Source organism: Parasteatoda tepidariorum, chromosome 6, assembly GCF_982258835.1.
Source record: "Parasteatoda tepidariorum strain Cologne lab strain chromosome 6, Ptep-v5.0, whole genome shotgun sequence".
In the NCBI taxonomy this organism is placed as follows: Eukaryota; Metazoa; Arthropoda; class Arachnida; order Araneae; family Theridiidae; genus Parasteatoda; species Parasteatoda tepidariorum.
The window spans coordinates 1,066,917-1,319,485 of record NC_141760.1 but is presented as its reverse complement, the minus strand read 5'-3'; the positions used below and the strand labels follow the sequence as shown (position 1 = coordinate 1,319,485).

Genomic DNA, 252,569 nt, shown 5'->3' with positions numbered 1-252,569 from the left:
CAGTTTACTTTATGAATGTATTTTTAATTGAAAATAGTTATTCAAATTAACATTTAAATATGTCCATTTCATTTTTACGCTTTTTATTGCGTGTTTGCTTGTAATGATAAGCTGGCTGTTATGACAATTTTATTTGCTATTATGAATTGTCATCATGATTGTGAGGCTTAAGATTTTTGTGAGAAGTCTGGCATCCCTGATATATTTCTTATGCTGTGTTGATTCTGTGATTGTGATATACTATATGTGAGACTTTGTAATTTTGTATAATCCAATCGAGGAGAATTCGTAAGTTTTGAAACGGGGAATTCTATCAATATTTTTTTTTTTTTTTAATGGATGGAAAGCCAGGAGCTTTTTTTGTGAAAAGAAACGCGGTGCCGGTTATGTATAGTAGTGTCTCATCTTAGATGTTTTTTTTCTTTTAATGTATATAAACATGAAGTTCTTTGTGTGCTTTACTCTGGGCGGCAGCAAACCTGTATATTTTTAAGTTGAGCATGAGATATACTGCATGCTATACAGTGTGTACACATTCTTTATTTCTAAAAATTTGCCAGTGAAAATAGATTATTTTCTTGTTGAATGTACTGGCGAGCTTGTATAGATATGACTCAAGTTATATATTGTAATAAATATTTTACAAAAATCTCATTTTTCGTCCCCTATTTATTTCATCCATCTAAAGACAACCTACTACAATCAAAACTATTGCAACATTTTATAGACAAAACGTTTTACAGGGCCCATTCTGGAGCCTCTAGAACGTATTATGAGTGACATTTATTTCCATGACTTATTAAATTACTTTTGTTCAATTACATTCACTGAATAAAACATAAAGAAAAAAAAAATCCAATCCTAGTGGCTATTGAAGGCGCATTCAGGAAGAAGTACGCTTTTGGGTGCAATTTTGACATCTTTCAGGACGCCAGCGTGATTAGTGCTTCCTCAACTAAAGATGGTTGACTGTGTAGAGCAGAGGTGTCAAACTCAATTTTGCAGAGGGCCATATATTAAATTTAGAATGTGTAGGCGGGCCAGATTCAAATAAAAAAAATGTACTGAAATATTATAACATTTTATTTATTTAATTATATACTATATAATATACGGTTGTTAAAAATCAAAGAGGGTAATTGTTTTGAGCTCGAGGATCCAGATACCTGACTTCTCTTGTTTTTGACAAGCTCATTGATGCCCGGTTTCATATTTATTGTAATTATTTTAAGAATTGATTGGAGATGTTCATTCGTAAGTCTTGTGCGATGCTTGTTCTTATTTATTTTCATGACGGAAAACATCTGCTCACATAAATAGGTGCTACCAAACATGCACAGAATGCGTGCTGCATGCTTTTTTAATTCCGGGTAGTTATCCAAACTTTTGAGATAATGTGTATAAAATGTAAGAGCGTTAACCTCTTTAAATTTTTCTTTCAAAATACTGTCCGATTGAAGATCTATCAACGCCATTTGCAAATGAACTTGTGCCTGTGAAGCTTCAAAATTGAATGGATTGTTGAAAATTGGGAATTCCATTTCATTCATTTTCTGGAAGTCTTCAAAACGATTGTTGAATTCCGCGACCAGATTTTGCAGAAGTTGAGAATATTGATCCAATTTTTTTTTGGTTCACTGTGCCAAATGATTTTAAATGAGGGAAATGATCTAAAGTTTGATTTTTTACCTGATTTTCCCACAGCCTCAACTTTGTTTCAAAGGCTTGATGAATACATTTGAGTGACAATCAGATTTTTACCCTGTAACTTTAAATTCAGATCAGTCAAGTGTTTATTCATATCTACCAAAAAGTCACAATCAATCCACCTGTCATTGTCATAATCAATTGGGTTGCCTTTTTCTAACATGAAAGCTTGAATAGGGTCACGTAATGCAGAAAATCTTTCTAAAACTACTCCTCGACTGAGGCAACGAACTTCGGTGAAATAAGGGACATCAGAAAAATGTTCGTCCAAATCTTGTAAAAACTGCCTGAACTGTCGGTGATTTAGTCCTCTGCTCCTTATAAAATTTACTATTTTAATTATAGGTTGCATGCCAATGATTCCTGATGAATTATACAGTGAAATCCCACAAAATTCCCCGATGTTTTCTGTTTTAATTTAGTTACAAAGCCCGAATGTTTGCCAGCCATGGCAGGAACGCCATCCGTAGTTGTGCTGCTAAGTATATTCCAGTCGAGTTCATATTCTGCTATCAAATGCTCAATTGCAGAATAAATATCATTTGCTGTTGTAGTACCTGTCAATGGAACGCACTAGTTCTTTAGTTATTTCTAAGTTACTGTTAATACCTCGTATAAAAACAGCAAGTTGACCTATATCAACAGTATCAGTGCTCTCGTCAACAGCCAGTGAAAAGTTTATAAATTCCTCAATTTCTCCCTACCCAAGACAAAATTTATGATGGTTTTTCTTTGATGGACCAACATGAATATGATGGTAACCATCATGATCAGTTTCCATCATATTTTGTTGACGGTTGTTGGTCCATCAATAGTAAACATACCATGTTGGTTGATCATCATAAAGAGAATACAACATATTCCATCATAATATGATGGTTATTGTTGGTCCATGAAAAATCCAACATTACTTGATGGTTTACCATCATAGCAATAGAGCAACATTTTCCATCTTGCTATGTTGGTCCATCAAAAACCAACAAACCATGATGGAAGTTGTTGTGTGATGGTGCCCATCAACACATGTTGGACCATCAAGAATCTTGTTGAAACCAACATAAACCATCAAAATCCTTTGATGGTACCATCATAAATTTTGTCTTTGGTAGGCACGCACTGCCCTTGAAATTACTTATAAAAAACGTAGAGGAATCGAGTGAAGTATAAGAAACATGATTCTTCTTTCTATGACACATTGCGATCGCGGGCAGTATTTTTGACATGACTGGTGTAGAGCTAAGTGCAGATTGTGCTAGGGGTTATTATACGTCGCAAGACTTCCGGGTTACTACTTCCGATTGATTTTTACGCCTAAGTTTTAAAAAACGCACCATCCTATATTACTATACTTGTAGTGTTTTCAATATAATGCGTTCTTTCAACGAAACAAGTGAATTCGGAAGATTTGTTATGATGCTACACAAAAAATAACAAACGATGCTATTTTTGTTATAGTCAAATGAGGGATAACACTCAAAACAAGGCTAATCCAACACTTCGTTTTTTAGCTTGTGATATTAATTTCGTTAAATTTGTTGACCTGCTAGTATTTATAAATGACAGAAAAACTCTTAGGAATGGTAAAATTAATTTAAACAGAAATCACATTAATAAAGCGTTATGCTTGTTCACACTTCGCCTCGTAAGCACAACATAAGCGGAGGAGTATACCCCAAGTTTTCTAAATTGTTTTTCTTTGAAAGTACTATATGAGTATGATGACTTTCTAGAGAGAGAACTCAAAGTAAATTATGAAAAAAAATTTAAGCGTAGTAAATTGACATGGTGTTTTCTAAATAATATATTGTAAGAAACCGCCAAACAGAAAATATAGTGACACAATAATTCAGTGAATGCTTTAAAATTAAATGAATGGTTTACAGATTAGTTTTTAAGAAGAAAATAATGAACTGTCATTTAACTGGCACACTAATTCAAAAAAGTTTGCCTTGCCTGTACTAGGTGGAAAATAAATTACTTAGGACCCCACATTATTGATCTAAATATTATTCAAGGTTCGTACGCACCGGGAATTGCTAGGAAAAAACTTAAATTTACCCCGAAACCGGGAATTAAAACACCCTATCAAATTGCGGGATTCCACTCTTACTTTTTCAACCGTTATTTGCACAAAAGAACCGACAGTCATTAAGTGTATTTTCAAGATTCTATTTAAACGTTTCTGGAGTGTTGTCAAGTGGATGTTGGGGTTAGGAACTGCTCTGAATGTATTGACATTTAGGATGTCTTTTTTTTATTGCACTTTTTTTTCTCAATTTTCATTATCCTTAATTTATTATGACAAATTATTGTTTTATAATTTTGGATAATGCGTTAATCATCATGAACAAAAAAAGATTTTTTCTTTATCGTCTACTTACTATGTATTTGATATCTATTAAAGAAACAATCTTTTTTCTCCTAACACCATGATAAGGAGCTAGCCTATCATAATGTATTACTTTCGGTTCTGAAGATGGTGACTTCCTGATTTGAACGACGACGTTATTCAGTCTTTTGAGAGCTGTGTGCGGACCGTATCAGCTTAACTGTAACTTGGTAACTGTAATCCTAAACTTCGAATCGGTCTCCACAGTTAGAATTTGTCACCTTCATGGAAGTTCCTCTGGCGTCATACCTCGTGTCGCCGTCGTATCGTATCGTTCTCTTTGTCGCCGTGTTGATTCGCTCAGGAGCAAAGCTGTGAATGTTTTCCAAACTTGTCTCGGAGGTACTCTTCTAGCGATAAATGTGTATCAGTTGGACAACTGAAGAGAAGATCACTGGAGAGCAAAACAGCAATTGAGACTAATATTCAGCAGTGCCGTAACTTCACTCCTCGGGGCCCTGGGGCAAACATTTTTGGCGGGGGCCCTTTCAAAAACTTTCAGTACTCCATCTCTAACTGTCATTTTAGCTATTTATGTATTATATTAGTGAATATATTTATGAAAACAAGTTATTGGTTCGCATATAAATTGGATTACAAAACATTGTAAGTTTTAAACATGACAAAATGCAAAATTTCAGCGAAATCGATTAATCCTGAGAAATTAAATTTTAAAAAAGTCGTACTTATAAAACTCGATTTCTCAGGAACTAATGCACTATTCAACCAATTTCGCTCAAATTTGTATTTTCCATGTGGAATTAGATACTTTAAAATGATACAAAAAAAAAAAAAAAAAACTATATGCCTTACGATTTAAAAGCTTTCAGAATATTATTGTCCCAAAGGGGACTGATCGTTAAGACACGGTTCCTAGCAGATCACCGAAGTCAAGCATCACTGGCTGAGGTCAGTGTGCGGATGGGTGACCACTTGGGTCAGTCTGCGTAGGGACCGAGGGTGTGCGGTATTGGTCTTCGTTAAACTGTTCTACCATAAAGTGCTTGACTTCGGGTGCAGGTCACCGGGCTACCGAAGCGGGGGGGAGGAATCCCCTCTACAAAGGGTCAAACCTCAAGGGATGTTTCCCAGACCGTCGCCAATAGCCTATTGTGCAGCACTAGTGCGACGTAAATGATCAACATCAGACTATTATTAAATAAAAAGTAATAAATATTTACTAAAAGTTATTTCTTGCGTGGAATTATCTTTAGATAACAAAATTTTATAATCGTGTGCAAATTTTTTTCAATTCCCTTAAAAAGCTCTCGATCTGTAGTGAAATACAAAAAAATAAAATTAACATTTGGGGGTCCAAACTTTGGATAGCTCACCCGACCCAACTATTGGGATTATATTCCCCAGATTACAGCTACCTCCTATATTACGGGGGTTAGAAAATCGAATCTGTTGAGCAGAAGTTATGTTTATTTAGAGAAAGTATGTTTTTGCGTCTGATTGCGTAACTTAAAATAAAATATCGTGCACTAATTAATTTGCATATTTGATGTCACACCCTCGAATTATTAAGATGGAGTCCTAGAACGTGAAGATCCGATCATTAAATCAAAAGTTATTCAGGGTGGTACTTTTTTGGTTCACTGTACGTAAATGTTACCAATTTACGACATTTCACTGAGGAAATATGACTAGGGGGAAAATATTCATGCTGTCTACTCCTGTCCCCCATGTCCATAGTAGCCTCCTTTTCCTCTAAATATAAAGCTAATCATAAAATACCAATTTCTACTTCAATTTGGAAAATAGCTAGTAAATTGAAAAAAAAGTAGTTTCTTTTTATAAAATTCTCAATTATACTTTACTTTATTGTAGCGAATGTCAAATTTTCAGAAGGGGTGGCGCACCTTATCTTCCATCTCAATTAAATTTCAGAGGAAAATAAAGTTTTCGATTTGGAAAATAGCTTTAAAGTCGAAAATAAGAGTTAAATATAAATTTTACTTGACTTTATTCCTGCGAATGTCTGAATTTCAGAAGGGGCGAAGTATATTCTTCGCCCCCTCACTTTAATTTAAGGGGAAAATAAAATTTTCTTTTTGAAAAATATATTCAAAGTTTTTTTTTAAAAAAAAAAAAAAAAAAATCACTAGACTTTATTATTTCGTTTGTCTAAATTTCAGAAGATACAAAACACATTTTACCCCCCCCCCCTTACTTTATCTCAGAAGAAAATAAAGTTTTCTGCCCCCTTACTATAATTTAAGAGGAAAATTAAGTTTTCTATTTGGAAAATATCGTCGAAGTTATGAAACAAAACAATTTTCTTCTTCTAAAATGTCCTACTTTACTTGATTTTATTCTATTAATGTTAATGTCTAAATTTCAGAAGATGAGAAGCAAATTCCCCACCCCCTTCACTTCTATTTCAGAAGAAAATAAAGTTTTCTGCCCCCTTACTATAATTTAAGAGGAAAATTAAGTTTTCTATTTGGAAAATATCGTCGAAGTTATGAAACAAAACAATTTTCTTCTTCTAAAATGTCCTACTTTACTTGATTTTATTCTATTAATGTTAATGTCTAAATTTCAGAAGATGAGAAGCAAATTCCCCACCCCCTTCACTTCTATTTCAGAAGAAAATAAAGTTTTCTGCCCCCTTACTATAATTTAAGAGGAAAATTAAGTTTTCTATTTGGAAAATATCGTCGAAGTTATGAAACAAAACAATTTTCTTCTTCTAAAATGTCCTACTTTACTTGATTTTATTCTATTAATGTTAATGTCTAAATTTCAGAAGATGAGAAGCAAATTCCCCACCCCCTTCACTTCTATTTCAGAAGAAAATAAAGTTTTCTGCCCCCTTACTATAATTTAAGAGGAAAATTAAGTTTTCTATTTGGAAAATATCGTCGAAGTTATGAAACAAAACAATTTTCTTCTTCTAAAATGTCCTACTTTACTTGATTTTATTCTATTAATGTTAATGTCTAAATTTCAGAAGATGAGAAGCAAATTCCCCACCCCCTTCACTTCTATTTCAGAAGAAAATAAAGTTTTCTGCCCCCTTACTATAATTTAAGAGGAAAATTAAGTTTTCTATTTGGAAAATATCGTCGAAGTTATGAAACAAAACAATTTTCTTCTTCTAAAATGTCCTACTTTACTTGATTTTATTCTATTAATGTTAATGTCTAAATTTCAGAAGATGAGAAGCAAATTCCCCACCCCCTTCACTTCTATTTCAGAAGAAAATAAAGTTTTCTGCCCCCTTACTATAATTTAAGAGGAAAATTAAGTTTTCTATTTGGAAAATATCGTCGAAGTTATGAAACAAAACAATTTTCTTCTTCTAAAATGTCCTACTTTACTTGATTTTATTCTATTAATGTTAATGTCTAAATTTCAGAAGATGAGAAGCAAATTCCCCACCCCCTTCACTTCTATTTCAGAAGAAAATAAAGTTTTCTGCCCCCTTACTATAATTTAAGAGGAAAATTAAGTTTTCTATTTGGAAAATATCGTCGAAGTTATGAAACAAAACAATTTTCTTCTTCTAAAATGTCCTACTTTACTTGATTTTATTCTATTAATGTTAATGTCTAAATTTCAGAAGATGAGAAGCAAATTCCCCACCCCCTTCACTTCTATTTCAGAAGAAAATAAAGTTTTCTATTTGGAAAATAGATTCAAAGATGAAATATTTTTTAGTTACCAATTTCTATTATTTTTTAGCTCTTTGAAATTTCAAAAGGGGCGAAACACTATGTTCGCCCCCTCATTACTATTTCGGAAGAAAATAGAGTGAAAATTGGAATTAAAATATTTTTTCCGCTTTCACTTTACTTTTCCAAAAGTCAAAAAACACATTAAATGCCCATAACAAAATAAAGTTTCCTACTTGATGTATAACTTCAAAGCTGAGAAAGAATAGCTTTTTTTTCTTCTTCTCTAAAATTACCTATTTTAATGGACTTCGTCTTGGCGAATAACTAAATATCAGAAGAGGCAAGGCACATAAATGTTAGTGGAATATAAAGTTTTCTTATTTCAAAAATAGCTTCAAAATTGAAGTTTTTTTTTTTTAAATTACAGATTTTACTTTATTTTTGTGAGTGTCTAAATTTCAGGAGGGGCGAAACGCATCGTTTGCCCCATCACTTAAATTTTAGAGGGGCCCTCTGCCGCCCCCTGGTTGGCACGCCACTGGGTCTGACGCTAGATAGTAGAGGAAACAATGTAAACCAGAAGTGCAATGTACAGAAAGTGTTAACAATCAACTACATGCAGCTGTGGCCTTTCCCCTTCTCTGCAAAGCGTGTTTGTTCTTATGAGAAAGGGAAATAATTCGCGAAAAGCTGTTATACCGTTTTTTACCCTTTCCTTTATGTTATAGTAGGTACGTAATTACAAAAAAGAAAATTTTCAGCAATTCTGTCTTAACACAATTTCTTTCCCACATATATATAATTAGAGTACTGTATTTTGAAAAAACATGATGTGGTCTCTTCATATGGGGCCCCCTTGACCGTCGGGGCCCCGGCGTAGTTACGGCCCTGATATTCAGTAGTCTCATATATAGCATTGCGATATGCAAGCAGGTAGTCTTGTTCTTCCTGATTCCTTGACACGAGAAGTGCGAGGTTAAATCTCTCAACCATGCTGTCCAATTGGGGATGTATGGGTGCTGTCTATTCTGAGAATTTGACACAATCTTTTAAAAACAGCAGAGGTTTAATTAGTTCCTTTGTCTGAATGAATTTGCAAAGGTGAGCCAGAATATCCATTGCCCTACCGCTATTGTAGTAGCTACTTGATCGAGTATGGGCTTCGGGTCATTAAGTAAAACAATCCATGACAACTAAAATGTATCTGTTGCCATTTGAAAGTAGAGGTAAAGGACATAAAGTGTCCAGTGCAATACCTTCAGATGGTGCTCCTGTTTTATAGCGATACTTCTTTTCTTCGGTCCCTTCCAAGCCGCACAGCCGTCACAAGGTCTACGCCACTCCTCTATATCTTGATTTGTTCCAGTAGAAGTGATCACGAACTTTTTCTGGAGTCTTCATTATCCCAAAGTGACCTCCGGTTAAACTACCATGCAGCTCTTCCAAGACAACCCCCTTTTCTTGATTTAGGAAAATGGAAAAATAATTTGCTTCACCCATCACCAGATTCCCGTTTTCTGCATAACATGCCATTTCTAATATAGAGTGAGTCCCATAGAGTGCAATACTGTTTAGTAGCAGGCAGAGCCGTTTTTAAGGATGGGCCCAGAGCCCCGAGTTCTGATGGGGCCCCCGAAAAGTCTAAAATCTCATTGCATTAATTGTTTTTTTTTAAAAATTCTAACTCATTTTTTATTTATAGCTAAAGAGGGCCCCAGATCCACTTTTTTTCTTTCTTTTTTTAAAGTTCTATTCAGAGCTGGGGCCCTTTGAAGCCCATAATATATATATCTATATTTTTCTTTCTTACATTGTCAGATGCTTTTCAAAATCTAATCGAAGTGTTTACAAATGTAAAATTATTGTTATTCTTCACTTTTGTAACCAAAAGAGCAATAAAACACCTTTTCCACCGATGAAAATAGCCCCACTACCACCCACAGAGTTGTTAAAATAGCCTCCTCATTTTACACTGTGAGAAAATTTTTTTAGCTTCTTTATATTGCCTTGGGGCTCTTTTTTCCTAACTTCGGAAATATCAGATACCCACAGAAACACCCTTCTGTCTCATTTCTGGTCATAAATTTCTAGGAAGAAAACATTTCTAGGGCTGTAAATAGGGGGAGGATCTTCTTAGAATTTCTTTGGATCACTCTGTCTTGAGATTTCCATAGTGCTTTTAAATTGGGCCTCCTTCAATTCTGAATTTTTTTCTTACAAAATTTAGATATTTTTTTCTAATTTATTATAAAAGCTTTTTTTCCTTTAATCATCCTAAATGTTTCAACTAGCCTAATTGTTTAATTTACTTAATTATTGTAGTTGCTTTTATTTTGTTATTTTTTAAATTAATCGTAAGAGAATCCGTGAACTAGGAATTTCTGTATCAAATTTTCGTAGGATATTAAGAAGACATAAATCTTTTACGTTGGAGGTAAGAAAATGTTTTTATTAAATCAATTTTGGTTGTAGTTAGGGAAAACGTGAAAGGTTTGCGCAGTTTTTTATATATACATTGTGATTTTTTTTTTTGTTTACTTATTTAAATGATGGGCCACTCCTTTGACTGGCCTGTCTGCCAAAACTCTTGATTTGGTCTGTTCTGGATGAAATTGAGATAACAAATGTAATTTTATTTTAATTTTACTTACTGCTAATAGACAGAAACAACATATGATTTTGTTTAATAGAGCATTGAAATCAAATGAACATCAGCTAAACAAATGTTTAAACATGAGAAAGAGATTGTTTAAAACTCCTGTATGACCAAATTTTCCTTGTTTCCTCTAAATATGAAATATGTTTAATTTGTAATATTATAATTCGTACACAAAATTAGTTTATTTAGTTAGCTTATGATTTTATCGTTCATTGATCATGTTTGTTTCTATTTTTAACTCCTTGATTTTTATTGTTATTATGTGTTTAAAATTAATAAGGTTTTTCACTTTTTTTAATTAATAAGGCTTTTAAATTTCCAAATCAAAGTCGAAACAAATTCTTAAAATTGCAAATCGAAACTATATATGAAGTTTTGACAGCTTTGTTTTTATTTTAAACGTGTGCATTTAATTTAATAAAATAAAAATTAAAAAAAATTAAAAAAATGTAAATAAATGATTGAATAAATTAAAAATTTTCGTTGTCATATCATCTTTTAAACAATTTGAGTATTAATAAATTATTTAAAAATAAAAAAATTTTTAGTTTAAAAGGTAAAATTCTTTTAAATTTGTTTAAAAGATAATTATGCTCCATTATTCGATCATGAGACTATTTAATATCTGTTCCTAAGAATCAGAAATCTTTTTTATTTTACTTTATTGTAAAAATGATATATTTAACACTTTCAGGCGATATGCTGCAGCTTTAAACACCTAAAAGATGACTGAAATTGTAAATTCAAAAAACAATTAATACTTTTGAACATGAATTTAAATAACTCCACATGTTTTGTTTGGCTATCCCATTTTACATTATCGCAGTATTTAGAGCAGGTGGTTGCTTGTGGGTGTGGATGATATAAGTAAAAGAAGCGCACAAAAAAAAAAAAAAAAAGAAAAAGAAAAAAAAAAAAGACAATTCATTCAATGTATTCAGTATTATATTTTTAAACTTCTCGCAAAAATCTAGTAAAAAAATAATTGTCGTAAACAAATTAATATTAAGTAGGAACGAAACAAAAATGATGAATCACTAGTGATGAATCAAACATCATGAAAGTTAAATTTGATCTAAATCACGGCGAAATTTGATTTGGTCTAAATCACGATTTAAATCATAATTTAAATCAAATGATTTGTTTAAAAAATCATAGATTTAAATCAACTGATTTTTTAATAGATATATTGAATTTAAAAGTTAATAAACAGTGTTTTATATTATTGATACTTATATTATTTTCTTTTCTTAGTTTTAAAATTTCTTTTAAATAAATTGCTGAATTAATTAATTTTAGTTAACGAAATTGCTTTCTTTCTTGGTGTGTGTTCAATTCCAATACATTTGAAATTGCATTTTTAAAAAACATTTGATTCTTAAGATTGAAAGTACAGATTAAAGTACACATTTCATGCTGTCTTAATATAGACTTGCATAGCTGTAGAAAGTAATTAACAAACATGAATTAAAAAAATGCAAATAATGTTAATTAAAATTCTACCTTTTGATTGAAAAATCATGGAATTAAAATCTACATTATATTTTATTAGTGGAAAATGTATATTTCTAAAGCTTGATTATATTAAAATGAAATTACCCCAATGTGCTAAAAATAGAAAGGAAAAAAAAAGGCTGATGAATTCAGATATTTTTTTTCTGATATAGTGTCAATTCCCCCAATCATTAGAGCCAGCCCGTGCTGCTTCATCACCTTGCTCATTTCCAAGAATACCCATATGTCCATGTACCCAATGCAGGTATACCCTGTTATGAGTAGATAGGTCACGGAGGACCGAAAAGCATTCCCACACTAACAAAGAGGTGGATTTACACTTTGACAGTGATAGGACAGCAGTCGGAACAGACGCGGATAGTAATATTTTGATATCCCCCGTCTAAGCATATCTTACAGCACAAGATAATAGCATAGACCTCAGCCTGAAAAACAGAGGCATAGCTTCCCAAGGGAAAGTGAAGTTTGGTACCATCATTGTAGCAATAAATTCCTGCTCCTGATTTGAGACCAAGCCTTGAACCATCAGTGTACCATATTAGACATTTGCTTTTAAGCCACCGAGGAGAATTAAACCATTCATCTCTAGTAGGAAAATGGATCTTGAAATGCTGGTGAAAAGCATATCCTAGTGACATATAATCACTAGGCTTGATAAAAGAGGGTATATCCATCACTTGTGAAATAAGATAACCACATGACAAGTGTTTGGAATACTCTTTCCATAGGCCAAGGTACATAAGACGCTTCATGCCTGTCTGAGTTTCAACTTCAATACGTAAGTTCAATGTAAGAAGACCAAGTAAGCTCTCAAGAGCAGCTGTGGGAGTGGTCCTAAGACAGCCTGACAGGGTTACGCGGGCCATTCTTTGTAGTCTATAAAGAGTAGACCTGGCGGAGCTCAATCTAGTCCTTGATCACCACAGGATTGAGCCATATGTGATAATAGGACTAATAATTATTGAGTATATCCAGTAGACTATTTTGGGGGATAATTCCCAGGTTCTGTCAATAACATTTCTGAAAGACCAGAAAATCTTCCTGTCCCTGCTGATAGTATTCTAGATGATAATCCCAATTAAGTTTGGAGTCAAAATAAATCCCGAGAAACTTGAATTTCTCCGTGAGTTCCAATTTATAATCTAGGTAGTATACATTACCCAGATCAAGAAGCCTTTTTCTTGTGAAGGCTACAAAACTTACCTTGGACTGGCTGACAGATAAGCCAGAGTCAGAGCACCATCTAGCTACTTCTAGAAGTGCATTATTTATGATATCAGAGACTGTTTTGCCATGCTTGACTCTGACAACAATAACACTGTCATCAGCATACCCGACACAGGGAATGCCAAGATCCATAACCATAACCATACACCTTAGGATAGGGGACAAAACCCCTCCCTGAGGGCAACCTGAGGTTGCATGCACCCTCATGCTTGTACCCAGTAAAGAGGAGCAAACATACCTGGAGGATAGCAAATTGGTTATCCACTTGGTGATTACCGAATTTATGCCTCTGTTTTTAAGTGCATTGATGATAGTCTCAACAGGGACTTTATCAAACGCACCTTCAATGTCAATAAATAGCGCAAGAGCAACCTCCTTATCTGAGATAATTTTCTCAAGCATGAAGGAGAGCTCATATAGAGCAGAGTCTGTTGACTTGCCAGGTTGAAAAGCATGCTGTGTGGAGGACAGTGGCTTTATGAGCACAGTGTCTCTAAAATATCTGTCGATAAGCTTATCAATAGCTTTCAACAGACAGGAAGTGAGGCTAATTGGTCTGAATGATTTAGCCTCAAAGTAATTTTCCTTACCTGATTTTGGTATGAAAATTACCCTGGTATTCCTCCAAGAATAAGGTATATACCCAAATGCTATACAGGATTGAAAAATCCTACGTAAAATAGGGGCTAGTATGTTCACCCCCTGAATAAGCATTATTGGCGTGATGTCATCCATGCCTGGTGACTTGTAGGGTTTAAACGATTTGATAGCCCATACAACTTTTTCATAGGAGACCACCATCTTGGCGGCCTCCCAGTCATACTTACTACAAGTAGTTGTAGGATTATCATAATGATGTTCATTCTCAACAGGATGAGATCCAGGGAAGTGAGCTTCAAGTAGTTCTCCAAGAGCTTCTTCCCCTGATTCACTGTATCTTCCGCTTGTAAGACGGATGGCATTTAGATTGCAATTAAAGTCTTTTGGTAAGGATTTTTGCAATCTTTGTGGTGGCAGAAGTAGTATTAATGCCATCGCAGAAAGTCTGTCAAGAGCGACGTTTAGATGCTCTAATAGCCTTGCTATAGGCAGTTAGAGAGTTTCGGTAGGACTACCATTCTCCAGATTTCTTTGCTCTGTTAAATAGCTTCCTACATTTCTCATGTAATTTACTAAGCTCAGAAGACCACCAAGGAACTCACCTTGGGGAGCTAGTGGACGTAATATTACATGAAATATGATATGAATAGAGTATGAGCTGTTGCGCTTGGTCAACAGTCCACTCCACATCATCAACATTATTGTACTTACCAGAAAAGCTCCCCATCTTCCTCTCCAGAGCTGCTCTAAAGGAACCCCAATCAGCTGTTCTGGGGTTCCTCCTTACGACCTTCAGTCCAGAGAAACCTTTAATAGAAAAAGTAATTAGTTGGTGATCTGAAGCAGTAACTGCATCAGATACCTTCCTGTCAGTAACGTAATCTATAGAAATAGAGTTACATAAAGTAAGATCAATGACTTCCCTTCTGTTACTTGTAACAAAGGTGGGTTCATTGTCTTTATTAAGGACATGCAAATTAAAATATAAGATATGTTCCATTTGTACATCTCCCCGCTGGTTACAATCACTGCCACCCCACACTGTGTGGTGAGCATTTGCATCACCGCCGAAGATGAATCTACAGCTTGAACTACAGTGGCCAATTATAGCCTTAGTAATATCAGCCAATGGGTCTTTCTCCTCATAGGGGAGATAGGCAGAAACAATGAAAAAGTCAGAAATTGTTTCAATGTCATAGAATTTTAGCTTAACAGCAACTAAATCCCTATTGAGAAAGTTGGCAAGATTAAGGGCATTTAGATTAGACCTAGCCACTATGCAGGCCCTGGAAAGGTCACAACGGGTATCATAAAAAAATATTAAAACCTTTAACGTTGAGGCCCATAATTCTGCCCTTGCGGGTCCAAGGCTCTTGTATAAGAGCAATATCTAGTTCTCCATCATTTAACCTTTTAGCCATAAGGCCAGAGGCAGCAATGCTATGATGGAGATTAATTTGACGAGCCTTGATTGTTGTCACAATTGGTTAGCAATATGAGTGAAATCAGAATGGCACCTACCTATCCTGGTTAGCTTTAGAAGAAAGATCTCCCTTTAACAGCTCTATTGCCACATCAATACCAAGCATAGAGGCTGGTGAGTCAGGTTGTAAAGTTAGGTCCGATCCAGAGTCCAACCCTAGCTCTCAAAAATCAAGAGCCCCAATTGAACTTACCTTGAAATCAGGGGAATTAGCCTTCCAAGGTTCATCCTCCTGATCCATTTCTTCCTGGTCTTCAGGTTCAACAGAGAGGACATCTGATGTCTTTTTCTTGTTAGCTCGTGGATTAGGATCGTGGATAATCTTAAAGACGCCACGATCCACACCAGTGAGTGCACTATAATTGGTCCTCACAATGTCTTTCACGTCTTCAGGCTCAACCTCAAAGATCAATTTAGGGGTGCCCGGTTCCGCAGCATTCTGCAGAATCCTCCACCTCATAGACTTTAACCCTGGGTTTAGTCTCTGAAGATGCCACAAAAAGGTACCCTGATCAGAGAATTCTTCTCTGGTCTTAAAGGTCAACTTCACAGGCTTGAGTAACTCATCAGCGCTTAAAACTTTAAGCGTGAGGTCACCCAAGGATCTGTCATTAAAGTGACCTCTAATCAACTCTATCGTGTACTCATTACACTGAATAACCAACGCTCCTCTTAGTAGGTTGTTGTTGTAGATCTCAGGCATTCTTTCGCCAATGGGAATGGCATCAGTCTGCGCTAAGATCTCCCTGAGGATGTTGTTGGAGTCTCCCAGAGAAAGCTTGTGCGAAGAAAAGTCCTTCCTGACAATAGCAATCTTGGTCGACTTGGCTGCACAAGCAGAAGAAACTCCAGATTGGACGTTCCCAGTTGAGTCCCCTTCTCCAGCTCGGCTATCTCCATTAGGGGGAACCACTTCCCTGGATCGGGTTCTCCTCCCAGGAGTAACATCCTCTCTTGGCTTCTTACCTTTTTGGGCTAACACACTGGGTGAGGACGTTGCATCAGAGGACCTAAGCCTCTGACTCCTTTCAGTGGCCCTCATTTTTCTCAACCTCCTACTCTGGCTCTTGGACATTCCAGTGGCGCCATACACACTGTCCCCCGAGTGTCTCTGGAGACCACAGACTCCTCCAGAGGAAGGGCCCGTGTCTTTGGACACCTCACCAGCTCTCGGAGGAAGCTGCAAAGCACCGGTATTAGCACTGGGCTCATCCGTGGGCTTACCATGTGCTACTGGAGACTGTAGTGAAATTTTCGAACAGAAACTTCTATCAAACATTTCCAGGCGATGACGAATCTTGAAATCAAATTCACTGATCTCGATACTAACTGGATTGCGAACATTCTGAACAAGCGAAGTGAACCCTTGGTCTATGGGGTTGACTGCCATCTTAAAAAAATAATTTTAAAATAACCAAATCGTTCTAAATATGAATGGAACCGGTTTTATGTAAAATTTTTTTTTTTGGTTTCTGAATATTTGTACTATTTAGGCTCATTTTGATTAAATAAAAGAAATGAAATTTGGCTCTTTTTTTCTGTTTTTATTGCGCCAAATGCATTCAATGAGTTGACTTCGATCATTCAATTTTTTAGGGTATTGGATAAAAAAAACTAAACTATTTTCAAACAAATAAAAATTTTTTTTAGCTAAATTTAAAAGATTTATTAATAATTCTACTTATATGTCTTAGTACTTTATAAACAAAATTTGTTCATGTAGTTTTTCGACAAAAATATTTTATTTCTCCCTTTTGGTTGTTGAGGGATTTGATTGATTACTAAAGCCACATATTTTACGTGATAATAAATGGTATACATGCTAATAAAGGTGAAAAACTGTACAACACATCTAAAAATTCTAATATTAACTCGAAAGCGATAAGTGACATGGAGAAAATTATGATGCCAACGAAAGAGCTATGCCCATTCTTCTCGGACAACGTTTGTATCAGCTATCCAGTTAAATATATAGAGATCAGTGATTGTATCCCTAGCTTATTGACCTTCCATCTAACGTTCTTAAAAGGCAGGTTAAAGAGGCGTCCGTAGAGATAATGATGGAAATGCCCCAGAGAGCAGTTCTTTTTTTTTGTTGTATGGATGGTTGACTGAATAGCAAGCTTCCTAAAACCGGAAGAAATTAAGAAAACTTCCGGTGTATCCCCCCCCCCGCTTATGGTATGCTTACGAGGCGATGTGTGAATATTCTAGTAAGTTTTATTATTGTAATTTGTGTTTAAATGTACAATTTCACCATTCATAAGAGTAATTTACAAATTTTAACTGGTTGTGAGCCTAAAACAAATTTAAGATAATTACTATTATGAAAACAAATAAAGGTTTGCCATGTTTTGAGCCCTTATTTGGCTATAGTTGTGCAAAATATCACCCATTTTAATTTTTTGGGTTGCATCATAGCATGCTTGCGGAGTCTTCCGATTGCATTTGTTGTTTGTTTTGTTGAAATTCAAATGGAAAGAACACGCTATCTTGTAAACACTACAACTATAATAATGGATGCCTTACTTTTTCAAGCTTCGAGGCGTAAAAATCAATCGGAAGAAGTAACCCGGAAATCTTACGACGAATTTTAATCCCTAGCGCCATCTGTGCTTACACGGGCAACCATCCATAATGTTTTCCATAGACTCAATTAATGGCAATTAAACTATGGCATGTCTTGCGATAGAACAGCTCCAACACTTTCGTTGCAGACATCAGTATCCAAAATAAACAGTTTGTCGGGATACGCAAGTATAGGCGAAAATGTTAAGGCTTTCTTCAATTCTTGAAAAGAATTTTTACACAGTTCTGACTACGGTAATTTTTGATTTGCATCTTCCAGTTTGTGGTGTGGTCTAGAAATCGTAGAGAAATCCTTCACGAATTTCCCGAAGTAGGTGCAAAGTCAATTTCACAGTTGATGGATAGCTGCTGGGCAACTCCAGTTCTCAACTGCAGAAATCTATTCAGGATCCGTTCTCACACCTTTTAAAGAGATCGCAAGTCCGAGAAAACTAACTTTACGACAAAACATTTAGATGAGTTCAACTTAAGATGAGCTATTCTTAATTTATCCAGCACATTTCTGATGTTCCCATTTGTGCGCCCAACAAGTAAACAAGGCAGGATAAGTAATTCAATAATCAATTTGAAAATCGCTTTTAACAATTTAATATCACCGAGCAATTTAATATCAATTTAATATCATGGTCACCTTTTCTGTAAATCCTTTTATCATCAAATATACGTAACCGAAATAGCAACATGCATTTCAGAATGTCTTCAAGTTAGGCGAGAAGAAGTGGAGATAGAAATTTTGGATCTTCAGAATGACATTATCCTCAAAACGATTATAACAGATGAGAAATTCTGGAATATAGTTGACAGAAATAATTTTTCATTCTTAAAAGGAGCAACATATAAAATAAAGTAGGTTTGTGATTTCACATATTTTTGGGAATCATTGTTTTCGACAATGAATTCAAAATATAGATCCCGATTTACAGATGAACAACTTGACGATTGCTTGCAAGTAGGAATTTCATCATGTTCTCGCAATTATGAAGCGATAGCCAGTGAAATGCAATGACAAAGATCACATTGACTGTATTTAATAAATAATTTTTATACTTCGTATGTTTTGCAAGCAATTCAGAAATCATTTATTTTACACAAGAATATTAATAATAATTATATTCATATGTTAAATTAATTTTTAAAATTAAAATTTGTGTGCGCTATATGTAGTGTTTGTATTATTACCTATGTCTACCAACTATAAATTTATCTTAAGAAAATAAGTGGTGCCCGCCATTCAACCGATATTCTGGTATTTGCTCTTAGGTACAAAAAGGTTGGGGACGGCTGGTCTAACGTGTCATTAATCCTGATGACCGCGAAAAGGCTGCCTACACCACGGGACTTTGGCAGTACAAGGTGACGCCATTCGGCTTTAGTAATGTATACCTGATGTTGAATTTAAATTATAATTGTAAATAAACAGATCATTTTGAGAAAAAGAAAATTTTTAATAAAGATTATAACATGAGACAAACTTCGTCGATAAAGGAAAAAGACGCTTCTATTAATATTTTCAAAATTACAAAAACAACTGTTGCCAAAAGCAGATGAACAAAAAGGCAATACATCATTTAGATTGCTTGCAATAACCTTGATTGGTTGATTCTATCAATGTTTGGCTAAAAATATGCTTTATTCCCTGTTCTGGTATTTTATATTACTTTACCAAGTTATTCTTATATTATATTATTCTTACTGGAACAAGACACCGCAGCACCCGCAAGAATGACCACATAACCACTAAATGATTTTCTGTCAATGCAATCTGCTGCCCAGTTTGCATCGGAAAATACTTCTAGCTTCTTTCGAGTTTTTCTATAGGTCAAACAAAGATGTGTTGCTTGTTTAAGATACCTGAATAAGTGTTTGACACTTCGCCAATGGTTTTCAGAAGGTCTTTCGTTAACTGGCTCATATAAGTTGAACTATAAGCAATGTCAGAGCGAGTACCATAGGCAAGATACAGTAAACTGCCTATCGCCTGTCTGTATAGAATTTTGTTTGAGGTTTCTTTAGTTTCCTTCCACTCATCATCGGTTAACTTATAGTGTTTAACACTTGGGTCTAAGGAAGTTGATGCTCCTCTGAATAAGGTTGCATCAAAGGTCTTCAATACTTCTTCAACATAGAATGCTTGGTCTAAGGTTAAGGATCCATCAGCATACCTTTTCACTTTCATCGATAAAATTACACCTACTTCTCCAAGATCTCTTGCTCTAAACTTTTAACCATAACCTTAAGTTTAAACATGTCTATGGCTTCTAGGTTTCCAACAATAAGCATATCATCAACATATATGCCATGGTAGAGTGTTTTATTTGGATGATAGTAAATGCATGGATCACTTTTGGAACGTGTTAATCCATAATCTTTCAAAAAGGTGTCGAAACACGCATTCCACTCTCTTCCAGATTGTTTCAATCCATATAGGCTTCTTTTAGGTGGCAGACGAGATGTTATTTGCCTGGCTCTATGGTTCCTTTAGGCTGTTTCATGTAAATGTCTTCTTTTAAAGTACCATTCAGGTAAGCAGTAGTTATATCCATTTGGTGAATATCCATTTCACATTCCACAGCTAGTGCCAATAAGATCCTGATAGATTTTAATTTGATCACGGGAGAGAATGTTTCTTAAAAGTCAATTCCAGGAACTTGCATGTAACCTTTAGCAACCAGTCTAGCTTTAAATTTATCACAATCTCCTGTCTCAGCTTTCTTTTTCCGAAATATCCATCCAGAACTGATAAACTTGACATTTGGTGGTTTGGTAACAAGTTCCCACGTTTGGGCACAACGTAAGTTTTTAATTTCTTCATCTATAGCCCTTTGCCACAGATTTGCTTCTTGTGATGTTAGAGCCTCTTCCAATGTTACAGGGTCCCTATGGAATTGCTTTGCATTTGCGGAACATGCTTCTTTTACCTTCTAAAGTACATAATCTTGTAAATGTGCAGGGGTTTTAATAGCTCTTGTGCTTCCTCTGGCAGAATCACTTCGAGAGACTTGGTTATTTGGATCCTCTAGATCATGTTCTAGTTGGTTGGACTCCTTTGTCATTTCAACTTGCTGATAAGTCTGAACTCCACAAACATTATTTTGGGATTCATCTCGATTGATGGCGTTTGAGTCTGGATTCTGATCTATTTCTTCTGGCGATGTTTCATGTAGTTCAGAGTTTGGATGTTTATCTGATTTTTCTTCACTTGAGTTCATATTGTCTATGTCTTCATTTTCAAAAAATAAGGAAATCTTACCTTCATTGGTTCCTTCTTTGGTCAATTTAAAAGGGAACACTTTTTCTTCAAGAAGCACATCTCTGCTGATAAAAAACTTTTTTCTTTCTGGATCCTGGAGTTTATATCCTTTGATACCACTTGGGTACCCAATATAGATGCATTCTATAGCCTTTGGATCAAATTTGCTCCGCCTTTGAAATGAGCGTGTATGGCTCCAGGCCTGACATCCAAAACCTTTCAAGTGATCCAAAGTCGTTTCTTTACCTGACCATAACTTTTCTGGTGTACTTCTTCCAATTGCAGTCTATTTCGGAAATAAGATGCTGTGCACACAGCTTCAGCCCAGAATTCTGGCTTTGCTCCTGATTCTATGAAAAGATATCTGGTTATGTTGATCAAGGTCTGGTTCATTCTTTCTGAAATTCCATTTTGTTGAGGGGATTCCGGCACAGTTAGCTGCCTTTAAATTCCATGTTTGATAAGATAGTTGTTAAAGTTTTGTGACTTAAACTGACCTCCATTATCACTTCTTAAAATTTTTATCTTTTTGCTGTGAAAATTTTCAACCATTCTCTTGTATTCATCAAATTTCTTTATGACTTCATCTTTAGTTTTGATTGGATATACTGTAGAGTAACGAGAAAAATCATCGGTGAACACAACAAAGTAATTTGAGCCTCCCAGTGATGGCGATGAAATCTTTCCGACTACATCAGAGTGCACAATTTCTAATGTTTCTCTAGCTCGTGTGTTAGAGAGTTTTGGAAATTTCTTGAGCCTCAACTTTCCTTGAATGCACACAGAGCATGGCTTGTTTGTTTCAGGATTGAATTCTTATTTACTTTTAGTGGTTATTAAGTCTTTCAAGATGTCTGGGGAAGGGTGTCCTAGTCTGCGATACCGACTCCATTAGACTGGCTCGTTAAAATGTACGCTGCAGGACAATCTTCTACTATAATATAGAGTCTTCCCTGTCTTCTAGCTCTCAAAACTATTTCACCAGTTTCTGACAATATTTTTGCTTTACCATAGGCAAATTTAATCTTAAAACCTTTCTCTTCAATCTTGACAATCGACAGCAAATTTCCACCTAAGTCTGGTACATATAATGCATTAGAAAGGTTAATGTTGCTTTTGGTTGAATCTTCTTGGTAGTGATGTTTCCTGTTTCGGTTACTTGAACTTTTTCAGAATTCACCACTTCTACTACTGATGTGTAATCAGTTAGCGATTCGAATTTCTTTCGATCTGACGTCATGTGCTCTGTGGTACCACTGTCTAGAATCCAGATTGCTGAGTCTTCAGCTTTAATTTTATTTGTTACGAAGGCCCAGTTCGTTTTTAAATCTATAGCAGTCTTGGCACTGCTTTGATTTCTTTGCTGTGCTCCTTCACAATTTTTGAAGATGTGACCCCATTCACCACAGCTAAAACACCTGACAGTTTTCTTCCAATTTGAAGCTGTTTCGTTGTTTCTTTTTGTTGTCCATTTCTTCGCAGTGTTTGTCTACATTGATCTTTTTTAATACTAGTTTTTTGTGTGAAGTGCATGCTCTTCCAGCTCTTCAGCAATGGGCACATTTCTATATATTCTTTTTCCTTCAACTAATAGTCTAGACTTCACAATGGTTGTTGTCAAGTTATCTTCATCCTTTTCTAAGTTCAGGATTAAGCTTTCATATGATTTTGGCAGACCTATTAACATGACGAGGGCAACTTCTCTGTATTACTACCACTCGACAGTTTTCGGTGTATTTCAATCAATCTGTTTAAGTATGATTGAATTGCTTCACCAGGCTTCAATGTAATGTTAAAAAAATCCTTCATTAACTGCAAAACATGCAGTAAGCCAAATTTAGTATGTATGTACATCTTTCAATACAATCCATGCGTCCCTCGCTTTGGCACAGTCGCCAATATCATCTAAAAACGTATCTTAAACTAACAAGAATATTAGGGTTAATGCTTCGTCATTTTTCTTTCTCTCATTTTCGGACATTTCTGCAAGACCATAGCAAGGCCGGATTTACGTATAAGCTAAATAAGCTGTAGCTTCGGGCCCCGAGATGACAAGGGCCCCCAGATCTTACTTTCCCTCCTCTTTTTTAAAGTTTTATTTGGAGCTGGGGCCGTCAGAAGCCCAAAATGCATTTTTTTCCTTTTTGCATTGTTGGACATAATAAATATAAATAAATGACTGAATAAAACAAAAAACTTCGTTGTCATTAGTAGGGAACATATCATCTTTCAAGCAATTTGAGTATTAATAAATTATTTATAAATAAAAATTTTTTTAGTTTAAAAGGTAAAAAAGTTTTTTTTTGCCCCATCATTCGATCATCAGACTATTTAATATGTGTTTCTAAGGATCAGAATTCCCTTTTATTTTACTTTAAAATTGTACAAATGATATATTTAATGCTTTCATGTGATATGCAGCAGTTTTAAATAGCACTTTAAAATATCTAAAAAAGGACAGAAATGGTCAGCTCAAAAAAAAATTAACTAATACTTCTGAATAAGAATTTAAATAACTACACACGTTTGTTTTGCTATCTCATTCTATATAGCATTATTTAGAGTAGTCAGTTGCGAGTGGGTGTGATGATGACGTAATAAAAGAGGCATACAAAAAAAGCAAATTTCATTTCAGTTAAAATCCTCAATATTATATATTTAAACTCCTCGAAAATGTAGTAAAAGAGGTATACAAATTAACTGTCGCAAACAAATCAATATTAATTAAGAACGAAACAAAAATGATATCGAAATATGCTGAATCACTAATGTGACCGGGATGAAAGACACCGGCTTCTATTTAATTGAATAGTAAAACTAGAAGGTGTTTCTAAAATTCTGAAATCTATCAGGCTTTAATTTTTTTTTTCTGTCACAAACTTTATCAGTAATTTAAAATAATTAATTCGTTAGATTTCAATATTGGTTCGGTTTTTTTTGTTGATTAAATGTTAAACATTAACATATATTTGTCTTTTAAAACATTTCATTCTATAATAAGATAATTATTCTACAATTGTAATTATCTAAAACTAATTGCTAATTGATATAGTGTGTTCCATTGATATGTTGAATGCTCGTTTCGGCTGGATGCCCGGGACTGTTGCTTTTTCACATCCTAGCCACTATACACCATCAAGAGCAGAGCTGAAACTTTAAACCTGTATGACATTTATTCTCTCTGATATTCAATAGACCCTTTAATATATCCTTAAAAATATAAGCCAAAAATGTACATAAATAATGATAATTTTTTTTTCTTGCACTAAAATTTAACAAATGTACTTAAAATAATTAAAAAGAAAGCAAAAATAATGAAGAAATATTTTCAATATAAACATCAATTAAATAATATGAGCTTAAGAAATATTCTTTTTATTTTTACAAACAGTATTAATATAACGGCCCTCACCTGCTCCAAGGACTGCTGGATTGTGTTCAAAATGACAAGGATACGGAGTTGAATATTAGTAGTCGTAAACTCGAAGTTGGGTCGGCTGTGCAATACTGTTATAAAATAAACTAATAAATTTGGCCGGGATAGCCTGGCTGATAGGGCGTAGTCCATGTTCGTGAGAATATGAGTTTGAATCCTGCCGGCAGAAGAATACCCATGTATAAAATAGTGACTGGTGCATGTTAAATCTGTTAGGATCACGAAGTCCTCCAAGTTCTCATACCAAATAAATATCTCTGGGTACTAATCTAGCAGTTCCCTTGTTTTCTGGATTGGGTTCAAAATGACAAGGCTACGGAGTTGAATATTAGTATTCGTAAACTCGAAATTGGGTCGGCTGTGCAATGACTGTTATAAAATAAACTAATAAATTTGGCCGGGATAGCCTGGTTGTTAGGGCGTAAACTCAAAATTGAGTCGGTTTTTCAACGGCGGTTATAAAAAAAATAAAACTAATAATCAAATCGTATTTTCATATTTTCTACGCACATTCAAAATTTCATAATTCTAAGTCTTATAGATTTTGTAATGTAAAGAAAAAACAGTTGAGAAAAAAATTCGTAAAAAAATTATTAAAAATTGCTAATAAAATATATTCAAAATGAATTAAAAAAAAAAAAACTCTGTTAAAAATATAGTGGCCCAGCACGCCAAATTTTTACTCTGTGCTTAAAATGTGTTTCTTTTGCAACTTTTTCCTCTCGTTCAAAAAATATGTGCAATAAAAGAAAGGTTCTACATAATAGTCTCATCACAATTAACATATTTAACAATAAAGTAATGTTATCAAATTTTTTAATAATATAATGTTAATACTCAACAATAACGAATAGTGACAGTTTACTTTAGGTGTATAGAAATGGAATTGAACTTATAAGGGCCCCATCATTTTCAGTAGCTTAGTGCCCCACCAAGCTTAAATCCGGCCCTGGGCCATAGCCAGGCTCAACTGCCTCCCAGCATTTCTTCTGCACCATCAGTGCGCGGGCACGTATTGCCCATGCATGATAATTTTCGCCATTTAACTTCTTCAATTTATATTCTTCCATAGCGGCGATTTGTGCTGTTGTGCTGCCTATCTTCTTAGATCTGAATTTCTAATGTTTATTCACACGGAGATTATAACATGAGACGAACTTCGTCGAAAAAAGAAAAAGACGCATCTATTAATATTTTCAAAATTATAACAACAACTGTTGCCAAAAGCAGATGAACAAAAAGGCAATACATCATTTAGATGGCTCGCAATAACCTTGATTGGTTGATTCTATCAATATTTGGCTAATCATATGCTTTTTTTCCCTGTTCTGGCATTTTATATTACTTTCACCTTCAACATCTGAGCGCCTTATTTAATATTTTATTTTGTAATGGGCGGTGAACAGCCGACCCAATTCAGAGTTTACGATTCTCAATTTTCAAATCCGTAGCCTTGTATTTTTGATCCAAACCCTGAACACAAAGGAACTCATGAATCAAGCATTGGGACAAATTAGCTTTCGTGGAGGACTTTAACTTTATTTACTATTATTGTTTTTAAAAAGAAAGAAAAAAAGTGTGACCCCGTAATTTTTTTCACGCTACCCTACGTCTTTCATCTCCCCTGTTTGAACGCCACTACTGCATAAGCTAGGGAAAACATCAAACTACAAATTCCTTTGTAACAGTCCTTCCTGCGCATTTTAAAGAAAAGTTCGAAAGCATTAAAAGTCACAAAACGGTTATTTCTATTGTTTAGATTTGCGGCAGCTTCATCAATGATTAATCATGATTTCTTCGAAATATCGAATTGAAACAAAAGTTCGAATGATGAAACTTTTGCTTATTGTGTAATACGACGAATTTCGTTCACAATGTTTTTTTAATACGAAATAATAATCTGTAGCTTTGATTATATAATAATGAATGGTTTTAGAACATAAATATATTTTGAACAAGTAAGAGCATTTTGAAATTATTTTTGTATCATAACATTAAGTTTACATTCAGTGACATCATAACATTCAGTGACTCTCAAAGGTAAGTAAACCTGAGATCACTTTCAATGAAATTGAAATAAATATGAATTATCTGAAATAAACCAAAATTTAAAAACAAATAGGGATTTATAAAGGTATGCAATTTTCACTTAACTTTAAATTGTATGATTTTAAATTGAAAAATACAAAAATTGTAAAAATAGGTCGAAGAAACCAACATATGTACAGTCCGAAAAATAAAAAAGATATCACCCCGAATAACTTTCATTCTAACGGAGTTTTGCGAACTAAGTGTCAATCTTAATGGTTCCTGGAGGTGACCTCAAATATGCTAATTAATTAGTGCTAACCATTAATTAAGTTACGAAATCAGACACAAAAACGTACTTTCTCTGAATAAACATTTTTTTTTTACATATTTGGAATCCTGGCCCTTGAAATAGGGGGGGGGGGCTGGAAAATTGTGAAACAATTGGGTCGCAATAAAGATTTATATATTTGGCGACAATCCAGAAAACAGTTAAGAAAAGTTGCCGCCGCTGATGAATATTTTAAGATAACCCATAGACTAATTCAAAAGAGGAATACTTAATTTTACTAAGTTCTAAGCAACCAAGCTCTGACTACAAAAATAATTGAAATAATGTTCTGTGATTGCTCAGAGAAGTTTAATTAATAATTAATAGAAAATATTTCGAAGTTTCCAGGCAATAGACAATTTTTAACAATATTATGTCTAAAAAGCAAAGATTTTTTTTCTTTTAATCTCCTTTGAAAAGAAAATTTGAATCGATTTATAAATTATTTATGATTTTCTAAGCTTTCAGAATTTAAATACATAAACTTTTTATCTGACATTATTTATATTTTTCATGTTGTTTTTACTATATTTATAGGAGGATTTCATACTAAAATCAAATTTACATAACTTATTATAGCTATATACAAAATTTTAGGGATAATCATTTTTACAGCTTTAATCGAGTCTTCTAGGCCAGAAAATTTGAAGAAACAAAAAAAGTGCTTGAAAAGTAAAATGTAGATTGTATAGTAATTCTAATGCACATTCACAAGGTTTTCTATAATTTACGATATTTCTTTTTTCTGTAACTCAAGGAATTACTGAATGTTAAATGGTATTTTAAAAACATTGAAATATGTTATGTTTAAGAATAATATGTTGAAATAATATGTTGCATATTGTAGGATTCATTGTTAAAAAAATCGCTTCATTCTGCTAGATATTTAGGTTACATGGTTTTCTTTGGATAAAGATGATTTGCAAATAGCATCCTCATGTTTCGATACATTCTGAAACTTACGTTCACAAATTCACCATAAAATGTCGCACAGCAGGTTCCATAATTACGATAAGCTACATTTACCACCAAATACTGCTACTATGATTATTTTTGTTTTCTTATATATATCTGATACAATACTCTCTTTTTAAACAGAGCTCGTTAGGTCCTTAAGATACTGAAATGGGGTCACGGAAACTTAAAAGATAAAATATTCAATTTCATTAACTCAAAATATCTGGTCTAAAAATTTTAATTTTAAAGTTAAAGATAACTTTTACAATATTGATGCTCTTACGTTTTTAAAGACCACATGAATCCTGTTAAAATATTAAAATGCATATGTTTACTTTAACGAGTGTAAAATCCTCATCAAAGTAATGATCAAGACACAAATGCAAAACAGTATAATTGATAATAAAAACTCACCTGGCTTCAAAAAATATGAAGAGGGAAGTAAAAGTCGACATGTTTCGAGAGTTCGAATATAAGCACCCAGTCCCAAGACTTGTCAGGTTTGAATGACCTTTAATTATTGGACACTCAAAACATGCCTATTTTTATTGTCATCTATTATTCTTCAAATCACTGAAGTTTCTATATTTTCGATTCAGTTTCTTGGGATTATCCATTTAGTAACACAGCATATTAAATTATTTCACTCGATATTAAAATAGGTTTTACATAAGATATAGTCACAGGGCTCTTAGATTGAAAAAATAATAATTCACTACTTTCTAAAAAATCAATGCAGTACAATTTTAAAATTTTTTTTTGCTGTAAGCTTTAACATTTTTTAAATAAAAATGTTAACGTAAAAAAATTCTGAATACAATTGAAATTTCAAGAGTCAAATGTGAAAATGGAATGTCCCCTACCACCAGGAATCGAAATTAAATAATTACAAGGACAGCTATTTCAAACAAGTTAGCGTTTACATTCTATTCGAAGTTGTTTGAAAAGGTATTTTTTATATATCGATTCCAAAGTTTATTCTACATATATTTTAGGGTAAAGTATACCCTAAAATATATGTAGAATAAACTTTGGGAGGCTTTAAGGAGTATTTCGATCGAGTTTATTTTTACACCCTTATTTGCTTAAAATTATTAAATAATTTGCTTAAAATAAATTATTCAAGCTACATGATTTAATGCATTTATAGTATAATAGTAAATGGGGCTTAACCTTGATACCTTATCCTTAACCTAATATCCTTAACCTTGATACCGCTATCGTGAAATAAATGGAATGAGCTCAGATAAATAATAAAAATTAATTCTTTGCTCGTTTTAATTTTCAAGGTTTAATACGTTTCGATCAAACAGATTTCATTTTGGAAGTAGCGAAATTATTGAGTAGGCTCCTTGGAGCAATATCATTCTTATCCTCTTATGACGAAATGTAGGAAAAATTAGTTTTCACGGTTTCTGTAAAAAGTATGTCAGCTTTCTTCCCGCGTTTTTTTTTCTTTATCAAAATAAGTTTAAAAATTACGTATTTTTTATTTCATATTTTTTTCTGAATCAGATGATTCCAAAATTGGCACGACTTCGGAATCTTTTTCAATTTTTAATATTTCCTGCTTAACAAAATAAGGCTGATAACAAATTGTACACTACACTACAATTATTACATCTACAATAATATCTCGTATACCTACAATAATATCTATAATTACACTACAATAATATCTTGGGAATCGTGCTAAAGTTAAAAATTAAGCAAAATAGTTTAGTATATTATCTGGAAAAAAATCTACCTTGGTATCATAAACAAAGAGTAAAAGATATAATGAAATAATTAATTGGATAGTTCTGTGAGTCTCACGTGGTCAGATAATTAAAAATTTAATTTCACAACTGTTGTTGCTAATTCCCATCTGGTCTGACGGGGTCAGACCAGATCAATGAATCCGTTAACATTGAGAAAATCCGAAACCAGAATGGGAGAGGAATGAATATCGTTCCAGTCCAGCCCTAAACAGTTCAAGATGTGCTCAGGTGATGCCTGGTTTTGTTGGCATTTAGGGCAAAGAGGAAAGATCTTTTGATTTGCAGAAAATGTGAGACTTTTCAGGTGTCCACTGGCCAGTCGGGATAGACAGATGTTGGTTTGCCTGTCACCAGGGAGAGATAGAGAGAGTCCTGGTCTTTTTGCTTTATACCAGTAGTGAATAGGTGGAAGCAGCCACTTTTGTTTATTCTGGGCCTTTTGCCTTGCAAAAAGTTCAAGGTATGTAAGCTCTGAGGTGGAGGGGACTGGATGGTCTAGTCCCTTCTTTGCAAGAGTGTCAGCCAACTCGTTGCCGTGGATATCGACGTGGGACGGGATCCATTGAAAGTGGACCTCATGCTGTTGGGAAATGAGCTTTACTTTTTGTAAGATCGAAAAACTGGTTTTTATCTCCAATGAGGGCTCAATTTTTGAGGTGTTGAATTGAACTACGGCTGTTAGATAGTATCCAAGTATTTCCAAGGTGCCCTTCACTCAAGATTTTCTCTAGTCCCCTGTCGATTGCAATTAGTTCGCTTCGAAAGACGGAGCAAAAATCGGGGTTTCGTTGATGAAGAGTGTAGTTCTCTCGAGGTGTTTCAATAAATACCCCACTGCCAGTCTGTCTATCCATTTTACTGCCATCAGAGAATATTTTGATGTCGTTTGGAGGGATTTTATTGATGATTTCCAGGGACAATTGTCTGAGGAAGTCAGGCACACAGTCTTTCTTGTCAAGCATGGTAGGGAGGCTTTCATGGAAACTAACATTGGAAAGATCCAAGCAAGTACTAAGATTGCTATGAAGATAAAGAGGTTCAATATTTTCAGCGATTAACAGTTGTGATTTAACATGACTAAATGGACTGTTTTTCTTTAGCCTTTGATTGCAGGTCCAGTTATTTAGGTAAATAGCAGTTAAATTGCCTTGATCTAAACTGGAAAGTTTATTGTAATATTTCACTAAATTAGCTTGCCTTCTGAAGTTAAGAGGTTGCAGATCTGCTTCGTAAAGAACGATCTCTGAAGGGCAGCTACGTTTCAGTCCAGTGATGATGCGAGCGGCGCTCAGTTGAACCGCTTGAATTTCACAACTAAGATGTTTGGACGACATTTAAAATACTGAGCTATTTTAAGACTCTTAAAAATTTTGACTACGTATTCGACAGCTTTTTATGTTCCGTATCTCTATATTCTCTTTGTAGTAGCTTATAAAACATCAATACTATTTTGGATAATCTATGTTGAAGACATATGAAACAGAAATAACAACAAAGAAAAAGACAATCAATAATTTATATTCTTTTTTCGAAAAAAATAGTATGCTCAGTATATAATCAGCTGTTTTGCATCAAATAATTTCAAACAGCGGAATGTTTTTAAGTTCTTAACAAGATTTTATTCTTAACTAGCAGACACTAATTCTTTTAATAAAAAGCTTGACAATAATTTAAAAAGGAACTTTACTTTAAAGAAAACGTAAATTAAAGTACTAAAAAAGTGATTAGTATATTAATGAAGAAATAATATGCATAGTAGCGTAAGATTTTTAAAAATGTTAAAATTTAATTAAATAGTTGGTCAAATAGTTCTGCGAAACACTCCCGGACAGGTGATTAAAAAAATTTCTTTTAAGATTAAGACAGTATATGTTGTTTTGTAAGAAACTTTAAGATGCTAATTAAATAAATCCCTCATAAAAGATGTCTGAAACAGTCACCATAATATGATATAACTTAGTTTACTACTTTTAAGCACTTCAATTAAACATTTAAAGCCACCATTTCTGTCCCTTTAGCCCTTGTTATAATTGAGAAATTATATTAGAATAAGAAATAATCAACAGTCATCTAACTTCGATCAACCATTTAAATAAACTACCTTTTTAAACAAACCATAGAAGTTAAAAAAAATTATTACCATACTATTTGGAAAAAGGCATCGACGTGAAAAGGTTAAAATTATCAAATAAATGGTAAAATGAATGACAGTTCTGAAATTAGATTTAAGGTTTGTATCTGTTACTAAATATATTGTAATAAGAACTATAATTTTGAAAAGCAAAATTTACTCTACAATTATAGATATACGAGGCGATGAATGAACAAGCTTAATATTCTAGGAAGTTTTATTATTGTGATTTGAGTTTAAATTTACGCGTCGTTTTATCATTCATAAGAGTCATTTATAAATTGTTGTGAGAGTAAAACAAATTTAAGAAAATTAATAACGCAACGTAAACAAAGTGTAAGATTTACCATGTTTTGAGTGTTATCTTTTTATCTGTCTATATTTGGGTAAAATATCACCGTTCATTATATTTTGGGTTGCAGCGAATAGGAGTCTTCCAAATTATTATGTTGCTTGTTTCATTGAAATTTAAATTTAAAAAAAACGCGTTAGATTGTAAACACTAGGAGTATAATAATATTGGATGGCTCTCTTTTTCAAACTTTGGCATAAAAATCAATCGGAAGTAGTAACCCGGAAATCTTAAGACGAATTTTAAACCTGAGTGTCATCTTTGCTGTCAACCATCCACGAGGCTTGAAGGATTGGAAAAACATATTACTGAGTGATGAAAGTATGTTTTTTATAAATCAAGATGTTCGAGTTTGGATGATGAAACAAGAAGCATTTAATAAAGAGTGTCTGAACAATCGGTAAAATGTGAAGCTATTAGGGAGTGACATGGAAGGTTCATTCTCGAGCACTATCGTTTGAAGATGGATGATATTTTCTAAGAAGATTTAGCTTTAAAATCAAGTAGCATCCGGCAGGAAATGACAATGGCCGGGTCATTATTCACCAGATCTTAATCCATTTGAAAATTTATGGAGAATAGTAAAGAAAAAAGTTGACCCAACAAGCAAAGCTGAGATAGTGGGAAAGCATTCAACCTCTCATCCCAAAAAGTGGTCTATGTATTGTAATAAAAGCACCCATCATAAAAAGTGGCAGTTGTTTACATCAAACGGATGTTCCGTTCTATTAATTACCACTTTAAGAAGGCGTTTTATCTAAATTTTAATGTTATTGATATCATATTGCGGTAGATAGAACTACCCTTGTTTTTAAAATAATAAAACATGTTTTCTTTTTAAAAAAAAGGAATCGTACCATTAAAAGGACACAAATAGTCTACTTGGGCTAATGTAAACAAAGAAACAATCTTCCAGGCAGAATCATTCTATGCAGTGACCAAAGCTCAAGACGATGCTATGAAATATGAATTAACTTTTTTTCTCCATTTTTAATTGAATTTTAATGTTTATAACAAAATATTCTTATATTTAGGACCCCATAAAATTTTATTGTAAAATTGTGAAATAAATTGTGTCATTCATTTATACTTTATTTGGATTTTTTTAACGTTTAGAAATGTTGCAAAATAACGTAGATTTTCATTTGTTTATTAAATGCTGTTAAATTTGTAATTTAATGAAGTTAAAAACAAATGAAGTCAGAGACTTTTTAGTGTCGAAATGTTTCAACGATTCTAATATTTTGAGTTTGAGCTGCACAAAAAAGAAAAATCTTACAATTTTATTTATGTGATAAAATATTTTCTGAACGCGGAGTCTCAGGCGGATGTATTTAGAAGTTGCGGTTGGAAATTGCATAACGTGATTGAATAATGCACTGAACTATAATTACCAAAACATATGAAAATAAAATACATATATTCTTCGTGAAAATATTAAAATGAATTAATACATTAAAAACAACTAAAAGGTGGAAAACGATAAATTAAAAGCTTTAGAAAGTAAGCAATACTCTCAACAAAAGGAGATGCATTCTAAAAGCACGACGCAGCGAGTGATTTTTCTTTTTAATTATGGCTATTATATAAACAGAATGGCCATCCACAATGGTAAGATTCCTCGTTTCAACCAAATTTCACAATGCCTGCAGGTTTTTAAAATAAGACAGAACAATTCATTTTTGTTTTCCTTTCTTCTTCTAAAGATTTCTGCCTTTTAGTGAAATGACGACAGCTATAAATTTTCATTCAAAATGACGAATATCAAAGCTTTGTTGGAAATTCAGTGTATATATGAGAAAACTGATCGTTATTTCTAGTGTGGCGGCTTTTCATTACAGTTCTTCAATTCTGAGAGTGATATCGGGCGAATAAAGTCGGTTAAAACCATTTTAGAAAATTATTGCTCCATTAAAAAACTTCATCCAGCAAAAGTAAGTTATTTAGTATTATTAAAAATTTTTTGTGAACTTGCTTTCGTGATTGTAACGATGGAATTTTAAAATTGTAATTTTGACCACTTATCCGACTAGATAGAGTACTTACAGCTTTGCAGAAGTTTTGTGCCTTATAGCAATTCAAGCTTTAATCGTTTTTTTTGAAAGCTAAAAGATGAATTTTTTTCACGATATTATTCTCTAAGGCAATTTACCGTCGATTAAAAACCTTTTTCCGATTCACTTTTAATGAGAGCTCTGTATGGGTTGACATTGTGTGTCTGCTCTGAGATGTTCGTTGGTCATCAAACCAAGAACCTTCGATAAAAAGCACCGACCCTGCAGGGTGAGTTAGAAAGCTTTTTATAGAGTAGTCGCTGCAAATACAATTTTCGTCAGTGGTCCGACCGCTTCAAGCAGAATTTACTTCCAAATACAATTTATAGTGGATCGAAATATTGACATCTTTCTGATTATCTAGAACCATGATTTCGAACTGGCGGCCCGCGAAGCTTTTTTTGTGGCCCGCGAACTAAAATATATTAGTTGTCATTTTTTTGCGAAAAATTTTTGTAAAAAATATATATGGGCTTAAAATACTTTTCTCATTAATAAAAACCGTTTCTGTGAGATTTAACATACCAATGGTGCAAAAAAATTTATTTCTCAGGTTTTGCGTCCAAGAAAATATTTATTCAAATACAAAAATAATCGTGTATGTTGTTTATTTAATTTTTGTTGTATTTTGTGAATATAATTTAGCGTATCAGAAATTTTCTCGAAGAAATTCTCCGGTTTTTGAAACCACTCATTTTGAACGAACACACAAATTTTAAATGTAAATATCTATTCTCTGGTGATTGCAGCAGACAAACCTCAATTTTCTTATTGAACATTTTGTGTTCTACTATGTAAGACTAACCTTTCTAAAGTTTTATATCTTAACAATCTGTTGCACGTTAATTGTTTAATACACAGGTGCACATTAAAGTTATTGTAGCCCGAATTTTCAAATATGCAATTAAATATTTTTAAAATTCTATTTCTTATTTTAATTTGTAATTCAATACTTTTGTTTTCTGCAACTTGATAAAAATCTGACAGAAAAATTTAATGTTCCTTCAAACATAAAATGTTGATAAAGTTGCGGCCCGCCATTTGATTTGTGTCATTTAATTGTGGCCCCCGGCCTCATGTAAGTTGGAAACCCCTGATCTAGAATGCTGAAATTCTATCTGGATTCCGAAGCCTGATGACAGTTCTATTTCTAAAACGTTGTAGCGGAATTTATCTCCCTTTTATTACCTATCGAAATTTCGACCACACTTTACTACAAAGAAGAAAGTAATTATGTTTTTATGAAATCTAGAACGAGATAGGAAATCTCTTTTTAATATATTTCTGTTAAAATCGAAAATGATCCTTTTTACATTTTAGAAAGGACTGTGGAGTTAGAAAATTTGCGCTTATGAAATTATTTATAATTATGTAAACAACTGTTTTCGGTGGTAATATAAATATATTAAAAAGATTATGTGAGCTATCTCGAATGAAGGATAATGAATTATATTACTTATTGCGCAGAATGAAAGAATCACATTTGAACTTATTTGAGTGTACAAAGTGCGCACAAAATAAACATACCGTTTTTCTTCTTTTTTGTTGTTGACGGATTTGGATTTTTGACTCCCGAAATATAGGGGGCAGCCGCAATCTGGAAATAGGGTCCCAACAGTTTCGTCAGGAGAGCGATCCGAAGTTTGGCCCCCTTAATGCTAATTTTACTTTTTGTGTATTTTGCCGCATCTCGAGAACTTTCGAGAATTCTCGAGAACTTTACAATTTTCTGCACACACTTATAAAATATGTTTATCCAAAGATAATTATGCAAAAAATAATTTTAGTTTATATTTATTACTTTATTTAATAATAGTCAGAAAAATTTTGAATTGTAAGGTACATAATTTTTTACATTATTTTAAAGTATGTAATTTTGAATAGCAAAATACAAAATTTGAGCAAAATCGTTATTTTGCTGTATCTTGAGAACCTTCCAAACGGATTTAAAAATTTTAACACATATTTAAAAAATTCGTTTGCCCAAAGATAATTTTATACAGAAATAATTTTTAGTGACTGTTTTGTTTTTATTATTTTATTCAACAACAGTCGAATAAAATTTAGAATTATTAGGTACACAGTTTTTTACATCATTTTAAAGAATATAATTTTACATGGCAAAATACAAAAGAGAAATCGATTGAATAGTTCTTGAGAAATTAAATTTTAAACATAGGACTTTGGTTTTTTTTGGAATTTTATAACTTAGAAGCTATTTGACCGATTGCACCCAAATGTTGTATTTTGACATTTAAAATGGTGTAAAAATTTATATTTCTTCAGTGAAATAAAGTTTGTATGAAATTATTGAGTTGCGCGGAAAGTAATTTCATTTTTTTCCCATCAGAGAACTTAATTGTATTTTTTTACGGTTCTACTTCACACCTAAGCCGTATAAACATTTAAATATTTTGACAGCTGGTAATAGCAAGGCTTGACTGTGAAAAATTAATTAGCATATTTGAGGTTACCCTTTTGAAGATTAAAACTGCTTCGTGAACATCCGATCATTAGACAGAAGTTGTCGTTGGCCATTAAGGCAGAAGGGATGCGATTGTGCTTGTTTTCCAGTGGCGCCATCTATGGCCAAGAATTACACTGTTGCCACACCCATATGTCGCACGGACTCATTCATTTAGGGGCGGACTCATTCATTTATCCACAGATTGTAATGTTGACCTGAACCAGAGAACTAACAATCTCCAATTCAGTACTCCCAGAGGTATTGATTTGTTATGAAAACGTGAAGGACTTTGCGACTCTACAGATTTAACGTGTACCAGTCACCATTTACGACAGTCTTCGGCCGGCTGGATTCAAACTCCCGTTCTCACGGACTTGAGTCCAGCGCCCTGCCAACCAGGCTATCCACCCTCATTAGACAGAAGTTAATTTGGAGATATATTTTTAATTTTGAGCAATATGAGTGTGATATATTGATATGTATTTCTTTTAACGAATTTATATAAATATTTTTAAAATTGTTTTCGGTAGTTATGCTATAAAACAAAATTCTTTTTAAAATGAACTGTCTTTTACTTTAATTGAGCATTGAAAAATAGACTGGTTCATCATCAGGGATGCTTCCTAGGTCGTCGCAAAGCCCTAGTTTTATGAAGCTCTCATTTTATGAAGCTCTAATTTTATGAAACTCTAGTACTACGCAAAAAAAAAACTATTACTATTGCGGAAAAATATAAAAATTTACAGTTTGAAATTACACTAGCTTAATAGTAATAATAATACTCTTTTGAGATTTGGCCAAAATTTTAATAGAGCATAAGTTAGAGTCGACTCTTCAGCTCTGGTTTTAGGTGTGATGAAGTTTGAACTAATTTTTTTTTATCAACTTAAAAAACGTTAAACAATTAAAATTTTACCATTTTCATTTGTGTATCGAAACAATCTAGACAACTGAGATCAATGGTTCAAAATCAGTTCAATATTTGAAGTAAACTCCCGATTACCTGTGAACCAGAATTTCGCCAAAATCTCTAGCGTGTACTAAGTTATACGACAAATACTATTTTTTAATTTTATTATGATGTCTTTTGCATAACCGATTTTATTCCACTACATTTAATCTGCGTGAGGTTCCGTTTTTTAATATTTGTGCGTGTTTCAGAGGCTCCTGAACTTGATAACTTGATCAGGTCGCCTTCGGGCAATCCCTGTGGGGTTAGACCAAACTCTTGCTAGCTCGCATGCCTCTTTTCTCCACAGAAACAATTGTAGTGCTCTAGCTTGTGGGTGACTTGGGGTCTTGTGCCGTTGGATCAGCAATTTCTTCGTGTTCTCGCGCTGTTGAGGCAGTTGCTGTCTAGGCGATGCATCTGCAAATGCTTACGCATGCGTCGCGTAAGCAAATTCTTCACAATATTTTGCCCACCACCGTCGTTTTGCTTTGCTGCATTAAAACTATAACATTTAAAAACGTGAAATTATGATAGTGAATAGAAAAATGTACAATGAATGCAGCGAAATAAAAAAAAAAGTATGCTTATAGTTAATTAGATTCGAGAATTATTAATTGCATAACGTGGGTCACTCTACAGACCATGCAGCTACAGAGTTGGAAGCTGAAAAGGTCACTTTTTATAAATTTATTATTATTCGAATGTTATTGCACTTTTAGTATATTTTTTTTCTCTTTTTTTTGTGAAATTTTGCTCTACTCTTTCCTTAAGTAATGACTGTATATCTTTTCTTGCAAGAAAATTTGGAAAATTCATGAGACTTTCGAGATTTTTAAGTAATACGCTCACTCTTTTTTTTTTTAACAGCTTCCCTTACCATTTTTTTTTGTTGAAAAAAATGCAAAAAATCAACATATTTTTTTATTTCATTCATAAACACAAGGAACTAAAGTAAAACATAATTCACAAGTTATAAGTTGAAATTTTGATTTTTTTATGCGCAAAAAATATTTAATTTACCATCAGTTTCCCATTCAAATTTATCTCGGGCAAATGAAAAAAGTTAAATATTAGTCTTTGTATACATTTTCATAATCTGAACAATCACCTGCATTACTTTTACTTTCGCTCGGGAAAGCCATTTTTTTTTTCTATGCAAATTCAGAAACCATCAATTGCACAAAACACGTCCCACAAAAATTAAGAAACTTTCAATCACAGCAGATTATCATTATTTTTTGCTTTGCTTCCGGCCGAGTAAAAACGTGATAAAACAAAACGTATTGGCGAATTCTACTATTCCCGAGTTAACTCGGGATAATCAGGAAAGCGGTTAAAAAAAAAAAATTTAAAAGAAGTTATCTAATTTTTTCTCATTTTATTTCTTTAAAAATTTAAATAACGACTATTTATCCCTTTGTATCTCTCTCGATATTTATTTTATATGTTCGCGGTTTTGCTGATGTTGAAAGTAACAAAAAAAAATAATGTGAATAAATAGAAGAGATTGAAAAATTAGATATCGCTGCATATAATATCTTATCACTTATATTAAAATGTAAAACTCTGCATTCATGAATTCAGGAGAGATAAAACTTTTTGTTTATTCGAATCTATATAAAATGACATGAGGATATTTTATGTTATTATATCGTTTCAAGTACTTCTCTTCGATTTCTTCTGATTGTGTCCCAAGTTCTGTTTTCAGGCAAGTTTCAGGTTTCCAAATCCAAGGCAATAATTCAATTCGTTTCTTTTGTCGGTGGCAAAAGGTAGGAAATGCATACGTTACCGTCCGTGAATGACAGAAATCGAGATAATGTCGACATTCACATAGTCGATTGGGTGAATGTCTGAAATATTTGTTATATCCGATTGGATATTAATTTACTTGTCGATATTATTACATTTCTTCGATATTTTAGTATCTGCTGAGGATAGATTAGGAGAAACATCAGTGTTCGGAGTACCGGTGAAATGCATTCTGACCAGTGGCTCTTGACCTTGAGAAAACATTGATGTAGGACATACCGGGCAAGGGCACTGAACCTTAAAATAACATTAATGTAGGGCATGCCGGGCAAATGTATACCGGGCAGTAGCACTTAACTAGACCTAAATATTTCGCACCTTTTACTAAAGCGACTATGTGATTGTCAACATTCACCGGTGGAAGTCAACGACCACTCATTTCTGTTATTCACAGTAACACGTTATACACAGTAACACGTACTTTTTAATAGTGACAGGCACAGAAGAAAGAATTTATTTTCGATTTCAGAATTTGGAAAACGTTATTCTTTATCATTTTTTTAATAATTTTTTCGCCTAAAAATGTCTATGATTTTCACTCTTAAATCAGAAAAATAAATGTCAGAGTAGGGAATATCGAACAAGTATATGCAATGGCTTTTAACTTCAGAAACTATCAGCGATCGGAATACCGAGTGATGTGATGAGTATTTCGTTTTTTATCACATTTCACAAACGCGATAGTTATTGTTAATAAAAACTTGGATAACAACTCGGGATAAGTGTTGTCCGGTATTTACTATAATGTTCTTTTTAAGACTAGTGCAAAAACATGATTTTGGACAAATTTTTTAAAATCGAGTATTTTATAAATTTGAAATTCTTGTAATCTTAAATATCTTGTTTGTACTCCAATTATTTACAAAGTTATAGCGGTTTTTGTGATAACACTGGATAGACTAGTGATTTTAAATGCGTTTATCTCAAAATCAGATTGTTTTCACATTTTACACCACCTTAAACGAGCTATCTCATGTTGTTTTTAAAATGATTGTCAACAATTTTTCATGAGTGTTTATGATTGTAGTTTTACAATGTTTACGAAGAGAAAAAAGTATAATTTCATTTTTTTAAGCATGTTTTTTCAAAATGTTTTAAAATACTGTATTTTTAACGACATTGATAATCACCCCAGAAGCATATGCATTTGTTTTAAAGATAATAGTTCAAAATATAGTAAAATAAAAAGAATAAATAAAAAGAATCTTTCAATATAAAAAGAATTTTTTGCTTATGGAGATAGAATTTTTTTTTTTTTGCAGTCTTTACAGTATATGAAACCTTATTTTAATCTAAAAATGATCATTTAAAAAGCAAAACCAAATTAATAATTAATTTTTGCTATTTTTACGCACAGTAAAACAAATAAACTAGTTTTTTAAAATTTTATATTAATATTTTTTAAAAAAAGTTGTTGAAACTTGTCATCGGATACTTGAAGCAAAAAGTCCCGTATGCAAGTGCCCCGGTATTCCTGACAGCGTTTTTCCAAGGCCATTGCCTATTGCTCATTACGTTGAATTTTTTTTCTTCGTTCTAATTTCTAATTTATCCTAAGTGAGAAATTCATAGCCACTTTCGGAAGAGGAGAAAAAAAAATTTCCGATCTTTGTAATCGAAAACAAATTCTATCCGCTGTTGCTGTGTTGGAAAAAAAATGCTGTGATACATTGCCCCATTTTTCTGCACTTGCAAAAGAAATGGAACAACATAGAGAAGAAGCTTGGAATTGGAGGTTTTGTCGAAAACAGTTCGATCCCCTTACACGCACTTACTTGTTACTCAAGTGTGGCAGAGGCCAACAATAATCAGCGATTTCGATTCTACGAAAGACAAATAAATAAAAACAAGCAACAATGCATTTGCACCACGTGGCAATAAACCAAGACACGAAGAACAAAAGAGACATTTAAAGAGACAACATGTAATTACGACTCAGAACTTACTAACATCTGCATCTTTTTTTATTGTTGTTATAAGTTTGGATTATATTTTTTATGGCATTTTTCGGTGCATTTTCAAGATTGTGACATTTGGTCACATAATGTTTTTCCTCTTTATATTTTAGAGAAATTTTTTACATTTGAGATTTTTTTTCTTTCAAGTATTGAGTCTAATTTTAAGGCGTATATTCTCTAAGAATATCGATATTTCAGACATACATTTTCTAAAAATATGGACTGCGCTACAATTGGAAAAGAAAAAGTGTAATTGTAAGTGTTTCGTGGAGTATTTTCAACTGTAGGAGAATCCGATTTCTATTCCTTCTGCTATGTGATTGATTCTTGACAACAATTTATTGGTTCATGACAACAAGCACTGAAATATCATAAACAACTCATTATAAAGGTGAGCCACGATAAAAAAGGATTAGTATTTTCTTAAATATTTATTAATCCGTATGTAGTTCATAAAGCTACGAAGACTCTCATGAAATTGTGTTTTTTTAACAAATGATATGCTATTTTTAAAGCTAGTGATGGCTGATTATTAAAATTACATTCGTTCCAAAGATATTTGATTTTTAAAAAGTGGCTGATATTATAAAACAGCATACACAATTTAGTAAAGAAATAAAAAAAAGTAATAATTTACACATACAATTAAAGCTAAATGATTACATTTATATTTCATTTCAACTATTTTAGCTATATGTGACGTACATTTTCATTAAACGTAAGTAGCCATTTTTATTTTACAACAGGGCTTTAAAACGTTTGAGTAAATGTATATTAAATGAATTTGAAATTAAAGAATCACCATTTGAAAATTTATACAAGTCTTTGTCATTTTCTATTTTATCTCAAGTGTCAAGAGAAATTAAAATGCATTTCAAAGTTATCTTTGACACTCAAATCTTGCCAATAAAGCCCATTTCTAGCTATCAAATTTACTTCGAAATGAATTCGAAAATGTATCAAATCTCAGCTTCTTATCTCAGTTGAATCACACTTAGTTGAATGAGCAGGAACTAGACTTAAAATTGATCTTGGACACTCTAGCTAACAAATTTTAATTAAAATGAATTTAAAAATATATCAATCCCTTTTTATAGTTGAACCATAACAGAATATGAATAGGAGTTATTAGACTTGAATATGAGCAGAAACAAAATTGTTCTTGGATATTCTAGCTAACAAACTTAATATAAAATGAATGTAAAAATATATCAATCCCTTTTCATAGTTGAATCGTAAGCAGGAACTAGACTTAAAAATGCTCATGGATATTCTACCTCAACATTTTTTTTAAAAGTTAGATAAAAATAATTTACATAATGGATATCTTTAAATTATGTGGTTTATTGCATTGCATACGTAAGACATTCAATCTATTTTTTAATTTATTTACATTTGCATTTCGTTTCAACCCTGCTGTGGCTGTTGATAGGCGTTCATCAACTTTCCTTCATTCAAAAATTGCTTTCATTTGGATTCTTTTACATTTCCCTTTCTATTCTTTTTAAAATCTTCTTTTTTATGTAACGCTGAGCCTTCGACTTCTCCAAGAAGTGCAGTTTGCTTCATTTTGTGGATAGCAAACCCCATCAGCTGTATATCATTCAAAAGTTAGGAGAAAGAATTTAAGTATTCATACAAGAAAATATATCTTTCCCACCAGAGACTTGATTTTATAAAGCAGATGCATACCTGCCAACTTTTACGCATTTGGCGTAAAATTTTATTTTTATGTTTATAGTGGTAGTAAATATATATTTTCTTTACTTTTATAAACTTAATTTTTAAATGATTTTGATCACCACTATTCTTAAAAAAATTAAGCATCTATATTAATATGTCTTACTATCATGGTCGTAAGCTTAAGCTTTTTCAAATACAACGTATTTTTTTTTTGCTTAAAATTGAAATTTTAATTCCATTTCATTACCACTGGGAAAAATCATAATGGAAGTGATTAAAAGTTGGAAGGTATGCAGATGTCATGATTTTATTAAAAAATAGCTTTCATTTGTTTTGATATTGTAGTGATTCTGTTCTTGTAGTGTTTGATACTAAAAATAGGTTGATTTTATGGGTTGATTTGCGATTCTAACAGTTATTCATGATTGTTAGGTTATAGTTTACCAATTTTAGTTAGCACCATGTATGCTATTTATGAAAGTTGGACACCATCTCAATTAAAAAAAAAAAAAGAAGTCATAAGTTTGTGTTCTTAAAAATCCCTTGTCATTTAATTTTTCATTATTAGAATACATACTCAATATATTATTTGATACCTAATATATATTACTCAAATATATTATTTGAATTCTTAAACGTATGCTAAAATAAAAGAATTATTCATTGATTTCATCTCGAAATTTTGTCTAATTAGAAAGATGTCACTCAATTGAAAAATTCTTTTAAAAAATTTAAGATGATACATTTTAAATGATACATTTAAATGATACATTAAATGATACATTTAAATGATACATTTTAGTTCTTAGCAATGTTTGCATAGTGTTGGGATATTTTTGCTGTTCATATGTATAACAAACAATAATTCCTTACAATAAACGTTTATACACGATTCCTTACAATAAACGTTTATACATGATTGTATAAGAAAAGATGCTTCAATGGGGGATGATCCCCAACAAGGCCGGTGATGTCATTTTTAATAAATCTTGTTTAATAGCACAAAATGAAATTGATGGAAAACGCTTTATCATTTGAGCTTTCTTTTAAAAAATAAGAAAACTACTTAGAAAATTGCTTGAAACGATCTTTAAGATATTCAAGTCGGAAATTTTTTTATTAGTTGCCAAATACTATTCTCTAAAAAATTTTGAGAAAAAAATTTCAAATTTTTACCACACATACGTAGCATAAAGGAACTACTTTAATGACTCATATCTTGCGCAGTTTTAAGTACATTCTTTTTAAAATTTAAAAACTATAACTTTATAATTCATTTTGAATTTCTTTAAAAAGTTTGCTTTATTTTATTGAATATTTTTAAAGTTATAGCAAAAAAAAAACACAAAAAAAGCGCAAGACAAAAAAATTTAGTTTTATTATAAAAATGCTGTCCATATCTCCATAAATATCTAAGCTAGGTTTACGAAATTTTGCGCTATAGCATATAATAACCAAAATAACTGCTACAAGTTACAAATTTATTCCTATCTTGTTTGGCATAGTGTGTCCAAAAATACAATTTTCCAATTGTAAATTGTTGTCTATCTCTCAAACTCTAAAGTATGAGGCATCCTAACACATGATTGTCTTCTAAAGTTATAAAATGATTTTCTCATTACTTCTTGAGAAATGTGAAAAAATGCATAAAAATGTATTAGTACAGAAGTGCTTCCATCATTTTGTCCAACCCTTGTGTGTGTGTGTCCATATGTATATGTGCATGTACACCGAAGAGCCATTACATTATGACCACCCTGCTAATAACATGTAGGACCACTTTTAACCCTCTAAACTGCTAGCACCAGCCGTGGCATTGAATCCTGGTGCTGATAGGTAGTCTGAGGTATCTGGTACCAAGCGCTCACAAACTGGTCATGCAATTCCCTCACATTGCGGGGGGGGGGGGTAGCGTGGCAGCACGAATTTGGTTTTCCAAGTAGGACCACAAATTCTCTATTGGATTAAGGTCAGGTGAATTTTGGGGCCAAGACATGACTTGAAAGTCACTGGAATGTTCCTCGACGATTCGACCCTTATGACATGGTGCATTATCCTGTAGGTAATTACCATCCTCCGCAGGAAAAACTGTTGCCATGAATGGGTGAACCTGGTCTGCAACTATGTTCAAGTAGCTTAGAGACGTCAGGGATGATTATGGGTCTTAATGTGCCCCATGAAAACATTGTTCCTGAGCGAGCCCATTGTTATGGATGGAGGGTGGTCATAATGTAATGGCTCTTCGGTGTATATATATATATATATATATATATATATATATATATATATATATATATATATATATATATATAATCACTATTTGCTATATTCTAACTTTAATTATTAAAAAGGGATAATTGATTTCATTACGATGATAAATTGGTTTTATGGCAATGGCATTCCATTTTGCAATAGAATTTCATAATTAATTGTTTTCATGTGTTGTTAGACATTTCAAACTCATTGTCGATGACGTTGTTTGTTTATTTGAAGAATAGAAAATCTGTATTCAATTCTTAATTTATCCGCTTCATTGCGCACCGTTTATTGAAAACTATCATTCTTGTTACTTAAGAACAAAGAAAAACAGCAGCAGTTGTGTTATAAAACATCTTTCTAGAATGGGAAGGCTTTTTTTTGTGTGTGTGAGTGGGTTTTCTATTTCTTAAACAAAAACTGCCTGCTTTTCAACATTTATTGACCCTCCATTATGTTCAGAACAGTAAAATTCATCTTTGTTATTTTATGGTACCTTCCATTTAAGAAAGCTTCCATTAAAGGAATAATCAGCCCTTAATTAACAAATTACGTCTACAGTCGAGAAAAAAATGTTCGCTCGTTCGTCTTCATTTTGAAAAAAGTTCAAAATGAAGATAAAACAAAGGAAAATTAAGAACATATGAAAAAAAGGGGGGGGGGGCAAAGATAAATAACAATAAAAAAAATAAATAACTGGAAGAAAAAAAAAAGGATAAAATTAAAAAAAATTTTTTTTAGCCATAATTTCATAGTCAAGATAGTTTCATAGTTATCATGCCCGTAGATTTTCCTTTCAGGAAATGGAAATAGTAGAAAAACAAATTGGGTTAAAAGACGGTGTTATACGTGAAAGCGTCTCTGATTTTCGTGCACCTTTGGTTTTATGAAAAAAAAAGGATAATTCTACAAGGGTTTGTGTAGATTTTCGGATCGTTTTCTCCTCCCCCTTTTAGAAGATGTAATTAATCAGTTAGGTGAGGCTACAGTATTTAGCAGTTAAGATTTGAAAGCAGCTTTTCATCATTGCGAAGTTGATGAAAATAGTCGTAAATACACTTCATTTATTACACATAACGGACAATACGAATTTTTAAAAGTACCCTTTGGTTTAGCAAATAGCCCTAGTGTTTTTCAAAGATATATTTTGCATGTGTTTCAAGATATTATAAGAGATAAAACTTTAGTGATTTACCTAGATGATATTTTTATTCCTGCTGAAGATGAAATAGAAGGTTTCGCTAAGTTACAACGTGTTTTACAAACGACTTCTGAGTACTGATTAGAATTAAATTTCAAGAAATGTCAGTTTTTGAAGCGGTCAATAGAATGTCTAGGTTATAAAATTGAAAATGGAATTATTAGTCCTTCCCCTTCGAAAACATTAGCAGTTAAAAATTTCCCGCAACCTAAAACACAAAAACAATTAATGAGTTTCCTTGGATTAACAGGATATTTCCGTAAATTTATTCCAAATTATAGTATAATAGCCAAACCTCTCAGTGATTTGCTTAGAAATAATGCTGATTTTAGATTCGATAATGAACAAAAAGAAGCTTTTCAAAAGCTCAAGATAGCCTTAACGAATGACCCAGTTATTCATTTATCCAGACAAAATTCTGAATTAGAACTCCATACAGATGCTAGTAGTTTTGGTTTCGGAGCAGTTCTTCTTCAAAAAGCAGACAATGGTAAATTTTATCCAATCCATTATTTTAGTAAAAGAACATCCCAACAACAAGAGAAATATAGTAGCTATAAATTAGAAACTCTTGCCATAGTTCAAGCTCTAAAAAAATTTCGAAACTATTTGTTAGGTGTAAAGTTTAAAATTATAACCGATTGCGCTGCTCTCCAAAGCACAATGAATAAAAAAAAATTATCCCTAAAATTGCGCGGTGGGCGTTGTATCTTGAGGAGTTTCACTTTGATATGATACATCGGCCTGCTACACAAATGAAGCATGCTGATGCTTCAAGCAGCAATTTTGCTCTTATAATTCAGCATGATGAGGTAACCATGAAAATAGTAGCTGCCCAAAAAGAGGATGAGCAAATAAACACTATTAAAACATTAATTGCCTATGGAAATGATAATATACTCTTTATTAAAAATGACATGACATCGATACGATAATGGTAGGGATCTTTTAGTAATACCAGTAGCGATGCAAAATGATATCATGAAAGAAGTTCATAGTAAGGGACATTACGCACTCACTAAAACTGAAGAAGCTATAAAATACAAAATTATTATATTCCTGGTCTAAAAGTGAAAATACAATCTGTCATAGCGAACTGTGTTGACTGTATTTTATGCAACCGAAAGCGTGGAAAGAAAGAAGGTTTCTTAAACCCGATTCCTAAAGAAGATGTACCTTTAAGTACATACCACATTGACTTTATAGGTCCATTGTCTTCAACAAAAAAGAAATATCAGCATATTTTTTCTGTGATTGATGGTTTTTCGAAATTTGTATGGTCAAAATCCGTCAAAAATGTAAGTGCTCAAGCTGCTTTAGAGAAATTGCGGTTACGACAGACAACTTTTGGTAATCCCTCCAGAATTATCGCAGAACGTGGTGGTGCATAGGTGTCTAAAGAATTTAAGGACTATTGTCAAGAAGAAGATATTCACCATATTCTTATTACTGCTGGAGTACCTCGTGGAAATGGTCAAGTCGAGAGATTGCACGAAACTCTCATTCCTATTCTCACAAAGTTATCCATCGATAATCCAATGGACTGGTATAAACACGTAAACGATGTGCAGCGATTAGTAAATAGTACAATTTCCACATGTACAAACAAAACGCCATTTCAACTAATGATAGGAATACCCGTGAAAAACAAAGAAGATTTACGGATTAAAGAAATTTTTACTGACGAATATAAAAACTACTTTATGAAACAACGAGAAGATCTTAGAAGTGATGCACAGCAACGAATTATGGAAATTCAAGGGCAGAATAAATCAACCCACATCAGAAAGTGCAAACATACCCACAAATACAGAAAAGTTGACTTAGTGGCGATTCAAAGAACACAATTTGGAACTGGTTTAAAGTTGCGTCCAAAGTTCCATGGTTCTTACATGATTGTTAAAGTGAAATGCAATGACCGATATGAAGTAGAAAAAGTTGGGCAACATGAAGGTCCTAACTTCCACTGCTGTTGACTATATGAAGCCATGGATAAATTAGTGCATATTTACTGATAGAACGAGGCAGCTTTGTTTTTTCCTTCTAAAATTTGTTAATGTTTTGTATACTGGTTCGTTTTTTTATCTTTTCAGATTTCTTAGTCATTGTCAAGTTTCGTGGACGAAACCCGTCAGATGCCCGAGAATGTGAAGGAGTTAGAGAGCCTACTACTCTCTATGTGAGAGGGAGAGACTCAGGCATTCTTTGTGAATCATTGTGTGAGAACGAAAGTGTAAAAGCCTGTGTGGCAAACAAAAAGACTTTATCTATTTTTCACAGCATGTCTGTGTGACAAATTTGAAATCGAAAGTTTATATCTCTTGAAAATAAAATCGAAATTCTAAATCGTTTAGAAGGCGGGGAAAAACTATCGTCGGTTTCAAAATCAACCAAGTTGAATGAATCTACAATTCGAACCCTAAAGAAAAATGCAGACAATATGAGGAAAACTGTGGCAGATGGCTGTCCGTTAGGTGCGAAACGTGTTACTCGCACACGAAATTCTAATCTGGTTAAAATGGAACGGGCGTTAATGATCTGGTTGGAAGACTGTATACCCAAAAAGATTCCTATCAGTGGAAATCTTATCAAGCAGAAAGCACTTAAAATCTATGAGCATTTAAGGAATATTGGGCATTCTTCTGCAGAGCTAGAAAATCATTCGTTTGTCGCGAGTAAAGGGTGGTTTGAAAAACTAAAAAAAAGGTACTCATTACACAATATTAAGTTTCAAGGAGAACAGGCCTCAGCAGATGCTGAGGCTGCCGAGAATTATAAGCTGGAATTAGCTAGAATTATCAATGAAGGGGGCTATTCACCTCATCAGATTTTTAACGCCGATGAGACGGCATTATATTGGAAAAAACTACCATCTAGAACCTTCATTTTGAAAAATCAAAGGCGTGCTCAGGGGTTTAAACCTTCAAAAGAACGTGTCACCCTTCATATGTGCAGCAATCTATCAGGGAGCCTGATGATAAAACCTATGATAATAAATCGTTCTTCAACTCCCCGTGTTATGAAAAACATTAATAAGACCGAATTGCCTGTATTCTGGCGATCTAATAAGAAAGCTTGGATGACCCAAGATTTATTTAAGGATTGGTTTTATAATTGTTTTATCCCGGCAGTGGAAACCCATACGATGGAAAAAAATTTGTATTTCAAAGTTTTATTGGTTCTTGATAACGCTGGTTGCCACAACATACAACTGAATCATCCAAATGTAAAAATTGTCTTCCTTCCTCCTAACTGCACGTCGTTAATACAACCTTTGGACCAAGGAGTCATTCAAACTTTAAAAATGCATTACACACGCCAAGTTTTTCAAACCATTTTCGACAGATTAGAAAGTAGTGAAAATAAAACCCTTACTCAAGTTTGGATGGAATTTTCTATTTTAGATTGTATTAGAACCGTGTCATCGGCTTGCGCGGAAATTAAACCATCAACGCTTAATGCGTGTAGGAAACCCCTTTTACCTGAAATGGTTCAAGAAATACAAGATGATTCTACAATTTCACTCCCAGTTACAGAAATAGTAAACATTGCTTCTCGTTTAGGCGATGAAGAATTTTCAACAAACCATCAGGATGTAGAGAACTCGTACTCGGGGAAGAAACTTTAGATGAGGATGAACTGATGGATTTAATTGATGCACCCACCTCAAATCCATTGGTAAACGAAAATAAGAAAAACGAATGGGTGCCAAATGTCGATTTACAAGATGTGAAAAAAGGGCTAAATTTGGCTAAAGAATTAGAACTCCATTTCATTGAAACTGATCATTCAACGGTGCGTAGCGCAAAGTTTAAAAGAGAGTTAAGAAATTACTTAGCTCCCTATAGAGAGGTTTTAGTGGAGTTAGAAAAAAAAAGCTACAATCGAAAACCAATGTGAAGATGAGCCAAGTGAGGAAGACATTTTGCCTATTAAAAGAAGACGAGTTAGGCGACTCATATTATCTGACAGCGAGGATGAGTGTTGAAAGATTAAATTTTACAAAAGTCTTTCTTGTTTTTGTTGGAAAACAGTTTTTTAGTTTAATTTTGGTATCATTTCTTTATATAAACTCTTCAATTCAATAAAAATAATTTATAATTTATCTTGTCCTTATTGGTCTCCACATAACGCGGTACGCACTCACCGCGTTATAGGAGGGTTGACTGTATATATATATATATATATATATATATATATATATATATATATATATATATATATATATATATATATATATATATATATATATATATATATATATATATATATATATATATATATATATATATTTATAACGTCGTTGCTGAGTGGAAGGATTAAAACAGGTCTTAGGCCGGGAAGGAGGGTACAAAATTTATTTATTAATTATTAGACAGGGTAGTCATGAGAAAGTGTAAAAGCGAACACGAAAAGTTGTGTCCCTCGGTTATATGTTAGGGAAAATCTTGCTAAGTAAAATTCGCAAAATGTCTTAATTTAGGGAAGGAGGGAAATCTTAGTGATTGCTATTGGTTTATAAAATAGATAGAGCGTTTCACACAGAGAGCAAAAGGAAAAATGTCCTGCTTTTAATTAAATGCATACTTGGGCAAAAATAGATTTAAGAACAGGATGTGGCTTTTAAAAGTGTGAGAAAGCATTTAGATTTGAATAATTAATTAGGATAACATAATAAGTTTAATTGAAGCTTTTTATATTACATCCCCCCTCGCCAAAAATGTTTAATTACAATCCAAAAATTTTAAAAATTATCTATTTGCAAAATCTTCCCTCTGATAGAAGCACAATTAAAATGAAAATAATCACATTTGTAATGTTAACAATATATAATAGTAATATGAATTAACATTTGTACTCATGGTAAATTTTAGCACAATTAAAAATCTGTAGTAGCATTATCAGCAAATTTAAAATTTTCTTTTTCGACAGGTTTTTTTTTTGACTTAACAGTTTTTTCAGTTCCAAGTCTTTTGTTTGAAGATCACAACACAGCTTTTTCACTGTAAGAAGTATTCTTCATAATAACACAATTCAAGTTAACTCTTCAATCAAGATGACAAAAATTTATAAACATTTGTTAGAAATGTGTAATTTAAAATGTAAAACACAAAATACAAAAAACAGTTTTACAGGAAAAATTTAAATCTGGAATTAGACCTTAGTTTTGTTTTTATTTAACTTTATTATTTACCTTTCATATTTCCCACTTTAATAACAAAATATTTGAAAATTTTTTTGTAAAATTTCCTGAAGTTAGGAATCTATTAATTTTCTTGGATTTGCACAATTCTGTCAACATGATTTTGACAATGTTACGCACCATTATCTCATTTAGTCTCAAGAATATTTGAAAATTCAAGATTATTTTCAGTTCAGCTATTTAAATCTTTGTTTTTAAATCTATTTTTTGTCTTATTTTTTATTTAAATTCACTTTGATTACATTCTTGTTATTCTCATTTTTTTAATTCTATGTCCAAAATTTTCTTTTATTTCTTTCCTTTATTTTTCTTTTCTTTCTTTCTCTTATTTTTCTTTTCTTCCTATTTTCTCTAGATTTATTTATACTTTTATTTTCTTTCGTGGTATTTTTATTGCAATTATTAACCCGGATTTCAGGAAATATGTAAAGACAAATTGCTTTTAATCAGAAAAGGGGATCAGTCTTCTCAGATTTTACATTACAACCAGCTTAACACAATTTATCACTAATTGAAATCCAAGACAGAGCTTTCAAATTTAATATGGTATTAAGGTAAATCAGTTTTTAATTTTTGACTGATCTAGCTATTTTCCTTATTTTTAATCTGAAGTGCAAGTTTGGTTAATTTGCAAATTACCTTTTGTTTCCTTTTTTTCTCATTAATATCTTTCTTTCTTTCTTTTTGGACATATATTTTTTTTTTAAATTTTAGTTCGGATATTTTTTAAAGTATTTTTTATGCAGAGATCTTAATTGGTTATTTAATTTGTCACAATTGTGTGTTAAGAAATTCTAATATTTCCATTTCCATTTTAAATGTGTTTTTGAAGTGAATTTGGTTACTAATACTTTTCAATTTGTGTTTGATCATTTTCCTATCTGTGTGCTGGAATTAAAGTTCAGAAATAACGAAACGATTTGTTATGGAAATTACTGAGCTAGAACAGAGCTATGAACTAATTACCAACGTTGGACTCAAGCATTGATGTCTGGTTTCACATTTCAATTCAAATTCTAACAACAAGTACTTTATTCATTTTCCAAATTATTTGCATTAGTTTTAACCTTTCTTGATTTAATTTATAATTTCTGCCACACAGCAATTGCATTCATATATTAAAATTGAATTTCAATAATTATTGTAGTTGCATTTAGAAGAAAAAAATTTTTTAATGGCAAAATTTTTTTATTCATCTTAATCCTAAACACTACAGTAAAACAACAATATAAATTCTACTAATCAAAAAATCATAAAAGCTGTAACACATAAAACAATAAATTTGAAAATAATTTCTCGAAACATTTCTTATGACAATCAATTCACTGAAAATAAAAATTTCAAGAAAAAAAATTTCAACTGTAAATACGATCAATATATAAAAATTTATTGTTTTAATTGAAACATCTAGTATGAGAAAATTTTTTTTTTAAAATCATAATCTATGATTTTTTGTATTTTACATGGATGCTTTTTTTTTATTAATCAATAAAAACTCAAGAAATTGTTTTATGAGAAATGTAAAAAAAATTAACACAAAAGGATACGTGAAAAAGTTCGAATTAGTCCAAGAAAATATTTTGAAAACTGCAACATCAGAGATAAAACTGCGTTGAAACTCCATGAACACAATTCCAAAAGCAAAGACGAGAGCTGCTAGGGAAAAAATTTGTTTCTTTGTTAAGAGGGATCATATCTCTCCTTGAATGAGGCGAGGTGAGAACAATTTATTGACAATAAAATTCAGAGCAGCACTGGGAGTGAGGCAAAACAAAAGTTTCTGTAAGTCACTTGTAAAGGAAAGGGATTTCAATAAAAACATTTTAATTATCAGGAGTTCGATGCAGTTTTTCTTTTTAGTCCAAGGAAAGAAATTGAAGCTCAGCTTTCTAGTAGTATAGTATTCATCGCTTTCAGAACGCAGACATAACATGCAGCATACTCAAAAAGGAAAGTCGATGATCTTTAAGACAAGTTCCACTGGGCGTCATTTATATAAACAATAACTTTGATGATTGAAGCATTTATTTTTTGTTGAAGATACTGGATGGATAATGTATTGCTGTGAGTTAAAGAAGAATTTGACTGATAATTTTCAACTGTCCATGCGAATGAGATATTCGATATTTTTGATGTGCCCTCTTCCGAAGTTGATTTATTTAATTTCAAATGAGATATTTTCCATATTTTTGATGTACCGTACCCACCTCCTTCCCGAGCGTTCAATCCTGTCGACTTATAACGTCGTTGCCGAGTGAAAGGATTAAAACAAGTCTTAGGCCGGGAAGGAGGGTACAAAATTTATTTATTAATTATTAAACAGAGCAGTCATGAGAAAGTGTAAAAGTGGACACGAAAAGTTGTGATCCTCGGTTATATGTTAGGGAAAATCTTGCAAAGTAAAATCCGAAAAATGTCTTAATTTAGGGAAAGAGGGAAATCTTAGTAATTGCTATTGGTTTATAAAATAGATCGAACGTTTCCCACAGAGAGCAAAAGGAAAAATGTCCTGATTTTAGTTAAATGCATACTTTGGCCAAAAATAGATTTAAGAACAGGATGTGCCTTTTAAAAGTGTGAGAAAGCATAATTAATTAGGATAACATAAAAAGTTTAATTGAAGCTTTTTATTTTACATATATATATATATATATATATATATATATATATATATATATATATATATATATATATATATATATATATATATATATATATATATATATATATATATATATATATATATATATATATATATATATATATGTAATAATCCTGGCGGGTTGTAATAACAGGGCTACAACCTTGTTATCAGTGTCGGATCTAGCTTAAAATAATGCAGTCTTAAGCCATCAGACGTTCTAAACAGGTTTAATTAAATGTAGGCTGGTATTGATAACAGTGCACGTCCCCACTCCTGCAAAGGAGGGGGAGTGGACAAGACTCCGGACAATTCCGGCACAGCTTATCAGGATCACATCATGATGAAAAGGACACGCAAAACTATGCGTTCTTACGTTTTATACCAACACAGATTTAAGGTAAAAAGGCACACTTCGTACATTCCTTGTAACCTTACGCATCAAGGAAAATCATTTACTGCTTCCTTATATGGAAGTGAACGAGGGAACGATTCTAAAAATAACTCTTCCTTTGAAATATAAATCTATTTATATTTCAATGGTAGGTTTTCAGCCTTGAATTCCCAAAATAGAATCTCTCTACGCTTATTCTTTAACAAAAACATTTTATGAAAACGAAAGAGTTTTAATTCTTTTATTAATACAAAAGTATTTAATTTATGTATTACATATATATATATATATATATATATATATATATATATATATATATATATATATATATATATATATATATATATATATATATATATATATATATATATATATATATATATATATATATATATATATATATATATATATATATATATATATGTAATAACAGGGCTACAACCCTGTTATCAGTGTTGTATCTAGCTTTAAATAATTGCAACCTTAAGCCATCATACGTTCTAAACAGGTTTATTTAAAGGTAGGCTGGTATTGATAACAGTTCACGTCCCCACTCCTGCAAAGGAGGGGGAGTGGACAAGACTCCGGACAATCCCGGAAAAGCTTATCAGGATCACATAATGATGAAAAGGACACGCAAAACTATGCGTTCTTACGTTTTATACCAACACAGATTTGAGGTAAAAAGGCACACTGTCGTACATTCCTTGTAACCTTACGCATTAAGGAAAATCATTTCTGCTTCCTTATATGGAAGTGAAAAAGGGAACGATTCTAAGAATAACTCTTCCCTTGAAATATAAATCTATTTATATTTCAATGGTATGTTTTCAGCCTTGAATTCCCAAAATAGAATCTCTCTACTCTTATTCTTTAACAAAGACATTTTATGAAAACGAAATAGTTTTAATTCTTTTATTAATACAAAAGTATTTAATTTTTGTATTACATCCCCCCCCCAAAAAAAAAAATTTTTGGTAAGCCAAAATAAAAAAAATTTAGAATACTTTAAATTTAAAATTTTTAGGTTGGTACGAGTGTTTCTTTTTCCCTACTACAAACAAAATTTTTTCAATTATGTGAAGAAGAAAAAAAACAATTATTTACAATAGCAAAAATATGAAAAACATGATTATGCATATTATCTGTTTAGTCAATTAAACAGAAAGAAAAATTAAACATTTATAAACTATTCTACTAAAATTTTCAAAAATTTTTCACACAAAGATATACAAAATTTTTATGCAAATGAACTGGACAACAAGTGGCATTTAATCAGAATTTAAGATTCTGTGTGGTTAAAAGGGGTTATTTACTTGATGAAATACAACTATTCTACAAAATTTTTATGGACAACATGTGTCATTTATTTAGAATTTAATTTCAACATTTGTGGTTTGTGATATTCTCTATGCTTTGATACATGTACTTTTTCAAAATTTTGTTTACTTAACTTTCTTTTTATTTATTTTGTAATCAGTTTCTTGGTCATTCCTTCGTTTTCTTATTTTTCCTTTTATTTTTTGCTTTTGTTACCCTTTACGTATTTTTTCGTCGATATTAACCTGATAATGAACGCATCCATTACCTAGATCTCTCTTCGAATCATTTGATCTTTTTGGACATTCTTTCTTTCTATTTTTTGATGTTTACTTTTACTGAAACATTCTTAACATTCATTTTTTCGATGCTTATTTTTTTGAAACATCATTCTTTTCTTTTTTCGATGTTTACTTTTTTTGAAACATCTTTTTCACCATTATTAACCTTAACATTTTGAGAATTCTGCTGTTTAATGTGCAAAGATAAGTTGTCACTTTTAGAATTAGCAGAGATGATCAGTCTCTTACCAAATAGAATAACAACTGGCCCGACACAATCAATAAACAAACAAAAATCCCTGCAAGTCTACAACCCTACTAAAGGATATGGTAAATCAGTATCAAGTATAAAACTTTGCTGAGTTAAAAATTTCGCCTATCGTAATAAGGGAGACTCACAAATTTTGTTAAGTGTTAACTGTCCGTTTGTTTGGGTTTTACATTTTTTAAAATAGGAATTTTTAGTTTTGACCAAGTCCGAAAAAGTAAAAGTATTACACTTTCTTTCATTTTGTTTGAAAACTCTTCATTGTTAGGTTCAAAAGATAGTTTTGAAAAATTTAATTTTTAATGTGGTTAGATCTAGAAAAATCATTCGGAAACAAAAGTTTAAAAACTTAATTTAGTTTGCCGTCAGTAGTTTAATTGACGTTTGAACCATACATTTTTTTTCCAAAAAAAACATTTTAAATGCACTAAAGAACAATATTATATCATAATTTAAAAAACAAACAATATAAACACTAGAAATGCAATCTAATCATTATAATACTCTATTCCATTATTCAAAATAAAATATTTAGATTACTACTCATATCTAATATTACTAAAATGTTTAATCATAACATTGAGAAAGAAAAAAAATGAGAGAAAAAAAATATATCTACAGTAAATCCTTTCCATTTGCCACACTTTTCTTTTGACCTTCATTTATTTCGTTGAAGAGAGGGGAAAAAAGTGCCATTTTTTTCTTTTTCTTTCGCGCACTTAATTCGTAGCAATTCATGAATAAGATTCGCGCACATTCTTTTTTTTTGTTTTCACAACTTAAGCAGTAAGAATTGTAGGATCACTCGGTGTCGAATCACTACCATGGATGATGTTTCTTCAAACTTAGAGGCACTATGGAATTGTAGGATCATTGGATGGGATACTTTCACTGGTTTCAGGGGACAATCTCCAGCCATCGTCCTTCCTTCCATCTACATCAGCATTTCAGGCGCGACGAGGTACAAGTAGTACGGGTGGAAAATCGCCCTTCCTTCCTTCCTTACAGGTTTTTTTCACTGCCGATTTTTCTCTCCTCCGGTGGTGATGGAATTGGGAAAATTTCCACGAAGCAGTCAGCCTCCGTTACGCTTAGTTCCAGAGATAGAAAATCTTCCTCCAAAGATTTCCTCAGCAAGCAACTATAATGCCGACTTGTAATAATCCTGGAGGGTTGTAATAACAGGGCTACAACCCTGTTATCAGTGTTGTATTTAGCTTGAAATAATTTCAGTCTTAAGCCATCATACGTTCTAAACAGGTTTATTTAAATGTAGGCTGGTATTGATAACAGTTGACGTCCACACTCCCTATGGGAAGGGAATGGACAAGACTTCTGACAATTCCTGAACAGCTTATCAGGATCAAATCATGATGAAAAGGACACGCAAAACTATGCGTTCTTACGTTTTATACCAACACAGATTTGAGGTAAAAAGGCACACTGTCGTACATTCCTTGTAACCTTACGCATTAAGGAAAATCATTTCTGTTTCCTTATATGGAAGTGAAAAAGGGAACGATTCTAAAAATAACTCTTCCCTTGAAATATAAATCTATTTATATTTCAATGGTATGTTTTCAGCCTTGAATTCCCAAAATAGAATCTCTCTACTCTTATTCTTTAACAAAGACATTTTATGAAAACGAAAGAGTTTTAATTCTTTTATTAATACAAAAGTATTTAATTTTTGTATTACATATATGTAATACATAAATTAATTATATATATATATATATATATATATATATATATATATATATATATATATATATATATATATATATATATATATATATATATATATATATATATATATATATATATATATATATATATATATACATGATAAACCATATCCTCAAACAGTTTTAATCGATTTTGCAAAAACGGAAAAAAATAAAATCTGAAAATACTTTTCAATAAATATAAAGTATATAAAACCCATAATTTTAAATTATCTTTGAAATAAAAACAATATTTTGCATATCGTGATTACAGTACAGGAACTAAATAACTCAATATTTTTTTTCAATTTCAGGTTTCTTTTTTAATATATTTTTATGATCCAGTAAAGAGCTTTAAAACACTGGATAACCTTTAGTAGTGCAATGTTAGAGCTAATAAAAAAGCAAAACTTGATTTTACTTTTTCCTCAGATTAGGTTTCCAGAGAGATGTTTCTCCTCTCCAGCCTCTTCGCACTCATCTTTGTTCCTTTGCTGTGTTCTTCTCAATGTCCTTTGATTTATAAACGATTCAGTCCGGAGCACTCTTTCTGCAAATCTCGAAATCCCCAGTGCACAATCTTCTCTTCAGGATTGCAGTCATTTCAAGAGAAAGAAGAGATTCTGACAGAGCATAACAAATACAGGAGCAAATGTGCCCTTGGAAATGAGAGAGAGGCTGGGGGTCTCCCTACCGCTGCTGACATGATGGAAATGGTAAGGGGAAAAATACCATTAACATTCTCTCATAATCAATATAGAATCTTATGGTGCCGGGACAATCTGGTTGGTAGGGCGTTGGGCCCATGTCCGAGACGTGGTGAGTTCGATGCTTGCCGGTCGAAGGATCCCCGTGTAGTAAATGGTGACACTCTCGCTTCATACACATGATTCCTTTAAACTAAATTCCTTGTCTTTCAATCTTACCTTATATGGCGCAGCCGTCTTTTTAAAAAAGAACCTTTCTATTTCTTCTTCTTTAAACATCGTCATTCTATCGTTACATTTTAAATGCTTCTCATGAAATTCTGACTGCTAAGGAAGCAAAAAAGAATTCGTCATCGGTTGCAACTCACTCAGGTAATCCTATTTTAACAAAAAATGAAATTTCACTGAAAAAAAATTGAAAATTGCATTTCCTTAAATATTGATTTCTACTCGCCAAACTTCTTAGTAACAGACGTGGCCAAAACAGATTCCCCTCGCTGCACTTTTCTTCACCAAGATGTCAACAGACGCGAATACTGTCTTGAATGTGGAATGACGGATTCATTTAACTGTGGCCGAGTTAAGGGGACACGGGACCTTGAAATCATAAAATTTTCAAAAAAAATTTTTTTTTTTGTTAAAAATGTTAAGATAGTCAGCCTGAACCACGTGTTGTTCAAATTTTTTCGATACGATGATTTTTTATGATTTTATAGCTATTTTTCTGAAAAGTGGGCGTGGCACTTTTGACGTTCCATAAGCTGTCTGTTTGTTTACATTGTAGTTATCAAGCTTATTTTGATTTTTTTTTATGTTCAAATCAATATTTCTATAAAATATTTTTTAATTAGTATAATGTGACACTGTTTGGCAACGCCAAATTAACTTTAACCGTACTTTTGTTTACATTGTGGGCACTTTGAATTCAAATGTATGAAATTTTCTAGCATGTTATCGAAATTCTGCAATATGCTTTTCCTATGTCAATGTCAATAATTTTTTTAATCATCTGGTATCAAATATATTATTTGTTTTATTAAAATTATAGAGAATAATGTTTTTAGTTTTTAGTGTAATTTTTATGCACACAAAAATAATCTTTTTTCTTTGTTTCAAGGTTACATATGACATATTAATATGATGCATAACGAACAATATTTTTATGTAAAAATCGTTTGTATTGGTAAAAATTTAGCATTTATTATATTAAGAATACATCGGAAGTTCTTTTTATATTTTAAGCATGATATTATAGCTATTACAGTGAGTTTTAGCTAATTTACACAAAAAAAGTAGTTTTTCTCCGTTAACTTTTTTTGCATAATTTACTTCTATAATTTGTCCCTTGTGTCTGAATATTTGAAAATTTTGCCTGAAAATTTTTCATATGCTTCATATGACTGTTATAAAGACAATGTAGCATTGTTTTCACGAAATATTAATTATAAAGTTTTTTATACAACTTTAACTGTAGGAGGAAATGAAAATTTTCGAAAAAAAAGGGTCGGAACTAAAAAAATTTTTTTTTCTCAAAACCTGTTGAAGTGAAACAATAACTGATGCTAGAGTGTCTTTATATCATCATTATCTATCTATAGAAAAAATTTTAAATTATTTGGATGAAATTTCAGACACAAGGGACACTTTTTGTATTTTTTAAAATTTTCATATTTTATTAAATTTTTAAAAAAATTTTGACCAAAATTGTTTTTACTTGGCCTATTTCCTAAAATATGCTAAAAAATAAATAAATTATGTTCATAATAGTAAAATTAAATTAAAAAAAAAGTTTTCATAAATTTTCATTTGAAAGGTCCCGTGTCCCCTTAAAATCAGATTTGCCATTAAGAAATCTTTCACTCAGGGGAAAGAAAAATGGCTTAATATCGCGTTTAGTTAATGATAATGTAAGAGATATTTAACGTATATTTTAAATATATCTTTACTTAATCGTATTCGAATCCAAACTAGACATAAAAAAACATAAAAATTCCAAAACAATATTTACGCGCGTTGCAACAAATCATTGTTTATTTGTATCTCGACCCGCCCTATTTAAGGGCATACATAGAGTAGCATACATCAGAAATTATATCAACAACAGTAATAAAAAGAATAAAACACAACAGTTAAAAACATGATTCTAAATCCAGCCAACGCATGGAAAATCACAAAGATCATAATTAAAAGAGTAAAAACGATATATTACATAAAAGTGAATAAAACACCCATATCGTACGTGGTAAAAGCAATGCAAAAAAGTAACAAGTCATACTTATGCAGGATGGCCGAAGACGGCTACATGCCCATACTACAGCTAACAGTTCTAATTTGCTTGAATGGTAGTTTTCTTCATCGGGAGAAGTGCGCCTGCTTGCACAATAAACTAAACGCATGGCATTATTTGAATCCCGTTGAAGTAACATTCCTGAAGAACTTGCGTCTGTATGAAGCTCAGTTTCAGCACGAGGGTCAAATAATTTCAAAATTGGCTCAGACGTTAACATGGTCAGCAATTTCTCAAACACCGTCTGATGCTCGGGATTCCATGTAAATGCTTGACCATTTTTAAGCAAACGTGTAAGTGGTGATGCGATGGCAGCGTATCTTTCTATAAAACGGCGATAAAAACCAGTCTAACCTAAGAATCGTCAAAGTTCATGCTCTGATCGCGGAGCAGGGAATTTTGCAATTGCAGCAACTTTTCTTGGACCCGGTTTAATTCCTTCTGAACTAACAATAAATCCCAAATATTCAACTTCAGACACAGCAAATTCACATTTGGACAGCTTCAACATAATTCCAGCATCACTTAATTTTTGAAGTACTGCTCTAAGTTTTAAAATCATATCCTTAAAATCCACAGATTCGAAAAAAATGTCGCCAATAAAGCCTTTCCACAGTAGGTTACCGAGTGCCCTTGACATGTATCGTTGGAAAACAGCTGGACCATTAGACAATCCAAAAAATAAACGTGTGGGTTCAAAGTGACCATCAGGTGTAATAAATGCGGCTTTTCGCAGATGATTCATTATCCGTAGGTATTTGATTGAAGCCTTGACAAGCATCAAGTATGCATAAGTTGAATCCTGATAGTTGATCCAAAAGATCATCGTACACGGTAAAGGGAACTTGTCTTTCACGGTTTGAGAATTAAGTTTCCTATAATCGATAACCATTCGATGTTCTCCAGTTTTCTTCTTTACAAGCAATACAGGACTACTATATTCCGATGAACTATCTCGAACAATGCCTTGTTCCTTCATATCGCTAACTATGCCACGCATAATCTCTCTTTCATTTTGTGAAGTACGGTATGGCGACCGAGAAACTGGTGAGCTTCCAGGTTTTTCAGTAATGTGCATAACTGTATTATTAACGCATCAGGCGTCAGAGCTATACACATTCTAAACTCATTTAGCAAATTACTTATTTACTGCTTCTGATCTATTGTTACAGTTGGATTAACTTTTATATCGTCGCATCGAATAGGTTCTCTTTTAATATTTTTGTTAACTAAAGCCATTTTACTCTCTTTACAGCTGTCTGTATTATCACGAGTAAAATCTGTCAGCCATTTGCCTCTTAGAAGAATGCGATCTTTCTTAAGATGAAGTTTGCTTTCACTGAAATTCGCGATTGGTAATTTAGCCTTACCATCTTTTATCAAGCAGGCATAATCATTTTCATGTTTACTTATAAAAATTTCTTCACTACCGGTTTGGTTTCCATTGCTGATTACTTCTACCATTTGTACTGTGTTTGGCAGAATTTTTACTGGTTCCGATATTTTGAGAATAGCGTCTTTGAAATCTTCAATTTCAAAATTCTCAAAACATGGAAATTCATTTACACTAAACAGCATTGATTTTCCTTCCTTTCTAACCATCATTAGATCTGGCATATCTAGGATATCTTTTCCAATGAGGTCCAGGAAACGTTTCGTCTGCAAACAATTTGTAGTTTTACATCATTTAGTATCAGTCTGTCAATGGTTAAATTTATTGCGCAAGAGCCTAATGATTTTCTCAACCCACCAACTCCTCGTATGATCGTAACGTCACCATTATGTGTATTATAGACTCCTATCTCATTAGAGAATGTTTATTTAATCATGACGGCAGCTGTATCTATTAAAGCACTTGTAGTTATCCCACGTACAAGAACAGTGTAACTAGTTTTCAATGGGTGATAACGTTGAAACATTTACTGACGGTTTACTAATTTTCTTTGGACAATCTTTCGCACCGTGTCCTTCTGTACGACAAAATGTACACAAGTTTGGACGTTTTGGCTTAGAGCAGTCACGAGAATGATGTCCTTTTTCAGAACAATTATAAAATATTATGGAGTCTAACCCTTTGATTCTAATAACTTGATCATTTCTTTTTACTCCAAATTGATCATATAGAGAGGGTACCTGAGAGTTATTTTAGTACAACTCTTTCAGTTCAATATAATCGTCAATTTTATTCACTAATAACATTGGCGACTTCAACAAGGACCACTCACTGACATAATATTCTTAAACTGCTGTTGGTGCACTTTGCTTAATTCTGTCTAATATAATTAAATTTTTTAAATCTTCCACTGTTTTTATATTTAAACCTTTTATCCATCCATCAAAAAATGTTTCAAGTTCATAATAATATTCTCTCCAAGTACTATCAATTTTAATTTTATGCAAATAAAACAACTGTCTAAATTTTTCAGGACTTAATTTATATCGTTTTAGTAACAATTCCTTCACATAAGAATAGTTTTCCGCTAATTCTTCTGATTCTCGCATGATTATTTCAACTATATCTCTTGGTAAAACACTAGTCAAACAAGCCACCCATAAATTTAGCTCCATTTTAACTCGTTTCATTACTCTTTCGAAATGCACTAAGAATAAACTTATGTCGTCATTTTTCGAATCAAAGTACCGTAACTGAGATTGCAAGTCTATTTTTGGTTTTGGCGAATCAATAGGTAAATAACAGCCAACGTTCCCTAGTTCCAATTTTCTCATTTCTAATTCATGCTTTCGCATGGCTTCTTTCTCAGCAGCGGCGGCCTCTGCTTCTCTATCCGCATTTAAATTGAATATCATTCCTTGTACCAAATCCTCATCATAGTTTTTACTATTTAAAATCAAGTTTTTTTATATCTACAAGCTTAAAAGCATCGTGTACTTCTTTACTTCTTCGCCAAGTTCCATTGCAATAACCTGTAACTCTGACTTACGTACTTCAGATAAATAAGACATCGTAAATTAAGAAAGAAAAGAAACATAAACAACAAATTACCGTTCTTTTCATCCCACTTCTGAATTGTAAGTGATATTTAGCGTATATTTCAAATATATCTTTTTTAATCGTATTCAAATCCAAACTAGACATAAAAAAATAATAATTCCAAAACAATATTTACGCACGTTGCAACAAGTCATGCTTATGCTCGCCCTTGAAACATTTAGCTGCTTACAATAATATTAAAAGAACAGATGACGGAACTTTAAACGAACTTTTAACTCTTCGCATACAATCGCCAAACGATGACAATACACAATATTCCGAAGAAAACTGCTTCGATTACACAGAATTATTTACTAAAATTGAATTACAAAAAAACAAGGGGAACTTTTAAGCAGTCAAGATATTCCTCAATGTACCCCCTCACCTCCTCTCTCGTTAACAGATTTTAATATTGCTGTAATTCTCGCTGCATTTATGGATACTCAAAAACAATTATTGGACAAACAAGTAAGTCAACCAAATATCATCCAAATTACATCCACTAATGGTACCACAAATTCTATATCAATATTTAAAGGAGATGCCGTTGACAATGCTTCTGAATGGATAAAAGAAGTAGATAGAATAGGGACACTGGCTAATTGGTCTGATGATCGTAAACTAACTAATGCTATTTCTCGCCCAAATGGATCTGCAAAAATTGACAAATGACACGATGTAAAATTTATAATGATTGAGCTGCATGGAAAACTGCCCTCGCTGCCAGATTTAAAAGGAGCATTACAATGCAAGAATTTTTAACTCATCAGAGCGCTCGTAAATAAGAAAATAATAAAAGTTTTGTTAATTATATTTATTCTAAGGATACTCTTCTTGAAGTAGCTCCGTTTACTATACGATAAGCTGATCGCATTTCTATGATAATTGGTGATATTGCAGAAGAAAAATAGCAGATAGCCTTAGCTACCCTGAATTCAAATACTGTCGAAGAACTAATTGACAGAGCTGCAGCACTTGATGCAATTCGAAGTTTAAACAGGAGAATATGTCACACCAATCAACTCACAATTTTTTTTCAGTATCGAAATCTCAGTCAAAAACTTTCAATTCATACCTTGAACAACAACGTAACCCTGCTACTAACGATGTTCGAGAAAAAGGTCATGCTTCTTTTATGTGCAGTTTACCTCCCCCTCAATTAAGTTCACCTAGAGCTCAATCACGAAATTCATCATGATCAGTTCAAGAATCCAACAAGCAGCTGAAAACTCAGTTCCCGTCTACTAGACACTCAGTTATTTCCAGTAATAAGCCACACTGCACCACCAGTTCAAATTATCCAAATTTGCGTCACAACACAAATAGCAAACTTCCAACTACAAGCTCTGCTCCTGCAAATGAAAATAATGATCATTCTATGAACTGTATTAGAATTCAAACAAATAAGCCTTTTACTTAATACCTGTTACTATTAACAATAATAAAGAAATTGAAGCCCTCTGTGATCCGCGTACAGACATTACCGTTATTCAACATTCTTGCTTTCCTATTAATGCCGTTATTCACCCATGGTCTGATGGACATTTTCAAGTCATCGACCATTTTATAAGCCATATTGGATGGATTTCATTAAGTAAGTGGATTTCGTTAAGTATTCAATGTTTCCAACTTATTGGAAACATTCATCATCCAATGATCAAGGTTGGAATTTGCCCCCAACTTCCATTTTCACTCATTTTGGGATTTGTTTGGCAACACCATGGGCAATCTTAGATGCATTTACAACTCTAATGTTTCATTATGCATTTCTACTCCGTCTGCACTCCATCTATACGAATACATTCATTCATCAAAACCTAGCATTAACTGCATTTCTTCCAGTGAACCCTCAGTACCATCATTAAACCAAGTAAACATCCTCCTCAAACTGAATTTAATCCAAAATCTGCAGGACTATCTGAGTTTCGGCAAGCTCAACTTGATGCTATAATTGGACAATTTTCAGATATATTTTATTCTGATGATGACAATATTGGACTATGTCCATATGTGGCATTCAAAATAGAATTGCAACATGACAAGCCTATCAGTTGTAAACTATATCGCCTTACAGAGCCAGATGGCCAAATTTTGAACATTCAAATTCAAAAAAGGTGGAAACAAGGAATTTGCCGTCCTTCTAACTCGTCTTACGCCTCCCCTGCTTTCATCGTTGAGCAACCCTTCCATGAAAGCACTCCAAGGCGAGTAGCTGTAGATATCTCACGTACTATCAACTTCATCACCAGGATTGATCCGCACCCGATCGACCATATGGAAGAAGTGATTAAACGAATCGTAGGAAAATGCTTTAATTCTAAAATGGATGTAAAATCAGCATTTAACATCATTCACGTCAGAGAATCTGACATCTACAAAACTGGTTTTGTAACCGCAGACGGACATTACAAATTTCTTCAAATGCCATTTAGTGTCACTGACGACCCATCTACGATGACAAGAGCAATAAAATGTCCTTAAGACCACCTTGATGAAAATAATGTAAATACATACACTGACGACATTTCAACTTCACATGATAATTTCGATTACCGCCTTAAAGTTAGTTACAATATTTTTTAAGCTACTCAAAAACTGGATTCAAAGCAAAATCCAGGGAAGTCGCAATTTGCTGCATCAGAATTTTCTCTTTTCGGTCGAATTCTTTCCCAAGATGGGGAACGCCCTGATCCAGAATGCACAGCAGCAGTTGAAAGATACTTTACTCTAAAAACAATTTAAGAAGTCCTCAGTTTCCTTGGATTCGCTAATAAGTTTAGAAAGCACATTAGAAAGTATGCTGTTATTGCAAAACCACTCACAAATATTCTCAAAGGATTATAAAAGAAGACAAGCAATGCGACAATCACTTTAACTGATGACCAACATCGAACATTCGGGATTTTGAAAACCATGATTACTACAGTTTCTATTCTTGCATACTTCAAACAAGGACTACCAACCTTTGTAGAAAATGACGCATCTTATTCAGGATTAGGTGCATATTTATCTCAAGAGCAAAATGGCAATCGACGTGTCATTGAATATGCATCACGGATTTAAGAAGATGCTGAGACAGGTTACCACAGCAATCAGCTGGAGTGTTCTTCTGTAGACTGGGCACTTACTGAAAAATTTTGTCTGTATCTTATTGGTCGCAAATTTCAGCTGATAACAGACAACTATACGACTGCATAAGTTATTACTAAATCGAAATATCATAAGTTATTACTCAATCGAAAATTTATGCTCTATTTGGTGGATTTTGCACAATTTGACTTCACAGCTATTTATCGACCTGGAAAAAGGAATGTTATTGCTGAATATCTCTCTCGTTATCCAAAACCAGCTATTTGAGTAACTGTTACTGCACGCCGTGAGTCTCAAGTTAGTGAAAAACAGAATAGAGATGACTTTTGTCAGTATATTTTTCGCCTGCTCAAAGAAGATAACCCTAATAAAAAGACTTTATCTATTGTAAGCAATTACAAGATTGATAACAATCAATTGAAGACAATCTAATTGAAGACAACCTAAAGACAATCAATTGAAATCTGCAGTGGTGATTCCGAAATCTATGAAAGACGAAAAATTTTATTGACCTATGTCATTGCAACACCTTCTGCCTCTCTCTCAGCATATCGCTGGTTCAAAACTAAAACGACACTTCTGCACTCACTTCTCATGTTATTTGAATGAGAAGTGAGTGCAAAAGTATCGTTTTAGTTTTGAACCAGCGATATACTGTGACTGACGCACTATATCGTTTACGCTGACGGGGTCGTATGCTACGAGATCAAATCTATCGATCCGCGAAATAAACTTTTGAAAGTTATTCATGTGCAACATCTTCATCCATATTACATGCAAGAAGGGCCAATCATCCAGGAAGAGGAGAGCTCGGAAGAGGAAGAATAAATTTCTGAATTACAAGATCCAATAGAAAATATCCAGGATCCTGAAAATCACTGAATAGAGCAGCTATGATCTGCGACGCAATCGACGCCAGCCTGAAAGACTTGAACAAAATCTGTCCTAGAACCTTTAATTTTTACACTTTAATGTAAATATCTACACTTAGCATTGAGCGGGGCTGAATGTAAGGTTCGCATAAGTTTAATTTTATCAAAGTGGAGAAAAGTTCTACATTTATATAAAAAAGGTAGCAACAGATTAGAAACAGATATAGAACGCTTCGCTTTAAAATATTTTTAAATAATTCATTATTGTTGATAAAAATATTTTTTTAAAAATATCTTCTCGCTTCTTAATTATAATTCATTTAAACTAAATTCCTTGTCTTTCAACCTTACCTTATAATACTATGCTCGGTATGCTATGCTGGCCTATTATAAAAATACATTATATTATGTTGGGTATGCTATGTTAGTCCATAATTAAAATCCATCATACTAGTTGGGATGCTCTGGCTCAAAATGAAAATTCCTAACTCAGGATGTTGGGCAGATTTGTAACAATCTTACAAATGGTGTTTTTCAGTGTTCAAATGTTGTCAATGTCTTACAATCATACATAAAATTTTATAGTTTAATGTAAAATTTAAATGATTTAATTAAAAAATGAATGTTTTTTTCTTAAATCATAACATGGTAAGACCTGATTGATTTTCCTGAATGGCCACGTGCGAGTCGACATCCTGAATGTTTTCACAACGTGAATCCCTTAATATTTTTAGTCGCAAAAGTCGAATTCTTGGCCATAGATGGCGCCACTAGAAAACAAGAAGAAGCGCACCCTCTTTGCCTTAATGGCATACGACAACAACAACAAAATCTTAATCTGGATAATTTTATCGTAACCATCAAAATTTGAGCGAACGTTATCGAACTTCGGGGTTCCAACGTTTGAGTTGGAAACCTATAAATTATGTTGGTTCGTGATGGGCTGTTTTTGTTAGACCAGCAAAAAACAGTCACATCTTGTAGGTTTATCTCATCTTGGTCAAGCACAAAGTTGGACTGATTCGCAACATGAAGTGATGATCAGTTTTGATGGAAACCCTTAAAGAGTAGGATCGTTTTTGATGCAATCCAATTTACCTATGCTGGTTTATGAAACCTAGTTGATTGGACCATAAAGAAATCAAACTACGTCATTTTTGTTCATGTTGGTCCAATGTAAAATTGGGCTAATTCCTAACATAAAGAGATGGTCATTCTTGATTGTACCTTCAACAATTAAGATGGATTTTTTTAATGGAAGGCTATGATGCTAGCCAGCTTTCAATGACGATCCATAATCGGAAAACAATCATAATTTTTTTTTTGTGAAGACAACTATATTGCAATCACACCATTTACAAGGTTGTAATACCTGAAATCATTTTTCAGAGGAGTGTTTATTCAAGAAAATACAAGCCTGCTTTTTAAATGGACATAAATACATAAAAAATAGGTGCAAACCACCCCATTTGCTTACACTTGATATAATTATATTAGTTTCGGAATATTTTAAAATGTCAAACTTGAATAAAGCAGACTATAATAATACGACCAAATTTACGTCGGCAGGTAAACGTAAAGTTGCCAGCGAAAAATAGAAATTATAGTGATAAAACTAGAAAACCCCGAGGTAGCCGAGAGGGAAACTAAAAACGAGGTAATTGTGGAAGTGCTTCATTTACGTCGCACTAGATCAATGATCTACAGGCGACGGCCTAAGAAACATCCGTGAGGATGATCCGAAGATATGCCATCACAATTTTGATCCTCTACAGAGGGAATACATTTCCCGCTTTGGTAATGCGACGAAGTCGAACACTTTACGGTAGAACAGTTTAACGAGGGTCGATACCGTACACTCTCGGTACCTTTGCAGACTGACCAAATACTGAAGGAAAAAAACTAGTAAAGAGAACGAAAATTCATTTCCATGGAGAGGTAATAAAGAACTCATATCGTTAAATCGGTCTTCACTTGAGTTGTCGCACTAGAGATGCACAATAGGCTATTAGCGACGGTCTGAGAAACATCCCTGAGGATAATCGGCCTTCACATGAGACAGGAGTGGGCATCTCTCAAGTATTTCTTGGGGATTATTTATAACTTTTATACTCTTAGGAATTAGTTAAGTAAAATATTTAAGGCAGATCCATTAAGGTAACAGAGAAAGAAACATTTAACAGAGGGGTTCATCTTTCGGTCTGCTTTTTTTTCCCTGGACAATTCTCATTGCATGCGAAAAAATTCCAGGACAGAAAACTGATTGGTGAGTTTTTCACAGAAAAATATATTCTACCCATCAGATTTTTATTCTCATCAACGAATTCGCATACAGTGTGAACGATTCCTTTTATTTTTTTTTCGGAAATAGATAATGATCAAAACAATAGTGAGTATGACCTAATTTCTTAAGGCATTTGAAGTTAAGCATTCCTGCAACAACACACTGTCCGAAGGTCATGAATGCTTCACAATTTCATGATAACAGCATGGTAATGTGGTCAGTATCACGTCCTTTAGATCTCATCCATCTGAAGCTGGGTTTGCTTTGAGTCGCCGCTGGGGACCAAACCCTAATGATTTTAAATGTCAGCCTTAACCACTGTGTCATCTCGGTTCTTGTAAAGTGAAACGAATGGGCTCGAATGTATTACAAACTTTTCTGAAGTTGTTTTTAATTATGCTTAGATTTGTTGAAAGTGAAAATGGCATTCAACTTTTGTTTTGTCTTTGCAGGTATGGGATGAGGAGCTTGCTGCAATAGCTCAAAAATGGGCCGAACAGTGTGAATTTTATCATGATTGCAACACTTGCAGAGAAGTTAGTAAGTAATATATTACATATAAATTTCGAAATCAGATACAACTATTATTATTTTAACGAATAACTATTGTAACGAATGACGGTATCACGCAAAATTACATTAAATCCGGGTTCAACAGCCCGAGTCAAATCAGACAGACGTTCGATGCTTCTTTTTCTCACATAATATGCAGTTCGATTGGAGTTCGAGATTTTTGTTGTTTACATTTATAATGAAATCACCATCCATATTAAATTGGATAGGAGACTAGTGGAGCCTTCTGAAGAAGTTCGATCCTGGCAGCTGACTAAACAATTGGCGCAACACGTTAAACGAGTCGAGTTGAGAGAGAGGGTTACCGGCGACTTTCAAGGAGAGGCTCACGATTCGGGCCCCATCCCCGGCCTTCTTGGAGAACCAGCTCTGTTGCTCTCCACAGCGCTTGTGAAAGCAGGACTTAAAACGTTTTTACATCTTTAGCAATGGCTGCAAACGTAACTAAAAAAGAAAAGAAAAAAAAAACAACAACATCGGATGAGCTCCTAGTATTATTACAGCGATTTTCATTAACATTAATAGATGAAAAAATCTTCACCATCAGAAAATGTTTTCAGAAGAGCAATTGAGAGCGAAGATGAAGTTGAAAAATTTAAAAATTGTCTTTCCTTTTTTTAAGAAGGAGGTAAAATAAAAATACTTTTTTTTTAAACAAATATAAAATTAATGTCCAATAAAAGTAATTTGTATTAATTCTTTTTTTTTAGTAAAAAGCAAAGCAATTAAAAATTCTAGATATAAATAACCTGTTTATAACCTCCAGATTATTTTGATGTTTTACTAAAATATTAAAGTAGATGACATGAGTTGATAAATTTGTGTTGACCTAAACTTTTGTATAGAACTTTTGAATATAGAAGTTTGTTTCTTCATTAGTATTCTCATTATTATATTCTTGGTTCTTGACGGAAGGAAAGGAATAATGTACCATAATTTATATACTTATCTTTGTTGTTTTAAAATAAAACCTCTCAATTTTATTTTCGTTGATTTTTCTATTGGATTTTAAGTTAAACATGTTTGTACAAGATGTTAATTTAAATTGAAAATTTTAGCGCATTCCCTCAGTTTCAATTTATGTTTTTATTTTACTTAATCTTATTCCAGATTTTGCTAAAGAAAATGGATTTCTCATCTCTCATTAAATCTTCATGTCTCATTTGTATTGATAATTAATCATTAAAATGGCATTTATAATTCAAAATTTGAATTGAATGAACATTATCTTGGTGTTGCAGAATTCGGAATGAAAAAATACAAAATTACTTCCCTTAATTTTTTATTAAGTCTTAGAATTTGATATATTATGAGGTCATATTATTATTTTTTTGTATAATTCATATAATTTAAGCCATGGATTAGGAAAATGCTTGTAAAATTTCGTGGCAGTTTTAGCTTGCTTCTGTGTGAAGTGTAAATAAGAGTACACAAACTAATCTTGTAGGTTTTGAAAAATGTTATTAATTCCTTCCAAATACTAGCCAGCATAGACGCTAATGAACATTAGAAATGCAAATTTTTATATATAATTTGTCATCAATTGTCAAAATATTAGAAAGTATATAGGTATAGATAATTTAGTTCAGTATTAATTGTAATATTTTGTAAAAGCTTATTAAAATAATATTTAAATATTCTGAATGAAATCGTTATGAGAAAAAAATACAATTCCGTATTATTCAATATTCAATTTGATTTAAACATTGTAGTTTAACGTTTATCTTGTGTTTTCTGCAGTCAAGAGATACACCATGTATGTTCTAAACTATTAAAAAAAAATCTAATAAATGCCATATTTGACGCTGTAGTTGAGAATTTGAAATTTTCCGATATCATAACCTGTTTTCTTATAGCTCAATGTAAATGAAAATTGAATCCTTTTCTGGTTTAATTTTTCGTTTCATAGGTATTTTCATAATGAAACCCACTAAAATTAATACCAAATTTAAACCAACTAATAAAATAGTTGAAAATTACTTGGTATTTCTTTCAGAAATTGAAGAAACTAAAAATAAGTCGTAAAATTGTTTCGCAATAAACCAACCACGCTTATCAATTTATGAAATTGTTCATAAGTATTCTGTAATTTGTAAATTAAAATTCAGCAATTAGTGAAAAAAAAGTGCAGTGAATTCTTAGGCCTACTTCATAAAGTTAATTGACTAAGAGTATGCAAAAATAAAATCTATATTAAATATATTTATTTCGAAATCTATTCACCATATTACCTGAAAGTTATTTAGAACATTCATACTTAAAAGTATTTAGTAATGAATTTAAAATTAACATGCATTGTGAATTAAATATGACTTCTGTAGTTGAGACTATGATTAATATGTAATTTGTCCATTTAATTGTATCTGTAAAATATGATTTAATATTTTTACAATTCTTTGCATAAATATTAAAAAATGAGTTCTACCATGTTATTTTACATAATACATTGAAGTAAACGATATATTTTCAGTTTCATAAGAAACTCTTAAAATTTGTTTTCAAGTCGTAGCTCTCTCATTTTCTCTTATTTAAAAATGAGGTATTAAATACTACCTTGGAAATTGAATCATTTAATTAAACTAGATAGCATTATAGCAATTAAGAAATCTTTAAAACTGTTTTAGTATTATTATGAAGTCGTATACAGATATTAAAGAAAAATATCTAAGTCTTTGATACATCTTTCACAATAAACAGCTTTGCATCTTTCAAAATAAAGAATTCATTACTATCCTAAAAAAATTTGACCGATTTTAGAAAATTCAGCGACCTACGTTTTCTGATTTTATTTCTAGAAATCTGATAAATTTTAAGTTCGATTAAATTTTTAACCGTTTTTCGGACATGAAAAAAATAGTAACACGAATAAAATAGCTTCTCAATCCACACCAACCATTCTCCTACAAGATAAACAAAACAGGGTTGCACCGTGATCTACGATTGCACGCTGCCATAAGATAAGGTGTGAGGCAGTAATAAGTAGGATAACCATATTTGAGGTTTTCAAAAAGATTATTCTCTACCGCGCCCAGCAGTGCCTAAAGCGTGAGTGTTTCCTAGAGTACTTATCGGCATTATCCACGTGATCTGATCATGGCTAAAAGTGTCCCTACCATGGCTGTTCAAAAATAGAGCCCTGAAAACGGTGCTTGGCCTTATTATCTATTCATGCTAAACAGAGGCCAGTGGTCGGAAGTAGTGAAACTACTGTAGTCGCTACTTATTTTTGTAGTGAAGTGTACTCCTTTGTTGTTGTTTTTTTTTATAAAGTGTAATGAGTTGTGCTATACAAAAAAAAAAAAAAAAAAAATAATAATAATAATTTGTAGCGATTCCTGGCAACTATTTTTTACATTAGTTTAGTATATGATTCTTACACAACTAATTTTTCGAATTGGGTGGGTACAAATCTTCGCTTGACTGTCAAAAGGCGTAATTTTAAATGCTCTAGTGAATTAACAATAATTGCGTATTTAGAATTCCGTATAACTAAATATTTAAACTAGCCATTATGAATAATAGATAATTTATCACTTCGGTCACACTTACACACGCGAATGTACACTCAAAAAACAGCGGTGTTGTTTCAAAGGAGGGAAACATATTTTCGATGTACTTTATTTCTCAGAGGAAATGAAAGAGCATTTAAACATCTAACGAAATTGCAAGTATTTGTTAATTTCCTGGCATTTCTTAAAATTAAATATTTTTTGTCAAGAAGGGCATAAAAGAAGGATGGGTTTGAACCATCAGCCGCTTAAATTCTGCGTTAATATAATGTCACGAGACATGAAATAATTTTTTCGCGTGTATGATTTCTTAATATTGTACTTACATGAAATAATTATTGTATGACACTGGCATTAAAATGACAATACTAACTGTAGGATATCAAAAATGTTTACTTTAATAAAAAATTTTTCTTCTTTTGATTTTAATAAAATAAATTGCCAATCATATTCTCTTTGGACAGATTTATTTCATGTTTTCTATTCAGATTTCTTTGTTGTCAACAGTATAAGAGAAATTGGTTCCTTATTTATTTACTTCTTGCTTAACGGTATCTGTTTCATAAAGACAATATTATCAATCTATACATTTTAAGATAAAGATATTGAGTCACAGTCTAATGTTTATTAAACGGTAAATAATTATATATCCTTTTTAATAAGTTATATTTACTTTCAATTAAATTTTATGTGATAAATATAATAAATGTATGTCATAAATATAATAACGTATGTCATAAATATAATAAATACTTAATCACTACTTAAAATTCTAAGGCAACATTAACTTTTCACACTATTTCTAAAATGAACCCTCCTGGGCTTAAAACTTTTTACGAGTTTTTATAGTAAGTCAATAATTAAAAAAAACGAATTTATGGATGAAGATACGATGCAAAATGATTAGATGCAAATTTTATTCTAATAGAATCGATAACAAAACCTGTGGTACCAATTCTGTTTAAACAATTTGTCGAATTTTTACGAAGAAACTATGTTATGTTACCGACTACTATTTTGTAATTGAATAGGATAGTAAATAAACTGTAATAAATTTTATTGATACTGAATGAAATGAAATTTAACTCTGGAATATCACCCAAAGGCAAGTTAACTCGTCAACGATCTCTTAATATAATAAAATATCTTTCAAATTAATAATTTTTAACAATCTGAGTAAATGGTTGAGAAGAAAATTCTCACAACCAAAATTTTTAAATACTAACAATTGGAGAAAAATATTTATTAGATACGATTTAAAAAATAAATAGATAAAAATCATAAAATAAAAACCTTATAATTTCTCTCTTTGCTACTGGTTTAGTTTTGCCAATCCCGTTTTTTGGTCCTAGAAAATTTCAAGTTTGCGTTTCTCATTAACTATTTTTATGTGTGCCTATTTTAACACTCTCAGCATTTATTCTTAATCAAATATTCTCTCTTTGTTCTTAAATCTCATTTTTTAGTTAACTTTGGTTCTCCTTAGATAGCTACAACGTGGGTCAAAATATCGGTTACAAGCAGTGGTCTTGTCCAAACAGAGGTTGCTGGTCTGCGGACAAACTTCATCCACGAAATTGGACTGCCATTATACAGATGTTTATTGACGAAATCAAACTTTTCGACAAAAACCTGGTCAAATCTATACAATTCGACGCAAGGAAAGCCTTTGGACATCTGACGCAAGTAAATTGCTTTGTTTCTTATTTTTCAAGTACCCATTTAGATTTTGGAGGCATAAAAATTATTTCAATTTTGGGTGATGAAAAAATGTATGAGGTGTTAGTGTCCACTGAAATATGGGTCTATAAGAAAGTTCCTTCTAACAAATCAGGCTTTTTATAGAGACGCATTAAGATCCAATGGAATGTTCTTCCGATAGATGGTTGATCGTGTAAATCAATCCAATCCAATTGAAATCCAATGCAAGAATTCAGGGTTACTGTTTCCGATCAATTTTCACGCCTAAGCTTAAAGAAGAGTGCCATCAAATATTATTATACTTGTAGTGTTTGCAATATAATTCCTTTTTTTCTTTCAATTTAAATTTCAACAAGATAAACCACATATGAAATTGAAAGACTGCGCAAGCATGCTATGCCCTGCAACCCAAAAAATAACTAACGGTGATATGTTACACAAATATAGCCAAATAGGGTTAATACTCAAAACATGGACAACCTTGCAACTGATTTATGTTGGGATATTAATTCTTTAAAATTTGTCTTAGACTTACAAACAGTTAGAATTTTCAAATTAGCGGAAGCTCTTAAAAGCTTATCTCCGGAAGCTGGTAAAAATACGTGTAAATTTAAGCATAAATCACAATAATGAAACTTCCTAGAATATTAAGCTTGTTCACGCATCATCTCGTAAACATAATATAAGCGTTAATAGTTCAAAGGGGTGACTTCAAATATGCTAATTAGGTATTGAAAAATTTGAGTGGTCGAATAGTTTCTGAGTTTTCAAATTTTTAAAAAAAAGCCGAGTATTTAAAATATGATTTTACAAGAACAATTCGACCACCGATTTCGTTCAAATTTAGTATTTTGCCACTTAAAATAATGTTCTTTAAAATTATGTAGAATCTTATGTACTTTACAATTCAAAATTAAATAAACCCTAATTAAATAAATAAAATTACCCTAATTAAATAAAATAATAAATAATTATTTAACATTACTTTTTGTGTAGAATAAACAAATTTTAAAATTGTGAGCAAAATTCTGGAGATAGGGCGAATTTCACAAAAAGTGAAATTCTCTTGATGGGTCCCAAACTTTCGACCAAATTACTTATTTGCAGATTTAATTTTGAGGATCCATCGAAAAAATATTTATTCAGAGAAAGTACGTTTTAATGTCAGATTTCATGGAACCTGGCTACCTGGCTCTGCAACATTAAGAATTTTTACTTGCTTCAATTTTCATTTGTTCCAAAGCATCTGCTTGTGCTACATCAATTAGATCGTCCATCGTTTTCATAAAAATATTGCAGCTTTTTATTTGCTAGCAGTTATATTGAAACTTTTTTTGTAAATATTTATATTCATCATAGAGTTTGACTGACTAATCCCCATACAGTGGTCAGAGGAATATATATTTTGTCTTCCAGATAATTTGGGCGAAGACATGGAGAATCGGATGCGGTTATGTGGCCCATCTCCAAGGAAACGAGTACAGGCAACTCTATGTTTGTAATTATGGACCTGGGTAAGGATTTCTTTTGTTTTGTTACCATTTTATCTTCCAGCATTTCTCCTCCACCACCTTTCTGAATTTTGGCTTACAATTAAATTTGCTTCAAATAACTTTTTTCCACTACTGATGGTTTACAAGCATTTAGCTCTGCACGGCGTTTGCAGCTCCTATGCAATTTTGGCTCAATTTGTATGCGTGCTTTTTTTCATTTTCCCCACGTGATTTTGATACAGGGTGCACAGATACATTAGAGGCTCCATATAAAGACTTCTTTATGCTGCATATAAAGACCTTTTAACATTCGATATAAAGACCGTTCAAGCAAAAGCGGCGATTATTATGTCGTATACAAGGAAAACATATATTTTTACTCAAACTTGAGCTATATTTTTTTTGAAAATAGGAAACTGAGAAAATAATGTATAACATAATGCGCAAATGTCACGTTGCGAACATTGATTTTTGTGCAGTGAAATGAAAAGTCTTAACGATATCAAGAAAGTTTTGACTCGTAAATAAACCTCCCAAACAGATAAAGGTTACACAAAATAAAATAAAATATTCGAATAAGGAAAGCAAAAGTATAATCTACGACACACATTGAAAAAAGGTCTACATTTAACTGCGCTTTTATACCGTAGATCACATTAGCCTGGGTAGCGTCATATATGTCCTACATCGGCTAGAAGCATTTTGTTTTAAAAGTCCAAAAAAGATTGCTTTTGAAACAAACTAAATTTTAGTTGTTTTTGGAGGTCGATGGCCGTAATGACTGACTAAAGAGATTATATAAAATTGTTATCAATAATATTCTAATTCAAATATGTTAAAAAGAATTTCATAAAAACTTGTATAATTTTTTTTTTCATTTTATTATTTTTGGCAGTGGAAATATAATATCGAAACCAGTGTATGCTACAGGCAAACCTTGTTCTCAGTGCCCTGCAAATACATGTTGCGGTGCATCCTGTAAACAGCGAAACAATTATCCAGGACTGTGTCGTAAGTATCTGTTTTATAATATAATACTGTCGTGGAATCCAACACCGATTTATAAAGATACTTTAAGGGCGATTTCACTGGACCTTATATGGATGGTTGATCGTATAAAGCTGAGCAAAGATGGCGCTAGAGGCTAAAATTCATCGTTCCGGGTTACTACTTCCGATTGATTTTTACGCCCAAGCTTGGAAAAACGCGTCATTCAATGCTATTATACTTGTAATGTTCGCAATATTACTCATTCTTTCAAATTAATTTTTAACGAAACAATTAACAAATGAATTCGAAAGACCCTAAAAGGAACGCGATAGCAACGTTTGAATACGCCATCTGCAAAGAAGATCGGTTTCGGTTTCAAGTCTTAACTCTCCCCTCAGTTGTACAGGAATGCACTATGATATTTTCACCTTTCTTAATATTTTTCGTATTTACTTGCCAAAAATATTTTTCTTAAATTTCCATGACGTTTTCTTTTACAACTATGTTCAATTTAGTTTTCAGTTCTATTTTGTTTCCTAACTTAAAAGTATTCAATCTATTTGAAAATCACGACAGAAACTAACCTTCTCCCATGACTCTCCTCACACTAATGGTGAAAGCATGCTAAATGTTGCCATAAGTCTGCTCTACTCCACCTCCCTTATGAAAAAATCGAGGTATAAATGAGGTATAAACGATATATATTTTAAAGGTATATAGGAGGTTGTTATTTAAATACGTCGTCAGGTTGAAAAGGGTGCAAATGAATACCTCAAAATCAACCTCAAATATACCTTAAATATATCTCCAGAGGTATACATGTTTCAACCTGAGGTGTTTAATTAGTTTCATTTTCAAAATTAGGTTATTACTTATCAACCTGAAGTATATTTTTTTACACTTGTGAAAGTATTTGTTCAAAAACACTTCAGGTTATTATAAATCTACCTCAGGTGAATTTTGTTCTACCTCAGGTAATTATTTTTCAGCCTCAAGTATCTAATTTTATGCTTGCAGAGGTATTTATTTATTAACATGTGGTGTGTCATTTTACACTTCAGGTTATTATAAATCTACCTCAGGTGTATTTTTTAATACTTGGAAAGGTAATTTTTTACTAGCGTGAAGTGTATTATGATCGACCTCAGGTAATTATTTTTCAACCTCAGGTATCTAATTTTTATGCTTGTAGAGGTATATATTTTTCAACCTATGATGTCTCATTTTACACTTCAGGTTATTATAAATCAACCTCAGGTGTATTTTGTTCTACCCAAAGTAATTATTTTTCAACCTCATGTATCTAATTTTATGCTTGTAGAGGTATATATTTTTCAACCTATAGTGCGTCATTTTACACTTCAGGTCATTATAAATCAACCTCAAGGGTATTTTTTGACATTTGGAAAGGTTATTTTTTATTAACGCCATGTGTTCCATGTTCTACCTTAGGTTATTATTTCGTAACCTCAAGTATATATGCTTAAATTTTTAGAAGTATTAATTTATCAACCTAAGATGCGACATTTTACACTTCAGGCTTATGTAGCTCAACCTAAAGCTGTTTTTTTTAATACTTACGAAGGTAATAACCATTATGAAAATTTAAGGTATATTTAAGGTTGATTTGAGGTATTTTTGAGGTATTAAGGTTGTTTTGAGGTATATTTGAGGTGTATTTAAGGTTGCAGAGAAAACAGCAATAAAAATTATACCTCGTAAAGGTTGTAATTAAGATGTACGAGGTTGATTTACATATACTTCAGCTTGTTTTGAGGTTGTTTAAAATTCACTTCAAATCAACCAGACTGATAAGGTGATTTTTAAGGTACACCAGGTTCATTTTCTTACACTTGTAACAAAAGAGGTATTTTTGAGGTATAAAAATTTTTACCTTATTTCAACTAACGATAAAAAGGTATTTATTGAGGAATATGAAGTCATTTTATTTATACCTAAGCTTATTTTGAGGTTGTTTTAAATTCACTTCAAATCATCCAGACTGATAAGATGATTTTTAAGGTATACGAGGTTGTTTTTCTTACACTTGTAACAAAAGAGGTATTTATGAGGTATAAAAAAATCAACCTTATTTCAACTAACGAGAGTGAGGTATTTACGAGGTATAAAAAATATACCTTTTTTCTACTAACGATATTGAGGTATTTATGAGGTATAAAAAATATACCTTATTTCAACTAAAGAGAGTGAGGTATTTATTGAGGTGTTGAAGTCATTTTATTTATACCTAAGCTTGTTTTAAGGTTGCTTAAAGTACACTTCATATTAACTAGCTCACTTCCCAGAGTTCCATGCGAGCCGGCAAATGGCGTGTGTGTTGACAATCGAAAGTCTATTCGAAATTCGGTAAGTGTGCTTGACATTTATTAATTTAGTTTTATCACTTTTAATCAAATATGCTTCACTTTTGAAACTTAAATTTTATTATTTTTGTTTTAACGACGCGTCCTGATCTTAAATAATTTAAGTTGGAGGATATTCTTTGAGGCTATCGTTGTAGGCTTAGCAATAAGAGAGAATAACCGAAATATTTCTCGTCACTGTTTAGGGTAACATTACTGGTGAATCGTTACAGCAGGTTATGCACAGTATATTTTATTGTTTGTAGTTCAGTCAAATAGAACTATTCTTTTTATTTTGCTTAAATGTATATGTTTTAACGTAGCAGTATGCACGCTGATTAATTGAGAAAAATGTTCACAATTTCTCTTATAAATAAATCATTGAAAATTGAAAGATTTTTAAAATAGCAATTTTGCTTTGAAATTCTACTATAGCTGTATGCTTATCGTTTGGATATTTGTTGCAAAGTTTATATTATTGTTTATATATATATATATATATATATATATATATATATATATATATTTACAGAACTTATCCACAGTTCCCTGATATTACTGAGATGGCCTAGGCTGTAAATAGCACATGCGCGGCGGCGCAGAAGAAGAGACAAGCAAGCTACTGCTCAGCCTTCCCCTAGGATATAGTTCTGAATTTATACCTAAAAGAAAAACTAATCTCTCCTAATAGTAGTCGTAAACCCATGAAATTGGGTCGGCTGTTCAACGACGGTTATAAAATAAAATAAAATAAAATCTCTCCTAATAAACTACAGATTTTGTGTAATTGTTGATAACAATAGTTTGCTAGATATTTGATAATTGAAAACTAGTAACTGTACTAGCTCACTTCTTCATGTTTGATCAGAAGACTGCTATTTTCATTACATGTTATTTTCTCGCATTTTACCCACGTTAATTATTTACTAAGCAGATTGTTATTACTTATTAGAATATTGGGCAGAATTAAATTAAATTCGATTTCAAGTTTATATGACAATTTGTTTCAAGGTTATGAGCTTTTTCATGCAGCTGTTTATGGTTCACTACTTCAAAAATGTGCGAATTTCGGAAATCTTAAATATTTTAGAAATAAGTCAGTATAGTATGCAATTTTAATCCTGAATTGAATAAAATCAATTGCAAATAAAAACATTTATTGTTGAAAGTAATATGCATTATTTTGAGTTTCATCCTATGGGATGTGTATTTATATTTAAACAAGTATTTGTAACAACTAACTATTAGTTTTATTCTGCTCGGTATTATAAGTTATATAGGAGATATTATACTCAACTTATTTTAAAAGTATTATTTCAAATCATTCTCTCTTAGACATTTTCCTCACATAAAATTACTCACAACTTTAAAATAAATGCTCCTTATCAGAATGTAATTTGTTCTATTCAATTGAGTGTAAAAAAGAATAAAAATTGGTACATAACTTTAAAATTTTAATTTATTAAACGATTGTAGATTCTAGATTACATTGATTAAAAATTATTAAAATAACTATTTTTTAAGAAACTCTGATGTGATTGACAATAACATAAGTCCTTTTCAGAATCAGCGTCAAAAATTTAAAAAAAAGCTGCTAGTTTCATGAAGTCTGACAAAAAGCTGAAAAATATAGACTAGGTTTATTGAGTTTAAAGATTTTTAAGAAAGAAAGGGAAGGAAATCTAATTATTAAACTTACAAGTACCATAATGTTACAGATGTATAGAAAAATAAAAAGTGTTAAAATTGCATAATAAGATTGGAATTATACAGGGTGTTTATAAAGTCCCGGACCCATTTTGATGTTTAATAACTCATAAAATAATAAAGATAGATTAAAATTAATAACATTAATGGTTAGATAGACTCAAAAAGTTTCATGACCTTTGTCAATGAACTTCCACGTGTGCCCCCTTCGTCGCACGAAGAATATCAAGTCGATAGTCAGTTTCACGAGAGGTAGCTTTCATTTTTACAGAAAAGACAATCTCATCAGTCGTATACTTAGACATGTTGGAAAACTTCGTATTTCCACAACTAGAAGAGCTTCAGCCACATGTCTTTTTGCAACAAGATGGTGCACCACCTCATTGGGGTATCATCGTTCGTAGTTCTTTGAATGACCATTTTACAGGAAGATGGATTGGGCGAGGAGGTCCAATTCCTTGGCCACCCAGATCACCTGATATAACGCCGCTGGACTTTTTTCTTTGGGGATTTATAAAGGACAATGTTTACAGGAGGATCGTGTCGAACATTGATGGCCTAAAAGCCAGAATTACAACCGCAATAGCCTCTGTGGATGCCGACATGCTTGCCGCTACCTGGCGTGAAATTGACTATCGACTTGATATTCTCCGTGCGACGAAGGGGGCACACGTGGAAGTTCATTGATAAGGTTCATGAAAGTTTTTGAGTCTATCTAACCATTTATGTTATTAATTTTAATCTATCTTTATCATTTTATGAGTTATTAAACATCAAAATGGGTCCGAGACTTTATAAACGCCCTGTATATTTGAATTTCTGTAAATGTTGTTAATGGTAATACTGTCTTTAGTGTATTTTATTTTGTGTCTGTGATGCATGTCATGCTTTTTAGCTACGAGGATTGAATAGAAATGGCAGAAGATATTTATCTGAAAAGGAAAATCAATTTCATCCAGTTAATTTAAATCATAAAAAAAATACTTTCTAATATTTTAAGACCTGCCACTATAAATATGACTTTCTTACTAATTTATTTTTTTTTCCTTTCAGGTTCCAATAATTACAAGTTTCAACATGTAGACGGAAACAGTATTTAAAATAATTTTGTTGGTTTGTAAAAAAAGTGAAATTTTAGTTTTAAATAAAAGTACTTCGAATTTGAGCTGACTAATTATTTAAATTTGTAGTTTTATAGCTTTAAAAATTCAAGCACCTTAGACAACTATCTTCTAAAAATACGAGTATGAGTTCCCATAAATAATTTTTACTAACTGTGGAATTTGGATAAGTGTTATTTTAAGATGATTTAAATCAATCTATTAAAATTATAGAAGAATTATGCATTTGAAATCTTCTTTTATAGCTTAACAAAAGAAGCAATTACTGCCGAAGATTTAATATTAAAAATTTCAGGTTGATAAATGATCTCTACTAGTGAAAAAAAATGTAATGTACATTATTCTTCATATAATATATATAATATCTTTATATATATATTATATTTTTTATATAGTGAGTCTAAAAATTAATAAACTAGGTGGTCCGTATAACACCTCACCTTCGTAAGTGCTAAAAAAAAACATCTTTGGTTGATAAATTAACACTTCCAAAAATACAGAAATATATACTTGAGGTTACGAAATAATAACTTAAGGTAGAACATGGAGCACATGGCGCTAATTAAAAATAACCTTTCCAATTGTTGAAAATACACTTCAGGTTGATTTATAACATCCAGAAGTGTAAAATGGCCCACCTTAGGCTGAAAATATATACCTCTACAAGCATAAAATTATATGCCTGAAGTTGAAGAATAATTACCTGAGGTAAAACAAAATACACCTGAGGTTGATTTATAACAACCAGAAGTGTAAAACGACACACCACAGGTTGATAAATATATACCTCTACAAGTATAAAATTATATACCTGAGGTTGAAAAACAATTACCTGATGTCGAACAAAATACACCTGAGGTAGATTTATAATAAGCTGAAGTGTAAAATGACACACCATAGGTTGAAAAATATATACCTCTACAAGCATAAAATTATATACCTGAGGTTGAAAAACAATTACCTGATGTCGAACAAAATACACCTGAGGTTGATTTATAATAACCTGAAGTGTAAAATGACACACCTTAGGTTGTTGAATAAATACTTCCACAAGTGTAAAAAAATATACTTCAGGCTGAAACATATATACCTCTGGAGGTATATTTAAGGTATATTTGAGGTTGATTTTGAGGTATTCATTTGCACCCTTTTCAACCTTTACGACGTATTTAAATAACAACCTCCTTTATACCTTTAAAATATACCTCGTTTATACCTCATTTATACCTCGATTTTTTCATAAGGGAATTCCCAAACGTGAGGTGTTATACGGTCCACCTAGTTTATAAATTTTTAACCTCACTATATAAAAATATAATATATATAAAGATATTATATGAAGAATAATGTATATCATTAAATTTTTTTCACTAGTAGAGATCGTCAATTATCAACCTGAAGTTTTTAATATTAAACCTTCGGCGGTAATTGCTTCTTTTGTTAAGCTATAAGAGAAAGTTTCAAATGCATAATTCTTCTGTAATTTTATTAGACTGATGTGATGCCACTATTGGCATTATATATTTATTTCCTATCTTTTAAAATATCTTTTATTACTTAAGCTTATTTTTATTAATAGAATTATATTTAAAATAAATCAAAGACTTAATCTTTTAAAACGAACATTAAATATTTTTTCTTCTCTTATAGATCAATGTGACGGATACTTTTTATTTCATTACTAGGCAGACTTATTAATTCACTGTCGCGCCTAATCGAAAACAAAAATCTATTTATAACTTTTTTTCTAATTTCCAACTGCTAAATGTTTCAGTTGCATAATTGTAATAATTCTCATAAATTTGTTGGCGACTCGTGATCGCCAAGGTATTCTTTTAAACCCAATATTGATATGCTGATCGACTTTGTTTTGGCTATGTTTTATTTTGATAATTCGCCAATTTTGGTTCTCTTACCCATGCTTCTGTGTCCGTTGGGAACAAATTACACGTACTTGGCTTACACGTACAAATTACACATTTGGCTTCTGATTACATAGGTCATGGAGGATTTGTCTCCCATGGCCTGTCCTTATTAATATTACTATGCGAAATTTATTTAACTTCGAACATTATCATGGATAATATTTAATTTTTGTATCTCGAGCTCTGCAAATAATCTAATATACATAATTCTCTTACGTGGATCCCAAATTTTGGCTGTATTTCTTTTCCGCTGGTGGCAACAGTTTTCATTTTTAAAGAAGTACTTCGTACAACTAAATAAGATTCTTTTCACAACACTTAAATATTTACTTTATTTTCTTCATATATACAGAGAACAGTCGGCAAAGAATTCTGTTAGGTTAAAAAACATTTCGCTAAAAAAAGAACGAATTCTAAAAGAAATAAAAATAAACAACTTAAAAAATATAAATGCTGTTGCCAGCCATAGAATTTTTTGAAAGTTAACATAGCAACATAAATCAAAATGACATAGAAGCGCAACTAGATCAAAATTATGATACCTGAGTGCTTGACGTAACAAATCCTTCAATTCTATAAGTGTTGTATCGCCAAATGCCCAGATTAACAATTGCGTTTTTAAAGAAATTCTATAAAAATTTTTAAATAAAAAAAATTCTATCCAGCTTCTTCTACAACTGCTTCTTGAAGAGCTTGGCTCATTGATTAAAAATATTGTTTTAATTTTACAGTACTAACTTTACTTCTACTTACATTAGTGCTATGACCCTCGTTCATTACATTTTACAACTTCATGATAAATTTGAGGACTTTAAGTTGTTTTGTGGTTGAATACTGAAATTTAGAAATGTGTACATAAAAAAAATAATATTTAGAGGTTAAGAGTTGTCTCAGAAAAATTTGAATTGTTGACACTGAATTTAATAATGGAAACAATCGCTTTTGTGAAAAATTGAATTGAATTGCTGACATCAAAACTGAAAATATTGTGTTTCAACTTAACAATACTACCTTAATTTTTACTTATATAATTACTATGATCCTTTTATATATATATATATATTTTAAACATTTTATATTTTTGTGATAAAATAAAAAACTTATAGTTGTTCTGCTTCTGAACACTGATGAAAACACAAAATGATGGGCTTCATCAACAATCAAAAATGTATACATTTATTTTACAAATTCCATATTATTAGGGTGCCTCCGTTCAGAGAATTAAAAATACAAAATTATCTTCATCGAAGCCGATGCTTTACATCCGGCGTTCAGTGGCAGACTACTATTTCATATTGTTTTACAACACATGGCTTTAGCCCTCTGGTGGAAAAGACTTTAAAACAAAACTTACAACAGTTACTTTTCTCAACAATTGAAATTTAGAATAGTGTGATTAAGCAAAATGTGTGAACTGTTTGCAATTTCAAATTAATATTGAAATGTACAGGGTTAGAATTTTCTACAGTGAAAAGTTTTCGGAACTTCAGTGTTCAAGAAAGCATACAAAAGCTAGACGTTAAGAACGTATCCAATGAGCGAGCAAAGCGAGCATTGTATTGCGAAGCAATCCGAAATGAACTGCGAAAGCAGTTCCGGGGGTTGGCGAGCGCCAGCGAGCAGGGAGCGAAGCCTCCTAGTACTAAATAAAAGCTTTTATTAATTATGATCCAGTTTTCATCTTCAACTGTTATTTTCATCATCTTCTGTTTTCATCACAATCTTCAACTTCCACATACAATCTCCAACACCATCTCAACATAATTGGCACCCTGAATAATTACATCTCTATAATTGAATTAAATCATTCTGAAATAACACTAATCCAAATTCTACAGTTAGGAAAAATTATTCATGGGAACTCATATTTTTAGAAGATAGTAGTCTAAGGTGCTTGAATTTTTAAAGCTATGTATAAAACTGCAAATTTAAATAATTAGTCAGCTGAAATTCAAATTACTTTTATTTAAAACTAGAATTTCATTTTTTTACAAACCAACAAAATTATTTTAAACACTGTTTCCGTCTACCTGTTGAAACTTGTAATTATTGGAACCTAAAAGAAAAAAAAAGAATTAATAAGAAAGTCATATTTACAATAATAGTGGCAGGTTTTGAAATATTAAAATATTAGAAATTGTTTTTTTCATGATTCAAATTAGCTGGAGGAAATTAATTTTCTTTTTCAGATAAATAGCATTTCTCTTCTGCCATTTCTATTCAATCCTCGTAGCTAAAAAGCATAACAGGTACCACAGCCACAAAATTAAATACACTGAAGAAAATACTACCATTAACAGCATTTACAGAAATTCAAATATACAATTCCAATCTTATTATGAAATTTTAACACTTTTTATTTTCCTATACATCTGGTATCATTATGGTACTTGTAAGTTTGATAATTAGATTTTCTTTTTTTTCTGTTACAAATCTTTAAACTCAATAAACCTAGTCTATATTTTTAAACCTTTTGTCAAAGTTCATGAAACTAATAACTTTTTAATAAATTTTTGACGCTGATTCAGAAAAGGACTTCCGTTATTGTCAATCACATCAGAGTTTCTTAAAAAATTAAAAAAATATTCTTAAAATATTTTTTAATCAATGTAATCAAGAATCAACAATCGTTTAATAAATTAAAATTTTAAAATTATGGACCAATTTTTATTATTTTTTTGCTCTCAATCGAATAGAACTAATTACAAGCTGCTAAGGAGCATTTATTTCAAAGTTGTGAGCAATTTTATGTGAGGAAAAAGTCTAAGAGTGAATGATTTGAAATAATACTTTTAGAAGAAGTTGAGTATAATATCTCCCGTATAACTTATAATACCGAGCAGAATAAAACTAATAATTAGTTGTTACAAACATTTGTTTCAATATAAAAACACATCCAATAGGATGAAATTCAAAAAAATGCATATACTTTCAACAATAAATGTTTTTATTTGCAATTGATTTTTATTCAATTCAGTATTAAAATTGCATAAGAAACTATACTGATGACTTATTTCTAAAAAATTTAAGATTTCCGAAATTCGCTAAGTTTTGAAGTAGTGAACATAACCTTGAAACAAATTGTCATATAAGCTTTAAATCGGGTTTTAGTAAATTCTGCTCAATATTCTAAAAAGTAATAACAATCTGCTTAGTAAATAATAACGTGGGTAAGTTGCGAAAAAATAACATGTGGTGAAAAATAGCAGTTTTGTGATCAAACATGAAAAAAAGAGCTAGTACAGTTACTAGTTTTTAATTATCGATATCTGGCAAACTATTGTTATCAACAATTACATAAATTCTGTAGTTTATTTTGAAGGATTACTTTTTCTTTTTGGTATGAATTCAGAACTATTTCCCAGGGGATAAGCTCTGTATATATATATATATATATATATATATATATATATATATATATATATATATATATATATATATATATATATATATATATATATATTACAAAAAGAAATTGCATGTTAATCAGCTTTAAAATGCAGTGTTATTATACATATTTTCACTCATAAACAACAATATTTACTTTGCATACAGATATCTAAGCAAACGATTAGCTTACAGATATAGTAGAATTTCAAAGCAAAATTACTATTTTAAAAATCTTTCAATTTTCATTGACTTATTTATAAGATAAATTATGAACATTCTACTCAATTAATCAGCTTGCATAGTGCTACGTTAAAACATATACATTTAAGCAAAATAAAAAAAATAGTTAGATTTGAATGAATAACAAACAATAAAATATACTATGCGTAACCTGCTGTAACGATTCACCAGTAACGTTACCTAAACATCGACGAGGAATATTCCGATTGTTCTCTTTTATTGCTAAGCCTACTACAATAGCCTTTAAGAATATCCTCCGACTTAAATCATTTTAGATCAAGACGCGTCTTTAAAACAAAAATAATGAAATTTAAGTTTGAAAATTGAATCATATTTGATTAAAAGTGATAAAACTAAATTAATAAATGTTAATATGACTAGTTAATATGAAGTGTACTTTAAGCAACCTTAAAACAAGCTTAGGTATCAATAAAATGACTTCATAAATACCTCACTCTCTTTAGTTGAAAAAACGTATATTTTTTTATACCTCGTAAATACCTCACTCTCGATAGTTGAAATAAGGTAAATTTTTTTATACCTCTTTTGTTTAAGTGTAAGAAAAACAACCTCGTATACCTTAGAAATCACCTCATCAGTCTGGTTGATATGAAGTGAATTTAAAACAACCTCAAAATAAGCTTAGGTATAAATAAAATGACTTCATACACCTCAATCTTTAGTTGAAATAAGGTAAAAAAATTTATACCTCAAAAATACCTCTTTTGTTACAAGTGTCAGAAAATCAACCTGGAAAATCTCCTCATCCACCTGGTTGATTTGAAGTGAATTTTAAATAATCTCAGAATAAGCTGAAGTGTATATTAAACAACCTCATACCTTATTTACAACCTTTACGAGGCATAATTTTTATTGCTTTTTTCTCAGCAACCTTAAATATACCTCAAAACAACCTCGATACCTCAAATCAACCTTAAATATACCTTAATTTTCATAAGGGCTGTATCCCATTTCGATCGCCAATAATCCTACACAAAAAAACAACAACCGGTAATATTTTATACAATTATAGCCAGATAAGGATTCAAAACGTTGCAAACCTTACACTTTGTATAATTGTGATAATAATTTTCTTAAATTTGTTTTAGGCTGACGGTCTGTTAAAATTTAGCAGAAAACTCTTCTGAGTGGTAAAATTTTGCGTTAATTAGAGCAAAAATTACAATAATAAGTAAGAATATTAAGTTTGTTCCTCGTTAGAGCATGACGCGGAGCAGTGGCGTGCCAGCAGGGGGGGCAGAGGGGGCAATCGCCCCCTCTGAAATTTTAGTGAGGGGGCAAACAATATATTTATGAAACCCCTCCTGAAATTTAAACATTCGAGAAAATAAAATCAAGTAAAATTCCGAGTAAAAAATAGTCAAAAAGTAAAATTTTAGAAAAAAGTAACTTTTTAGTTGAACTTTGTAGCTATTTTCCAAGTAAAAAACTTAATTTTCCTCTAAAATTAAAGTAAGAGGTTATAATAAATATGAAGGCAAGAAATAAATTTAGGTAAAATTGGTAATTTTTGGAAAAAAAATTTTTTTTTTTTTCAATTTTGAAGCTATTTTTCAAAAAGAAAACCTTATTGTCTTCTGAAATTTAATAAAAGGGCCTATATTGCGTTTCGCCCCTTCTGAAATTTAGACATTCACAAAAATAAAGTCAATTTAAATTAGTAAACTTAAAGGAAGAAAAAAACTTTTTTCAACTTTGAAGCGATTTTCTAAGAAAAAAACTTTATTTAATTCTGAAATTTAAATGAAGGGTGAGTAATGTACTTCGCCCCTCTTGGAATTTTGCCATTCGTGATAATAATGTCAAGTTAAATTGATAACTTTAGAAAAAAATAACCATTTCTTTTTCAACTTTAAGGTTATTTTCGAAATAAAAAATTACTTATTTTACTGTGAATTTAAATTGAGGGGGCGAATAACGTGCTTCGCCCCTTCTGAAATTTGGCCATTCTTGAAAACATAGTTAAGTTCAATTTGTAATTTTAGAAGACGAAAAAGAACTTTTTCTCAACTTTGAAGTTTTTATAAAAAAATGTAAGAAAAAAAAAACACTATTTTCTTTTGAAATTCAATTGAGGGGGCGAATAGTGTGCTTCGCCCCTTCTAAAATTAAGCCATTCGTGAAAATAAAATTAAGTTGGTAATTTGGAAGAAGAAAAAAAAGAACTTTTTAAAAAAAAAAAAAAAAAAGAAAGAAACATTTTTTTTTTGTCTTAAATTTAATTGAAGAGGCGAATAGTGTACTTAGCCCTTTATAAAATTTAGATATTCGTGAGAATGAAGTCAAGTTCAATTGGTAACTTTAGAAAAAAAGATCCATTTCTTTTTCTACTTTAAAGCTATTTTCGAAATTAAAAACTTTATTTTACGGTGAATTGAAATTGAGGGGGCGAATAATGTGCTTCACCCCTTCTGAAATTTTGCCATTCGTGAAAATAAAGTTAAGTTAAATTGGCAATTTTAGAAAGAAAAAAAAGAACCCTTTTTCAACTTTAGTTGTTTTTTTTTTTTTAAAGCACTATTTTCTTCTGAAGTTTAATTGAGTGATATTTAGACATTAGACCCCTTTTAATATTTAGACATTCATGAGAATGAAGTCAAGTTAAATTGATAACTTTAGGAAAAAAGCACTATTTTTTCCCCTTTAAAGCTATTTTCTAAGTAAAAAACTTTATTTACCTCTGAAATTTAATTGAAGGGTGAAAAATGTGCTTCGCCCCTTCTGAAATTTATCCATTCGTGAAGATAATGTCAAGTTAAATTGATAACTTTAGAAAAAAAGCCCTATTTTTTTTCTACTTTAAAGTTATTTTCGAAATCAAAAACTTTATTTTACTGGGAATTTAAATTAAGGGAGCGAAAAATGTGCTTCGCCCCTTCTGAAATTTAGCCTTTCGTGAAAATAAAGTTAAATTGGTAATTTTAGGAAGAAAAAAATTTCAACTTTAAAGTTTTTTTTTTAACCATTTTTTTCCTCTGAAATTTAATTGAGGGGGCGAATAGTGTTCTTAGCCACTTCTGAAATTTGGAAATTCGTGAGAATGAAGTCAAGTTAAATTGGTAACTTTTGAAAAAAAGTACTGTTTTTTTTTCTACTTTAAAGCTATTTTTGAAATTAAAACTTTTATTTTCCTCTGAAATTTAATTGAAAGGCGAATAATTTGCTTTGCCCTTATTGAAATTTAAACATTCGTGAAAATAAAATTAAGTTAAATTGGTAAATTCAGAAAAAAAAACTGTCTAAAAAACTTTCTGAAGACAAAGACTTTTTTTTCACGTATAACTTTCTATATAATTAAAAGAAAATCTCATCCCAACTTCATCTCTTTTGCCCTTCCCTGGCGGAAAGAGTAATAAAATGCAACCTTCACTGATAAAAATTGGTTTCAAAGCCACCCCTGACTTTCAACAATTTCCTTTCCACCCACTTTGGCATATAATTCTGGTGGCCAAACCCCCCACAAAGACAGTTATTTGACTCCTCAAAAACAGCCACCTCATGTTACACACTGTGGGTAAAAGTACTTCGCTTCTTAAATTTTCATTTTTATGGCCTTTTGCTCCTTTGTCCTCTTTTTAAAATGTCAGATATTCACAGAAACATATTTTATTTGGATATCTCTTCGTAAATCGTCTCAAACAAGCAATTATCTAGATTTTCTGAGAAAACAGGTGTTTTAAGCTTTTAAGGGATCTAAACTGGGGAGGACTTGTTGACATTTTCTCTGGTCTGGTCTTTTTGTGATGAGACATTTCTTAGACTAACGTAAATAAACGCTCTTTGTTAAAGAAATTTTTTAGCTCTTTTAATTACATAATTTAAGTTATCAATTTCAAAAGAAAGCATATTTTTTTATTTTGTTTAATTGTTTTAAATTATTTGGTTGTTTTTTTTGTTGTTGTCGTTATTTTTTTTACATCAATTTGATAAATTAAATAACAAGGAAACGTAAAATAGATATCGAAGGAGGTAAGCAAATGTTTTCATTTCATTAAATTATTTATTGCTTTAATAATTATGCATTTATGTACTATTTGAATTGTTTTAGATAGTTGTTCGTATATCAAATACATTTAAATAGTACATTAGTTCATGATTTTACCGTTTGTTGTTGGTGTATGGATTAGTTATGTTACGAATTTAATTTTTTTTAATTGTTAATAATATTTTGAATTCTTTATACTTTTAAAAACTTTGTTTTTATTCGAAAATGAAATTCAACCTTTAATTTTTTAAGAAAATCCTAGTCAATAAAAAAATAATAAATAAAGTACCTTGAAATAAAAAATTTGTTTTCGTATTTTCGATTATTCTTTCAACTTTTAGGAGGTACATTTTAATATCGGTTCCTTAAGATCATCAATGTCTTTATTTTATAGAAATTAATTTTCTTCTGCTCTTTTGGCACAAAAGTAATATTCATTACAGATTAATATACTAAAAATAAATAAATAAAAATGACCGAAAAACTATTGATTCTAAAAACAGGAAAATAACACGATTGAGAATGCATCATATCAGCTCTGAAAGGTGTTTTTCTTTTTCCTTTTCCTAATTTTTTAAATTTACTATTTTATTTTTATCTTATATGATAACTAGTATTATTATATTATGTATATCATATGATTATGTAGAGCAGAACTCTAACACCAAATCTGTTATACATTTATTCTCTCTCTCGTGTGAAATAAACCAATTAAAAAAAAAACATTATACACCAACAATAATTTGTATAAATAAGGATAATTCGTTTAAATAATAATTTTTATTTTAATACAAACAAATTAACTACCATTTTTATTTTAAACAATAAAAATGTTAAAAAATTATTCTTTATAAAAAGCTCATTAAAAATTTTCATAATATTTTATTATTCTCAGAAATAAAAACTTTAATTAAACAAAAAACTTATTTTTAAGAATGGGGCAATATTGGAGGGTAAAACACATTCAGTAACATTGGAGGGGAAAAAATTATCCGCGTAATTTTTGTAGTCTTTTTTTTTTTTAATCATAATTTCATAGGATGCTAAAATTGTGTTAATTAACTTTGTGAAAGCTTTTTTCATGAATATTTCTTCTGAATTTAAAGTATTAATTTTCAAAAATTTTAATGCTGAAATTATAAATGCTGTTGATGGAGATTAAAAAATTAATGCGATCAATACTATTGTAATTCATCATTTCTTAAAAATGTGAATATTTCTCTTTATCAATTGAATATTTTTATTTTCCGTTTTAAACATGACAATTACGTCTTAAATCCAGATAAATTAAACTGGAACAATATGAGAAAAATACTACACATAAAACTACTTAAATTTCATTTATTTTTCCGCATTTTGTGTTATATTATATGTTATATATGTATGTATTATGTGTTATATATATGTTATTGTGTTATATTTTTGTTTATTTTATTTTTCTCTTTAAAAATCCGAAGCAAATAAAATTCGTTGTCAAGACAAGCCATTAAAAAGAATTTTTTATTTAGGAAAAAAGCTGTATAACCTTCTTCTTTGGTATTATATTTGCTTTGGAATTTCAAATAAATAAATAGTTCCCTGTCATGATTGTTTACTCCTTGGCCAAAGAATACCAAGGTTTACTCATATATGACGTCGCGCATATATATATTTACATGCCTTTCTGATCAGAAGTTTCAATAGGCAAATTATTCAAAAAAGAATCTTCTTTAAAATATAGCCATATTTTTAGGTCCCTGTACACACTGGAGTAACGTAACTTTATTTTTAGCTCGATGTTAATTATATAACTGCTGAATATTTTTTTTTATAGTGGCTTTTTAAAAGGAGAGCATATGTGATACATAAAACCGTAAAATTCCATCCAATTTCTATAAAAAGTGTTGAAAATTTTTAATTTGAAATCAATAAGTAATTTCATTTTTTATAACTATATATTAAACAGATTCAAGAAGTTTTATGAAATTGACACTTCATGACTTGCATTATAATTAGCTTGTTGACTAGGGATACTTTATTTAAGACTTTTTATAATTACTTTATTTATTTAATTTTAAGTTATGAGCTTCCATTGCCCATAAGTGATATATGCGCCAGTTTTATAAACTTAATTTATACAACAATACAGATATTTACTAAAATTGTATGAAAAATTAAGTTTAAAAATAATAATAAAGTAATAACTTAGTTAATTAAATTAGCTCCAACTGTTATTATTCTTTTTTTAATTTTACAGTATCATTTAATCTAATACGTCATATGGTAACCATATTATATATAGACAGAGCTATACTTTCTTCAAAGTTTACATTTTATATTAAATCCATTTTTTGATTTTATAAAACCTTCGAAATACAATTTTCAGTGTCTGACCTGTTAATTCCATCATACCTGTCTTTCTGTATACCGGATAATAATAATAATCCGAATTAAAAATTAACTTCAGAAATTTTTTTAGAATTTTGAAATTTATGTACAAAAAAAAAGTTATTTCTTATAAAATAATTTCGGAAAGCTAAAATTATGCAAAAATGAATATAGAAGTATGCACCAAAGAAAAAAAATGGGATAATTCATTTTAAGATTTCGTCTGAAAAAGAAAAAAGAAGTCCCTGGGCAAAGTAGAAATCGGGAGCCATCACCGATTTTATAGTTAATACATTCAATGTCAATTTCTCTTCCACTAATCAATTTTCAGGATCTCTTAAAACGAAAATCTTCGCTTAAGGTCCAATTGTTCATGCGATTTCCTGACAATTTTGAGGAATCTCAACTAAAATTATTAATTGTAGCATTTAGAAGAAGCAAACACATATTCATCGTCGACATTGACACCCAAATCTTAAAAAAAAGTTTAAAACATTGCTCAATTTCATAAAGAATTATTAAAATAATTGAATATCCATTTAGTAGTAAATTATATTTAGTTTTTTTTTTGCATCACATTATTTTTACTAGAAAAGCGATAAAAACAAAGATAAAAGAAAGCTATTGTCTTTTCATATTCTTATTGGTCAGTTAAATGTGAAAATTTACGGAACATGTACAGAAACGGCTAAACCGTGCAAACACAAATTATTATTTTGTTCAAAATTAAAAGTTATTTCGTTACTTGAGTGGTGAGGTTTAGCACTTTCTTGTAATATCTCGCATGCTCACGCACTTTTAATTTTTGATTCTGTGCAGTGCAGGTAATAATTATTTATGTACGTGAACTAGCAAGAGGATAAAGTTTTCTATTTTGTAGCAAAATCAAACAATGTATTGAGCGTAAATAAATAAATAAACAAAGCGAGCACTCTTAGATCAAACAATCGCATTTTCATAGGACTCAATTCGGATAGTTCGGGAACCTGACTTTAAATATGCGAAATAATTAGTGTAAGGGTAGACGATTTTAAGAGTCAGGAAATTTCCCCCACGAAAACGTACTTGCTTTGAATAAACTTTTTCAATCAACGTATGCAGATTCTTGACCCTTAAAATAATGGGATAGCTGTAATCTGGAAGGAAAAAAAACAGTTCGACAATTTAGTCAGAGCAGTTAGAGCCTTTTTATGTTTGCGATTTGAATATTTTTGTTATACACAGGGCCGACGATTCTAAGGTTGTTCAGTGATGATCAGTAATCTTTTAATTTATTCCTTTTTTTCTTGTGCGTCAGACATAGTTTAATGCATTTTTTGCAGGTATACCTGGCTCAGTAATTACGATTTTTTTCTGACATTATTTACTTTCTATATTTAGTCATGTATTATTGAAATGCTTTTTCCGAACATTTTAATTTTCAAACTTCGTAGTTTACTTTGATTATTTGTCAGTTATTTTTAAAAATAATTTTTTTCGGATTTTTATTTTCTCTATAATAATTTCTATTCCTCTGTCCTTGTTATTTTTCAAACATTTTTAAGCTAAATGGGAATTTTTGTGATTAATTTTGTGACCAGTAACTCTTTATTCTCATTAATAAAATAATAAGTCTCAATAAAAACTATGTTATAATACAACAAATTTTTAATAAGCACAGCAAATTTTTCAGATTTAGACTTTGTTTAGTTGTAATAATTTTTTTAGATTTCATTTTTATCGAATTTTTGCTTTTACGCTTATGTTAATGATATTTTTGTTAATTGTTTTCTCTATATTTTGTTAGAACATTTTAAATTCCTTAAATATATTTCATTCAATTTATACTTGAAAATATATAACATTGAAAATATATAACAAATATATAACTTAAAAGTATATAACATACTTTCCCAATATCATTTGGTTTTTCGAAAGATTCTTTCAAATTTCCATTAGCCTTTTTCGCTCTACAATTTTGTTTCGAATAGCTATAATTCAAAAATAATATTGCATTGTAAAGTTAAAAAAGCACGTAGCCTCTAATATACAATAAAATTTTCAGTTATAATTTTATAATGTGTTTAGATTATACTTCTGTAAATGAGAAACATATTTAAATATGGCGAGCTGGAAATTAATTCCTTCATTTGTTTTAATTTTTTCATCCCTAGTCCTTTATCATGAAAACTTAATATGATAAAGTTAATTCTACTTCATTAAATTACTGCATAATTATATGTTTAAAATTGTATTTTTTTTCTTTGTATACTGTGATATAACGTATAATTTTTCCTCCTTTTCCCTTCTTCACTCAGATACTTCCCAAAATCACAATTGGCCAAATAAATGTTAACCAATTAACAACACAAATATTTATTAACAAAGAAAAAAAAATGAAGTTTGAAGAAAATTAATATAACCAATCCACCTAAACAATTCGCTTCCGCTCTCCATCAGAGCGTTCCCTCCTCTGTCTTTTTACAACATCTACCTTGATGACAGCGCCATCACAACATGGAGGCATGACACCCCCCCGACAAGATTGCGCTACACCTGGTATAGCGAAATCTGATCTACACAGTAGGATAATATATATATATATAAAAATATATTTAACACTTAATTGTAAATAAAACATATGAATAGAATACTTGTTACAAATACTTACACATAAACTATGCAAAATGAAAATAGTAGAAATATGACAGATGTATAGTTGCCTGGTTATAACACATAATATATACAATAAACAAATCAAATTTCTATAAAACTGGTATGTATAAACAATTACAGATGAAAAGAATCCTTGATACAATTGATACGATATTGCAATAGATATTAAATTTCAATAATACTTATATATATACTTACAGATGAAAAGAAGCCTTGTTATAAAACAGGTTATCATATATGTTAATTTATTTTTAAAATAAGCATACAAAACATTTAATCACTTACTAGCCTTGATAGACCATCAGCATTTTTTAATTGAGCACCTGGGCAGTGTGTGATATGAATATTGTACCTTTGGAGAGCTAAAGCCCACCGTTGCAACTTAGCAGATTGGGGTGCTGACTTCTGTAAAAATATTAAAGGATTATGATCAGTTATAATGTCAATATTCGCACCAAACACGTAATTTTCGAACTTTTTAATCGACCATACTACAGCATACGCTTCACGTTCAATCGTAGCCCAGTTCTGCTGCACTTTGTTCAGTTTTTGGCTAGCAAAACTGATGGGGCAAAGTTGACCGTTATCATCTCTTTGGGATAAACAAGCACCAACACCATAGGAACTTGCATCACACTGTATAACATACGGTTTTTTAGGATCTGGAGTATAAAGAGAAGGAGCTTCAATCAACTTCTTCTTTAGTTTTTGGAAGGATAATTCCTCTACGTTAGTCCAAGGAATAAGCTCTGGAACTTTCTTTTTGGTTAAATCCGTCAGTGGTTTTGCTATCTCAGCATAGTTTTGTATATAATTTCTGTAATAATTAAAGAGACCTAAAGCACTTTTTAAGGCTGACTTGGTTTTAGGTGTTTCGATGATTTCAATAGCACGAAGCTTTTCAGGATCTGGTTCATGTCTACCATCTCCTATAATATGACCTAAATACTTGATTTGTGTTTTTGCGAAAACACATTTCTTGACATTAACAGTGAATTTCAGATCAGTTAATTTAGACAGTACCATATCTAATTGTTTAAGATGATTATCCCAGTCACAAGAAAATATAGCTATATCATCGAGATATGCTTTGCAGAATTCACGATATTCACTTAAAGCACTGTTCATCACTTTCTGAAAAGAAGCTGCTGCGTTGCGGAGACCGAATGGCATTACCTTCCATTGAGCTTGATGAGTTTTAAACGAAGTAAGATCACGGCTTTCCTCTTCTAAAGGAATTTCCCAGTATCCTTTTAATACATCTAGGCAAGTTATAATTTTAGCATGCCCAATTTGGTTGATGAGGTCTGATGAATTTTCCATTGGGTAATCAAAGGGTTTTGTTACAGCATTTAACTGTCTGAAATCGATGCATAAACGCATACTACCATCCTTCTTTGCCACGCAAACTACTGGGTAAGCAATATCTGCTTCGCTGTGCTCAATAAGACCTAGATTTTCTAATTCTGAAATTTGCTTGTCAACTTCAGTCTTTAAAGATTCGGGGATTTTGTAAATGTAGGGTTTCTTCCTCTCAGCACCTGGTATTAATCGAATTTTATGTTCACCTACATTAGCTACTTGTACTTTTTACCGGAGAATAATGATGCATGCTTGTGCAAAAGTTCAAGCAACTCTGTTTGTTTATTTCTTCTAAATGACTAACATCTACCTCAATGTTATCTTTTCTAAACGAAGGTGTTATAATTGGTGTAGGATGAATTTCACCAAATTCAACATCATCTTCGAAAATAACTCCCACGGTTTGTGTTCTAGCATGAAAATGTCTTATTTTGTTAGCATGAATATGTCGCACATTGCCATCTGGTAATTTAACCTTATATGAATTAGGATTAACTCGTTCTATTATTTCGCCTGGTCCTGTCCATCTTGCGTACAGTTTATTCGAAGAATCCGGAATGAGTAAATAGACTAATTCACCTTTCTTAAACTCTTTCATTCTTGTACTTCGATTGAAATAATGAGCGTAAGAATTTTGTTTTTTAGTCGTAGTCAAAGAAGCGAGATCTGCGGCCTTTTCCAAATTTATTTTTAATTCCTGTAAATAATCTACAGCCGAATTGCTAAGATTTAAGGGTAATGGAATCTGACCTGACAAGAAGATTTTAGAACTGACAAAGGGCCTCTAGCTTCGCGTCCATACATAAGTTTAAAAGGAGATATTCCCGTCGTACAATTTGGTACTTCGCGGTACGCAAAAAGTAAATATGGAATATGTTTATCCCAATCGGTAGGATCTGAACGGATAACATGGTGTAACATATGTTTAAATACCCTATTACATTTCTCTACTAAACCATTTGAAGCTGGGTAAGATGGAGTGGAAAATCGAGGACTTGCTCCTAACCTATTTTCAAATTCCTTCGTCAATTGCGAAGTAAAATTAGTACCCTGGTCACTACAAATTACTTCTGGAATTCCGGTACGCATGAATATCTCTAAAAGGGCATCGCATGTTGTCTTAGCAGACAAATTTTTTAGTGGGACGACTTCGGGCCATCTAGAATTTTGATCAATTAAACATAAACAATATTTATGTTTTCTACCTGAGGGTGGAACAATTTCTCCAATTAAATCTATATTTACCGTATGAAAAGGATATGGAGCTCTAACGACAGGGGTTATAGGAATTTTATCAGATTTTCGCTCCGGACTTTTTAATTGACAATTTTCGCAGGTTTTGCAATAATTTTCAACATCTTTTGAAACATTAGGCCAATAAAAAGATAATTTTATGCGTTCCTTAGTTTTTCGTATTCCTAAATGATTCTCATTATGAGCTAATTGAAGAACTTTATCCCTATGAATTTTAGGTAAAACTAATTGATATATTGTATCGCCACAAATTTTATCTTTATGAAATAATAAATCATCTCGCAAAAAGAAATTATTCTTTTTCAAACTAGCATCTTTAAAAGAGTTTTTTAAAGTTAAACAATCATTCTGCATTTCTCGAAATTTATTAGTCTCCGAATATTCATCGCTAGAACTGCATAATTTATTAGTATTCGACGTTAAATAAATACCGCACCCTGTTTCACTTTCTTCTGATGAGAAAATGAATCCTCTGACCTTGATGAACTTTTATTCATTTCTTCCCCCTCGTCTACTGACGGGTCGCATTCTAAAACTAAAGTGTTTTCGATTTTAGCTGAATCATCATTTTGATAAATCAAAGAATTATAAGCGTCCGGTGTAATTAAACAAGGGATGTTTAGTTTATCTGTTAAAGCAAACAAAATATTTGAACTATAAAATAGACAATCGTCAGGGTTTTTATAATAAACTGGCAATATAGCTAATTTCGCCTCGACTTGTTCTTTAAATGCGGATTGTAAAATTATTTTTCCCTTAGCTTCTATTTCTAAAGACGGAAGTAGGGTCGTATTCAAAATAGAGATCTCAGCCCCGCTATCGATGATCGCGTCTATTTGTCTACTTGCAATAGAAATGGAGACTTTTTCTAACGGGTACAAATTAATTTCATTTAAAGTTTTAGAACTCTGCAAATGTTTCGAATTTACATTTGTAACAACTGCAGTATTATCACTGGATTTATTCATAGAGGTTTGTGTGTTACTTCGCGTTTTGTTCTGAAAATCATTACCGGCTTTATTTGAATGATCATAGTATTTATTTCTTCTATTTGGGCAACTCTTAGCCATATGTGAGTTACTAGAACAGATATAACATTCGCGTGTGTGGGGAAAATATTTGTTTTCTCTAGTAAATGGGGGTTTTCTCAAAGGTGGTGGAACATACTTAGTGTTTCCATTCGAATTGCGATTGTTGCCCGAATTATCGTACAATTCTGAGAAATTTCTACCTTTAGAGGTAAACCAATTATCGCACAATTCAGCGATCTGCCTAGGTTTAAGCCAAGTATCTAATTGTTTTATTCTAACATAGCTTCGCGTTTCGTTGTCTAACGCACTTAGTAATCTATCGCTAACTATTAATTCATTCAGCGTTTCAAAATCTTTTACATTTTTAAGTTCACAATAAAAGTCCCAATTGGCTCTTAGTCTACTAGCAAATTGCATATGGTTTTCATTTTTAGATCTTTTGGCGTTTAGAAAGTTATCTAGGCAGGCTTCTGGGGTAGGTTGAAATTCTTTTAAAATTAAAGCTTTAACTTTAGGATAATCTTTTATTTCTTCCGCGTTTGCATAAACTACCAAATGTGCCGCTCGTTCACCTAACAGATTAAATAATATTTCGACTTTAAATTCTTCCGGGACATTTTTTATTACAAATGCTTTTTCAAGAGACGTAAAAAATAAATTCCAAGATTCGGGTTTACTAGGAACGGAAATAGTTAAAGTTTTAACGCTTTTGATTAATGTTTCTAAGTTATTATTATTTGAACTAAAATCATTCCCTACATTGGAGTTACAGCTATTACTCTCTGTCTGCATTCTAGTTAATTCTAATTGTGCTTTAACAATCTCAAGCCTAGTCTTCTCGAGTTCTAATGCTGCTTCAGTTGTTGTTTTGTTTTGATTCTTTTCTGCATTGAGCAATTCTGCTTCTTTTCTCTCTCGTTCAATACGTTCGGTAACTGTAGTAATTAAAAATTCTTTAACAAAATCAAAGTCATTTTTAAATTGATCACTTTTTTCTATCAAATCTTTTAAATCAACAACTCTATGCTCCGATTTTACTTCTAAACCTAATTCTTCGGCAGCTACGACCAAATCTTCTTTTTTCATCCCCCTTATGTTAAACATAATTGTTCTATTTATTTCTATTCCCAAAATAATTATAATTTCTTTAAATCTCCTACAACTCTCTACTATCTAATACAGTTATTCTCTTCTTTCAGAATATCACTTAAAATCAATACTTCTCATAATTCAATTCTTAAAATGTTTCTTATAAACAGAATATGATAAATCTCATACCTTGATTTATGCTCTGTTTCTCGTATGAGAGCGTGCTGTGATATAACGTATAATTTTTCCTCCTTTTCCCTTCTTCACTCAGATACTTCCCAAAATCACAATTGGCCAAATAAATGTTAACCAATTAACAACACAAATATTTATTAACAAAGAAAAAAAAATGAAGTTTGAAGAAAATTAATATAACCAATCCACCTAAACAATTCGCTTCCGCTCTCCATCAGAGCGTTCCCTCCTCTGTCTTTTTACAACATCTACCTTGATGACAGCGCCATCACAACATGGAGGCATGACATATACATTTTAAGCTTTACCTTGGAATTAACCAGAAAAATCAGAAGACTTGTTAAAATTCAAAGTCATTTTAAAATAAGATTTAATTTTAGAAATCAATCTCTTTTACTCCTTCATTTATTTTAATGTTTTTATACCATGTGCTTATCATTAAAATTATGATAAAGTTAATTTTAAATTTTTTTTTGTAAACTGAAAATTTATATTCATGATTAAATTCAAATCTATGCTAGAATCAAAATTTAAATAACAAGTTATTTTTAATTCAATATGTTTTTGAGGAGCGAAAAACCATTCTATGTCATTATGATTAAAATGTATCGACAAAATGTATTGCTCAGCATTAACAAGTTTAAAGGAGTAAAATTACAAAATTCATTAATTAAATTTTTTACATTTTACTGCTCTTTTTTTCTTTTTAATTAGTTTCGGATTGATAAATAATTTTTTCTTAACTAAGTTGGTGTGGATGTAATAGTTAAATCATCGTTGTCATAAACAACGGGAATAGTTTAGATAATTACAATTAGACAAATTGCAATATTAAAATAATACAACTAACTTTAAAATATTAAATCAAGCAAAGCTTATGACTTTGCATTGGCTCGCCCCCCCAGTCAAAAAAAAGTTGGCACGCCACTGACGCGGAGGGATACACCGGAGTTCCAGTTTGCTTCAGTCAACCAAAGAACTATAAATACTGAAACATTCTAGAAAACATTACTAAAATAATTAATAAAAGATCAAACATTTTCCTCGAGCTGCGAAGATGGAACACGATACCTCATCAAGACAACAAATACACAGCTACGCTGACACATCTCGATTTTAAAACATTATTTTTCAAATTCTCGTAATATATCAATATAGGACAACTTTTTTAATATCCCACCCAATTTTATAATTCTATTTTTCTGTTAATATCCAGTATACTTTTCCATTTTTATAATGTTTATTTTTCAGTATAGTGAAATTCTCTTAATACCTCTCTATTTTATAATACTATAAGCAGCCGCGGCTGCCTCTAGCTCATTCACCAACATGAATTCCCCGATATTGCCTATACGAATTCTATATCGCTGGTTCAAAACTAAAACGACACATCTGCAAACGTATTATGCCTGCAGATGTGTCGTTTTAGTTTTGAAGCAGCGATATGTCCTGCTACCTCCAGCAATGCTCTTAACACTATTTGAAAATCGTAGGGTTAGAAGCCACTTTTGAATTCGTCGACCGCAGTGTGTTGGTCCGGGTACTCAAACTCTGCCCCCCTCCCCGTGACAGAATTGCTGCTACACGACGACATTGTCGCAGAATGTTACAGCGTTTTGGATGAAATAATTTTTTTCCTGCAGAATTTTTTCTCCAAATATTTCTTTCTTGCGCATCAGAAAGGAAAGAAATAATGATTTTTCTATTCTCATTTGAGATTTAAGAAAAGAATAAGTAATAACTGACTTCAGCTATAATTTCAAGTTAATAATTTTAAAAAAATGCAGAAATCGCGAAAGTTTGAAAGGTTTGGTCCAGAAAAGATGTTCTTTCTTTTATTTATTTAAAGAACACCCTATTTTATATACACTTATTTAAGTATCTGTCTTTTAAAGAGACCTATTGTATCTGTCTTTTAAAGAGACCTATTCGAGTGATTCGTGATCTTTATTTTGGGAGTTCTGCACGGATTTTACGATTTTTAGTTTGTGTAATGATTTACAAAATTCGAAATTGCATTTTTCCGCCTACAAAATGCGAGAATATCGCCTATAATATTAGAATTTAAAAAAAATATTACTTTTAAAATTTAAAATTTTTATTCTCTACTTTGTTCTATAAACACAACATTTCTGTTACTTTAAATTTGTAAAGGTTGTAATTAAAAGAATCTTAAAGCAAAATATTAGTGCTAGGGAAGCTTGTCGCAGAAAGACCGAAAAAATTCTGCTGCCCTACCCGCGGGACCAATTTGCTGGAGTGACATACGCCGCTTGCATGAATCCCCACTTGCATAAGCACCTATTAGCGGAATATTAGGCCAAACACATGGTGGTAATTGGTGGGCGTTTTGTAGCAATATTGTCAGTGAGGCAGATTACCAAGTATCAAAATAAAATAAAAATTCTAATTTGAGGCTTCTATTTGAGTGGGAAGGTGTCATTTAGCGATTATTCCAAATTATCATTCATTACAAAATATCAAAATGAAACTGTTTCAGTTTTTCCTTTTAACCCGATGAGGAACATTTTGTGCAAAATTACAAATTCCATACTTCCTTCTTGGTAAAAACGTGTTATTTAGCATTAGTCTCTCTATTAGGTTATTTTCTCGATAAAACGAAAAGAGGAATATATAGAAGAGATGAGATGAACGAAGAAAATGAATTTAATTTTCTATTTTCAGGTATACTGGGTGATAAAGAGGTACCAATGTATCGAAATGCAAGAAAAAGTATCTTTTATGCCGATTTCGGAAAAAGCAGCCTATCTGACAACCCCATGTCTGCTACAGGGGTCAATAATTGGAAGATCAGAAAGACTTTATCTGGTAAGACCATACATGAAAGTGAGAGGGAAAAAGAGAAACCTATAACGTCGGCAGATCGTTTGTAAGCAAAATGGCGTTGTTGAAGTTGAGCTATCACACATGGAATATGTTGAAATAATAATTCTTTCTCTTATAAGTCTTTTATTTAACTTAGATTTATTATTTATCTATTTTGTTGTTACCGTGATAATATTTTTGTTTGTGTACTTCGATGCATAATTAGTTTGTATATGTTCTGCATGGCTTCGTGCCTGTCTTTGTGTTAAGTAAGAAATATAGAGTGAAGGAATTGAAATCTTTGTGAAAGAATAAAAATGTTTCACTTAAGAGAATTGATATTTGACGGGCTTGTCTTACTCGAGATAGAATGGAAAGAGCAGTTGCTAACGTAAACAAATACCACGTTTCGACAACACATCAGGATCGAGATACCCACACACTACGTCACTTGCAGGCAATCTCATTGCGATATGCACCTTTGCTTTCTATTTTAATATTAGCATGTGTTGCACTAAGAACAAGTACTAAACATTTTAATAACAAATTCACTACACTAGGGGTGCACAACCTGCGGCCCGCCAACCCTTGATATGCTGCCCGAGGCCACAATCTGAACAAAATAAAAAAAATCGGAAATTTGAAATGTACGCATTTAAGTTTTTGATGCACCCATTCTCAATCAATGTAGTTTTTCGATGGTTAACTCTACGGATTTACGCATAGTTTTGAAATTCCCAATATTTTTAATACGCCATTATTACGATATACGATCACTTTTGACGTTCCCATTTCATCGTCAATCCAATGACTTTTCTGTAGTTATTGCTACCCATTTTGACATTAGTTTCTGAAATCACGATTTGTGAGAGTTATAAACGCTCTATTTGTGCAAACTTCATGGAAAATCTAAATGACTTTTGATCCTTTATTCGGCAGTTATTGCTACGCATTTCCGCGTGGTTTTTAAAATTTCGATATATTAGCACGATATTATTACGAATCGTGAGTAAAGAATCGCTCATTTAGATAACCATCTTTTGGAGTGGTTTATTTGTACCAAAATCGTTATTTTGCCAATTATTGCTACACATTTCTACAAGGTTTTGAATGTCCCGATATTTTTAATATGCTAATGTGACACTTTAATTTCAAATCATGCATTTAAATACATAAATTTTTGACTCGCTTTATTTGCTCCAATTTCATCGTAAATATAAAGGGATTTTGATAATTTTTTTGGTAGTTATTACTATGTTTTTCCCTGTGATTTTAAAAAAAAAAATTCTGTTATTTTTTAATGCTTTAAATTGAGAGCAGCATGCGAGTTTTGAATAACACATTAAAATAATTACTTTTTACATGCTCTTTTCGTGCCGATTTTAACATAAATATAAGAAGTTTTTCGAACGTGTTTTCTTTCCCGTTATTGCTAAATTTTTACTTGTGATTTAGAATACCCTGATATCTTAAAACACAGTAGGGGAGAGTGGGGTCAATTGTAACAGGGTACGATTGTAACAGAGCAAAAATTTCGAGTGTCGGGTTTTAGATTTGGTTCTTAGGTGGCGCACAAGGTGTATTTAATAAATCTACATCTACACCCCTGCTGGCAACCATTTCTAGGTACTTTTGAAAGAGTTACATCACAAAAGATATTTTCACGCCACGCAAGTAATTTTTTTGGTATTAGAATATTATATTGCAACAAAGTAATTTTGTTTAAATAAATAAAAATTATTAACCGAACATGTAAGTGGACACCTTAATTAACATTTCAGAAAAAAAAAAAGATTAGTTTAGTTAATTAACTAGCATTGTTTTTAACAAATGAAGCTGAAATGGCGTCTTGGGAACAATTGTAACAATAAGTAAAGGGGCGATTGTAACAGCTGAAAATAAATAATCTTATGCTTACAAACAATTACTTAACTCTTTAAGAACCACCAATAGTTTCCTATATCATTTATATTATGTTGCATGTGCATTATTTTATTTGTCACCTTTCACAGCATAAATTAAAATTTTTAACCCCTTAAAGTTAAAAGTTTAACCCTTTAGGGCTCTGCTCATTATTATTTTTACTCCTAAAATATCACTACTATTTTGATCAATAAAAAAATATGTCACAACTATGATAATATGTATAATTAACTATGTTTTAGTTGAATTTATGAACTGTTACAATTGACTCCGTAAATGGGGACAATTGTAACAAGTGCACGACTGTCAAAAATTGTTAATAACTAGTATAATAACATTTAAAATAAGGTATTTATTTTTTTTTCTAGTAGAGAATAGTCTACTTTACTCGTCTGTCAATTAATACTGATAATATATTGGATTTTTTGTTAGTTAAAAATAGTTAAGTAAAAAATGTTACAATTGACCCCACTCTCCCCTATTGCAAATCGTGAAATTCGATTCTGTTATAAATTTTTTTCGTAACTTAAAAAGTAATACGCATCTTAGCAAAATCGACACCTTCCCGGAAATAATAATAATATTTAAGAAAAAAAAAACGAGATGTATACATTTATATTAAATACGGTCCCTTTTGCAAAAAAAAATAAAATAATAATAAATAAATAATTCAAACACGTGCATATTTCTTTAGTCCCATAAACATGTGCAAGTTTAACAACACACTCCAACCTATTATTTTTGTTATCACATGATTTGAAAATCACACGTCGTAATTCGTATTTACGCGATCTTAAAATTGCACATAGTATTAACATTATCGTATTAACAATATTCGTATTAACATTAACGAGATTTAAAAATTATCGATCACGATTCGTATTCACGAAATTTAAAAACCACATGTCACGATTCATATTCACCAGTGCCGGATTAAGCGTACGTGGGGCCCTAGACCATTCAAATTTTGGGGGCCCCTTAGAATAGATTAAATTTTTTTTCTCGTATATTTTTTATTTATTCAAATATAAAAGTATTTATATATCTTTTCATTTAAGAAAGCATATTTAAAATTAAAATAAATGATAATAATTCACTTTATTTTGTTAAATTAGAACTAAAAAATAATCATAACATTTTGCAATTTATTAACACTTTACAAAATCACTATAAAATTGGTATTAAAAAATCGTTTTGTCTGCTTTTGCGATCAATAAACTCATCTATAATGTTATCAAAATTAAATTCACGAAGAACATCTGATTCGATAAACATCAAACTTAGCATGTCTAATCGTTTCTGAAACATGACGCTTCTTTACTCACTCTTGATTCGTTTCATTTTTGAAAACGAGCTCTCCGTAGAACAATTTGTTATCATAAGAGTTGGAAAAATACGAAAAGCAATTTCAACATTTGGAAAAACAGATCCAAGTTTGCCTTGAAATAAAGTTTCATGAAGTTCAGAATGAGTGAACTGAGTTTTTGATGGGAATTTTGATTTTATGTTACTCTGAAACTGTTTCGGTTCAGAATAAAAATCTTCCAAATCGTCATAAATAATAACTGAAATAAGTAATAAATAAATATGATTAACATTATGCAAGAAAATGATCGTATTTTATTAATATATATTTGAAATTGATTTTTTTTTTAAAAAAAATCATTGTTTTTCTTATATTTTTTAAAATTTATTTTCAAAAAATCCATTTTAAGGGGGACCCCCCCCCCCAATGCCTAATTGGAAATCCGGCACTAATATTCACGCATTTTAAAAATCATATGTTGTGAGTCGTCTTTTCGCAATTTAAAATCCCACATCTCGATTCTTATTCATTCTGTTTAACAAACCACGCACAGCGTTTTTTTATTTACGCAATTTAAAAATCACACATAGCAATTCGTATTCAAGCAATTTAAAAATAATACATCGCTATTTGTATTCACGCAATTTAAAAATCAAGAAAGAAGAATACCATCTTGGGGGGATAGGCTCCAAAACTGATGAAGTTATTTGCCCTAATATTACCCACAACAAGAGCTTCTGTCAAGACTTTTCCAGAATGAATTTGGCCTGTTCAAAATTACAAGAGCAGTCTTTAAACAAAATCATTCAATTTTCATTTAATGGCTCGAAAGAGCTATCGCATGATCAAGTACATAAAATTATCGCAATATTTAAAAGTTTTTTTCTTTTTTTCTGCAAATCGCAAGATAACCATTAAGAAATTTTTTGAACCATTTTTCTACCTATTTAGACCATTTTATATCATTTATGATCATATGCTGGGAAATGATTTGTATATCATTAAATTTTAACTGTAAAAAAATTTAATCAAGATAAGCTTCGTAAAGTAATGTAACTTTTAACAATTGTTAATATATATGTGCATTAATTGTAAATAGTACGCGTCATGTTAAAAAATTATTCGTCATAAAAAGTTGTAAACAAGCATCTTTTTATTATTAAGGATTCTTCAAAATTAATGTTTTCTTTTTCTCCCCTCTCTCAATCCCTACCTCTTATAATTAATTTAAAGTTAAAGGATATTCCCTACTAAATCTTATTTTCTGCTGAAGGATTCTTGTTTTAATCATTTTTAACCCTATAAACTTTATTTAAATCAAAGTCTTTAACTTGCAATTTTTTTATAACTAGAATATTTATTTTTTTTATAATTTAATTCCATGAACAAATTTTTTAATGTTAAAATTTACGTTTAAATGGACTTTTGTATTATGTAATATGATAAAAAAAACATGAATTTTCCCATAGTTTTTACTTATTTAACTTTATCTAAATTTTTTTTCTGATGAATTGTTTCTGTTTTTTTCTTAAGTAATCAGTTTTGCAGTTTCTAATTTTAAACATATTAAAGTATTTAATTTTATGCAAAGATATTACAAAGTTAACTGACAGAAAGAATTTAGTGCCCAGAGCAATGATGTTTATGTAACAATTACTGTCAATATGTGTGTCTAAATACTTTGGCATGCACCCCTACACTACACCATATGAATACGTAAAATATCAAAATTAAATCCAGTCTCAGATAAGCAATATGAGTTTATTGTCTTGATGTTTGACTGTAGGTCTCGACATTCTGCTTATTTAAAAAGGCAGACCATTGATTAAATAAACATTTTGATGTTAATTTAAAAACATATGGTCATAATGTAGAATTAAAAATTCATTTTTTGTACTGAATTTTCATCTTCCATTTGCAAATTTTAATTTTGCTATTAGTTTGGGGAAGCCCAGTTTTTACAATAGTAAGTCTCCACTTGATTGCACTCGGGTCGCAGATAAATTTTGACTCTTCTACTTTCGGGAATATTTCGTATCGTGATCAGTCGAGCCAACTACAATCGCCAAATAGATTTTAAACTTTACTTAAAAAAAAAAAAAACATGTACTATATGTTGGATCGGGGATAGCTACTAATTACACCTTTCGAGTTGGTCCTTTACTGAATGTGTGTGTGTGTGTTTTTTTTTTTTAAAGTTTCTTAGGGGCTGCCGGGAAGTTGCAAAGAATATTCTGCCACAGATCACGATACTGAAATCTTCCCCTACCTTCTGCTGGGGGTTGGTAATGTCTCTGAGCGGACTTAACCTATAATCCAATCCATTCATGCTTATGCTTTTAAGGATTTCTCTAAGATTCTAATGATTTTGTACGATTTATTGTCTTTGTTCAGGGAGCTTATCTTTATCTCCATTACATATATTTTGCAATGAATACTCATGATATATTTCTTACAAAATAAATACAACCCTCGATTCTGTCCTTCTTACAGGAAACATTCTACATATTGTGTTGAACAGCGGAGAAAGTAGTTCTCTAAGTTTCAACAAAGCCATTTTACCATCCCAGCCGTTCTGTATGACAATGAAGTACAGGAAAGGACCGAATGTCGCTGGTCAATTGGATTCGAACAAAATGGAGATGCTTTTCGAACCGGAGGGGATGTTACCCGTTAATGTTCACATTAATCCGTCTTCTTCAGATTTTTTTACCTATAATCTGGACTTAAGTTGGAAAGGAGCGACGAAGGTAAGTTATCAAGTAACTGCACATGCTCGCTGACTAGTTTATTTTAAATGACGATTCTTATAAGGATTCTTTTTTTTAAAACACAAATAATAAATCTCATAAAAAAAATACACGCACACAAGAAGTACTACTCAAGAGAGTCCTACAAAAACAAAGGATCACGTTGTGAGCCACATGGCTTCAAAATACAACGGAAACCCAGAAGTATAGGCAGTAGAGAGCTTGCAGCTCACCCTAGGGAAGAAAACACTACCCATAATAAAGTTATGTGTCCATTCTAAAGTCCAAATAACTCTTGACGACTCCAGTTTCAAATTGCAACTTTACCTCGAGTGAAAGGCACTTAAACTGTTGCCCTTCGCTAAAAATTTAAACACGACTTAAATTTAGTATACAGTCGTTAACTGAACTTCGCCTGTTTCTCGATTACTTAATCAGCTCTCAAAAGCCCATATGAAAATTTTTTCTCCTTTATGGATGGTTGATCCTATAAAGCGAGGCACAGATCGCGCCAAAGGGTTAAATTAGTCTTAGAACTTCTGGGTTATCACTTTTAATTTTTTACTCCTAATCTTTAAAAAGCGCGCCATCCAATAATATATTTGTAGTGTTTACAATACGCGTTTTTTCAATTTAAATTTCAACGAAACAAACAAATGAATTCATAAGACTCCGCAAGCATGCTATACGAAAAAATATATTGTGTATAGTTCGTTCACCAGGAGTTGGCACTTTACTCCGCCTTCATCACGTGGTATCGGATGATACTATTTCGCTATTTGGGGAGAAGGATGTGAACAAGGCTGCTATTTGGCGATCGTATGACAAAAATATTTATTTCGCAATCTTCATGTGCATATTTTGAACAAGTGCATTTTATTTCATAAACTCGTTGATATTTCTCTCTTTTTATTGAATAATTTGTTCTTTTTGAGATATTTTGCTGGGAAAAGTTTTTAAATAAAAATTAGCTAGAATAACGAAAGGTATAAAAGCTGATGATAAAGCGAAGTAAGTGGCTGAAAAAGAATTCACTGTTTGTGTTTGGCCATCACCTTCTACATCAGAAAGCCTCCACACGGTTTCTTATAAGTAGTCTGCGCAGACTATTTAAAAAGTGAACAGTTTGAGCGGATGAAACATGAAACCAAATTCTACTTTAAAAGTGACTGAGAGGAATTTGTCATATATATTTGAGAATTGAATCTGTAGTGGTAGTCAAGTAAATAAGACAAACTATGGCTCCAATACTATCAGAGCTGACCTATCAAGCAATATTGGAGCAAACAAGTTCGCAAGTTAACGTTATGTTAGTATTAGTTATGTTATTACAGAGATGCCAACTGCGATGGACACGACAAAATAATTTAAAAAACCGTAAATAACTACAAAGTAAATTTTGCAAATAGTTGACAATATTTGCTTGCTTTTAAAAATGTAAAGCCACTTTATAGTACACATTAAAGCATGTAATGCAATAATAAAGCATGTAGTTCCACTTTATAGTACACATTAAAGCATGTAATGTGTACTATAAAGTGGTGAATTATATAAGCCTACGCATTGTTTAGAAATAGTGGTGGATTAAAATCTACTAAATCGAACTTATTAAACCAAGAATTACAATTAATAAACTACCACTTGAAAATATTTATTCGCTGAGCTTCTGTCAGCTCTTTGCTACAACAATAAATGATAAGTCGGCCTGTCTAATTCAGGGGCTCTAAGACAAACTAATAATATTCAAAAATTAAAAAATTTTTTAGACATATATTTGCTACCACTTTTTTATTTTTACTAGATTTTCTATTAAAGGGCTCTTTTGTGAACTAGTTTGCCTTCATAGTGGTCTGATTGAACTACCTATAAAAAACCGTGTGGAGGCAGTGCGCGCATTGGAGTTTATCTCGATTTCAGGCAGGGAAATATTTTTCCTCTTACTCCCCCGCGCTGAAATGAACTCTGCGTTCGAGGAGGTGGAGCCAAGTGCCAACTCCTGGTGAACGAACTATAGTGAAAATTAATACCGGCTAACTCAAATTACGATAAAAGTGAATGAAGAAGTACACGTAATAAAGAAATTTAATAATAAACACAGATACAAACATGAATTACATTTGACAAAAACTAAAAGAATTAAAATTAAGGAAAACTCTGGGTAAGAGTCATGTTTCAGCATCCATATCCGAACTCGAACTGTTCGTTGATGTCAGTGGTGGGGACATGGGTGGCACCACAGGGAATCGGTTGGTTGCTACAAGTGCGATATTTCATACCAATAGAGTCAATAAGGGATAACGCTCAAAACATGGCAAACCTTACACTATGTTGTGATATTAATTTCGTTAAATTTCTTCTTGTAAATTTGCACATATATTTAATCACAAACCATAATAATAAAACTTCCTAGAATATTAAGCCTGTTTACATATCAGTTCGTAAGCATATCATAAGCGGGGGGGGGGGGGGGGAGGATACGCCTGAAGTTTCTTCCGGTTTTAGAAAGCTTGTTATTGTTTACATTCAGTCATTAATACACATCACCATCCATCACAATAATATATTAGAAATGAAATTTTAAAATGTTTCACTATATAGCTCTTTATTTTTCTAAATATGCCTATTAAAAAAAAATCATTTAGCACATTGTCGACAAATATTTAAATCTGGATACAGCTCGAAATGAGTGTTTTTCAATCTTCATTTACGAGTATCGTTTTTTATTTATTAATTTTTTTAAGAGAATAAACTAATGAATCAAAATGAATTCGTAATGTGATATCGTCCAATTGCATAAATAACTCAATACATTTTATTAATTATTTTACATATTCATCAATACAATCTGTAAGGGCAATTCTGGGCAACAACTTTTCTTTTAATAATTCTCCACGGATCATTTTCTATAATAAATGAGAAGAACTCCTTTTCACAAATCACAAAATATTCAATTTTGCATTAAGACCTTGAACTACTGGAGTATACGGGACACTGTAGAAAAATGATTTTCAAGAAATCATTGTGAAGAACTGGTGTTTCATTCCCAGTGGCGGCCTACCCATAGTCAGCTTGCCTGGGATTTAAAAGCGGTCAAAAAGCAATGCTGACCACATTGCCACAATCATAGCGTCGATTACCTGGTCCACTGTTGCGGGAATGCTTTACTTTTTAGACTAAATTAACAGAGTGACGAACTCTGCAAAGTTTAATTTAGAAGAAATTTGAAAGACAAATTAATATATTTTTTTCAAGGTCAAAATACTTATGTTGCGTATCATGTTATATTTTTTTTATTTCAGTTTTTGTTGAAGTTTTCAGTCCCACCTAATGCTCCGCCACAATATTTGGATGTGCAAAGTATTCTTGCCAGCAACGGAGAATGCAAAACAGATGAAAACTCTTGAGTATTCGCTCTGATATACAAGGCTCTTGTCTCCTAGCATTAAAGGATCAAAACTAAAGTCTTACCAGCTTAAACGTGTTGTCAGTGAATTCTTTTAAGAGAGTGAATTTATGAAATTCTTTGAAAGAGGTGAATTTTCACTACATTCAAATGGAGAAAATTCAGAAAGCATCATAATTCCAATAAATAATAAATATAAAATAAATTTTATTATCACAAGAGAAAAGATACACCACAGAATATTTTAAGCATATTAGAAAAAATCAATCCAAAACACCCTCCTGAAAGAAAAGAAAAATTTAACTTAGAGTCAAATGCATTTTCATTCAATATTTTTCTAAATTCAACAAATACACTTTAGAAACAGTTTTTGTGGAAAGATATTAAAATTACCAATTTTAATCTATCTTCGAAGGAAACACATAAAATCTAAACTATTCTAATAAAGTTTTGGAGTATTAACAATGGTGAAACATTGCAATAGAACTTTGCTTTGTAGAAATTTTTATATACAAAATACAGAGTGCTGCATTCTATATAATCAAACATGGGTCAGTTTCAAGATTGGGTGCTAAATGAGAGATACCTAAAAAGTTTTATCACCTATTTAATCTTAACTTGTATTCATTGTATTTAATTATGTACTAATTGAGCACAATAGTGCTGTTGGCCACAAAATTAGGGAGCCTGACACAAACTGAAAGCTTAATGAGCAAAAAATCGATATCAAATGACAACATGTTTCATATTTAACGTATTGAATTAACATTTATAATAAAATTACCTACTAATGAAAAATATCATACCTTTATGGTAACTAATTCATGAAAAAAACTTACTTCTTAAAAAGAATAGAGACATTTCGCTGGTTCAAAACTAAAACGACACTTCTGCATTCACTTCTCATTAAAATAGCACGAGAAGTGAGTGCAGAAGTGTTGTTTTAGTAAGTATTTACCCAACAATTTGATTTTAAAATCGCGCGAATATGAATCACGATACAGGATTTAAAACGTAAAAATACAAATTGCAATATTGAATTTTTAAATTGCGTCCATACGAACCACGAAGTGTAATTTTTAGATCATGTGAATACAAATCGCAGTGTCTAAATCACATATAGGGGAGAGTCAGGTAGCCCCACTCACTTAAGGAGTATTGCTTATATTTCTGTATAATACTGAGTAATAATCAACATTTTTGTATGTTTCTATTGTTTTATCATCTAATTAAATAATGCAAAAAGAATAAACCAAAAAAAGAATAGTTAAACTTAAAAAAAATAGAAATTTAAAAAACATGTTTTTCAGCTCTTTTCAGAATGTGTCGGGTAGCCCCGCCCAGTTACAAAAATTGTGTTTTTTTGGCTATTTTTTCAGGTGTAAATGAGAATGACCAATGTATTGACAATAGATAAACCTCATTTGTCATTTTTATCACAACATTATTTTATTTATTACATACTTTTAGTGAATTCTATCATTTTAAACAAATGTCATACTTTTTATCATTATAATGTATATTAATATATTATAATATTAATATATATTTATATTAAATATTCAACGAAAATAATTTAATTTAAGTAACAATAATTAATAACAATAGTTGTTTTTCAATATAAACTTATTTGGTTGATCTCTTCTTATAAACTTAATATAAAATACTTCTTATAAAAGTACAAATTCACTTTGTATTTTGATTGCATTCAAATGCTTCTGTAGATTGATTCGTTCACAAATAAGGGAAAATAAATAAGTAAGCAAATAGCTTATCATAATATTTATGATTTCTTGATATTAAATTTAATTTGGATATATCAATTACATTTTAAAAATATTTAATTTTTTATTTTTAAATATATAAATTTATGTTTCATATAATATTAAAACATATTTGTCGTTAAAAATGCATATAACATTCAAATTTGAAGCAATAAAATAATAATCTTTGCAACTGTACATTTATCGACGAAATAAAATTGGGCAGTGATACCCAACATTCATGTGAGCGGGGCTACCCGAAATCCAATTTTTTTGTAAATTTGTAATTACTCGAACAATTTTTTACATACAAACTTCTTTCTTTGTGCAAATTAAACTTAAGACTACATACTTTAATGCTGTATGTATAGAAAAAATTATTTTTTTAGCATTAAAATGAAGTTTAATCGAAACATTCAACCAATTTTTTTTTAATTTCACGACTACTGTATTCAACATTTTCAAAACTATTGTTTACCATGTTACCAGCTGCATAAATACTTGAAACTAATCTTTTTTTAATATAACAATTAATGTCTGATGGCCCATTGACTGGAAAAAATACTCTATACATATGAAATTGACAGTGGGCTGGGGTACCTGACTCTCCCCTAAATACGAAAATCGATGCTTGATTTTACAAGGGCGAGATTACGAATCGCACTATTGGATTTTAAAGACTCGTGAATATGAATCACGATATTGGGTTTTAAAAACGCGGAAATATTAGATTAAAGCAAATATCGCGATATTGGATTTATAAATGACGTCAACACGAATCACTTTTAAATCATGTAAGTACAAAAATCTATGTTTGATATTGAAATCGCGATATTAGCAGATTTCTGCGCCGTTCCAAAAATTTGAAATGGCGAAATCAAAAGAATCCAATTGGCATGCATGTGGTAGCATACGTTTCAAAGTTTTGTCAGATTATAAGTCTGATTCGAGCCAATGATCTTGAGATAATGCGATATTCACAGAGAAAATCTGCCTTGACCTCCCTTGGGAAGGCTTTATAGCTTGTTATGCACCCACAGCATTTTTAAAGATCAAAAATGCGAAAATTCATTTTAATGCAGACTAAAATCTCTTTTGTGAAAGTAGGCAAGCTAAAAATGAATATTTCAACTAGCTATTCAGTAAACCCCCCTCCCCCTAGAAACTGTAAGCAAAGTTTCTTTTTTTTCTTCATAACTATTAATTCGATTTTCTAAATTCTTTTATACATAAAAATCATCCTAAAACTAATTTTTATTTCAGAACGGAAGCAAAGCTAATTTTTATTTCAGAATAGAAGTAAAGTATTCTTTATTTTTGAATCTTGAAACAGAATATATGATGAGAACAGACTTTTGAAGTGTGAGAGGGAAACAAAACTATTTTAAAAACCAAACAGACTGTTTTGGTGTGTCGAACAGCTACTCATCGTCCATTATTCATCAATTTCTTTCATTATTAAGTGAGATACTTGTACGTCTTAAAACAAATCTTTGCTTAGAGCATTTTTTAGAGTTTAATGTCACTGCAACATCAGAGAAATATAATAAGAAGAAAAAAAATCACTTATTTTGTTGCTCTGCTTTTATAACGCATGATTCTTAAATAAGAAAAAAGCATGTGTAATACTGATATAGTATAGTATTTATTTTTACAAGAAAAAAAAACTTTCAAAATGAGCTTAAAAATAAATTTAATAAACAAAAATAAATTTAGGTAATAAATTTAAAGGAATTTCTTCCTATAAATCAATCTTAAAAATATTTTACCACTAAAAAAACCCCCATAAAGTGCTTTTCAATTCTTAATAAATTGAAACAAGTTTACAGGCTTAATACATTTCAAAACAGAAGTTTGAAAACTATATTTGATTCTGAATTAAGTTCTTTCCTTAAGAGAAATCAGTTTTTTTTCTTCCAACTCACCATTTTTAAAAGCTTTTCTGCTGAGTCCAAAGCATCCTTTAGAATAGAATTTTCTGTTTGTAGAACTGTGAGTGAGTCAAATAGCTAAAATACATTGAAATATTAAAATAGTTATCTCTTAATGTATATGGGAATATATACTGCATTCACTGAAGAAGGAAACATTTTCCTTTAAATAACACTGAGAAGCAAGGCTAGGATGTTAAAAACTGCCCTTATAAAATGTAAAAAAAAAAAAAAAAAAATTTAAATAACCATAAAATAAAAAAAAATTCTCAAAAATTTTGGAAAGCAAGTTTTATATTGGCAATTTTTATATATAAAAACTAAATTGCAAAAATCTGCATTTAAAAATTTAGTAAAAAAAAAAAAAAAAAAAACATAGTTTATAAAAAAAATGTAAATAAAAACCAGATGAATAGAAATTTATCAATTTGTAATGACAGTCTTCAAAAACATCAGAATAGCATTATAGCAACAAAAATTTAATATTACTGAAGTTGAAAGATGGCAGACCAAAAGCAAATTTTTAATATTTTAAAAACTCTGTTCAACATCAACACTTGTTTTGGGAGAATATTTAAAATAAGATTAAACATGAAATTCACATGTAAAGTGCACTTAAAATGTAAAATATCATTGAAAATATACAAAAAATGAAAGAAAATGAAAAAAGAGCTGAAATTGATTGAGAAAAATGAGCTAAAACTAAAAAATAAAGGGGGAAAAAAAAGGACCAAAAATTAGGGTTTCCTTCATTAGACTGATACCTTTAGAAAAATTATAACAAGAAAAAGGATTAAGTTTAAGAATTTTTTGCATTCTGTGTGCTACAGAGCATATATTTTTTCAAATTTCCGGGTTTTAGTTTTAAAAAAAAAATTGAAAGTTTATCCAATTGTTTCTCTCAGGTGCACGGGAAATGAGCCACCAGAAAATATTTTGAAACATTTCAAGGCAATATGTAATTTATTGAGGATTCAAAATGAGAAAAATGCTTCAAAATCCATTGTTTGGTTTTTCAGATATTAAAGTAACAGGAAACAAACCATGTTTAAATCAGAGTAATGAGATTATGAATTTGCAAAGGTGCAACTTTGCTTTAATAACTTTGCAATGAGAACTAAATCAACATGTAGTTCTCGTTGAAAAAGTTTCTTTTTCTCGAAAAGGAATTTTTAAATATTCTCACCATTTCAAAAGGTTTCTTCCACCAGTCGGCATTGTTAAAAATTTTTTTAGATACACTTTGATGTGTCTTCTTTAATTCAAAATGCATTTGATTAACTCAATATCTTAATTTAATTTTTTAATAATGAACAAACAAAAAGCATGTTTTTCTTTTGAAGAAATTTAAGGAGACAAAAGAAAAATTTAGTAAATACTGTAGTACCTACGTAATATTTTTATACAATTACAACTACTTTAATTTATTCAAATGCCTTTAAGCTATGCATTCAGTTAAAAATTTAATTAAAAAATTAAAATTCGTTCACAAGGAACTTTCTAACTACAAACAATTAAAAACCATACTTTTACCTAACTTTAAAACTAATTATTTTTTCTAAAACTTTGCAAACAGACTTCTACTTATGCTACCAATATTCTGTTAAAATTTGAAAATGATAGAATAAAAATTACAAATTTTTCTTTTTAACGTCCTGTGTCCATCATTTAATATGTATTTCATAAATAACGCAGATCTATAACTAATATTTACACACAGACAACGGATTCATTAACACTATGTACCAAACTGGATTTTTAAAAAAAGGACATATACATACTTAAAATCATACTTTACCATCAGTAAACAAATAAGTATAATAATTATAATAAAGTAAAACAATTATATAAGTATAACAATTATTAACAAAGTTAAAGATCAATAAAACCAGATTTGAGAAAAGTAAATTAATATTGAGATTAAAACAACCCACAAATATTGAGGAATACATTTTATATTAAAAAAGAAAATAAAAACAAAATATAAACACATGGAAATTACTCGCATATAAAACAAGTGTCTTTATATACAAAATAGTTCCAAGGCTTATTCATCAACCTTTCAGTGGATGAGCAGCTATAATGAAATTAATTATAAAATGAATTCCACAGCCATTTTAAATTATTTCATGTATGAGAATTGTACTTTTTATTACATTACAAAGCATTCCAGGGAAATTCAAAACAAAATGCCTCAAAAAATGATAGTAATGAAAATGATTTCTCTGCTTTTTATGAAGAGAAAATATTCTAATCCCTATATTCTTTGACTTTCATGAACTGCATAGTTGCCAAAAAGATCAAAAGTTTCTTCATTTAGCAACCATAGAAGAGTTTCATTCCGCATTCTTATCTAATTTGTCAGGGTTATAATCTAGCAATATTTGATGCTGGCTAAGTATTGCTAAGTTGGCAATATTTCGACCATTTGGTAACAATTTTCCTACTAAAAGAAGTACGTATAATGAATGGTAAGATATTAGGAAAAATTTAAAAAATAGTTTTAAAAAATTCCCCGATTTTTATCGAAATGTCTCAGACTTTTTGAGAATAAAAAACTCCCTGATAATTCCAAGTAGGCAGCCACCCATGTAACATGAAATTAAGTTAAATGAAATCTTTGACAACTAAATCCAGTTGCCTGAAATTTTGAACCAGAGTAAAATAACCTAAACTTTCAGGGTACGTTTAGGCGTCCTTGAATAATAAGAGAAGTTGAGTACATGCTTTATCTTTAGTCCCTCAGTGGCGGCCATTCATTTTACCCTATACACTATATTACCTACAAAAAAAAAATCAGCGCAAAGAGGTAATAAACCATTGCCATAATTGAATGTAATAGACAATTTTTTACAGTCAACTTTTTTTAAAAATCTTAATGCATTCAGAATTCCTCAAAAAACATTATTACTTTTCTAAGAGTGCTAATTAAGTTATTTTTAAACAAAAAAACCTTAATTTTCATCTGAAATGGGGATTCATGTGATTATTCAACAGCTGATGTCACTTGCGATCTGCTGTTCCTTTGCAATCAAAGTGTTATGAAAGCTACTAACTTCTTGCTTTCGTTTGAATTTTTGGAATAAAATCCAACTATTTTAGATTGTAAATAACTATGTGAAAATAAAGATATGCATAATAAATTGTGCCCTAATGTAGCTTAATATAGAGCATTTTTAGTTTTCAATTGTATCCACTGTTAATAATTGAAAAGATTTTTTAGTTTTGTATATTTAATATTTATTAAACCAGTAAAGAGGTATTAGAATGTGTTATGGATGCTTGATATTACTTGATATAAATACAAAATAATTTTGAACCTTCATTATTTTATAACCATGCTAATCTTAATTTTAAAATATAGTTAAAAGATAAAAAATAAATAAATATTCCAGTAGATTTTTTATTTACTTTCTTTTAATTGAGTTAAATCAATGTTAAAAGAGTATTAAATTCAAACATATGCATTTATTTAGTTCAACATTACAAACATTAAGTTTCATAAATACATATAAAAAAATTATTCGCCATCTCAAAATTTTTAATTACAGAATAAAAACGCTAAAGATAAATTTTTTTTAGCTTCAGTTAAACAAAAACGTTAAACTTAATATTCGCTGAAATTAAGTGACTAAATTAAATAACATTAAATGAAATTTTAAGCATAAACGCATTGTGGCGATGATGATGATGGATAGATATTTTTCGATGGGTTAGATTCTTGATAGCGCCGATTCATTTTCAGCAATACCGAAGGCTTAATCTGAGGTTTTCTTCCTCTATTAAAGTTTTGATTTGTTGAGAAGAGCTGCATAATCATTTCTTCAGCTATTTTAGATTTTAGTGATAAACAGTTTGAAGTTTTAAAAACATTACTTCCATTTTACATAGACTCTCAAAATTTTCAATTTCATTTTCACGTAATTTTTATTAATAATATACAAAGTAAGTTCATAGGATATAAAAGATATCAAAACTAAAGAAGCATTGAAATAGCCTTAGAGGATCGAGACGGCATGCTTCCATTAAGGACATTTCATAACCAATCAGGGCTAGTTTTGCATCACACAGAGGCTTTTTTTTTTTTTTTGGAAGACTTAAATGTTAGATTAATAAACATTTTAGGGAAAAAAACAATCAAATTTTCGGATTCAAAAGAGAATTTCCAATAAGTTAGGATTGAAAATAAAAATTAAGAGATGCTGTAATTGCCTATTCCAGAAAGATTTTTTAGATAAAAATTATATTTTTACTTTCATTTTATTTCTATGAAGTAATAACTATTAAAATTTTATAGTTAAAATGCACAATACACTAAACAGGGGTCTGTCCAGGACAAATTTACTACCATTTAGCGGTACCTTCACAAATTCAACTTTAGGAAAAACAGTAGTTTCACAAAATACTTTTTTAAAATTTTGTTTTTGTATCCCGTAAGAAACGATAAATCCATATTTGTACCACATTTTTGTGTTGATTTTTTAATATAATTTTTAATTTTCTCAAATTATGTCTAATTTTTCACGATAGGTACCTCACAGAAAAACCTTGACAGACCCCTGCTAAATATAAGATAAAGCGATGACTGAAAAAGCTTCTATCGAAATAAAAAAGGTGTATACTTGTTCATTTTCAAACAAAGCCTTCTCTAGGGCGATCCGCCTTTGTTCTGCAAGATCTTGCCAATAAGAAAATGAATTGGAATCTAAAATTAAATACGGAATATAAATAATCTGAGATAAATAATCTGCCTGTGAAACTGAAAGAAATCTTACCAAAAGAGGTCACTACTGGAATGATGTCAGATACATTTTGATTAACAGTGACATTTGCTGCAAACAGAGTGAAATTGAATTAAAATAAATAAAATCCTTGCTTAAAGGTTACAATTTAAATATGCAGTGACCATCACTAATAATCAATGGATCATAAAATCAGCTGCTATTAAGAATCAAATCAGAACTTTCATTACAATTTCATAAAATCAAGATTTTAGACAGCATATCTTTAAAAAAAATAATAAATAAATATTTAATAAGCCAATATTTTAGAGCCTTCCTTCAAATATTTAATCAAAATGACAAATGTAAATTCAAAATAAAATATTAAATGTAACTGGTTTAGCTTTTAGAGTATTTGCAAAGTTAAATTTTCTAACATTTTTTTCTTAATCATTGAGATGTCCCTTGAACGAATTAGATTTTAATAAGTAGCAGCCACTGTATACATAAAAAATATCAAAACAAAGTAATCACAGCTATTTAAAGATTGCCATGTCTACTGGACAAAAAAAAGTGTCCACACACAAATCATTTAATGATTTTTGAGTGATTTTCGCAAACCGCTAACTTTTGCCTATTAAAAACTCAAGAATCTAATCAAAGAATGAAACTGATTTAAACAAATTCAGAATAAGTAAATGACATTTAAAATAAATCAAAACGAGTAAATCAAAAGTAGCTAAAATCAAATTTGTTTTATTTTAATTTAGAAAGTGAGAAATACTATTCTAGAATGGTATTTCCGACTTTCTAAATTAAACTCAAAAACATTAGGTACTTTTTCCTTATGAACCAATAATTAATAAGTAAATAGAGGAAAACATTTTAAATATTTGATTGAAAATTTAATTAATACTTAAAAATAAATTATATCTAGAATTTTAAAGAAATATTAGGATTTTTCATAAGTTATACTTTTTCAATGTAAAAACATCTTTGTATCACTTATTTTATTACGATGAGACCATTTTTTTTTTTTGCAAGCAAACACTTAATGATTTAAAACCAAAATTCTTGTCTTATTTAAAATGAGTTTTTTTGGACTGGTACAGTAATTACAAAGTTGGTAGGTAATGACAAACTAGAAACTTTTTAATTCCAAAATATTTTTTTAACTACACCAATTGCTCTATAATAATTAAACAGATATTTTAAAATATAATTTGTATATATTATCAAAATTACTTATGATTTATAAACAGATAGAAATTTGCTTTGGTGGCATTTTTCAAATCACACTATTTTATTGAGTATACAATTAATAAAAAACTTTTCTTCCAAATGCCCAGTAAAATTTTAGCTAACTTTTTACATAGGTTTTATTTTTGATCATTTCATCACCTATTTCAATACTATTATTCTAAAATTAAGAAATTTCAAAGAGTAGTTGAATTTGCAAATGTGTGAAGATTGTTATTTTTGAAGGATCAAATTTTTATTTATACTCAATTATACTGACAAAGAAATTTACAAAATTTAGACATTAATGTTGCTGAAATTATTAATTAAAATTATTATTTTTTTTACATAGATAAAAAACTTTCATTAATTAAATTGTTCGTATTATCTAAAAGTTATTAAATTTTTTTACAAATCAAATTTTTGTTACAAGTTTGAAAATAACTGAATCTTCTAAAAAATTGCAATCTAGCCACACAGATTTTTATTTTATTTTTATGAAGGTTAAATTAAGCTTATTGGATCCTTAAAGAAATGGTAAACTTTACAGTTCAGTAGAAAAGAATGTTCTTAGTAACCTGGAAGTTATATTTTATTAAACTAGAGCCATCTATAGTTTTTTTGATTGGAGCTTGTCGTATTTGGGATGGTAATTACACAAAAGTTCAGGACCCATACAAAATGTGTAGAACATACAAATTATTCTAAGAACATCCATGATATAATATATTTAAGCAGACAGGCATACCATATCAGAATATGCATGCATTTGTCTAATTCTTTCATAATATAGTAAATTACTCAGAAAATTTAGAAATGTGTGTTTGGGACATATGCAGTAATGACATTTTTATTTATTTAAAAATATATTTTAAATACAAAATGTATCTGATGCATATTTTATTTAACTCTTTGTGAGCATTTTAAGCAAAATGTACCATTAAACAATGAAAACGAATATTATAATAAGATATACATATTGCTTAAGGACATAAAAGTTAACACATTGAGAAAATAACCTTTATGTTTCTAAATCGCAGTAATGTTACAACAAAATATTTTTCTAAGTACTAAGTATCTAAGTACTATAAATTAAGTATAGCCAAATACATTAAGATAATTAATATTTCCATGATTGGATATTTTGTAATAGAATCTAAAATATGTAATAGAACTAATTAGTAATAATCATAACATTGTAATAATTATTGAATTAAATTATAGTGGTTACAATAAATGAACTGTATGATGCAGAAATGACACAAGTTATAAATTTTCTAAGTATCTTCTTACATTGAGATATTTAATGTTATGAAATTGCCCAAAATTTTCCATTTCATTTTAAACAACTTCAAGAATATTTTTTTAGGGAGGTTGTGCGAGCATGACAGTCTCAATTTATTCTTCAATTGCAACTTAATTTCTGTCACATAAATATACATTTGCTTTATACATTCAGGGACATTAAAAGAAAAACTCAGTTTGATGGGTTTAAGATATTACTAAGAATAACTTTTTAGGCTTAAATTTTGATTTCAAACGAGAATAATTTTAGGTAAAAAGAAAATTCTCATAGCAAAATTATAATTTAATAATTAAATTAAAAAATTACTTTAATACAGTACCATCTTTCCTTGAAAATATTAATAAAAAATTAATTTTATTTCTTTCTTTCTTTCAACATTGAGTTCAAAGAAATAGGCTGTCTTTGTTGTTTTCTATTGTTTCTGAAATTCATTAAAAAATTTTTTTTCTACTTTCAGTTTAGTCAGATATCAAAGAACCAATTTGTCAAAAATATTCTAAAAAATGGTTATTTTAGAGCACAAATTGAGGAATTTTTTTTAACGAATAATCAGGATTTTTGAAGTCATTTTGTTCCAAAAATCCAAACTTTGTTTATAAGATATTGCTCTATTTTTTAAAGATTATATTCAATTCTTTCTGTTTGAAAAGAATATTCTACAACAATCAACATCCATTAATATGCAATTTGATATGGTAATAAATCTCGAAAATATCAAAAACTTCGGACTTTCAGCTGATTTGCTTTCTCAATCTAACTTGCAGTAAAGCAGACTACCAAACATTGTCTTTAGATCACGACTTACGTTGTTGCATCTATAGCTCATTAATGTAGCTCAAACATGGCATTATTATCCCAAAACTAGGATTTGATTTTTAAAGTTCAAATATCTCAAGAAAATGTAAAAAATTTAAATATTGTGAGTTTAACTAAATAAATAAAATTTATATAAATCAAAAGCTTAAAAAGGAAATTTTAACACAATACTATGCATTTATAAAAATGAAAGAATATCACCATACTGATATTATATTGTGTTGATACATCCTCATCTGAAGTAGAGTTCACCTTAAGATGATTTGAAGCCACATTTAGTTTGGCAGTTTCTTTTTTCAATTTTAGAGAAGACTTCTTTACTTCAGATTTGGCAATCTTTGATACTTTTTCAATCTTTGTATTTTTTGGTTTTGACACTTTAGAACTTTTACTATTTTCTTTTTCCAGCACTCTCTTTGGCACCTTCGGTTTCTCTTTGGAAATTTCAAAGCACTAAAATTGAAAAATAAAGGTTTTTTGATCAACTATGTCATGAAGAAAAAAATTAACACTATTCATTAAGTTTAGTAAGGCGCAGAAGTTTAAATCTACTCCAAATAACAAAACTTGCTATTATTTCCCCTTTTATAAATACAGGTACTAACAATTTTTAGAAAGTTTTATGTTCAGTTTTATTTTTTCACTATCAAAAATATGTTTTTTGATTTAGACACTAATGACTGATATTATGAGTAAACTTCTTCCTTACTTACCTAAACTAACAAATATTTAAATTTTAAAAACATAGATGACACCACTACCATAGTTTGTTTTGAAGAATAGCTTAACTTTCTTCCACTTTCACAAATTATTCATATAAGGTTTAAATATTGATTTTGGCTTTAAGATTTGTTTCCAATGATGATTTTGTTTTCTCCTAGTTAGGCAAAAAGTTCCAGGAAATCTACCAAACTATCTGGCAATGTATTTGCTCTATCTTACCATTATCCAATTAGATATGCAGTGTCCTTTAATGGAAAAGCTCTCTAACAAATAAAGTTCCATGTTACTAATGTTATATCTACAATATAGTAGTTCTTAGATTTTGCGTCGAAAAAAGAAAACATCTTTGTGCAACTATATTGATCAATAATTAAATTTGAAAAATATGTGATGAGTTAACAATTTATCAGATTCCCAGCAACTCTAGTAATTTACTTATTAAAAAGATAAAAACTCTGCTAATATCCTTGGCCAAACTTAGAACAAAAGATATTCTTAGGCAATAGATATTTAAGAAATATATATGTATATATATATATTTTTAAGGATTGTAACAGAAATGGATAAAAACCACACAACTTAAAGATATTAGAACATTTCATAATAGCAAAATATAAAATTGAGATAAGCATAATATTTACATTACAACAAGATTGTAAAAGTAATTAAGAACAATGTAGGCACCTTTAGGGAAATTGGAGCCCGTTTAGACGAAACCATTTTTGGTTCAGGGGATCCAACCAAAATAGTCTTGTCTGCGGCAGACACTTGCAAATCTTTCAAAACACTTCGAGTTCTCATCTACACACAAGAAAAAGAAAAAAAACTTACTCTTTATAAGCTCAATAATCAGAATTATTAGAATCGATATCAGCTATTAGAGTTCAAGTACGAAATTTAAAACCAGAAAATGTTTTCTTTTTATTGAATAGTATGTAATAAATTGGATGTTAACAAAGCTGATTAAATTTTACAATAATTCTGCTTACACACTATATGGCGTAAAGACTGCACAAACCCTTTCGAGAGTACAGCAGGTTGACCCCTGAAGGGCCACATGCCCAAGTATATTGATAGCAATTATCATAATTCCACATAAACATTATTTTAGATATTAAATTCTTTTTGTCAGTCAACTTGGTATTTGCAAAAAACTAAATGCTTTTAAATATTAAAATTCCTTTAAACTTGAAGAATACTAAACTGATATTTCTTTTAAAAGAAATAACATTTCTTTGGATTCAAAAAGTAGGTTTATCAATATATAAACTGCTGTTTGTAGAAAATGCAACACCATGAAGGAATCATCAGAATCAAATGAAATTCGCAGCAAATGTCAATTATAGGATATTATGCAAATTAATAAAGTTTCAGAGCCATCGCGCGTGCGTGGCGCGCGCAGCGCCCTCTGAATTGATGCTGAAAGCGTATAAATAAAGTGCTGTAGCGGGACGTTGAAAATAGTCTATGATTATTTGTTAGTGGCAAACGTTTAGTGAGACCTGAGTATGCCTCCACGACGGAAGAATAAGAAATTCAAGCAACTTACGGAGTTTGAACGAGGGAGGATAATCGGCCTTCGAGAAGGAGGATTTTCCTATCGCGCAATAGCAGCTCGTATGCAGCGGAACAGTTCCACAGTGATGCGAGTTTGGAAGCAGTGGACCGACGAGCACCGAACAACTCGAAAAACAGGCACTGGACGACAGAAGGTGACGTCAGAGCGCGATGATCGACACCTGCTCCGCATGGCGGTGAATGATCGCACAGCTTCCTCCAGGCAGCTGGCAGCACATTGGTCTACTGCTACAGGTGTACAATTGTCGGCTTCGTCAATTCGTCGTCGTCTGCTGCGCCGTGGATTGCGGGCAAGGGTGCCATTATACAGGATTCCCCTCACGGCGGATCATCGACGGCTGCGTCGGCAGTGGGCTCTTGAGCACAGAGACTGGCGAGCTGATTGGCACCAAGTTGTCTTTTCAGATGAATCACGCTTCAATTTGTGGACCCATGATGGCCGTGTTCGTGTTAGACGTTATGCCGGTCAACGCTGCCTTCCTGAGTGTATTATTGAACGACATAGTGGTCGAACACCCGGAGTTATGGTCTGGGGTGCGATTTCGTATCATGGACGATCCAATTTGATACGAATTGAGGGTAATCTCAATAGCAACAGATACGTCCGTGAAGTGCTACAGCCCGAAGTCGTTCCTTTCCTTCAAGGCATCCCTGGAGCTATCTTTCAGCAGGATAATGCACGCCCACATGTTGCGCGGACTGTTAGAGACTTCTGTTCAGCACAACGCATGCAACTTCTTCCTTGGCCTGCTTATTCGCCGGATATGTCGCCTATTGAGCACGTGTGGGATATGGTTGGTCGGCGTCTCACTCGTGATCCGCGTCCTGCAGTTTCCAAAGACGAACTTTGGTTGCGCATACAAGCGATATGGAATTCTCTTTCTCAAGCAGATATTCAACATCTGTTTGACTCCATGCCACGTCGTATAGCAGCACTTATTGCAGCGTGTGGTGGCTGCACCAAATACTGATTTCGGACGCTTAATTTGTTTCTTTTGTTTTGAAAATTTCATCATTTATTTGTATCAGTACAAGTCGTTTCTGCATTAAATTTCATTTGATTCTGATGATTCTTTCATGGTGTTGCATTTTCTACAAACAGCAGTTTATATAAAGATGGGTAAGAAAAAGTTTTTAAAACATCAAGTAATACAAAGTTTACTTAAAGATAACTAAAACTAATGTCCGTAGGCGTAAAAAAGTATTTTTTAACCAGTAATGTAATTAATTTTAAATAAATTTTATGGTTGTCAAAATGATTTAAAATAAATAAGCATGTCTCAAAATAGGGTGGGAAAATTTTTAACTTCAAGACATTTATATTTGGTGAAATAGAGATCTTACGATTACTAAATCTTACTGTTTTTAAAGCTACAAAAAGCAGTAAACAGTTTTTTCATCCATGTTCACATTTGAGGTAATATTGTAATAAAAATATTGAAATTTTCAAAAGATCATGTGGAAATCAGTGAGTAGCAACTGCAAAAGAAAAAAAAATCCCATAATAGATTGACGATGAAATTGGCACAAATAAAGTATATTAAGTGATTATTAATTATTATTAAATGTGTTATTTAATGAAACAAGTCCTAAAAATAATATATTAAAAATATGGGGATATTGACAACCACGTAAAAAGAACAATAACTGCAAAATAAGATCCAAAACTTGGTTCAACGAAACCAGCACAAATAAAGCATGCCAAAAGTGATAATTAAACTATGCTACTTGAAACTCAAAAGTCTCAAAAATATCAATTAAAAATTTTGGAATTTTCTGCCATAAGAGAATTAAAAAAAATCCCTTAGGATGAAATCTAAACAAATAAAGAGGTCATTTTAATGCACGATTTGTGCGTCTTAATACCTAATAAAAATATCAGGATTTTCAAAACAATGTGGAAATGCAAAGCAATAACTGCCGAACTTCTCCCGGTGGAACCCTGACTGTTAAAAAGGGCTAATTAGCAGGTGAAAATATGTTAACCAAATAAATCATTAACAATCTTTAAAATTAGGCTTTATTAGCTCCTAGTCTATTAGTTTTTGGCATATGTATAAATTAAATTGAATAAATAAGCTAAACTATGGTTTTTGAATAATAACTTATAAAATGTGCAAATAGTTATCTGATAATTCTTAATTCTCGAATTTGGTTACTTTATTTAAATTAAGTGCGATGAGTAATACTGATACAATCATTAGTAAATACATAACCTTTTAATAATTTATTCAATGTATTGTTATTAGAAAATATATATATTCTTAAATTTGCTCTTTTCTTTCGGAATTTTACTTAAAGAATTTCACAATAATAAATTAAATAATAGACAGGTTTTAAAAATCATTACTGGTCTAAAAAAAAGTCCCAACTCTCAGAATGGAAATCGACAGAACACATTTCAAGTGATGCTGATTTAGAGGGCCATTATGACTGAGTATCTTAATTAAGTCTCTCTCAAAAACTGGGCCCACGAGTGTAAGTATAAATACTTTTCCTATTTTCTGAAGAAAAAAATTTTTGTTTCAGAAAATCTTTTCTGGTAGTTTATTCTCATTTTATTCTTTTCTATGAATAAAAGTATAACAGCTTTTATCTTAGAATAATAAACTAATTTAATGTGCATGCATTTTTAAAAATTGAACAATAACTCATTTTATAAAGTAGTTAATTTTGTAACATGATCATTACTTAATTCTACGCCAATTTGAAAGATATTTCTGAAGATTAAAGGTAATACTTAAAAATATTCTTTTTATATTTACTTACTTTTCATTCAGATTGTATAAATGCTTGTAAAAAATTAGATATTCTTAATACTAGTCATCCAATAAATCTAATTTAAATAAAAAAATATTCAAATATAAAAATCTGATTTTTTTTCAAATCCTGCTTTCTGTTGATTTAAAAAAGGTATTACAAAAATACTTAAACATGCAAATTAAACAAATATAGAAAAGTAATACTCACTTTTGCTTTACTCATAACATCTTTAATTTATATTTAAAAAAAAAAAAAAGATTTGTTATAAAATTTAATTGTTAAACATAATTTTCTTTCAAAACTCAGTATGTTTTAATTAACTTATAGAAACAAGATTTTGTTTGAAAATTTCTGATGCCAACAAAAACTTTTTTTTTAAGGAAAAAATGATTTTTCAAATATTACAATTATTCTTGGTTGTGACACTCCGAGAAAATTATTGTAGGCACCCTTAGAAGAAACATGATTTTTAAACAGCTCAATCTCTGTAATAAACAAATTCCTAACATTGAGAAAACTAATCTTGCAACAATAATAAAGAAAACGTTATTTGATATAGAATTTTATATAGTTCAATTCTAAAAATTTGCCTTATTTGAAGAGCATTTACTTCAGATTCAGGTAGACTAGGGGTTCTTCAATATAATTTTTGCATATGGAAGAAAATGAAATATTTACATAATAACTGAAAATATGTCAATATCCTATAATGAAGCAAAATAATTATCTTTAATTTGAAAATTTTAAATCACAAAATGAGTTCTAAAACTGAAGTACGTATAACCAATATCACAGTTTCTTAGTTGAAAATATATAAAAATCATCTTACATGCTGTATAAAATATACAACAAATCTTTCAAAATCATTTAATGTTTGATCAAAAAAATTTCAATGCAAGGATAAAAGCATACACTTAAAAAGAACTAAAATTATAATTAATTTAGCAATACATAACGCATGCTCAATGAATATTTTGATCCTACAAACTATTGAGGGCTTGCCATATTTATTTTCATTATGTTTTAATGATAGAATCAATAATATAGGTAAAATTTTTAAAAAAACAAAATTAAACTATGATATTAAGTAAATATCCCTAACAATTTTTAGTCAATTAAAATTCATTCTTTTGCATTATAGATAAGGATATCTTTGATTATAGTTTCACTAACTTAGAAGTAGTGAAATTGCAAATTTAACAATTTTATATCGTCATTTGAAGAAGAAATAAACAATTTCGGATATTGCTTAAGATAAAATCATAGAATTGCTTAAACAATTCTTTAGTTGGAACTACAAAAATAAACAACTTTTAGACATATAAATTTAACATATTTTAAGTAAACCAAAAAATATTTAAGGTGACATACTTTAAACATGACTTTTCTCTTTGAAAAATTTTACAAAAGAATGTGAGCAACCGAGCTTAAAAATTTGATATGAAAAACTTTTCTACTTAAATTTTAATTCGCTACAATAGTAAATTAATTTACATAAGAGTCCTCTTGAAATTATTTACGCATTTTCATATATTACCGCGTGAAGGCGTCTTTGGTTGCTTATTTCAGTCCCATAATTTTCTCTTCAAAGACTAGAAATCATTCTAATTTCTTAGGATCCGTTTTCACTACATCATAGATGTTGTTTAACATAGCACTAGAGCTGCACAATGAGCTATTAGCGACTGTCTGGGAAATATCCTCGAGGATGATCCGAAGACATGCCATCTCAATTTTGATTCTCTGCAGAGGGATGGTTGCCCTGCTTCGGTAGCCAGACGACCTGCATTCGAAGGTGAGCACTTCACGGTAAAACACTTTAACTAGGACTGATACCGTCAGTGCCGTTCCTGGCGGGTATGCAGCGAATGCCCCGCACGCAGGCGCCCAATTTAAGGGGCGCCAAATTCAACTATTCGAAAAAAATCAAATTATAGCAAATTATTAAAAATCAAATTATAGCAATACCTCAGACTCACCCATAGATATTCTGAATTATATAACCAAGAAAAATTTGCAGTCTGTGTTTCCAAACCTGTCTATAGCATTAAGGATATTTTTGACGCTGCCGATTTCTGTTGCGTCTGGCGAAAGGAGTTTTTCAAAGCTAAAACTTGTAAAATCTTATTGGTGAACTTCGATGTGCCAGGAAAGGCTTTCAGATTTAGCTGTTATTTCAATCGAAAATAAAATATGTGAAGCCATCGATCACAATGAAATGATCAATGAGCTTGCATCTGCAAAAGCAAGACGCGTTATGTTCTAAAACTACCTTGTTATTTGATAATTAGGTACTTAAGTATTAGACAGATCTTGCACATTTTCAAAATAACGGATTTGTTTGCGTTGAGCGCCGTTTGAGAGTTTTAACTCAATTCACTCAGTTGAGTGAATTGAGTTATATTAGATTTTTTGTTAATTTCCGAATGGACGTGTTTTATTTATGACCTATATTGTACGTTAATAGTCTATTTTATTTGATGTCGAAAATAAATTTTTTGTCATATTTTTTCGTTGTTTTATTTTATTACGCCCATTTTCATAATCAAACACTTACACTAAAGTGACTTTAGTCTACAAGGAAACTATTCAGTTCAAACCTCAAACTAAAAATGATTATGAAAATCGGCCTTATCATCAAAATTTAAGCATAGTATATAGGAGCGCACAAAATTATTCTTGCACGCAGGCGTTCGCCACCCCAGGAACGGCACTGGATACCGTACACTCTCGGTCTCTTTGCCGGCTGATCAATAGTGGTCATCCTCCCGCACACTGACCACAACCAGTTATGTTTGACTTCGATGTTCTACAAAACGATCAGTTCACTTCGGGACCTATATTATAAAAGAAAAGGCAGAACGATCAATTACTCGGTGAATGATCAATCACTCGAAATGAATTTGTAAAAATCAAATGAAGAAAAACAAATTAAATACAGCTGCCATAAAGAAATAAAGATTTTCAATGAAGTTATATTTAGACAATGATGAATGAATATGTTAGTAAAATGAACTAAAAATATAGTTGTATATTGTTTATATTTGTAAAACAGAAGTTCATATATTTCTTCTTTTAATTTGTTAATGTGCAGATTTTTTTAAAAAAATATTTTAACAAAAAAAAAATCTATATATTAACAAATTAAAGGAAAAGACTTATGGACGTCTTACAGACGTTAAACTCATATTTTTTCCGAATTGTTTTTGAGATTTATATTTTAAGAATGTTATTTAATTTCCGAAGAAATTTTAAAAGAAAACTAATTTGCTCTTAAAACTCATTTTTATAACATTCTATACTTTAAATATTTAAAATAATAAATCACATTTTCGGTATATTAAAGAAATAATTAAAAAAATGAATTGAAGAACATTTTTATAATATAAGCTGCTAAGCAATTGAATTTCATATGAAGCACAGCACACTTCCACACTATTACAAAAGAGACGATTTTTTCTTTAGGTATTTGATATTTGTTTAATTTCTTCAATATTGTGACAAAGAAGAATGATGAGCTCCAATTAGAGCAGACACTAATCGCTAAAAAGAAAAGTTAAAAATTTTTTAGCATTATTTTTAAGACGTCTCGTTCCTTTGTTCAAGAAATTACCAAGAAATAAAGTACAGTACGAAAAACAAAACACAAACCACCCTGATTAACTTTTGATCTAATGGTCGGATCTTCAAGTTCTGCAAATTAGTGCAAATAGTGCATGGCCGCAAATATACTCATTTATTAATGCGTACAATATAATAATTTGCAGAAAATCCTCAGCGACCATGTCGTATGATTATGCGGCATGTAAAAGATCCCTGGAGTGCCTTATTGGCTCTTGGCATTTCCGGCAAAATTAAATTCCTAGTGCACTTTAGCATCCAAATAGAGTTTCGGTGCTGCCATCTAGGGTGGCAGAAACTAAACGTCCAAATTAACATGACCAACGGTATCTCACCCATTGTGGTGGTCGTGAAAGAGTGGATACCACCTCTGGAGAACGCACTAGGTCTGCTTATCGGCAAGACCGATAGTGCAGCTCATTGGAAATAAAAAATGAAAAAAATAGTGCGTGGAGTCTCTCCGCGCGGAAGAAGTTAAACTTCGCAAAATGCGACGTTAATTGTAGAAGAATCAGCAGTCGTAGAAGAATCACTAGTTCTATTCAACGACTCTTTTTCCTGCTCCGCTCGCCGCCGTGATCTGTAATTACGGTAATATTGTGCATTTCTTCCTCGTGGACCAGTGGAAGCGCTTGTGGTTGCCTCATCGTCTCGCCCAGGAAAATGTATTTGCATTAATAATGTATGTGAATGCGTCATAATGTAATTTCAAAAGAGAAAACATAACTATCAATTGATATTCACAAGAGACGTACCTTGACATAACCTTAAATCCGTCGCATTGTCCGTGGGATTGTTTTCATTCATTTTTTACAATTGTTATCCACTACATTTGAAAATAAAAAATACTACCCTATTAAATTTTTATATGTGTATCAAGACAAACTAAAAAAATATTTATAGAAAAACAAAACTTTTACGACTTTTATTATTTTTATGCTGTAGAGAACCAAAAAAAACAAAAAAAAACAAATGGAAATGAATCAGGAAAAACTGGATCCTACGACGTGATTTCCCGGCCAATAAAAATGTAGCGTTAAACGTTTAACGCAACCTTGTTGGAAGTCGCATAAGAAGTATAACTTCAAAAAACAATATTTTAATTTACAAAATCAGACGCAAAAACGTACTTTAGGGTTCCTGTGATATTTAAATATTAGATTAAAAGTCAGATATTTAAGATTTGATTTCTCAGGAATAACTGGACCGATTTCGCAACGATTTATCCGAGCAGCAGACGTAGATCTCGGCCATAGATGCATTCTCATTGCTTGCACCAATCAAATTCGGAAAACTTTTTGCGTCTGAACTTTGCTTAACAACTAAAGTTAAAGTAGTTGCCAGGGATGGCAAATAACTACTGTTTTTTCTTTTGTATCGTTCTACTCACTACACTACTTCTTTTAAAAAGTAGAGCTACAAACTACGGGAAGCAGTAGCGACTTCAACAGTTTCGCTACTTGTAACCCGTTACTTCCGACCACTGTTTCTAATAATTTAAAATATGGGAGGGTTGACCGTGTAAAGCTACGTACAGATGCCGCTAGGGGATAAAATCCATCGTATGACTGGTCCTACTGATTTTTACTCCTAAGATTGAAAAAAATGCACCATCCTATATAATTACTTATAATGTTTGCAATATGACGCGTTCTTTCAATCTAACTTTCAACGAAACAAATAAGTAAAAGAATTCGGAAGACTTCGCAAGCTTGCTATGATGCGACCCAAAAAAACGCTAACGGTACTATTTTACATAAATATAACCAAATAAGGGATAACACTAAAAAACATGACTAACCTTACAGTTTATTTATGCTGTGATATTGATTTTATTAAATTTGTTAGAGGCTCACGACCTGTTAGAATTTATAAATGACAGAAAACTCTTATGAATGGTAAAATGACGCGTAAATTTAAACTCAAATCGTAATAATGGAACTTCGTAGAATATTAAGCCAGGAAGTTTTCTAAATTTATTCCACTTTTAGGAAGATTGTTATTGTTTACATTCGATCAATCATCCATAAAGACGATTTTTTTTCTTGTATGTAAGTTATGAATTACTTTGATCTTTGAGCTGCGTTAAAAACTATGAAAATAAGAAGACTGCTTCATAGCATTAACTATGCAAAGCAAATGAGGGTTAGTTCCATCAAAAAGTCTTCAAAATTTCTCCCAATATTTGATCCAGGAGTTCCCTTGTCTTCTGGATTGGGTTCAAAATTACAAGGTTACGGATGAACATTTTTAGTCGTAAACCTAGGAATTGGGTAGGCTGTTCAACGACGTCTAAAAATAGGGGGATGGGAAATAATAAGATATATATATATATATATATATATATATATATATATATATATATATATATATATATATATATATATATATATATATATATATATATATATATATATATATATATATATATATATATATTAATTTAAAAACCGGAAAAAAAGCTGGAAAAAAAAAGATATAATCTTTTCTTCAGCCCACACGATTATATCCGCAAAACAGAGTGCTTTCTGATATTGTATCAATAAAGCCAAAGCAAAATATATTAATACAATAGTGTGGATATAATCGTGTGGGCTGAAGAAAAGATTATATCTTTTTTTTTCAACTTTTTTTCCGGTTTTTTAATTAATATTTTTCTTTTTTTTTTTTTAAATAAACTGTTGTTTGTTATATTTTTACTTATTATTTCCCACCCCCCTTTTTTTCATATGTCAATAATTTTTCTTTGTTCTATTCTTCATTTTGAACTTATCTAATGAGTGCTGTTTACTTGCAGCTTAAGCGCAATAAATGAAACTTATTGTTTTTCTTAACTTTCTTAGTGTTTTCTTGTATTTATTTATTATATATATATATATATATATATATATATATGCATATATAACGTCGTTGCCGAGTGGAAGGATTAAAACAGGTCATAGGTCAGGAAGGAGGGTACAAAATTTATTTATTAATTATTTAATTATTAGACAAGAGCAGTCATGAGAATGAGTAAAAAGTGCACACGAAAAGTTGCGCTCCTTGGTTATATGTTAGGGAAAATCTTGCAAAGTAAAATCCGCAAAATGTCTTAATTTAGGGAAAGAGGGAAATCTTAGTAGTTGCTATTGGTTTATGAGATAGATCGAACGTTTCCCACACAAGAGCAAAGGGAAAAATGTCCTGCTCTTAATTAAATGCATACTTGAGACAAAAATAGATTTAAGAACAGGATGTGGCTTTTAAAAGTGTGAGAAAGTATTTCGTTTGGAATAATTAATTAGGATGAAGTTTTATAGCAAAGAAACTAACATAAAAAGATTAATTGAAGCTTTTTATGTTACATATATATATATATATATATATATATATATATATATATATATATATATATATATATATATATATATATATATATATATATATATATATATATATATATATATATATATATATATATATATATATATATATATATATATATATATATATATATATATATATACTGGTGTGCAAAACTTAAGCAACAAGTGCGTTTTTTGTCATAACTCTACAAAAATCATTCGATTGACATGAAATTTGAATATGATGTACATTATTTTGTATTTAAACGATGGTAAAAGAATAATGACGCAGAAATGAAAATAAAGCTTAAAGTAGGGTATGGAACAAAAAAAGGCTTTATTTGACATATAGTGGCGTTACACCTGATTGCCTGAAGAAGCGTAAGTAACTGGCAGATGTTACCTAGTATGGGATGTGCCCTCCCCTTACTGTAATTGTTGCTTGGCATCGTCTCTCCATGCTAAGCACCAGATTATCCAGGAGTTCTTGGGGTAAACGTCTCCATTCCTCCTTTAACGCATCTTTCAGCTGATGGGTGTTACCAGGAGGATACTGTCGTGTCGCAAGACGTCTCCCTAATGCATCACACACATGCTCTATGGGATTTAGATCTGGAGAGTAAGCTGGCCAATCCATTCGTGTGATATCTTCACTTTCCAGTAGCTCTTGAACATTAGCAGTACGGTATGGCCGGACATTGCCATCCATAAAAATGAAGTCTGGTTCAATGGTCCCTCGGAACAGACGCACATGGGGTAGGATTACCTCATTGCAGTAGCGGTCTCCAGTTACAGAACCTCGGTCGAAGATCTGAAGCTCAGTCCGCCCGTTCAACATAATGCCACCCCAGACGACAACCCCAGGACCACCGTAACGATCTCTTTCCGCGATGTTATTGGGATGAAATCGAGCTCCAACCTCTCTCCAGATCAACTGACGTTGAGAATCGCTTGTAGCACTAAAACGACTCTCATCTGTGAAGAGGACTCCATTGATGAGGTGTCCAGGTTTCGTGATCTCTGCACCACTCTAAACGATGCCGCCGATGGCTAACTTTTAAAGATATGCAGCATTCAGGACGCCTAGTAAATAAGTCACCTTTGTGGAGGTGTCTGGCCACTGTAAATCTTGATACTTGTCTTCCTGTGGCTGTGCACAGTTGCTGAGATATGGAGCTCGCTGACTGAAAACGGTTTCTTTTCGCCTGGAGGACAATGTAACGGTCATCTTTTGGTGTTGTTTTCCTTGGACGGCCACCACCAACCTTCCGAACAGCTGTACCAGTAGTTTTAAAGACATTCCAAGCACGAGAAACAACACTTTTGTTGATACCGAACTCTTCGGCGACACTGGGTCACACTACGCCCCTCCTCAAGCTTCCCAATCATTCTTCCTCGAGTAAAGTCGTCTAAATGATTTCTTGAAGACATGTTTCACAAAACAAATCACTTGCACTTGCAGCGAATGTCTTTAACTACGGTGCTCTTCATCCTTTTATCACAGCTTTGACCTACGAGCGCCGACCCACAAGGTTTACGTACACTTACATCACCTACGACGATTTATTTCTAAAATTTGCATACAAATAATCTTTCTAATGAATTACGTGCATATTATACTGCAATTTCATGGCTATCTTATACTTTGTTGGGGAGCTGTGGCCGAAAAACCACTTGTTGCTTAAGTTTTGCACACCAGTGTATCAAGGCCGTAGCCAGGATATTGATATTTTTTCGGGGGGGGGGGGGAGGGAGTAGGGTAAGAAGCAAGGACAGTTTCAGACATGCAAAGTAGGTGAAAAACGTTGTAACAAATATTGTTTATTCTGTTGTTCGCAAAACTTAAACTAGTAATTAAAAAATATTACATAATACTTATTTTTCAATTAATATTACATAATAATTATAATCAATTTGTGAACAAAGTTTACAAAGACATGCGACGGGGATTTGAAGAAAATTTTTCGATTACTTTTTTAGGACAAACCAGAATATCCCGAAATATGCTTAATAAAGTTAGTTAATAAAAGGTTTGATTCGACAGTTTTTGTTTTTCTTTTTACTGAGAGGCTCAAAGAAAGACTAAAAAGTTTGAATCCCAAATTTCGGGGGGGGGATTTGTCCCGACGGTCTCCCCCCCCTGGCTACGGGCCTGCAGTGCATATGTAGAGTATGTTTCAGCGTCATAGTGTAACATCTCGGCATATTACACCACTCTCCATCATGTAATAGTTTAAAAGATTTCATCATCCTTTTTGTCATTGAGAGGAGTCAGTCAGCGAGTCCCGATGGGGAAATCCCGAATTTATAATTAACTATTAACTCTCTTCGATAGGACAATCTAATTTCCCTTTCCCATGCATTTTGGCGATGCTGCGAGAAGGTAGCTCTCACCAATCATGTCACAGCTACAACTTATTTACTTTTATTTCTATTAAATGTTAAGTTTGCTTATTAAATTATCGTCGTTATTTCATCTAATGCTGCACAAACTCCCACAAATAATGGAGGCTCGCGTCCGTGATTTGAATAGAGCCGTAATTTTTGAACTTTGAAATCCCGCGAAGGGGATTTTTCAGCCAAATAACTTTTGAAATCCCGCGAAGGGGATAATCTACGAATTGTGGAGCTAAGGAAAAGAAAAGTGAAATTCTACGCTCGTGAAGGAATGTAAACTTAAATTAACATTCACTCGAATGTTGTTCCTGCTTTAAACTAAACACACACATATATATAAAGAACATTTAGCTTGGAATCCTATTACCTGCAATTAATCTGAAAAGTTTTTTCGCAGCAGTCATTTACGTGTATCATAAAATCTGCTTATTTTTTTTCGACTTTAAAAAAAAAAAAAAAATTCGCAATGAAGTTTTTTCTCTAGTATTTAAATTATGAGATAATTTGATTTCTGAGTTGTGATAAAAGTTGCAAAGGAAAAAAAAGAAAGAAAAAAAAGAAAAAAGTTTCATAACATTCACTAACATGATATCAAGGAAGAGAAATTTTTTTTTTTGATTTAAACACAATTAATTTCATTACGATAATGAACCTGGAATTCCATTACCTTCTATCAATCTGAAAATCATTTCCGTGGTATTCATTAGCGGCTAAAGCAGAATCTGATTATTTTCATTAAAAAACTTTCATAAAGGGGCAATACTGCTCCAATATTTATATAAACTATAATTTAATCTGTCTTTTTAAAATTACAAACATGAAGATAATAACTTTTGATTAATTGAAATTCAGTAACGGGAGAGACCGTTTTTCGCGGATCAACAAAAACGATTTGACAGATTTCGACAGGGATATTTCCCCCCATTATTCAAATTATTGTTCGTACTCTTAAACGTTGCAAATTAATTAATCATGACGTAGACTCTATAAGGATTTTTAATGATATTTATAAAGAGTGGTAATTCACGAACATTCTATGGGGTCAAATGTTGTAGTTGTTGGCGTAGGTTAATAAGGCAAGAGAGGCGATTGTCCCTGTTCTTCCAGTGGCGCCATATATGGCAGAGAATTCGACTTCTCGTTTATAGGGCAAACCCATTCATTCATCCACAGATCGTAATTTTGACTTAAACCAGAGACCGATCAATCTCCAATTTAGCACCTCCAGAGATATAATTTGTTATGGGAGCATGTAGGACTTTGTGACCCGACAGCTTTAACCCGGACCACGGACCAGTAACCATTTACTACACGGGGAGTCTTTGGACGGCTGGATTCAAACTCCCGTTCTCACGAACGTGAATCCAGCGCCCTGTCAACCAGGCTATTCCGGCCCCATGTGGTCAAAAGAAAGTAATAAATGCCACAAATATCTTTTTTGATAAAAAAAAAAATTATAGTTTAAATTTTCACGAAAAATATAAAGTGAATTTATGGTTACGATGCTCATATTTAAAAAAAAACTGGTTTAATTATAATGATAACAGTAGCTAACTAATAAACAAACCGCATGTTCACTCATGCGTTATTTAAATCTTATGTTCCAAGTGTAACATGCGTGAAATAGTGTTCGAAGATTCTAGCGAGAAAATGCGTTACCCGACAAGGCGAATTTCAAAATACTGTGCCAAGGAGGCGCCCGGGAGTCGACAATGTGGAAAATAGCTTCCCGAACTTATCATTGAATCCAGACAGCCAACGCTACAATCAGAGGTAGTATGGCAGACTCATACTTTTCTCAGCGACTCAATCTCATCTTCTCGTTCTCAAAGTCATCTAGTCTTTGGACAACAACGGTCTCCTCCACTCAACTCCAACTTTTCTCAAAGAAGACGGAACTGTCTATATCATTCGCCGAATCTTTTTCGCAGCAAAAAAAAGTTTTAACTTCATTGCTCTCTATAGGCTCTTACTATCCGATTGCTCAATTTTTGTTCACTCATTTTACGCGCTTTGAAAATCAATCTGTTCTATTTCTTCAGTTCCAGAAGGACTTTTTCAATCGAAATGGTATCAGTAAATACGATATCATTCCATTTTACATCCCGATCTCCTCAACATCTACATCTACTTGCATGTATTCTCGTAACAAAACCAAAAAAACCTTCAACGAGATCACATTTTCTTTCAGGAAGCACTCCATACTCTTTGGAATAATTTTTGAAACCTGGCTACGGATGCCTCAAAATCCAACAATAACGTTGACAAAGTGACTCAAAAAACAATGTGAGTTATAATTCCTGAATTCATCCTATAAATTATGTTTTCCTACGGAAAGTCTTAGCTATTCGGCCAACAATAAATAAATATGCTGCAGGCACTTCAATTACGTAATCTTGATCAGACAGCAAATTCGCAATCATAGCTGTAAGCTACCCACTAATCTCCTCATAGCATCCTACTGCTACAGAATACTATTGTTTCAGCTAGTCCGTGAAATCCCTATCTATCACTTGGATTCTGACCCACATTGGCATTTCTATATAGATGAAACTGTAGATAAACTGACCAAGCAAGCAACAGCATCATCTTGCGAGCAGTTCTCTTCATCTCTCTCAAAGATTTCTCAGACTCCTCAAGCCTAGACTCAAACCGCCAACTCAAAAGATTCTTGGATTCGTTCAGAGCTGAAAAGGTTAAATACGGTTCCCTTTTTCCGTACCCAATCCATAAAGTCTAATATACAATCCAACTAAATGCGATTCGGAACACAGGACTTCTCCTTGTGGGATCATTGCTGAATACCAGAATCTGCAAACTATTTTCTCTTTGTGGCTAGGGTGCCTTCCCCTCTGCAGAGGATCAAAATTGAGATGGCATGTCTTCGGATCATCCTCAGGGATGCTTCCCAGACCGTGCAGCTGTAGCACGTGTTGAAGCCGGTATGAATGTAGTAATAGTAGCGCCACCTACATTAATTAGAAAAAAGTTACTTCCTTGTTGGATATCATTGCGTCTAGAGATAGACCAATGCGCTGTTGTCAATAAACGCATAATTAATAATTAATCCGCTATTCATTATTTTTGTTGTTGTTTATCTAACATTAGATCAACATTATTTTCATGAGCTCGTAATACGAACCACGCAAACCCGCAAACGCAATCAAATACAAAATATTAACATGGTGAAGTCGAGCCGGAGCATGGCTCGTGAAGATAGTGTTGCGCATTAAACAATAATCAACGCCTTCCATTGGATTACTAACGAATGATATGGTAATATATTCTAAATATTTATCCCGAAGAAGGGGTAAGTAGACTTTATAATTATTTTGAACTATTTTAAACATTAAACATGGCAAAAGAATTAGAACTCCAAAAATTGAAAACAAAGCTGTCTTCTGTACGAAGATCAGTAACTGGTTATTTGAAAAAAATAGAAGGTAATTTATCAGTAGAAGAAATTAATTTTGATGAATTGTCGGAAAACTTAGAGCTATTAAAAGTAAAAGAAACTGAGTTAAAAACGATAAACTCTGCAGTTGAAAATCTTATTGAAGATGAAACTGAATTGAACAACGAACTAGATAAGGCAAACGAGTACGAAGAAAAAATTATAGTATGGAAATTTCGCGGTGAGAAAAAACTGAAAGAGCAAGCGAGAAATGAGTCAGTTTTTTCTGCTCCAAGCTTCGAGAAAAACGCGAGTGAAACTATAAAACTTCCGAAACTCTCCTTACCCTTTTTTAGCGGTAATATTACCGAATGGCTAACCTTTAAAGATTTATTTAAAGCCACCGTAACAAAAAATGAATCGTTATCAAACGCGCAAAAGCTTCAGTATTTAAAGACATCTTTAAAAGGTGATGCCTCGCGAATCGTTCAATCTATCGCAATTTCAGATAATAATTTTGAAATAGCTTGGAATTTGTTAGACGAAAGGTATTCAAATACAAGAGAACAAACTTTCGCTCATATTAAACGCTTTTTAAATCTTCCGAATATTCATAATGAATCCGCTGCTTCTTTATTGAGCTTGGTTGATAATGCAAATGAAATTATTCGTTCATTAGAAACTTTAGGCCAAAAAAATGGATACTTTTAGTGACACTTTAATGTTGTATTTAATATTGCAAAAGTTAGATAGTTCCACTAAATTATGGTGGGAGCGCCAATTAAATAATACTGAAATACCCAAACTCAAAGATTGAAAAGCTATGCTAGAACTCTTCATAACAGCAAAAGTTCGTCCAGTAAATTTCAAAAACCTATTAATGCTAAAGTGAATTCTTTTGTTTCGCTTTCTATATGTGTATATTGTAAAGATAATCATTATATTTCAAAGTGTTCGAAATTTTGTAATTTACCAGTTCAGCAAAAGATTGATTTCGTTAAAAATAATAATCTTTGTTATAACTGTTTATAAGGAATTCACACTATAAAAAAATGTAAATCTTCTAACACCTGTTTTAAGTGTAATCGCAGACATCACAGCTCTTTGCATAGAGATGAGAAACCCTTTTTTCCCTCTTTAAGTGCCCCTGAATTTATACCCAGAGCAGATGAACAGAATTCAACGACGCCATCAGCCGCGCCTATTAATGAAGTTTCGTCTATAGTTTGTGCGAATTATTTGAAGAGTGAGCAATTGGGCGATAACATAAATCAAAGGAATTCTCCAGTTCTTTTATGCACAGCTATAGTCAAGGTTATAAATTCTCAAAACGAATCCATTAATTGTCGAATCCTCTTAGACTCGGGATCTGAGAAAAACTTTATTACTCGCGAATGTGTCAGCAAGTTAAAATTAAAAATAAATCCCGCTCAAATATCTATTTCTTGTTTAGGAACTTGTAATACTTCGAGTAATGGGCAAGTAGATTTATTATTTTCGCCTCATTTTAATGATAATTTAACATTCTCAACATCCGCATATGTTATTGATAAAATTTGAGGGAAAATACCAAATTCTTCCATTCCAATTGATTTGTCTAAAAAATATCAAGATCTCGTACTACCTGACCCATATTTTTGGAAATCAGGAGATATTGATATTCTATGCGGTGTAAATGTATTCTTTACATCAATTAACGGAGAAGTAATAAAACGCGATGAAAATCTCCCTTTCGCAGTATGCTCTAAACTAGGTTGGATAATTTCCGGAGCAACTACTTTTGAATGCACTAAAACCAAACAAATTTCAGTCAATAATTTTAATATAAGTACCGATGAATTAGTTAAAACATTCTGGGAATTAGAACAAATTCCTTCAACACAACCGCTCACAAGGGAAGAAAACCTTTGTGAAACACATTTTGTGGAAAATGTCACACGCAATAAAGAAGGCAGGTATTCCGTCAGACTCCCGTTTAAACCCAATAAGGGAATTTTGGGAAATTCAAAAGCCTCCGCGCTCAAATTGCTTTTTAGTCTTTAAAGAAGACTTTTAAAAATTCCAGATATTTATTTTCAATACAAAAAATTTATGGCGGAATACCTTTCTCTTGGGCATATGGAGGAAGCTTATAATCTAAATTTAGATAACAAAAATGAGAGCTATTTTATCCCGCATCATCACGTAATTAATGATTCTAGTCCAACCACAAAATTGAGGGTCGTTTTTAATGCCAGCGCAAAAACTACATCCGGGTTATCACTGAATGAAACGTTAATGAATGGTCCTAAAGTACAAGACGATCTTTACGCTATTCTTCTAAGGTTTAGATGTTACAATACCACGATAACATGTGATTTGCAAAAAATGTATCGGCAAATAGAGATTCATAGTGAAGATCGCGATTTTCAAAAAATTCTATGCAGAGATGATCCCATGAAACCAGTTAGGGAATATCGCTTGTGTACCGTAACATATGGTACCACACCGGCCAGTTATTTGGCAACGCGAGTTTTAAAACAATTAGTCATCGATGAAGGATTGAGCTTTCCTAAAGCAGCTAAATTAGTCTTACATAATTTTTATATAGATGACGGCTTGTTTGGAGCAGAAAGTGCTGACGAAGCCGTTTCATTAATAAATGAACTTAGTGAGCTATTGAGAAAAGGAAAATTCGAGCTTCACAAATGGTGTACCAATAGTCTTTCTGTTTCGGAATTTTTAAGTCCACCTAAAAATATTGACAATGCACCATGTAGGACTGCTGACTCTAAATTTATTAAGGTGCTAGGGTTGAGATGGGACCCAAAACATGATGATTTTACCTACAACATTTCCTTTTGTGAGGAGTTTAAGGATGAAAATCCTACAAAAAGGTCTATCCTATCCTGTGTGTCAAAAATCTTTGATCCACTGGGATGGTTATCCCCTATGATCATAACTGCGAAAATTCTAATTCAGGAATTATGGAAGCATCAGTTGGCTTGGGATGATCCTGTGCCCCAGGATATTAAAGAACAGTGGATTAAATATCGAGAAGATATTTGCCAAGTTACGTTAACTGTACCTAGAAAAGTTCTTCTGTACTCCCCATCAGGAATAGAACTTTATTGTTTCTGCGATGCGTCGGAAAAGGCGTACGCTGCAGTTATATACTTGAAATCAACTACTGTTTGTCTACGATAGGTACTCTGTCCGCCACAAAGTCTGCGGCAGTCTGGTGCTATGGAAACAAGAAGAGAGCATTTTAGGGAGGGTGGCTTCGATGAAGAGGTCTCCTTTTCTTTCGCCTTCGATGATAGCTTGTATGGGGAGTATACCAGATTGGCTGACTCAGCCACCAGTAGGAGACTTATTTAATCTGATTCAAGAACTTTTTTAAGATTCGCATGAATATTTCTTTCTTACTTAAAATAATTCTCTCGATTCAATCAGTTGTTATTTTTTAAATACAAAGGAAAAAAAGTGAACAAATTCTGACATTAAGGGTAGTACAGGTTTTTTTAATATTACTTTTTAATTTTACGATATTTATTATGAATGTTCATTGATTGTTAGATGGTTTAATTTCTAAACTTGCACATTTTTTAAAGCAGTTAATTTCTTTTATTACTTGAATTTTCCGGAAAAAGTGAAGAGCTTAAACTTAATAACTCTGAATTTAAAAGGAGATAAAACTTTTGCTGAAAATAAAAATAGTTCACGTTATCTGTACCGGAGAAATATTAAATATCTTTGTTTTGATTATTAATTTTTAAATATTTTATTTATTTATTTATTTATTTTTTTTTTTTTTGAAACTGAAAGCAAGTGACCGCAACTAGGATGAAATCTAAAACTATCAACGATGATTTTTATCAGCACCCATCAAACCATCTGAAATTTTTTTTGCTTAAATTACGTTTTCTTATTCATATTTTATTGTAACCTGTACAGTTTTTTTTTTCACTATTTATTAAAAACAGTTTTTATTAGCAAATTTATTTTTTTCTTAATAACCAATTTACTATGTATGATAAATTTATAGATGAGTTATTTATTAATAAAACATTGAGCTGCTTTAAACAATTTTATACAATTTCCATACATACATATAAATTTTTTTTCTAAAACAGAAGCTTTTGAAAAAGAGAAAAGATTAAAAAAAAAGGAATCACACGCTCTAAACGATGTTTCAGGCGCGAATGCTCATTTCTCTTAACTCTAGGGCTAATCTAGGGCTAGGGATCGAAGAAAAAAGTCTACTTTTCTCCCACCGAAACCAGTCTTAAAGAGGGACCCCGCACCCCTACTTGAAATAATCATACCTCGTTACCATAGTCCCCGCCACCCCTCCAGACGAATGGCGGACAGAGTACATATCGTAGACAAACAGTACCTTAACCACTACACAGGTTAGTGTACTTACATCCAAAACACGCGTCGCACCCTTGAAAACAATATCAATACCGCGCCTTGAACTTTGTTCAGCCGTTTTATTAGTGCACCTTTTACAAACGGTCCACAAGTCCTTGACTATTCAAATTGACGCAATACGCGCTTTTACGGACTCAACTATAGTTCTTTCATGGTTGAAATCTGAGCCATCACGTTGGCAAATTTTTGTTACCAATCGTGTTTCCGAAATTCAGTCTATTCTTCCAGTTCAACATTGGAATCATATCAGTTCTGGTCAAAACCCTGCTGATTGCGCTAGTAGAGGACTTCCACCAAATGAGCTAGTTAAATTTGATTTGTGGTGGTCGGGTCCGTCTTGGATGAAAAGTGGTGAAATATCGTATTTGGAGGAAATCCTGCTTGAACTCTCGTCCTTTGTGTCCAGTATCGGACGATCCCGCTAAGCTTTCAGCACTTACCCCAGGACATTTCCTTGTGGGAACCGCTCTTTCCTCTATACCAGAAGAGAACCTTCTAAACGAAAACATATCCCCATTAAAACGTTGGCAGTTGACTCAAAAACTTTTCCAGAATTTTTGGAAAAGATGGGTTAACGAGTATATTTCCAGCTTACAGCAGCGCCCCAAATGGTTGCGAGTACAGCCTAATTTGAAAATTAACGATTTAGTTCTCATTAAAGAGGACAATATTCCACCTTTGAAGTGGAAATTAGGGCGTATACAAGAAGTTTTTCCTAGTGCTGATGCTAAGGTAAGAGTGGTCAGTGTCAAAACTGAGTCTGGAACTTATAAAAGACCCATTCACAAACTGTCAGTTTTACCTATTGACTGATTAACTTTCTTTATTTTAGACTTTTATTTTTGTTTTGTGTTATAGTTATCCGGTTTATACCAAGGAATCTATACATCTGTTTATAATTATATATTTTTTAATTTCATGTATGTTGCATTAGTTTTTTATAATTATCTTTTTATTAGATGTGTATAGTTTAATTTTGTTTTTTGTCAATTTATGTGCAAATTTTGAATTTATGTTTCAAGGTGGCCCGGTATGTTGAAGCCGGTATGAATGTAGTAATAGTAGCGCCACCTACATTAATTAGAAAAAAGTTACTTCCTTGTTGGATATCATTGCGTCTAGAGATAGACCAATGCGCTGTTGTCAATAAACGCATAATTAATAATTAATCCGCTATTCATTATTTTTGTTGTTGTTTATCTAACATTAGATCAACATTATTTTCATGAGCTCGTAATACGAACCACGCAAACCCGCAAACGCAATCAAATACAAAATATTAACAGCACGACGTAAATGAACTACAATTTTGAGTGTAAGAAATTTGATCTATATCGACAATTACTGCACGCCTAAGTCAAAATTTTTCCACTTTCCTCTCATCGCTAAGATTAACATTAAAATTTTTGAAAAAAAAAAAAAAAGAGTCTCCTTTTTAAATTTAACTAAATGAGTTTAGCAGTGAAACTTACAAATGTTACATACACGGTTAAATCCTACGCTCTTTCGAGTTTTAACTGAATTTAACGAAACTTTGACTTGTAATGAGTCTCCAATCGCTTGGGGGAAAGTAGTGATTCCGTGAAACAGCCGCTTCTTTTGTCATGCAGTTTTGATGCTCTCGACAAACTTACAAATGACATTGATTGGTGAACCAATTTTTGTCTTTTTGCGGACCTGCCCGTAGCAGACCATCCTATGAATCAGTTTTTATCCTTGATTGCTGAGTTTTTTTACTTTGTTCAGCGATTTTCACGATTACCTCTTAACTTCAACAAATCTCACCCTCATCTCCCTCGAGACTGAGTCCCGCAGTGGACTGATCGTTAAGACACGGTTCCCAGCAGATCACCGAAGTCAAGCACCACTGGCTACGGTCAGTGTGCGGGTGGGTGACCACTTGGATCAGTCTGCGTAGGGACCGAAGGTGTACGGTATGGGTCCTCGTTAAACTGTGCTACCGTAACGTGCTCGACTTCGCGCGCAGGTCGTCGGGCTACCGAAGCGGGGGTGCCATCTCCTCCGCAGAGGATCAAAATTGTGATGGCATGTCTTCGGATCATCCTCCGGGATGTTTCCCAGACCGTCGCCAATAACCCATAGTGCAGCTCTAGTGCGACGTAAAGTAACAACAACAACCCTCGAGACAGAGAGAGAGAGAGTAAAAGCGAGAAGCATAGATCCTAATCATTATAAACTTAATACAAATTCTTCCGTTTTATTTTCTTCTTTCTCTTTTCTATTGCTCTACTCTCTATAATTCTATTTAGGTTTATAATTTTAGGTACACGGTGTTAATACACGATTCATTTTCAAAACTCGATTAATTTAATAAAACACCATTTAATTTTTATTAAAAGTCAAAGTTTAATGTAGAAGCTTCATTTTTGTTTTTGGCGATAGATACATTTTAAAAATGCTAACTCAGGACGCTCATCATTCTCGTTAAAATCCCCATAGGCTCTTCGAAAAGTAAGTAGTGGTCACAACTTTTAAGTGAGTATTCTGGAAAAAATGTTATTTATTGAAGATACAGTTTTCTAACTACTTTATCAAAATTTTGATACAGTTTAATGAAAAGGCAAGATGTTAATATTCTATTGTTTATTTTTCTCTACTGTTAGCGTTTATATTTCGGGCTGTTATATTATATATCACAGGCGGTATTATCATAGTCTCGTTTACAAGTGTTTCTTTTCGAACACAAAAGGCGTAGAACAAATGTGACATTCTAATGTTAATCCTACCTTTTCGGCATACACATCTCTTGTGGAAACACATGTCATCTTTAATGCGCGCAAGATTTTCAATTTATTATCTCGTTACCATCTTTGACATCTGAATGTCTTTGCAAAGGCCAAAAATGTTCCGATATTAATATAAAATGTATCGATTCGTTCTACAATTCGTCTTTTGTATGAACTAAATGGTAAGTGTTGATAAACCTTGACTTAAAAATGGAGAGCTTTTTTGTTATGTGTTCATTTTAAAGTTGATTTTAAAACTTATTTTTAATCAAATTTAAAGAGTCCTTTATTTAAAGAAAAGATTTTATAGTGACTTTGCATTAAGAAATCGTAAATGCCACTGTTTTGAGTGTTCATTCTATAATTAGTTAGAGAATTAAGAACTGTAATAACTGCTGTTTGCTCTGTAAGTCGCGAAAAACGTAATTGCGGAATTAATATGAGGGGGACCGGAAAGTAATATCGTTTCGGCACATTAAATATTCGTTAATCTTAAAAACCAATTCATTTTTTTTCGATTCAATTTTGATCCGGCATTGAAAGGTTGTGGCTAACAAGGGTAAATACATTATTGATTAAAAATAAAGTCTTGATAACAAATATCAAATGCACCAAAACAACATTACTTTTCGTTTTCCCTAATATCTGAAATGCTGAAAAAGAAATTTTATTTTTTGAGCTTTTTTTCGAAATTTCAACTTATTTGAAGGTTATTGCAGTTTCAAGTGCATTTTTTGTATTCATTTGAAAAATCTATAATCTAAGATGATTTATTTCTCCCTTTTTTCGCACTTATTTTCTTTACGGTGCATTTTGTTTAGTTGCGCAAAAACTATGAGACTTAGAAACTTGAGAGTATGAAAGTGTGCAGAAAAATATACGAGGTGTACGTTGGAATAAAAAATGTTAAATTTGATCATTAGTTTAAATTTTAAATTTGATTATTTTGAAAATTATTTACTATTAAACTTGTAATAAAAATAAAAGATGCGGGCTGATCTACAGACCACTGAAAAGCAACATCAGAGTTGAAATTCTGCATTCTGAAAAGGTCATTTTCATTAATAAACTCAACGAGAGTTTTTTTTTTTTCGAAATTCCAAATTATTCGAAAATTATTTAAATTTTAATTGCTGTTTCGTGATTTTTTTCAAACGTTTTGTCTTAAACAATGAATATTTATCCACTGGTGTAGAAAAATGTATCTCCCTCGAGATCTTCTTTTTATAAGTTCATGTCAAAAGTAATTAAAAATGAAGAATAAATATATTAAAAATACGAATGAGAGGTTTGACGTTGCCAGATCTATATCATAAGATAATCCTAGCATTCATATCGACATTTTTTAAAATACTAAAAACTAACGAGAGAAATTTTTTTCTTCCAAATTGTACTGTTACGTGATATTAGGTTACATATTGATCAGAAGAGTAAAACTCCTTTTCATTTTTATCTTTTACTGTGACATGTATTTTTTTCTTTCCTAAATTTAAATACAATACAATACAAAAGTTACACACAAAACACAAAGTTATACACAAAAGTTACAATACAATATCTGATAATATATTTTGATACAAAGAAAGAATTGCTTTAGAACAGTTTGAATGTGTGCTCATTAAGCGGACTCCTTATTGTAGCGTCCCGAAGTGGACTGATCGTAAAGACACAGTTCCCGGTAGAATACCGAAGTCAAGCATCACTGGTTGCAGTCAGTAAGCGGGTGGGAGACCACTTTGATCAGCCTGCGTAGAGATCGAGGGTGCGCGGTATCGGTCTTCGTTAAACTGTTCTACCGTAAAGTGCTCGACTTCGCTTGCAGGTCATCGGGCTACCAAAGCAGGGATTCTCTCTGCATCGGATCAAAATTGTGATGAAATATCTTTGAATCATCCTCAAGGATGTTTCCCAGCCGTCGCCTATAGCCCATTGTGCAGGTCTAGTGCGACGTAAATAAAACACCTACCTACCTTTATTGTAGCAACTCTTAAAATTTTTCACTCATTATCTTTAAAATTTTTATTTTCTGATCTCAAATATTTCAGATGATCAGAGTCTTAGTTATTGTGGCATCGGTACTGCAGTCTCTCGCCAAAGAGAATTGTCCAGATAAGTACAGAAGACTGAGCCAAGAGCACAGTTTCTGCAAGCCTCCGAATACTCAGTGCTCTTTCGTCACCAGGGGACTGCAAGACCAAAAAGCTGAGATAGCCGAGATACTGAAAGCCCACAATGATTACCGAAGTAAGATAGCTACCGGAAGTGAAACAAGAGCTGGCGGACTTAAGGAAGCCTCTAATATGCTTGAATTGGTAATATAAATTTGCATTGATAACATCCCAATGCCTCTTTGTCAAGGTTTGGTTGTTGCTACAGGAAATTTAAAATTCCTAAACTGTGTCTTCAGGAATTTTTTTTTTTTTAAACAAAGCGGCACTATAATATTTCTGAGGGAATTTAAAACTTTCATGTGAAAAATTTCTTTTTTTTCTATCTCAGACTCGTTTTTTTTTTTTTTTTAATTTAAATTTTTTTTAAAATCTTTATTAATGATTTTTTTTGTTACGTCTATTGGTCCTGCAATCACTACAGTTCACCAATTTCCCCCCCTTCAGAATTCAAATTTCTTTGACGATTTTAATTTAAAGACTAGAAATACTCTTTACTATTATTTCGAAAATATTAATATTCTGAAAGAAGATACTCTGAGGGGCGTTTCGAAGCTCCAGATCGATCTGTCGATGGGTGTATCAAACAGAAGTAATTGCTCAGCGATGACTGGTCAATACGCACTCTGCTCGCACCAATCACAGTGCTGAAGTAAAACATCCTCAGTGGATGGATCATGGGTTAGATTCCCTTTACCGTTAGGCTAACCGTTGGAGATTTTCGGCACTCAGTTACGCAAATGCGGGATAGTTCCATCAAAAAGTCTTTCATGAAAGGCAATTTTTTCCAAATACTTGATTCAGAGTTGTGATGGCTCAGGGGATAGAGCTTCCAATGAATTGACCGGGTTCGAATTCCAGCACTGGCTGGTAGATACGAATTCCGCATCTGGTTTGCACCGACCACAGTCCTGACGTAAAATATCCTCAGTGGTAGACAGATCATGGGTTTGAGTCCCTTTGCCGCCAGCCTTACCAGTGGAGGCTTTCGTGGTTTTCCTCTCCGTGTAACGCAAATGCGGGTTAGTTCCATGAAAAAGTCCTCCACGAAGGCAAATTTCTCCCAATACTTGATCCAGAAGTTCCCTTGTCTTCTGGACTGGATTCAAAATTGGGTTACGGAAATAAAATGGGTAGTCGTAAACTCAAAATTGGGTCGGCTGTTCAATGTCGGTGACTAAATGATGAAATCATGATTTTGATTTTAAAAAAAATAAAAATAAAATAAGCCTTGAACTTCGTGATCTCGTCCTGGCTTACGACGGGCAGTCGCAGCGATGCTTTTTAACATTCTGGAAAAAATGGTTTTTGACAAATATAGACATGTGTTTTCAAGTCTTTTGAAAATTTGAAGTTACCTTTATTTTTTATGTTTTTAGGCACAAATTATTTTTATAATTTGTGCGAATCTGCAACATTTTGTATGCAATTATAAAATTAGTTAGCAAACTTGCGTGAAAAAATAAATTTTTAAACTTATTACATTACAATTGTGATGAATCGAAACATTTTACTCATAAGATATCAAAGGATCCTATTTTATTTTTGGACTTTTTAGTGATTATTTGGTACAGTAGGGAACCGATTATCCGGAACGATCGGGACCATCGATATTCCGGATAACTGATTTTTCCGGTTTTCTGAATCGCTGCAAAAAGCCGTTTTTTTTTTATTGTTAAACCCAAAAAAAAAAAAAAAAAAAATTGGAAATAATTTTAAAAAGAAGAAAAAACGATGAAGTAATACACTAACGATTATTACCAAAATGATGGTAAGGTAAACATCTTTAAAAAAAGAACGAAAAATCCTAAAATCTTATGAGGAAAAAAAATTTTTTTTTTTTTAAATAGCGGGAAAATTTGTCGTATTTCGTTCCGGTTTTTTGGTTTTCCGGTTTTCTGATTTCCGGATAACGGGTTCTGTACTGTATTTATGGAGATCTACACCATTTATTTACATTTACATTTTGTTAAACTACGTTGTATACATTGAATAAAAGTTCTTGTAATACACAAAATCTCATTATACTTTTTCATTGTTTAAAAAACTCTCACTGAAATTCACCTAATGTTTCTCACATTTGCAGGCATGGGACAATGAACTTGCTCAAATTGCGCAAAAGTGGGCGGAGCAATGCAACTATAATCATGACTGTGCTGCTTGTCGATCAGTTAGTAAGTTAGAATTAAATATATAATGAATATATAATATAATTAAATGTATAATTTTTCATTGTTGTCGACGCCTTTATATTGTCCAAGAAGTATGATTTTTCTTATATCTTTAGTTGTTATTTCTTTATTGTCCCTTTTTTAAACGGTATTTATCAGTAATTTTCATTAATTCTTTATATTGTTTTTTTAGATTTTGATTGTATTATGCAAAATGAAAGTGCCTCTAGAATGGATGATTGACTAAATGTAAATGATTACAAGCTTCCGAAAACCGGTGTATCCCTCCGCTTATGCTGTGCTTACGAGGCGATGTGTGAACAGGCTTCCAAGAAATTTTATTATTGTTTACGCTCAATTTTACCATTCATATGAGAGTTCTAACGGGTCGTGAGCGTAAGACAATTTTAACAAAATTAATATCACAGCATAAATAAAGTGTCATGTTTTGAGTGTTATCCCATATTTGTGAAAGAGCCGCGATGGCTCAGGGAATAGAGCGTTCGCCTTCCAATGAGGCGAACCGGGTTTGAATCGAAGTCGATACGAATTCCGGCTTACACCGACTACAGCGCTGACGTGAAATATCCTCAGTGGTAGACGGATCATGGGTTAGAGTTTCCTTGCCGTGAGGCTAACCGTGGGAGGTTTTCGTGGTCTTCCTCTTCATGTAACGCACATGCGGGTTAGTTCCATCAAAAACTCCTCCACGAAGGCAAATTTCTCCCTTTACCTCATCCAGGAGTCCCCTTGACATCTGGATTGGGTTCAAAATGACAAGGCTACGGAGTTGAACATTAGCAGTCGTAAATCCATAAAATTGGGTCGGCTGTTCAACGACGGTTATAAATTAAAATATTTGTGTAAAATAGCACGTTTTTTATTTTTCGGGTAATATCATAGCATGCTTGCGAAGAATTCATTTGTTTCGTTGAAAGTTAGACTGAAAGAAGGCGTTATATTGGAAAGTATAATGCTAATGGATGTTGTTCAAGTTTGGGTGTAAAAATCAGTCGGAAGTCTCACGACGAATTTTTACCCCTATCACCATCTTCGCTTAGCTTTACACGCTCAACCATCCATAAAGTAATACCCTAACGCAACATTTTTAATAAACATATTTGAAATGGTCTTTACATTTACCAACTGTTTTAGAATTATTAAACAGTATATAAGTTATTTTTGCTGTAAAACTATGACCAGTCACACATGATCAATAATGAATACGAATGTGTTAACTTTTCGCAAAATAATATTTTTGGTGAAAAACGTGTAACGAGTGAATAGTAATCAAAAATTAAATGCGAAATCAAACTTTTTCTTAAAATGAATTTGCAATGGAAATTGAGAAAAATTATTAGGTTTAAATATTATACCAATGGAATAGAAAACTTAATTTATTTAGTACACTAAAACATTTTGGGATCTCTAAATTGAGTTATCAATCCCTCAAACAATGTGAGGTTGTACCTCAGTATTTGCTAAAAAGAAGCAGTTTTAGTCTGAGGCAGAATTGCTATCATTGAAACCTGACATAATATTGATGCTAATGTCCTCTAGAAACTGCTATGCAACATCGTAAGTCAAACATAAATATGGCGGGAATTTCGGCTATAATCAGAAGTGGTTCTATTTCGGCGAGGTACCTATTTTCCTCCATTTCACTAAGTTTAATTTTTACCGGCGTAGATGAAGCGGGGAGTGAGTTGGTTTCTTGCAAATACACTGGTGTGCAAAAATTAAGTGGTTTTTCGAAGTTTGAACAGTAGTGTTGAAAATCGATAAAAATCATACCATAGGATCCTCAAGAATATGATATGAGAAACTAAACAAATGTAATCCACGGGAACAATAAGGAACTTTATTTGAAAAATAGGCTTAAAACACAATTGTACAAATGACCAAAACGTCATTGTTACACAGGATTGACGAGGAAATTCCAGCCTTTAGTATGGGATATAATCATCTCTGTTTGTATTTCAAGATTGACATCGTCTGCCCAGGTTGTTAAGAAGCTCTTGAAGAATTGCTGCCCATTCTTGTTTTAGTGCTAATCGTAGCTGCCGAATTGTTGCTGGCGGATGGGGACGTTCTGTCAAGCGTGTCCCTAGTGTGTCCCACGAATGTTCAATCGGATTACAATTCAGGAACCTCATCGGCCATTCCATGTGAGCAATATCTTTACTCTCCGACAGTTCTGTGACAGCCACTGTACGATGAGGTGTAGTATTACCGTCCATGAAGATGAACTCAGAACCCACAGTACCTTTAAAAAGACGTACATGAAGAAGCTAGGCTTAATCCGTCCCGCCCCGATTTGGGGCATCCGGAGTATACTTGATGGCCTATCACTGCGAAGATACTCTATCAGACGGCGGAGCCGGCGGTGCATGGACACTCGAGGGTCCATGGCCCTGAGTCACACACGTAATAGCAACACTACGTCGTCGACGGATAAAGGATGCCGAAGGGGGACGAACCCCAAGTCGGTGCGGCGGTGCCAATCTCAGCTGCAGACTACTCATGTAGAGTGTGGCACCGAGAGAGCCAGCCGCCGCTCCACGACCCCTCAAGGCATCCTCCGACTGGAAGATTCTAAAAACCACTCAGGACTTTACTTAAAATACAATCAAAGAAATGACATCCAACTTGGCGGCCTTAGAAATAAAACAAAAGAATGTGTTACAAATTTGAAAGCCCCCAGGGAGGGGTGAAGGACGCCAAAGTCGGCTCACAAAAATTGGGTTTAGTATGAAATTCTTGATTTTAATACCGTTATTGCTCTTTGGTTTGAGGGGCACGATCTTATATTTGCAGGATGATAGGTGTTAAATTTGGAGCCATATTTTTTGTTTGCAGAATCGCAATTAATGCACTTACTTTCCAATTTGCACTCATTCATTTTATGCCCCTCCTCACCGCAGTTTGCACAGCTATCTTTCATAGTTTAGACAGTCTTCTGCCATATGCCCATACTTGTTGCATTTGTGGCATCTCAAAGGTCTTAGGTATTCTTTAGCGCTATGAATGGACCAGCCAATTTTTAATGAGGAAGAAAAACCTCGGTACAATAGCGGGCACCAGCGACTGAACTACCTTGGACGATGTGTAGATCAATACGGGTATCAAGCATGATACCGCCTCATGCAAAAACTCCTGCAAATCGATCTCTTTTGAGGATGTTGGAGGGTTTATTGCATTGTTCCTCGCTTTCTCCAGACGTGTATGTGTCCAGAATCACTGGTCAGACGAAATCTGCTCTCATCCGTAAAGAGTACTCGACAGTTCTTGTGTTTCCGGCACCACATAATGGAACACACCGCTCTGGCCGTTGTGCAAATAGACCACCCTTGTTCAGTCTCCTGGCCACGGCGAAACGCGATATCGGGCGTTCAGTACTTCGCTATGTGTGCCTAGCGATTTCTCCTGTAGTCGGCCGTCCGTTTCTCCTAGCCTGTAGGACTATATACCGATCGTCCGCTGCCGTGGTTATGTGAGGACGACCTCAAACCTCTGGGCAACTGCTTCTGTCCTATGAGATGTTTTCCATGCTCGTGAAATGATACAGTGGGCAATTCCGAACTCTGCAGCCACACTGGTCATACTTCACTTCGACCTTCTTCCAACTTCCCAATGAATCGCCCTAGCGTAAACTTATCCAGATATCGCCATCCGTGTTGTCTGTTAGCCATATAACAAATTCACTTCGTTTAAACTGACGTATACCGTGCAATACCATTCACGGAAATACTTAGCTCCCACAGCCAGCTCGTTTTATTTACTTAGCACTCCCCCGGGTACGTCACGGTGCATATATCTACTTTACCTTACCGTGATTAATCTTTCCCTCCGTTGTAACTGCATGCTTTGTTGTTAAGCTAGTTTTTCCATTTCGTCCTTAATTTTTGCGCACCAGTGTATGTATTTGGACATAAAGTTACTTGTATTGGATTCAGCTTGGTTTTTTTTGGTCCAGTTATCAAACCAAACCAAATCAAGAGTGCTCTTTTCATGAAGGTCACACTGTATTATGCCAGAGGAGATTTGAATAGTCTGATTTATAAATATTTTTGAGAGAGGCACTTTGTCTATTTTGATGTATAAGAATATTGTCTTGAATCCCTATGTTCGCTTCACAGAACAGTAGTTTGCCCTGATATCTTTCTTACGGACGGGGACACAGGAAGCTCCGCTAACTGTCTATTTTCTGGAAAATGAAACTATTCAGGTCTCTTTAGACTGATGGAGATGGCTCAATATGGGCCCTCTATATGAACCGATATTGGAATGTCTAGATATTGGTCTTACATAGGGCCGATATAAGACCTATATTAGCTAAATAATGTATATAAAATATCAGGTGAATCTGACGATTCCATATAAGGCCGATATTGGTTGTAAAATATCGGGTGAATCGGACAATTCTATATCGGTCCAATATCAGAAAATAAAGGCCCTTTGAGCCCAGATTCGTGGATATTGGTCCAACGAGGGCCTAAGTTACTTTGCTGCTTGGGTAAGATCGGAGAACAGCACTGCTGAATGAGTGGAATGAATTATCGCCGTAACTCGCCCATAGGTAAGTTACGGCGATACTGCATTCTAAATTGCCCATAGTAGGTAATTAGAAATTCTAGACTAAAATCACGTTGTAAGAGAGGGACATACCCCGATTATATTAAAATGTAATTATATTTGCTTAATTCTGTGACCACTCATTCGTACCTTACAGCACCAATAAGTATTATATGCACAATGGTGCAGGGATATCAAACTTTTGAACGGTTATTTTACTTCATTGAACTATTGAACAGTTATTCTGTTTTATGCCTGGATAATATCGTCTGCAATGTTTAACCAGATTAAATTGTACGCATTTTCTTTTAACAAGATCGCGGATGTTATCTGCATACCCCCCCAAAATAATCTGTTCCTTAAATAGGAGGCTTCGGTGTTGGGCAGAACATGGCGTACAGCAAATACTATTGTCAAGGCAAGTGTGAAATAAGGAAGACAGAATGGTACGATGTAGTTGGAGATTGGTACAGTGAAGTAGCTGATTTTCACAAAAGATTTGTACCGGCATTAAATTACACGGGTGCAGTTACAACTCATTTCACTCAGGTAAACTGTTATTTTTTTTATTTTATTCAAAAGATCAAATAAAAGTATTATTATTAAATAGTTTCATTTCTAGTAGTTTTTTTCAGAGCTGAATGCAACACAATGAATAACTCCCAAAATATTTTTAATTACGTTGATATCAGAGATGATAATTTTTTTTCTAACTTTCAAACGACGAAAACGATAGAAAAGAGGGTTAAATAAAAAATGGAAAGTCTTAATTTCTTTTGATCCTACAGTCAGACTTCAATCATAAAAGTTCTAGGGGATAACCTTTAATTTGCAAATAACTTTCTGGAGAAGGTATTTCTCCAGAAAGAATTAAGAAAGATGTTAAGAAATCTATTCTTTTTTTCTGAATAAATATACCTTTCTTAATTTTTGAACCTCTAAGTATACGGATACCTGCAAAATGGAAAATATGTTGATAATAATTAACTTAGCAGAGCGGTGAAAAGTTAAAATCTCTTGATGTTTATTTTTTCTCATCTCTGGAACTATTTAAGAGAATTATTTTCCACACAGTTTTAAAATTCGTTCATTTAAAAATCATTTTAATCTAAAACTAATTTTTATAATTATTTATTATTTTGTATGGGTTAATTTAATAATGCTCAAAAATATGTGTGTATATTTTCACATACCGTTAAACTATGTCATTTTAAGTGAGAAAATAGAACAAAATAGGTCAAATAGTTTCTGAGCGGTCCATGAAGTTCCAATCCAGTTGCTGTTTCGATTCATCCATTTTAGATACAGACATTCCATCCCATTTCTTTTACTACAGTGATTATGTTTCAATGACCCCTAAATATAATTTTTCTTTTAACTTATTTAATTATTTATTTATTATTTCCAGTGATAGAAAACAAGGGATTTCTAATGGTTAGTAAGTTCTTAAAAGTATGGAAAGGAGAAAATTGAGTTTTGTTTTTAACTCCTTTTTTCCCGTTCTATGAATTACTGAACTGTTTGAGGACAACATCTCCATCCCCGAACATGTAAAGTCGAAAAATAAATTGCCATTATTTATGTAATTATATTATAATGTATTATTAAGGGATTAAGTAAGTAAATAAATAAATAAGGATTGTTGTATTGAACACCTCCACGAGGTGCAATCTGGTTTCAAATAGTTCCTACGTTGAAAAGAGACAAAATGTTAGCAGTCAAAAATTTATGAAATTACAATTACACTGGAATTTGTTGCATAGTGGGTAAAATGTTTTAAATTTTAATATCTAAAAGAGAAAAAGCAAGGAAAGTACCGAAATGTCCTGCTTCGATTTCTGAGTGATGCAAATATAAAAAAGTAGTATTTTTAAATATGTGTACTTGAGCACTTATTTGGTACTTAGATGATGGACCGGACATTGAGGGAGCGAGCGGGAACAAATGTCATACTTGAAGCAAATTGCCATACGTTTGCATCAGCAATCGCACGTCATCAATGTGCAGAAGCATACTAGAACGAACGTGCGCTAATTCACTGTTATGGTTTTGCACATAACATAAAGTTCATTTTAATAAGTGAAACGACAGACTTGTGCACTGCACTCTGTACATATTTTTTCCAATCATTGTAACATTTTTACTATCATTAATAATTATAAAGTATTCTTAAAAGCCAATTTTATTCACTGCAGTTAACGTGGGCGGAAACCTATAAGGTTGGATGCGGTTATGTTGCTTACAAAGAAGATGACGGTGGCATTAAACAGTTTTATGTCTGCGACTACGGACCGAGGTAAGTATAATAATCAAAGTAAAGAGTAAGAAAATAAGTTCCCCCCTCCCAGGAAATCAAACAAAGTTTGTATGTCATTCGATCATGATAGAGCAGGCACCTGTACATCTTGTACCGAGCTTTATTGTTGTCCTTTTTTTTTGGGGGGGGGGTTAGACATGGAGGACTTTGTGACCCGTCAGATTTAACGTGCATTAGTCACCATTTACTACACTGGGAGTCTTCGGCCGGCTGGACTCGAACTCCCGTTCTCAGAAACGTGAGTCTTATGTCCTGCCAACCGGGCTATACCGGCCAGAATCTCAGATGAAAGTGATTTTTAAGCAATGCTAAAGACACACAAACCGTTATGGCAGAGCCCTGATTTTTTATTGGAGGGTCTTTGTCTCAAGGATCTTCTTAATTATGTGGAAGTAGCTCTTTAATGTATCATTATATTTTTGGCCTGGAATACTATGTCTACAGTCGTAAGGGGGGAACTCATTTTCGGACTCTCCTTTATAAATTAGTTTCAGTTATGTAAGTTAAATAAAAAAGATGGTAAAGTAATTAGGTTAGTTTCAGCACGTAAATTAGTAAGTAAAGTGTAATGTTTTCCTTCTCTAAAACTCTTGTAGAATTCCTACTGTTAAGGAATGAATGAAACAAATGCGTAATCTGTCTGCGGAACTTTAGTCGGTGTTCGACTCCGGATTTTTCGGGGTGACTCCGACTTGTTCACTTGTTTAAACTGCTCCCAACTAAAAAAATTGAAAAAATTTATTTGTGCAAAATATTGTAATCGAACAAAAAACTATTACAAGGAGAAAAAAACTACATATCAATATCTCACAAGCAAACTCGCACTTAGATAAACGTTTTATGACAAAAAAAATAAATTGTTCAGTAAATATTCATGATTCACTCAATGAGACATCATATTTATTTGCACATTTATTTAATTAAAATATCAGCTTAGCTAAATAAATTGGATTTTGGAACTTGTGACTTAAAAGACAACTTATTATAAATTTATTTATTAATATAATAATTCTATGAAATCAATAATTCAACAAATCATTCATTAGCTCAAAAACTATCAAATGTGATAAGTTAAGGCTTTGGTAAGTTAAAATGTAAATAATTTTCATAATATTCATTCGAGTATTATTTTTTCCACATAATCATAAATATTTGTCTGAGTAATTTCCGCAACACCAAACATCTTTTTTTTTCTTTAATAGGATCTGAAAACCTTTAACTAACAATAATCTGAATCGAGCACATTTTTTTGGCCCTCGACTTAAACTCCTAGTCTACAGTCTCGTCCGTCCACTTTAAGGAGTTTTGGGAACAATTGTTAAAAAAAGTTTTCAATTTTCAACAGCAAAGAAATAGTCAGTTTATTAATTTCAAACCAATGAAAGCGTACAACCTCTAAAGTTTATAGAAATTTCTAAATATTTTATCTATTTTTAGGGGAAACATGATAAAAAACCCTTTATATAAGGAAGGAAGGCGTTGTACAGGATGTCCAAAAAATTCATGCTGTGATAAAACTTGCCAAGGAAAAACGTATCCCGGACTTTGCCGTGAGTCTTTATTTATTTATTCTTATTTTATATTTAAGTAATCATCGAATATTCCATTTTGTAAAAAGGGAACCCGTAAATGATAGCTTTGATTTTTATTTTCGAACTTAATACTATTTGACTATTTTGGGTCGATCTTTCTTTAGTGATATTCAAAAACAGTACAACAAAATTTAGAACTGGCAGTAGAGAAATAGTATAAGATTTTTTTGAAATTTAATTTCTCAGGAACTATTCAACCTATTTCGCTCACATTTTGTATTTTCCTATCTAAAATTACATTCTATTTTAATGATGCAAATAATTGCATATCTTATTATTCAAAATTTTTCCCATTATGAAATAAAATAATAATAAAAAAAATAGTAAATACTCACTACAAGTTATTTTTTTACACAGAGTAATTTTTGGCTAAATGAATTTTGTAATTGTGTGGAGTAAAAAAATTTCGATTCGCTTAACTAATCTGCCAGATATGGTGTAATACGTAAACAATAAAATTAACATACTTTTGACTGCTCTCCTGACTAAACTATTCGGACCCTATTTCCCAGATTGCGGCTATCCCCAAGCCTCGGGGGTTTGAATCCGGAGAAAGAAAGGTATGTTTATTCAAAGAAAGTACGTTTTTGTGCTTGATTGCCTAACTTAAAATATCTTCTGCACTAATTAATTACCATATCCTTCAAACTATTAAGATTGAGTCGTAGAAGATGAAGATCCGATCAAAAGTTATTCAGGATGATCAGTTTTTTATTTTGAGCACTGTATATAATAGGATATAAATAATTTTTTGTGGAAATAACAAAAAAATGTAGGCAACTTAACACATTTTAAACCGACATTAATGCAACACTTTGCGGTGGTGTAAAAAAAATAAATAAATAAAAACTTTTTTTAGGGAATTGGCGTTTCAATTCAATTGATAACTTCGAATGTGATTAACACTTAAGATTTAAAAAATAGGCAAATATTGTTAACATAACTCCAAAGTAATTGCTTACAGATGCCCTGCTTGAACATTCATACGCAGATAAAAAGAAAAACGGACACAAAATCTCCATTTGAACACTTTTCACGATCACTCATTTCAACCCTTTCGCCGGACCTAATTTTGACACTATTTGTTCAAAATTCATTACTTTATTTTTAGTTTTTAATTTTTAAAAAAAATTATAGTGATTATTATATATACCAGCATATATTTCTTTAAATTTCGTGAGTTTTTTGACAATACAAAATTAGTTATTAACTTACCCTCTTTTACCTTATTCTTTGTATATCTATAGTTTTGTAACTTCTACTATGTCTTTTATAAACTCTTCTGCTTCTACTTGCTCCAATTTTATTGTAATTACTTCTGTACTATTTGATTGGTTTTAATAGTACTGTTTTAATATGTTATATTATGTTGTTCCTCTGCAAATTTTGCATGTTTCTCTTTTAAATTGTTCTTTTAACTGACACTTTTAATATATTGCTGTTTTAATGTTTTATCACCTCACATGATTTTTGCTGCTCTGCGTCCACCATGTTCATGGGCTGTTTGCCATGTTTGATATGTAATTTATGTTTGTACTGTTTTCTGTATTTTATTATTTTTTTAAAATAAACATTTACCCGTATGCCCTGAATAAGGGCGGGTCGGGGTAAATTTTTCCATTCTTTCTAAAATTCCGCATTCGTGCATGTTATGCATATCTGGTTTTGCGATGTTGTCCATCCTTCTTGTAATCAGCTGTTTGTAAGAAATATCTGATAGACAGAAAGGTTTTTCAATTGGAAATAATTCATTAAACTAAATTAATTAAAAAAAACATTTCTTTTTTACTAGGATTGTCAAGCAGTCCTCCAATTTATCCGCAGGATAAAAACCTTCTCTATTACTGTGATTTTCGTGCAGGTGATCCCAATTGCGAGTTTGATTCAGGCACCGGGGATAAATGGAAACTTGCTAAAACTTCGGCAGGTAAGTTCTTCCTTCCTTTTATACCAAGAGACGGTGTTTTCAATATCACGAGTTCTTGACTTGCTCCACTTCCGGTAAGAAAGTATACAGGCTCTCGACAGCTTTTTCTGTGAAGCGATATTTTCAAACAGACAGTTTTGCTTATAATAAAATAAATAAATTATATAATTGTTGAGCTCAAATCTGATATATTTCTGAAGATATCAATGATAAGATATCAAGTAATTCTGCCGAGTTTGAATTGAAAATTTGTTTTTGTTTATTACTGTTTGTTTTTGATGCAAGCCTTGCACCATCATTCATTAGTGATAGTATATTGCTTGAGCAGTGAAATTAAGTTCCTTTTACAAATCATCATTTAGGTTTAAAGTTCGAAGTTGGTGTAGTGTTAACAAGGTTAGAAGTGCTTTAATAATGACAATTCTTGCGTCTTGAAATCTTCAAATGTCGATTCTTCTTTTAAACACAAATAATAAATCGGGTAAGAAATAAACGTATACAAGAAATACTATTCAAGAGGGTCTCTAAACACTATGATCAAGAAGTGAGCCAAATGGTTTCAAAGCACACCAAAAACAGTAACCTTATAGGAAGTCAAGAACTTGCAGCGCTCCCTAGTGTAGAAAACACCATCCGTGGAAAACCTCACCACCTGCAGTTAATAAAAATCGGCACTTTTTACAGACTTAAACATCTCAAAATGCATTTTTCGACGAGTGTTCATTACGCAGGTTATTCCACGATGACCATCCTTATTGTATGCAAGTGTTTTGACCATTTTTGTAACAAAAACTGAAGATTAAATACCATATCCACTAAAATTAATGGGAGAAAGAACAAAAACGTTTTCACATGTTTTTGAGACTGCTTGGTCAAGGACCAGTAATAGTTGACCCTTAATATTCGAATTTTGAAATTTTCTTGAAACCTTAACCTGAATGAAAAGAATTAGATCTTTAAAAATGTTGCCAGTATTATGCAAAGCACCAGGAAAATTGGAAAAGTCTTTTCAGTATTTTCTTATATACCTGATTTTAAGCTTCTTGTTATGATAAACTGACTTTCCTTTGGGTTAAATAGTAAGTATGTGAGGAAGAAATATTTAATCATATATATATATATATATATATATATATATATATATATATATATATAAATAAATAAATACAAGATAACACTAAGAAAGTTAAGAAAAACAATAAGTATCATTTATTGCGCTTAAGCTGCAAGTAAACAGCACTCATTAGATAAGTTCAAAATGAAGAATAAAACAAAGAAAAATAATAGACATATGAAAAAAAAAAAAAAAAAAAAAAGGGGGTGGGAAATAAAAAGTAAAAAAAATAACAAACAACATTTTATTAAAAAAAAAAAAAAAAAAAAAAAAAAAAAAAAAAAGTGAAATGTTAATTAAAAAACCGGAAAAAAAAAGATATAATCTTTTCTTCAGCCCACACGATTATATCCGCAAAACAGAGTGCTTACTGATATTGTATCAATAAAGCCAAAGCAAAATATATTAATACAATAGTGTGAGGAGCACTCAAAAAAAAAAAAAATTTTATAAAATAACTACATAAAAATAGATCATAAAAAGTAAATATAACATGTAAAAACAGATAATAAAATAAAATAAAAAGAAAAAACATTAAAAAGGGGGGACTATAAAGCGAGTAGCAAAATCATAACAACTTACACGGACGGTTATTTTTCAAGAATGATTTAAAAATGTTTTCGCAGAAAGATTGCCAGATTACAAAATATGAAAACAAAAGATGTAAACAAAACAAAATAACAAATCAAAACTCAGAATAACAAATCACTTCAGCAGTGCAGTAAGAACGACACTTAGAAACCCTTTCGTTACACTCAATTTGCGCTTTTGTTTTCATCTTTTGTTTTCATATTTTGTAATCTGGCAATCTTTCTGCGAAAACATTTTTAAATCATTCTTGAAAAATAACCGTCCGTGTAAGTTGTTATGATTTTGCTACTCGCTTTATAGTCCCCCCTTTTTAATGTTTTTTCTTTTTATTTTATTTTATTATCTGTTTTTACATGTTATATTTACTTTTTATGATCTATTTTTATGTAGTTATTTTATAAAATTTTTTTTTTTTTTTGAATGCTCCTCACACTATTGTATTAATATATTTTGCTTTGGCTTTATTGATACAATATCAGTAAGCACTCTGTTTTGCGGATATAATCGTGTGGGCTGAAGAAAAGATTATATCTTTTTTTTTTCCGGTTTTTTAATTAACATTTCACTTTTTTTTTTTTTTTTTTAATAAAATGTTGTTTGTTATTTTTTTTACTTTTTATTTCCCACCCCCTTTTTTTTTTTTTTTTTTCATATGTCTATTATTTTTCTTTGTTTTATTCTTCATTTTGAACTTATATATATATATATATATATATATATATATATATATATATATATATATATATATATATATATATATATACAAAGAAATTTAAAAAAAAAGTAAAAAGTTTATAATATTAACCGCGCATAAACTGCAATGTAAGTACATAGAGCCCGTGAAATAAAATTGAAGAAAAAAAAAGGAAAAATATATTTTGAAGAAAAGAAGAAAAATTATTACAGATTAAAATAAATTTTAAAAATAAAATTAAAAAGCCAGAAATTAAAAGAACGAAAAGATATAATCTCATCATCAGCTCACACGATTATATCCGTAAATTAGAGTGCTTTCTAATATTGTATTAATATAACCAACGTAAAATACAGGGTGTAGAGAAAATAATGGAAATACTTCTACACACTAATACATTTTTTTATATTTCTCAAGAAATAATAAAAGAATCATTTCATAACTTTAGAAGCGTATAGTTCTCATACTTATGAATGATGTTTAAAGCTTTCCGAGGTTTAAGGGACTGACAATAAATTACAAACGGTAACGTGTTTTTGGCACTCTATGCAAAAAATTTATCCATAAATTTGTAACTTGTAGCAATTGTTTTGGTTATTATATACAATAATCGGACAAAATTTCGTAAACCTAGCTTAAATAAACTGCTGTTTGTAGAAAATGCAACACCATGAAGGAATCATCAGAATCAAATGAAATTCGCAGCAAATGTCAATTATAGGATATTATGCAAATTAATAAAGTTTCAGAGCCATCGCGCGTGCGTGGCGCGCGCAGCGCCCTCTGAATTGATGCTGAAAGCGTATAAATAAAGTGCTGTAGCGGGACGTTGAAAATAGTCTATGATTATTTGTTAGTGGTAAACGTTTAGTGAGACCTGAGTATGCCTCCACGACGGAAGAATAAGAAATTCAAGCAACTTACGGAGTTTGAACGAGGGAGGATAATCGGCCTTCGAGAAGGAGGATTTTCCTATCGCGCAATAGCAGCTCGTATGCAGCGGAACAGTTCCACAGTGATGCGAGTTTGGAAGCAGTGGACCGACGAGCACCGAACAACTCGAAAAACAGGCACTGGACGACAGAAGGTGACGTCAGAGCGCGATGATCGACACCTGCTCCGCATGGCGGTGAATGATCGCACAGCTTCCTCCAGGCAGCTGGCAGCACATTGGTCTACTGCTACAGGTGTACAATTGTCGGCTTCGTCAATTCGTCGTCGTCTGCTGCGCCGTGGATTGCGTGCAAGGGTGCCATTATACAGGATTCCCCTCACGGCGGATCATCGACGGCTGCGTCGGCAGTGGGCTCTTGAGCACAGAGACTGGCGAGCTGATTGGCACCAAGTTGTCTTTTCAGATGAATCACGCTTCAATTTGTGGACCCATGATGGCCGTGTTCGTGTTAGACGTTATGCCGGTCAACGCTGCCTTCCTGAGTGTATTATTGAACGACATAGTGGTCGAACACCCGGAGTTATGGTCTGGGGTGCGATTTCGTATCATGGACGATCCAATTTGATACGAATTGAGGGTAATCTCAATAGCAACAGATACGTCCGTGAAGTGCTACAGCCCGAAGTCGTTCCTTTCCTTCAAGGCATCCCTGGAGCTATCTTTCAGCAGGATAATGCACGCCCACATGTTGCGCGGACTGTTAGAGACTTCTGTTCAGCACAACGCATGCAACTTCTTCCTTGGCCTGCTTATTCGCCGGATATGTCGCCTATTGAGCACGTGTGGGATATGGTTGGTCGGCGTCTCACTCGTGATCCGCGTCCTGCAGTTTCCAAAGACGAACTTTGGTTGCGCATACAAGCGATATGGAATTCTCTTCCTCAAGCAGATATTCAACATCTGTTTGACTCCATGCCACGCCGTATAGCAGCACTTATTGCAGCGCGTGGTGGCTGCACCAAATACTGATTTCGGACGCTTAATTTGTTTCTTTTGTTTTGAAAATTTCATCATTTATTTGTATCAGTACAAGTCGTTTCTGCATTAAATTTCATTTGATTCTGATGATTCTTTCATGGTGTTGCATTTTCTACAAACAGCAGTTTATTTGTGGAGATATAAACATTTTTATAAAGAAATAAAAAACATTTTTCGTCTTACGATTTTTTGCTATAATTTTAAAAATATTCTAAATTAAAGAAAATTTTTAGAGCAATTTTAAATTATTTACAAAATTATTGTTTTAAAATTAATCTAAAATTGCGCAAGATTAAAATAGTTAATTTATACTGCCCATGCACGGGAAAAGTTTGAATTTTTTTCTTCTTAATTTTGCAGAGAATCGTATTTGGCAACTAATAAAAAAAAAAAGTCCGATTTGAAAATCTTAAAAAGTTTCAAGAAATTTTCTAAATAGTTTTTGTACCTGTTAAACGAAACTCAAAATGATAAAGAGTTTTCCACAAATTTCATTTTGTACTGTCAAATAAGATTTATTTTAATGACACCGGCATTATTAAGGATCTGCTCCCCATAAAAGTAATCTTTCCTTCATCTGCTCTTTCTTTCCTTATACAAATCTTATTTCGATGTATGGACGTTTATTGTAAGGCATTATCAGTTGTTATTTAAATTTGTCTTATTATACAAAATAATATTTGTCGAAAATCCCTTATCAATTTGAGGTTTTTTTTTAATTAAAAAAAAGTACAAAAACTACTTAGAAAATTTCTTAAAACGTTTTAAATATTCCAATTGGATTTTTTTTATTAGTTGCCAAATACGATTATCTTCAAAATTAAAAGAAGACGGCCAGGTGGCCGAGCGGTTAGCTTGCCTGACTGCGAGGCCGATGGCTGCGGGTTCGAATCCCGCTCAGGGCATGGATGTTTCTCTCTGTGTGTTGTTCTCGACTGTGTGCTGAGTGAATGTGGCCCAGCCTATAAAACGGGTATCGGCGCCAGTGTGGCATGGGTAATGTTGCTCGCCTCCGTGACTTAGGTTCATAGGTGCCCACTGGGTAACGTTAAATGAGTAACACTTCCGGCAACTTCCTAGGTGAAAAACGAATGTTCAAGTGCCTGCCGTTAGAAGAAAAAAAAATTAAAAGAAAAAAGAATAAAAACTTTTCCCAAGCATGCACAATTTTAAATGTATTTTTCTGAAATTTTAAAGCAATAGTCTTGCAACTAATTTTAAATTACTATTATAAATGTTGATTCATTTTATCGAATGTTTTTAAAGTCATAGAAAAAAAAACAACATCAGACAAAGAAAAATTATTATTTATTTTTTTATAAAAATGTCTATATTTCCATTCATATTTAAGCTGCGGTTACGAAATTCTGCGCCATTGTTGCATATAGTAACTAAAATAATTGCTATAAGTTACAAATTCAATGCAGCACAATGCAAAACATAGGGTATTCAAAAACACTATTCTACGTTAGTAATTTAATGTCGGTCCCCGAAACCTTAAAACATCATTGATGTGTATGAAAAATAGCATTATCTAAACACTTCTGAAATGATTCTTCAACTTCCCAGTATGTATTTAATAGGTACTGATGTTTCTCCTAATCTATCTTCGGCAGATATTAAAATATCGAATAAATATCAAATATTTGGGACATTGACCAAAGCGATTCTCTTTTCTCTGTTGTGTCAGGAAATCTGTTGAGTGTTGTGGTGAAGGGAGGGAAGACTGCAACTGCACATTTCCGCAATCCAATCCAATCCAAGAAAGATACTTGCATGCTAATCAGCCTGAGGAAGGGACCCAACGTAGCAGGAGAGAAGGATGACAGCAGCGTTGAAGTTGAGTTTGAACAAAATGGACAGAAATTCCCCATGCAAGTATGGACCTATCCATGGGCTGATTTCCTCAAGACTCCCGTACAAGTGGGATATGACGGGAACATAAAAGTAATAACATTTTAATAATCGGTACTTTAAAGGCACTGACTAATCAAATATTGATCACTCATTATGTGATATGAATATCAGACATATTCAATTTTCTGTTTTAAAAAAAATGATAATTCAAATGAATGCATCCGTGTTTCGGATTCAAATCAATGTTAAAATGTATTAGCTGTATTATAAATAACTCGTTTGTATTACTGACTAATAAATTATTTTGAATCACTAACACTAATCAATTCATACCAGAATCCATTAGGATTATGGTCAAAATGGATAATGCATATAAATAGAAAAACCTGATACAAATGAATGTAATGGAACCGATTCTTTAATTTTAATAAGCAAACAACGAATGAATGTATTTATTAGAATGATTGATTTAAAACAGCGTCGAAAAATAATGAACAACCTTATTATAGTCAACTGATTCCAATAAACATATTCAAATCAATGGATTCATTCAGATAGTGAATACATTAAATGGAAGTTGCGGTTGTTTATAATGCCACTTGCCAATATCAGCAAGCCTGCTTGGTGAAATAAAGCAATTTTAAGGCAAATTTGAGTTTCTTGTTTTACAGTGGCACCCTCTATGGCCAAGAATTCCACACACGCCTCTCAATCCGTTTATAGGGCGCGGACCCATTCATTTATTCATTCACAGATCATCATTTCGACCTGAACCAGAGAACGATCACTCTCCAATTCAGTACTCTCAAAGGTATGATTTGTTATGAGAACGTGGAGGACATTGTGACCCGGCAGATTTAACGCGCACCAGTCACGAATTAAATGGAAGTATCTTAATAAATACCAAAAAAAAATTATTTTTTAGAATCATCATAAAAACGATGAACTTTTAAAACTGTGTTTTTGTAATTACTATTTAAGTAGAATTTTTTTTTCCAAACACTGATTGTAACATCTGAGTAGAGAAACGAAATTAACCTGCAAACGAGAACCTGATTGACTAGCTTTTCGTTAATGAATGTATTTCACATGATCAGGTTGTATCCTTCGCATCATCGGATGCTGGGAGAACGCTTGCTGATGACCTCCCTCATTAATCGTTTTTTTTTCTTTTTTTCTAGTCAAAAGTTTCTCTCATTTAAGTACTGCTTCATATACTCAGTCGGTATTAATGTTTCTTCTTTCTTTCAGTTTTCAATTAAAATGAGTGTTCCTGTCGGCACCCCACCTCAGTACATTGACATAAAGGAAATACAAATTACGAATAAACCCTGCCAATATGGAAAATAAGAATTTAAAAATATCCAAAATGTCGTCTATAGATGTATTCATACAAGTGTTTATATTGGATAGTGTTTTGCTACCACCCTCTTTGGAGAATAAATTTTGTTGTTTGAATATGTGCGTATTTTTCTTTTAAAAATATTTTTTGCTTCTTACCATATTAATATCCACTCTATAACTTTACGATTTTTAATACGATTGGAGTTGTCAAATCGCTAAGAGTTACAAGGATATGAGTTTATTTCCCGTTTTTTGAATTGAATTCTGCATTGAGTTTTTTAGAAAGTTTTGTCGAATTATATATTATAAGACTTTTTTTTTTCAATCAAAGAGCCATAACCATTACCTTACGTAAAACTAATTTTAATAACGCGTGTAGTATTTTAATTTAATATAGTGTGTCACTCAATGAATAATCCTCAGAAACTGAAGTGGGAAAATAAAAATTTCATTATCTTCAAAATATATGAAAATGTAAATAAAAGGCGTTTTGAGCACTCAAAAATTCACGTCACGAGTCATTAACGTCTAGCGAGCCCTCACAATGTTTGGCTCGCTTAAATATAGGTACCGATTTTTAAGACTCGGGCGTGAATGAAGAAAAGGTGATATGAAATTTTAAAAAAAATGTGTAGTTACCATCAAAGAATGGAAAGTAAAAAAAAGGGGGGGGGGGAACTAGAGAAACCGTGGTAGCTGAGACTGAATTCCTTGCCAGCGCAACCTTGGCTATATTGTATAAACCGGACGGGTTTTTAAATTTAGACTAAAGAAGTTCCTTTTCAAGAATGCGATAAGTCCATTGCTGAACATTCTTGGGGACACATTTAATCTCGATAATCCTAACCCTGCCACATCAGCTCATCTTTATACCCGAGAATTTTGTTTTATACATGAATGCCGATTCCCTTGTTAGTTTCTTACCATCTCTCCATGGTACGCGGAAATGTATTTTGCCCAGAATCGCCTTTCTCGGCTATTTTCTGGTTTTTCTAATTTTATTTTTATTTCATCTCTTGAGGTATTGCGGTCTTTCCAGTTTCATTTATATTTTCTAGTTGACAACTTCACATTTCTGTTTCTCTTCATGCGAGTCTTAATTTATTTTCTACATATTTTTTGAAGGCAATGAAGTACAATCAAGTAACATTTGGATCTTTCGTCATCATTATTTTGATCTGTGTAAATTATTATTTCACATGCCTCCTTAAAACATTTCAATAAACCGTTTTATCCATATTGAAATAAGGAAGTTATCTTTAAAATAAATAATTTTTAAAGTTAAGATTTTGTCACCAGATATTTGAAGTGATCAATATTGGGTGATCGTAACTGTGGAACATGTTGAGAGACAATTTATATAGTGAATTTGCGAAAATCCGTTTCAGAGTGTATAAAAACAGCAGGATGCTATTTGCAAATTACTTTATCTAAAGAAAGCCACATATTTGGTAGAATGAAAGGATTTCTTAAAAAATGAATCATACAATATTCTTAAACATACATATTGCAATCCTTTTAAAGTGTCACATAACATTCACTAATTTCTTCAATTGCGAAAATAAATAATAAAAAGAAATATCGGGGATTATAGAAAATTTTGTGAATGTGCATAATATTCTATTCCAGATATTTTACTTTTTTTTACTTTTTTCGTGATTTGCCCTACAACTCTATCTATAATTAAAATAAATCGAATTCGGTTTTAGTAAAAAATTTTAATATTTAAAGAAGTTAAAAACAACTTCAAAAATACAAGTAATGGCTTATAAAAAGTTCATATGTTCAAATCTTAGAAAATTATAAATAATTTATAAATCGATTCAAACTTTATTTTTAAAGGAGATGAAAACGAAAGCAATCTTTGCTTTTTTGGGCAGAAATCAACTAAAAACAAATCTGTTACCTAGGCACTTCAAGATGCTTTTCTATTAACTATTAATAAAAAAAAGCTTTTCGGACCCGAGCTAACACAAAAACGATGAAGGGCTTCAGCTTTTATTTTTTATTCTCTCGTTTGATTGCTTAGCAACGGAGTATTTATCTGTTGTCGATTACGCAATTAGAGTATGGTTATATGTAATTTTTCCTTCTTCTACGGCGATAGTTCTTGGCCTCTTTTTACAACGCCATCAAATATATACAACTCCTTAGCACCCCAATTTTTCCGAAACTCTGCCTACCCCTTTATTTTGAGGGTCAGGAATCCAAGTATGTAATATATATATGTAACATAAAAAGCTTCAGTTAATCTTTTTATGTTAGTTCTTTTCTGAATATCCTTTTATTTTATTTTATTAATCTAATCGAAATGCTTTCTCACACTTTTAAATTCACATCCTGTCCTTAAATCTATTTTTGGCTCAACTATGCATTAATTAAAAGCAGGACATTTTCCCCTTTAATCTTCGTGGGAATCACTCGACCTATTTCATAAACCAATAGTAATTTCTAAGATTTCGCAACTTTTCGTGTACACACTTTCATGATTGCTAGCTGTCTAATAGTTAATAAATAAATTTTGTACCCTCCTTCCCTGCCTAAGACCTGTTTTGATCCTTCCACTCGGCAACGACGTTATAAGTCGCCAGGATTGAACGGTCGGGAAGGGGGTACAGTACATTATAGATATGTAATATCGCATTTGAAATTAGAGGGTACATCAAAAATATGGCATAACTTCAAATCATTCATTCAAATGGGCAGTTGAAAATTTATCAGTGAAATATTTCTTCAACTAATGGTAATTTATAACCAGTATCTTCAACAAAAATTAAATTCTTCGGTCATCAATCTTTTTGTTTATATAAATGATACCTACGCCCAGTGGAATTTGTCTTAAAGATCATCGACTTTCCTTTTGTGTATGCTGCATGTTATGTCTACGTTCTGAAGGCGATAAATACTAATAGAGAGCTGAGATTCGATCTTTTTCTCCCCTCTTAGACAAAAAAGAAAATCTACATTGGGCTCCTGATAGACGTTAAAAAGTTTTCGATTTGAAACCCCATCCCTTCCGTCCGGAAAGCGTTGATTTTGTCTCTCCCAGTGCTATTCTGTATTTTATCGTCAATAAATTGTTCTCACCCCGCCTCATTCAAGGAGAAATATGAATCCTTTTAAAGAAGAAACGATGGTCCACTTAGATGTTCGACATTCCCTCCCTCCTACTCCAGAACTCAAAGAAAAATAAGCTTCGATTTCTCCTTCACTTTCGGTGTTAATTTATGAATCATCTTAACGAAGAAACAAATTTTTTCCTTGCTTTTGGAATTGTGTTTATGGAATATCAACGCACTTTCATCTATGATGTTGCTGTTTTCAAAATATCTTCTTGGACTAATTCGAACTTTTTCAAGTATCCTTTGTGGTAATTTTTTTTAAAATTCTCATAAAACAATTTCTTTAATTTTTATTGATTAATAAAAAAAAGCACTCATGTAAATAAACAAAAATCATAGATTATGATTTTAATTTTTTTCTTCTCATACTTGATGCTTCAATTGAAACAATTATTTTTTATACATTGATCTTATTTTCATTGTTTAACAGAGATGTTTATTTTTACATTTCAAAAACTTATTTGCTGTTATTGAAATTTCTTTTCTTGAGAAATTTTTATTTTCAGAGAATTGATTGGCATAAAAATGTTTGGAGAAATTATTTTCATATTTATTGTTTTATTTGTTATAGTTTCTACGATTCATGTTGGAAGAATTTATATTTTTGTTTCACTATAGTGTGTAGGGTTAAGATGAAAATTCCATTAATTTTTTTTTTTCTCTTCTTAATGCAACTACAATAATTATTGAAATTAAATTTTAATATATGAATGCAATTGCGGTGTGGCAGAAATTATAAATTAAATCAAGAAATGCTAAAAAATAATACTAATAGTTTGGAAAATAAATAAAGTACTTGTTGTTAGAATTTGAATTGAAATGTGAAACCAGACATTAATGCTTTAGTCCAGCGTTGATAAATAGTTCATAGCTCAGTAATTTCCATAAACAAACAAAGTTTCTTATTGCTGAGAGTGAATCCCAACATAAAGATAAAGTGACCAAACACAAATTGAAAAGTAATAGTAACCAAATACACTTAAAATTACGTTAAAAATAGAAATGAAAATATTAGAATTTTTTAACACCCGATTGTGACAAATTAAATTACCAATTAAGTTCTTCGCACAAAAATTACTTTAAAAAATATCCGAACTTAAATTTTTGAAAAAGTTATGTCCAAAAAAAAAGAAAGATTTAAATAGCAAAACTGAAAATAATCTTGAATTTTCTAATATTCTTGAGACTGATTGTGATAGTGTGGGGCCGCATTGTCAAGATCATGTTGACGGAATAATGCAAATTCAAGATAATGAAATAAATTCTTAACTTCAGGAAATTTTACAAAATATTTTCAAATATTTTTCTATTAAAGTGACAAATATCCCTTTAATTGAATATCCTCGTTTCGTTCTGAATGTTTGAATATCCTTTGAATGTTTGAATACCTTTTGAATGAATCGTTCTGAATATCCTTTTATTTTATTTTATTAATCTAATAGAAATGCTTTCTCACACTTTTAAATTCACATCCTGTCCTTAAATCTATTTTTGACTCAACTATGCATTAATTAATATATATATATATGTTTATTCAGAGAAAGTGAGTATTTGTGTCTGATTTCGTAACTTAATCGTTTGCACTAATTAATTGGCATATTTGAAGTACTCTAGAAACCATTAAGATTGACACTTAGTGCGTGAAAATCCGATCATTAGAACGAAAGTTATTCAGAGTGAGGTTTGCTTACTGTACAATTGACTCCATAAGCAGGTGAATAAACTGTGAAATGTCTCTCTGTGGTCAATGCCTCTCTGTGTGTGACACTCACTGGCCGATGCGTTTCAATGTTTTTTTTCTTCAAAATTACAGTTTTTATTTATCATACTGGAATAAACTCTGATCCCACCCACTTGTTCTTGGTGTCTGTTATAATCACATAGGACACTCGAATTTGAAACATTTTTTCGAGCAAAACTTGGCTACGAAAATGTCCATCCCTGCTGAGCCCATTGGTCAATGTGAACCCAGCCGATCGAACGCACAGAACGGCTAATGGTTATGAATTGATGTTCGGGCCTTGAAATGTATGTCCTGTCGGAATAATTCCTCGTGCTAGGAATGTTTTCATTTTCGTAGATGGTTTTGAAAACATTTAACATTTCCACACAACTGTTGCTTGGAGAATCACTTTTACTGTTAAATGGTTTGGTGGACGAGGCCTCTTTGCTGGATACACTTACAGTTTTTTCAACTAAGCTGGAACCACTCGAGTTGGATGAAGACACTCGAGCTTGGAGTCCTTTCAACTTTGCTGGAACCAGTTACAGTCTTTTTAACTTTTTTGAAACCACTCGCAATGTATTTCTCGCGTGCAAAACCAAATTTCGTTCTTCTCTGCTCGAGGGGAAGTGGACATTTCCTTTTCTCTGACAATAGAATTTCCGATGATTTACGAATAGTAAACTTAATTATAACAAATGTTTTAATTGTAACAATCACTTTGCTTTATGAATAGTTTATTATACGGTAATGTAATAATGGATAACTCACGTTCTTTGGAGTTAAAGAACCATGAAATCAAAAGAAGGTGACAAGAATTCGTTTTTTTTTTAAACAAACGAATGGAGAAGTATCTGCAAAATGTAAGAAATGCAGCAAAATTTTAAAAGTTTCTAGAAGATCAAAGGAAGGTTTATACACGCACCTTCAAACGAACCGTATTAATGTTCTGAAGAGACCACCAAAAGCACTTCATCGAAAATAGTTAAAGAAATTGAAAAAAGCTTCAGAAGTATCCAACTCTCTTGCAACAATTCGTAACATAGTCAATGAGTACAGTGATCAAGATTCGGAATGAAATGGCCACAGAATTTAAAAATATAAGAGAAGGTGAAAATTTTTTGATCACATTTGATGAATAAACCGCCTCTATCGAAATCCGTCGTTCTATGAACATAAATGGATCCATATTCTGAAATCGTGGTTTACCAAGAATTAAGAGGCTCACCGAATGCAGAAAAATGTGTTGAAATTCTGAAAGAAAAGCTTAAAAATAACGAACTGTCCCGATTCATGCATTGGAACAGGCGGGGAAAGTTATGATAAAAGTGGGGAAGCTCATTAAAGCAGAGCAACTGTTTTGTATGGTTCATTGCCTACAACTCGCAGTCATTGATGTCCTTGATAATAAAAATAAATAAATAAAACACCATTAGAAGAAGAATGTGTTGATAAAAAATCAAATGACTGTAAAAATAATGAATTTTTGCTAAGTGCCAATAAAAACGAAGTGTTGGATCAAGATGAAACAGAAAATCACAGAAACGTTAATATCGAAAAAGAGCTGCTTGAGTTTCTGTCCAATATTTACTTTCCAATCAAAACAGTGCGCATTTTATGCAAATTTAGAAGATCTTCCTTAAAAAATGAAGTTCTCCAGAACTATGCTAAAAAGTTTGAAGAAAAGCTATTGTTGATTTTGGATTGTAGGAAGTCTTATGGATATGTCAGAACGAGTCCTTAAATTGATAGACTGTGTCCTCTGAATGATGTCAAGTAGGCAGTAACTGTTTCAGATGAAGAATTCAATGAAGTTTAGAAGATTCTAAAATCATTGCAGCCTGTAAGAATAGCTGTTGAAAATTTATGCCAATGAGACGACAATGTAATTCCTGTTAAGCATAATTGATAGTCAGAAGACAAACTTAAGTGAACGTTTGAAATTTACATTCAACAGAGAAGAACGGATATGAGCAGTGTTTTGCTGTATCTGTCAAGAACAGCTCTCAAGTAGAACAAAGTGAAGGAGAATATTAAAAGTCTCTATTTGCGGCTAGATATTGTCAATACATTAGAGGATGGAAATCAAAACAAGAACTCTAAAAAAAGAAGAGAGCGATGATAGTGGATCATTAAAAGATGAACTGAAGTTAGATAACTCTTTTGGAGATCCGTATAAGGAATAATTATAATGGAAAAGAAATAAAGAGGTGAAGCTGTATATAGATATTTATAATTCATAAAATCATCAACAGTGAAGTTCGAGCCAATGCTTTACGCGCCACTAAAATTCGATCCCAAATAGGAGACGACTTATTGGATTCGTTATAATTTTCACGATATTATTTTTTAGCATTAAAGAAATAACTGTACGTACGTTTTTAATAGCATAATTCTCCAGGTATTATCTCTCAAAAATACACTGGTGAAAGAATTCAAGAGAATTTGCAGACTTGGTCGATTATCTCTAGAACTACGGGACCGATTTTAATGAAATTTTACATGTACATACATTTATACAATACAAAAGAAATAACCAGTCAACTATTGTAATATACAGACATGATCGTGCATAACACTCGTTGGAGTTGGAAGGTATGAAACAGCTGTTGCAGAATTTTAAAAAAAAATTGGGTTAATGGGGGTATGGTCCCCTCTTGCGGATATACAGGCCTTGCAGCGTGATTTCATACTTGAAATCAGGGAGTTTATCATCTCCTGCGGCAATTGGTCCCACTCGTTCAGCAACGCAGTTTTCATTCCCTGGTTGTCTCTCGGAGTGGGGTAGCGAGTTGTCATTGCCGTCCCCAGAACGTCCCAGACAGGAGATCCTCACTTTCTAGAAATTGGTCGACCAGAAGAGCTCTATGTGGCCTTGCGTTATCGTCTATTAAAATGAACTCAGGGCCAACTGCACCCCTGAAAAAGCGAACATAGGGCTCCACGACCTCGACCCTATACCTCACACCAGTCAGAGAGCCTCTTTCTCTGGGCGTATGGTGAGGTGAACGGTCATCCAACATGATGCCTGCCCAGACCCAACCCTTACTCATGAAGTCGTTTAGAAACAGCTTATGAAGTATAACTTAGTTATGAAGACAGATGGCAAAACCACGACATGAATTTACTGTTTAACTTTGGCTATACTTTTAAGATAAAATTTCTCACCACACATAGAAAAGTTTAAGTGATTGTACTTAAGTTGATTTAATTCAAAGTTGAAAAAAAAAATGTTTTTTTTTTCCCCACAAGAAACCTAATTTTAAAAAAAAATGTTTTTATTTATTTATTTATTTTTCATCGACAAAAAGATGAAATTTCCCGACGAGTTCCTTTTGTTAATCGTAAATTATTTTTACTATATTAAAAAAAAATTATGTCTTTTCCTAAGAAGTAGAAAACCTATTTCTGATGGAATAGTAAGTGCATTTTAACTAAACAATAATTGAGGTCCTCTTTATTGTTGTTCATAAGACAACTTGGTAGGTATAGGTATAACTTTAACTGATAAATGAGCAATTATGATTTAATTTATTAGCTAACATTGTTGTAGTTCATTCACGCGCGCACTAGAGCTGCACAATGTTCTAATGGCAACTGTCTGGGAAACATCCCTGAGGATGGTCCGAAGACATGCCATCACAATTTTGATCCTCTGCAGAGGGGATGGCACCCCCGCTTGGGTAGCCCGATGACCTGCACGCGAAGTCGAGCATTTTACGGTAGAACAGTTTAACGAGGACCAATACCGCACACCCTCGGTCCCTACGCAGACTGATTCAAGTGGAAACCCACCCGCACACTGACCGCAGCCAGTGATCTGCTGGGAACCGTGTCTTAACGATCTGTGGGTTTTATTAACATACATAACTATATACATTATATTATTTAAGAGCAAATTAAAAAATAAAATGATTGACAGTACAATTCCATTTAATTTAAAAATAGTTTACACTTTTATCTAGTACTGAGCATCCAGACCAGGTAGAATTTTTGGATCCAGTACATTTCTAGTATATAAGAAATTAAATACTACTTTAATTCAAATTATGACATTTTCTTCATTGTTTTATCATTAACATTCTTAAATTAGGTTATCATTCAAGGAAATTTTATTCATCACTAAATTTATTCAGAATAAATTTATTTTGAATGATTATTCATATGCAAATTTAGTCATCATTCATTTTGCAAATTTTTGAATAATGATTGATGAATAAATTCATTTGTCATGACTAATTTTTCCGTATAAAATTTTGAATAACCAGCGAAAAATGCAAGCATTATATGTCATTTTCATTGCAAGTTGCGCGTCAATTACAGTAATCGATTACAAATGTAATTAATTATAGATAAATCAACTGCTTGCAATGATCATGATTACAAGTAATCACAGAAACAAGTATTATTATTTCTCATTACAAGCGGTTATTATTATTTATAATCACTACAAAAAGTCTAATTTTGTGACAACTTGTAATCATAAAATAAGATTACAAAAAATCATAACTACTAGTTATCATAATCTAACAAATACAGGTAATCTTAAATTCAAGTAAATGTGATATGATTACAACACGAGTAGATGTTATCATAATTTCAAGAGGGATTGATTATATTGAAATAGGGATTGTAGATTAATTGAATACTTTTAAAACAATGCATAAATTGTATATGTAAATGAATTGTTTAGTTTACTATTGTTTGGCTTATTAAATGAAAACTTTTAAACTTAGAATTACGTACGAAAATGCGTACAAAAATACACGAATAATATTATATTGTGATTACTTGTAATCACTATAAGAAACGATTACGAGTGATTATGATTGAGTAATCAAAATATATGATTACATGCAATCGTGATTGCAAGTAATTGCGAGTACATGTAATTAGAATATACGATTACAAGTAATTACGATTGCATACTGTATGCTTAGTCAGTTTGTAATATGTATGCATGTTTGTATGAGTTAACATATTTTTCTGTACGTAGAATGAACGCACGTATATAAATACAATATATTAATGTACGAGCAATGCAAGTAAGTTCGTATGTATGTAGACGTACATATGTATATGTAGCATACGTACAATCGCTCATACAGATATATTTCAAACTATTTTTACGTATGCATGTAAGATATATGTATAAATGTGCAGATTTAAATACAATGTACCTATGTATGCACAAACGTTTTTCGTACATACATTATACGTGCATAATTTTGCATATAATATGCATATGAACATGTATGTAACTTTGTATGTACGTATGCAGAGACAATATATATATGCACATTTAAGTGTATTTATACACGTAAGTACACTCATTGTATAAATGTAGGTATGTACGAGCACTATACGCGCGCGTAAAAGCATTTTTATTCATAATTTTATATGCATAAATATGTACATATTTATGCATATAAAATTAAGTACAGACATATATGGTTTTTACGTGTATTGTATGTTCATATGTATGTACGCACATATCTATGTACATCAACCAAGCATGTGTATGCAATGTATAAGTGTACGTATGTACATACAAAAATGTTTGTATCATCTTGCATTATACGTATGTATATACAATGTATGCACGTACGTTAGTACAGATAACATATAAATGTTTGCATGTACAAGAAATATATGTATTTTCAATTTATATACATATGTGTATATTATATACATTTATTACATTATGTGTATGTTAATCAAACTCTTTACCCATCAAGGTTATGTCTTTCCTTATAACGAGATGTCTTTGTCTATACAGAGATGCAAAATATCGTTTGCTCTTCAAGGGAATTAACCATTCATTTAACCTTCATTTTAGGAATTTAACCATGAAACTAAGACAAGTATGAATATTTATTTTTATGTTATTTTAACTTACTCCAGCTTAACATTATTGTTTTATAAGCTCTTATACTAAGCTAAGTAGTAGTTTATAACAGTTGTACCGTTTAGTATAGTTATTCCCCTAAATTTAAACATCGCGTTGTGTATTTCTTCCCTTATCTAAGTTAATTATTAATGATCCACCGATTCTCCAGCATGGGATACCTTACCTGTTCATCTGCAAAGTAAAAATTAACACCCTCATCACACAACAAGAAAATAAATACTATCTAAGGTATTAGATTAAATAACTGGGTTTATTAAATTACTTCAAAAAAGGATTAAGTCCTTAAGGGACTTGATTAAAAAACATTTTTAAAAATTACAAAAAAATAACACATTCATTACGAATACATATGAAAAAAAGTTGTCCGAGGGGACTAGCATCAACAAGCAAACTGCACATCAGTGATTACCACGGGCTAACATCTTGCCCCTTATATACGATACCATGCCATATTAACATTACTGCTTGGAGATTATGCACTTATCATATCACCTCATTAACTCTTAGCCATTAGGTTTGGTATATGAAAAACTACCCTATAATACCATACCACGTGTGGCCACTAGACGTGAGCTTCCTCTCACCAGCACTAACTCATGTGGCATACATTCGGGTTACCCTCCTCCACACGTAACATGCCAATATGCCTTACCATAAGGCACGGATTACACTACTCTAAAAAAGATTTTATCCTTTCATTGGGATAATCAACAACTTTTACAGGAGCTCTTCAACCACCTCCTCCGCTCGTGAACATCAATTTTATCATCCAACCCAGAGTGTTGCCACCATACAGTATTAGAAAAGTACAAATTAAACTTATGACCAAAAGTGAAATATATAAAATTAAAGGTTTATATTAATCTATTCTTAGTTAAAATTATAACATTTAACAATAAAACTTAATTATTACATTTATATAAAAATATTGAAAGTTCAGAAAAAGGTTTATTTTTACTGTCATTATTATAAGTTTTAAGACTCATGCTGCCACCTATTGGCACAAAAATAAATTCAAAAAAAGAAACTGTAAATGAACTTTTATCAGTACACAGTTTAGTTACATAAATTCATGTTAAAATTTTGTTCTGATATCTATAAAACTCAATTTCTTATCTTTCTGAAAGCAAACAATAATCTTATTTTAAATTCCTAAATATAATTTTAACTTAAAAAATTAAACGCTTTTTGTCATATAAACATTTCTCTCAACTATGCATTATGTTATGTAAAAGTAAATTTCTTCAAATGTTTTGTAAAAATACTTGAAAAGGATTTTTTATTCAAATATTTTTAAAATGATATAGAACAATTAAAACTGACAATTGATTTTAAATATAATTTGAGTTAGTCAGTTAAATAGCTTGAGTCTTTTATTAGTGGTTGTAATAATTAAAATTTTGAAATTTAGATAACTTACATAAGTTGTATTCATTGTATTGTAATTATATTTAGATATACATACATTGTACATCTATACATTCATTGGACAAACCAGCATGCCCTTATATCCAATATATGTATGCACATAATTACAATTAATACATGTCGAATGTATTTAGGTACATGTGTACAATGTATGCATGTCGAATGTATGTACAATATATATATATACATCGAGTGTATGTATAATTGTATAAACATATATTGTGCTTAAGTGAATACATACATTGAAAATAGTAATCACGATTACAAGTAATTGATTACATAGCTGTAATTGCCTGTAATTGGCGCCCAACTCTCTCTCTCTCTCTCTCTCTATATATATATATATATATATATATATATATATATATATATATATATATATATATATATATATATATATATATATATATATATAGGGGTACATTGTATGAGCTAACGTATATAAATTGGTAAAACATAGTGCATACGCAAGTACATTGTATGAACATACGTTTGTACCTGTGTGCGTGTTTTGCATACCTGTGTACGTGTTTTGCATGTACACATATACATACGCATTTGTTCGTACGTATGTATATTTTGACGTGCACACATATACACATATTATTTTATTTACATACATTATGTACATACGTACACTGTATGTGCATCCGTGCACATATACGCGCGTTTGCTGACATATTTTAAGTGCATACAAGCATACTAACATACATTGTGTGACCTACTTTCATATGCATGTACACTTGAACATAGAAAGTAGGCATTCAACTTTTTTTACTTATTCATGCAAGATGCAAGTTCATATACAGTGCTCGCTCGTGTATATATATACGCATAAACATACATCGTAATTAAGTGCTCATGTATGTACAACATGTTTATGTATTCGCGCAGTAACTATTTTCACAATTATTCGTTAGATTATTATTGCTGGTAAAAATGACTACTTATAATAGTACATATTGATTACATTGATTGTTTAAAATTAAAGATTTCAGTCACTTGTACCCATATGCCAGTTATAGCATCTTGTTTTGATTACAGAGGTAATTATAATCACTTTTAATCTTAATTGTAGCTTATAAAATAACTACAAGTAGTTTATTACCATGTATGTTTTATTTGTAGTTGTCACAATCGTAGTCAATTAGAGTATTCTGTGCCGATTTTTGTTGACCAGTGAAATTATTCAGTTATTCTTGACTAATGAATAAAGAATAATGAATGATTTATTCTTTATTCAGAGTATTTCTGACTAATGAATAAATCTTTATTCATTATTCAGGAAGATTTTGAATAATTATTCATCATTCTTTATTCATTATTCTGAATGACAAATGCCCATCTCTGAATTAGGTTTAATGCCCGACAGTTAATTTCACAGTCCTGGAGCAGCATCTTGTCTAATTTGCTATGAAATTGTTTATGGAGGAAATACTTAAGCTGAAAACTAATAGAATAAAAAAATGTATGGTTTTCTTTGAAATGAAAACTGAGTTATAATAAACAAGATTTGATTGGTTGAATTTTAAAAGCATGATAGGAAATGCTAATGTAATTTTTTATAAATGCCTTCTCAAAATTTTTTCATTATTTTATCCTTAGAAAAATTATACATTTATTTAGAAAAATTTGCCATTTCTTTTTTATTGGCATTTTACTTCAATTTCACAGAGACAAGCAAAATATTAAATAAATTAAGGATTTTTAGTTGGATTTCAGTACAACTTAAGACTTCAAAATCATTATAAACTTTAAAAAAAAAAAAAAAAAAATCCTAACTCTCAGAGCCCCTTTAACTCTTCTACGGAACTTTGAGGTACCATGAACACCTAAAATTGCTGATTTAGAAAATCAGGTCAGGAAAATTTTTTATTACATATTAATACAAGGATATAGTTTTTTACTACAATGAACATACATGAAGTCAGATAGATTTGTATTCAGAGAAAAAAATTTATTATATGTTCAACATGAAAAAGGTTTTTAGCCAGTGTGAGTTCAGTAAACTTTTATTGAAGTAACTTATTACAAATTAAAAGAAAACTCTTTTCACCAGTATGAACAAGGCTGTATTCAGTCAGATGTGTTCTTGGTGAAAAACGCTTATTACATACACGACATAGGAAAAAGCTTTTTCATAAGTATAAACACAACTATGTCAAGTCAAATCACTTTTTACGGAAAAACTCTTCACTACAAAAATAAGGTTTTTCTCCGGTATGAACAAAATTGTGTGAAGTTTAGTCAGATGACATTTTAGTTAAAAACTCTCACGACATTCGTAACAAGAATGAGGTTTCTCACTGTTATGAACAATATCGTGTTTAGTTAATTTACTCTTATGTGTAGAGAACTCTTATTACATAGACTACAAGAAAAAGTTTTTTCACCAGTCTGAAACCTACTGTGTTCAGTCAAGTGACCTTTTTGTGAGAAACTCTTATTATATACACAAGAATAAGGTTTCTCACCTAAATGAACACTGCAGTGAATAGTCAGAAAACTTTTCCATGAAAAAACTCTTATTACATGTAGCGCAAGGCTTCCTTTCAATATGAACATTGCTATGAGAAGTCAAATGACACTTCTTTGAAAATCTCCTCTTGCATATTTTAGAAGAATAAGGTTTCTTAACTATGTTTTACTAAGTCACTCTTTGTCAAAGATCTCATATTGCTTATAATCAAACCTTAAAACAAATTATATTTCACAGAATTTTCTTATTCTAAACCTCTTACAGTTAGGTTGCTTATTAAAAGAAAAATTGTTTTTGAATTTTTTTTTATTATATATTATTTTATTAAACTTTCAGTGGAAAGAAGTTTTGATTAATAAGTTTTTATCAGAATTGGATTTTATTTATTCATTTATGTTGTTAATAATTGAATAATTGTTAGTCTATTATAATTATATTATTATATTATAATTATATATATAATATAATTATATTATAATTATATTAGTCTATTATAATATAAGGTGATATTAATGCTATAATATTTATGTTATATATTAATGTTATAACATAATGTCAAATATTAGATAAATCAAATATTTTTGAAGATAATTCATTCACTCGCAAGAATGTGCTTGAACAGAATGGCTTTGTTCATGAACTTTAAATTATTGACAGAATGAATACTTTTTCATTAATAAAAATAATAGAACGAATACATAAACTGATTTTATTATGCGATATTTCCTTATTGGTATCAACTACAATTTAGACCAATTACAAGTGCCTAAACGATATTAGACCAGCAAAAACTTTAAAAAATTGTAGAGATTTGTCCTCGGGAAAGGGACTGAGTTATACCTTTTGAGTTAATCCTATTTTGCAAATTTTTTTTCATCTTCAGTTTCTTGTGGACCACTGTAGCGAAAATTGTCATGGCCATTATTTTGTCTTAGATACAGATACTTAACTCTTCTTTTCCTTCAATAAATGTTTAATTACAAAGACAGCATAAATCAAATAAATTTTTTTACTAAGAAAAGGTGATGCTTTTAATCACGTTAAGGTAAATATTAATGACATTTCTTTTTTTCAAGTAATTTATCTAAATTTAATCTATGAGATTTTTATCTAAAGAAAAAAGGTTAATTCTAAGGAACAAGATCTGTAAATCGCAAAAATATTTTTTAAATTTCTCTTACAAACCCACTTCTTTATTATTTATTTCAAAGAATTACTCTCTTCATTGAATATGCTAAGTAATTAATTATCACAGAAACAGCAAGATGTTAGTAATTAGTATTCAAGATATTTTGAACAAAAGTTAGTCAAGTAATACCAGCTGTAGGTAAACAAATAAGAATGAGATTTTTCGCACACACTAAAAGAACGAAGATTTTTTCCTAAATAGATGTTATTTAAGATGTTAGATTAATTGTAAATGTTTCTCAATACATACGCAAAAATTGTGTTCATATTCGCGATCGCAACGAACTATAGGGGGCGTTGTTGCATGAGAATAATACCTGCGATTTCTATGTGAACAGTCATTCAGTTACTCTGGAGGAGTCTTTAATGTAGCTTGTAACATTGTAACGTTCCTTCTTTATCGTGGCTTGATCAATTTAAAAAGCAAAAATTTTTGATATTTTTTCTTATGCAACCAAAAACAAGATGGTATCTCTTTTTTTTTTTTTTAAAGAAGGAACATCCAAAACACATCTGAAAAATATTTGTAAATAAACAGAAAAAAATATGTATCTTCTTATTAGAGTTAAACCTAATGCCTGAGAAATAGTTTTACTAAATTTAATGATATGACCTGAAAGGCCTATTTAAACTTTACATTCCATAGTTTTAAGAATCATATTACTTCAAACATTAAAATAAGCAAAAAGTATACATAAACTTCATAATTTTATAAAATTTAATTTTGCAAAAAAAGTTCTTTGATAACAATTTTTATCAAAAAATTTTAAGTTTTAATAAAAATCATTATTTAGAAACTAAAAAAACGTAAAATAAAGAATGCCTACGATACAAAGCAAGAAAGAAAAAACCAATTCTAAAAATTCCTTACATTAAAATAAACAACTTTCATGTTTTTTCTTTTTTGATTCATAATCGGACGCAGAAAACCATTCCATAGAAAACTATCATCAAATAAGAAAAAAATTACTTAAAAGTAAAATTTTTTATTTTATAAAAATTAACACTTACCTGCTTTATAAATCAGAAGAATTAAAAAATGGTTTGTTCTTCGATTTTTGTTACCATTTTTTAGTGCTACGAAAATGCGTCTTTGGGATTTGCCAAAAATAGAACAACCCAAGTAGCACTTAATATTAGATAATATCAGAAAATCGGCAAAATCTAACGTTATCTTACACAACTTCTAATATTAGAAAGATACAAAAGGTCGCTGTTTGCTCTGCATTACATAATATTAGATTCTATGCAAACTAATATTATCTAACGTTTGCCATAATATTACTTTGCGTTAGTTTTGATACTATATAATATTAGATTTTGTTATTTTCTGATATTATTTTGCACTGCTTTTTATTATTTTGGAGTAAGCAAGAGGAAGATATGGATGGTAGTAGAATAATTCAGCGATATAATTTTATTTAATTTTCTGTATTGTTGTGAAACAGTAAAACATAGAACATTAGTTTTATGTCATTCCATGCATTATTTACTTAGCAGTACAGAAATACTAAATAAAATTATATTAGCGAATTCTTCTACCTTCCATTTTTGTCCTCCTTACTCCAAAGTATATCTTATGTTCAGCTGATTTTTTTGAATATTTCAAACTTGATGAGGAAATAATATTTTATTGCAACTTTTATTGATATTTTTTTCTTTTATTCATACAATGGGTTTTCTGACAAATTTTATATCATTAATAATTTTCAAGTCTTTAATTTTAAAATGTACTCTTAATTTTTTTTAAAAAAACTGGGCTTATTTTATCAAAATCTCAACTTAATTTGTTAGTTTTTAATATATATATTTTTTTAAATGTGTAACTTAAGCCATTTGTAATTTCACAATTATCATTCCTTATTTATATTCTGAAATTATATAATAAAAACCACACTATATAATTATTAAGTTATATATTTACATTTGAACTGAGGGGAAATTTAAACTTAAAATTTTCCCCCCTTATAATATTAAAATTGTTCAATTTTTAAGTGGACATTTCTTGTAATAATAGGCACAATATAGAACAAAATTTAAAAATATTCAAATTACTTACTTCAACAAGTTTACACATATTTCCCCCCCCCCCCTTCTTTTTTCACTGGAATTGTTAAATGGAGAAATACTTATTCAACTTTATTCTTTTAGTATTTGAAATTTCATTTAGCAAAACACCTAAAAACAAAATTCAAACGCAAGGCAGAAATTTTTCCAGGGTATGAATCCAGGAAAGCAACTAATATCATAAAAATTGCTGATATTTTTTTATAATGTTAAAATAACTTTTATGGGCATATCAGAAATTTTCATCAATGCGATAATTATTCAAAGGTGTTCTATTAAACTAACAATCTTTGCAAAAAATTAACACAACATTTTAATTTCAATTTTAATTAATTTAATTTTTTTTCTCGGATTATATAGTATGCGCTATGAAGAATTAGTTTTAAAATAAAAACAAATATTATGCATTTAAAAAAGTTGCTTTTGCAAAGAACCTTATAAAAATTTAAACAAGATTCTTCTCTAAGTTGATTTAAATCTGCTTTTACAATGATGTAGATAAATGCTCTGCTAAATTTTAAATATTAAGCCAAAGAAATTTTTATTATTATCATTATTTTACAATCACATTAATTTAAGCATCATAAAAATATATATATGCTTCTTACCTCAAATTTGAACTGCAAAATTGAAGTAATAAAAACAATGGTAGTAGTATAATTGCTCATAAGTTAGAGTTAATGTTTAACAATGATGTAAAAATAAAATTGCTTCTGATATCTTCAAAATTTCTTGAATTTTCGTAATACTTAAACATAACTACCCAAGTAGCACGGGGATATTGTACCCAAGTAGCACATAATGTTATATAACATCAGAAAATCAGTAAAATCTAACGTTATCTTGCACAACTTCTAATATTAGAAAGATACAAAAGGTCGCTGTTTGCTCAGCCTTATATAATATTAGATTCTATACAAACTAATGTTATCTAGCGTTCGCCATAATATTATTTTGCATTAGTTTTGATGCTATATAATATTAGATTTTGAATTTTCTGATATTATTTTGCTTCGCTTTTTATTTTTTTGGAGTAAGCAAGAGGAAGATATGGATAGTAGTAGAATAATTCGGCGATATAATTTTACTTAATTTTCTATATTGTTGTGAAGCAATAAAACATAGAACATAGTTTTATGTCATTCCATGCATTATTCACTTAGCAATACAGAAATACTAAATAAAATTATATCAGTGAATTCCCAAGTAGCACATAACATTAGATAATATCAGAAAATCCGCAAAATCTAACGTTATATTACACAACTTGTAATATTAGAAAGATATAAAAGGTCCCTGTTTGCTCAGCCTTATATAATATTAGATTCTATGCAAACTAATATTATCTAGCGTTCGCCATAATATTATTTTGCATTAGTTTTGATGCTATATAATATTAGATTTTGTATTTTCTGATATTATTTTGCTTTGCTTTTTATTTTTTTGGAGTAAGCAAGAGGAAGATAGTAGAATAATTCGGCGATATAATTTTACTTAATTTTCTGTATTGTTGTGAAGCACTAAAACATAGAACAATAGTTTTATGTCATACCATGCATTATTTACTTATCAATACAGAAATACTAAATAAAGTTATATTAGCAAATTCTGCTACCTTCCATTTTTCTCCTCTTTACTCCAAAGTATATCTTATGTTCAGTTGATTTTTTTTAATATTTCAAACTTAATTAGGAAATATTTTGTTGCAACTTTTATTGATATTTTTTTTTTCATTTCTTCATACAATGGGTATTAAAGCAAATTTTATATCATTAATAATTTTCAAGTCCCAATTTAAAATGTACTCTTAATTTTTTTTTTTTTTAAAAGAGCCTATTTTATCAAAAGCTCAATTGAATTTGTTAGTTTGCAATATATTTTAAAATTTGTAATTTAAGCCATTTGTAATTTTACAATTATCAATCATCATTTATATTCTGAAATTGTAAATTAAGAAAACCACACTACATAATTGCTAAGTTAAATTTACATTTAAATTGAGTTGAAAATTTACCTGAATTTTTTTTTTCTACTAGTATATAACTAAGTTATTCATTTCCAAAAATATTAAAATAAAATTATATCTCAAATTTTTAAATTGTTATTTTTTGTAATAACTGACACAATAAAGAAAATTGAAAATTATTCAAATTACTTACTTGCATAAATTATTTCACTTCTATCATTGAAATTAAACAGAGAAATACTTACGTAACTTTATCCTTTTACAATCTGAAATTTTACTTACGAAACACAAGAAACAAAACCTAAGGGCACCTGTAGAAATATTATCAGGGAGTGGAAACAAAAAGAACTTATATGAATTTTAATTAAAAAAAATTTGCAATTATTTTTTGTAATGTAAAAATAATTTTACATTGGGACATCAGAAATTTTTAACGATTCAATAATTAGTTAAAGGTACTATGTTCTTTTATTTACTTGAAGTTTAGATAACATTTATATGTCAAGACCAAAAAAAAAAATTAATAAATATTGTATTTTATCAGAATTAAATTTTCACAAACATTTAATTGCATACAAGAATGAGACGAAAAAACATAACATACTTTTTTACTATAAGTTGCTTTTGTATTGATCCAAATTTGACTGCCATCAGTTACTTTTTCAAAACCCTGCTATCACAAAATTTTTCTTTAAAATCAACTAATTCCTTGTTTGTATTTCGCTGATAAGAGTTTATGCTTCATGAACATAGTAAAAACAAACATAACATTATAGGCAAATGTCTTGAATGAGACTTTAAGAAAAAAAAAAAAAAAGAAGATGCAATTCTACATGTTTTCACAAAGAATATACAAGACCTTAAAGATGAAAGTTTGAGCAATATTCTTTTAGGAATTTTAATCATGATATAAATGTTATTCAGTCAAAAGAACTTTTCACGATTATAATTATTTTACAATAATATGATTTTAAACACGATAAAAATAAAAAAGCATAAATTCTTGTCTCAAATTTCAAATAAATAATTATGTGAAAATTTCCAAAATTAAAATAATAAACTCAATGTTGATGATGAAAATCCTCAAGAGTTTCAGTTACACTTTAAAATCAGCATTAAAAAAAATTGCTTCCGATATCATACCGAAAGATTGAAAAAAAAAAAATTTTAAATATTCAACTGTTACAGTAATTAAGAAAAAAGAAATCCATAATAAATATAACTATTTCACAGCATAATACTTTTATTTAAAAACAAAACACACTGTAATATAAATTTCATCCAATTGTAAATGTAATACATTACCTTTATTGTTCAAAATTAAAGTCGACAACTTTGTGGTAAAACAAAAGTTAAAAATACTTAATTGTTATTAATAAAATCATTTTCTTTTCATAACTTTAAACTGTTTGATACAGTTTGAGTTCTAATTATTAGTCTATATTTGCTTGAAAATATATTTCCAAGTGGTCGTTAAATGCTTTTATGAAAAATTCAGCAACAGTTTTTGTATGCACCACAAAAAAACAGGGATGAACTTCACAAGTTTCTCTCTTTCTCCAAACTTCAACATGACAGCATCTTTCTTCAACATGATGACTTAAATGGTAGATTTAAAGTGGTCCTTGCTGAATAATCACTGTTAAAATCATTCGTAGTAAGGATCGAACTTAATATTCCATCAGAGTGTGCCATTTCCATTTGTAGTGTCTTGATAGTAGATTTCCTTGAAGATGAAAAGCTATACTGAAATTTAAAAAGAAAATACATCAGATTTTGCAATGGAAAAAAAAAATTATAACTATTAAACATTGAATATTTATTTGATACTTTAATTATTTAATTTGAAAATGTTTTTCAGAAATTGTAATATCCTTTACAATGAAATTAAATGGTTTAATTGCGGTATCGATACCAGCGTAAAAAAAATTTCTTTAGTGTCACACAAAAAATAACAGTGTGAGAAGGAGATCAACAAAAAGAATTTAGCTCATAAGCACTCCCAAGCAAACTATCATATATTTAAAAAATAAAAAAAAATCAAATTGCAAAACCTTTCAACTTCTTTTATTAGAACAGAAAATAACTACTCGCTATGTGGCAAATCAACAAAAAGAGTGCCGAAAAATATTAAATAAACAAATGCTTATTTTAAAAATCGTATAAGTACATAAATGTAAAAAGATACTATGAGAATTCAAAATCATCAATTTATGGTTGAAAAACACGGGTAGAATGAGAATTCTTTAACAATTCACATATTTCAAAGTTGTAATATATATATTAATTATATTTTGCCCTCCCCATTAATATGTTTACATAACGTTCTTTAAAAGTCAATATGCATAATATTTATATTTTATTGTTTAGTTAAATTTTTAATCTCAGATCTCATAAGCATTAATAGAAATTTATTTAAAAACTTCATTAAACAATAATTATTTATTAGACTAATTATTATTGTAATAATTATTTAATAAATATTTATAACTAAAAGAAACATTACAGAATAGGACAAACTCGAAAGGTATAACTCCGGGCAAACATATACATATTTTTTAAAAAAAAATTGCAAGTTTAAAATCTATTTGGCGATTGCAGTTGGCGGGACAGATCACGATACTGAAATATCCCCAAGAAATTTAAATAAAAATGTTTAATTCTTTTTTTTACAATAATTTAGACATGAAATTTTAATACAGTAACAATATTGTTTGTATTGAATGTTAAACATTCTAGAATGTAATGGTTTAAACTGTGCTAAAAGTAGCAGATCATTAATTTTCTAATTGTTTTAACTTGGCTAATTTGTTTACAGACAACTATTTTTATCTTTTTCATTGTTGCAGAAAAACTTTGTCAGGGTTAAATTACTTAGCAAACATTGTTTTACAAGCATATTTTGAACCAATTACATTACTTATTATTTATATTTAAAAAAGTGGTGAAAAGTGTTAAATAAACAATTGCTTATTTTCTTCCATTGTATAATTTAAAATCTGATTAATGTAAAGGAACATCAATGTAAAAAGATACTATGAGAATTTAAAATCATCAATTCATGGTTGAAAAAATCATATAGAAGGAGAATTCTCTAACAATTCACATAATTCAAAGTTGTAAATATATAAAATATAGTTCGCCCCTTCCCCCAAATATTTTGACATAGCATTCTTTAAAAGTCAGTATACCCAACATTTTACCCAACATTTGTCAAATATTTTTTTCTTATAGTTTAACTAAATTTTTACAGCATTAGATTGTTTCTAACAGGAATTTATTTAAAAAATATAATTTAATCAAAGCTCTACATTCACCATAATCACCATTTTGAATAGACCATATTATTGTTCATTTTTTAATCATTTACAAATTAATATAAATAATGATACATCAAAAACATACAGATTAGCCTATATTCAAATAAAAATCAGTCTATATTTAAAGAAAAATGCTTAATTGATTGTTGTACAATATTTTAATCATAAAATTTTAATATGCTAGTAATATTGTTTGTATTAAACATTCTACAATATAATGGTTTTAACTGCGCTAAAAGTAGCAGATTATATATAGATATATATTTCTTACTTAACACGGCTAATTTATTTACAGACCATTACTTTTGCCTTTTTCATTTTTGCAGAAAAACAGTGCTTATTACTTACAGATAGACAATACGTTTCAACAAAGAAGTCAACAACTACGAATGAACAATAATAATCACAATATAAAATATTTACTGACCTTATTGAATACATGATCAATAAATTAATTCTTAAATGTTTTAATTTAGCGGTAAAGTTTATTAAGTAGGTACACTGAATGTTTCTACAACATCTACAATCTCAAACATATCGTGCTTTAAATTACTTTTCTACCTGATTTTTAACTCAAGGAAAAAACATTACCTACATAACTACGATACTAATTTATCATGTAACTATCATTGACATTTATAAAGTTTACAAAAAACTACTAAATTATAAATACCTTAAATAGTAGAAACGAAAGCTCATGAGCGGAAACAAGATCGCCATCTTGTCGTCTTGTAAACAAGCAGAAGGAGCAGCAGACAACTCAACAGAAACAGTTGAAAAAGTTTTTCGAGTTTAATCGTTCGCAAACTACCACTCATATTATCTGCCATAAAATAGCATTGGCTGAAAATGATATTTTAAGTAATATTTAATTTATCGTTTTCTTTCATAAATAAATGTTTATTTATTAATAATATGGGATAACCTTTCGCAAAAATGTCGCGCTGGACCAAAAGTAATGAAATAGATGATAATTTTGAAAGTCCGAATGTTAGATCGAATACTTTTTAATTTTATATAATATTAGCTCTAATATTAGAAGATGGGATTCAATTCGCGATCGCAACGCTCGAGTACGCCGTCTAGCGGGAGCCTGTAAATATCGGACATTAATTTATCACGTTTTCATTTAGTTCCATCAAAGTCATTGACTGAATCAGACGCCATTTTTTAGCAGCAAATAGGAAACAAAATTTTCCTAAGGAAAAGGCCGAAGAACTTGAAAAAAATCTCCAGAATATTAGTAAATCTTTCAGGATCAGAACATGCCAAACATTTGAAGAAAAATTCTTCAATAATTTTTAATTTCTATTATCAACAAACTTGCAACTGATGACTTCCGATTTCGGATACTGTTACAGATGTGTGTATTAAGGTAAAATGCATTTCTTCTGTCTTCAATTCATTACGAATTAAAGTGAAGTCAACATTGCTTTCGTCATTCCAGTGAATAAATATGAATTCAGAACATACAGAATTGTAATAGTTATAGAATAGTATATATTTCTGTATCCATATAATTCGGAAAACAACAATAAAAAATTATCCAAGTTACTTGAAATAGTGCCATTTCTGCTGATTCTTAATTAATTTAAATCGTTTTCTTGGTAAGTTTTTTTTTAATTTTGAAAGAATAAGTTCAACTAGAATTCAGCTATTCTGTTTTTAGCTACATATTCAAATTCATATCAATTATAAAATTTTGCTGTGTAGTATGTTATCTAAAAGTAATGAAGGTATAAACTATGTATCTATTATTTGAGAATAAAGTTTTCAAACAAGGAACTTATCATTTTGGAATTCTCCGGGAATCATAAATCAGGTAAGTGCAATGATTTTTACAATAAAAAATTTGCTTGTAAATATTTTTTTTTCATTTGATGATGGTTCTCTACACTACAGAATGGGTTTTTACGTCTGATTAAGAACTATAAGAATAATAAAAAAAGAAACAATATGAAAGTTTTTATTTCAATGTAAAGAATTCTTAAAATCGTTTTTTTATCCTAAGAATTCTTTATTTTCCGTTTTTTAGTTTATAATTTTTTGATAAAAATTGTTCTCAAAATACTTTTTTTGAAAAATTAAATGGTATAACATTATGTGTTTATGTATACTTCTTATATATTCCAATGTTTGAAGTAATATGATTCAGAAAAGTATGGAATAAAAATTCGGTACTAACGTATTAACGCCACCGCCGCTACAGATTTGGCGGTTTTTAAGAGCCGCTAATCTACACTTAAAATTTTTGCGACAATTCATAAAATAAAACACTTTATTTAAAATCAAAATAGTTAATCGGATTTCGGTGGAAAATGAGCCGATATAGAGTTTAGCATAGATTCAAAACAATCATATCGCCATATGAACTCTGATGAATAAGATTCCAAATGAAATAACATTTCCAAAACGTACGTTTACCAAGATAAAGTTTTATGTTGTGGGAATTGGTACATTTTCGTTTTTTCGGTAAAATATTTCCCTCCTGAAAAAATAAAATTGCATCTTGTTTTGTTTTTGGCAAATCCCAAAGACGAATATTCGTAGCACTAAAAATGGCGACAAAAAAGAATTGTCTTTTTGTTTTTGTTTCGTCAGCATTCTTTATTTTACGTTTCTTAGTTTCTAAATAATGATTTTTATTGAAACTTGAAATTTTTTGATAAAAATTGTTGTCAAAAAACGTTGTTTACAAAATTAAATTTCATAAAATTATGAGGCTTATGTATACTTTTTGTTCATTTTAATTTTTGAAGTAATATGATTCTTAAAACTATAGAATGTAAAGTTTAAATAGGCCTTTCTTGTTATATCATTAAATTTAGTAATACTATTTCTCGGGCATTAGGTTTTAACTCTTATAAGAATATACATATTTTTTTCTGTTAATGTACAAATATTTTTCCGATGTGTTTTGGATGTTCCTTCTCTAATAAAAAGAGATACCATTTTGTTTTCGGTTGTATAAGAAAGAAGATCAAGCATTTTTCTTTTTTAAATTTAATAAGCCACATTAAAGAAGGAACGTTGCAATGCTACACGCTACATTAACGACGTCTCCAGAGTAACTGAATGACGGTTCATATAGAAATCGCAGGTAAGCGTCTCATACAACAACGCCCCCTATAGTTCGTTGCGATCGCGAATAGTATTGCGTTTTCTAGCACGGCAGTATTATATTGCATCTTTCTAATATTAGATCATATCTTTTTGCTACCTGGGTTGTGCTACCTTCCATTTTTCTCCTCTTACTCCAAAGTATATCTTATGTTCAGCTGATTTTTTTGAATATTTCAATTTCAAACTTAATTAGGAAATAATATTTTATTGCAACTTTTATTGATATTTTTTTCTTTTATTCATACAATGGGTATTCTGACAAATTTTATATCATTAATAATTTTCAAGTCTTTAATTTTAAAATGTACTCATTTTTTAAAAGAAAACTGGGCTTATTTTATCAAAATCTCAATTTAATTTGTTAGTTCGTAATAAATATATATATTTTAAATGTGTAACTTAAGCCATTTGTAATTTCACAATTATCATTCATTATTTATATTCTGAAATTCTATAATAGAAATCACACTATATAAATATATAGTTATGTATTTACATTTGAACTAAGCGGAAATTTTAACTTATCATCCCCCCTTATAATTCTAAAATAAAATTGTTCAATTTTTAAGTTGTCATTTTTTTCAATAAATGACACAATAAAGAATTATCATTCATTATTTATATTCTGAAATTATATAATAAAAACCACACTACATAATTATAAAGTTATATATTTACATTTGAACTGAGTGGAAATTTAAACTTAATTTTTTTCCCTTTATTAAAATTTTTTGATTTTTAAGTGGACATTTCTTGTAATAATTGGCACAAATAAAGAACAAAATTTGAAAATATTCAAATTACTTACTTCAACAAATTTACACGTATTTTTTCCCCTTCTCTTTTCATTGGAATTGGAAATCCAAATTACTTGAAATAGTGCCATTTAAATGGCACTATTTCAAGTAATTTGGATAATTTTTTATTGTTGTTTTCCGAATTATATGGATACAGAAATATATACTATTCTATAACGAAGAAGAATATTCTATAACTATTACAGTTCTGTACGTTCTGAACTCACATTTATTTATTGGACCGACGAAAGCAATATTGACTTCTCTTTAATTTGTAATGAATTGAAGACAGAAGAAATGCATTTTACCTTAATACACACATCTATAACAGTATGTGATAGCGAAATCGGAAGATATCAGTTGCACGTTTGTTGATAATAGAAGTTAAAAATCATTAAGAAATTTTTCTTCGAATATTCGGCGCGTTCTGGGTCTGAAAGATATCCCAATATTCTGGAGAGTTTTTTCAAGTTCTTCGGCTTTTTCTTAGGGAAATTTTCATTCTTATTTGCTGCTAAGAAAATGGCGTCTGATTCTGCCGATGATTTTGATGGAACTAAATGAAAACGTGATAAATTAATGTCTGATATTTACAGGCTCCTGCTAGAGGGCGTACTCGAGCGTTGCGATCGCGAGTTCTAATTGTTTTACTTTTTATAAATATTTTTACGTCGTCTGCTTCAAGACATATTCTTGTTTTAAAAATTTTTGCGTAATCTTTTAGTACGTTAGTAGCCTTTTAACCCTACTTTGTTTTTAACATTTCAACCTATGTTTTGGCCTCATCTATTTCTAAGAAAATATATGTACGAAAATAATCAGTCGGAAGCGTTGTTCTTTTCGAGTCAAAACATTGAAGTGTGTAAATAGTTGTGTACATCGTTCCCAATACGAATTTCTTCCTAATATTTTTATTAATTTAGTAAATATTTATTGCTTAACCTATCGGCATACTATTTTATTTTCACATCTTGTGGTTCTGGGAATTTGTTTGACTGAATATGCCATAAATTAAGATACGCGACATCAGACACTTCGGTATAACTGATGAAAGTTAATTGCTTTTAAAAGAAAAAAGGTTAAGTTTATAAATTTTCTTTAGTTTTGATATGAGTTTTTTCATAATGCATTATTTTCTCATATCCTATTAAAGAAACACATTATATTAATCGGCTGTGTTTTTCATATTTAACAGCTACATTACATAATTTGTTTAAAACTATTTTTAACATTGATTTTAATCGTTTCCTCTAATTTTACTGCACTTTTTTTATGCACATTTAATTTAAAGATATGTTAATTTCTTTGTATCTTCGAAAAGTATAGTCTTAAGTAAATTATTTAGATGTATTAAAACATTAAAGTTATGAATGATGTACAAAAGCAGGCTGATGGTGGATTGAAATTAAAATGTTTGAAATTAGATACTTTATTAGATACATTAAAACAGAAGTTGAATAAAAATAAGAGCTGTGTTACATACCTAAATATAGGAATATTTATGTGAACAATGTGCATTTATTTATCATGAAGCTATCATTCTTGTATTTCCCTAAAAAGCTAGTAAAAAACTAAGGAATGTATGGGAACTGAGGAAACTAATCTAAACTAAAAAAGTGTGTTGATAGATTGTAAGTCTTTAAATATTTTGATTTCATATAATTATAGGAAATAAACAAAAATAATGACATTCAAAATTTTTTAGCTTTTTTTCATAGCTTTCTATCTTTTTTTTTTTTTTTATCTAGCTTTAGTCCATAAAGTATGCTACAAGAAATTCAACAATTTTGTAAATAATTTTTGTATTTGTGGAATTTTTTTTAAATAATGACTATCACTGTAATTAATAGTGCTACTTCTAAACAAACAACATTATTTACACATTTGACTTTAGATATTGGTTTAAAGAAAATATGATCAATGAATTTTGTAGCGAGCACAATTTGGACAAAATAGAGTAAAATGGCTCAATAAATATGTAAATAAATTGTTAAATTTCAAAGCATAAATAAATTTAAAAATACACTGATGTATGATCGCCTGGACTTATTATTATTTTTGACTTTGTAAAACTATCTTAGACAATACTTATCCAAGAATTTTTGGGTCAATCTGTATTTGCCATTTGATGCCCTATGTGCAAATACTACTAAAAGTAACGCATTAAAAAAATTTTTTATTCAATACAGACAATATATTCTTCTTGCTAAACATCAACAACACAACTATTATTTTTTTTAAAAATTAATGTTGTACCAAAGCATTAAAACTTTAAAAATGAAACACAAAATCTTGCTAAGTTGTTAAAAAAATAATATATGCTAATTATTTTTTCAGGATTATCTATTTAAAAAATGACATTTTAAATAAAATGCATCATTAGCACTTTATAAGTACCCATCCTACACTTGGTAAAAAAAAAAATTCACGCAAACTTGGAAATTTTTAGATTTTTACCTGGGAATTATGAGAAATTTAAAACCTGATATGAGTGGCCATCCTGGAAAAAGGAATGATATTCCATTAAAATCCAGTATTGTGTTCCATTACTCAAAAAGTACCAGAATTTAGTACTTGTGCGTTTTGGTCCCACTACACCCCAGTTTATTAGAATCGGCCTCCAATTTCTCTGAAATACAAGGATATCTAATATGTCTGGGCAACAAAAATTATTTTAGGAATTACTTCTCGAGTGTTATAAGAAGATTCTATAAAATTTTTGGGCTAAGAATCATTCAAATTTTTATAGTTTTTACCTCTGTTTTAACTTGTTAACTTTTTTTACTATTTTATTTTTAAATTTTTTAACAATAAATAATTTTATGTAAGGGATTTCAACCATTTGAAAATGAAGTTAATTTGTGGAACTAAAAGGAAAAATAAAAACAATTAAAATTTTAATTTATGGATAAGTTTGGATTAAATTCTTGCAAAATTTTGACAGTAAGTATTTCAGTCAGAAACCTAGTCAAATCTATCTAGTAATAAATTATTTGAAGTGTGCATATAATGTCTGTAACTGCTAGGGTGCCTCGTTTTAAAAAATTTTTTTAATAGAATAATGTAACACCCATCAGAAGTGGTCAATCCATATGGATATTGCAGATATATATTTTTCAAATCAAATATCTTCTCTGAATAGTTTGACTTCAAAATTTCCATTGAGAGCACCAAAATTTTTATTAATTTTTGTTAGAATAAAAAGGTCATATGACTGAGTTAGTCAATACTTCTTTCATTAAAAACTTACTTTTATCCTTAAAAATCAAGTTAAATACCCTTAAAGGAACAAAGATGGCTATTGAAATGAAGTATAAATTTGGTCAAGATGCTGTTGTTTTTTTCTTAATTAGCCAATGATACTTGCCAAGTGATTTAGATGGCTATAAACCTAGGACTTCTTCACCAATATAACCCAACAAACCAAACACAAAAAAGGCATGCTTAATCTCTAAATCTTCAGAATTTGAATCTCCGGATATGTGTAATATACACAAATGCCATTCCTAAAAATTTTGTCACCATTTCAGGAAATTTTTAGTATTATTCATTGTAAGCAAAAAAAGGGTCAAAATTCATTATTTTACCCCGCAATAAATAATTTTCAACATTGTTGAAAAGGTTGTAGTATTACTCATTTAAAAAAAAAAAAAGCCTTAATTTCCCAATCCTAGCCTGCAGGTCAATCTTCAAGAAATTGATATGAAAATTACTTCTTTTGCTTCAGATAGCCACACTTTTTCGTGATTACGCTATCGCATTTGACTATCAGGTACGCTGGTATGTATAATAAACCATCTAGAACTATAAAAGTATTAAAACATTTTTTAAAAAATCAGTGATTTTCATAAAATTTTTGCCAAAATAGGTGATGACGACGGAATTGAAACCGAGAGTTAATTAATATTGCGATATTTAAGACTTAATTATAATTGCTGGTAGAAAGTTTTTTTAATGGAGATTTTGTGTTTACAAGAAGTTTTTCATTTTATTTAAGTCTATCTCTATTTTTGGCAGAATTGTGGGATTTTGATTGAAATGATGGTAGTGCTTGCTGAAAAAGATAAGTCAGCCTTTTGACGTCGTTTTTAGTATCACAGCAGTATACTTAAAAGACTGTTTCTGCTACTAACTTTATTGTTCCCTCTACTGCAATCCTGTAACACTGAAAGATGGTGAAAGACCATTTTTGCACAGATTTATTTATCACACACCATTTTAGATTCTCAAACTCGTCTTATCGAGCATTCAAAACCTTATTAGGCACATTTTCGTGGACAGGAGAACTAATATAAGCCATCATAGCGAAATGAACATTAACTGGGAGAGTGCATTTATCCTGAATGTAAGAATAGATTACTGTCTGATAATTCAGAGTTTTTGTTAAATATATCAATGATTTCAAATACCAGAACCAAAAATGGTGTCCTCATATAAACTGCATTGTATATAATATACTCTTATGTTTTTCATTTTATTGTAAGTCTTATTGCACTGCTCACTCTAAAAGCTTTATTACAGTGTTTTCAAAAATTTTACTGTACCTTTCCCAAAACAGTTCATATTTAATGATTAAGTTAGAATTTAAAAGTTATAATTTGGTTGAAAACCATAATTTAGAATATAATTTGAGAGCCAAAACATCTCATCTAATTGTTTCTCTTATGACTGGAAAGAATACTTTCTAATTTCTAGTTCAAACTATAAAATTGCATAAGGGTTGAAAAGCGGAAACAGTTTATTTATGTTTATATAATTCAATGAGATATTTTTTCTGACATTTTAAATTTATTTGTTTAATGAAATTGTTATGATGATTGAGGTTAAGTTTATATTTTACATTTGAAGGAATACCAAAAATGCATTTTATTTATTATTTTTAAATCTTATTTTTGTTTGCTAGTATTTTATTTGATAAAAATTTTGTTCATTATAAAAGAAAGATTAAGTGATATCATGAATATATGATAGTATTATTTATTAATGAAATGTAAATGCATATTGTAGTTACTGGTTGTTCATGATATGATTGTTCTTACATAATTATTATTTAAATTTAATGAGTATTTCTGCCTATTTATTAAATTTTTTAATTATAAGCTTAGAGTAATTATAAAAATCTCTTTCTATTTATTTCAAAAGCAAAAAGTATAATAAAGATGAAAGATAAAATAAAGAAGTCATACATTGAAAAATGCATGTGAACCATAACATAAGCTATAAAACATTATGCACATTTCATTTCATGAATGTATATTTATAACTTAAAATTAATCATATAATACATTAAACATTTCATTTTACAAAGAATAATTTCAGTAACTTTATCATTATGCATTTAGAAACAGAAAAAATTACTCACATTCTCTTAACCATTTCTTTATTAATTCTTTTCATAATAATCAAGTAATATTTTATCAGTATATACTGTATCTTATTCTATTATTTAGTATATATAAGTATAAACTAAACTCAGCGGCGCGACAGCCCATAGAGTGCCAAGGCCTACTGTGCCCATCTCAGTTTTCTTGACCTTTGGGCTCTGGGGTGCAGGAGCAGATGTTCCGGTTAAGTGGTCAGTCGAATGCGAAACCCCCAGTGTTTAGTCCCCAAGCATGCTTGGTACTCATTTATCAACCCACTGAAGGGATGAAAGGCTGAGTCAACCTTGCCCGGCCCGAGGATCGAACCAGGGACCTGTGGCACAACAGCGCGAAGCGCTACCGCTCAGCCACCGGGCGTCTATATATAAGTATGCTTATTGAATATATTGAAGGAAATCTACTTATCTCTCTACAAAATTGTCTCTTTTCTTGGAAAAACCCAGAAAAACTCATATAGGCTGGTTTTTTTTCTTAAAAAAACAGATATTGTAAATCCTGATGTGTAGTCTCTTTATGTTTAAATAGCAAGTAAATCCCCTTAAACAAGAGCATACTTTGCCCACCCAGGTGATATTCTTCTGATGATTGATGTCCGTTACGAAAAATACTCTCAACAATAGAGGTTTCTAAAATCTTTTTATTTGATATGACATCCCACAGCTAAACTTTAAAGCAACGCAAATATTAGAAACTCTAAACAAAATATAAGGTGATATTAATGCTATAATATTTATGTTATATATTAATGTTATAACATAATGTCAAATATTAGATAAATCAAATATTTTTGAAATGTTTCAATTGGAGATCACTCAAGTGTCTATTGCTAACTCAGGAACTGCTCGGAAATGAAAATTGTATTAAACAAATAGCTCATTGACACATTTTCAATTCCTGACAATATTGTAAAAGCCAAAATAGCCTTTGCAGCAATTCATTACCACACAGGGCAAAAGTAAGACTTGAATTTCGTTATAGAAGAAGACTTTTGATTGTGACCCTAGAGATTGCATTTTATGACCAGCTTTACTTTATCGACAAGCTCTTCTAAAATTATTATTAAAATCCAAGTTTTTGAAAATTTTGCCTGAAAATGTTATTTAAATTAGTTAAGTGATTGGTTAGTGGTCGGTAGGAATAGTAAGGGATCAAGTGTAGCCACCTACGTAGATCTTGAATCACTGGATCAAGTGAGCAAGTCTGTACCCAATATGCACTCCATTTCAACTTTGCTGAGAGGATTTAAGGATTAAAAATAAGTTTTTAATGCAAAGAAAATTCCTAGCTCACTTATGTAAGTGTTTTGACCTAACTAAAATGAGAGAAAATTTAGGTGATTTTTATCAAAATTTTGAGATTATATTTTTTACAAAAAATATAATTTGATTTGGAAAAAAATATATCGATAATGCCCATGTGAATTGGCCGCTTTTGCCAGGTATTATACTTCATTCCAAAAAAAAATAATGTTTTTTTGAAAAGCGCGACACCCTAGTAACTACTAAAGTTATGAGTATCTATCAAATAAATTTTGAAGTCATAGTAAGAATAAATGTTTCATTTTTTTCTGGCATAAAGTAATGAAATTATATAGAAAACACTAGAAAACATAATACTATTGTCTCTACAGTAATATTGGGAACATTAAGAACCATTGCAAATATTTGAAAAGCTATGTGAATGTTGGTTCTAAGTGACATTTTAGTGAATTTGAATAAATTTGTTTTAAAATTTATCCATTGATAATAATAAAAAAGAAGTAAGCTTGCTTTCTTTTCGTTTCTGCAGTTTCTTATTAAAAAAATTTATAATTTGTTGTAGTGAGCAAGCTATAAAAAACTGTGGAGATGAAAGTTCCAAAAGAAATTTTAATGAATTTGAGTAGATAAGGCTTAAAGCCTAATCTACTCATATTCTGCCTTTATTTCTTGTTTGTGAGTTTCTAATTAGTATAATCTATAAATATGTATAATATGTATCAGAAGCTATGTTGATGAAAATTTTTAAGCATTGGTTTTAATCCATTTATTTTAATTTTATCATTCTGCTCTGAGATATTAGAAGTCTCTAACTAAAACTTTTTTATAAATGCAATGTTTTTTTCTAAAACGTTTTTTAATTGTTCTAAAAATACAACTTTTTATGATATCAGAAAGCTCTAAATCTATTTGTATAATAATAAGTTATATTGAAATTTAATTTGCATTAACCCTTGTTAGACTTAGGTAAAACAATTTGTTTTCCTTACTTCTTGTAAAACTTGTTCTTTTTAGATAGGACTTTCTATGTTATGGGTGCAGCACTGTAGTTGCATCGAATATTAAACAGTCGAAATTAGTGAGATAAAAATGTCTTTTACTTCGAGTGTTTGTGGTATTTTAAAAAATGGACTTTTTGTACATCAATACCTCATGAATGTACGTTTTGTTTCAATTTTAGATTTAGAATGGGTGACCGTCACAGGAAGAAAGATTTAGGACCCCCTCCAAGATGGTTGCATTGCCCAAGAAAAGGAAATCTTATAGCAGGTTCTCTATTATTAGTTTCACTTATCTTTGTTATAGTTATTGGGGTAATTCTCTACAAATAAGCTAAAATGAAGGATATTTAAGTTTTTCTATAGAAAAAAGTATATAGTTCGAGATGTCTTTATTGCATTATCTCATAAGTTTGAGGTATTTGAAAAAAAAAATTTTTTTTTATTAATTTTTAAACCTGTGAAATCTCATTCACTTATCCACTCCTACCACCTATAAATACAAAAAAAAAAAAAAATATTACCTCTGAAGTATTTTTGCTTGTCTTGTTTTATCTTTTAAAATTAACAGCTGTAGAGTTATTTTTATGTATTAAGTTAATTTTTTGATTTTTAAATGAGTTTTTATTTAGTAATAAATAAATAAAAGGGTTTGAAACTCTAAATTTATATGATTTTCTCACTCATAGCTATTCAGAATGTTTCAGATTGATGTCATTATTATTTAAATAGAAACAGTGCACATTATGAGGCTAGGCTACCGAAAATGTTGACCGTCATCGATCTAAAGATACCTCCAGATAGAATCGAGTTAATATCTCTTATATACTAGTTAATTTGAATTTAATAATTGTAGTGGTAGCTGCAACTACAATACTTCCCCACCAGAATTTTATCTGGAATGGAATTTGATAAATGGATCTCACTAGTTGATTCATCGCTGTTTTGTGAGACACTGGGAAAGTTGTATTAAGATCACTGGACTTCGAGCATTGGTTGTGTGAGCTGTATTAAGATCATTGGATTTTGAGCGCTAGTCACGAGAGCAGTATTAAGGTCGAGGTTGATCGCTTGGTCTCTCCTATGTTGCTTTGAGCAGTCGAGTGTGCACAGGCCTGTGTGTGATCGAGACTGGGTTGCAACGGCGTGAGGAGGACAATGTCTCAGTGATTGATCAATTGTTTACTGTGTTTCATCCATCAAAGTAGAGAGATGGTGGCGTTTTTATGGGGTTATATCGAGGTGGGCGTTTTTATGGGGTAGGCATGTTCAAATCATGTCCGCAGGTCACCGATGTAAGGCAAATGCTTATTGACGATGTCAGCCTTCATCTGTGAAAACGTACCCCGAGATAGTATCGAGTTAACATGCTTTATATGTTAGTGAATTAGAATTGAATAATTGTAGTGGTAGCTATGCTACACACATGTTCTAAAAGCATGTTCTGATAAAAGTGCGAAACGAAATTCAGTAAATTGGGAGAAATTTTTCAATGCGTAAAATGAAACTGAATAAGCATATTGGATGAATGACACTCTCATTCCTTCATTTAAATTTATAACGTTAAATTATTAATCCTCATTATTATCAGTTCCTCACTGTGGAACAATGACACTTTTGTGAGGGATGGTTTTAACAACTAGTTAAAAAAATATACATTTGTTGTTCGATTTGAAAGCAGCGAAGGTCTGTTATATACTTAAATATATTCATTAAAATTATATATTAACAACAGATTATTATTGTCATATCATTTTGTCCTTTCCTCACTTTAATAAAAACTTATGATAAATTTTGTATTTTTCAAAACATTAAGCTTGACTGCAATATTTTTCTTGTGTTGTACCTTCTTCTTTATCTTATTACAAAAAAATTAGAAATTTCTGACCCAATTTTTTTTCTTGTTGTGAGTACCTGAAAATAGCCTATTTGTATAGAGTGGTGATTTCATACATTTTGTTCGTTGCAGATAAGTTCATAGCATTTAAGACGCCTTTAGATGAATCGTATGATTCCCAAATTCCTCCTGAGTGTGTCTTCTACCCTTCAACACTTATTGCTTCTGTATCTAGTCATAAAGTAAGTGAATTTATTTTTTATTGTGTGTTAATTTTTATTTAAATGATCATTTTTTTAATTTAATATCAATATATATATATTTTAATTGATGATTAAAACTTCTAAAACGTCGATTGTCTCTATATTTTTCGCAAATTCTCAAAAATTTTAAGTAACTAAAAATTTGAAAATTACCTTCAAAAAATTTTTTTAAATCGAAATTCTAGATAAGTGCTGTATTTCGACATTTTTCTTGAAAAATAAACCGAAATATTTGTGGGCTAGCTTAAATAAGAAATTCAATATGTCCTACACTTATTTTAACTAAGCATAGTTTCTTTTAATTAAGTTTTTCCTTATACCAATTTTAACTGAATTTTGCCAATGGTTTATAAGCTATTAACTAGAGTTCTATAATTATCATCTTTTAACTTACTTAACATTTTGCTATAAATAATCTAAAAACATTTCTTTTTTAAAATAAATAGGTAAAACTGGGCTTATGGATTGACTTGACAAATACTACTAGATTTTATGACAAAAATGAAGTGGAAGGTCATGATATAAAATATGTAAAACTTCAATGCCGTGGGTAAGTTATCTTCCTTTAATTAATGTAAATGATTTGTTAACTTATGATTGAATGGTTTGTTATCTAACGGGCTCTTTCATTGAGCAGTTTTTAAATCATCTCAGTTTTTAAAGGAAACAAGAGTTCAATCTTAACTCATTGTTACACATTCCAAAAATTGTTTACATAAAAATTCATTTTGTACCCATGAAAAGGGTCCATTTTGTCTTGTAAAATGTGTTTTCAATCAAATTGCCATCCACATTTTTCTTCAAGAGGCAACTTCTCAAAGATAGACAAACATAAAGTGTAAAAGAGGCATTTCTTATATTAAAAGGAGGAGAGTGAAGTTGTTGATTTAATCAGGGCTGATTGTGCTCCGGAAAAAATCCGGATTTCCGGATGTTTCGCTAACCGTGATCCGGAAGTTTCCGGAGATCGAAGGTTAAGACGTTTAAAAAAATCATTGATCACAAAGGTTTCCGGAAATCAAATTTTCAAAGGTGGAACTTAAAAACTCAGTTTATTTTATTTGTTTGTATGGGAGAGCCAGATTCTTTATAAGCTTATATTCCAGATTAATATTCATTTTTTTTATCAGTAAATAGTTATTATAATCATAAACTCAACAAAGAAAGACATATTTGTAAATTTCAATTACTTCTCCAAGTGATCATTGGTATGTGCAAAGGTATAGGTATGTGTAAAATTTTAAATATATTTTAAGTAAATTAAGAAGTATTGAGAAAAAGGAAAGAACCTTGTTTAAATTTTTTTTCTAATTTTTCGATTTAAAAATTATTTTTTTTTCTTACTCAAGAAATTTTCCGGAATTATAACTTGGGCTCGCAATCACCCCTGTTTAATGGTGAATGAAGGTATTGACTAAAGAGGTAACAAACAAATTTAACAATAGATAAACAATATGTTGGTACAGTATTTTTAGGGCTTCCCAATAAGTCATCCATTCCTTCCCATTGTCTGCCACCCAAGTAGTGATTACAGAATTTTTGTGAGTGATTACAACGCCCCTCTTTTAATCAGGCAGAAATTTGTAACAGAAGTCTTTAAAACCTTATGGCAAGCTTATTTTACACAAATATTGAAATTTTTTGTAATAAATATGTTTCAGTTCTTTCAAAAATTTCAATTCACAAGAAAGTTATTCATGCTACATTTGTTATGATATTAAAAATTGTTCATATTTTTCATAAAAATAGTAGCAAACAAAAATTGTAGTCTGGCTACCTTGAGCTAGCATATAGCAACAAGGTTAAATAATATACAGCTATAATTATATGCCAATAACATACAGCTGTAATTATATAAAAGTCTATTTGATAGTTATGTTAATGTTCTGTACATTAATTACGCATTTTTCTTCTTGAATGCAGATCATTATTTAAGTAAATAATCTTAACAAATATTATTGCCAAGCAAGTTATCTTCACAAGTTTACATAAAATTAAAAAAAGAAACAAGACATTTTAATTTACTATTTAATTTTTATTATGATTAGAAACAAAATTTGTTAGTAAAGTGTCATATGAATCGATTACTTATGATAAGAATTTTAATATTTTTAGTTACCTGTCTTTTCAATTTAGAGTATTTTTGTTTTTTTATTACCAATTTATGTTTATTAATTAGTAAGAAATTACATTTCACCATAAACATTACTCTCACTGAATCCATTATCAAATCTATTATACATATTGAACCAATTATCCATTCTTTTTCTATTAATCAGGAAGAGAAAAGAAAAAGCTTACAAAACAATTGCCCAATTCTATACTCAGAGAAGGACTTATTTTAAATTTTGTTGCTTTTGTATATAATAAGTTTTTGTTATTATTCTATTTAAAATTTATTTTTTATTCTGTATAAACACTGTGCATAGAAAGTAGTATAGTTTTTGTTTTGCAGGCATGGGGAATGTCCATCAGTAGAACAGACTAAAACATTCATTCAAATATGTCAGAGGTTCATTGCAAATAATCCCTTAGACATTATAGGCAAGTACTAATGAATAATGCATTTTATTTCTTTCTTAAATGTTGCTTAAGAAACATCTTGAATGTTTTCATTTTCTTTGTTAGGTGTCCATTGCACTCATGGTTTTAATCGCAGCGGATTCCTTATTATATCGTACTTAATTGAAAATCTATCATGGGGGTAATATATTTTCTATATTATATTTTTAAATAAATTGTGTTGTAATAATATTTTAGCAATATCAAAAACTTTCTTCTGGCTGTAATCATTGGAGAAAAAAAACTAAGTTATGTAGCTTAGAATAAATTATAAATTCTTCATTCTTGAATTGAAAATCACAGAGTTAAAAAATAGTGACTTACATTCTTATAGTTAAGACGTAAACAGATTTATATTTTCATGAAATATGTTTGCTATGCTATTACATAATATAAATTGGTCAACCTATTGCTAGCATTTGTTGTTCAGTAATTGCTTAACATCGCTCCCGTAGAATACGAAGATATCTTGTAAGATACTGGTTTTTTGTTCTATGGAATATTTACAGTATAAAGTTGACCGCTCCAATTTAGGAAATGCTCTCTCGTTTAATTTGTTTTGATTTTGTATTAAACTATGAATTTTATCATTTCATAAATGGAATATTCTTGTTATCATTTAATTTTTTTAATTTTTTTGAAATTAAAATAATGTTTGTTGCATTTCAGTATTGATGCTGCAGTTATTGCTTTCAGTCAAGTGAGTATTTTTTTAAAAATATTTGTTATCTCTATTTGAAGATTTTTGCATGAAAATTGGGCGTATAACTTTCAGTAAAAACCTTAATTGCCAGAGCGTGAACTCAGAAAACAATTTTCACTAAAATCCTTCTATTTATGCGAAACTGAGAATATATTTCTGCTTGCAGCAATCATGAATTGCAGTATAAAGTCCCATATTAGTACATCTGTTTACTGGAAGGATATCTTTTCCGGACATTTTTGTAGCATTAAAAATAAATAAAACTCTTTTTCCCTTTTCAAAATAGAAAAATAAATAAATAAATTTTTTTTTACACTTGTAATTTGTTAGAAAAACATGCAGGAATGGGAATCCTACTCTTTTCTGCTTCTTTACGATTTTCAGACTTTTCTATTTTAATCCGATTTCCGCTACAATATGAAAAGAAATTGGCTATCACGGAAATGAAATTCGGTATTTCACTACAGTGCGAAAAAATGCTTACTTTTACTTCACAAGTGCTTACTTTTTTCTCACATCTCTCATAAAAGTATCATTACCGGCAAGAATCACGCACTTTAACTGCAAAGTGCACAAGAAATTCACATTTCGAAGAAATTGCAGATTTCAGATAAAACCGTCACGACTAAAGCAGGTCATTAAGTGTTTATTCAAAAGTTCTGTTTGGAATTCGTGGAATGTAATAATATTAGATTAAAAATGAAATTGAAATTTTAAAGCTACGTGGAAATCCCAAGCTGATGCAAATGCAATCGACAAAACCATGGGGACAATGAGATAGTCACAAATTGAGTGCATAGAAAGTAATTTTCCAAATATGTGATCTGAAATTTCCCATGCATGATAATGTAGCATTGAAAAACTATGAAAATCAGTAGTAATAATTTATAAAAATGCGATCATAAATTTACGTGGGATTGCGGGTGAATCATCAATGATTGAGTGCAAAACATGAGATTTGAAGTTTGGCTAGCAAAATAATGCTGTATTAAAAGATTGAGATTTTGAAAATCAAGTGAAATTTTGTTTTAATGAGTACCGAAAAAAGATCCGCAAAACGACTTGGTTTCAGAGTGGAATTGCCGCGAACCGAGTGAGTTGAGAAATGATTATTAACTGAAATGTTTGATGAAATTTATGAATGAATTAATTAATTATGAATGAATGTTACAATGGCATATTAAAATATCGAGATTTTAAAAAAAAAGACATTTGGAAATCTGTAACAAAAACTACAAAAATAATTCAACACCAGAAACCTTGTTGATTGGAATTGACGTTAATTATCGTATATTTGTTATTTTTTATTGAATAAGGATGTTTTGATATTAGTTTACCTTAAAGACCTATTATCCGGAAAAACCTATTTTCTGCTCTTTATCTATTTTCTGCAAAGTCAAGAGAATTCAGGGTATAAGACTTTCCTTTGTATTTTGTTTTGCATTGTCATGTTTCGGAGAAAGATTACGAAAACGTTTTTGAAATAATGCTAGATTCATTTTCATGTTATCAATAATCTGTGAATGTATTTATAGTTAAAAAAGTCTTAGAAAATGTGCATGCCATTGTGCAGACGGAATTCGGTGTAGTTGGTAGTTGTAAGATATAATTGACCAATTGAAGATTGTGATAAGAATAGGATAATGAAAATAACAGTTGAAGATGAAAACCGGATCACAATAAAATAAAACTTTTATTTAATATTTGTAGTGCTTGAGATACAAATTATATTTTATCAATAAGACTTCCAGTTAAATAAATTTTGCATAATAATATTAATAAGGACAGGCCATGGGAGACAAATCCCCCTTGACCTGCCTATTCAAAAGCCAAATTAAAAAGTAATTGAATTGTTCCCAACAGACCGTAAAATCATGAGAATCCAAAATTGGTGATTTATCGAAAAATAACATAGCCAAAAATGTAGTCACTCTCCCCCCCATAATCAATGTTAGGTTTGAAAAATACCTTGGCGATCGCGAATTGCCAACAAAACTGTGAGAATTATTATAACCATGTAACAGAAACATATTTGTGGTAAGAAATTTAAGAATAAAGAGTTATAAGTAGATTTTCGTTTTCGATTTGGTCGAGACAGTGAATTAATGACTCTACATTAGTGAGTAAAAAGTTAGCCATTACCTTGATCGATAAGAAAAAAATAAAATATTTTATGCTCGCTTTTACAAAGATTAACTTATTGATTTAATTTAAATATAATTTGATTAATATGATTAGAAAAATAAGTTTAAAAATATATTTTAAAAGGAAAGAAATATGTAATACCAATTGTGGCATCACAGACATTTATTGTAGTTATTGTTGTAAAATAATAATAATAGTAAATAATAAGTTTTACATTTTATATTTACTGCAATTTTTAATAACAATTAAAGTATTTTAAAATTATATTTTGCTTCTCTAAATCAATTTATTGCAGTTTTAAAATATTCTGTGATAGAATAAAGCTTGTAAACTATGCTGCCCTTTAAGGAAATCTTTAAAATATGAAATATTATTTAAAATTTTTGTTTTGTTGCAATAGATTTATGGTAATATTACTAATTTTGGTTCCAGCCATAGATTTGTTGAAAGCCTCAGAAAATATCTTGATTTTTTTTAGAACTTTGTTTTCTGTTGCATCATATTGCAATTGACACCATATTCTTAAACTCATGTGATTTTATTGAAAATTGTCTTTCCATGAAACTTCTGTGATAAGTTTCATGGATATTATTTGAGTTGCAATATTTAATCCATTTAATTATATACTTAAGAATGTATTAATATAATTTTAAAAAATGCAATGAATTGTGTGAATTCTATTTATCAGGGCTGATTGTGCTCCGGAAAAAATACATATTTTTTGCTAACAGTGATCCGGAAGTTTCCGGAAATCAAAGACCCAGATGTTTAAAAAAATCATTGATTACAGAAGTTTCCGGAAATCAAATTTTCAAAGGTGGAACTTAAAAACACAGTTTATTTTATTTGTTTATAAAGGAGAGCCAGAGAGATACTTTATAAGCTTATATTCATGATTAATATTCATTTTTTATCAGTAAATAGTTGTTATAATCATAAACTCAAAAATGAAAGACATATTTGTAAATTTTAATTACTTCTCCAGGTCATCATAAGCATGTGTAAATGGTATAGGCATGTGTAAAATTTTAAATATATTTTAAGTAAACTAAGAAATATTGAGAAAAAGGAAAAAAACCTTGTTTAAATTTTTTTCTAATTTTTCAATTTAAACTGTTTTTTATTTTTTTTAACTCAAGAACTTTTCCGGAATTTTGACTTGGGCTCGCAATCACCCCTGATTTATATTCTATTAATATTAAAATTAAATATCGCCCAAAATATTGATAAATATTAAATCTTATTTTTATTTTATTTACTTTTGTTTGTAGTAAGTTCACAAGATATATTATTTTGAGTTGTATTCAATTGTTAAAATTATTTTCAGATTTATAGATTTTATACATTTTAATAAACTATTTATTAAATATATTTTGGGATAGTTTTCGATTTAATGATTCTTTTAAATAATAATTTTTATCATTTGTTTTGCAGTTAATATTGTTTAATTTGTAATTTTGAAAACACATTCTGAAATCTTATGTTACCATGCAAAGTTCGGCTTTTTTCACGAAACTACTGTGATAGGTCTGAAATATTGAATTTATATAATTATTGAAAACAGTTAATTATCTTTTGCTTAACCACCTACTAGGCTCGCACTCCAGGCATTTACAAAGCTGACTATTTAAAGGAATTGTACAGAAGATATGATGATGTAAGTTCTGTGATAAGTGCCCCTCCTCTTCCAGAATGGTGCAATGGTAAGGAATGCTCATTGAGACTGTAACATAGTTATTCTTATAACAAATGTATTAAAAACAAATGATTCATTATAGAGGAAGATAATATCGAAGATGATGGCAGCCTTGTCACTGAAGATGATAACAATGATACGAGGCCTGCTAAAAGGAGAAAAGAGTTTCATCGAAAGGTAAATTAAAGGGTTCATTTTGATCTTTTGCTCATCAACTTGTGAGCCATCTGGAAATTTTACAGTTCATGAGGGGCGAAAACCCATGCAGGGTATCTGCGCACCTGAAAAGTCATGAAAGCCATGAATTTCGGTATTGAACAAAATTTGTGATGAAATGTCATGATTTTAACTATTCGTTTTAAAAAAATCATGGAAAGTCATGGATTTAGGTCAATGAAAAATCTCATTTTTAAAATGGAATTCCCCCTCCCCAAATTTTATGGGGTTCCGAATATCTGAATTTGTAACAAAATTTTATTAAAATATAAAATTTTTTTATCATGTTCTTTAAAAATTATGTTGTTCTTTCTACGAATGAAAGAAAAAACATTATTTCTAGAGCAAATTATCTTTTAAACTTCTGTGATTTCAGAATTTTTATAATTATTTATTTTTTTAATTATTTATTATTTTTTTTTATCATTCTAGCTGATGCAAGCCAGTCATTGGCGAATTTTTTTTATTTCAAAATGAGAGCAGAAAAATTAGGAATGTTTCTTTCCTTTCTGATGAACTGAAAAAGTATCTTTAGAATATAATTTTGCAGGAAAAAAAGAAGAAAAATTATTTGCTTTTGTATTTTTTTCAGCTATTTTATTGCTTCAACTCTATCTTTACTCTGTTTTTTAAATTTAAATTCTATAAATATGAAGATGCAGAGTATAACAGTTTTGGTTTTACATATCATTTCAATTAATGTTATAATGCTTTTTTAAATTTATTGTTGTGTTTTTGTCAGAAAAAATTGTAACTTCGTTAAGTAATGAAAAATTCTTGGAATTCGTCATGAATTTGAAAATCTAAAATGTAGTAGATACCCTGCCCATACCTAGGGGGACATATGTCTTACATGGCACTAAGGCATTTCTGTATTTAATTTGGCAACACTTAGGTCTATTTTGGATGAATTATTGTTTTGAAAATATGTAAACACACTACATGCTAAAATCACAACTAATTTATTAGAAACTTTGGTGCATCTGAAAATTAATTTTTTTAAAAATAATTTTTTTCTGTCTTTTTATATTTTTTCTTTTGTATACTTTTTTTTTTATTCTGTTAACCTTTTTAATTCTGAAAAACAATTTTTTTCCCTGTCATTTAGATATTTTTGAAACCAAATAGATAGATAAATATGTCAAGACTAGATTGTGATTGTATTAAAAAATTTTAATTCTATTAAGATTTTAGATTTACCAGCATGGATTTATATAGATTTGTGAAATTTATGAATTATAGTTGCAATGATATGAAAGAAATTTCTACAATCCTCAATACTTATTTTGTTGTGTAAATTAAATTTAAACTTTACAACAAAAAAACTTTTTTTTTTTATTTATAAATTACTTTAAAAATAATTTGATTAATATATTTATACATTTTGTCTATATCTTTTTGAAAAAAGATATTTAAATATTTTAACTTATTTATATGAGATTCTTATATTGCTCTGCATTCTGTAAGATTTATTGTTTTTGACTTTTGTATTAATTCAGGGTTTGCCAGAATTCATAGAAATTTGTTCAATGTTATTAGTTGAAGTTAATAATCCAGTAGAGCTGTATTTGTTATTTTATTTTATTTTTTATTAGTTATTAAAATGTCATATTAACAAAATTCTAAATGCATTGAAGTGCCACAAATCAATTAGTTTGTGAGTGGTACAAAGCTAGTAACTGAATAATTTTGTTGAATTGTTTAATAAAATACTTTTATTTTAATTCTCAGATAAAAATAATATTAATTTTATTAATTCGACAATATTATTTTAATTGTTAAATGTTGAAATAATTTTTACTAACATTAATTTTACATTTAGATAAATTTTATTTTATGAAATACATTAACTAATAAGAAACTTAACGCATTATTTTACATGCTGCTTTTTATTGGAATTTTTAATTATCTTAGGATGTAGATGAAAACAATTTCAACGGGAAAGTAAGTTTAATGTGTAATAATTTCAAAAAATTGTAGTAGAAAAAAATGATTTTTTTTTATTGTTACAATATTAGTTTCGTTCTTTCCTTGCTAATATGCTATACATAAACTATTTTAATTTTTTTTATAAAAACTACATAATAATAGCAAAAGTATGTAGCTTATAATTAACAAGTGTAAAACTGCCACTGAAAACTAGAACATAAGTATAAAAGTACTTTTATTTAAACTTGTCAATTTGTGTATGAATGTGTGTCTACATATATATGTATATTAATCCCGACCACTTGTCACAAATATATTGTCACTGGTTGCTCCATATTTTAGTTAAATTTAACAAAAAAGCAAAGAGCTGTTATGCTTCCTTCCATTCTGTGACATGCTAGCTCCTAAAATAAGGTCCTCCCTTTAAATTTTGAATTTTTATAGACAACCGTATATATAAGCCATCTAAATATTAACAATCTACAATTGTTGCAGTTCGTCCTCCCAACTTTATTTGTATGAGAATATTAAAATCTTAAGTTAAATGTAAAGCTTTTTTGCAATTTTAAGTAGAAACAAAGGAATAGAAATGTGTTCATTTAAGTAGCCTTTTCCCTCACTACTGAATTCAATCAAATGCTTTTATCTTTGATATTTTTCTCAAATTAATTTATGGTTTTTATTTTTTCTACTTGGTATCATTTTTATAAACAAGAAATACAAAGACCTATCAAAACTGTAGTGTGGTATTTTAGAAGTTTAAATTATTGTTTATGCCAAAGCTATACAATTCTGAAACCAGCATTTCTTGAAAAGTAGTTAAGTTTTATACCTTAGTCTGTCTTTAGATTTTTTTTAAAAAAATATTTTTGTTTTTGTCTAATTTCTGTTGAAAGATTTTTTTAACATCACTGAAATTGATTTTTTAGTCAGTTGGAAGTAGGACATTATTAATTCTCTGAACACATGTTTACTTCCCACCTTTTTTTCTGTTGAATAAAACACTTATAATCAAAAACATTTTGAAGAAAAATTTAAAAGAAATATTTTAATTGTAATACTTGAGATAGACAGGTGGTCTTTTCTTAAATGAATTAGTTTTTACTTACTTTGCTGTTCTATTGTTTTAGAATCCTGTATTCATGGAAGGTGTGCCTGGTGTCTCCCCTGTCACTGATTCCTATGAAATAAGTGTCATTCAAGCCAAATGCCAAGATATGTGCGGATGGCAAAAGTAATTATTTTGCCTTTTCTGATAATTCATGGATGGGTCAAAACATTATGTGATTAAGTTGGAACTGCCTGGAGATGTTAACTTGCCTATTGACTGGCACACAAATTCTCATTCATTAACAATTCTTTGACTGTCATAAGCAAATCTTGGAGAAGTTAAGGAATCATACTTGCCTATTAAGTGACGTAACCAAATCAGATATTCTCATTCATTAACGAGTCATAAACAAATCTTTCAACATTTATTAACTGCTGATATAGTGTTTATGGTATGTAAGTCAGGGGTGTATTCTGGACTTTTCCTATCATCTTTCCGGGTCTAAAAACTGGGAGTGAGAAATGTGATTTTCCCACCAATTTTACGAAATTCCGCGAATCAAAGCCTTATAATTCGGCTAAATTTTTTGCGATATTGTTTACATTTTGAAACTTTTGCTTAATTCCTTTGATGAGACATTTGCATGCATGTTATTCTTATTCCATTTCGATTCTTTTGATTTGGCAGATATTTGAAACTGTGCAGAAATCTGTTTATGTTGCAATTCATATTCAAGCAATTTTAAAATCAAACATATTCACGTGGTTTAAAAATCCAATATTGTGATTTGTATTCTCTAGTTTTAATGCATATTCATGCATTTTTAAAGTCCAATATTGCAAGTCGTATTCACACATTTGTAGCATCAAACATATATTTTTGTATTTATATGTGATTCAAAATTTGAACATTCCGATTTGTATTCGTGCAATTTAAAAATCCGACATTGCGATTTGCATTTTTAAATTTTAAAATTTCGTGATTCATATTCGTGTGATTTTAAAATCTAAAATCATGATTTTTGTATGAACTAATCTCTTGCATAAAAAATTAGTTACTATAAAAGTGTAATATTCTTCATTGGCAGGTAATTTAATCATAAATCTTAGTTTAATAAATAATAATAATCATGTAGGTTATGTAAATCAATATATTGATATCAACTTTTTGCACATAAAAGTCTCAGGATTTTTCACTTTGTTTCAAGTTTGTTTGTAAGTCATACATCTTGTTTATATAATTTAAATAGATAAAATAAATTTTATTTATTCAATCATTAATAGGTAGTTAAAATGAAGCTAAATTACCTGCCAATGAAGAATATTATATTGAGCTGATTGGTTCTATTGAAAGAATTCAAACGAAATTTCAAATAGTAAGATAGTGGGATCAAGATTTTAGTAAAAAAATGGTTCAAAAGTTTCTGAACGGGTGGTGCTACAACAGAATAAGAAGCAAGAAAACGCTTAAAAAATGCAAAGATTAAGATGGTATTTTATTTAGTTAATACCTGTCTGCACCCTGTTAATACTTCATTGATCAACAATATATCATTTATCATGTTATTTACAAATCTGGGTTTGTTATATAGAATGCATCATATGAATCTTTCTATATCAAGTCATAGTTTAAAGTAGATATCTCTTGTTAATTCCAAGACACAGAAAATCGTTCTCTCACAAAGAGTAAAAATTAACAGATTATTTGTGAGATCATTCACATTTGAAACCATTAAGAAATTATTAAAAATTTTTCTGGAGTATACAATGCATCGTCCTTTGAACAAATCAAGATGTTTAAATTTTCCGTATTGAATGATGTTCAATTATGTATGTTAAAAACTTGCAACTGATTCCCTTTTAATTTGAAACGAAACATTTGTACATTTTTCTGAAACTTTTTATTAAAATAACTCATTTTTTTAACTAAACATTAATCATTTTTTTGGCAATATAATTATTGTGGAATACTGGGCTGGTTTGTAAAAAGTAATTTAGCAGAAATTTCTTTTACAATTAGGGTAAAAAATCTCTGGAATTTAAATAAAATATGCATTCAAAGTTTTGTTTTTGAAAAAAAATTAAGAAAAGGAAACAATTTTCTGTAATAAAAAATATTCATGTGAACTTGTACAAATATGATATTAAAAAAATCAGCATCTTTTTGAAAACATTCAAATTACTCTGAAATAAATTTTTTACCTTTATTTTATGGGTGAACTTAATTTTTTTTAAATTGTATATTATTATAAGCTTGACAATCTCATGTTTAGCAAAATTTTGTCCTTTCTAATCTAGTAGTTTTTTAGCAAAAAAATTCCAAATGCCTCTTTTTATTTTAGAGCAATACTGTATTTTTTTTATTTTCAATAAAATAATCATTTTAGAAGAAGTTTTTTCTCTCCATGTACTTCAATGTTCATAATTAATGTCATTTGAATTGAAAAAAACCATACATATTTTTTAGCTTACTTTTTTTGCTGTGTTAATGTGTAATTTGATTTTAGATCTGGATTTCCTGGATTGCAGCCTGTATCAATGGATGTTAATAATATAAAGTTTCTTACACTGAAGCCATACAAAGTTAGCTGGAAAGCAGATGGCAATAGGTATAAAAAGATTTAATACTTCTGCATCTCTAAAATTGAAGTTTACCTCTATCAGATTCTTGAACTCTAATATGCTTAGTTATACACTATAACTCAATTTTATGACTGTCTGCATTTAACCAGCGAAATGGGATATTTTGTTTGATACAGAGCTATAAATGTCTTCGATTATGCCATTTTAGGGAACTATTTTTCACTTTATCTTGGATTTAATGAGCAAAATAATTTTGGAAGCAGTGAATAGTGTCAGAAATGAGCAGAAAAAAAATAGCAGAGTACATTATAAGTAGTCAGAAATTGTCTAAGGTTTTTGATACATAACTATTTCGTAATATGTTTCAGTGTCATTCAGAAATACTAGTTGAAATGTTTTTCAGCTACCACCTCCAAAAAAAAAAAGAAAAACGATAGACCAGTTGGTCTGCACATTGTCCATTGTCATGTTTCCAGAAGATTAGGAAAGAAATTTTTATGGGGTTTGTGTATCATCATTGAAGTATCTAAGCGTTTGCAGAGGCATTTTTGGTTTTAGAGTCATATGTAAATAAAAAAATAATAAAGGAAGTTCATTTAACATTCATATCTTTTTTTGAAAGTGAGCTTTATATTCAGCTGTTTAAATGTTTTGTCGAAAAGAAAAGTTTTATCCATAAAAAGAAAAAGTCGAACAATTAACCTCTTACATAAGGGTGAAAAAATTGCTGCAATACATAATCAAAATATGTTAGATGACTGTCATGATACCTTTTTTTGAAAGTGCGCTTTATATTTAGCTATTTAAAATTTTTATTCAAAAAGAGAAAGTCAAACTATAAGACTCTTAGACAGGGTTTGCCAAGTGGGCCCACTTTGAAAAAACCCGCCCGGGTTTTATTGGGTGGGCCCACCTTGAAAAAACCCACTTGGAACGATAAGTGGGTTTTTTCAAAAAAAAAAATTTTTTTTTACTAAAACTTATTGTTTTGCATTTACTTTTATATAATTTATTGTGCAGCATAAATTTGTCAAATAGAGTTACATGATTTATGTGATTAAGTTTTTAATATTAGTAAAGTAAAAGAAACTCGAATCTTCATATAGTTTTATAGTAGGTACTATTGAAAACTTTAAGTGGGTTTTTTCAAAAAGTAATATTTTAATGATATTAAATCAAATAATAATTTAAATAATATAGTCTGAAAAGATCAATTTTTTGAATATAGTTGCATGCTTTATATATTAATAAACAAGTTATTATTATTAATTCATATGTTTAAAAAAATTGAAAAGAAACAATTTTTTTCTTTTTTTACCAAGTGATACATTAACAAATTTAAACAGTTTTATTTTCTGGCTTTAAAAAAAAAAAGAAACTAAAACTTTTTATAAGAGAATTTTTTGAAATTATTTATCTAAAAATGAAATCATTTTCCTAGGGTTAATTCTTTGAAAACAAATGGGACAAGTAACTGATACTCTTTATAATTATACGTAGTTTTAAATTTCACTTTCTATTAATCTTATATAATTATACGTAGTTTTAATTTCACTTTCTATTAATCTTATTATAAAAGCATGTAAGACCATTAAATATTTATTTCAGTTTTTTATTTAACTCAAGTCAGATGAAATTTTAGTTTTTACTGATTATAAATATTTACAGATTATAAATATTTACAGATTATAATTTTATAATAGGTATAATATCCATATGTTTAATAAATATAGTAAATAAATGTGTGTGAGAACAAAAAGATTAATAAACTTGTGTCTTTTATATTACTGCATTTATATTTTAAAATTCTTGAGTTAAAAAATCATGAAACATAATGTACTTAACAATAAAGAAGATTCAAATATGTGATAATGCATTATTTAAACTTAATATAGAATACATATAATCAGGGTTCCCCAAGCGGGCCCACTTTGAAAAAACCCACTTGGTGGTTTTTTTCGCAAATTTTTTTTAAAAATTTGGTTCAAAAAGAAATATTTCCTAATACTATCATTGGACACATCGTTGAAGTTAACAAATATTTTAGAAATGTGCATCAAGCACAAGGATGGGCAAATGAAAAAAACTGCTTGATGACCCAATGACCAAATCATACTATATGGTATTCATATTGCAGGTATTCATATTGGTGGTATTCATATTGCAAGCGCGTAAAAACTTTTGCCAATAATTACCATAAATATGAAGAGATTGTTCTTGAACATCAAAATGAATTTAATAATAATATGTCAAAAATATCAAATAATGTTGGGCTTTACCAATAAACTATCAATTGAGAAAAATAGATATCAATTGTTTCTGAAGCTCTAAAAAATCTTCAATCAGAAAACATTTCAATTTCAGAAGCTGTTGAAATATGAATTAACTTACTATCGTGTGGTGAATTAGAACCCCATAAACATTTTGTTAAAAGATTCAATCAGGCTGTTCAGCCACATCATTTATTAGCATATGCATCCTGGATCCCGAAACAAGGGGACAATTTTTAAATGAGGAGCAGGACCAATTAGCAGAAAACTGTCTTTCTAAGCACCGTCCAGAATTTCTGCCACGTTTTATGGCATTCAAAATTTCCGATCCTGAATACTTTCTAAAATCAATGATGCTTGACACTGTTATTCAACAGTTTTCATCAAAAAATAGTGGAAAATTATAGCAAAAAAACTAAATAAGTAAATAAATAAAATTCCTAGCTTCCACAAAATTTCTGTCAATTCTTTTTTTTTTTTGCAATCAACACCAGCATCCTCTGTCTCTATCGAAAGACTCTTTTCAACTTTCGGTTTGGTGCAGAGTAAACTTCGAAATAGATTAGGAATAGATAAAGTTACAAAACTCATAAAAGTGTATCACCATCTAAGAGAGAAATGTAGACACTTTGAATCTGTTGTATGATAATAATAATAAAGGAAAAAATGGATCTTTTTTTTCAAAGTTAACTCCTAACATCTGCTGACAATTTTTAACTATTTGGAGAAAGTTTATCACAATTAAAAATTAAAATATTACTTTTAAGATTTTTTAAATATTATTTTTAAGATTTCATTTGAATACAATTTATTTTGTTTCTTTTAATCATGTTTAAAAATATTGAAAGCAAACAAAAAAAATTTCTATTAAGTGATACATTAAACAACAATAAACAAATTTAACGTTTTATTTTCTGATTTTAAAAAAATAAGCTATAACTTTTTATCTATGCTTTTTTATAATTTTAAGATCAATTTGTTTTTTGAAACTATAAAGTTAAAATGTATCTAAAAATGCATATATTTATCTAAATATTTGAAAAAAGGGACAAGTAACTGATACTCTTTATAATTATACATAATTTCAATTTCACTTTCCATTAATCATATTGTAAAAACATGGAAGACCATTAAATATTTATTCCAGTTTAATTTTATTACAGGTAAAAGTCAGATGAAATTTTAGTGCTTACTTATACAACACTATTTAATAAATAAAAATATTTTCACAGTAAAATTTATGAGCACTAAATGAAAAAACCCACTTTTCCCCGGGTTTTTTCAAATAAAACCCAATTTTCCCCGGGTTTTTTCAATAAAACCCAGGCGGGTTGGGTTTTTTCAAAAATCCCCGGGTTTTTTCAAACCCTGCTCTTAGATAAGGGGGGGGGGAATTGTTACACTATATATTAAAATATGTTAGATGAAACAACTTTATGAGCTATTTTTCTTTTCCTGAGTTGCTTGCATTTTAACACTCGGTACAATTTTAAAGTATTGGCTAATATTGGTATATAAAAAAAATTTATAAAAATGAATATAAAAAATTAAAAAAAAACCTATGTGCAATGCTCAATACAATAATCGTGAGTGTTTAGATAAATCAGATGATTAATACAGTTATCGAGCCCACTATTAGCAAATATTTTTAGAGAAAAGAAAATATTTTTAGAGTTTCCGGGAAAAATCTTAATTATTTTAAATATATATCAAAGTGAAAAATATGTTAAATATTGTAAAAGTGTATAAATGTTTCTTGTTGTTAACTTAAAATTTACTAAGATCTTGGAAATTAACATTTTGGTCTTTTTTCAAAATAGTCCCAAATTCTTAAAAAAATCATCCAAGATGATGATGTATGATGTTTTGTCAAAATGGAAATTTGATCATTTCCAGGGAGAAGTGCAGGGTGGCCACCCACCTGGAAAACCTTGAAAACCTGGAATTATCAGGGAATTTTTTTTATACTGGAAAAAACCTGGAAATATCAGGGAAATTTGGATAAAAACCTGGAAAAATCAGGGAATTTTAAAGAAAAGCTGGAAATTTTTTCTTTGATCATTTTTTTTAATTTCACCAATTTAAATTATTTACTAATTTTCTTAATTTAAATTATTTCATCCATTATACCCACCTTTTTTTAAATGGAAATGTATCTCCAAACAGTTGAAATATCATCAACTTAGTGATACTTTGCTTGCATCAAAATTTGCTCCATTACAGCTCTGTTAAACTAGAATGCCACATAAAATTCTGCCACGGTTACTAAACGAATGTAGAAACCTTTGACCGCTATGGGACTGTGCGATTTAGGAAGGATTCTGGTGGAGGTAGAAAAAGGGATTAGGAAATTTGCTTCTGTTTTTAAATTCTGTACTTGGGCTGAATCCATTTATGGCTCAAGTTTGTTCCGATGCTTTGGTGGTAATTTTTTTTTCTATTTTGACAAAATGTTTTTGTATTTTTAACTTTATGAAATTCTCCAAATATTTGTTGATTATAATTTAATAATAATAGACTTTATATTGCACCCTTTTTCTGAAAGCTTTTCTACTCCCATACAAAGAAATCTATGAATTATTTTTTTCTCAGCAAACCAACCAATCACATTTTTTTACAATCGCTAACCGCAATGTTTGTCAACAAATCTTTACAATTGTTGCATTAATGATTTTTGATTCAAAATTTTGTACCAAAACATTAAAAATTAAATAAAAAGTCTTGCCAAATTGTCAAAATAAAATATTTTTTTCAAGATGATATGCTAAAAAAATAATATTTTGAATAAAATATTTTATAATACCGACACTTTTCTTGTACACATCCTACTCTTTACAAGAAAAAAGAAACAAAAACCTAAAAATTTTAAGATTTTTAACTGGAAAACTTGGAAAAATCAGGGAAATTTGAAATCTGATTTGAGTGGCCACCCTGAAGTGTTATGCTCTCTTTATTTCCAGATAGGTCTTTGACTCCAAGGCCCCATCCTCTTATTTTCTGATACTCGAACGTGTGGAGGGATACACTAAAAAACTAGATATGATTCCTTATGAAAATTCATATTATGGCAATCTATGTTTATGAGAAGTGTATAATAATTGACAAAAAAATTTTTACTGACTGAGATTGTTGCTTGAGAAGCAATGCAAAAAATTACTTTGGAGGGGTTAGTTATCGGGAGATATTTTAGTACTTTTTTTTTTTTCCTGATTTCTTCAGTTCTATTATAATGTCACCACTGCCTGATGACCCGTCCTCAAACAGAAATTCTATCTGTAAACGTTTTCTGAATCATTGTTTGCAGCAATCATTTAAGTGGCTACAGATTTCAGCAGTTCTGGTAAATCATGCTTTTGTCGTAAGCTGAGTTTGAATTTCGTGAGGAGGACGCTTGTGATGTTGATTTCTGGGAATATGGGTGAATTCATTTGATAAAGTGAGGTGAAGAAGGGATAATTGTTTTAATCGTTCATATGACTCACCAGACATGAATCAGCTTGATATTTTTTATCTTAAATTGGTAAAAGGATATTACTTTTTGGACCCACTGGAACAAAAAAGCGGGGAAGGTCGTGGTCGAGATGGGCTAATTCGGTGGAGTCTGATTTTTTTACAATGACTGAAAAGAATTGGAGATCAAAGATGAATCAGAAGTCATTATGGAGAAATTTTCAGAGGAAGGCATTGGCCCACATTGTGGCTGTCTGGCCAACTAGATGATGATGAGTTAATATCTAACCCTTACAATTTTGTAAGCTTAGTCTTAAAAGCATATGGGTCCAACTGTTTATTATATTTAAACATATTTATAAATTATGTAACCAACATTTCTGATAAGCAAAATAACATTTAGATTCTGACTTTTTTGTAAAAGTTTTTATAAATTTATAATTTTTTTTTTCCATCCATAAACATTCAAGTCACTGTACACACTGATTAAACTGTAGTGAACTTTGATTTATTTATCAAAAATAAAAACTTCTGATTAAAGGCATTAATTTTTATTAAAGAAGTTAATGTTAATAAAAAGTATGAACTGTTTTTATCTAATTCCTCTTTTAATTGTAAGTTTGAATCATAAGAAGTTTTGTTTCTGTGTAAGATAGTGAATTAAAAAAAAAGAAGAAAAAAAATTTTTTGGTCATATTTTATTTATTAAAAACTTAATCCTTTTGTTCTGTAGAATTAATTTTTTACCATCAGACGATTAGATGTTAAGGAAAATGTCCTTAAGTAGTATATTAAGTAAATATTTTTTTTAATTTTTATTAGATTTGTATTCAACAAAATTTTATTTTCCGCAGGCATCTTTTTATAAATAACATGCTTTAGGAAATAAAACTTATTTTCACTTTTACAATTTTTAGTGAAAATGTATTTGCAAGTAATTATTTTGCACTAAAATCTTTTTTTTTTTTAATCTTAATTTTACATTTTAAAGAATATTAAAAAAAATTTATTCTCAAAAAAAAAAAAAATCTCATTGGAATTTTTTTGTCTTATCACATTGTATCAATGGATTAAAAATTATTTCAGTTAGAAACTGTGATTTAGTAGAGCATTTACCGCCCATTTTTGGAGCAGGGTATAGTTGTAAACTGTGGACAGGAGAAATATCTCTTTCCCTTTTAGAAAAAAAATTATTTTTATAAAATATTTTCAAGAATGATAATATACTCAACTCATTTTTATAAAACTTTTCACCAAGTTATGTTATGGAGGATCTTAACCACTGGTATCCATTGAATCTTAATTGTGACACTTTCTTATTTGTGATAAATTTAAATGCATATAATTTTGTATTCCTTCGAATTTAGATACATGATGCTCATTGATGGAGAAAATAAAGTCTATTTTATTGATAGAGATAATTCAGTTTTTAAAGTGGATGGTCTTTGGTTTCCTAAGCGTAAAGAACCACACAAGCATTTAGAGAATACACTTGTAGATGGAGTAAGTTTATTTTACATTTTAATATATATGTTGTTTTAAATGAAAATTTGATTTCTTTTTATTATTTGGATTTACATAGTTTTCTTAGTGCTAGTTCAAAAAGTCACATTTTTGACATCCCATTGCATCAGGTAAACTACCCTTTGATACACTTGTATCTTAATTTTTTTTTTTTTTGCAATGTATTCAATATCTTGTAATGTGTTTAATTTTATATTACTTCTACAAACAATCATGCATTATTTTAAAAAGATGTGGCAAATAATTATTTAATTTTAAAATGAGATTTTGTATTAGTGATCACTATTAATCCACAATGGATTTCATATAGGCATAACATACCTGCCTAGTCTCCTGTTTTTTAATGAAGACTCATGTAATTTACGACTATCAACTGTTTACCGTATATTTCCAAAACTCTCCTTATTTCTTGAAGAAATTTAAAAATTTTTTTTGGGGGGGTGATAAAATATTCACAGGTGGTGCTATTGCCAGTACTGCAGTATGTTGAGTGTTAATAATTTAGGTTGAGCCATGATGGCTCAGGAGATAGAGCATTCGCCTTCCAACGAGGTGTACCGGGTTTGAATTCTGTCGATACGAATTCTGCATCCGGCTTGCACCGAGCGCAGTGCTAACGTAAAATATCTTCAGTGAGAGACAGATCTCGGGTTAGAGTCCCCTTGCTGTCAGGCTGACCTTTGGAGATTTTCGTGGTTCTCCTCTCCATGTAACGCAAATGTTGATTAGTTCCATCAAAAAGTCCTCCACGAAGACAAATTTCTCCCACTACTTAATCCAGGAGTTCCTTTGTCTTCTGGATTGGATACAATGTTACGGAGTTGAACATTAGTACAGTAGAGCATCGTTTATACGACGCCGTAGGGACCACCGAAAAACGTCGTATAAACGATAACGTCGTATAATCGATTTTCATTCCTAAAACTGAAACTAACTCTGTTTTCAGTTTATTTTAATGTTTAACGTGTTGATTTACGTAAATTTCTAAATTAGACAAAGCAAAACAAACAAATAACCAAGAAAGAAAACTGCAATTTGAATGTATGTTACCTTTAATTTTATTTTCTTGCGATTAGTCTCTACAATGCTTTGAATAGCGAGTTGAACTTACTGTTTTCTAGATGCTATTTTAGATTTCTAATCACGGCCAAATCTAATGGCTGAAGCGCACTTGTGCAATTTGCAGAAAAAAAGAGAACTGTTACATTTTCCGAAATAATTAGTATCCGATGGGTGCGCTGGACATTGGTCGATGAATAGCAAAATTTTTAATTTTTGCCTCTTCATAACATTGTCTAGTTTTTTCAGTCATCCAGTGAAAATTACGGTCGTCATCCAAGCATTCTTGTTGGCACCCTATTCTGTATCATTCATGTTGGCAAATTCCGCCCTTTTTTAAAATACGCAAAAAAATAAAAAATTTAATAAACGTGAACAAAATCTAAAAACCGACGTATAACCGATTCTGTGCGTCGTATAAACGATATATTTTTACATTAAAATGAATAGGAATGATTTGGGACCACACTAAAACGTCGTATAAATGTAAACGTCGTATAAGTGATCGTCGTATAAACGATGCTCCACTGTAGTTGTAAACTCAAAATTGTGCAAGCTGTTCAGAAATTGTTTAGGTAATTATAAATAATGGTTTAAAAAAATCTTCTTTAGATTAAGAATTATATACATATTTTTTACCTCACTAAATGTAAGGGCTCATATTATTTCTAATTTTGAATTTCTCTTTTTGACTTACATGACTATGTATGATAAATCAAAACTTTATTCGTAGCCTAAAAAATGTTGCTAGTAAAATCTCCATTATTTTATTTCTCCTGGTATGGAATAACCTGTTTTTGAACATATTGATTCAATTGTATTATGTCTTTTACATATTTTTGACGCCCGATGACTGGTACCACAGGTCCTTGGTTCGATCATCAGGTCAGGCAAGGTGAACTCAGCCTTTCATCCCTTCAGTGGGTCAATGAAATGCCAAGCATGCTTTGGCACTAAACTCTGGGGTTCCGTATTCGGCTGACCACCCAACCATAACATCTGCTCTTGTACCCCAGAGCACAGAGTCACAAAAACTGAGATGGGCACAATAGGCCTTGGCCCTTTATGGGCTGTCACGCTGCTGAGTTTAGTTTTAATAATTGTTTTTCATAAATTGCAGTCAGATTGAGTATTGATCTTAATTTTAATGCTATTTATTCATGTCAATTATAACTTTTTTAAAAATATTTCCTGTAAATGATTTTTATTTTAATCAAAACCAATTACACTTGAAAATAGTTTCATGTTTTAAATTTTGTACACCTAGAAACCTTATTTTATAAATTTTTTTCCCATAGAATTTTTTTAGAGATTTTAGGTCAAATTGGCTGGATTTTTTTTTCACTAATAGAAATTACCTCTTTTAGGTTAATACATTTCTCATTAACCCTTGATTTTGCTAAATAATTTTGGTTACCCAAAATGTTTCTCCCTAATTTCTGAAGAGTTTAACGTGATTTTTTATACATCAAGTCTTTAAGACTATTAAATAATTTTATGAATCTTTTCTTACGACCCTAATAAGAATGAAATCGCCTGACATACTTAAAAGAATCATTCATTCCTGAAAAAGTTGATATGTAGGGTACACAGAAGAGAATAACAGCCCATAACATTTGGAAGCTAATTTAATGAATCCAGAAGAAATTGATCGGTTGCAGTTACAGTAGACAGTATTTGTGTAGTGCATGGAGATTAAAGGAATCAGAAGCATTCAAAAAATTTATAGCTTGGGAGATGTATCAGATGAGGAAGATATGAAACAAAAAAATTTTAGTTAAAAACAAGGGGCACCAACTATTGTAATTTATCCTTAATTGTTATGCTTGCACAGTCAAGATTACTGTTTTATGCTTGAGTTATACACAATATGGTTTTTGAAAATTTCTGTAATATACTGTCTAAAATAAGTTTTTTCCCCCTTGACTGCCACCAATTATGAAATTTTGTTTGCAACTAGACTAATATTTTGTTCTACTCCTTAAACAATTATAAAAACAATAAGAGAAAAAAATCTCATCCTTCCCTTTTTCAAGCTATTTGGAAACTTTAACTTCTCTCCTTATAGAAGATAAATTTGAAATGTTGTGAGTAAAACTTTTTTGTTGTTCAAATGCAAGGTGATAAAAAGACTATTTCTTATTTAACCAATTAGAGCACTAAGTAATCAATTTAATTTCTTAATAAAGTATAAAATTTCAGTGTTGTATAACTTTTTAGTATTTTTATCTAAGTTTTACTTTTTTTATAGTAAATTTATTCACAATTTTATTAATATTATATATCTATTTAGAATTAAGTAGCATATAACAGTTGGGCTGAAAAGTTTGTAGGCTGACACATAGATGGCGCTACTATTATTAAACCCATATGATTTTTAGTTAGTTCTAGCCTTCGAAAGACACGTGTATAAATTTGACAGCTGTCGGACTATTAGTTTGAGAGATATAGTATTTTTAGTGAAGCAACTTTTGTTAGTTTAAAAACAATGGATAATAAGTAATTTTGTGTGTTGATAAAGCATTGCTTTTTAGCAAAAAAAGTACTGTTGAAGCCAGGGCTTGACTTGATAAACATTATTCGGACTCTGCACCAAGAAATCAACCGTTGAGAAGTGGTTTGCTAAGTTAAAACGAGGCGAAATGAACACCGACGACGATGCACGCGCTGGAAGCCCCAAAGAGGCTGTTACCGATGAAAACATCAAAAAAGTCCGCAAAATAATTTTAGATTACAGTAAAGTGAAGTTGATCGAGATATCTGAGACTCTAAAGATATAAAAGGAATGTGTTGGACCTATCGTGAATGAATATTTGGCTATGCGAAAGCTCTATGCAAAGTGGGTGCCGCATGAGCTCACAATCGACCAAAAACAACAACGGATTGGTGATTCTGCGCTGTGTTTGAAGCTGTGTAATCTTAATAAACCCGCATTCAATATGTGACAATGGATGAAACTTGGCTCAATCATTTCTCATTGGAGTCCAATCGACAATCAGCGGAGAGTGAACTGCCCCCGTGATGAACCAACTCCAAAGCGTGGAAAGACGCAACAATCTGCTGGCAAAGTTATGGCATCAGTATTTTGGGATGCACATGGTATAATATCATCGTTTATCTTGAAAAGGGGAAAACCATAAACTCCGACTATTACATAGCATCATTGGAGCGTTTGAAGGACGAAATCGCAGAAAAGCGGCCCCATTTGAAGAAGAATAAAGTGCTATTTCATCAAGACAATGCACCGTGTCGCAAGTCAATGAAAACGATGGCAAAATTATCTGAATTGGGCTTCGAATTGCTTCCGCATCCACCGTATTCTCCAGATCTGGCCCCCAGCGACTTTTTCCTGTTCTCAGACCGCAAGAGAATGCTCACTGTAAAGAAATTTAGTGCCGTTGAAGAAGTAATTGCCGTAAACTGAGACCTATTTTGAGGCTAAAGACATATAGTGCTATAAAAATGGTATCGAAAAATTATATGACCGCTATAACCATTGTATCGCCCTTGAAGGCAACGATATTGGATAATAAAATCAAATTTTATCGAATTTTTTTTCTTTTCTATGTTAGCCTACGAACTTTTCAGCTCACCTGTTGCACCAAATATTGCTCTGATTTGAATTTTGAAAATGCTGACTGTGTATAATTCTGTGCAATTGCACCTCTTATTTCTGATTGTTAGTTTATAAAGTTAACACCTCTGGTATTGGGAGATGTGTTCGAAGTGGAAAATTTGTTTTTTTTTTCTAAGTGTAAAATCAAATGAAGAAGCATTGACATTGTTTAAAGTGACTGTTTTTTGAAGTAAATGCATGTTTTACATCTTGTAAAATGTCAGTATAGCAAAATTTTTAAAAACATTTGATGTTCGATTAAAATACTCGATTGTTGATTTCCCAGTTTCTTGATATCGTGAAATTTTTAGTGTCCCCTAAAGTGTGATATAAAAGTTTTTTTTTTTTGTAATTACCTTTAGTTCATTGTTTAAGGTTGATGACACTTTACCTTCGGCCTGAAGGAAATTTTAAATAGTGTAATGAGTTGATATACTCAAAATGATGATTATATATTTTTCAATTGTTAGGAAATGATAATTGACAAAGTGAATGGAGTAGATGTTCCAAGATACTTAGCCTATGATATTGTAAAGTTTGAGGTCAGTATATCAAACCAATTATTAAATTTCTTATACGCTTCATAAAATTTTTATTTTTTAAGAAATTTAATTTAAGAAACTATCTATTAGTTTCTTCACTTACATTTTTTTAAATTGTTAAATAATTATTTAAAAAGTTGTTTCATTTTAAACATATATTTTTTATTTTTTTTATGGCTATTACTTGTATAATTTATTTGAAATAACTTTTTAAAAATCAAGGGAATTAGTTAATTTAAAAATTGTATTTTCCTTTTTTCCCTTCAATTTATTTATTAGTGATTTCAATTATTATTAGCCCAATTAGTGATTTAACTAAATTTACTATCAATTTATATTTTATGCAAACTTTAGAATTTTTTGAAATTAAATGCTGTTGTTAATGAAATACCCTAATTCAAATAGTTTTTTTCTTTTGTCTACAATTCTAAAAGTTAAATAAGTTATTTGTTTTTAAGGTTTTTCATTTTATCGTTCCTGTCATATTATTAACTTAAATATCAATTTTTACAGTACTTTATTGTTGAAAATCTTATTTTAGAGCAAGTTTTAATGTTTTAAATTTTTATTAAATTAGCATGTCAAATCAATTTTTTCCTCATCATTTTCAGTTTTTATTAGGTAGGTAGATGCCTTTAACAGAACTTAAGCTCATCAAATTTTCGGACAGAGTTACTGAAAACTAAAAAAGTGAAATAATCAACTTGATTCAAGAATTTAAAGTGACTCTAAAAATGTGAAGCATGCACTTTAACATCAAAGGATTTTTAAAGAAAATAGTTTTTATGCTACTCACCTTAGTAATCTTATGTATATATGAAAAAATATAGATAAGGAATGATCCTTTCTCCCTTTTCGCGTACATTTTTATTGAAGATTCACAATTAATAAAACCATACAAAATGGGCATCCTTTTCAAGGTTCTTCTAGTGTTAGATGTCAATGAGATTTAGTTTGAACTGCAAAGACAAGTTGATCCTACATATAAAGAGGAAGTAATTTTGTACGAGCTTTACCGCAATTAAAGAAAAGGTGTCACTATTAAGTTTCTGGATTGAATTCTAATAACTTCTGAAAGTATGAGAATCATAAGCCTTTTTTATATGTTTTGAAGTACCTGATGGAACGCACTTCCCTACTTTGCCCTAAAAGTTTAAAAAACAATTTTTAATGTCCTTTATATTGGATAGTTCCGACGTTATTTAAATGTCTTAAATATTTTTAAACCTTGTTCCTTCAGAAAATTATTCAGTTTTTAAGATGTTATCAGTTTTTAAGATGTAGAAAATTATTCATTATATTTTTCAGACATATCCCTTGCAGATATTTTGTTGGAATTTTGCAAATTTTTTGTTCTCAAGGTCAAAGACATCAAGAGAATGCCATACCAGTGGAGAAATTTTATGTCACAAAGTTTCTTTCACCTGTTTTGCTAATTTAAGATTTAAAGGAAAAATAAAATGAATCAGGGATACATAGATTAAGCCGGAAAGTTTCAGATGCTAAAAAAAAATTTTTTTTTTTTTTTTGAAATATCAGAATGCGAGCAAATTATTGGAATAGAACTTCTCCATTAGCTAATCCTAAATTATCTTCTCATAATTTATTTTCATTTTGACATTTTAAAAATTTCTTTTTAGTAATTGAAACCTCATGGCTTACTCTAGGTTTGTCTGAATTCCCTTTTTTTTATTATATAAATTTTAAATTAGTAACAGAGGTTAAACTGAATTTGCGACGGAACTCCGTGGTATGGAGTCCTTTTAAGAATGCCAGAATTTATAAGCAGGCTTAAAAAGGACTCGAAAAAATATTTCTGAAACTTTTATAGTTTAGTGCAGAAGTGCATCATAGCAGGTGGAGATTACATTAAGTATAATATTTTCAGGTATGCAATTTATGTAATATTTTTGCGAATTAATAGATCAGTCCAGAAAATTAATAGCCACTCTTGTATTTAATGCAAAAATTGAATGTTTTTGAGTAGTTGTTTTTATTTCTTTTAGCATTTCGGCCCAAAAATTGCCTCCATTAAAGCATGTAGAGTTATTTTACTGGTGTATTGTTTTTTCCTACACTACATAATTATAACATTCAGTTCACAATTTGTTAGTATAAACAATGAAAGTTGAATATCTTCTTCAAAATAAAATAATTGAAAATAAATTATTGTTTCTTATATTTTATTGCTTTCCTTAGCATTAAAAAATTGTTTTTGCTAGATTATTTATTTATTAATTTACATATGTTTTTTTTCTTCCCTTTCTGTATAGCATCTAAAATTAAAAAAATTTTTCTTCATTTAAAATTTTAATTTAGAGTTTTTTTTTTAAAATAATTTTTAGAATGTAGATGTTGGTAAGACTGATTTTGATCGCAGACTACTTTGTATCAACAAAGAAATTGTGAGCACTCGAACTGCTGCATTTCAAGAAGGCAGACTGGATCGCACGAAAGAGCCTTTTAGCGTTAGAGCAAAACAGTTTTGGGATGTCACTATGGCAAGACAGGTTAGGATTCATCATTTGTTATTGTGTTAAGTGTTAATTTCGTTTTAAATTTATCTTCTTGAAGTGATTGCTAAATCTTTTTAAGTTTTCATTATCTATTTGTATTGAGTTAATATGAACCTGGGTCAGTTAATCGTATTTCAGTCATAAACATATTTTCTTGAATCTTGAATCCATATTGAAAATTGTAATAAATAAGCTAATTGTTATTGTTGATCATAAGACATTTTAAATCTGCATGTAATTAGATGCCTGGCAAATGTGAGGACCATGGTAATTTATTTTATGGTGGTCCTAGTAATTGTTTATTGCAAGCACTTTAGTATAACGAGCTTTTTTTTTTCTTTCTTTATGGTCTCGTACACTATAGCTGAATTATTACAGTTTATTAAAATTAAGAGAAGATTTTAAAAAATATATATATTTTGGAATACGATTCTTTCATGTCTTCCTAAAAATGTGCCAAAAAGTGAAATTAATTGGTCTAAACTTTTGACACTTCTCCCATCCTTATTTTATACTATATAACTTTATCTTATATTATATTAACTATAAATATTATATTATTTTCTTGATTGAATCTGGTATTTATAGCTTTTAGGAGAAAAGTTTAGCAGAGAAATGTCGCATGAAGTCGATGGGCTTATATTTCAACCACTTCTAGACGTAAGTTTTTCTCTGTCGATTTATAATTTTTTTTTTTTGCATTCTTATGGCGTGTATTTTGCATTGTTAAAATTTGCATGACTTTTTTATGTGATTGTATTAGCTCTCAATCCAGAAGAGCTCTATTAATATGGAAAAAACATGAAGAAATATAGTTTTATGAAATGTATTGGTCTTGTGTTCATATGTAGCAGCATTTATCAAGTGAATCAGCTGCACTATCTTTAACAATCCAAATTTGTCTCAGAGTCAGACAGATATTATTGTTGTAAAAATTCAGATAAATCTAATAAACATGTAGCAAAATTTGCAAATATAGAGTATTTATACATAAAAATGTTTAGTTTAAGTTTAGGCATGTTTTAAGAAAGGAGTCCCAACAATTTTGCACCATTTGTTTGTTTGCCTCTTAAAATAAAAGGAAAACAAAGATGGAAAATAATCTGCAGTTGCTGTAATAATAAGCTACCATGATGGAGGGTTTCTGCAACTGAGTATTTAAAACTAAACTCAGTGGTTCGACAGCCCGTAGAGGGCCCATCTCAGTTTCTTTACTTTTGAGCGCTATTGTGCAAGAGTAGATGTTCTGGTTAGGTGGTTAGCCCAACGCTTAGTTTCCGAGTTTGTTTAGTTTCTGAGCATGCTCTGTACACATTTTATCGACTCACTGAAGGGATGAAAGACCTTAAGCCTCTCGAGAATCCAAGCAAGGACCTGTGCAATGACAGTGCAAAGCTCTACCATCCACTCAACCATTGGGTATTACTAAGTATATTACTAAAAATAATTTTTTTAAAAAATATTTCTTTTAATTAATATTTGTAGTTCAGAATATTTATTTTCTAAATATATCTGCACTACTTTATGTATAAAACATCATTTTAAATGGTGAGAAAAATTTTAAACTATTCTCTCACACAATTGCATCTCCTTTAAGTAACTTAGTGCCACCTAAAAATCAACACAAAACCTTACTCTGTCTCATAATTACTTTTCTTGTTTTAGAAATCTACTCCTGAAATTTTAAAATATCTTATTTTTGCTTTCCAGTGTCTAAAATATTAATAAAAACTAATTAAAACCATCTGAGTGCAGCATTTGCAATCAAAATGCAATATGTTTGCAGTACTTGTTTCTACTCATACTCTTTTCAAGTCAATACAGTTGCATTTGTATTCATAAATGTTTAAAAATTTAACTGTCATATGATAAATATTTTAACCTGCATAACCATAATATAATTATCCGAAACATATAATGAACAGAATAGTACCATCTCTCAAGAAAATTGGTAGTGATGTTAAAAAATAAGCGACAAAACTGGAAAATGTGGAATTAACTCTCGATACCTTTAAAATGAAAAAGCATTAATAATTCTAAATTTTCAAAGTTAAGAAAAAAGTAACTTTTTTATAGCTGAAGTGCATCCTATTAGCATTAAATCTTCTATTGAAGTGAAAATGTTTATTTTTCTTAACATTTTGGTTGGTTTAATTTTTAGATCTTTCTAATAATTTTATTAATCCGAATAACCAACTGAGCATTTCACGTTTGAGTAAGTTTATATAGAAATTTCTCTTCAGTACGCAATTCTCAGCAATAATGGAAAAGTAATTTTTATTTTAGCAAAAGGAAAAAAAAAACAAAAAGCATAGGTGTTGCAAACACTCTTTTCACCTTGTTAAAGGTGCTGCATTATACAGTTATTTCAAATAATTTTTACTGCTCATTAAAGTAGCATAAATAATGAATGTTTACTATCTTAAATGAATCTAAGAGAAAAAAATTTTTTTGTATACATGAGTTTTTGTAACAGGAAAAAAACAGTAATAAAGAGAAAAAAAGGTAATTTTTTTAGAAAAAGGAAAAGAGATTTGTTTGTTAAAAATATCCGGAAAACAGATGTTTCTTGAAAACGAACATCCGATTATGGAACTTTGTTACTGTATTAAAAAAACTTCAGATACCCAAAACATCAGACTTTTTGGGCAAGTGAATATTAATAGAAGGAAAAAAAACATTGCACAATGAGTTACAGCTAATTTTTTAGTAGATTATATTGTGAAGCATTGTTCATTAATTTATATTACAGGTTAAATAATGAGTTATTATATTTTAATTATGTAGAATATAGTATATAAAGAGGAGTAAATAAGCTAGTATTATATTTCAGCTATATGGTAATTTATTTTTTAAAAAATTTCCATAAAAGCATTACAAAAAAAATGCATTTTAAGTTAGTATAAACTTTAAATAAATATGTGCATCATACATGATAAGCACATTTGAATGTACTTTACATTCAAATATAAGTAACTTAATTTTTGTAATTTGAATGAATTTCAGTGTAACCTTCAAAAAGATTTTTTTTTGTTTGTCACTGTATGTTTTTTAGTTGCCATTATTTTAGTTCATTTTATGCATGACAATGTACTTCAATGTATTAAAAAAAAATTTCCTTTTAATTTAAGAAAATGATGCGTAACTAACACTGCCAACTTAGTTCTTCATATTTCCTAGACCACAACTAACAAAATGATTTGTAATTCTGTATTATGTATTGTTATCTGTCGTTGTAATTGTTATTAAATTTTTCAGCCTTATACTTGTGGTCGATGTCCTGACGTTTTAAAATGGAAACCATCCAACCTAAACAGTGTAGATTTCAAACTAATAATTCAAACTCGTACTGGCTTAGGGTAAGATAATATATCATGCATTTGTATTTGATACTATATGGTATTACAATGTAATATATTTTTTGAAATGATGATTTTGAATAATTTTCTTAATTTAATTGTTAATTAATTTTTTTTAAATTGCTAATTAATTTTCTTAATTTAATTCCAATATTTTGAGAAAAGTTGTAAACTGAATCAGTGACTTACTATCCAAAGGAAAATAATTTTTCTTTCATATTTTTTTATTAATATTTAAGACAGCTAAATTCAGAAGCTTTGTTGGTTGTGCATACTTGAACATAAGAAAAAAAAAAGTAGTTTTAACTTTTAAGCTAAGGACTACTATTGTGTTAATATATTCATTTATGTAACTGTATTTTGTTAAAATAAATAAATAAAAGTAACAAAAATAAGTATCAATATTTTATTTTTAATATAAGAATCATAAATAAGGCTGGGATGATTGTATTTCGGGTTTTTCGTATCATCTCTCCAGGTCTAGAAACTGTGCTTTCACGTTTCTCAAGACCATTGATTAACGAACTTCCGCGAATCAAAACTTATAATCCAATGAAATTTTTTCTACAATCTAAAATTTAAAGTAAGAATTAAGCTCTAAAATTTAAATTTGGGAACATTCGCTAATTTATCGAGATGGTTTCTTACACATAACTCATCTGGATTTTTTTTTTCTTCAAAAATGCATTATAGCAATCTTCATAAATCTAATATCGAGATTCATATTCACACGATTTTAAAATCCAATATCGTGATTCTTGTAAGAACTAAGTTTTTTCTTAAATTAGTTACTATAAAAATGTGATATTTTTTATTGGTAGGTAGTTGAAGAAATTATGTTAAATGTGAATGGTATATAAATTGATATCTTGTTATCGAGTTTTTGTGCATTTAAATTTTCTGGGTTTTCACTTTGTTTCAATCACCCCTGATAAAATTTTTATCTATGATTTCATAGTTTCCTTATCTCATTATTTTATCTGTTACAGACTTCTGCCTACAAAAGTTGGTTACTTATATGTAGGAGGTAAAAATGAACCATTTGCTGAAATTAAGGTAGGAATCTTATCATTATTTTTTACCTCTGGTTTCTTTTTTAATATAAACTGTAGATTAAAAAGATGTATTTTTTCCTTTTTTATTCTAACTCATTCTTATTACTAAATTTTAAATTCTTCATATTTCTACTACTTAATCACATCAGAAAATTTTTTATTAATTAGATGCATCATTGATACTGCTAATAATAGATTTATGAATTATTTTTATTGAACCCTGTGTAAGGCAAAAAAAAAAATTAATTCAAAACTTGAGTCGAGAGCCACATATGAATTGTTTTTGTATGCACATCCCAAATGAAGCTAGCTGCTTTATCTTAATGTTTTGTTTTTTTTTAAATTTTTTAAGTGGTTTATTAAAATTTTCATAGTTAAAAAGATAATTTTATTGCTTTATATTAATGTTAGAAATAAGTAGGGCACTTTTACTGCACCTGATAAATAATAAATTTAATACATTACTAGACTTATTTTAGGAACTGAGCAAATTCAATTATTTATTTGTTGCATAAAATTTTCATATTTGGCAGATATGTCATAAGACTACATGAGTTAAAGGTTTTTAACAGCTTTATGTAATCTTTAAATCTGATCTGTCCAAATTAATTAAGTAAACTTATACAAGTAATTCTTTTAACATAGCAATATTTTTTTAACCAGTCAAGTTTTTGTTGCAATCTATTATTCGTTTTACTATTAATTTATAAAGTCTACTATTAATTTGCCTGCTTAAGAAATTGTCATTAAAAAAAAATGTTCCTCAAGATTATTTTTGCTTTGATTTTTTAACATTTATTTTAATATTTAAAATGTATGAAATGTACAAATATTTTATTGACTGTATAAATTAGTATTTTAATGTACAAATGACCAGAATAATTTATGTCAAAGTTACTATTTTCGTTTGTGTCGCGATCTCTTGGAACTTAATTTTTATTATTTAATTATATGAAGATTGTCTAAACATAGAGTAGAAGATCTTTATAACACTAACCACCTTGAAATGCAAAGTTTTTTGTTTTTTAATAGAACATCTCTTAACTCACCTATTGAATATGTCAACAATATTAGTCTGGAATATCAGTCTTAAAATGCTATGAAATAGTTTTTAAATACAAATACTTAAAACATATGCTGTTAAGTATTTATTATTTGCAAAAAAAAAAAAAAAAAATTGAAATTTTCCAGAGTATTAAAACTAATAACAAACAAATGTATCAATTTTGGTTTGATTAGCTTTTGAAATTGTAACTTACAAAAAGCATGCGAAAAGTTTAGAGTTCTTGCTTAGTTACCGGAACAGTAATTTTCACTGTTTACATTTGGCTCATGAAGAATTGTGTTTTATATAATTTCATTATATAGATCTTCCATTGTATTAAAAATATATTAAAAGTACAAATTATTTATTAAATGTATAAATTAGTATTTATATGCGCAAATAATAAAAAATATTTTTGTGCCCAAGTTACTATTTTTGTATTTGTTCCGATCTTTCCAGGTGCATTGAACTTATAATTTAGTCCTGCGGTGCAGATTGTATAAATCAGGGGTGATAGTGACACAAAGGGAAAAACCCCTGAAAATTTTATGCGTAAAAATTTTATATCAATCTACATAATTTTTTAAACTGAGATTTATGATTAAATTAACTACCAAGGAATTTAGAATGCGTGAATACAAATCACGAGAATGGATTTTAAACTTGCGTGAATACAAATCGTGAAATAGGATTTTAAAAACCCATGAATATAAATGACCTTATTGATTTTAAAAACACGTAAATACAAGCTGCGACATTTGTTTTTTGAATCACGTGAATGAAAATAGTGATGTACGATCTTTAAATTGTGTAACTTTAAAATCAGGTATATACTAAACTTGTGTGAATGAGAGTCGCGATATCAGCAGATTCCGGTGCAGTTCCAAATATCCAAAACGGCGATAATCTGTCAAACCAAAGGAATCAAATCGGTGGATCTCCGCCAATTGGTGAAAGAATCATATATGCGCAAGTGTCTCGTTAATGGGATTTAGCGTTTGGGATTCTTTTCATAATTTAAATTTCAGATTGCGGAATTGTGTAAAGAATTTCTTTGGATTATAAGCTTTTAATTCGGGAAATTCCATGCATCTGAATATTATTGGTTCGTAAATCACATAGTTTATTTTACTCGGATTACAATCACCCCTGATAAATATAGCAATAAAATTCTGTTATTTATGACACAACTTATGATATGTTTAGGTTACAAAGGCACTGAAAAACATGGACAAAAAAATTATTGAATGTAAATATGAAAACAATCAGTGGGTGTTTATGAGAGAAAGAACTGATAAGTCTTTTCCTAATGGCTTCAATACAGCAATAGGTAAGTACTCTCAAAAATATTTGTTATGTTCACTTAAATATAGTTATTGTCCAGCCATCACGAGATGAGCTATCACTTAGTCTAAACAAGAAGAGAGTGTCCTCAATCATTTAGATTTTTTTTTAAAAATCTGCTTGTTTATTGTTACATTTAGATTTTTTCAAAATAAGTATACACATATAATTGTTATACTCACTAAAGCATGCAGTTTAAAAATAAAATTTGAATTCTCGTCCGATTGCTGCTAATTAAACCACTGTAACATGCAACTTAGTGAAGTGAGAGGGCCAAATCTCATATGACACCAGTAATGGTGAATGAAATGAAGAAGAATTTGATGTGAGAGGACGTAATTCTCAGATGTCATAAAAATTCATTGTCATCCAGAGTTTTAATTGAAAGGTGTGGAAACTCAATTTGGAGGATGATTTTTATGAGTGTTATTTGATTTGTTATTTAAATCCTAAAAAAATGTATTATTATTTTCCCCCCAGGTGTTTGTGAAAGCATAAGAAATCCTGTAACAAAAGAAATGCTATTTGAAACTATTGATGTGTATCGCTGGAGGCCTCCTCCTACTAAATAATTCAGCTGATAATGTGTATATATAGCATGCTTTATAAATAAAAGAGGTAAATGCTTCCATGAAAAAGGATATTCAACCTATATTCTAAATATTAAATTGTTTTTTTTTTTTTTTAAATTATAATTCATAAACACTTATAATTTTTATAAAATATAATATCACTGATTTTGAGGCTTTCTTTGAAACGTAGAATTATTAGAAAAATGTGTTAAACGATCATATAATTGATTTATTTATATGTATATAAAATTATCATTTTTTTCTATACTTTTGAAAATTATCCAAACTCAGTGAATTATTTTTACTTTATCTATGACTCATTTTTGTCTTATTAACATCAAGTAAAAATTTGAGAATTACATTGCTTTTAGTGAGTGCAGTTTCACGGGGCATAATTTTTCATAGTGCCCTCGAGGCTTAATGTCCCTTATTATATATGCAGAGCGTAGAGATTTAAGTTATATTGCAGAGTAAAGAGACTTGGAAATCTGACATTGAGACATCGTTAGAGAGGTGCTAAAAATATACACATCATGCAATAACTCAGTTCATATCTTTTTAAAAAAATAAAAACTGAAAATTTGATTGAGTGATAAAAACATGCTCATTTTCAAAATTTTTCTTATTGCAGAATTTAAATTTTGATTTTACTGTAACATATAAATACTGATGTAAAAATTTTATTCTTCGATTGAGACAGTATTACAATTTAACAAACTACATACTAATTAAGTTTTCCTGTGCATTTGATTTAAAGGTTCACTTTTGATATGCTAAATGTAGCATTTTAAATTGGAAAACAAAAATTTGTATTTTCATGTTTATGAATGTTGGAATTTAACAGCAAAAAATTTTTTTTTGAAAATAAGTTATTACCTCTAATAATTTTACTATACAATATTTTTTTGCTAATGGCATTAGCAAAACATTTGTAACGACCTCCCGGAAACCTGAAAATTACAATGACTTGAAAAATTAAGGAAATGAAATTGAATAAAGCAGGTGTTTGTAATCCAGTTTTAAAGTTCACTAACAGGGCGATGTTAATTAGGAAAACTATGAAATATTGTTTTCAAAATAATAACTTTTTACATCGACAACATTGCACCATTAGAAGACACGAATTAACAGCAGTGTTTACAACTATTTAAGTTATATGGTCTGACTGCAGCAAAAATGCTTTTTAATTTTTGCAGTTCCATTTGTTTACGAATTTGCAAGTAATTTCTGATCTTGATGAGAATAAATAATCTTATTTCTTAAACAGAATGCAGCAAATTGTTCATTTCTGTACCTTCCATTTTTCTTTAATAGATTTTTCAATCTGTGTATAATTTTTCGGCAGAAACCTGTTGCTACCTACTTTGTTTTAAAGATGTAACGAATTCATTGTGTACTGAAGTTACGTTGGCTTTGAAATTGATGTGTTGCTCACCATTTATATGCAAAAAAAGCTGCAAGGTTTTTATTATTCTATAAACAGAGGGATCTCACTATTTAATAATTAGGCCCTGAAAAACATGTCACAGGAAAATCTGAATTTATAAAAACATAGCTAAAAAATTGTGTGGTTTGAACTTAAATGTTTTTTTAAAAAATTTATATCCTTTCTCACTTGTGTGTCATGTTTTCTAGAGGAATGTTTTTTTTTTTTTCCCCTTTGTGGAAAGCACATATGCTAAACAATTTATGACTCCTCATTTAGGAAAGTTTTGTAAGGGTAGTTATTGTTATCCTTCTGATTATTATAGATTTTCATAACGAGTATATTCAGATGGCACAAAGTATAATTGGGTTATAAACATTGTTAAAATATTTTTCTGTGTTATTTATTTTACCATTGTTAGCATTTTGATTCGTTGAATAATAGAAATGAGCGTATAAAATGTTATTCCATTGATTTGATGTTATTGTACATAAATGAAGTATGGTTGTAAAGTATTCTACACTCTCATTTAATTTTTCATTTTGTCATGTTTTAAAAATGTATTTTAAATAAAAAGCTGTTTTTTAGATGTTTCACTTGTTTTTATTCAAATTTTTGGTTAACACTGAGTTTTCTTTTTAAATAATTTATATTTTTCCACATTTTGATCTTTTTGGCCGGCCGCCCACTGAAGAAGCGGGAGGGAGGTGAAAAACCCCCAGTTTGACTCTCGCCTCTCCACCAAACGGGTTTTTAGGGGGTGAGCTGAAAAATGACTGCACATTGAGGAAGTGTCCGCCTCCTCCTCAACGAAGGCATTGATTCCGCAGATATTTGTGTAAACTGGAGTCAAAAGATGTTTTTTTGCTAGCAATATATATATATGCATGCTTAGCGATATAGAAAATATATTAACAAAGTCTAAATTAACTGGAGAAAAAGGTTTTTTTCATTCTCAGATGACGAAAAGCTATTTTAATTAATTAAATTGAAATGTTTAAAAAAAATTCTGAACAATTTTAGGAAGAAAATCACTTTTAAAAATGAGAAAATGAACAGCTTTTCTTTTTTTCCTTTAAAAAAAAAAAGAACGGTTTATTTATTCTTGAAACTGATTGCTAATTTCTTAACAGTTCTCATTTCTTAACAGTTTTTTAAGAATGATTCTTGGTGTACAGAATTGTTCTTCAAAGTTTGTGTTCCATGTAATTTAATTTACTGTGAAAATTGCACATTATAATTAGCAATACTAATGGAAAAGTCTTCATAGATATTATTAACCAAATACTATAATTTAAAAATATTTTTAAAAAACTTCATCAAAAAATAACTTTAGAAGTGAAAAAGAGCGTCTTTTTAATAATGTGATTAATCAGCTTTGAAAAATAATTTTTGATAGCATAATTTATGCCTGTAATATTAATGAAGAACAATTTTGTGCACTTAAAATTGTTCAATGAGCATTTTTTAAAGTTTTTATTCAGTATACTACAAGTTTATTTTTATTTGCTAAATAATATTTATTTTTATTTGCTAAATAATGCTTATTTTTTATTCTCTAGAATATTATCCAAGAGAAAATTACCGAGAATTTTACATCCCTACTGAAATTATTTAATATAGAGAAAAATATTATCACTCTCTTCCATTAATGGATTTTGTTCAAGACTTATATAAAACTATTAATTTATTATTCGATTAACACTGTAGTTGAATTTTTTTTGCACATAACCTCAACAAAAAAGGGAAGAATTTTTTTATCTTTTTGGTAAATAGATACAAAACTAGTACAGATCCTATTTAAACTTCAAATTCTCAGTGGAAAATAATTAAATTAATTAATTCACAAGAAATTATTACATTAAAATCCATAACATTACATTTATAACTAATATTGTTAATTCAATTCAGGACCGTCAATCAAAGCGCGATCAGGATCGCGCGAAGAGGAGGCAAGATTTTACGGGAGGCGAAAATAGGGTCGAACCTATTTGAAAGGTTTGTGGGAGTTTTTAGCCTCCTGGAGGGAAAAAACTTTTCACTCCCTCAATGTGTGCTTGCTAGTAGAAAACTATGAGAAACAAATTTACCCCACCTTCTGTATTCCTCTCGCTTCCCGCCTGCCTTAATTTCTTATCTGCAGTCTCCTCACTCTGTAGTTTGCAAAGAAGCTGAACTCAGCTTGAGGGTAAAATTTCGGAAGCACGTATTTCAGCTATTATTTATATGAATTGAATTTTTTTCAAAGAATATTCAATAACCTCACTTAAAGTTATGAATAAAAATTTAGGAAATGAATCTTATACAGGAGTGTGACTCGTTTAAAAAAAAAAAAGATTTATTTGAGCTAGTGTAACATTTAATTCATTAAAGTACATTGTAGATAGAGGCTAAAATTCCAACTTTTACGAACTGGCTTTCAGTAGTCAGAAGTACAATAAAACAGAAATACATATAGTTAAAGTTTACAAAATTTGAATTAGGGCAACTTTTAAGGTGTATATTCTACTTATTCTATATAGGTATACAATATTAATAAAGTTATGTATGAATTTACTGTATTAAATTTAAAAAAAAGTAACTCTTACATAGATACAAAAAATTACAAGTTATACAACACTGAAATTTTATATTTCCTTACGAAATTAAATTAATTGAAATCAATAGTTTTTGGTTAAATTAGAAATAGCCCTTATTGGCTTTTTATCATTTTGCATTTGAAACACTAAACATTTTTGCTCACAGCATTTTAGATTTATGTTCTTTAGCTCTTCTACGAGGAGAGAAGTTAAAGTTTCAGAATAGTTTTGAAGGTGGGAAAATGAGTAGAATTGTTTAAGGAGTAGAAAAAAATTATCGTAGATTAATTGCGAACAACAAAATTTCGCAATTTTTGTTAAGAGAAAACAGATTATTATGGATATTCTTCTTAAAAACCTTCCATTTTTACTACTTAACTGTAATCTTGACTATGAAATAGTGATAGTTACAGATAAATTATAATATCTGGCATCACTATAAAGTGTGGAAAAACATACTTCAAATAAAAATTAGAATTATTGGTTAGTTGCTTCAAAGTTTTGTTATTTAATGAACTCCTTATTGGACTCAATTCTTACTAAGATGCAATCTGAAGTATATTATTCTTGAGTTTAATATTAAATTAATGTAACAATCTGGAGTTTAATATTCTATTATGCTTCTTAGTCACAACAGTCTTTAATGTTAAGAGGACGCAATACCTACCCTCTCAATGCCAGCTGCTAATGCTTTTTCTATGGGAGCTTCATTTGCTAATAACTTTTTTGCATTTTGATATTTTGGAAAAATTCTTTCAGCATTTGAAAGTTCATAGTTTACTCTAAGGTCTTATGAAATCACTTTTTGTTTTACCATAAATTTTAAATTATTAATGGAGTTTAAATATCGGTAATAGAGACATCTTCTTGAAATCCGTTTTTTATCAAAATTCATTTAGTAAATCCTTATTTTTGAGTTCACTTACTCGAACTATACATTTCAAGCTACCAGAAGAAATAACTAGTAATTATTTTCTTCAATTATGAAATGTGTTATTAGGAAAGAAAGATGAAAAAATTCTTAAAAAAATTGGGAAAAGAGCCTAAACCACGCCTCCCATCTGTCCTCCCTTCATTTACCAATACGAGTAAAAGTTCTAGTGGGGAGATCTTTTGGGGGGTTAGGAGAAAAGCCTCTTTACTTTCTTTGAATAGTTGAGGGGTTAAATAGCCTTGGGGTCTTCTGTTGTGGTTGAAAACAGTTTTTATTTCATTCTCTTTCTTTAAAATGAGTTAGGATGGAAGACTTTCTTTCGAATTTTCTTATGTTATTCATTATTATTTTTTCTTCTTAATTTTGGCAATAACAACTTATCAAAACATTGTAGGATAAATATATTTAATTAGTTAATTATATATATCAATTAAGCTAACAATAATTATGCAATCTTCTGTAAAAAAATTTATGTAGCACTTTTAAATACGGAGTTAAAAAATAGTAAAAATTTTAAACTTCGTAATTTAAATTATAATATTGTCATTAAATTTTTTTTAGCTTTATATAAGAGGTTAAAAATTGAAACTAGCAATATGAAATTTCTTTACTTAAATATCAGTCCTAAATTTCATAAAATTACAATAAATTTCAGAACAGTCACATGTGGGTCTAATACTTTCCTAACTAAACTTGGCACCTTTTTCTTTAACTACTTAAATAAAATTATCAACAATATTATTAAAGAGGATTTTTCTTGGATTATCACTAATAATCCACCGATTTTAGAATTTATTAAACATAATAAAATTAATTCTA

The 252,569-nt window shown here is 30.6% G+C and overlaps 6 protein-coding genes and 1 long non-coding RNA gene across 11 annotated transcripts; 5 read left to right on the top strand and 2 right to left on the bottom strand.

Moving 5' to 3' along the window:
* The first annotated feature begins 33,806 nt into the window (after nucleotides 1–33,806).
* Nucleotides 33,807–115,742, top strand: LOC107442964 (cysteine-rich venom protein AnHyalC). Its single transcript, XM_071179050.2, has 9 exons — nucleotides 33,807–33,974; nucleotides 58,690–58,973; nucleotides 70,942–71,029; nucleotides 76,058–76,257; nucleotides 77,689–77,786; nucleotides 78,661–78,776; nucleotides 106,146–106,289; nucleotides 112,009–112,265; nucleotides 115,565–115,742. The coding sequence occupies exons 2-9, from the start codon at nucleotides 58,707–58,709 to the stop codon at nucleotides 115,667–115,669; spliced, it is 1,275 nt and encodes a 424-aa protein (XP_071035151.2). The 5' UTR covers nucleotides 33,807–33,974; nucleotides 58,690–58,706; the 3' UTR covers nucleotides 115,670–115,742.
* Nucleotides 115,743–115,855: 113 nt separating this feature from the next.
* LOC107442965 (uncharacterized) lies at nucleotides 115,856–134,060 on the bottom strand. Of its 3 annotated transcripts, XM_043050710.3 has the most exons (7): nucleotides 133,880–134,060; nucleotides 128,852–128,968; nucleotides 127,651–127,897; nucleotides 124,138–124,194; nucleotides 123,985–124,067; nucleotides 119,357–119,440; nucleotides 115,856–115,949 (listed from the first exon to the last, which is right to left on the bottom strand). In XM_043050710.3, the coding sequence occupies exons 1-7, from the start codon at nucleotides 133,886–133,888 to the stop codon at nucleotides 115,932–115,934; spliced, it is 615 nt and encodes a 204-aa protein (XP_042906644.1). In that variant the 5' UTR covers nucleotides 133,889–134,060; the 3' UTR covers nucleotides 115,856–115,931. The 3 variants fall into 3 exon arrangements, with proteins under 3 accessions (XP_042906644.1, XP_087021424.1, XP_071035153.1); XM_087165298.1 differs by lacking the exon at nucleotides 128,852–128,968 and having other exon boundaries at nucleotides 133,880–134,054; XM_071179052.2 differs by lacking the exons at nucleotides 115,856–115,949; nucleotides 119,357–119,440 and adding an exon at nucleotides 121,787–121,808 and having other exon boundaries at nucleotides 133,880–134,056.
* An 11,165-nt stretch (nucleotides 134,061–145,225) lies between these two features.
* Nucleotides 145,226–145,975, top strand: LOC147807438 (uncharacterized). The gene has a single exon (XM_087166545.1). The coding sequence runs from the start codon at nucleotides 145,226–145,228 to the stop codon at nucleotides 145,973–145,975; it is 750 nt and encodes a 249-aa protein (XP_087022671.1).
* A 1,380-nt stretch (nucleotides 145,976–147,355) lies between these two features.
* Nucleotides 147,356–148,450, top strand: LOC147807437 (uncharacterized). Its single transcript, XM_087166544.1, has one exon. It carries the CDS (start codon nucleotides 147,356–147,358, stop codon nucleotides 148,448–148,450), a length of 1,095 nt encoding a protein of 364 aa, XP_087022670.1.
* A 3,963-nt stretch (nucleotides 148,451–152,413) lies between these two features.
* LOC107442952 (CRISP/Allergen/PR-1) lies at nucleotides 152,414–174,824 on the top strand. Of its 2 annotated transcripts, XM_043050711.3 has the most exons (9): nucleotides 152,414–152,609; nucleotides 154,473–154,739; nucleotides 156,682–156,769; nucleotides 161,709–161,890; nucleotides 163,537–163,637; nucleotides 165,096–165,208; nucleotides 167,043–167,177; nucleotides 173,200–173,456; nucleotides 174,618–174,824. In XM_043050711.3, exons 1-9 carry the CDS (start codon nucleotides 152,607–152,609, stop codon nucleotides 174,714–174,716), a joined length of 1,245 nt encoding a protein of 414 aa, XP_042906645.2. In that variant the 5' UTR covers nucleotides 152,414–152,606; the 3' UTR covers nucleotides 174,717–174,824. The 2 variants fall into 2 exon arrangements, with proteins under 2 accessions (XP_042906645.2, XP_087021402.1); XM_087165276.1 differs by lacking the exon at nucleotides 173,200–173,456 and having other exon boundaries at nucleotides 152,469–152,609.
* A 20,995-nt stretch (nucleotides 174,825–195,819) lies between these two features.
* LOC147807436 (uncharacterized) lies at nucleotides 195,820–198,717 on the bottom strand. Its single transcript, XR_015434486.1, has 2 exons — nucleotides 198,588–198,717; nucleotides 195,820–196,340 (listed from the first exon to the last, which is right to left on the bottom strand). It is a non-coding gene; the product is annotated as an uncharacterized LOC147807436 (long non-coding RNA).
* Nucleotides 198,718–202,654: 3,937 nt separating this feature from the next.
* Nucleotides 202,655–248,826, top strand: mRNA-cap (RNA guanylyltransferase and 5'-phosphatase mRNA capping enzyme). 2 transcript variants are annotated; one of them, XM_071179047.2, is made up of 20 exons: nucleotides 202,655–202,912; nucleotides 209,658–209,746; nucleotides 211,445–211,554; nucleotides 212,022–212,125; nucleotides 214,031–214,119; nucleotides 214,204–214,279; nucleotides 214,807–214,837; nucleotides 218,580–218,688; nucleotides 218,764–218,858; nucleotides 220,812–220,841; nucleotides 221,957–222,060; nucleotides 224,384–224,485; nucleotides 231,547–231,682; nucleotides 236,849–236,920; nucleotides 239,266–239,430; nucleotides 240,025–240,096; nucleotides 242,695–242,795; nucleotides 243,785–243,851; nucleotides 246,102–246,225; nucleotides 246,720–248,826. In XM_071179047.2, exons 2-20 carry the CDS (start codon nucleotides 209,665–209,667, stop codon nucleotides 246,809–246,811), a joined length of 1,761 nt encoding a protein of 586 aa, XP_071035148.1. In that variant the 5' UTR covers nucleotides 202,655–202,912; nucleotides 209,658–209,664; the 3' UTR covers nucleotides 246,812–248,826. The 2 variants fall into 2 exon arrangements, with proteins under 2 accessions (XP_071035148.1, XP_015912150.1); XM_016056664.4 differs by lacking the exon at nucleotides 220,812–220,841.
* Nucleotides 248,827–252,569: the final 3,743 nt, after the last annotated feature.

What these genes read in the sequence shown, in the direction of transcription:
- LOC147807438 (XM_087166545.1), top strand. Translation starts at nt 145,226, where the DNA reads ATGGCAAAAGAATTAGAACTCCAAAAATTGAAAACAAAGCTGTCTTCT.
- LOC107442964 (XM_071179050.2), top strand. Translation starts at nt 58,707, where the DNA reads ATGTTTCTCCTCTCCAGCCTCTTCGCACTCATCTTTGTTCCTTTGCTG. An exon ending in CTGCTGACATGATGGAAATG is followed by an intron (nt 58,974 to 70,941) that starts GTAAGGGGAAAA and finishes TTGTCTTTGCAG; the next exon opens with GTATGGGATGAGGAGCTTGC. An exon ending in CAACACTTGCAGAGAAGTTA is followed by an intron (nt 71,030 to 76,057) that starts GTAAGTAATATA and finishes GGTTCTCCTTAG; the next exon opens with ATAGCTACAACGTGGGTCAA.
- mRNA-cap (XM_071179047.2), top strand. Translation starts at nt 209,665, where the DNA reads ATGGGTGACCGTCACAGGAAGAAAGATTTAGGACCCCCTCCAAGATGG. An exon ending in AAAACAATTTCAACGGGAAA is followed by an intron (nt 220,842 to 221,956) that starts GTAAGTTTAATG and finishes CTATTGTTTTAG; the next exon opens with AATCCTGTATTCATGGAAGG. An exon ending in TGGCTTCAATACAGCAATAG is followed by an intron (nt 246,226 to 246,719) that starts GTAAGTACTCTC and finishes TTTTCCCCCCAG; the next exon opens with GTGTTTGTGAAAGCATAAGA.
- LOC107442965 (XM_043050710.3), bottom strand. An exon ending in TCCAGTAGTGACCTCTTTTG is followed by an intron (nt 124,068 to 124,137) that starts GTAAGATTTCTT and finishes ATTTAATTTTAG; the next exon opens with ATTCCAATTCATTTTCTTAT. An exon ending in CTTTGTTTGAAAATGAACAA is followed by an intron (nt 119,441 to 123,984) that starts GTATACACCTTT and finishes AATGTATTTTAG; the next exon opens with CTATTTGACTCACTCACAGT.
- LOC107442952 (XM_043050711.3), top strand. An exon ending in TTACAACTCATTTCACTCAG is followed by an intron (nt 161,891 to 163,536) that starts GTAAACTGTTAT and finishes TATTCACTGCAG; the next exon opens with TTAACGTGGGCGGAAACCTA. An exon ending in AACGTATCCCGGACTTTGCC is followed by an intron (nt 165,209 to 167,042) that starts GTGAGTCTTTAT and finishes CTTTTTTACTAG; the next exon opens with GATTGTCAAGCAGTCCTCCA.
- LOC147807437 (XM_087166544.1), top strand. Translation starts at nt 147,356, where the DNA reads ATGGCGGAATACCTTTCTCTTGGGCATATGGAGGAAGCTTATAATCTA.